Raw genomic sequence first — 288,358 nt, 5'->3', positions numbered from 1 at the left:
TTATCCATACTCTCCCCACCCCATGTGTAAATGGTGCCCGAAGGGCACCATTTGAGCATGGCATATAACATATCTGAAAGACTAAAATATTACCTTTCACAACGAAGCGCATCATATGTCCTCCATGTGCGCACGGTGCGCGAAGCGCATCGTGCGTACATGGCCCATCTAGCGTAACGTGGGCACGCGGTGCGCTTCGCGCACCGCGTGCCCACCGTGCGTGCACGGCACTAACTGTGTAAAGGGGGCGCGCGGTGCGCGAAGCGCACCGCGTGCTCACTGTGCGCGCACGGTGCGCGAAGCGCACAGTGCGCGCACGGAACGAACTGCGTTAAGTGGGCGCGCACGCCACGAATGGCGTAAAGTAACTTAGCATTTAAAAAAACGTACAAATTCACTGAAAAAACCATAGGTTTCACACACGTTATAGTTAGGAATTAGCATTTAAAAAACCTTGCAAATTCAGTGAAAAAACCATAGGTTTCACACATGTTATAGTTAGCTGGACATTTTACTGATAAAAAACCATTGAAATTCCCCCGTTATAGTTAGTGCAGGCAACTATAACTCACGCGACCGCAATCCTCTGCTGATGACATATGTGTCTTTATGAAAAAAAAATATTTGTAATATATGTATAGCTAAAATTTAATGGAAGAAGACATGGGCAAATAAGTGTCTAAATACAGTATTAGCATCAGCAGAGGATTGCGGTCGCGTGAGTTATAGTTGCCTGCACTAACTATAACGGGGGAATTTCAATGGTTTTTTATCAGTAAAATGTCCAGCTAACTATAACATGTGTGAAACCTGTGGTTTTTTCACTGAATATATATATATATATATATATATATATATATATATATATATATATATATATATATATATACACACTCAAAACAGATAGAACTCAATCAGATAGATTCACCAAAGAACAAAAATATATTTCCACTACAACGTTTCAGCTTCCGCCTTCCTCAGGTAGTACAAGATGGTTTGCTCTGTGGCTGCACAGATGACACAGCTGAATTTTCAAAAAGCATCATGAGTGAAGATTCCATTTGGAATGTGGAATCAATGCAGTCCTGAGAGCTCTTGAGATATGCAGTAATCAGGTTGTGTTGTCAGTAATGTTCAGTCCATCTGGATGCAGTGATTTTAAACGGTACATCCAGAAGTTTTCCCTTGAGTCCAGTAGTTCTTCCTTTGAAACATGTTCCACGGGGAAAATCTTCAAATCTGATAGTGAATGATCCACAAGGTTGAAATGATTGGCAACAGGCTGGTCAATTTTCTTATTAATTATTGCAGATTTGTGGTTCCTGAATCGTGTACGGAGGTCATTCACTGTTTGGCCTACATATTGTTTTTTACAGCTTTGCCGTTGGCACTGAATCACATAAATAATGCATGTTGAGCGACATGTAAGATGCTGCCTTATTGCATAGGTCCTTCTCGTAACAGAACTAGTTACAGATGATGTTTGTAAAAGATATTCACACATGATGCACCTTTTAGAGTCACGGCAATAAACCCCTGCATTTGTTACAGCTTGCTTGAGTTCAGCTCTCACAATAAGAGATCGTAAATTTGGAGCTCTGCGGTAAGCAATGACTGGTGGTTTTGGAAAAACCTTTTGCAATTTTTCACAAGTGGACAGTAAGGGAAATGTTTTTTGCATTATATTTCTGTAGTTAGGAGCTGATGGATGAAAGTCAACTACAAATGGAGTTCTGTCACTTTTGTTTCTGCCGTTGGTATTCCAAATAAGTGCTTCTCTGGGTAACTGCAAAGACTTGTCAATTTGTTGCTGTATGACATGCAGAGGATAGCCTCGCCTTTTAAATAATGTAGCAAGCTCCTGTAGATGGTATTAACAGGTTTCCTCATTGCTGCAGATGCATCTTATTCTGAGTGCTTGGCTGTAGATGATGCTCAGTTTAGTGTGGTGTGGGTGACATGAAGTCCAGTTTAGATACAAATGAGCATCTGTAGGCTTGTGGTACAGATCAGTTGTAATTTTGGGTTCATGAATGGTGAGTAGCTCATCCAGAAAAGGGAGATGAGGCTTCTGTTTAGTATTGCTGCTGGTACATTTGATGGTAGGATGGATATTGTTGATATAAGCTGTAAATTGTTCCAATGTTCTACTTCCTGCATTCCATATTATAAATATGTCATCAATGTATCGTAGCCATACCAGTGGTTTGATGCTAGAAGTAGCAAGTATACAGTTCTCTAGTTTGCCCATGAAGATATTTGCATAGGATGGAGCCATCCGAGTGCCCATGGAAGTCCCTTGTATCTGCAGATAGTGTTTACCATTGAATGTAAAATTGTTGGATTTAAGGATAACTCTTGCAAAGTTGGTAAGCACATTTGTTGATGGCTTTTTCACTGTTCTTTTATCAAGAGCTTCAGATAATGCCATTAGCCCATCCTCATGTGGTATATTGGTGTATAATGATGTAACATCAAATGTAGCCAGAAGAGTATCATCATCAAATTTGTAGGTTTGGTTTAATTTTTCAATAATCTGAAGGAAGTGACTGGTATCTTTAACAAATGATGGAAGTTCCTGTACAATGGGCTGGAGGTGCAGGTCGACAAATAAAGATAGTCTCTCAGTGGCTGTGTCATTGCCAGAGATGATGGGACGGCCAGGATTGTTCATTTTGTGAATTTTGGGAAGCATATAAAATCTCCCAGGTCTTGGTTTGGGATGAACAAGTATATCTGCTGTTGTTTCCTCAATAAGGTTTAAGCTCCTGTATCTTACAACCATGTTCTTAATTTCTTTGTTCAAGTCTTCTGTGGGATCAGTTTCTAAAGGTTTGTAAGTGTTGATATCCATTAGTTGTCTCATTCCTTCCTCAATATAATCACTTACTTTCATGGCAACCACTGCACCACCTTTGTCTGCCGGTTTTATAATAACATCCATTCTCTGTTGAAGGAGGTGGAGAGCTTTTCTTTCTTCTCGGGTGATGTTATCAAAAATCCTTTTAGGTGTTGATTCCTTGATGAGTCTCTTGATGGATAAAATGTTTGTATCAAGGACAGGATTTCTACCACATTGTGGAGTCCATGATTTGGAATGGCGGAACTTCTTAAATGGATCTGGAAGGTAGCTTGGCAGATCAACATTAGAATTATTGTAAAAGTATTCTGCAAGTCCGCATCTTCTCTCGAAGGTTTTTAGGTCTCTCATCATGTTGGCAGTATTATGGTCCTTCGGTACAGGACAGAAATAGAGGCCTTTGCTCAAGAGGTTCAATTCGCCTGGTGATAGGAACCCTCCAGTCAAGTCAATAACTAGGTCGGATGTCTGGAAGGGTTGTAGCTGACTGATGCTATGCAGCCTTTTTTGTCTTATAAATCTTCTATTCTTTTTATGCTGTTTACTCACAGGGCTTTCACTGACAAGTAAATCTCCAAAAACAGTATGATTTATGAAGTGGTGAGTTGGAAGAGGAGGTATATGAAATCTTAACATATCTCTTTTTAGTTTTGCAGATTTAATTTCAATAGCTTTCCTGGCAGTCATCTTTTTTACTACTGCAATCTTTTCTGCCTAAAGACTTACAGCATGGCACAGATTTATTTTTCTGATCATACAACCTGCCTGACTAAACAGAGGCATGAAACAGGGCACGTGGTCAGTTCTTTTGGTTCTGAAACCAAAACATCTCAGCCTTTTCGCTTGTGGCCTCGACAAATCATGTGATCCTCCTCAGCTGAGTTCTGCCCCGTAACAAAAACTTGCAGTGCTTAGGAAACTGATTGCCTGCCTAAGTTAAGGGCTTGGGGGATAACCGTCCTACACTCTCTAGGTGTTGTGCCAAACTTCAGCATTTTAGCAGTTTCTAAAAAGCAGTAGCCTACGTTCTACCCATAATGGATTATTTTTGCACGTTTGTCAGTGCTCAAGGAATATGTGCAGGGCATACTTATCTTTGAATCCGGGTCAGAGCTGTAGCCGGGGATGTTTGGGTTGGGACTATAGTTATAGGAACGAGGCTGCTTGGGTATCTCATGTGTGGGGCTTTGGTCGCTATGGCACCATCTTCCAGGGCACCAAGTTCCTTCTCACACAGCATGAACAGTGTTCCTATTAGAACACAGCAATGAGCCTGTAATGTTGGACTTTATTGTGATGTATAGATTTATGTATGCTGTCATAATATTTCAATTTTTGCAACGCATGAACAATCAATGGCAACATAATTATTCGTGAAACTATTTATGGCTCCCAGAGACTTTGCTCAATGAGACACCCACGTTGTGCACATCAAAAGAATTTTTAATGACTTACACGGGGGGCCTAGACAAGCCATAGTTCTAAACGTTAGCACCATCAAGGGGCACCTACTAGATGTCAGAATCTACCTATCATCCTTCTGATTTGAAAACTGCATAGCGGTAAGAAAGAGTCACACATGTTCCATGCAACACTAAAAGGAGACCACGCCTGCCTTTGCAAGCTCTCTGTACCCATAAGCAACGTCCTCATATGTCCCTTCCGCCCAATCCCCATCCAGAAAACACAATGGGCACGCTGCTCTGGCTGTGGACTGCAGAAATGGCCACTCAACTCTAGACTGGCCCCCGGAACTGGCCACGACACTCCAAATGGATCTTTCACCACTGTACGAAATGCTTCTGGAGGTGACATAAGAACCGGAGTCTACACTCCAGATGTGGCTCCAATAAGTGGTCAGAACATTCCAGAAAGTAGAGTGAGTTGAGTGTCATCTGCAGCACGAGGGCTGATTCCTTGTAGAGTGAAATCTGTCTTTCATCCACCACGAAGCAGTTTGGATGACATCTGCCGAGTTGGGAAATAGTTTGATCGAAAGCGGCGGAGTCTCAAAGCCTATGTATAGGAATACGTTTTGATATAAATATATTGAATTAACTCCTGTCTGCCCATGCACCTGCAGAGTACGTTTACATAATGTGCAGCTTTATAGCGCAGTATAAAAGCCGCACACATAATTTAAAAAGTGTACCTTTTGCCTACACTATTAGCCCTTGGCTGTGAAATTGCTACTAAACAATAATTGATGTGGGATTTTAAATGATGTTTTATTATTGTATCGTGCTTTTATGGTTTTTTTTGCCGAAATAAAATGTAACTGATTCTTCACTATTGAACATCCTAGTTGCACTGATTGCCCGTTTGCACTCTCAGTGTCTGTTTATGTTACAGTCTACCAGCCTGAGCCCGACAGGATCTGGTATCTGAGGAAACCGAGGCCTATCTCTGCAGGACAGTGCACCTGGAATTGCTTCAACGTCAGTCACTTCAAATTGTGTCCAGGTCTCTCTACCTTCACCAGAGATGTCCTGATTTCGGTGGATCTAAGAAACTGTAATTCCTTTTACTAAGTAACTGAGGCAAGGAGAGCTAAAAAAATAATATACCCAGGATACATCTATGTACGCAGGATAACACAATGAGACCTCTCTCTAAACCAAGATATGAGATTAGGTAATTTCCTCATCTGTTGCATGGAGTTTAGGAGGCCTAAGCAAAATAGCATGTTGCCATTCGGGTGCTCCACAGCCCCATTATTCTAGGCTGTTCGGTGTCCTCTGGTATATAGTCAGGATATTTGTCTACAGTCGCCTTATGGAAGCACTGATCCAGGATGTTTGCACCAAGCACATGGACCAGCAATCTGTTGAAAATGTGATTTGCCCACTTAAAATTATTTCTTAGGGATCCCATTGGAACGATTGCTTCTTTATTTTTTTATCTCACTGAAAGAAGAATTTAGCACCTTGAACTAAGATTGGCTGTGGCATCTGCGTGCACTGATTGTTTGTCTTACCACAAACTTCAGTTGTTGCTTATGGATTTTTCTACTTTGGAGTATATATATGCATCAAAAACAATAAGGGATATACTGTATATATAATAAAATGCCAGCTGATGATAATAGGCACTATTTGATATTGACAAGTCAACTAAAGATGTAGTCGGGACAAGCATGTATTCCTGTACCAGAAGGCATGACCCACTGTATAGTAATTGCATAGCTATTCAATCCATGGTGGCATGGCAGCCAGGATAATATACTGCCTCGCTAAACACTTATAAGGTCTCAAAGGCCCCTGCACTCCAAACCAAAAGACATAGGTAAAAGACATTGTCATATACAGCGCCAATAGCTCAAACTCTTGCAAATGCAAGACCTATTGCTTTGCAAAGGCCTGTTGTAGTTGTCCATAACAAGAGGTATTTTTGGACGCGAAAGCTGTCTGTGTTCCAATCTAAAAAGTACTCAAGTACTTCTCTTCATTTGCATCTACAGTGCTCATACAACCTTTTGAAATATTTTTAACCCACTGATGGGGTTTTGCATCTGTTTTTGTTAGCAGATCTTTGGCGAAGCCTCCTGTCGCCTTCATCTGACCTCAAAAAGAGTGTCACCAAGGTCTTGCTGCACGGTGCCTTTAACTTGCAAACAGAGTTCTACTAGGACAAAAACAACAGTGGCTTGTAAAAGTACTTGCTCACTGAACTCTGCCTAATCACATCTGACATTTTTCTCTCTTTGAACACAGACTAAAAGTCAGAATAATAAACACTAAACAGGGTCTCATTATTGGCCATTCTCCAGGACATTTGTGGTTGCTGCAGCCCCTGCAGCTCCCCACTCCACAGTCCAATGCCACTCTTCTTGCACCTGCTTTAGAATGCTGTCAAACTAAATTAGCCATACACAACTGGGGCATTGTTTCCAGGTGTACGAGGGGAATGTTTGTAATCTCCAAAACGCTGTACATATTTGCAAATAAGTAGCCAACGATTGTAAATGTTCGACTTTTCTTGTCACATTGGGTCCTCATTATTTTGTTGCAATTGCTTTTTTTTTAACAACTTTGTTTTTGGGGTTCACAGTGATTCACAGGGTACACACGAGATTGATCAGTTCTACATATACATCAATTACATCGAAATCATTAAGACAATGACATTGCCAAACGCATATTCTTACAATGAATTTGTTACATAGTGGTTGAATCATGTACATCGGGGTTCTCCAAAGTCGGTCCTAGGTGGGCGGATCCATGCCAGATTTTACATGTATCTAAATGAGGATATGCTAAAAATCTGGCATGGATCTGGCCCTCCAGGACTGGCTTTGGTGAATCCTGATGTAGATGAAAAGGGAGTTGTATCGTTTATGTTCAGTGACTTTCATCGTCCCCTTGTAGGTCATTATCCATGCAGGTCACTTCACAGATGCCTAAGCTGTGTAGAGTCTGTGACATGATCATAGCGGTGCCACCCTCCCAGTTCTCCTCCACGTGTCTTTGTGCATTCAGTCAAGGATTGTTGCTGTCATTTCCTCCCTCGAGCAGGTGGACCAGTCTTTCCCCCACCACATGTGAAGTGTGGGGGGCACTCAGTGATTTCCACATCTGAGCTATGCTTAGAGGGGTGGCTAGGAGGGGGTGGGTGATTAGTTTACCTAGTGGTGTGGCCATGGGGTAAGAGCTTTGGGTGTCTGGGTGACTAAACAGCACCACCGTTGGTTTGAGCGGGAGTATAGGGTTCATCATTGCGCATATAAGTCCTAGGACACCTCGCCTGAAGTTGTGGACACAACTACACTACCACCTCATAACATGGTGCTGCGTTCACCCCGACCTTTCCAGCATGTGTTTTGACTGTCATTTATAAGCACTCTGTTTGCAATGCATATAAAAGGAGGGCTGTGGGGCCCTCTGCCATATTGATTTCCAGGTGTCTTCATGAATTTCAGTCACCAGATCCCTCTCCCATTCAACAGTATAAGGATGTTTCTTCTGAAGGCATAGTTCAAGTATATATCTATAGAGTTAGGTGATACCCTTGTGGGTCACGTTATTGCTAAAGAGACATTCTATGTGTAACTCCTCTCTACATAGTTTACCTAGGAGGTGTCTCCCTCACCCAATGTAATGCTTGTGTTAATCTAAAGTTGTTGCTGCAACCCGGCTTCAATTTTCTAATTAGGAAATGTCTCTGTAGGAGGTCACCCTCTTCAAAGAAATATTTAGGGAGGAGGTATTCCCTTGGTTCCACGCCAGAAACCCTAGGTCCATCATCCGTGGTGGGAAATTCTGATTAATGATCATGAAGCGGTAAATTGTGAACTTTTTTACCAAGAATCGATTGTCTGAGGTGTTGTAGTTGTTTTTTTTAGAACAAAACTCATTTAAACAAATATGGCCCAAATACAAGTGGCCTCTTGTAACGATTTGGATGGAAACAGCAGTTTGTGCACAAATCAGTATGAAGAGGCATGCATTAGTTCTTCGTATGGTGTAGTAAGCAAGCAGAATTACTGCTGGTGATTCAGGAGATAAAGTCTCCAGGTCAAGCCTGGTGGAATATTTCTACGCGAAAAAGACCTGCAATTTGATCATGATATGTATAAATCAGTTCCGAAGTAGGGATTACTCGTAATACTGAGATAATTTAGCATTCCAGAATTGTCACTACTTACAGTATCTGTAATCCCAGCGGTGAAATGACTGCTTATTATTTACTGCAATACCTCTAACAGAAGCCTAATTGTTTAAGATGTCAAAAGCATAGGTGCTCTACAACCCTAGTTTATCTGTTACAAAAGTTGACATGAACCATTCCAATGTATTTGGGCTTATTTCAAAATAGTGTTTTCTTTGGTGAATTCCAAAACTAAACAGTGTGTGTTAAGGCTTCTGAAGAAGCCGATTTTGTAGGGCGGTCTAAAGACAGCGCAATCTTGTTGGCCATCCTCAAATAATCAAAAAAGAAATACACATTCATAGAGGCGCTTTGTGTCTGCCCTCTTTATCCACTGATCTGTTCAACTGTCTTTCTTCCGCTCACCAAAGCACAGTATGGGCCGGTGAGTCAGCCTGCTTCAGCCATTGATTTCTTCCATGGTAAGAGACAGCATTTTGCCTGATAACATGTGCACATCTGCCAAAAGCAATTGAGTGCCAGGATTGGGAGCCAGTACCATACTATGACAATTTTCTTTCTTTCCATTCTTTACCCTTTCCTTAATAATCTTCAGGTTGCAGTACTTCAAAGTAAACAATGCATTTTCTTTGCACCAATAAAGATTGTATTTTCCAGTGATGCACACGTCTCAGCTTGGAAGCACCCAGAATGTTCTATTACAATTGTTAAAGTTTTTTAGATTTTAACTTTTTATTTCAAGAGTTAGACCTGTCAGCCTTAGGGTGGTCTTCCCCAGAACGCTTTGCCTCTCCTCTTCCATTTTTCTGAAATTATTTTTGTTGGCCTTAGGGCACTGTGCACTTTACCAGTGCTAACCAGTGCTAAAGTGCTCCTGCTCACTCGGCTAAAACATGGTAAAATTGGCTTATTCCCAATTGGCATATTTAATTTACGTCTAAGTCCCTTTTAGAGTGGTATACCTTGTACCCAGGGCCTACAAATTAAAAATAAAGTAAAAGGTAAAAACTACTGGTGGGCCTGCAACACTTATTGTACCACCCACTTAAGTAACCCCTTAAAAGCTGTACCATTGCAGCCTAAATGCAGTTTCATATTGCCATGTCGATTCAACAAGGAAGTCCCCTTTCCAAGTCTTAAACATCCATTTATTACATATAAGTCACCCCTAGGGTAGACCCTCAGCAGCCCATAGGGTAGGGTGCATTGTACTTAAAAGGGTGGATGTGTACTTTTAAGTTTAACATTTCCTGGTAGTGAAAAACTCTTACATTCGTTTTTCACTGCTGTGAGGCCTCTCTCTCTCTCTAATAGGATAACATTAGAGAGTCCTTATTACATTTAATAGGCTTTAATTTTCAATTTGGGGCAGGTAGCTATACCATGTTTGGTGTCTTTGTAATTGTAATGAAAACCCCTATTTAATGGTAAAGTCAGGTTTTTTATTACAATTTTGAAAATGCCACTTTTAAAAAGTTTGCTTTTTCTGCCCTTATCCTTTTTGTGCCTGTAGCATGTCTTGGGTACCATGACTGGATGTAACTGGCAGTTAAACAATGTAAATTCCTCCCAGACAGTCACACAATAGAGGGATAACGTGTGTCTTAATGGGACATCTGCTGGCAGGATGAGGGGGCAGACCTGAGCACAGCCCCACTTGCAACTAAATAGGGAGTGCTCTGCCCTCACACAAAGGGCCTATCACCTCCACATTGTCACTACAGCCAGCTTGGAGCAGGGCAGGAGAGTCACAAAATCCATGCATTTCCAAGCCACTGTTTAGAAGCTTCTCACACCTTCTAGAAGGAAGGGAAAAGGGGATAAAAAGGATACCTCAGACACTAACTCTACAGTACACTTCCGGACCTGTGAATAATCTGCCAGGAAGGACTGCTGTGCTGCTGAAAGGACTGCCACTCTGCTGGGCTGCTGCTCTGAAGGACTGCTGCCCTGTTGTGCTTACCTGCTGCCTGCTGCCCTCTTGCCTAAGAGAGGAGAACTTGACCTGCACATTCATCTTGAACTGAAAGCTACCAGAGTGACTCCAAGGGCTAGTTTGCTGGACTATTGATCTGAGCCTCAGGGACATAAAAGGAACCCCAACATCTTGCACCAGCACCTGGACCAAGAGAGGCCCCTTAGGTCCTGGAGCCTTGGTGTGGCCTCAGAGAGCTGTATTGAAGTTGTTCGCGCTCTTTGCAACTGTGTATAGGCATATCTGTGCGAAGACTTTGCTGCTTGCGCCGCAATTCAATTAGTACCCCTGGCAGCAGCATGGACAGGTCTTGGGGACCATCAATGTGAAACTCTAACAACGCCCATCCATGATGACTGGCATGCTATTTGCGCACCTCCGGCAGCCTCCCTCGACACACACTGTGCTCCTCGCGGCCCCCTCCACCGCGAATTGAACTCTTGCCACTGATTTGAGAAGGTAAAACTTTGAACAGGACTAATCTGGTGACCGTAGCTGACCGTGCTCCATCGCGGTCACCCTGAACTTCTGTCTTTGACCCGGTCCAGCAAAACCAGATATCCAAAGGTCAACTTTTTCCCTTGTACTAAATGTTCAAAGTATTGTGATAGAGTGCCTATGAAGTGGAAATGTAAGCATTGCGATTCAGAAAATGTTATCCTGCATGGTCATGCATGCGACTGTATATTCAAAGACACTGTGTGTAAAACAGAAGGCAAGTTAAGAAACCTGAAAGTGTAAAATGGCAGCATTTCTAACCAGTCATATCCTGACCATGTGACAAGATTATACGTTCTAAGAATCCTGTAGAAGACCTGTTAGCAGTGGTAAACAATCTCTCTGCCCCTACTTCCAAGCACTTTTTTCTACTGTAACAAACCAGTTTTTTCCAATTAAGTTTAAAGGTATTTAGTGGGATTTCATCTTTGCTACATTACAGGATCTCAAACAAACAGTAGCTGAAAGTGTCTTGAATCACACAAAACATGATCCTCTGCAGATTTTCACCCTTATTACAGTCACAATTTAAAGAACTACTGCTGTCTGCCAAATCAGTTTCTTCTACTAATCCTTGTCCTCCTCATGTTCAACATCTGGTATTGGATATCTTATCCCAATAATCTCCTGCCTAAATGCAATTTAGCTATTGAAGAATCCACCTTTTCATAAGTATTCCCTAACTCCAGACCGTCCAGAATGTCGCAGCCAAACTTATCCTCGACATCCCACGAGATGACCACATCACCCAAACCTCTGCAACCTCCACTGGCTCACAGTCAAAAAAAGAATAACCTTCAAACTGCTCATACACGCCTACAAAGCCCTCCATAAAACTGGATCCCAATACCTCAATGAACAAATCTCCTTCCATGCCCCCAAGAGAAACCTCCACTCTGCCGACCTTGCTCTAGCCATGGTCCCCTGCATCCACAGGACCAGAGCAGGTGGCAGATCCTTCTCCTAGCTGGCGGCCAAGTCCTGGACAGAACTCCCCCTCCGCATCCGACGAATCCCGACACTGCACCAATTCAGAAAGGACCTCAAGCCCTGGCTCTTCGAATGACCTAGGGAGCTGTTCGTACCCCACCCCCCAGCACCTTGAGAGCTCACGGAGAGTAGTATGCTTTAAAACTCCTGATTGATTGAATATTAAAGGAAGCTACAATAATTCCTATTTTTGAAAAAGTCTAACACCAATCATTCGTTGTGGAAAAACTACAGACTGATCTCTTTCATGCCACTGCTAGCCAAGATTTGAGAGAAATCTTTCAACAGGGAACTATAGTTAATTATGAAAAATCATACCTGATTGGGTAGCTCGCAGACTGTTTTCATGAAAGGATATAGGACCGAGTAGGTGCTGGGGTCTTTTGTGGATGATATAGGAGGTATCCTAGATTTTGGAGGTTCTGCTGCCTTCATACGATTAGATCTCTCTGCGGCATTTCATACTGTGGCATATACCTTGCTATGGGTTCGACTCTCACAAATGGTCATTAAAGATAACACCCTTAAGCTTTTTTCTCCATTTCTAACAGGAAGACCATTGACTGTGGGATGTTTTCCATATAAATCTCAACCGTTCTCTCTTCCTTATGGCATCGTGCCTGGCTGTTCAATCAGTCCTGCCATACGGTTCCTACTAATTGAGTAAGACTGTTAGTTTGGGCAATATAAGCGCTGAAACTATGGGGACTGAGTCCTCTTGTACTATTTATTTATTTATTTATTTATTTATTTTTGCGATTTTTACAGCGCGCAAATACCCAGGGGTGTCTCGGCGCTTTGATGATCAAACTGAACAGGTAAGGCAATTATTATGCAAACAGCCACGTTTGAGTTGTTTTCTGAAGCTAAGCAGTGTAGGGCATGTCTTGATACTGAGGGGGAGTGAGTTCCACAGTTTGGCAGTGGCAACTGTGAAGCTTCTGTCACCCCAAGTGACCTTTTTTGTGCGTGGCACGTTGAAGAGGTGGGCTGATGAAGAACGAAGTGTTCTAGATACTTCTAAAGGTCTAAAGGCGTGTTTCAGGAACAGAGGACCAGAGTTGTTAATGGCCTTGTATGCTATGCAGAGGGCCTTGAACTTAATGCGGCACCTCACAGGGAGCCAGTGGAGTTTGCGAATGGAGTGGGAGATAGAATTGTGTTTAGGGATGTTAAGCAGAAGCCTGGCTGCGGCATTCTGTACCAACTGAAGTTTTTTAAGCACCTTTTCCTGGGCGTTGAGGAATAGGGAGTTACAGTAGTCGGTTTTTGAAAATACCAGGGAGGTGATTAGGGTCTTTGCAGCTGAGGTTGGGATGAAGGGTAGGAGCTTTTTAATTTTCCTCAGGGTGAAGAAAGAGGCCGAGACTTCATTATTAGCATGATGGTTAAAAAGAAGCCGATCATCAAAGATGACTCCAAGGTTTCTCACTTTAGTGACAGGTGTGGGAGGAGTGCCTAAATTGTTTGGCCACCACTGAGGGGACCAACAGGGCTCCAGTTTACCAAAGGTCATGATCTCAGTCTTGTTGGAATTCAGTTTGAGACAGTTGGCCGCCATGCAGGAACTGATGGCCAACATTCCCTCTTGGAAGTTGGCGGCCACCCTGTCTCCGTCCTGGTGTATTGAAAGGACTAACTGAGTGTCATCAGCATAGGTAGTGAGGCTGATGCCATGTTCCTTAATCACCCTCGCCAAGTCCGACACATAGATGTTAAAGAGGGTCGGACTTAGCGAGGAACCCTGTAGTACACCGCAGGGAAGGGAAAGGGGAAGTTATAGAAAGGAACCTAGTTTGACATTGTGGGAACGGTTGTGTAGGAATGAGGCGATTAGATCCTTAGCTTTATGTACCACACCCATGGCTGCGACACGGTCGATTAGGATGTTATAGTCGACCGTGTCGAAGGCCGCGGATAAGTCCAACAACACCAGGACTGCCGCTCCTCCCTTGTCCATGGTGTGTCTTATCTCATCCGCTGCCTTGATGAGTGCCGTCTCTGTTCCATGGTCTTTCCTAAAGCCAAATTGTGTATCGTCCAGAAGGTTGTGGGTATGAATGTAGTGTGATAGTTGTTGGTTCATGATGTTCTCGAAGATTTTAGCTGGGAAGGGTAGGCAGGCAATAGGTCTGTAACTAGCCGGGTCAGTGGGGTCAAGGGAAGGTTTTTTTAACAGGGGTCTGATAATTGCTTTTTTCCACACTGCTGGGTAGATACCTATTTGGAACATGTTGTTGCATATGTTGGCTAAGGCTGGTGAGATTGCCTCCGGAATGAGGTTAAGGATGGAGGGAGGGCATGGGTCTAGTGGTGAGCCTGATTTGATGGTTGTAATAAGATGGGAGATTTGTTCAAGTGTGACAGGCTGCAAAAGTAGAAAAGATCGGGTGATGGAGGAAGGGGTAGCGACAGAGGTCTTTACCATGGGTATGGTTTGAGGGGTAAATGCAGAGAACATGGAGGTGACTTTATCAGTAAAAAAGTCTGCCAGAGAATTTCAAAGTTCTTGTGAGGTGTTTTCAGGTGGGGCGGGAGGGTTGGCCAGATGGTTGACCACCTGAAAGAGCTTTCTGGTGGAATTTACTGCTGAGGTGATCTGGGTAACATAATAACTGCTTTTCCCAGTGGCTAGCTGCTGTTTGTATTTAGTAAGCGTGTTTTTGTATGTGATTTGGTCAGTGGGATTGTAATGTTTGCGCCAGTTTCTTTCTAAATTCCTGCAGAATTGTCTCTGCAGGCGCAGGTTTTCGGAGAACCAAGGTGCTGACGGGGAGGTACGGTTTGGATAGGTTGTTTTCAGTGGTGCCTGATAATTTATTGCAGTATTCAGGTGAGTAAGATAGTTACTGGAGGATGTGACTGGATCGGTGTCAGAAGAGTCTAATGCGGTTGCAAGAGTAGCCGCTAGTTCGGGAATATTGATGTTTCTCCAGTTCCTGGACGTAACTGGTGCCACGGGTTTGGATGGAGAGACCGTGGGTGATTTAAAATTAATGTGGAACAGTACCGCTGAGTGGTCAGACCAGGTGAGGGGTAATTGTGAGGAGTAAGCAATGTCTGTGTTGTTACTGAATATCCCTTCAAGGGTGTGCCCTGCAGTATGCGTGGGTGCCACGACTAGTTGGATAAGTCCTGCGGCTGCCATGTCTTCCAGGAGTAAGGTCGTGTCAGTGTCAGTTTTGGCCTCTAGGTGGAAATTAAAATCGCCTAGAATAGTGAAATTATATTTCCCAGCAGCATTCTCTAAGAGGCTGTTAATGTTAGCTAGGAATTTGGGGCAAGAACCTGGAGGACGGTAGACTAAAATCCCTGTGAGTGACTGGTTGCCAGAGAGGGTGATCGTAAACGAGAGTGCTTTGCATTCCATGTTGGGGAGGGGGGCGGTATTAGTACGGAGGTGTTCTCTGTATATAATGGCCAAACCGCCTCCCTTTTTTAGTGGTCTTTCTAACCGATTGACACAGAAGCCAGGTGGAAGAGCCGCCGTGAAGTCAGCTCGTAAGTTCAAATTCAAATATGTTGACCAAATTCCTGGCTAGCTCACAGTGCATCATCCGGACCCATAAACCATACAGGGTACCCAATGTTGTCAGCAACCTCAGAACATGACAACCCCAATTCCCTCAAGGAAATTGTGAAAACAGATCTACCCTTTCATTGTTACCTCAGGCATGCCCAAAGGGAGACACAAGAAATACACCAAATTGGCATTTCAAACAGTTATTGACACAATAGAAATCTGCTGTAAAATACATGTGCTGCAATTATTACTAGAAGAAAACAAAGCAGGATTACAAGAATGATGGAGAAGATGAATAATTCAACCATTATAATTGTTTCATTGATTATAGGGATACAGGGATAACTGAACTCTTACCTAGCACTGCCTATCCTAGAGACACATAGGGTGGATGCTATTCTACCAAATCCTTAGAGGGATCTAACTCCCCATTTACCTGTATGCGGGTAATCTGGTAGCCAGTCTTGGTTTAGAGAAGGCTGCCGTCCCTCTCGGAATAGTGATGGAATTCAGCTGGGCTAAAATTCAGGCATGGGCTACTGCGACAATCCATTGAAATGCTCCTCTGCAGAACAGAGGCTTGGTGAAGTTTTTATATTAAAACTGGACTCCTTCCTTCTGTACCTGAGTTCTGGTCTGGCTGTCACTGTTGATTCTACTCCCCCCAGCTATCGCCGAACAGAAAACAACAAACAAGGCCAATTTGCACAGAGTACCCAGTCCTTAGACAAACTTTCTAGGTTATGATAATGTGCCTATGAAGAAATGTATTTGTAGGCAAACCTTTCCTGAGTGTACTCATATAGGGGCGTAAGCAAATGTGTGCTAAAAGTCACCGTTTAAAAAGATGTCAACTTTAAACGTGTACATGTGAAATGGACGTGTTTGTGCACAGAGCCTATTAACCTCACGACTAAAAAGCTTCATATTAAACTTAAAAATCAAAACATATATATGTTTGCTTTAATAACAGAGCATATAGAAAGCCAAATTTAATTAAAAGACAGTTTAAAAAATATGCAATTAACATCTACGTAAGAAAAATCAATTTTTGAATAAAAAGTTGCTGAATTAAAAAGTTCTCAAAACTCCATTAATGTTTAAATGTTGTGAGAGTCAGTAGAAATAATTATGTTTTCAGCTTCCACAGATGATGTTTCCGTTGGCACTCCTACCACAAGTCCCAAAGAACAAACATGGTTATATCCATCCCAATCAGCAGTCACTGAAGGTGTGACAGCCAGTAGTGCATCCACAGTGGACAAGCCAGGATCATAATATGCATTTTGCAGCAAAGGCAATTACACGGAACATCTTTGCAAATGGATTCTTAACTGACCCATCAGCAATTCCACCTCTGTAGATTGGACCAATTGTGTTCCAAGACAAATACCCAAGGCACACTCAAAAGTGCAGAGCAAACAGTGGAACAAAGGCTGTGCGCTATGTAACCATACAGGTTGAAAAGACACAGACCAATAGTCATTAAGGGCCCGATTCACAGAACTAATCTGAGACAAAATCTTAAACTTACTACTTTTGGTATTCACAGAAGCCATTTAGTAGTAGTAAAGTTAGGATTTTGTCTTAAGTCTGTCTTAAGTCTGTCTTAAGTCTGTCTTACGTTTGTCTTAAGTCAAACTTAAGACAAAATCCTAACTTTACTACTACTAAATCCCTGCTGTGAATACCAAAAGTAGTACGTTTAGGATTTTGTCACAGATTAGTTCTGTGAATCGGGCCCTCCGTTCCTGAAGTAAGGGCGTGTCAAAATACTGCATCATGCGTTCACAACACATTAGCACATGTGGTAGTGCCATTCCCATTTGGCAGCGTGGCGGAACATCCATTGCGGAGCAGCAACAATAGAAAAAGGATCCCGACAATCATATATAGGACAAGCGGTATGCCTCCATAGACACTGGAAACCAGGAGTGTATGAAAGATGGAATCACTTCGAAGTGCTAACAAACCCAGACCTAATAGCTTTAAAGAAATGTACAACGCATGCAGTATTTGAAGCATCAAATGTGCGGTGCACAAGTTCTCTGAAGTATTGTGGGAGGTTAGAGCTTAGTAGCAATTGTATTTCAGAAGAAAACCTTGCAACTTTCACATTAAAAATAGGAATTGAAGGCCAGACTGTCACCCCTCTAACTAAACAAGCCGGTGAAAAAAGCACATTTGTTCAAAGTGTTGCGACCCTGGAAACTGTCACTACACAGGGCACTACCGGTTTCATTCCTCAGCAAACTTGGTCATTCAACATCAAATAACTTTGATTGGAAAGTAATCGGAATGCTGGAAGAATTACAGCAGCTGAAGAACCCTTCAGAAAAAAGGTAAGTTTGCCTTGGACACATTACATGGTCTGTGAAGCATGACCTCCTTACAAACCAAAGAATGGCCTAGAATATTTTTGCAGTCTGTACCGCTAAGAAAAACTTCAGTGTCTCCATTCCTCAACCTTTTATTGAAAGGTAGGACCCATGTATCGTGTACAAATCTGTCCCCTAATGCTTCATACCTGCCCACCTGAAAATGTTTTAAACAGGACCTAAAGTGGAATGTAGTAAATGGCAGAGAAATAAATCCATGAATTATCCAATCCGGGTTTCCGCCACAGTAAATGGTAATTTCTTTCGATGTTCTACATTTACCATGATGTATGTCACGTCCTTTTTTGTCATTATTTTCTTCTCTTGTGTGAAATTGTATGGCAGGAATTAATCAGTCATGTTCAAGTGCTTTCAGGACAGGGAACTATTCCTCAGAGTCTGTAAATTCCAGCTTATTAGCATAATATATCTAAGCTGACTTTTTCCATGTTGCAAGAGGGACATGTCACTCTGTATGATGTCAATACCTAATGATACAATGTTACTCAGAGAATAAGTTCTAGAGGATAAAGTAGTCAGATCATTATCAACTACTGCTAGAGCCTCACAGGTTAAAACACCCAACGCGTTTTTCCTCTATTCCGAGGCTTGATCGAGGAGAAACGCGTTGGGTGAAAATGCAGTGCAAGAAGAATTACCTAAGATTTATCTGGTTTTAATGAACAGTTCATTTACAAACTATCTTCAGTTAAAGACCGTATTGGAGCCAATGTGCGAGAGTGAGAACCATTAAGTTTCGCCATGGTAATGCCTTTACCGAACTAAAAAACAGACTCACCTGTTTGTAATTGGACTCTGCAAAAGGGCATAAAGGTCGTGTAAAGTCACGCAGTAGTCAAATGCAGAAGTTTCCGCCCGTGATCAAGCCTCGGAATAGAGGAAAAACGCATTGGGTGTTTTAACCTGTGTGGCTTATTGCATGGATTAAAAGCATTTTCACCACTTTCATTGGGTGTCGGTGTGCCTTTCTTCAGTAAGGGAGGTGAAGTTTTGGATGTTTATACGGGTGGCTCCGGTCCCGTATCACCGACCCACCTTGAAGGGTCTGTGGCTCAGTTCATCGGAGCAATTGTGTTGGAATATATATATGTATATATATATATATCTATATCATTTTTTTCTGCAAAGACGGCTCCTCCTTGGATATCCGCCCTGTTAGAATTGGGGATCTCTAGTTGGCATAGGTAGGTACCTGTGACAAATAGGGACCCTTGCGTCTAGTCAGGGTAAGGGGCTACACTCCTAAAATAACCCCTGCCCACCCTCTTGGTAGCTTGGCACGAGCAGGCAGGCTTATCTCAGAGGCAGTGTGTAAAGCATTTGTGACCACATACAGTAATACAGTGACAACACTACAAATGGACACCACACAGGTTGTATTATAAAAAGAAGTATTTTTATATAGACTTAACGCAAGACCAGATGACAAAAATCCACAATACTATACTCAAAAATAGTCTCTTAAAAAATAGCTCAGTTCTCTCAAGTTGTAAATGCAACACTTTACTCTCAATGTACCTTGGATGCGTAGCGCAAAGAAACAAAAGGGTTGCAGGGAAGGTGATGCATCGGTTCCTTACACGCAGGGGAGTGGATGCGTCGGTTCCTTACTGCTGTGCAGGGGAGTTGATGCTCACTTCCTTACTGTGTGGGGAGTTGATGCGTAGGTTTCTTATGGCTCTCCGCTGCGATACGCTGGCACCTCGATGCGATACTCTACTCCGGTGCGATGTGACAAAATGGTGTCTTGGTTGCGATGCGACAACGTTGGTGTGATGCAACACGCCCGACGGCCGTGCGGCGACTCGATGATCTTTGGAGCTGCGACAAGCCCTGCGACGCGCTTCTCCGGTGATGCGACGATTACCTCTGTGGCAGCGTCCAGCTTCTCCGGCGATGCGCAGCGCTTCGGCGATGATGACAGCGGCAGCTCGCTTCCTCGGCGATGCGATGACAGCAGCTACGGCGGCGACACGCTTCTTGTTGTTGCGTCGTGCTTCCATCTCCCAGCGACACACAGTCTCTCAGAAGGCCTAGCACAACAGCAGGCACTTCAGTTCCCAGCAAGGGAATTCAGGGGGGAGCTGGTTGGTGAAGTCTTGTATCCCTGAGACTTCAGGCAGGAGGCAAGCTCTAGTTCAAGCCCTTGGAGATTCTTCTTCAAGTTGATAGAAAACACACTCAGTCCTTTTCTCCTCTCTTTGGCAATGAAGCAACCACTGCAGGCCAACCCCCAAACACACAACACAGGGGTAGTCTCCTCCTTCAGCTTCCTGGTTCTTCTCCTCAGCAAAGGTTCGTCTTGATTCCCAGAAGTGATCTAAAGTTCTTGGGTCTGGGTCCCAATATTTATACTCCTTTTCCCTTTGTTCTCTGAAGGCAGAGAGGCCTTTGCCTAGTCCAAACCAGTTCTGGTCAGTCCTGGAGCACTTTGTTGACATGTCTCCTTCTTTCCTTTCACAGTGCAGGGCAGGGACATCAGACACACCACAGGAGGTGGAGCCAGCATTGTGGAGGGAAGGCACAGCCCTATTCAGGTCCCAGGTGCAGCTCCTTCCTCCCATCTAGATGCAGATCTCTCTATTCACCACTGGGTCACCTCACCCTGTCTCCTGGAATTCCCCAGCCCTGTCACTCAAGCTCCAGACAAGGAATACACAACCTAGCAGAGGCAGGTTTGGATGGTTAGACTAGAAAATGCGTACTTTCTAAAAGTGGCATTTTCAAACACAGAATGTTAAAACCAACTTCACTAAAAGATGTATTTCATCATTCTGAGTTCAGGCATACTAAACTCGAATTTCTATCGTGTTCCCTGAGTCAGTTAGGATTATAAAATGTAATACCAAACTGCCATTCTGGCCTATGGAGAACAGGTAGCCTTGCAATAAATGGTTGTAATTCACTATTAGGACATGCCACACACACCAGGGCATGTCCTACCTTTTACCTACAATACACCCTGCTCTTAGGCCTACCATAGGGGTGACTAATATGTATAAAAGGGAAGGTTTTAGGGACTGGCAAGTGGGTGCACTTGCTCAGTCAGCATGGCAGTACCAGACTGCACACAGGCTCTGCAATGGCAGCCCTGAGACACTCTTTACAAGCTGCTCCCGTGGGTGGCACAATCAGTGCTGCAAGCCCACCAGCAGCATTGGTTACAAGCCCTGTGCACACGCAGTGCACTGTACTAGGGTCTGACAAGTAAACCAATCAAGCCAATCATGGAGTCACTAATCCATATATCAATTTACTATAGGGAGCACTTGCACTGTGGCACTGAACAGCAGTGGCACAGTGCCCAAAGCATCTATAACCAGCAAAAACACATGAGGCAACAGCGAAAAATGGATGGGAGACCCACGCCAATGGTGCCAGGTCTAACACGTGTCCCCTCCAGCTGAAATGTGGGGAGAACTACCCTACCTCCTGGGAGTTCTCATCACTAAGGCAGAAAAATCTGGACAGACCATCAGCATTGGAGTGTTCTGTACCAGGGCGGTGTTCCACCGTGAAATCCATCCCCTGTAGGGAAATGGACCACCTCAACAGCTTTGGATTCTCACCCCTCATCTGCATCAACCATCTGAGGGGCCTGTGGTCTGTCTGAACCCGGAAGTGAGTCCCAAACAAGTATGGTCTCAACTTCATCAGTGCCCAGACCAAAGCAAAAGCCTCATGCTCAATTGCACTCCACCTCTGTTCCCGTGGAAGTAACCTCCTACTGATGAAGGCTACAGGTTGATCTAGGCCCTTTTCATTAACCTGTGATAGAACAGCCCCCACACCATGCTCTGATGCGTCTGTTTGCACAATAAACTTTTTTGAGAAGTTGGGTGCCAGGAGCACGGGCGCCGTGCACATGGCAGTCTTCAGGGCATCAAAAGCTCTCTGACAGGTGTCAGTCCAAATCACTCTCTTGGGCTGCTTCCTGGAAGTCAGCTCTGTCAAGGGTACAACAATGCTGCCATACCCCTTGACAAACCTCCTGTAATACCCGGTGAGTCCTAAAAAGGCTCTCACCTCTGTCTGGGTCTTGGGGGGTTCCCAAGCCAGAATGGTTTCAATCTTGGGCTGTAGGGGCGCCACCTGGCCGCTCCCAACCTGGTGTCCCAAGTACACCACAGAACCCTGCCCGATCTGGCACTTACTCGCCTTTATCGTGATGCCTGCTCTCCGAAGCGCCATCATCACTTTCCAGAGGTGGCGCAGATGTTCTTCCCAACTGGGGCTGAACACTGCGATGTCATCCAGGTAGGTGGCACTGAACTCTTCCAGCCCAACCAACACCTGGTTGACCAACCTCTGAAAGGTGGCAGGGGCATTCTTCATCCCAAAGGGCATAACCCGGAATTGGTAGTGCCCATCTGGTGTGGAGAATGCTGACCTCTCTCTTGCCCCATCAGTCAAGGTGATCTGCCAGTACCCAGATGTTAAGTCAAACGTGCTGAGGTACCGGGCAGCCCCTAACTGATCAATGAGCTCATCAGCTCTGGAGATGGGGTGCGCGTCAGTCCTGGTGACTGAATTGAGCTCTCGATAGTCCACACAGAACCGCAGTTCTGGTGCGACACCCGGTGCGGCAGCATTTGGGACCAAGACCACTGGGCTGGCCCAAGGACTGTTAGAGGACTCAATCACCCCCAGCGCAAGCATCCTGGAGACCTCCTCCTTGATACAAGCTCTCACCCTGTCAGTCACTCTGTAAGTTTTGTGCTTGACAGGAGTACTGTCCCCGGTGTCTACATCATGGACGCACCAATCAGTGACACTGGGAATTAGGGAGAACAGGTCAGAAAACTGTCCCAGCAACTGGTGACAGTCATTCTGTTGCTCAGGGGTCAGGGTGGCAGAGAGGTTTACTTCATCCACTGACCCATATTGCTCTGTTGCAGACAGGAGGTCAGGAAGAGGCTCAGTCTCCTTCTCCATTCCAGCATCTGTTGCTAGGAGCATGCCCACTTCGGACATTTCTAAGTGGGGCTTCAGGCGGTTCACATGCAGGATCCGTAAGGGGTTCCTGGGAGACCGCAAGTCCACCAAGTAGGTAACCGGACTCTTGCGCTCCACCACCTCAAATGGTCCGGTCCACTTATCCTGGAGCGCACAGGGCTCCACGAGGGCCATGACCCATACTCTCTGACAAGGCTGAAGCTCTACCAGAGTGGCATTCTGGTCGTACCATCGCTTCATCTCCTGCTGGCTGGCTTCCAGATTCACCTCCGCGAGTTTTCTGAAACGCCTAGTTTGGTTCCTGAAGGCCAGCATGTAGCTACATACATCCTGGGGAGGTTTTCTGGGAGATTGCTCCCAGCCTTCCTTGACCAAACTCAAAGGTCCTCTCACTGGCTGTCCATAGAGAAGCTCAAAGGGACTGAACCCTAGAGATTTCGGTGGCACCTCACGGTACGCAAAGAGAAGGCATGGTAAGAGGACGTCCTATTTACGCCTCATAGGTTCCTCAAGACCCAATATCGTGCCTTTTAGGGTTCGGTTGAACCTTTCAACCAACCCATTTCCTTGGGGGTGGTAAACAGTGGTGAACTTGTAGGTTATACCACACTCCTGCCACAGGGACTTCATATACTTAGAAATGAAGTTGGTACCTCGGTCAGACACCACCTCTCCAGGGAATCCTACTTGTGAGAAAATTCCCATCTGTGCCCGTCCCACCACAGGGGCCGTCACTGTTCTCAGAGGTATGGCTTTCGGGTACCGGGTGGCATGATCCACCAAGACCAGGATGAACCGGTTGCCCATGACTGTCTTGGGGTTCAGTGGCCCCACAATGTCAATACCCACCCGTTCAAAGGGGGTGCTGACCACAGGGAATGGCTGGAGAGGAGCCTTTTGCTTCCTCCCACTCTTTCCACTTGCCTGGCAAGTCTGACAGGTCCTGCAATGAGTGTCTGAACTCTTGCACATTTGGGGCCATAAAAATGGGTGACAAGCCTTTCAAAGGTCTTGTCCTGCCCCAAATGTCCTGCTAAAGGCACATCATGAGCCATCCCCAGTAGGAAGGCTCTGAAGCGCTGAGGTACCACAGGCACACGGGTTGACCGAGGCTCAGCAACCTTAGGCTCACTATACAGGAGACCATTCTCCCAGTAGATCCAATGTGATCCAGACTGATCACCTGCTGCCTGGTTTGCAGCCTGCTGCCGCAAACCCACAAGAGAAGGGTACTTGTTCTGCTCCTCACAGAACTCCTCCCTGGAGGGACCTTCTTCCTGCTGCCAATGGGTCAGCTCAGGCAGGTCTCCCAGTTCAGCAATCTCTTCCCCGGTAGGCTCCAGGGCATCCCCCTCAGGGTCCGCCTCCTCCTGGGCCGTGGGAATCTCAGGGGCCGGTTTCCCGTGCCCCCTACCTCTTCTCTTAAAGGCAGGTACCTGGGCCATTTTCTCAGGCTCCAGGCCCTCTTGCACATCCTTACCGGCTGCCATCAACCGAGTGGTCACGTAGGCCCACTCAGGCAAACCCAACATCTCCAAATGAGCTCTCCGCTCCACCTTAGCCCAAGGGGAGCTCTCCAGATCGTTACCTAACAGACAGTCAACAGGCATGGCTGGCCTCACAGCTGCTTGAAGAGTCCCTGAAACCACCCCCCACTCAAAGGGAACCTGTGCCACCTTGCAGTGGCTCTCTGTGTTGTCAGCGGCAACAACTGGGTAGAATGCATTTGGGACTACCTGCTCTTCAGACACCAGCCAACAACTGACAGCTGTCACACTGGCTCCGGTGTCTCTAAGAGCTTCCACCCTCTTGCCATTTATGGTCACCCACTGCCTGTATTTCTTAGTGTTATAAGGCAGCTGGGGACCACTTCACAGTCTCCTAAAGAGATAAGGGACATCTCGGCGGGACCTCATCCACCTTGGGCACCCATCTCTTCCCCCAGGGCTACACTAGCCAACTGCCGGGGTGGTGCACCAATGGGTGCTGTCTTCCCATACAAGGGACATCTAGCATCATAAGAACAGGGGCCTACCTGACCACACTTAAAACAGGTCTTGGGCCCCTTGTGAACAGGTTTATCTGTCGGGGCACTGTCTTCTTCTCAGGTGCAGGCTGGGAACCTTTCCCTTGGTTCCCTTGGGGATTACTTTGGGGCCCTTTCTGGAACTCCCTCTGTTTACCTTTGTCCCCCCCACTCTTCTGCTGGGGACCCTGCCCACCTTTGGTGAAGTCTCTCACATGACCCTTCTGGACCCGGGTGCTCACCCAGCGGTCCGCCTCTTCAGCAAGCTTCCTAGCGTTAGTCAGCTTGCTATCAATAAGATGCTGGCGTAGCTCTGGAAAACAGTTATTAGACAAGTGCTCCCATGCTAACAAATCATAGAGCGCTTCAAACTTATCTACTTTGCTACCCTTCACCCAACCATCCAATGCTCTGCAAAAGAAAGACACATATTCCACCCAAGTGGTAGACTCCAGTATTCTGAAATTTCTAAACCTTTGCCTGTATAACTCTGGGGTCAAACCAAATCTGGACATTAGGGCTCCCTTCATGTGGGTATAGGACATCTGCTCCTCTGTAGGCAAATCCAACAAAGTGACCCTCCCATCACTAACAAAACGGCCACACAACCTCGCTCCCCAATCCTTCTCAGGGACCCGGTGGGCCAACATTGCAGCTTCATAAGCCCTAAACCATTGACCAATATCCTCATTCTTGAAGAAATCTTTCACTACATCTTTGGGGATGTAAGCTCTTGCTTCTACCTGCACTGGCGGTATGGTGCCACCAGAGGGAGGAACTTCTAAACTTTTGGCCTTGAGTTCCAACTCCCTCAATCCTCTCTCATGCTCAAAATGCATCCTCTTTTCCTCTAAGGCTAACTTCTTCATCTCTAATTCCATCCCAAGCTCTATTTTCTTGCTCTCTATGTCTTTCTGCCCATTCATTTTGAGCCTAGCCAGCTCCAACTTATGCATCCTCTCTTTTGCTCTGTCCTCCAGCTCTCCTGGGGACAATCCTTTGGAAGAAACACTGCTGCCCGCCCCTGAAGGTGCTTTCCCTCCATCTAGGTCCACTGGCCTCTCAAGCTGCTCATTCAAGTCTTCTGTCTCCACTGTTGGCTCTTCAGGGTGTTCAGGGGCATTCCTAGATTCCATCCAGGCCCTCAGGCCTTTAGGAATTCCTCCCTCCTGGTGAGGCCTTTCACAGAGATTTTTAATTTCTTGCACAAAGCTTTGAGATTAGGCACAGTGTAGGTATCAATTCTCTCTTCTTCCAACACAATGTCTACAGATACTATGGATGCTGACTTGCTCATGGTAGCAAAAGGACTGGCAGTTCTCAGGAATCAAAAATAGGAAAGAAGTTCCAAGGAAAAATTCTCTCAAAGTATGTGGTTGCATTATGGTCTGCACTCACTAGTAGTGTACACCAATCACTGTATATGAATCACAAATGAAAGTCCAAATCCTCACCGCTGACCACCAATGTTAGATTTGGGGGTCTCTAGTTGGCATAGGTAGGTACCTGTGACAAATGGGGACCCTTGCGTCTAGTCAGGGTAAGGGGGTACACTCTTAAAATAACACCTGCTCACCCTCTTGGTAGCTTGGCACGAGCAGGCAGGCTTATCTCAGAGGCAGTGTGTAAAGCATTTGTGACCACATACAGTAATACAGTGACAACACTACAAATGGACACCAGACAGGTTGTATTATAAAAATAAGTATTTTTATATAGACTTAACACAAGACCAAACGACAAAATTCCACAATACTATACTCAAAAATAGTCTCTTAAAAAATAGCTCAGTTCTCTCAAGTTGTAAATGCGGCACTTTACTCTCAATGTACCTTGGATGCGTAGCACAAAGAAACAAAAGGATTGCAGGGAAGCTGATGCGTCGGTTCCTTACACGCAGGGGAGTGGATGCGTGGGTTTCGTACTGCTGAGCAGGGGATTTGATGCTCGCTTCCTTACTGTGTGGGGAGTTGATACGTCGGTTTCTTACGGCTCTCCGGTGCGATGCGACACGCTGGCACCTCGATGCAATACTCTTCTCCGGTGCGATGCGACAAAACGGCGTCTTGGTTGCGATGCGACAACGTTGGTGTGATGCGACACGCCCGAAGGCCGTGTGGCGACTCGATCTTTGGAGCCTCGACAGACCCTGCGACGCGCTTCTCCGGTGATGCGACGATGACCTCTGTGGCAGCGTACCGCTTCTCCGGCAATGCGCCGCGCTTCGGCGATGCAATGATGACAGCGGCAGCGGCGGCTCGCTTCCTCTGCGATGACAGCGGCTGCGGCGGCTACACACTTCTCATTGTTGCGTCGCGCTTCCAGCTCCCAGCGACACGCAGTCTCTCAGAAGGCCTAGCACAACAGCATGCACTTCAGTTCCCAGCAAGGGAATTCAGTGGGGAGCTGATTGGTGAAGTCTGGTATCCCTGAGACTTCAGGCAGGAGGCAAGCTCTAGTTCAAGCCCTGTGAGATTCTTCTTCAAGTTGATAGAAAGCACACTCAGTCCTTTTCTCCTCTCTTTGGCAATGAAGCAACCACTGCAGGCCAACCCGCAAACACACAGCACAGGGGTAGTCTCCTCCTTCAGCTTCCTGGTTCTTCTCCTCAGCAAAGGTTCGTCTTGATTCCCAGTAGTGATCTAAAGTTCTTGGGTCTGGGTCCCAATATTTATACTCCTTTTCCCTTTGTTCTCTGAAGGCAAACCAGTTCTGGTCAGTCCTGGAGCACTTTGTTGACATGTCTCCTTCTTTCCTTTCACAGTGCAGGGCAGGGACATCAGACACACCACAAGAGGTGGAGCCAGCATTGTGGAGGGAAGACACAGCCCTATTGAGGTCCCAGGTGCAGCTCCTCCCTCCCATCTAGATGCAGATCTCTCTATTCACCACTTGGGTCACCTCACCCTGTCTCCTGGAATTCCCCAGCCCTGTCACTCAAACTTCAGACAAGGAATACACAACTAGGGGTGGGCGGAATTTGCGGAATTAACCTCCGCAAATTATCGCGAGATTGCAGAAAATCTCCGCAAACACGCCGGAAATATCGCGAAGATGCGGAAGTTTTTTGCCGCCTGTTCGCGGTATTTTTTGCGTGTTCGCGGGTCGCCAACTTACCCATGCGGTCGCTCATGGGCGCGGCCATCTTGTTTTCACTTGTCCCGCCCTCTGGCGTTGTTTACTTCCTGTTCCGGGTCGCGCAATGCATGTTCGCGGTCGATATTTCCTGTTCGCGATCGCTTTTACTTGATCGCGTTGCTTTTTGCTTGCTCAGGGAGAAAATATCGCGCGAACTTGCCCACGTGGTCGCAACGGGCGCGGCCATCTTGTTTTCCACTCTATTGCATGGTTCTGGGGCCTGATTTTCAATCCTCCCTAAATCTTTTCAATCCTTTGTTTATAGCCACTTTTTTCGGATCTTTATTACTTATTATTTCTCTAACTATTTTCCTGCCTCTATATTTTTGGTTTTTGTGTACCTTTTTTTTTGTTTTTTAGCTACTTTTTCTCTTTGTATTGCCTGCTATTTATTTCCTTTACTCCTTTATTTATTTTACCTTTTCTTTCCCGCCCCGTCCCCAGAACCATGTCCAAGGGCAGGGCTGTTCGCCGGCGCAGCCAGAGCCGCGACCGCCTTCCTTGCGGAAGGCGGCGCCCACAAGGGGTGCATGCACGGGCCTTATTTGGGGAGGCGGAGTTGGCTGCACTAATTTTCTTTGTGCAGCGCCACCTCCCCTCAACCCTGGCAGCAGGTGGCAGGCCTGGGTCCGGGTACGGCCTCCGGGAGCGTCGGCAGCGGTGGGGGAAGGTGCGCCGGGCAGTGTCTCGCATCTCTGGGGTCCGGCGCACCCAGGCACAGCTGACGCACCGGTGGTCCGACATCCTGGACCGTGAGCAGGACCTGCTGGACCTGCTAGGAGTGGAGGTCCCGGGGCTTGGTGAGTACCTATTTAATTATTACAACTTTGTGTCTGTTCTTCTGCTCTATGTTATATATTGCGAATATCTTTTTTTCCTTCCAACCAGATAGAATGTTGCTGCTTGCAATACATTCCAGGTTAATAATGTTTAAAAGTCTTCTGTGATTATGACACAGGTGCTCTTCTGCGCTACTACTAATCTTACTTGTTTGCAGCTTTGCGTTTGCGCTTGCTTAGCGTGATTCTTTACGAGTTTATTTTAGAGAAATTAAGTTACGTAATGCTACAGTGACTCATGTCCACTCCTTACTTTGTCCTGTCACTAATAGATAGGGGCGGATTGATACATAGGTTTAGGTACTTTGTATGAGCTTCTAATTGGTTAGTGGTATGCGTGATGCCCCCTCACTCAGTTACGTGACGTGCTGCTAGTACGCCAGTCTTTAGAACCTTTCTAGTTTGTTCAATGAGTGGAGGTAGGCTTTGCAGTTACTTAGCAGTAGCAGATGAGCATCAATCAAACCAAAATTGTGTATATACAAAAAATGTAGTCATGTTAATGTGTCCTCCATGATTGGATCATACACATTGTTGAGGAATACAGTCGAAATGCATACTTAATGTACAATTGGCATGCCTGGAATAGGTGGGCTAGGTTGGGTGGTAGGTTGTACTAATACTTAGGCTTACTTGTAACTTAGTTTTCTGGAATCAGAATGGAAGAATGGATTACTGTTGATAAATAGTAACTTAAGTAGTCGAACTGCGAATCCCCCGATATTACATGTTGACCAGATGAGATCGGTCAATGTAGTTATTGCAATTGTTTAGATAAGTGTTTTTTGACCGTTGTTGAAAAAAATTGTATTTGCTTAAGTTGACACCATCCATCAATGTTTGTCTTTCTTATATCTTTCCTGTTCATCAGCACCCAGGGGCAGACGGGCAGGGACTGGGCAGTCGGCGGGACAGGAACACCACGAGGAGGACACCGCTGAGGGCTCCTCTGCTGGCCCCAGTAAGTCTTCTTGTTTTTAATAATATTTCTTATTCCATAACTTTTACTGCCCCATTTCTCCCGAACTATAGTGTGTTTCCAAATGCTATTTTTTTACCACCAATTATCCTTCGATCTGTACGGTTTCAAAAAGCTTATCCCTGCCTCCGCTACGATGACTGAGTACTACTACATACTATCAGTCTGTCTGTCTGTACTGTAGTAGCTAGTCTTGCCCAGTGGCACTCTTTGTGAAAGGTTGTAATATAAAACTCATATTCACCAGTAGCTCGTACAATCCGTTGGGTCGTTGTCTTGTACTACTTTTTACTCTTGTTGATGTTTAGGCTTTGAAAATTCACAGCAACAGCCCTACCAGATTTCTTAATATTTTGATATGATACCCTATAGGACATACAACTGTTGTAGGGATCTTGCACATACATTTGCACCAGAAAATAGGATGTTGGTGATGGTAGGTTGGACCTTCCTTGCACACCTCAATCAGAAATTCCGCACCCACCACAATTCCACTGCTTGACTATAGTACTGTCTTGTCATACCTATTAGGTCTCGGAACCCTCCCCCCAAGACAACCAACAAGTAGACAACCCAGAACATTAACACACCCAACCTCTGTCGTGGAAGCAATTCACATGCACACCCTTACTTTAATTTGCTCAATCGTGTAAGTTAGTCCACTCCACACCAAATACCACGAAGTCTATGTAAGTTTAAAATTTTTATTTCAATTTGAGAAGGTCTGTACACTGTTATCTTAGCAGCACCAACCGGCAAATCAATAACATTAAAACAAAATACATTGTTACACTAATACAGTTGGGAATTAAATCATGATAACTGAAGTGGTGGAAGGCAGCACCACCATCCCATAGCAATTTAGTTTATATACATTTATAAATGAAGATGTGAGTGAAGGGACCCCTCACCTCAGAAGAACCTAGTACTGGTAGTTGGTGCATCGTTCAGAAGCTCTGGTTCGTAGAAGCGAATCTTGCGTCTGTAATGCGAAAAAAGAAATGGTGTGCGTTAGTATATTGCAACTTGCAAGCATTTCTCAGCCGTGCCAAAAAGTGTAGCATCTATGGATAAGCAATATGGACTAACAGTAACAGTAGTACACCAGTTCTTCCTAAAAAAGTGGCTGGTTAATGTTTGTTGACCGCCTGTACGCAGCGCGTAGACTAGACAGTAGCAGTGTGAGGCAGGTCATGTGGGCTCAAAGGTGTCTTAAGAAGCTGCAAGGTAAAGGTAACGTCACATGTGCATGGCTAGGGCTAATCAAGCAAATGCTACAATGATCATATAACTTAGTGTCTACTCTACTACTACCTGATTTGTACTAGTGATTTATGTTAGTATTAACTCATTTTTCAACCTTGCTACTGATCAATAGGGGGGAGGTGTATATGTTGCCTAATAAATGTGTAATGTTTTCTAGGCGCACTACCGACCACCATTGCTGGGGCCAGCGAAGGCGACGCCGAGGGCGAGGATGCGGCAGTTGCAGATAGCAACGGAGGGGGAGTGGCAGCACCAGTGGCAGGCGGTGGTAAGTTAGATTCATAATCTTTAACTATTGTTGAACTTGACAGCACACTCACTGCAAAGGTGTACTGTATGTCTATGTATACTGTAAAGTTGTGAATTAGGGCCCCATTAGGATGGTGGGCGTATTGCCCCCGCCGGGCTGGCTGGAATTCACTGCCGTCACAGCAGGGGCAAACCTCCCGCCATCCCTGTAGAAAATATTCAGACATGTCTAGGCGGAAAAGGGTTCAATATGGCGGTGGTGTCTCTCTCACCACACCGGCAGCCATATAATCTGCATTTTGGAATGCCTTTGCGTGGCGGCATTACCGTCCGCCACGGAAAGGCATGCACACATTGCAGAGTATGCTTGGGGGCCCCCATGGAGGGTACCTACCGATGCTATGGTACCCCCCGACTTTCAAAGCAAAACGTGACAGGCTCCGTGCGAGGCCCGTCATGTTGTGCTTGGAAAAGCAGCACAACATTTTAGCATTGCTTTCAGCAAAGCCAACCAGAATTTAAAATTAAAATAACAGGGTGCGCCCGCCACTGTGCCGGGCGCATCATCCTAATTAATTGTCCCCACGGGACCCCCACCCTTTTTAGCAGTCGGATGGCGGGCGGACAAAGTCCGCCCGCTATCCGATGTCGTAAGTAAGTATGAGTTCTTGGGGACGTTTGAAGAGTGAACTAGAAGACTAGAATTCCCTTTAATTGGTATAGGACTAGGAGCCAGAGTATTGAGTAACCAATGGCCTCATCTATCTGATTTCAACTCCGCTTTGAAAGTTTTATGGAGAAGAGCACCTGGTGCACTGTTCAACTAAAAAGTGTAAGACAGGTGGAAGGAAGAAGGACGGGCGACATTTAAAATGTTATGTACTACTGTGCTTTATTTTATAGTGCTACTCTACCATGCCACTATGTGTATAAATAATTACCTTGTCCTACTGTTTTATTAAGACTATATTTTACAATTGTCGTGTTTTTTTCTTTTTGATAAACAGCTACTCCGAAAATCAACCGCAAGGAGTTGGCCGCCAAGGCACGGCGCCGGAAGCTGGAGGCAATCCAGCAGGAATACCGGCGGCTGGTGGTCCTAGCCGAGGAGGAGGAGGAGAGTGCAGCAGCAATTGAAGCCTCCTCCAGTGCCCCGGGCCCCAGCCACCGCCCTCCAGCGGTACGGCGCCACCGTCTGGCGGCTGCCCGCCGCCACCGTGCCATCTCCGGTGCCCCCCCCCACTGTGGTTGCAACTGCCGCGGCCTTAGACGCCGCGTCGCCCATTTAGAGGACCAGATTCGTGTCCTCCTCCAGTCCCGCCCCACCAGTTAGTCCCTGTCACTGCCCCTTTTTTAATTCCTGTTTGTTTCCTCACTCGTTTGGGCGTTCTCTATTTCTATGGACAGTCGTTGGGGTTAGGGAGGGGGGTGGGTCAGCTTTTGTGGGTTTAGTTTATTTGTTAGGGTCAATTAAATATATTTTTCTATGTTACATGCAATGTTGTTAATGTTTTGTAGGTGGGGTAACTGTTTTACATCACACTGTTTCTTTGCTGGTGCATGGCCGCCCATAGCGTGTGTTTGATTTCAATAATTTGCTGACTGTATAAGACACAAACAGATAGATGCGACACACCTCACTCATTGACTGGTCCTACTATGCATTCTTTGGAGTGGTGTTTGAAACTGACATCATTGACATGTCCATTATTGATTCTGCCTCCCCCAAACTTCTCTCTTACCGGTGCTTGATGTTTATGTCCAACTGTGGCACAGCACTGGCTGCATGGTGAAGATGGTTTCCTTTTTCATACATGCCATGATTGGGGTGGTGGTGGTAGTATAGTAGTAGTATACACTGGCAGGGTAGCAGCATTTCCAAAAAAAGAAAAGGAGATAGTCAATCGCCTTTGAGAGACTGTTAGAGGAGTAGTTGAATGAAGTACATCACAGAATTTACCGAGCAACAATTATATGTTCAAATATTTGACAAAAAAAATGAATGCTGGATATTATGAGGATAGCCTACTAGACAGAGTTACAAACTATAGTTTTGTCGACTTGGCTATGCCTACAGTCTAACAGTTAGTGCTGTATATGAGGAATGACAACAAACAAATCAAATCAATGCCGGCAATTCATGCTGAGGTATATGTTCCTTTGTTAAATAAAATAACCTGTGAAATATCCTACTCATGGGTGGGCAAGCAGAAGAAGATCATCGCTCTGCATTGAAATTGAAGTAGTGTTGCTTTCACCACATCCGCCCCAGCAAGTGTGTGATTAAGTATTGGTGTACTTTTAATTTAGTTACACCTCGACAATAAGTCACACAGCCCGGGGGAAGAGGGTTAGGGTCCGTTGATTGGATGGGAAGGGGGATTTTGGGAAAGGTTTGACATAGAAAAACAGTATGCATACATAGACAAACAAACGACAATCATTGAAGACTACCATACCATATCCATTCCATATGTTAAGGTATAAAAAAGGAAATGCATGCATGATGAGACCCGGATTACATACACTTCTATTTCTTGTTCTGTTCCGGCCTTAAAACTTTAACAGATAGCAAATAGAAATTTTAAATATTGGTAGTGAAGAATCGTAAACACAGAGAAAACGTAATGATGATTGATAATAACAACTCCAAGAACACACTGTTGTAAAGAATGTATACAAGATATTAATCAAATTTTTTAAAAGAAGTGAAAAGTGGATACTGTTACTGTCTTATCCTGGTCAAAAATGTGGACTGGTTTTTTGCATCTCGGCATTCCTCTTGCTCCTCTCGTCCATCAATCTAGGGTGTGTCGCCTCACCACTCGCCACTGCCCGGCTGGAATAAAAAGGTGATTGATTGGTAAGGTAATTAATATGCATTGTAATGTTTTACAAAGTTTTGGACAAGGCCCGGCCTGTAATTTTAGATTGAAAACCAAAGGGGATATTCAGAAAGAAAGTGAAAACAAATGCACAAGTGATGGTGTAGTGCAACAAGAACACTTTCCGAGGTGGCATGTATGCATATGCATCATCTCTACTGTAGTCTGTTTCCAGCATAGACCTTCAACAGTAACAGGAGAGATCAGGCCCACAGTGCTTACCATTAGCACATCCTACGTTACCACTTTAGAGTCCTTTTTTTTTTCTCTCAAAGAGTTGGACAAACGCAAAGCACATTATCCATTCCAGACATAGCATTTTACAGTTAAAGTTAGTAAAATCAATGCACTGCAGTCATCCCACCGCTACACTCTATTCAACTTCTACACAGACATTTGGGTGTGCTGTGGTTGTGGTTCACGTGTTTACCTTTAGGCTTTTCCGTTTTATGCCACTCATGAAACATCCTCCTGACTTCATCATCAGCTCTGATACTTCTACTGACTGAAGATCGGCCTGCAGTACAAGTGTAATTTTTAGAACACAACAAGAGTAGAAATATAAATATTACTGACTTGAGTCATTCTTTATTGTGTACAGAAAGATAGATTAACACTAGTACACTTTGACATCATTCACTTTGTGCACAACAAACAACGCCAACACAAAGATCAATAGCTCAGAGTCAGGTGTCCAATGCATGCCATTAATTATCATCATTTATTACCTGTTACTTCTCATCTTAAGTTAACGGGCCGTCTCTTTCGCCATCATCATGACGGACGGTGCTGTTTAAGTCACAGTCATTTGCATTGCGCAGCAGATTGAGTGAGTGCCCTTCCTGTATTGAATTAAAAGCAATGTATCACCAAGATGCAGGAGAGAAGTACACATTTCTTGTTTGCCAGAAGAGGAAAATTAGTAATTACTAGTGTGTTCTGTAGAAAGTTGATTAGTGGCAGTGCACAATTACATCAATTCATGCGAAACACACCACAAAATCTACATCATTCAGTCTGCTATTCTGCGGCCAATGCATGGCATCAATCATTACCTGTTGCATCTCATCTCGTTAACGCTGCAGGCCGTCTCTTTCGCCATCATCATGATGGACGGTGCTGTTAAGTCACAGTCATTTGCATTGCGCAGCAGATTGAGTGAGTGCCCTTCCTGTATTGAATTAAACGCAATGTATCACCAAGATGCAGGAGAGAAGTACACATTTCTTGTTTGCCAGAAGAGGAAAATTAGTAATTACTAGTGTGTTCTGTAGAAAGTTGATTAGTGGCAGTGCACAATTACATCAATTCATGCGAAACACACCACAAAATCTACATCATTCAGTCTGCTATTCTGCGGCCAATGCATGGCATCAATCATTACCTGTTGCATCTCATCTCGTTAACGCTGCAGGCCATCTCTTTCGCCATCATCATGATGGACGGTGCTGTTAAGTCACAGTCATTTGCATTGCGCAGCAGATTGAGTGAGTGCCCTTCCTGTATTGAATTAAAAGCAATGTATCACCAAGATGCAGGAGAGAAGTACACATTTCTTGTTTGCCAGAAGAGGAAAATTAGTAATTACTAGTGTGTTCTGTAGAAAGTTGATTAGTGGCAGTGCACAATTACATCAATTCATGCGAAACACACCACAAAATCTACATCATTCAGTCTGCTATTCTGCGGCCAATGCATGGCATCAATCATTACCTGTTGCATCTCATCTCGTTAACGCTGCAGGCCGTCTCTTTCGCCATCATCATGATGGACGGTGCTGTTAAGTCACAGTCATTTGCATTGCGCAGCAGATTGAGTGAGTGCCCTTCCTGTATTGAATTAAAAGCAATGTATCACCAAGATGCAGGAGAGAAGTACACATTTCTTGTTTGCCAGAAGAGGAAAATTAGTAATTACTAGTGTGTTCTGTAGAAAGTTGATTAGTGGCAGTGCACAATTACATCAATCCATTCATGCGCAACACACACAACAAAATCTACATCACTCAGTCTGCTTTTCTGCGGACAATGCATGGCATCAATCATTACCTGTTGCATCTTATTTTCAGTTAATGGCCAGTCTCTCTCGGCTCTGAAGGAGGATAGCTATAGAAGTCATCAGATTCATGGTCCACTTGTTTTGGAAGGACGAGGAAAGTTTGAATTTGTTGTTACCATCATCCAATCATCATTCATGAGGGAAATGGAATTGACCAGGAGATGCAGTATGATCGAGCGGAGGAGCTGGATTCTGAGGACTGTAGTGTCAAATGGCAGACACCTGAAACTTGTATCTTAAATTAGAAGATTAGAAGACGGTGATAATGCATTGGTTGCGATTCACAAGTTTATAACCGGAACAACAGACACAAACAAAGGGGGAAAAAAGGGAGGAAGACAGTAAGTGCGAGCCTAATTGTCAGGGAAGTATAGCTCGTCCTCAAACTCTGGGGGATCTTCCAGTAGTAGGTAATCATCTGACACAATACTACCGTCACCTGAGCCGCTGTCCTCATCTTCCTCTGTTGATTCATGCATTGTGTAATTCGGTGGTATGAAGTGCTGATTCATTTTGATCATTGTTAACCTCTCCACGTTTTTGGGAGATAGACTGGTCCTTCTCAAGGTTACAATGGAACCAGCAGCACTGAAAACACGTTCGGAAGAGACACTTGCGACAGGGCAAGCCAGATAGCTTATCGCCAGCCTGCTGAGCTGTGGCCATTCAGACCTTTTCCTATACCAATACTGCACTGGGTTTTGATCAACGTACACCTCTGTTGGATCGTCCAGATAGGCCTGGACCATCCGCTCAATGTTCAGGGTTGCTGCTGGTAAGCTTTTGTGCTGTTTTTTCTGTGCATCAGCACTGTGCTTACGGCCCATCTTTACATACCAATCTGATAATGATTGTACTCGGCCGAATGATCCAGTTATTGTTTTTGTAGTCGATGGTGATGGTGAGTGTTGCGATTGTGAGCCAACCGCACTGCCCTCAGCCGACGAAGTTGCACTTGATTCTGCATGGCCTGCTTCAGTATCAGTACTTGTTGTGGGTTGATGTGGCGGGCTTTTAATTAGCAGCCCTTCGTTTTCAAACTTGATGGCTGCTTCAGCTATACAACTTTTGTAGCGGGCAACATCAGTGTCGGAAAAAGAACGGAATAGTCCTAATTTTGCACGTGGATCCAGAATTGTGGCACAAATGTAATGGTCTTGTGACAAAATTTTATTTTGTATCCTTACATTTTCTGATAAGCGCCTGGATAAGCTCTCCACCAAGTCATGGGCTTGCCTTCTGTCCTCTACACCTTTGTAGGATTCAGACACATTATTCAGCTCATGCTCTAGCATTTGCAACAATGGGATCGCTTGGCCCATTGTACAGTCCTCCTTGCTGACTTCACGTGTGAAGACCTCAAAAGGAGACAGCATCTCAGTCAGGCATTGAATTAGGGTCCATTGCTCCCTCTGAAGGGTCATGCCTTTAACACTAGCATCACTGCCTTTGTACCAGACATAATCATTGAGTGACCTGTGCTGTTCGTACAGACGATCAAGCATGTAATACGTTGAGTTCCAACGTGTTGCCACCTCCTGGATGAGTGCCTTGACTGGCACCCTACGCTCACGTTGGAAGATCCTCAGCTGCTTCCGAGCTTTAAAAGAATGGCTGAAATGAGTGCATATTCTTCGGCAGATGGACAGTAAATTGCTTACTATGGGTTCTTTTTTCAGAAAGTCTTGCACTATAATGTTTATGCAGTGTGCCAAACACGGAACCCTGAAATAGGAACCAAGTTCCATGGCCTTAAGTACATTACTGCCATTGTCTGTGGCAACAAAACCAATACCAAGCCCTCTGGGCTGCAGCCATTCCAAAACCTTGGTGCGAAACTCTTCTAAAATGTTTTCAGCCGTATGAGATTTCTCCATGGCGAACATGGCTACAGTTGCATGTTTCCGAGTACCTTCAAAAATCGCAGCTGTGTCAACAACACCTCGTGCAGATAGTAGATCTTTAACCCCCACAAAAGAGATCCAGTGTGCAGTGATACACATGTAATCTGTGGCTTGGCAACGGGTCCACATGTCTGTTGTCAGGTGGATATTGTGCACAGCACTCTTCTGCAAAGCTTGTCCAACCAATTCCAGCACATCATGATGTAGTGCCGGAACAGCAATTCTTGCGAAATAGGACCGGCTTGGAACTTTCCATTTCGGGCAGATGGCAGACACAAATTCAAGGAAACCCACCCCTTCCACAAATGAAAAAGGAAGAAGGTCCAGCGCTAACATTTTAGCCAGCTTCGCATTGTACAATCGTGCCGTTGGGTGGTTGCGTTGGAACTGCCCCTCCAACCTAAACATGCTGTCAATGGTAGGCTGGCTTACTTTCCTTAGTGGTGCCATTAACCCACTAAGGCTCAACGACACAGATTGTCTCATTGAGGTACTCGCCGCCGGTCGCCTTGGTGTCTCACCCACACTCTGAGTATGGCTCTTACTGCGGTGCCACTCTGATGTTACTGAGGAGGATGTGGGCGTTACCACTGCAGTGACTGCACTACTGGAGACAGGGCTAGAAATGCCTCCCTGTTCTTCACCTGCCACCACAATAATATCGCTCCCTGATTCCTGACCAACTTCAAAGGGTTTAGTTTTCCTACTTTCTTTTAACTTAAGTAGGTGATCCTCCCACACAATAGTGTGGTGTGTTCTGAGATGACTTGCTTGTCCTCCGGTACCATAGTTTGTACCAAGCTTACCACGCCGAACACCTTGCCGACAAATTGCGCATATAGCAACGTTCTCCTCCTTGGCGCTAACAGAAAAGAAGTCCCAAACTGGGGAGGAGAACTTTCTGGCACTGCTGGATGTGCCACTTTCAACACCAGATGAACTTGAGGGGGTCCTTGAAAATATGTGACCCTGTCCACCTACACTGTGACTTTTACTACCACTTCCTACTGAGGTGGTTGAGCTGGATGTAGGTCCCTGCCGGGCCTTGGAAAATATGGCAGCTGGAGGTAGTGGTGGTGTAACCTGTGTTGGTGAGATCCGTGCTGCATCCCGCTCAGTAGCAGCCTTTCTGGATAGGGTTAGAATGTCGGTCTCCAATCCCTTTGGGGCGGGAGTAATGTGCGTGATGACTGGCTCGTCTTCATCAACATCATCACCCCCCTCTTCTACATCTACCTCCATAACTCTAAGTTTTTCTGGGACCTTCCTTTTCAGAAGCAATGTCTTGTGGCGTACTTCACTCTCAGACCGAGCTGGTGGGACCCAAGTGTCATCACGATCATCAGAAGCGGGGCTTGAAGAAGAAGATGATGGACTAAGCCTCCTTTTCCTTGCTGGTGGTCTGGAAGACAATAGATGTTCTGGAACAGTGGTTTGACTTCGCTCCGCTTTGTCTGCAGGAAGCTCGATTTCCTGAAATGCCCCTACGTCAGGAGCAACAACTACTATGGTGGGCTGTTGTGGCGGCTGCTGCTGTTCTGGTTGCGGCGGCTGCTGCTGCTGGTCTGGTTGCGGCGGCTGCTGCTGCTGGTCTGGTTGCGGCGGCTGCTGCTGCTGGTCTGGTTGCGGCGGCTGCTGCTGCTGTTCTGGTTGCGGCGGCTGCTGCTGCTGTTCTGGTTGCGCCGGCTGCTGCTGCTGTTCTGGTTGCGCCGGCTGCTGCTGCTGTTCTGGTTGCGCCGGCTGCTGCTGCTGTTCTGGTTGCGCCGGCTGCTGCTGCTGTTCTGGTTGCGCCGGCTGCTGCTGCTGTTCTGGTTGCGCCGGCTGCACACTGATCTGCTGAGTTTGCGCCTGCGTTGAACTTGATTGTGTACTACTTTGCGGTAATGACATTTCTTCAACACCGCTGCCCGTTAGTAGACTGGCTACCTCTGCGACAGTAAAGCCCTTGGGCCTAGGTTGGTGGGGTTGCTGGACCGCTGTGCTGCTCCCAGCTTGGTTCCCGGACAACGCTTTGGTGCCAAAAAAAACCTTGGCCGGCACACCACCAGTCGTGGTTAATGGCACTTCCTTTTTCTGTTCCTTCTTCTCACCAGCAACTTTCTTGGTACTGGACCTGGTACCTTTCTTTGGGGCCATCTTATTCCGACGTCAGGCAGGAGGCAGATGCACAACAAGTTCTGGTCACACGTGGGCGTGATGCGCAGCAGGACTTCTGTCTGGCTGGCAGTACAACGGGTAGCCAGGTGATGCCGATGACACCTCCTACTCTGTCTTTTGTGCACCTAAAAGCAAAGAAGACAGGAGAAGAACATCAGTGAAATGTTGCATTTGTTTTTGTGGTTCAGTTACTTAGTACTGTACTAGTGCAAACAAAAGATAGTCTAGCCATTTATGAATTTTTTTTAACTAGAGCTATGTTATACTACTAGTACTGTGTACAGCCACACTACACTCTCAGGAAGGTGATGTCTAAAAATTCAACAGATCACATAGAAAACACTTGATCAATAAAGCTGTGGCTACCTGCTCTGGTAGCAGTGGATGAAAGCAGGCCTGCTGGCAGACAAGGCCAGGCAAGCTTGCAGGCCTAGGCCTCAAAATGGCCACCAGCCACATGTCCAGGCCCAACAACATCAGCAAGGCCACCCCAAAAAACACACTTCCCCAACTCAATCCAATGCCATCCATGCCCAAAATGATGTCTAAAATCAACAGAACACACAGAAAACAGTAGATTACTAAAGCTGTGGCTACCTGCTCTGGTAGCAGTGGATGAAAGCAGGCCTGCTGGCAGACAAGGCCAGGCAAGCTTGCAGGCCTAGGCCTCAAAATGGCCACCAGCCACATGGAGAGCCCCAACAACATCAGCAAGGCCACCCCAAAATACACACTTCCCCAACTCAATCCAATGGCATCCATGCCCAAAATGATGTCTAAAATCAACAGAACACACAGAAAACAGTAGATTACTAAAGCTGTGGCTACCTGCTCTGGTAGCAGTGGATGAAAGCAGGCCTGCTGGCAGACAAGGCCAGGCAAGCTTGCAGGCCTAGGCCTCAAAATGGCCACCAGCCACATGGCGAGCCCCAACAACATCAGCAAGGCCACCCCAAAATACACACTTCCCCAACTCAATCCAATGGCATCCATGCCCAAAATGATGTCTAAAATCAACAGAACACACAGAAAACAGTAGATTACTAAAGCTGTGGCTACCTGCTCTGGTAGCAGTGGATGAAAGCAGGCCTGCTGGCAGACAAGGCCAGGCAAGCTTGCAGGCCTAGGCCTCAAAATGGCCACCAGCCACATGGCGAGCCCCAACAACATCAGCAAGGCCACCCCAAAATACACACTTCCCCAACTCAATCCAATGGCATCCATGCCCAAAATGATGTCTAAAATCAACAGAACACACAGAAAACAGTAGATTACTAAAGCTGTGGCTACCTGCTCTGGTAGCAGTGGATGAAAGCAGGCCTGCTGGCAGACAAGGCCAGGCAAGCTTGCAGGCCTAGGCCTCAAAATGGCCACCAGCCACATGGCGAGCCCCAACAACATCAGCAAGGCCACCCCAAAATACACACTTCCCCAACTCAATCCAATGCCATCCATGCCCAAAATGATGTCTAAAATCAACAGAACACACAGAAAACAGTAGATTACTAAAGCTGTGGCTACCTGCTCTGGTAGCAGTGGATGAAAGCAGGCCTGCTGGCAGACAAGGCCAGGCAAGCTTGCAGGCCTAGGCCTCAAAATGGCCACCAGCCACATGGAGAGCCCCAACAACATCAGCAAGGCCACCCCAAAATACACACTTCCCCAACTCAATCCAATGCCATCCATGCCCTAAATGTGATTGAAAATGAAATATATTCAAAAAACAAAAGGAACAGTTGCTTCATCATGCACACACACACCCATGAGGCCATGCCCATGGCTAGCTCGGGCCTACTACTACAACCCACAAAATTAAAATAAATTAAAAAAAAAAAAAAAGGAATGATGATAATTAATTATCAAAAATAAATTGTAGTTACACAACAACTGCAATGCCCACAATCAAACACAACAACCACTTACTTGTAAAATATCCTATTCCAAAAATCCTGAAATCCAATTGCAATGATGCAGCAGACAAAAAGAGAGATCTTTCCAGCTCCAAATCCAAAGGCAGAATGAGCAGGAGATGGACAAAGCACTGGGAGGAGCCTGCTGGACAGGAACAGGAAGTTGGAGAATCTGTGTCACTTCCTCCCTCTCTCCACTTTGTAAAAAAAAAATGAATCCTGGAGTCCTTGCACAAAAAAGGAAAGCCAAATGTGAATGTAAGGAGTTCTTTTCATCCAAAATCAGTATTTGCAGATGGTTTCATGCTGCTAGAGCCGATATTCCTCTCCAAATTGTAAATTTTACATTGTTGAGTTCTCCAGCTTCACATTACTTCCGCCGGCGTGTCGAAAACGATATGATCGCGTTCTCTTCTTTGTCCCTGTCGCGTTGGATATGACGTGTTCGCGGTCTCTTTCTCCTGTTCGCGTTCGATTTCATGTGCCCGCGTCCTCATTCTCTGGCTCGCGATGTAGAATGACATGTTCGAGATCTCAATCTTCTCATACTCGCGCGGTGCATGATCGCGAGAAGAAATACCTGATCGCGCGACAAATGACGTGATCGCGTGAAAAATGACTTGAATGCGGCCGCGAACTCTCGCGAGACAGCGCAAAATGGCTACCAAAATCCAACATCTCGTGGAGAACGCGACCGGGTCAAGAAAACTTGTCGGAGAACGCAGGGATTCAGGTAAGGCGATCGCGCGCGCGCGAGAATGTATTGTTTTACAGCGCGAGCAAGAAAAAAATTATCGCTAAGCTGCGGAATGCGGAAATTTTGACATTTTCGCGCTTTCCGCGGAACGCGAGAATGCCAAAATATCGCAACTTCCGCGAACGGAACGGAATTTTGGCCCAGGCCTATACACAACCCAGCAGAGCTAGGTTTTGATGGTTAGACAACAAAATGCCTACTTTCTAAAAGTGGCATTCTCAAACACAGAATGTTAAAACCAACTTCACTAAAAGATGTATTGTATCATTCTGAGTTCAGGCATTCTAAACTCGAATTTCTACCATGTTCCCTGAGTCAGTTAGGATTATAAAATGTAATAACCAAACAGCCCATTCTGGCCTATGGAGAACAGGTAGCCTTGTAATAGTGAAAACGAAAATGGCTGTAATTCACTATTAGGACATGCCACACACACCAGGGCATGTCCTAGCTTTTACCTACAATGCACCCTGCCCTTGGGTCTACCATAGGGGTGACTAATATGTATAAAAGGGAAGGTTTTAGGGACTGGCAAGTGGGTGCACTTGCCCAGTCAGCATGGCAGTACCAGACTGCACACAGGCTCTGCAATGGCAGCCCTGAGACACTCTTTACAAGCTGCTCCGGTGGGTGGCATAATCAGTGCTGCAAGCCCACCAGCAGCATTGGTTACAAGCCCTGGGCACACGCAGTGCACTGTCCTAGGGTCTGACAAGTAAACCAATCAAGCCAATCATGGAGTTACTAATCCATATATCAATTTACTATAGGGAGCACTTGCACTGTGGCACTGAACAGCAGTGGCACAGTGCCCAAAGCATCTATAACCAGCAAAAACACTTGAGGCAACAGCGAAAAATGGATGGGAGACCCACGCCAATGGTGCCAGGTCTAACACGCCCATTGTTTGGTGTCGCGTTCAGCCGGTAGAGCCACAGCTGGCATAAATATTCACGTAGATCCACAAATAAAAGCGCGCTCTCAGATGCAGTTGAAAAGCAGTGATTTATTCCACTTTCTTGATCACACACTGAGCGTTTGTGACACGGTGCTATACATACATGCTGGAGGTACTAAGCATAGAAAGGGGACTTACATTCTGAGTCACCCATGGATTGCACCTCTATGGCGGCCATATTGGAACATGTACATATATACAAAATTACAATGTTAACTTCACATTTGTCTGTTACATAACGATATTTGGCACTCATCAATGTAATCAAGACAATCCTTGTAAAGAATAGAAAAGAAAAGAAGAAAAAAGAAACTATACTCCTTTCTAATTCCTGTATTACTCATCATAAACTAAGGTGTCAGATAATACACCTAGTCTATAAACCCTTATACGTATACCGAAACCAGGTAGGCTATGCCTAAAAGTATTTAAACTTCTACAACGTTTACTGCTAGATTTACCAGCTGATGTCCGCCAATACGTGCGCCGAGTGGCAATGGGTACTATAGTCAAGGGATGCCACGTGTAAGGTTAATCCCGAGGCTATGTTATAACAACACTGTGTAGGCCTGTCCTACAGGCTTGCCACAACCTAGTTCCTGTTGTATATATTCTTATACTGAGATCTCAGGCCAACACAATTAGAGGTGCATAAGATATATGAAATATTATATATACGCGGCCAGTGGCATAAAACTTAATCCAAATGAAATACATAAGTACCGCATGTAACAGTGAATTAACAGAAGTGAAAAAAGTGACAGTTAGTGAGAGGTTCTTATCTATTTTTCCAAGAGTGCGTTCCCTGTAGAGGTGAAGAAAAGGGTAGGTGGCCCGTGAGATGTCTGTAATGATACATTGGGCCCCTTCGTTTCCTCCTGTGAAAAGGAAAAAAGAGAACAAGATAATATGGATTAAAATAGAGCACAGTTGTACCCTGATTAAAACACAGGTTTACATCATTAAAATACATTCTTTGAACATTTTGGATTGGAACACAAATTACGATATAGCATATTGGTTCTCTAATTACTCTTCAATTAAATGTGCTGCTAGTTCCCCGTCCCTTGGGGTACTTAGTTTCGAGATCGAGAATCCATTTTGATTCCCGCTTTCTGAGGTTTAGTTCTCTAGTACCTCCTCTCGGGCACATATGTACCTGTTCTATAGCAAAGTAACGTAATAAACTGTTGTACAGGTGGAAATCAGAAAAATGGTGTGCTACTGGATAGCTGGGGTCTTTGTTGGCAATAGCTCTAAGATGTTCAAGAACTCTTTTTTTCGCCATCAGGGTTGTACTGCCCACATATCTTTTATTGAATGGACACTCCAAAATGTAGATAACATATGTGGAGCTGCACATGAGGAACTGAGTTATTATTTTTTTACTTTTGTCACTGGGTGTACTAAATTCTTGTACCATCTTACTATTCCTGCATGCCTTGCAGTGGCCACAAGGGTAGAATCCTTTGAGATTGTGTTGGCTATGATCTGTACATTCTGTAACATCTCTATGCACTAGTATGTCTCTGAGATTCCTGCTCTTACGGTACGTGATTCTCGGTCTGTCGCTGATGGAGGGGCCTATGATAGAATCACTTTTCAAGATATTCCAATTATCATTTAATTTCTTTTGTATTTTTGGGGAATCCCTGTTGAAAGTTAGAATAACTCTGGTACCTGAAGTCTCAATAGGGTTTTCTTCTGTTTTGTGTTCTAGGGTTTACTCTCTTGTTATATCTTTCATCTTAGATACTGCTCTATTCAGAACCCAATTTGGATATCCTCGCTCTTTGAATCTAGTCAACATGATTTTGTCTTCCTCATGATACCCATCATTGTCGCTACAGTTCCTTCTCGCTCTCAGCAGCTCTCCATAAGGGATACTCCATTTCAGAGTATATGGGTGGCCGCTGAGGAGACTGTTACCTGCTGTGTCTTTCCTGAACAGTTTAGTCTGTATGGTGTTGCCAGATACCATTACCTTCACATCTAGGAATTCTATTTCTTTCTTATTTATGTTGTGTGTCAGGACAATATTGTAGCTGTTCTCATTTAGTAGGTTTATGAAGTTACTAGCTTCTTGTTCACTACCTTTCCCTATTATAAAAAGGTCGTCGATGTAACGTAACCATATAACCACTTTTTCGAGCTTGGCAGCATACTTGACATCTTTTTGTATTTCCTCCTCCCACAGCCCCAGGAACAAGTTTGCGAAACTAGGCGCAAAACAAGTCCCCCATAGAAGTACGTGTGGTTTGTTCATACAGTTCCCCTTTAAACATCAAAATGTTGTTTTGGAGGCATATGTCCATCATTTCTGTTAACATTTGTGTGTGTTCTAGATACATTATATGTTTGCTGCTTAAGTAGTGTATGCAGGCTCTAATACCATGCTTGTGATCAATGATAGTGTATAGAGAGCAAACATCCAACGTTAAAACCATGTCATTTTCTTCCCATACAATGTTTTTAATTTTGCATAGGAAGTCTTTCGTATCTTTTACATGAAACGGGAGTTTTGACACAAAGTCCTGCAGGAAATGGTCTACTTATTTTGAAATATTTTCAAAAACACTTCCTATGGCCGAAACAATTGGCCTACCCGGGGGGTCTAGTGGGTTCTTATGTATCTTCGGGAGAAAATATATTATCGGGAGTTTGGGGTAATCTTTTTTAAGAAATAAATATTCCTCCCATGAGATGACCCCTTGTTGCTGCCACCCTGAAAATTTCTCCCAAGAGGTCGTAATACTCTCATTGTAAGTTTTTGTGTTGCATCTGCTGTAAATCCTGTCATTCTTCAATTGTCTGTATGCCTCTTTGAGATACATTTCTTTGCTCTGCAATACAACATTACTAAGCCTGGGCAAAGCACTACGCCACGCTCGCGTAGTTTGCGTTACTTCGCACTACGCGAATTGCACGTCGCACAGTGCAACCACGCGTAGCGTAGCATTGCGTAGTGCAGCGGTCATTTTTTGCTTGCTCGCCGTCCTCAACGTCAAGTTGGCGACCGCGAGCAAGCAAAATGACATCCCGGCGAGACTTTTTCCTCGTTCGCGATCAGCAACTTCAAGTTGGCAATCGCGAGCGTGGAAAATAAACGTCCCGGCGAGATTCTCAACGCGGGGAGGTCAGGTTTCTCATTGCGAGTGGTCGCGTATGTTCGCGACCGCTCGCGATGAGAAACTACCAGTCTGCGTTGAGAAAGCTCCAGCTCGAGTAAAAATCTACTCGAGCGGCAGAAAACTACAGCTCGCACTGTGCAAGATGCCATTTTCAATGATTGCACAGTGCCGGATGCTTGTCCGCACTGTGCAATCATTGAAAACGGCATCTTGCTCAGTGCGAACAGGGTACTACGCAGTTCGCGATGTGCTACGCGTAGCTCGCGTAGTGCGAAGTGCACTTTGCATAGCTACGCGTAGCGCTGCTTCGCGAACTACGCCCAGGGTTAAACATTACCCCCTTTATCAGCTGGCCGAATTATTATGTTCTTGTCATTGGCAAGATCAGAAATAATGGTTTTCTGTTTGGTGGTTAGGTTGAAAGATTTACAGTTTCTTCTGTCTTGTTGATGTTTACATTCAAGCAATGATTTCATAACCACATCATGAAACGTGTATATATTGTCATGCCGAAGGATTGGATAGAAGATAGATTTGGGCTTAAAAGTAGTGTTAGCAGCTCTATCAGTGACGATATCTACAATCTCAGTTGTACCGTTGTCATTGTCATTAATTGCTATTTCATTATTGGAAGCAAGATCCTATATATATATATATCCGAAAAGCTATATTTTGCATGATGGTTAAAACAGGACACACCCCTGTCTGAAATTTGTGCTGGTGTTGTGTCAGGAAGGTATGTGGACTCACAATGGCAAATCTTTTTTGTAAGGTATAGTATGAGTGAATGTTCTCATCTTCGTTACTCTTTATAAGGCTGGAATTGTTTGGTGACAGGCAGTTCTCACACTAAGCTTCATAATACACCACACACAGGCTGGAATCCCTTAATCTGACAAAACAGAAAAAGAAACAAGGGAAGCCAGGCACACAGCTGTAACGGGCACAGCTTACTATTCTGGCGTGTCCAGTCATGAGTTGCTCCGTTCGTAAACAAAAGGGAGCACTAGAGTGGGACCCTGCTTTGGCCCCTTGTGGACTGGTGAGTTCAGCTACAATAGGAGCAGAGCAAAGCAGACAAAACTGCGATCACGATGTCTCCACTGGGACCAGCACAACGCACTGAGCCCACGGCACTCGGCTAGCTCTGTTCATTCTAAGCAAGGATGTAGATCTTGTAGTGACAGCAGGGGTGCTGACACACTTAAAAGAAGTTCCACCAGAGCGCATGAAAACAGTGCTTGGGCCACGGGATACTGAAAAGAGAAACACACAAGGAACACCAGGAAATAGTATGCTACAGCCAATAGAAATGGAGGAAAAGTGGCAAGTACACAAACCAATGAAAAGGAAGGGTGGGATGTAAGCCCATTTTAAGATTTATATTAAATACAATAGATTTCACAAGCACAGCACAAGCGCGGTGCAGGCAAAACCTAAAACGGGCTCTTTTAGGACCAAGAGCTAGCTTTCTGCAAAATTTGGTGTAATTCCATCCAGCAGTTTGGGCTACAGTTGTGTATAAAATCTCTATGGGAATTAACACGAGAAACGCACTCCCCCCACTCCTTTTCTTGCCCCCCTCCGCTCGACGTATCACCTCGAAACTTTCCATTCGGTAAAAATCGATATCTTTAACAATGATATTTATGTTCTCGAAATTTGTGGTTTTACTAGTTAAGTATAAGAAGTCGATATTTTTGTTATCGATATGTAATTCCCAATATTTTTGTGCTTCGATGTTGATTGCGTCACTATTATATCAGGGATACCGGTGTAGATCAGCCTTCCTAAATCTTTTGATGTAGAACACTATTCTAACTTGTTTCGCTATGAAATAATCCCTGAAAGTGGTGATCTCTAAAAAAAGAGACTCTGGTGAATTGAATCTTTTATACGTTTGGTGGGCACTCAGCTTAAAACATAACTTCATGCTTGGTCTCCGCAATTGTATTGATTCAGATTTTTTAAATAAATTTGTCTGCAATGATGGCATCTTATTTTGTGCATATGTTTTAGGATTTTAGATTGTTTATTGATTAGCTGATTAAAACAAGGGAGAACTACACCATCTGGGTCACTGAAGGATTTCTGTACTACAACAGTTCACCTCAATAACCATAAGACATAAAAAGACTTCAAATCTTTTTCGAAAGAGACGAGAGCCAGGCAACAAAATATGAAATTATGTGGATGTTTTTAAAATGAATTGAGTCAAAGCTAAAATATACCCTAGAAGAGGTCTTATTAGTAGTATGACAGCACAACCTTACATTTGTGAAATGTGTTGAAGTGCATGAAACGATTCAAAATGTTTCTTTGGTTTACTAATTGCACGGGGCTATGGAACACTAACATCTGAATAGCTTGTGCGATTTGGACTTGGTATTGTTTGCTGGGAGCATTACTTTGGTATTGACTGAACAGGTCAAACTAGGACATGATTTAGAGATGATTGAGTTGAATCGAACCACTTATATAAATTTTCAAGCGAGGGGCTGATTTTTATTCGCAATAAGATAGTAGATGTCATCCAATTTGGCAAAAATGACATTGAGAGACCCCATATTAGCAGTGGTTTTCTGTCCATGATCATATATGTGTTATTGTGTGCCAAAGTGTGATGATTTCCCCAAAGCTTGAAAATTAGTTTTTGTACTGAATAAAGGTGCATTGATATGCACTGCAGTCTCCAACAAAGGCACCGATGAGCCACCTATCAAAAAAGCTGGGTTTCTCTCATGCACTAGCGGCACACGGGGCCATGGCCTTTTGCTGTGCATACTAGCAATCTATTTGAATGTTACGCTGAGTAAGTCAGGGACAAACTTGCACTTCAGTAAGCAGTAGCAAAAAAATAAAATAATAATTCACCCCTAGCCCTCTAGATGTTCCTGATGGGTTTGCACCAAAGAATCAGGGCACAAGCAGAATGTACCACACAAACATATTAGTACTATAGCAGCTAATATTTGAAGTAGTTTCCCTTTAATGTACTATTGTCACCCAAACCAGTCAATTTTACGGGGGGGGGGGGCTGACATATGGGGGATTGGGATACTTCATGACATGCATCTGCCAGTGGCGTCTCCTCCGCTATGAAGGAGGACCGTCGCCCCACTGCTTTCTCTCAGTGCCCAAACCAGTCATGCGTACTTTCCCCTTCTCCATGCATGCTGTGTTACAGCCTGCATGGAGAACATGCCCATCCCTCTGAGCGCTCAGACCAATCACAATGCTACATTGCAGCGTTGTGATTGGCTTAGGGGAGGGAGCCTGGCTGCTTGCTTCCCATTCCTGTCCAAGTCGGAGCCAGGGGAGCAGGAGCAGGGAAGACGCAGGACCTGGCCTCAAGGGGTAAGTTTTTTTTTTATTATGCTCCCTCCCCCGCGACATCCCCTCTCGACCCTGCCAGCGTGAGGCGAGCCATGCTGGCCGCAACTGGCGTCTGCCCAGCAATGGGTCTGAGTCAGTCAGTCAGAAATCTTTAATCAACCAAAAACTGGTCATAAACGCACAGAGAATAAATACAATCACAATTAATAGCAGAGTCATTTATGAGTCAGTGGAATATTGGGCAATTGCCATTCAGGCGATGCTATTTGGCCTTCCGGTACTTGATGAATGCGCAGGGCCGTCTTAACAGCATTATTATTCTGTTGGGCAAAGCAGTGCACTGGGCCCTGCCTACACAACCACTCACAGGAATAAAAATGTTTAACGGAAAATTAGTGTTAAATTCTGGTCTGCATGGGGTGCTATGCTCGTGGGGCCCCCGGGCAACTGCCCAGCTTGCCCATGCGTTAAGACAGCACTGTGAATGCGGAAGAGGAAGAAGCCGTGCAGGTAAAAGCAATCTATAGACAGTCACCTCTTAGCTGTAATATCTACAGCCGATGGCACTGCTCTTTCTTTATTACTGGGCATCTTTGGCTCTATCCCAACAGCAGAACATTGCCAGAGAACGGCTGATGAACTCTTCCTATATATTACCCATCCATTCCTATTGCCTTCATCTCAGAGTGAGTCCAGCACCATTTTAATATCTACTAAATAACATACTCGATTATTGGCCCCCTGCTCATAGGCTTTTCTTTGTGGGGTGTCCAATTCTTATATCTAAATACAATACATCTTAGTTTTTAGAGAAGTGCTTTTATAATAGCCCATATTTGTGTATCAGAGTAAAATATTGAAAAACGTGCAGACAATAAGGCAGACCTGTAAGATATGCGAAACAGCAGTGCCTTGTGAACATGCAATGGGAATACATCTTGAAAACAAGTTGTGCGATGGGTGGCTGCAGTGACATTAATCAAGTATCCCATTACTCATCTCTCATACTCTTATAAAAGAGCTTGTCAGCATTGACCTTCGACTCAGGGATCAGGAGGCCCTGCGGCAGAGACACAAAGGTGCAGGCTGACAACCACTTCCCATGGCTGTGAAACGGTAGCCAACTTTACTTCAACTTTTTATCAAAGATAATAGGTCAGCGATCTCATCATATGTGAAATGGTTGGTGCTGCATAATACCCATACAGTATCGAAATATCAAGTGCTGCAGCTAGACAGAAAAGAAACAAAAAACCACAGACCACCGATCTGCGGGTGGAGCAAGGACTCCTGTGCCCTTTCAGAAGACAGCCTTCTGGTTAGAACCAACACAGAAATGCAGCCCTCAGGAATGGAAGAGCGATGCAAGAGTCTAAAGTGCTGTTGTGTCTAGGAAAGCGATATACCTGAGATTTTTGTCTGTGAAAGAAGACTCCTGTTTTAGGAACTAAAACTTAGCCTGGAGAACTAGGCGCACCTGTAGACATTCGGTGCCTGTGGTCCCCAGAAAGGGCTGTTCTTTCCAGGGTGCACCCGAGAACCAACGTGTGATCACTCTAATGAACGACTGGAGTTAAAACACATCTCCTGAGACAGCCGGATCCATTTGAAGCCCTGAAGTGGGTACAAACCAACTCCCCACTAACAGGAAATACATCATAAGGAAAGAGGTCTGTCTTTCTGATATACAGTGATTGACGTCAGTCACATTCCAATACCTGATGATTGATGCCTGCTATTTAGACTTCTCACATCTTCAGTTGATCTGTGTCCATGGGTGGTCTCTGTTGTGAGTAGGTTTCATTTCAGCGGGGCAGTGACCCGCAACTTTCTACAGAGGAATTTGAGTTAGGTCAAGAAAGGACAGGCTGTGCTATCAATGTGGAGTTGTTTTAATGCAGTCTCACTCTACAGGCACAACGATTTTGCAACCTTAGGGGCAGTGCAAGAACAATTCGTTGACATTAAAGCTGTCAAACACAAAAAGTCCAAACCCTCAAAAGATGCAGAATTCTCTCAAAAGATAAACACCCACAACAAAGCTCCCTGATAAAGCTCTCTATGGAGATGTTGTAAAGACGAGGAGACATTGTGGGTTGAGATAAATATTTATTCTAGTTACAGAGTAACAAAGCCCCCAGCCGCTGTTAAGGCCTCCAGCTCTGCATCTCTCGTTCTGCTCTTTCCTTGTCATTCCATTCCACCAGTAATGGTCTACTGCACACAATCACACAAAACAACACATCTCCCCCCTTAATGAAACAAACAACATAAATGTATAAGAATAAAGAAAATAATAAAAGAAACAGCATAATGGCATACAACTATGAAACAGCATTTTCCTGGAACATGTCAAATGAAGTCAAAAATATTTACAAAATAAACAATTACACATTTAACATCTCTGTCAAGTGGTAGGGAAGTCTTCCAACCTCTGGGGAAAACGAACAAGTGTTCCTTTTTTGGATGACATTTTTTCACTAGTAGCGTTATTTGACCACCCGGTTTCTACAATTTGAAGAAGCAGCCAGCTCTAATTCAGCCATGAGAAACGTTTTTTTAATTTTTTTTAAACATATTTTTATTGAAATTTCACAACATCTATGATACCATCACAAATATTCACAGTACTGACAGAGCATACATAGCTGAATTGTATTATTGCCAAGAGTGCAAGATACCATTGAAATATAACATTAGTAGAATATTCAATTAGACTCAGTGGCCCTGGATTCCTAAACAATTGTCTCAATGTTAGCTCCGTTATCCCCTTATCTACTTATCAACTAATATCATAACCTAATAAGCAATGAACCAGACATCTCTTACAATTCCAGAACTTTTCAGGTCTTCTTGTCCTTCTGTTTAATGTGACTTTAATCCTCATCCCTTAACAAACAAACAATACCACCCCCCCCCCCCTTCCCTACCACAAACTCAGCCATGCTATTTATTTTCGGGCATAATACCTCAATGCAGCGTATTTCTTTTCTTAACTGGGTACAGCATGCACATTCAATAGACCTTACACTAATATTGAGACACACTCCATCCCCTAGAATATCTAAAACAACTAATCTCATTAATAATAAGCTTGAGTCTTCTCAATCAAACTTAATGCACATCCTTTGCTATAAACTCCTCCATCATTGTGTTCCATTCCAGTGATATCATGTTTTTCCTCAAACCTCTACGCTCTTCTCTGCTTATTTCAGCTCCCTCCGCTTTGCCCCATCGCACCATTCCATTATACCAAGCTAAGAAAGACGGTGGTTTAGCTGTTTTCCACCTCATTGTAATGTTACGCTTCGCCAATATAAGCGCAAGATTAATAAATCTACTAACAGGACCACTTTTCTTACCTCCAGTGCCCAATCCTAACATACAATATTCTGGTGAATCATCATGTCTCATCGGCGCAATGTCGTGTAATATTTTATATACCTCTGACCAGTAATGCACCAACCTCGGGCAGTTCCATATCATGTGAACTAATTTTGCATCCGGTGAATGGCAATGTGGACAACTATCCTCCACATTTGGAAACATAGGGCCTCATGTAGGTAGCATACCAGTTACCACTTCTAAAATACCGAACGATACCGAATCGGTATTTTAGAAGTGGTAACTGGTATGTAGGTAATGAGTCGGTATTTTTTACCGAATCGTTACTAGTCGGTAATTACCGAATCGGTATTTACCGATTCGGTAATGAGGCATACCTTCCCATTGATGGGAAGGTATGCCTCATTACCGAATCGGTAAATACCGATTCGGTAATGGGGGGAACACATACAAGGGTGGCAGGGTGTCACATTGACACCCTGTTGCACCCCTGATTCGGCCATGTGTGCACATGTGGCACACATACATGCCCTAAGGGCATGTATGTATGCCACATTGCACACTGCTACGCGCGTAAAAATGCATTTACACATACATTCATTATTTACCACCAACTATAAATTGGTGGTAAATACCGACTCTTAAACACACACACTCCCCCTACATCTCGATTTTGCTTTCGGAATTTACCGAATCGGTAAAATTACCGATTCGGAAAAGTTACCGATTCGGTAACATTACCGATTCGGTATTATTACCGAATCGGTAATTTTACCGATTCGGTAAATTCCGAAAGCAAAGTTTGTCCCCCTACATACCAATGGCCAAAATACCGGTCGGTAACGGTATAATTACCGAAAATCGGCCGTTACCGACCGGTATTTGGCTTCCTACATGAGGCCCATAGTGTGTAATCTGTATGGGGTTAAATAATCTGTATGGGGTTAAATAAACTCTGTGCAGAATCATTAATTTTATGAATTTGAATTTAGGATTTCTAGAAAATTTTCTTGGGTATTCCAGAATTACATTCCATTCTTTATCAGTAAATTCACGCCCCAATTCTGCAACTCATTTATCTCGGGTAGATTGTAGAGGAGTTGCCGCTACTTCACGAATACCCCTATATATCCATCGGGTGATGTGGCTGCCATTCCCCATTAAATATTGCATATTTAATAATTCATAATTCAATGGTTCCTGCCCTGTGGGAGTCCATGTTGTGCGAATATAACCCGATATCTGTGCGTGCAATAGAAATAATGTGCTAGGTACCCCATGTGCTCTTACAAAGGCATCATGAGTCATTAGTTCTCCGTCTGTAAAAAAATCGCCTATTGTATGCACTCCGGCCTCCTCCCATATATTTATATTCCTGCTCGAGGATAATCCCCGATTGTAGTGGCAATCCCAATATGGGGATATTTGGGGAATATGGGGGTATTCTCTTTGTGTATCTCCTTGCCCTTGCCCAGTATGCTAATGCCACTTTCAATAAAGGGGGTGCGTTTGTAGCTGCTCCACCACTGGGCAACAACAGCCTATGCAACGCCCCACTTTCCCAAGAGGGTCTGGACATATCTATTTCTTGCAGGTTTTTACCCACAATCCAATAAGCTAACCATTGCAATTGACTTGCATAGCAATAAGCTCTCAAATCTGGCGCCCCCAATCCTCCTCTCTTCGTGTCCAGTTGTAACTTCGCCAACCCTATTCTCCTGCGTCCTGCTCCCCATATTAATTCAATTAGTAGAGTGTCCAACAATTTAAAAACGTGCGTTGGAATGATTATGGGAAGTTTGATGAAATAATAGAGCAATCTTGGCAGCAATACCATTTTGCTGATTGCTACTCTTCCGCCCTGGGAACCTTGACAAAGGAATGTCTGTTTGACACGCATCCTCATCTTAATTCAATAGCACATTCCAATTCTAAGTCAATTCACCAGCTTTTAGGTTTCCCTGGACTACTTTGTCAGACTTGTTAATATCATAGTGCAAAAATGCCACAGTCTACCATCACTTCGTTTACCGGCATTGGTAAATGTTTTCACTACCTGAAATGGACTCTTAGTCGTACCTACTCTTTTTTTGTTACTTCATCCGGACCCAATCACCCACATTCAAATCCACTTCCTTCCTTTAATGTCTGTGATCCATAATGATCTTTATATTGATTCTGAGCATTACAAATATTTTTGTTATCAGTATCCATAGAAGCTGCCTTTTGTCTTATGTGCTTCATCTACTCTAGATTATTTTAGGTAAAAGGATCTGTTATGTTATGTTATTTTATGTTATAGTCACTTGTAGAGCGCTCGTTCACCATAAGGTCTCTTGGCACTGGTAGCAGAGGGAAGCATCGATCACCGATTTAGGCAAAGGATTGTTGGAACAACCAAGTTTTTAAAAGTCTCTTAAATTTCCAATAGCTGGATGCTGATCTAATATCCAGAGGGTGGGGGGTAGGTTCAAGTAAGAGGAACCAGTACAGAAAGGCTCGCCCCTCCTAGCCTTTTCCTTGTGCTTCTTGGCACTGTAAGTAAATTAAGATGAGACGATTTGAGATGGCAAGTGGGCATGTGGCGCTGCAGTCTGGTAGATATAAAAACAGGGCTATTACTATGAAGTGCCTTAAAAATAGTGCAAGCTATCTTAAAGACAGTCCTCCTAGCCACAGGGAGCCAGAGGAGATTTTCCATCAGAGGCTTAGTGTGACAGTGTTTTGGCTTGCAAAAGACCAGCAGGGCCGCCTGCTTTTGCGCCAGTTGCAACCTGTGAATTAATCCAGTGGTGAGTCCCAAATAGAGGGCATGTGCATAGTCAATCTGCGATATCACAAGAGGGATGATAATTTGAATGGGAGCTTTCTCTGTAAAATATCTGCGTATTTTCCTTATTGTTAGGAGTTGGAAATAGCAAGAGGATGACACAGCTCCAATTCGTTGCTTGAGAGATAAGCCTTCATCAATGAGAATCCCAAGACTTTTCACCACTCTCTTAGGCATGGGGGAAGAGCCTAATTCTGAAGGCCAAAGAGAGGTGTTTCCTTATGGATCAAATTATTTTTCGTTACCACCACTTCAGTTTTATCAGAGTTTAACTTTAACTGGTAAAAATGTATCCAGTCCCGAACATAAAGCATCAAGTTTTGAAAGAGTGCCTTATACTCTATAGTGTTGTTGATTACAAAAATTAGCTGCATATCATCAGCTTAATTAAATATTTTCACATCTTGCTTCTGAAGAGAGTGTATTAAAGGGCGGATGTAGAGCTTAAACAAGTGGAGGTCGAGGACGATCCTTGAGGTACACCACAATCTAATTGAACCTTGGCAGAGTGATATGGGGGAAGGGAGACTGACTGAGTCCGATCTTTAAGAAAGGAGGCCAACCACTCAAGGGCAGTGCCACACAGTCCTTCTTTGCTGACATGGTCGATCTGTAAAAGTATGGTCGACCGTATCAAATGCCGCTGAAAGGTCCAGCAGGACCAGTGCCTGGCTGGACCCATTGTCTACTTCCTTCCTCATTTTATCCATAACAGCAAGTAAACTGTCTCAGTGGCATGTGCAGGATGGGAACTGGCCTGGTTGGAGATCAGGTAGCCTGACTCCTCTAAGAAAGAGCATAGGTGTTGGGCTACATGAGATTCTAGTAATTTAGCTAAGTAGGGTGGCAAGTCGATAAGTCTATAGTTCTTAAAAGTAGTGGGATCCTCCCCAGCTTTTTTTTAAAGAGGTAGCACCTTAAAGGAGTTGGGGACCTTGCCCTGGGTAGGAGCTAAATTGAGGAGAGACATTGATATATCTGGAAACCAAGATAAAATTGTCTTTTGGACGTAAGGAGGACAAATATCATTTGGTGATCCTGTTTTGATTGTGGCAATCAACTCGATAAGATGATCTTTGCTGATGGCCGAAAAAGCAGAAAGAAATGTAGAATTTCAATCTTCTAGTGATATTTGGAAGGCTGTGGTGCGACGAGGAATATTGTTTTGTATAACTTTTATTTTCTCCACACAAAAAAGGTTCAATTAGTCACACAGATTTTGGGAGGGGACTACAGACACAGAAAATCTGTCAGAATTTGATAGTTCTCTGACCATCTCAAAGATGACTTTAGTCTTATTTTCTGAGTTCAAGATTTTGTTAGAAAAGTAAGTTAATTTTGCCTGTAACATTCATTTTTTGTAAGTTTTTAAACATTAGAAAAAGACTTGTCTCTTTTCAGGCAAATAGGTGTTTCAACATTTATGCTCCGCTTGCCAGAGTTCACGCTTATCTGCTTTCAAATGTGGTGAAAAGCACTTAGAAGCTTCATGGCAGTGGGCAATGTAGGAAAGTAGTATCTGCTTCTATGTTTACCCCAACTTTTTGCCATGAAGCACTTAGAAGCTTCATGGCAGTGGGCAATGTAGGAAAGTTGTATCTGCTTCTATGTTTACCCCCACTTTTTGCCTGATACTAAGCCTGATACTAAGCTGTATTCGACTAGTCTGACTGGGATCCTGCTAATCAGGACCCCAGTCTATCTGCGTTCTCCCTAAATTGTCATGATCTGTGAGTATATGCTACTAAGGGACCCAGGGCATAGGCACCCCAGAGGTCTCCCTTGGGCTGAAACATGTATTATGCCGCTCATGAGAGACCATTCAAAAGGGAACTACTGGCCTGCCATTGCAGCTTTTGTAAGCTGGTGCTAGGTGCTTGGTTCTAAGTGAGAGGGTGCCACTGCATGAGCAGGACACCCCTACAGCCTACGGAGTCCATTCTCACGGGTTGTTAGTGAAGCAGCCATATACCATATTGTGGGCACCGCATAATTAGGCAATGACTATCTAGAAACTGGCTGCAACGAATTCTATCATGTTTGGTATCAAACATGTTGGAATCATACCCCCCACACCGGATACGGTGTGGGGGATATGATTCCAAGCACTGGAAGAGCCCTCCATTAGGCTCTCCATGTCCCCGGTAGCAGTCTTCCAGACCCAGACAGCACAAAATGGTTGCTGCCGACCAGATACACAATTCTGCTCTCCTGCTGCTAACCAAGGCTCGAGCAGGGGAAGGCAGAACAATAGGCATCCTGTCACAGGGAGGCGTGACCACCTCCCAGACAGGATTTAGTGTATTGGGGCAGGGTGGGTGCGCTTGCCAACACCACTCAGTCTGCATGTGGGGCACATTTGGTATCCCCATGCATAGTCCAGTTCAAACCAGTCCTGGGAGCCGTTGGCTCCTGCTTTGGCGCAAAACTGTACAAAGGGCATGGGAGTAACCTCCTCTCTGTCCAGACCCTTCCCTGGGAGGGTCACCTGAATCTTCCCAACCCTTTTCCTAGGGGAGTCAAGGGCTTACCTGGGTGTAGGTCCCTAGATTCGTCGTGGGATAAGATTCAGATCAGACACCACTTCTACTTCTACCGTCTAGGCACTCTGAACTTTGTTTGGCCCTGATTACATTTCCCTTCCAGTCTGCTGCATCGTCTATGCCTGTGCATTATACAGGAACCTTACAAGGCCTGTGAAGCATCAAAGACACGTGAAGAAATTTCCCTTGGAGTGAAGGAGTCACTCCCCTGCATCTGCAGGCACCGCAACTAAGTCGACCGGTCTGCTGATCCTGATCTCCTCCGGACTCTGAATGGCTCTGCAACACAGGTGGTGGTTTTCCACAGCTTCCGAGGCCTGCCCTGCCCTCTCACGAAGTTTGAGGCCAGTATCCCTTGTGAGGGTTTGTTGCATTCCCAAGTACTTGTATATTTATGATAGTTGTCCCTTTAAGGCATGCGACATGTATTAATATTCATGTGAGCTTTGGGGTTCCATTTGGAGCCTTTGGAGCAAGGGGTTCTAGTGTAGTCAGTTTCCATCTGGATCCTGACTGCTTAGGATTGTATGCCGTGCTGACAATAAATTCATCTTGACAAATACTTCCATCTGGACTATTTCTAATATTTTGGCGACGAGCGGACTAAGAAATAACTCCTGCCTAACTTCAGCACGGGAGCGGAGTATATTCACCCACGTTACTATGAAATTTCATGGATTTCATTACTTTGTCAACCTTGTGAAGTTGCATCAACAACGATCTAACGATAACTACTGTTATCAGGACCTGCTTTGAAGTTACCAGAGCAAGCGTCTAGAAGTCTAATGGTGAAACTAGCGGACCATTGGAGTATTGTGAGTAGCGCTATGTTTTTGCTTCGCTAGCGCAGCAGACCAATTTGTGAGGGTTTGCTTTGGCGAGTGAAGTTGCTTGTGGTTAGTGAGCGCTTTCAATATTAACATTGTGCAAGTCTCCGTGAAGAGCTGTGCGCCGGGTTTCAGTTTTAAAGACGCATCTTTCAAAACGGGTACTCACCGTAACAGCGCGTCACGCCTCGCCTCGCTCCGGCGTTAGCCTTCACCCATTGTTCTTGTTCTTCCTGCTCCGGCATCCGTAATTGACGACGCGTGCGTCATCACGCGCACGTTGCAGACACGTACGGGGGCCATATTAGAAGTTACCTAGCAACGGTAACAACATCGATAAAAAAAAATGTCAAAAAGAGAAAAGAGAAGACTTTACGATCGGATTCAGTGAGGACCACGGAAATAAGGCCCGTAATCAGTATAAACTTCAACAAAAAGCCAATAGACAAATGCTATGATAAAGCAACTTAGATTCTACCATTTCAAGTGGATGTGCTTCAATTGTACAATTATTATATGTCATTTGTCACCTACACTAATTTTGTAAGATTTCACATGTGAGTTAGCAGAGTTACAAAGTTGTTTACTGCTAAGAGTGATATTGTTTTTTTGTGATTCTTTTGTTCATGTTAACACTGCATATTATTTCTTAGGTCTACGTTGCTTACATATGGCAACGAGTTTATTATAGCAAAGTAATTAGTTTTTCTTTTGCAACATGCAATTCGAAGCTCCTTCAAAATTTCTCCAAAGCAAAGGTGACCCACCCATACCTTGGCCAAGATGAAAGGAAGAGTTTTTCAATTATATGAAGGCCATTGATGGGGAACGCAAGGGTGCTGAAAGAAAAAAAAGTATTTTACTTCATTGCCTTGGTTCTGAGGGCCAAGAAATTTTCAGATCGTTACCCCAAATACTCCCTCAAGTTGGTCAAGGAGGCAATGTAAATGTATATACAGAAGCCTTATCTAGGTTAGAAAAAAGATTCAAACCAACGTCCAACATCGCTTTAAACATATTTAAATTTTATACCAGGGCACAGAAGGATGATGAATCGTTTGATGACTTTTTGACTGCATTAAGATCTTTAAGCCTACATTGTAATTTTGGTAACATTACCGATGAAATGATCCGAGATCAAATAATTGTGCATGTTAAAAATAAGAAAATACAAGAAAAACTATGGGTCATGGGAGATCCCAAACTGGAAGAAGCTATAGCTATAGCAAAGTCAACGGAACTGTCAGAAAAATTGATGGATGTAGTCAGTCAGAAATCAAATAGATCTTCTACTGAGGATGAAATATGTGTAGTTAAATCAAAAGGAGATACTAAAAATCCGAATCATACACAAGTAAGAGTCAAACCCAACTATAATAATTTCTCAAGCAGAAAACAAGACCATACCAGTAGTTCATTTGTTTGTTATAGATGTGGGAGCAGATCACACATCGCCTCATTTCAAGGATGTCCTGCAATGAACAAAGAGTGTAGAGTATGTGGTAGGACAGGGCACTTCAGTAATGTCTGCAGAGATAGACACTTCAACAATCAAACACAGAATACTACAACTATGGTTTCGGATACCAACAAAATTACTACTGTTAAAGAAATCCAAGACTCTGACAAAGGTTTTGTTGTTTCTATCATACATACCGGTTCTGAGAAGGGAAAAAGTATGAAGTCTCCCAAATGTTTATTTGATGTTTTAGGATCGGATTTGGAGCTAATGGTGGATTCAGGTTCACCGTGGACAATAATTAGCAAGGAATACTTTGAGGAAAAACTACAAGAACTGTGCAATATCAAGGATATACAGCAATCTGACATCCATGCGGAAAGTTTTGATGGGTCAAAAATTGATATGGAAGGTTTTTTTACAGTTCCTTTAAGTTTTAGAGGAAGGTCTGCCCATATTAAATTGTACATTGCTACCAAAGGTGTGAACGTGTTAGGGTGGCGAGATCAGTGGGAATTAGGTATCATGCTCAACCCACGTTCCAATGACCCCATTTCCTTATGCAGTGAACAAGACATGTGCATGGCCACCACAGTAAATCAAGTTGTGGAATCCACAAGGGGTACGTCATTTTTAACACACAAATATAATAAAGTTTTCTGCGATAACTTAGGAAAACTTAAACAATTTTCACATAAAATTGTACTAAAAGATAATGCCATCCCAGTCAAACAAAAATTAAGAGGGGTACCAATCAATGTCAGGAATGAATTAAAAGACATGCTACATGAACTATTGAAGGATAATATCATTGAACCCATTGAATCTGCTGAATGGGTTTCTCCCATTGTTCTGGTACGTAGCCTGATCAAAAATTGCGCGTGTGTGTTGATTTAAGAGCTCTCAACTCAAATATAATTATAGATTGTCACCCACTCCCTAATATAAATGAACTGGTTTCATTGTTTGATGGTGCTCAAATTTTTTCAACTCTTGATCTGAGATCTGCGTACCATCAAATTGAGCTTACAGAAGAGTCAAAAAAATATACAGCATTCATAACACCTTTTGGCCTTTTCCAATACACCAGGATGCCATTTGGGCTCGCATCAGCAGCCTCTGTATTTCAGAGAGTGATGTTCCAAATTTTTACAGACATTGAGTGTTACGTCAAATGTTTCCAAGATGATATTTTAGTTTTTTCCAAGAATGAAGCTGAACATGAATTACATTTAAATGAAGTTTGTAAGAGACTATAAATGTCTGGCCTTACCCTCAAAGCACACAAATGTAAATTGTTCAAGAGTTCCGTAGAATATTTAGGTCATACTCTGTCTGGAGAGGGTATGATTCCTAAGAAGTCCAATGTTGAAGCCATCCTAAATGCACCTGCCCCGTCCAACAAAGAACAGTTGTTATCCTTTTCTGGTATGTGTGAATATTATAGCAAATTTGTTGAAAATTTTGCAACCAAGATGGAACCTCTAAGAAGGTTATTGAGACAAAAAGCCGTATTTGAGTGGGGTGATGAGCAAGACAAAGCTTTCTTGGTTATCAAAAGTGACATCGTCAATGCTCCCACACTCAAACCGTTTAAAATGAAAAAAATATGCATCATTACTGTAGATGCCAGCCTATATGGTTCGGGTAGCGTGTTATCACAAAGAGATGAAGGGAAGGAATGGAATGTAGCCTTTTCCTCCAGAACCCTTAATGATACAGAACGTAAATATGCAGTTATTGAAAGGGAACTACTTGCTTGTGTTTGGGCGGTCGAACATTATAGAATGTATGTATGGGGAAGCAGATTTGTCCTCAGAACGGACCACAAACCGTTAGTTCACATTTTGTCGGCAGGTGGTGGTTGGAATTCTACAGCTAGAATAGCTCGTTTAACATCTAGACTACAAGAATACAATTTTACAGTTGAATACATACCAGGGAAAAAAAATGTTACAGCGGATTGTTTATCACGTCTTCCATTTGAGGATAGCAACAGTAAGGTTAGTGTTGTGAATGAGGCAAATTTTGTGTTAAGCATTGCTAATATTTTTCCTGCACAATACAAAGAAATCACAGAAGAAATTTGGAAGGAAAGCCAAGATAAGGATGATAAATGGGTTTCCCTTAAAAAGTGTGTAATGGAAGGTTGGCCTAGGAAGGACCATGTAGAGTCAGAACTATTGCCGTTCTTCATGGTAGCTGATGAATTGTTTTGTGATGGAAATTTTATTTTTAGAGCAGGCAAATGTATTCCTCCACAGCACATTCAAGAGTTAATACTCAAATTAGCACACAAGACACATCCTGGTATTTCTGCTATGAAACGTCTCTTAAGATCGTATTTTTGGTGGCCGGGTATGGACAGATTTATTGATCGCACTGTTAGGGAGTGCAATGATTGTTGTTCCAATGATAAGATGTTGAAAGTCAATATTCCTCCTTTAAAAACTGTTAAATGGCCGAAGGAACCATGGAGGAAGGTTGCTTTTGATATTTCTGGTCCATTTTACATGCTACCAGAAAATTCACGTTTTGCTTTGGTCATGATTGACTACCATTCTAAATGGCCTGAAGTCAAGTTTGTTCCAAAAGCAACCACTAGTGCGGTTATTAACTTCTTTAAGGAAGTCTTTTCACGTGAAGGGTGTCCTTCCACTATGGTCTCAGATAACGGAGTACAGCTTGTTTCTGGTGAAATGGAGAGCTTTCTCAAAAGTTGTTCTATTCAACACATTTGCAATTCTCTCTATGAACCTCACGAGAATGGTCAAGTTGAACGGTTCAATCGTGTTCTTAAAAATTTTGTGATGGAATCTTTAAAACAAAAGGGAAATTGGTTGAGCGCCCTCAGACAAAGACTCTGGGTATATCGTATTACTCCACATTCAACTACTGAAGCCAGTCCGTTCAGGTTATTGAAAGGTAGAGACCCGGCTTCGGAAGTTTGTCCTTGGTGGTTTAAAGTAAAATGTATGAAAGTGTTGGAGCACAAAGATGACATACACGAGATTGCTAACAGAATTGAATACAAACAAGAAAAGACCAAAGTGTGGTATGATAACAAGTGGAAAACAAAAGTACATGATTGGAGGGTGGGTGATTGGGTTAGGATTTTAAGACCCACATTGAGTAATAAAGGTGTTAGTAAATTTGGCAGACCCATACAAATAAAGAAAGTGTTTAAGAACAGCGTAATCACCCAAGATGGTAGAGTTTGGAATTCCAGGAGGGTAGCCAAGTGTCCTATGCAATATGACAGGAATGTAAATAGGTATACTAATGATTTTGGCAAGGGCTTAGCTCCAGATCCAGCACTGTGGTGGCCATCAGAGATGGGGGCACCTCCAGTACCTGGCTCGTGCACCAGGAATTTGGGTGTGAAATGGGAGGCAAATTTCTCCTTTTCTGCTCAAATTAAGCAGGTGTCTTCTGGCTGTTTTAGCACTTTGAAAAATTTGCGGTAAATCCTGCACTTTTTACCGGAGGATTGTCGGAAATCTATAGTACATGCTACAGTCACGTCCAGGTTAGACTATGCTAATAGTCTTTATCTTGGCCTACCCAAATATGCCATAGGACGTCTCCAGATGATTCAGAATGCGGTTGCGAGACTGGTGCTACGAATACCTTTCAAACATCATGTCTCTCCGTATTTACTGAAGCTCCACTGGTTGAAGGTGGAGAAGCGAATCCAATTTAAGGCCATGATTCTGGCGTATCGGGCCCTAAATGGAAACTGTCCTAAGTATCTAAAGCAAAGATTAAGCATATATAAACAAAATCGGGTGTTACGCTCAAACTCTCAGATGCTGCTGCAAGTCCCTCGTTTTGTGAGGGCTCGCTTGGGAGGGAGGACTTTCACAGTGGGTGCAGCATCACTGTGGAACACCCTACCAGAGCCCCTGCGGAAGGTAAACACTGAATCCAGCTTTAAAAAAAATACTGAAAACATGGCTTTTTTAGGCCCTGGGCTTTTTTAGGTCGCAACTCAGCTGTCTCTAGCGCCGGGACACCCCTATTTGGGGTAGCCGGGCGCTCTATAAATCGCACTAATAATAATAATAATGTTGCTGATGACAATAATCCACATAGGGCGCAAATGGATGGCTCTGTTGCTTCAAGAGTTAAAAGTGATGTGCGTATTAGAACTGCGCCCAGATCGCTTAGTGATTATGTTTAATGTAGTTTCATATTTGATGCCTGTTTTATTAATAAGGTGGATGTGTTGCATTCCCAAGTACTTGTATATTTATGATAGTTGTCCCTTTAAGGCATGCGACATGTATTTATATTCATGTGAGCTTTGGGGTTCCATTTGGAGCCTTTGGAGCAAGGGGTTCTAGTGTAGTTAGTTTCCATCTGGATCCTGACTGCTTAGGATTGTATGCCGTGCTGACAATAAATTCATCTTGACAAATACTTCCATCTGGACTATTTCTAATAGAGTTGCAATAACCACACCCCTGTGCACCACAGCAACTTGCAGTTGCAAAAGCTTGTGGTCTTCTTTCCAAGAAGATCTTTGGGCTCCCTTTAGCCCCAATCTCAAGCATCTCCTGTGCCCAGAATCTTAGGCCACACCCCATCGTGGCCTGCAACTTTTGGTGAGCTGCTTGATGTCCTCGCGCGACTCCATTGCCTCCGGCCTGTGGGTCCATTTGAGGGTCACCTTTATTTCTCTTGGGCTCTCCTGATTGCTCGGGGCCTGCCCGGACTCCCCTGCTTTTGGTGAGTTCCCTGGACCTTGCTGGTCCCCACTTGCACCTTCTTCTTCTTAGACTTCTGTATGGGTTCATTTGCCAAGCCTTGTTGGTGCTCCCGCCAGACACAGACCCCTCTGCAATCGACATCTGATGTGGGATAGCTCGTGTATGGCTCCTGGACTTCCTCAGCATTGCCTGGTCCTCACAGCTGCAGAGTCAAGGCCCTCGTCAACTCTCCTGCAACACCCGACATTGGAGGGCATTCGCCTTCCAAGTCTCCAGGTCACTCCTGAGTGACATAGACTCTGTCCACTCTGCTTGCAGGTACTTTTCTTCTAGAATCCACCTTCGGATTCCACCGGACACTTTCTCCTCTTCCAGCAGCAGCACTTTCCTGAACTCCTCCATTGGAAATGAAGGCGGTTTCTGGCACCACTTCACACGTATGCATCTGGCTTCCCTGGTCTGGAAACATGGGTACTAGTGTATCCACAGGTGGGGTGGCTCTCCAAACTTCTGTCTTCCATGAGGTTTCTTCAGAGTCCACTGGGAAGGGTCCTTAATCTTTAACAATCCAACAGTGACCTGCACCTAGACAAGTCAAACAGATTTCCACTGACAAGGCCCTGGATCCTAAAACAATGGACCAGGTGCATTCCAAGAGGAGGAGCAGAAAGGGTAAGCCTGTGCCTTCCCCCCGGACTCAGAGTGAGGATCCATCTCTTGAGGGAGATGATCACAGCCTCTGTGAAGCAACTGCCACAGATGAACTGGAACCTGACCAGGTTGAGTTCTTGGGGGCAGGGGACCCTTCCAGAGCAGACTTGAGTTTGGAGTAGCAAACCTGCCCCTCTCTTGAACCCCTCAGACAGCAAGCTGCTGCTGAGGCTGCTGGGAATGCCAGTGGGGAATATATGACGTTACAATGCATGCAATTACAACGCATGCTTTTACAACGCAGTCTTTACATCGCAACAACCATTACATTGCATGATTTTCCAACGCATGCCATTGCACCGCATTTTTTAAAACTAGGACTACAACGCATTCCATTACAACGTATACCATTACAACGCATACCATTACAATGCATAATACTTTTAGAGCAACAGTAGGGTAAGTGTTGGATAGTGCAGGGGTAAAAATTACTATTCCCATTCCAGTGAGTGCAACAGTAGGGTAAGTGTTCCCATACTGCACACCCTCTCCGTGGGGTTCCTACTTACTCATCTTGGATGGTTCCTTGGGTCCCCAGCACGTCTACGTCCTCTCTATACTGTCTTGATCCGAGTCGTGGTTCTTATACCACTTTCTTAGTATCTGATTTGGTCCCCCCTGTGGCCCACTGTGCCTTACGTGCTATTTATTGTGTTTCTTTGATAACGTATTGTGTGCATTGTCTTTATCTCTGTGTTGGAGATATTTGAGGGCACTAGAGAGTATCATATAATAAGTACATATTTCTATATATACTTTATGTGGTTCTTTTCACTTAATCTATACTATAAGATTGCATTCTGGTAAAACAAGCTGCTTTATGCTCCTTCTGGACTAAGCCTTAAGGCTTCTCTCCACAGCTACCACTTAGAGAGCTTTCTAACGTTGTATAAGATCACTTAAATCACCATAATGGTTGTCTGGACTGGTGCAAGGTGTCCACTTACCTAAGTATACATCATATACCAGGCCAGCGTCTCACATTGGTGTGCAGCGGTTGGGATTCAAGCCTGCATTGTTTTACCAGATAAATCTTTGTGTTGATTAATTGAAAAACCATCACTAATACTAAGCACATATAATACAAGCTTAGAATGAGTAAGTTCTACTGAACTTAGAGTTGGGTAGTTAAAGGTATAGCACACCCTTTCTCCAACCTCAGAGAGTTTAGTTCCCACTAGGTTAGGTAGGTGCAACACCTCACCACACTTAGTATTTCATCCAAAGAAGATGCCATTGGCTCTCTGACTACTAGATACAGTGAACTTTTGTTCCAAGAACTGAAAGCACTGTGTACCTCTAGAAAGTTGAAGACAGGGAAAGGATCCAACACTCAACGCATCTTAGAGGTGTTACTGTTAGATGACCTCAGGAAAATGAGTGGGTCAGATGAGCAGGAAAGAGTGGGTGGGACTGGGCATGAAGATAGGCCAGGAGGGGAGCCCCTCTTTGATCTTGAATCTAACCCTGACCCGGTGGAGACTGATGACTCCCACCTGGAGAATTCAGACCTCCCAGAGGAGAACAAAGGTGGCTTAGAGGATGCCCCCTGTGATGCACCTGGGAAGGTGCAGAGGAGACCAAGGAGGCCTCCATTTCTAATAAGAGGGGGAACTCTTTAGATTGGGAGTACCAATTTCTTGAGCTTGAGAAAGCTAGGCAAGAGCAGTTGGCCCTTGACAGAGAGTCCCTGGAGGTTCAGAGCGCAAGGAAGAAACTGGGACAAGAGTCCCATGGTGGCAGCAACAGTGTCCCTAGATTTAAGGAACATTCCTTTCAACATAGGAGCCTGAGCAAGATTGTCCCTCCCTACCATGTTGGGGATGACATCCACAAATTGATAACTTCTTTAGCGAGGACCTGTAAAGTTGAGAGGGTCCCTCAAGAGCAGTGGGAAGCTATCTTGTGGCTCTCCTTTGCTGACAAAGGTAGAGATAAGCTCCTCACTGTTAGAGAAGAGGATGCTTATAATTACTCAGTTTTAAAGAGTGCTCTCATTGATCGGTTTGGCTTAACCACTGAGCAATACAGGATTAAGTTCAGAGACACCAAGAAAGCACAGATCCAGGACTGTGTAGACTTTGTGGATAGTGCCATTAGGGCTCTGGAAGGTTGGTTACTTAGCAGGAAAGTGCATGACTATCAAGGATTGTATAATTTGATTATGAGGGAGCAGATCCTTAATAATTGCCAGAACCAACTGTTGCATCCGTACCTGGTAGATTCAGATCTGACTTTTCCCCAAGAATTGGGAAAGAAGGCAGATAAGTGGGTCAGAACCATGGTTAAGCAGAAAAGCCAGAATAGTGGCAGTGACCAGAAGAAGCAGAATGTATCTAAAACTCAAGATAAGGGTGGGGACAAGGGCAAAGACAAGAAAGTGTCTGCTCAAGGGCCCCAAAAACCTGCATGGGGGGTGGGGGGCAGTCACAATCCAACAAGAAAGGCAAAAATAAATCTTGGTGTTACTTTTGTAAGGTGAAAATCCATTGGACAAAGGATGTTGATTGTCCAAAAGCCAAGGAATATACTCCTAATATCACTGCCCCTAAGGCAGCTGCACCCCCTAGCACAGGTACAAGTGGTAGTATGGGGAACAAGGGGATAGTAGGGTTAACCTTGGGTTCTGAGGTGGGATCTGACTTAGTCAGAACTCCAGCTCGGGCTGTTTTAGTCTGTGATGGTGGCATAGATCTTGCCACCTTACTTCTCAGTCCCAGTAACCTGGGAAAATATAGACAACAATCTTTAATTAATGGAACAGAGGCTATGGCCTAAAGGGACACAGGGGCCAGTGTCACTATGGTGACAGAGAAACTTGTGTCTCCTGACCAAATCATATTTGGACAAATGTACCAAGCTAACAATGTCAGGACTGACCATTCCTTGGCAGTTGTTAATTTCAGCTGGGGAGGGTTAACTGGACCTGAAAAGGTTGTGGTATCTTCAGACCTACCTGTAGAATGCCTTTTGGGCAAGGATTTGTGTTAGAAATGGGGGTCTCTAGTTGGCAATGGCTGGCCACTGTTCAAGTAGGGACCCTTCATCCTAAGTCAGAGTAAGTGGGCTACACCCTTTGATAACCCCTGCTCAACCCTGTGGTAATGTAGCACGAGCAGCTAGGCTTATCTCAGAGGCAGTGTGTGAAGCATTTATGACCATACACAGTAACACAGTAAGGAACACTACAAAGGGACACCACACAAGTAGTTATAAAAAATAAGTATCTTTATAAATAGACTTAACACAAGACCAATAACAGTAACAAGCCACAATACTAGGAAAATAGGGTTACTCTTGAAATGCTGCAAAAATAGTTCCAAGTGTGCAAAGAGGAGTTCAGTTCAAAGCAGTGGTCTCTGCGACCCTTTTACTTACAAAGTACCTGGATTCTGTAGCAAAACAACCCAAATGTCGCTAAGGAGCTGTAGCGATTATTTTCTTCATGCGATGCGTTGAATCCTTGCCGCAAGGGAGGATGATGCGCTGATCTGTGTGCAGGACAAAGCGACAAGCTTCTCCACGCTAAGCCGGCGATGCATTGAAATCCTTGCCGCAAGGGAGGATGATGCGCCGAGCCTGTCGCGATGAAAAGAAATGGCGCTCCGCGAGGGAGCGACGATCCTGATGCGAGGCGATGAAAATGGCGGACGCCCGGCATCCGCGCTGCGATGACGTGAAGCGATGAACTCGATGTGATGATCTTTGGTTAGCGAGCACTTGGAGGCCCGCAAACGTGCGATGCAATAATCTTGAGGTGAGCGAGCATTTGGCAGCCCGCAAACGCGTGATGCGATGATCTCCGATAGCGAGCACTCAGCGGCAGCAGCGCGATGATTTTTCGTACGCGCTTCAGCTGCGGCATCTCGCAAACGGGCATTAGCGACAATTTTCAGCACTCTCTACTCTGTAGTAGAACTAGAGGCCCTGGAACTCACAGGAGCCTCACCTGCAGATGGAAATCCTTGCTGGGAGGAAACAGGAGGCTGGTGGTGGAGTCTGATGTGCCTGAGACTCCAGCAGGAGGCTAGCTCTCTTCTATCCCTTGGGTGATTGCTTTAGCAAGTTGAAAATAAAAGTTCTCTTCAAAGTCCTTTTCCTCTTCTTCCAAGTCCGGTAGTAACCACTGCAGGCCAATCCAAGAAACAGCACACAAGCACAAGGACAGTCACCTCCTGCAGATTCCTTCAGTTACACAGACAGAGGTTCTTCTTGTTATCCAGGAGCAATACCAATTGTAAGTGTTTCAGCACAGATATTTATACCGCAAAAGTCTTTGTTCTCAGAAGCTACAAGTCACTGAACCCAGCCAGAACCAGTTCTGCCCAGTCCTGGAGCACTTTGTTTACCAGGCTGCATCCTTCCTTTCAGAAAGAGGGGGTCTGCCATCAGACGCACAGTGGGAGGTGGAGCTAGCATTCACCTTGCCAGGCACAGCCCTATTCAGGTCAAGGAGCTACCCCTCCCCATACTCCAATGCAGAGCTCTCAGGTCTGACTCAGCCTGCCCTGTCCCTCCAAAACCAGACAGCCAATACACATAGCAGCAGAGAACACTGGAAGGCTTAGGCAAGAAAATACCTACTTTCTAAAAGTGGTATTTTCAAACACAGAATATAAAAATAAACTTCACTAAAAGATGTGTTTTAATATTCTGAGCTCAGGCATACTAAATTCGTTTTTCTACCATGTTCTTAGGGTCAGTTAGGACTATAGAATGTAATAGTCAAACTGCCCAATCTGGCCTATGGAGAACAGGTAGCCTTACAGTAGTGAAAATCGAAATTGGGTGTAATTCACTACCAGGACATGCTATACACATCAAGGCATGTCCTACCTTACACATACAATCCATCCTACCATAGGGGTGACTCACATGATGCCAAGGGAAGGTTCAGGGGCTGGGAAGTGGGTGCACTTCACAGCCAAGATGGCAGTTTTGGACTGCACGCAGACTCTGCAGTGGCAGGTCTGAGACACACTTTACAAGCTGCTTCTGTGGGTGGTGCAAACCAGCGATGCAGGCCCACCAGCAGCATTTGGTTTACCAGCCCTGGGCACACACAGGCCACGCTACTAGGGACTAACAGGTAAACCAAATAAGCCAATCATGGATATACCAATTCACATGTCATATTTACACAGGGAGCATTTGCGCTGTGTCACTGAATGGCAGTGGCACAGCGCCCAGAGCATCTAATACCAGCAAAAACAGAGGAGATAATAGCGAAAAAATGGAAGGGAGACCCACGCCAATGGTGCCAGGTCTAACAATTTGAAAACTTTAGCTTGGGCTGAGGTGGAATTCAGGACTCATGCAGAAATGCTAGGCATCTCCGCAAGTATATTTGCTGTGACCAGGTCTCAAGTCAAACAGATTTCCACTGAACAGGCCCTGTATCCTAAAACAATGGACCAGGTACATTCCAAGAGGAGGAGCAGAAAGGGTAAGGCTGTGCCTTCTCCCCGGACTCAGAGTGAGGATCCATCTCTTGAAGGAGATGATCACAGCCTCTGTGAAGGAACTGCACCAGAGGAACTGGAACCTGACCAGGTTGAGTTCTTGGGGGCAGGGGGCCCTTCCAGAGCAGACTTGAGTTTGGAGTAGCAAACCTGCCCCTCTCTTGAACTCCTCAGACAGCAAGCTACTGCTGAGGCTGCTGGGAATGCCAGTGTGGAATATATGACGTTACAACGCATGCAATTACAACGCATGCTTTTATAATGCTGTCTTTACATCGCAACAACTATTACATTACATGATTTTTCAATGCATGCCATTACAACACATTTTTTAAAACTAGCATTACAACTCTTTCCATTACAACGCATACCATTACAATGCATACCATTACAATGCATAATACTTTTAGGGCAACAGTTGGGTAAGTGTTGGATAGTGTAGCGGTAAAAATTACTATTCCCACTCTATTGAGTGCAACAGTATAGGGTAAGTGTTGGATAGTGTAGGGGTAAAAATTACTTAGTGTTGTATAGTGTAGGGGTAAAAATTACTATTCCCACTCCAGTGAGTGCAACAGTAGGGAAATTATTGGATAGTGTAGGGGTAAAAATTACTATTCTCATGTAACCCAAAACCCATAACCACCCTAATACTAAATAAATCTCCATTACTTACCTTATAATGCGGTGTAATGGCATGCGTTGTAATAGTATGCATTGTAATGGCATGTGTGTTAGTGACATACGTTGTAATGATATGCATTGTAATGGCATGTGATGTAAAAGCAGTTGCGTTGTAAGAGTTGCGTTGTAAAGGTAGGTTGTTGAAGGACTTCTGTACTCAGATGGTAGAGACCCCAAGCCTGGTACCACCAGGAGGTTGGTTGTACCCCAGAAGTTTAGAGGCTTCCTGCTCACCCTTGCATATGACATTACCCTGGCAGGACACCTGTGGCATAGTAAGACTTGGAACAGGCTTGTCCCTCACTTTCAATGGCCCCACATGTCTGAGGACACCAAGGAGTTTTGTCGCTCCTGTGCAACCTGCCAAGTCAGTGGCAAGTCAGGTGGCATCACAAAGGCCCCCCTTAATTCCACTCCCAGTGGTTGGGGTTCCCTTTGAGAGTGTTTAGATTGATATCATTGGTCCCATAAACCCTCCAACAGCATCTGGGCACAGGTATATTCTAGTGGTGGTGGACCATGTCACTAGATACTCGGAAGCTATTCCCCTTAGGACCACTACAGCTCCTGTGGTGGGAAGGGCCCTCTTAGGAATTTTTTCCAGAGGGGGCTTCCCTAAGGAGGTCTTAACTGATAGAGGTACAAACTTCATGTCAAGTTATATCACTGCAATTTGGAAAGAGAGTGGAGTGAATTACAAATTCACCACACCCTACCATCCTCAATTCAATGGGTTAGTTGAAAGATTCAACAAATCCCTAAAGGGTATGATCATAGGCCTCTCAGAAAAGCTTAGGTGAAAATGGGATGTGCTGCTACCATGCCTTCCCTTAGAAGGGGGTTGGCTACAGCCCTTTTGAACTTCTGTTTGGGTATCCAATTAGAGTCCCTTGTGTTTGGTGAAGGAGGGATGGGAGTTATCTCTCAAACCTCCCAAACAGGACAGAGTGGACTATGTATTTGGTCTGCACTCCTGCATGGCTGAGTACATGAAGAAGGCCAGAACAAAACCTTGAGGAAAGCCAAGAACTTCAAAAAGCTTGGCATGACCAAAAGGCTGTCTTGACCGTTTACCAGCCAGGCCAGAAGGTGTGGGTTTTGGAGCCAGTGGCCCCAGCAGCTCTTTAGGACAAATGGAGTGGACCCCACACCATACTTGAACAAAAGGGTGAGGTTACCTATTTGCTAGACCTTGGCACTCCCTGAAGCCCCGATAGGGTGCTTCATGTGAACAGGCTAAAACCTTTTGTTGACAGGGCTGATATGGGGTGCTCATGGCAACTGATGAAGGACAGGAGGAAGAGAGTGACCTTCTCCCTGAACCTCATCTCACAAAACCCTGATGATGGATCAGTTGATAGGGTAGCCTTGGCAGGCAGCCTCACTGATCAACAGCAGATTGATTGCAGGAAGGTCCTCAAATGTATTGAATCAATAAAGGCATATGTTTACTCTCAGTCAAACCACCTAGTGTACCCATGAGGTGGACACGGGTAAGAGTCTACCTGTTAAAAATAAATTCTACAGGCAGCTTGACCATGTCAGAGATTGCATCAGGGCAGAGGTTCAAAAGACGCTGCAGTTGGGAGTGATTGACCCCTCAGATAGCCCAGTAGTCCTAGTACCAATACCTCACACCAAGGGTGGAAAAAGAGAGATGAGGTTCTGTGTTGACTACAGAGCACTCAATGAAGTCACTAGGACTGATACTCACCCAATTCATTGGGTAGATGAGCTTATTGACACGTTGGCCTCAGCCAAGTTCTTAAGTATATTTGACCTTACTGCTGGCAAATCAGATTAGCTGAGGATGCCAAACCAAAAACAGCATTTTCAACCCCTAGTGGGCATTATCGTTTTATTGTCATGCCCTTTGGTTTGAAGAATGCACCTGCCACATTCCAAAGGTTGGTGAACAAAGTTCTCACAAGCCTGGAAGCCTATAGTGTAGCATATCTAGATGATATAGCTGTATTTAGCTGTATCATATATCACCTGGTTCACCTGAAGAATACTGTGGAGACCCTGCAGAAGGCAGGTCTCACTATCAAGGCTACTAAGTGCCAGATATGGCAGAGCAAGGTTGTGTCCCTGCGCCATCTGGTAGGTGGAGGCCAGGTTCAACAACTTCAGAGCAAAATCTAGACCATAATGGAATGGGTTGCTCCAACTACCCAGATTCAGGTTTGAGGTTTCCTGGGCCTGACTGGGTATTACAGAAGATTTGTAAAAGGGTATGGGTCCATAGTGACTCCCTTGAATGATCTTACATCAAAGAAAATGCCCAAGAAGGTTCAGTGGACAGTTAGCTGTCAGAAGGCATTTGAAGTAGGCCATGTGCACTGCTCCCATTTTGCAGAGTCCTGACTACTATAAAATAGTAATTGCCCAAACAGATGCATTTGAGTTGGGGGTAGGGGCTGTGTTGTCACAACTTAATGCAGAGGGCCAGGATCAACCAGTAGCTTTTATCAGCAGAAGGTTGACCCCCAGAGAGAAATGTTGGTCAGCTATTGAGAAATAGGCCTTTGCTGTGGTCTGGGCCCTGAATACGTTGAGGCCATACTTGTTTGGCGCTCACTTCATTGTTCAGACAGACCATAAGCCCCTCTTATGGCTTAAACAGATGAAGGGTGAAAACCCCAAACTTTTGAGGTGGTCCATTTCCCTACAGGGGATGGACTATACAGTGGAATAGAGACCTGGGAGTAACCATGCCAAGGCAGATGGACTTTCCAGATATTTCCTCTTAGAAAATGAAGACTCAACTGGGCAAGGTTAGTCTCATCACCTTATGTTGGGGGGGTGGGGGGGTTGTGTAGGAAAGTAGGATCTGCTTCTATGGTTATCCCCACTTTTTTCCTGATGGTAAGCTGTATTTGACTAGTCTGACTGGGATTCTGCTAATCAGGACCCCAGTCTATCTGCTTTCTCCCTAAATTGCTATGATCAGTACTTAGGTGTATTCCAGATTGGATACTGGGGTATCCTTATACGTCCCTAGTATAAGGTACTAAGGTACCCAGGACATAGAGGACAGAGGTCTCCCTTGGGCAGAAGCATGTATTGTGCCACCCATGAAAGCCATTCAAAATGGAACTACAGGCCTGCCACTGCAGCCTGTATACGCTGGTGCTAGCACCACTTACTAAAGATATAGGTTTCCTACATTTAGAGTCACTGCACTTAAAACCTATAAGTCACCCCTCTAGCAGGCCTTTGCAATACTGAATGCAGGGTGCTTGGTTCTAAGTGAGAGGATGCCCTTGCATGAGCAGGACACCTCTGCAGCCTACGGAGTCCATTCTCCTGGATTGTTATTTAAGCAGCCATATACCATAAAGAGGGGCACCGCGTAATTACGCGATGACCATCGCGAAGCTTGCTGCAAAGAATCCTATCATGTTTGGTATCAAACATGTTGGAATCATAACCCCACACCATAAACGGTGTGGAGGTATGATTACAAGCACTGCAAAAGCTCTCCGTTAGGCTATCAATGTCCCCGGTACCAGTCTTCCAGACGCGGACAGCACAAAATGGTTGCTGCCGACCAGAGAAACCATTCTGCCCTCCTGCTGCTGAGCCAGGCTCGAGCAGGGGAAGGCAGAACAATAGGCATCTGGATACAGGGAGGTGTGACCACCTTCCAGACAGGATTTAGTGTATTGGGGTAGGGTGGGTGCGCTTGCAAGTGCCACTCAGTGTGCGTGTGGGGCACATTTGCTGTCCCCATGCATAGTCCAGTTCAAACCAGTCCTGGGAGCAGTTGGCTCCTGCTCTGGCATGAAACTGGTCAAAGGGCATAGGAGTAACCTCCTCTCTGTCCAGACGCTTCCCTGGGATGGTACCCTGAATCTTCCCAACCCTTTTCCTAGGGGACTTAAGAGCTTACATGAGTGTAGGTCCCAAGATTCGTCGTGGGATAACATTCAGATCAGACACCACTTCTACTTTTACCGTCTAGGCACTCTGAACTTCGCTGGACTTCGTTTGGGCCTGACTTCATCTCCCTTCCAGAATGCTGCATCGTCGGTGCCTGTGCATCATACAGGACCCTTCCAAGGCCTGTGAAGCATCAAAGACACTTGAAGAAATCTCTCTTGGAGTCAAGGAGTCACTCCCCTGCATCTGCAGGCACCGCAACTAAGTCGACCGGTCTGCTGATCCTGAGCTCCTCCCGACGGCTCTGCAACACAGGTGGTGGTTTTCCACAGCTTCCAAGGTTTGGGCCCCCTCTGGGGTCCACTGTGTATTGCGTGCTATTAAATGTGTTTCTTTGCTAAAGTATTGTGTGCACTGTGTTTATCTCCGTGTTGGAGATATTTGAACGTATTATTGAGTATCATACAATACATACATATTTGTATATATACTTGTTATGGTTCTTTTCACTTAATCTATACTATAAGATTGCATTATGGTAAACAAACTGCTTTACACTCCTTTTGGACTAAGCCTGAAGGCTGCTCTCTACAGCTACCACTTAGAGAGATTTCTAAGGTTGTCTAAGACCACTTAAATCACCATAAGGGTTGTCTTGGACTGGTGCAAGGTGTCCACTTACCTAAGTGTACGTCATATACCAGGCCAGCTTCTCACAAGCAAGCTTTGTTTTCCAGAGGGGGGCATGAGAGTTTCTGCCTTGTGTACGTCAGTCAGAAACCTCTTCCTCATATCCCTCTAGGTTAAGACAAGGGATCAGGAATAGAAAGTCGCAAAGTGGTACAGAATGAATTTAGGTCCGTGAGTTTCCAATTTATTGTAATAGTATTGAGGGAGGTTTTGGGAGAGTTATCTCTTTTATGGTGAATAAAATGAAATGATGGTCAGACCAAATGCAAGGAGAGAAGCTAAGGTTAGTTATGGCTAGATTAGAGGACCAGACAAGATCTAAGAAGTGACCTTTAATGTGCGTTGGTACAAAACCATGTTGATCAAGAATAATGCTAGCTAACCTATTCATCAGGTCTAGTGCCAGTTGGCCACCCCTTACTTCATTTGCCCAGTAGTTAAAATTGCCCAGGAAAATAATTTTTGCACGATCGATGGCTGACTCAGATAGTGACGCACCCACAATTTGGGGTAAGTTCTGTATGTGTACTGGTTGTCTATACAATAGGACAAATAGCAGCGAGGAAGCAGGGGAGTCAATTATAATCACAATATTGTCCACCCCCATTTTTGGGCAATTACTGCCACCCCGGCACCTTTCTTCCCCTGCGGTCAGTTAGTGTAGAATAAAAACACATTTTCTGGAAGGGCTGCCAGAAAATCCAGTAGAGTCATCTGTTAAGCAAGTTTCTGCCAAAAATAGAATATCTCGTAATTCAGAATTGAGCAAGTGGAAGATCTCTTGTTGATGCTTTACTAAGAAACATGTATTAGGGTACACAACAGTGAGTTAATTAATATTCAAGATGCAAGGGTCCAGCGGGGTTTTAATGATAGAGCCCGAGATGGATATGTTATCACAAGGGGTATCAGTGCTAGGCATCTGTGCGAGCCAGCGTTGGCCAAGTTCTGAGCAAGAATGCCTATCTTATACAGTTTCAGAAGAATGGTTGGCTACAGTTGATAAGTGGCCGAGTTGCAGTTTTTAAGCTCTCCAATAGTGTAATTCAGATTTTGGCCATAGTGGCTGGCCCCTGGTCCCAGACTACTACAGACGGGCGCAGATGGGCTTGACTTTGACACAGCTTAGCATTGCTCACTGAGCGCTTCCACACTGCTGTCATCGATTTCAAGGGTAGGAGCTCTTACAGACGCCACCTGCCATGCACTCAATTGGTCACCTCCCAGCCACTCCAAAGTACAACCAGCGTGTCCCAACCTGCCCCATACAACGATAGCTACAACTGCTGTAACTTCGGAAGAAATGTTATTTTTAAGAACAAATTTGCAAAATTAGTTAAAACACCAAGGACAGTCAAAGAAAGAGATTCTTAAAGAAGTGTGCAAAAGCAATTTTGGCAATGTGGCGGCACAAAGCTGCCGTAAGGTACCTGCGTGTCCACGGTGCCGGCATGAATTTCAAGGGTAGGAGCTCTTACAGACTGCACCTCACACACTCAATTAGTCCCTTCCCATCCACTCCAAAGTGCAACCAGAGTATCCCAACCTGCCCCAAACAATGAAAGCTACAACTGCCGTAACTGAATATCTCTTCCTTTTAATATTTTATTAGGGCTACAAACAGTTACATTAGGCACATTCGCTATGCCCACAGCAATGTTTTGATGTCTCTATTCCAATCTTTACAGTTGTTGATGGCTATTTAGATGTTACCTATCAAAACTCTATTAAAGTGTTCAAGTGCACCATTTCCAGCTGGATGAAGTATGTTTGATCCTAATATGCTTTTTCAAGAAAGATTGCAGGGTCTCAGACACAAATTGTGGACCATAGTCACAGATGAGTGATTTTGGAATCCCTTCACGTTGGACGGTTTCTACCAAAAACCTTACAACAACATTGTAATCTGCCTTTTCAACCATGCATACTTCTGACCACTGAGAAATAAATACATTAGTACTATACCATACAATAATATTCCTCTTTTATCTGGTGCAGGACCTAAGATTTTCATGGTCATATCTTCCCATAGTCCATCAGGACAATCTATAAGTACTAAAGGGGGCCTTGAGGTGACTTGAGTCTTGTCAGCATTAGAACATTCAACACAATTTCCTACACTTCTTTCTTAATCAGAATCTATTCAGGGCCACCAATACTAGGATGTTATCCTCCTCTTATTCTTGAATATCCCTAAGTGACCCTTGTTGTTATTTTCCAAGAACCTTCCCCTCAGTTTCAAGGGAGGAATGACTCTGGTACCTCTCATTTAGAATTTATCGTTTTCCCAAAGTAATTCCGCTCTAAATTTCCCAGAAAACGTTCATACATTTACATTTCTTGTGGGAGGCCAACTGCTAGTCACATAATTACGCCCTTTACACAAAACAGAATCACATTCAGATCCCTCCTTTCATTGATCTTTAGTAATGGCTTTTGGTGATTCATAGATAATTGCAGCTACAGTATAATCCTGCTAATTGTCTGTGGTAAAACTATTCTTGGACAAATTAGCTCTAAATAGGAAGTGTCTTGGTTTGTTGTTCACAAATAGTAAATACTGTACTTCGCATATATAGCCCAGCAAATCTTAATGACATCCTCTTCAAACGTGGCATGAATTTGTCAATATCTGCTATCCTCAGGTTTATGGTTTGTACAGATGAGGAATTCTCTCATATGACAAACTTCCACAACAGAACTCCCGGATAAATATTTCTATGGACATGTCACTTAACTTCAGGGCACCCGTGGCTCTAATGAAATACCAGTGCTAGGGTTGACACTAGCATAGACAATTCAGACACAAAGTACCTTGTGCAGAGAAGCCACTATCTGCTTAGGTATTGTCAGCTGGGGGAAGGGGCTGCAGATGCCCAAACTAAAGAGGCTCCCATAATTGTGTAGAGTATGAGGTAACGCAAGGGCAGGCTTCAAAGAATGGATACTCCGTAACAGTGCTTCCCAAACATTTTAGAACCATGACCCATTTTTTAGCACAACAAACTATCTCGTCTTATTGTTAAACCTACAAAGCACACACATGATAATGTGTGGAAATCAGGTTTATATGTATATTTATTGTTTATGCATCACCAAGTGTCTCGATTTGTTTATGATCCTAATAAAGTCTCTATTTCCAGCACACTTGAAAATTACAAAACAATTTGCTTTATTTTTGCTTTCCTAACTGGTGAATGCATACATTCATTTACAAGTATTTCCATTTTGTTGTTTATTGAACATCCTACAGCCTTTCCTGTCACACTCCCTGTCATAATTCACTTTAAAAACTCCTCTCACTTTGCAGTCAGAGAACGAAAAGTAAACACCAATCCCCGAGTGAAAAGAATAAGCAGCAATTTGTCAGAAGACATAGACTGACATTTGAACACTAACTTTGAGTTGGCAAATGTGACAAGATAAACTCAAAGTTTAGGGCATCTTTATATATTGCTTGGACATTCCGACCCACGAAAAATTGGCTCGCGACCCACAGTTTGGGAAACGCTGCTGTACAGTATCACCGAATACCCTTGGGTGTGCAGCATGTTCAAATGTTGGCGGCAATCTAAGGGGCATGACTTGATGAAACAGTATATTTCGCATCAGTCCCACATGTGTTGTCAAATCTCAGCTATTGGGTTGAGGAATGGTGTCAAAATAAGTTCTGATTTACAGTATAGTACCCTTTGCTTGTGCAAAGCATTGCTGTGTGTCCCATCACCAGACTTCCTGTTGTTCATTATGACTTAGGTGAAAATATTCTATTTTTCAACAAACAGGCATGTGACTCAGGACATTTGAACTAAACTGCCATGACGCCTGAAAGTGCTTTGAATTGCACCTGCCATTTTTAAGTACTTGTGCTTGGGGTTGTGTGATAATGAGTCTATGGCCTTAACCTACCAGAAGCCGACGCCACACCTACTATAGAGGTTAGCGAAGGTGTAGTATCATAACAAAAATGGTTATTGTGGGACCTCATAATCTATTAGAATAACATCTGAGGCAATATTACACAAAGTGCACTGGGGGTGCAATGGACGTGTGTGCCCACTTTGGGCACACTAGGAACTTTGGTATACTAAAATCGGCCGCAGATGCTTTTGTGACTCTGTCTGTAACACTGAAAGCGCTGGTACACATGTGTGCCATCGCTATCGTGAGATGGTGTTCCCTCATTAAGAGAATCTCTGCCTCTGCGCCCATGCTGTGTTGTGGACAAAGAAGTCACCAGGAGGCACACTGACAGTCTGCCATAAAAAGGTGGCATGCTGTCAGTGTGCCCCAGAGAGCAGACATCAGGACGTGGGAGAGGGGGTCTCATGGACCCCCAGACACCCCTTGAAAGTGGGTTCAGTCACTCACTGCACAAGCGTGCAAGGGGAGTTCTCTCCTCTCGTGAAAGTGCAGGTGGGTTGCTGCCTGCACAGTGAAATACGGAGCGGCTTGTAAACAGCCCCTTCATATTTCGCTTCCATGCATTGCCCATAGGCAGCTCGAGCTTGATGCCCTGAGGGCATTTACCATACTAGGGTGCACTTTCACTGTTTGCACCCGACACACCTGTTTAAAGGTGCGATGTGCGCACACAGGTAAAGTGTGCCCTTTTAGTAATACGGGCTCTGTAGTGTGCAACATGTTAGTAAGTAGAAAAACTTGACATACGTTATGTTGTTCCAGGTATTTTATTGGAAACATTCTCCTACATATCTAGTTCTGCATGTCCTGTTAATGGCACAAAGTCTTCCTCCCTGAATGCTAGAGAAGGTACAATAATAACAGCTGACCTTTGAGGGTAAATTATTGTGAGACCTGGGGGCATGAATGGTTGAACTGAAGCAGGCTCTGATTATCGAAAAGGAGAACAGCGAGGCTTGGCAATCAGGAACAGTTTAAGTTTGATTAAAAAATAACGGCCGGGAACAGCAGTCACATTTCTTACAGTTGAATGCTGGAATTCAATTTGCAGTAGGTATATGGCATGCTTTATACTGTATAGTGGGTAATAAATTGTGTGCTTAGACGCTTGATCCCACTCTGATAGAAGGGGCCATAAGTACCAACTTGTGGTCACATTCTGAGGTGGTCCAGGTGGCCAGGTGTGTTATCTAGGGTGATGCTGACTACAAGGCACTGTTTAGGGTTTATCTGATGAATGCAACTGACTGTCTGCTCTGGCATTGTATCCTTGGGCTGAATGCATGCTCTCTGTTGTGCATTTATTTGTGTTTATGAGTGTACACATCTGACTAATTTCTTTAGGTACGGCATCCTTATGCCAAATTTGATTTAATGCTGTAATTTTCCAGTTGTGTTTGAGGCTTGTTCCAGATCTGGTGTTTCCATCACGGGAAGTGCTAGGTGTAAACAGGTGGCAGCTGTGTTATGCTGATCTGATAAAGGGTCGCTCGGAAATTGTTCTGTGGTATGCTGAACTCCTAAAAGCAGGGCTTTTCTATAAATTGATCTGATGCTAACAGTTGCATGGGAACCCCCACGTACCACACATGGAATGGCACCTTGGACACATGGGCACTCTAAGTAGCTCATAAAGCTTCTTTGCATTATTTTGGCCAACTTACCAACACAAATCTTGATTTTGCGTTGGAAAGTAAATACCACCAAAACATTTTGCGCTGGGTGTGTATTATAAAAGTAGCGGAAACCCGGAGCAAAATATTAGTAAATCTTGTCCTTTCTGTATAGTAGCTCCCTAGTCCAGCTTTACTCCAGTAGCTGAACAGTATTTTCCCAAATGGCAAGTACATAGGCAATTTACTCTCTTTGCAAAGGAGTTCATATTGGAAGTGTTCTCACTGGGGTTTCTAGACTTTCTCAAAAGTGTCCCATAAGTCTTCCATATTGGGTGTTTATTACCATAAGGATACTAAGGTCCAGTGTATGGGTAGGGAACACCCACCTTGGCACCTTTTCCAATTCAAGATGGATGATCTCTAAAGCACTACCTGGATGTGAATTTCCACTACCCCATTCAGCCAATAAAATAGTCTATCATCCCTCAATAAGCACTGATTCAGTGAAGTGTTGTTTCATCCTGGTGTGAATCAAACATGGACTGATGGTTCCTGAAAGGCCGGGATACGGTCAGTGAGGGAAAGGACTATTCATGCCAGAGGGATTGTGATTCTCATGGGCATGTAAATAGCGATTAACTGTTCTTAATTTCACATCTGCTTACTTTGAAGAATTATATATTGTCAAAGTACATATATGTGTAGTTAGGTATCTATGTTCAAATATCTGCATCATTCAATACGTTCAGAAATTGAAGCTGGGTGTTGGGAATAAATCAACTTATTCTTGTTTTCCTCTTTCAAACCACTTCGCCACAGCGCCGCTTTGCACAGAATAAAATACATGAAAGATGGTAAGTGTCTCCTTAAGATGATCCCAAATAGGAAGAAAACCTACAACCCACAAAAGGGGGAACCAAACCTCCTTGTCAGTTAAATAATATTGATTTTTGAAGAGTAATAGAAATGATGAGAAATGGCAAGCATAAAACTTCCCCTGAAAGAACAGGGTGGAGAAAAGAGCCAGACCAAATATTAGAAGAACAATCCAGCAGTACATCCAGCAAGGAGAAAAACATCAGCATGCATTGCGATTAATCCATCACAAAGAACGGCTTCCATTCATATAATCTAGCAGGAAGTGAAATCATAGGACAAAATAAAAATGTTACCAAACATTGGGATCAATTAACCCCCATTTTAGAAGGGGTTTGATTTAAGGCTTGACCCGCAGGTTTCCTGGCAATCGAGGTGTTTACTTGGGTAGTAAAGAAGAAGCCTAAATTTGGCACATTGCTCCCAGTGCTACATTCTCAAAAGTTACTGCCACCAAACGCCCACTAAACCTTGAACAGCTTGTCGAGCTCCCCTCTAGGTTGCCATGTGCATGGAGACAGCAAGGCGGCCCTGGCAGCATGGCTGCACAGCCATGTGCTCGGCATAGTGTCTAAGAGCACACCCCCTGACAACGCAAGCAATGCTTCTTCAATTACCGCCCAAAAGGGCCTCTGCCAAGCTGCAACTCCCTTTAAGGCACAGATGAGGTTCATCCCTCAACAAAATTTGGAAGAACAGTAGCTTGGCATCCAAACATCAGCTTCATACTTCTTGAAAAAATACACATGTTCTAAAGTTTTTATACTTTAATGTTAATTAAATAAACTCTATTCCCCCAGACAAAACCTTGCACATTTTACAAAAAAATAACTTAATGTCACTGAACTACCAGCTTTCAAGAAAACCTGCAAGTTTATTCCCCCAAATACTAGTGTACCATTTAGTCAAATTCTCATGTGTACCACTATCCCAATAGAAGGAAAACTGCAAACACGTCAGGGTTGCTCTTTGTATGCTAGTGGTGGCCACTAACTGTAAAAGATCCAGACCTTGTGCCATGATGATCATCAGAAGGTACAGGTGACACCCTAGGCCAGAGATGGCCATCATTATGTTTGAGTTGAGGTAGATAGTGCATTGATGCTGAAGATAAACCTAGAATGACCACCTTATACCAAGGCACCACACTAGGGGTTACCAGCACAATTGTTCTTACTGTCTCATCACTTTAATCTCACAATCACTTTCTTCTCAACATTTCTTTTTCATTCTTCTTTATGGTTTCTCAGCTACAAAAATCTAGAGACAGATCTACTGTTTCCACTATAAAGCACATACTTAGAATGGGCTGTGGGTCAATACCCTGATCATGATTGGATGGCTTTTTCTCTCTTAGTTGTCGCATTATCGATTCAATAGATGTCCTTTCTGTTCTCGTATTTGTCCCAACCAGAGCTTTTTGGTATCACAGTGAGTTGCATTCTTCCACTCCTTATTTTAGGGTATTCTTGTTTACTATTTGCTTTCCAGCATTTCTTCTGAGTGCATTTGATTCCTTGCTCTCTCCCCGTGTTTTTTTTCCTGTTTTCCTATGTTTTAAAATAAAATGATTAGCTCCTGAGCAACACATGACTGTGTCTCCGATCTGTGCAGAATGGAAGCTGAAAGTCCCAGCAAACAATAGATCCATTTCAGGGGGATTATAAATCACCAGTTAGAGGGCAGGGTTGAAATCTCTATAGTCATCACCAGAAACTGCCTATTAATTAAGGTAGGGGAAGTGCTGACGATGGGTAAGACTCCGACTTCTGTCTGCTTTGCTGATGCCCCCCTTGAAGAAGATATAGAAAAGAGATCACCTCAGAGAGTGGGTGCACTGTTTCTGGAAAATTCTGCAATTATGCAATTTATCGAAAATACCTACAATGGTGGGGTATGCAGTGGGCTGGTCCCTCAGGCGAAAATTGCTTGTGGGGGGATGATGTGGCACAATGAGACTGTGTGGGTGCTTTACCAATCATGGAAATCTCTGCCTACCTTTAACGGCCTCTGCAGGCAAAGAAAGTTGAGAAGGAGCCTAGAAAGTACAGAGGAAGAACCACTGGCACTGCCACCTTTTGCTGGAGCTTTGCGGGTGCATCCATTCCTTATGGACTATATCCAGGGCTGGTGGCATGACCTCCCTTACTCTCTTCCAAGCCCAATGCCGCGTGAGCTTGCAAAGTGTCTAGAGTGAGGGAGTTGCATGGATGTCCGTTGGACTTGCTACATTGTGATGCCATGAGGAGAGGACAATATGGATACTTGCTGTTACACACAGTTGCCCTGGGGGAGGTTGAAGGCCTTGCTGGCTCGGGATTGCAGGTAAGGATGGTGGTCTGTCATAGGAGATTTGTAGGGTGCTTCTGAGGAAGAACCACAAGTCAGAAAATCACCAGCGCTGGGCAGCAGGGCAAGCAAGAGCCCACAGAGACAACTTCCTGCTTTAAGGTAGAAAAAGCAATTGTGCCAAAGGCTGTGAGGATACCGAAGGAAATCCTCATTAAAATATTTGGGGCTTTAATCCCCTATCTGTTGTCACAAGAGGTAGGGCTATCTTTAAGGAGCAGATCGTTTCAACTCCACTCAAATTCATTGAGCGGGACATTCCATTTTGTCCCTACTGCTGATGCACAGCCTCTGAGTTGCTTGTACCTGGCGGACTCAAAAATAGCTTTTTAGAGTAAATCCTTTTTAGGTCGAGCCTGGGCAGCGCATGCGCTGCTCTGCGAGGCATGCTGTATTCAGGTATGAACTTGAAGCTCTGCTCATTTTCCGCCCATCTTTTCAATCGGCTCCTGTTACTGCCCTTTCTAAATGGTTACTTTTGATTTATGAATAGGCTTAGTAGCCCCTCCCTAGTACTGCCATGTTTACATTTGTAACCTCCCATGAGAACTGGAACTTATACTTGTGTTGTTACTCAGTATGTTTTATTTACTCTGTGAGCGCTATTTTCTTGAATGAATTCTCCTATTCCACCCATGACATGCTTTCCTGTCATGCAGCATGGCGCCCGCTTTTATATTTTTTTATTTTGCTTTCACAACGCGCTTTAACTTTAATATGGTGCACTCAGGCCTTTCTCTTGTTGTGCACCTAAACATTGTTTTTTTAGCTAACTTAACAACATGGCGCACACTCAACAATAGCGCTGCTGCCCGTAGCCCCCTTCCGCACCCAGGCGCATCGCTTTAGGTTTTAGCACGGCGTCCGCTTTTACAATAACATGGGGGTACAATCTACTATGGCATCCACCACCCACAGCCCCCTCCCGCAACTCTTTTATTGAAGTGTATTTTTACATTTAAAGAACATTTTGTAGTGTTCAGTCAGCTGGTGACTGCATTGTAAGTAAAACATTATTTATTTTTCTTTCACAAAGCGCTTTAGCTTTAATATGGCACATTCGCACCTTTCTTTTGTTGTGCACTCGGCACCCAAACATTTTTTTTTAGTTAAATTACCAACACAGGTGCACACAGCAATGGCGCCTGTTGCCCGCAGCCCCCTGCCTCCCCGAGCGCCATGCTTTAGGTTTCAGCATGGCGCCTGCTTTTGCATTTGTTCAAGCGGCTTGCAGGCTGACTTTCACTTTGCCAAATGTGGGCCTGTAACCGAGGCACACTAATACAGCCCGCAGCACCTTCTACTGCTTCTGACTCCTATGCTGACTCCTATGGGTGGAGTGCTGCGCAGCACCACTGTACAGCGCCTCTTGTCATCATTATGCACAGCGCTGGCCGCGTACCCGAAGCACCCCAATATCAACAGTATCAGCTGCACTTATTGTTCCAAATACATATCTTTTTAATATCTAACAAGAAAACTGGATGATTCTAAAGGCTTGTGGCATCTTTACAGCATCATCGACACAGCTTGTTAATGCAACAATGCCATTGATGGACTAATACTCCGTTAATGTCTTGTGCATTGGCTGGCGTTGCCGGTTCTACTATCAGCTTTGCTCATATCCACATTCAGAAAAATCACAGGGCTGGGATGCTAATGTGTTCTTTCTTTTTTTAAATAAATATTATTTATTTAGCCTTTCACACACTTGAGTTTTTTATTTTTAATTTTTTTTTAATTTTCACTTTTGCGAGGGGCCCTGCAGCTCCTCACGTGCTGCTACTAGATCTCATCAGAAAGATACAGCTTGAGTCCGTGACAGAGGGGTGTCACATCTGGCCATACTGACTGTAGGTAAAGCGTCATGCTGAGAGAAACAAACAAGCATTTGCAATGCAATAGGTCTCGCATTTGCAAGAGGTTGAGCTATTGCCATTGTAAATGACAGTGCCTTTTTATTTATATATTTTAAAAACCTGCAAGTGGTGTGTAAACACGCACTTTGTACTTATAGTCCTTGTTAAAGACAAGCAAGGCTTGCAGTAAAAGAAGCGCAGTTACTGCTAACCTTGCTTCTCGTAAGCAACTATTATAAGTACAAAGTGCTTGTTTACGTAACGGTTGCAGGTTTTCGAAACACAAATAAAAGGCTTTGTCATTTAAAAATGCCAATAGCTCAAACTCTCGTAAATGCAAGACCTATTTGCATTGCAAATGCTTGTTTTGTTATAGGTTCGCCTTAGAGGACCCTTGCACTGGTTTGAAACTCTTCTTCTTAGAGGTGTAGAAGCTACAGGACCAAAAGACCTTGCCCACACCCAGGGGACCACTAGGACCTCACTAGTGCAACCCTGTTGGAGAGGGTCCCCCTTGGAGGCCCAGCAGTGGTGCCCGTCTCCTGTCCTGCTCCCTGTGCTTGCGGAAAGTGTCCAGAAAAAGAAACCGAGCATGCAGGGAGAGCGAGAAAAGCGGTCTCCATTGCTTGCCACAGAGAAAATAGTGCCGGGTGGGAAGAGAAGCTGGCAAGACCACAGGACTTCAGGTCTGAAGGGGCTGGGTGGTGGGTGTCCCACTGAAGGTTCAAAAGGTTTAACACTCTTAAAGATGTGCAGGCACTCATGTGTGGTACAGCATGATGGGAAAATTGTAAAAAAAAAAAAAAGGAAATGAAAAGCATTGTGCAGGATCTTTTTCAAGTGTCCCTGGCCATGCAGTGGTCACTGGTCTCAGACTGTAACAATAAATCTCTTTTACCAATGGGATTTACCTTCCTATGGAGGGCAAATGCGAGCACCAAATACACCCTTGTATCACTTGATCCTCAGGGTAGTGAAGTTGAGCAGCCCAAGGCTTTCTCAGAAGGGTGGCGTGAGGTACAAGCTCAGAACTCAATGAATCATGTAATAGTAGTAAATAAAACAATGCCCAGCAACAGCTTTTAAGTAGAAGAAAAATGATTTGACTCTCAATGTAGTACAAAATACTGTACACACGCAAAATTCCGAGGGCGTAAACGGTACTCAGTTGTAGAGGTAGGACTCACTGAGCAGGGTTAGCCAGCTGGTATTAGTTAAGGATGCTACGCGTTGGAATGACACTATATCACAAATACAGTCAGTGAGGGGTTGGACACATTTCCCTCTGGGGATAATGGATAACTGTGGCTCACTTGAGGCCCTTCTGGATTCCCAACTATTCCCTAAAATACATTAGGACCAGGTTTCAGGAAGTGCTCAAACATGACACCCAAGCCAGCACCTGCTCTCCCTGGGAGGCCTTAGTTCAAATCTAAGCCATCATCAGCATTTCAGTTTTTTATATCCACAAACCTTGGGGTACCTTTTAATTATGTTGGAATTCGGAGTTTTTGTAAATGATTTGTTTTCGCCTGTCTGTTGAGTTGCTGAAATTAGGTCAATGCGCGTTTGATTAATTGTTTTTCACACTCATGAGTGACACATGCTATTTGCCCTCATTTACAGGTGACCTGATAGTTTGTGCGGTAAATAAGACTTCATGAGACTCAGTGCCTGGCCTCTTCCTTTTATTATGACACCCGTGCAAACCACTGTTTGGTAAGTCAGCTTTTATGACTGCTGGATTTTCACCCTATAAGTTTAAGTAGATCAAACCTGCTTATATTTATTGGGTAAAAAGGTTCGGTAAACACGCAGATTTTTGTTCCCAAATCAGCATCTGGGGGAAATTCGCTATTGATGTAATCACATAAAATAAATTACGCCCCCCAGGTTATTTATTTCAAGTGCGATAAATACCGGTGCTCAGACGGACTCGTAATTGAGGCCACCATCTCTTATTACTGCATTTGTAATGCGATAACACCTCAGTACCGTAAATCCGCCAGGTCGATAAATCATCAGATTAACGTCCATTTAGCCCGTTTTTTGGTCACGCTAAACGAGGATTGCAGCGAGAGATAAAAGTGAAGTGAAGTGGGGGGGAGGGCTAGAAAGAGAGACAGAGCGGAAGAGGGAGGGGTCCAGGAAAACTGCTGCCACTGTCATCACCTCAATGGGAGCGGGACAGGACTCAAGGTCCCAGGCTCCTTCACGGCTCATTGCCGCTAACGCCCGCATTTGCGTGTCTGGAGGCGCTTTATAGTCTCTGCAGGGCTCCCGCAGCGCGGTAAGCCCGGGAAAACTGCTGCTGCTGCCATCACCTCATTGGGAGCGGGACAGGACTTAAGGTCCCAGGCTTCTTCGCGGCTCGTTGCCACCGGCGCCCGCATTTGCGAGCCTGGAGGCGCTTTAAGGTCTCTGCAGGGCTCCGGAGTAGGCCGGGCTGGGCCACCCCCCAAGCTCTTCAAGGGGAGACCAACGGATCCTTGGAGTTTGAACTCTACAACAAATATTTTTAAGGTCAGTGAATCTAAGTCACAGGCGCATAATACTGTAGGGCATCACTCTGACCCCCTCGCAAACATGGGTAGATGAGCTGGTGGGGGAAACTTTATGCGGCACCAACGCAACCGCCTCCTCTGTTCAACAAACATCAATAGATAGGATGTTACAGAGAGCTATTGGTGTAGTGGCAACAGAGATCGAACTAACTGAAAGACGATTGTCACTCACCCCTGACTTAGCCCCACCCCTTAGCCTCCACGATGTAACAGGACCCTCATTGTCAATAGATCAGGAACCCCCGTTCCCCCACACAAGAACCTGCGCAGCGAGTAGGGTGGAGGAATCATACCCAGAAGGCGCCCGCCCAAATAAAGGAAAGACCACAACTACCGCGACAACGGGGCCTAAACGCAACAAGCAAATACGGCCCACGAGACACCTGGTGCTGCGAGGGCGGACGGACTAAGATCGTCACCAAAAGCAGGAGTCCCGGAATTGAAACCGGGGACTAGAGAAACCTTTTTTGATTTAAAAAATAAATGCCTACACTGGTTAGTCAACCACAAACAGTTTCCCCACAGAGATATAAATGAAATTCTCATGATTCGTAGGGTGGTAGGTGGGATGGAGACCAAAAGATATTATTGGCTATTGTGTTGTGATTAATTTCAGGAACACGGTGATTGAAGAATCTCTTCTAGATCGTCACTACTACAGGCTCGGGATGCATTTGTTTACTACCATTAGGCTATTTTTACCCCCAGGCCAGATCCCACAGGAATCTAGAAGAAACAACCATCTGAGGAGGGAATGGCAGCAGAATAATCAATTGTCCCCACTTATACAGGCTCAATCATCTCCCTTATTAATTAATATTCCTGTAATCAACAGAAATAGTCCCCTTGAGGCAGTGAATTGACTCCTGAAGGCAGAGCCCCCCTTAGAAGAACAAATTTACCGTAGAGTGCCCATCCCCCAGTTAAGGGAGACTGAACCAAGGAGAGACACCTCGACACAGACTGTGGCATTGGTCCAGGCAAACAAAGGAGGTAAAAATAGATTACCCAAGGGCAAACAGAAATTAGACACTACTGGCACACTGAACACTGACCCAGTTCAAAAGGACATGCAAATAGTCGGCACTGTGGGATGTAGTAATTCTACCACCTACGGCTAAGGGCCCACATGCCCTGAACACCAGACTAAGCCCAGCACAGCCAAAGGAGAGCACTTTAGACAGTCATACCACCAAACCCCCTGTCACATAAACCAAGTGCACTCCCCAAGTCTAAGAATTCTTTCTTGGAACATAGCGGGACTGGCTTCTGAATTGGACAGTCATGACTGGAGACTCTTTATCGAGCATCGAGAGATCTGTATGTTCCAAGAAACATGGGCTAGGGTCGAATCACACAGACTGGGTTATGCGTCATTTAGTATTCCAGCCACCCAATGCGGGGAAGGGCAGACCTTCAGGGGGGTTGTGCACCTGGGTAGGAGTTCATCAGGGTTCTGATGTAAAACAAATCGAGAGCTTCACGTGATATCCTTTGTGTCCTTTTATCTTTCCACACAAAATCAAGCATCTTGCTAATAAATATGTATTCACGACCAGTACTCCGAGGCCAAGAGTAACCGGGTCTGGTGGCGCAGTGGACTAATGCATCCACTGTAGGGGCCTGTGTTCAACATCATGGTCACAGGTTCTAATCCCGGTGGGTCCACTCAGCCTTTCATCCATCTGAGGTAGATAAAATGAGTACCATCGAGTTGGGTAACAATATACTTCTGTTATTCAGTGCCTTGAGACCCTTGGGTGATACGTGCACTTTACAAATACACATGTTATATTATGTTAAGAGTCCACCACTCTTGATCAACTACGCACCCTTCTCCAAACCATTCCTCTAAACTGTGGGGTAATCATTGGCGGAGACTTTAATTGACAATTTGAGCCCCTGAACGGTCTGGTTACAGGTACAGTTGATGAGGAGGACTGAAATGGTCCATTCCAGAGGCCAATATATCCCATGTGAGGGCCTGGACACCACATATGCACCTTAACATTAAACTTCTCACTGAGAGCATGTAATGGACGCACCACATCTGATAACCCGGGGAAACATACTTATAATAGACCGTGGCATACTTCAATCATCGACTACATCATGATAGACACCAAATCATGGCATAGAGTGATGGAATTTAAAATCAGTCCTCGCTATGATAGCTACCACAATGCTCTCATTTTAGAAATAGCTTTGCCGTGTGCTCGAAAGGTGCCGGATAAGCTGTCACTACCAGATCAAAGTCTGATCCAGTTTAATGGATGAAGGAGAGTCCCTTGGGGCGTATTCTCCCAATCGCAAGAAAAACTGGCCAAGCTCTACCACCAAATCATTCCATACCTTTTGGTTGCAAACCAAGTTGCAGAGAACAAGGGAACCCCCAATTCCCTCTCGAGAATTCTTAAAGATCACCAAGAAATGGTTGCCTCTTTGGCCGTCTTCTTTTATCAAAATAAAAATCCCAGGGAGATCAATAAACCCAAGCACCTATGGTTTAATGCTAGTTGCCGAGCTGCCAAATCTGACCTCATCTCTGCCATCAGTAGTAGTGACAAGATAGTGATTAAAGAAGCAAGAGTCAAATACAAGTGCGCCTCGGCCAAAGCTAAAATAAGTTGGGAATCCCAAAAATGGGAGGATCTCAGAAGTACATTAAACTCACATGACCTGAGGTCCTTCTGGGACATCATAAACACTGATTCCCATGTTGGTAATTCGTCCATAGAACCTAATATAGACGAGGGAGTACGGAAGACCCATTTTGAAGCCCTATACCCAAAGGCTGAGGATGAGGAAGGAAATGCGGCTGGACGGGCACTACACTCCTGTCTAATACCTGATGATGTCCTCCTAATCTCGGTGAGTGAAGTCACCGATGCCCTAGGAAAGATAACACCAGCCAAAGCCGCAGGGCTGGACACGATTCCTGGTGACCTCTTCCGCTGTGAGCCCACTATTTGGGCACCCTACCTTTCCATTCTGTTCAATGCTATATTACAAGGCATGGCGATCCTCACCACCTTGGTAGAAGCTGAAATAATACCAGTCTACAACAAGCATTGGCATAGCCAATAGGTCTCGCTTTTGGGACCTTCTAAGTATTTAGTTATGCAGCACAATATCCTTGGTGCAACCACATCAACTGTTGCATGGCTAAACACTTATAAGGTCCCAAAGGCAAGACCTATTGGCTATGCCAATGCTTGGTGTGGTTGTGTGTGTGTGTGGTTGTGTGTGTGGGGGGGGGTTGTGTGTGTGTGTGGTTGTGTGGGGTTGTGTGTGTGGTTGTGGTTGTGTGTGTGGTTGTGTGTGTGTGTGTGTGTGTGGTTGTGGTGTGTGTGGTTGCGGGTGCATGTGGATGTGTGGTTATGTGTGTGTGTGGTTATGTGTGTGTGGGTGGTTGTGTGTGTGGTTGTGTGTGTGGTTGTATGTGTGGTTGTATGTGTGGTTGCGGTTGTGGTTGTGTGTGTGGTTCAATCAATCAATCATGTAATTTGTAAAGCACACTACATACCCGTGAGGGTTTCAAGTCACTGGGGGGGGGGGGGCTGCTGCTACTGGTCGCAGAGCCAGGTCTTGAGTTGTCTCCTGAAAGTCAGCAGGTCTTCAGTTTGTCGTAGGTAGAGGGGGAGGGTGGTTGTGTGTGTGTGTGGTTATGTGTGTGTGGTTATGTGTGTGTGGTTATGTGTGGTTGTGGTTATGTGTGTGTGTGTGTGTGGTTGTGTGTGTGTGTGTGTGTGGTTGTGTGTGTGTGTGTGTGTGGTTGTGTGTGTGTGTGTGGTTGTGTGTGTGTGTGTGTGGTTGTGTGTGTGTGTGGTTGTGTGTGTGGTTGTGTCTGTGTGTTGTGGTTGTGTGTGTGGTTGTGTGTGGTTGTGTGGGTGTGGTTGTGGTTGTTTGTGTGTGTGGTTGTGTGTGTGGTTGTGTTTATGTGTGTGGTTGTGTGTGTGGTTGTGTGGTTGTGTGGTTGTACGTGTGTGTGTGGGGTTGTGTGTGTGTGGTTGTGTGTGTGGTTGTGGTTGTGGTTGTGTGTGTGTGTGGTTGTGTGTGTGTGGTTGTGTGTGGTTGTGCATGTGGTTGTGGTTTTGTGTGCAGTTGTGGTTGTGTGTGCGGTTGTGGTTGTGTGTGCGGTTGTGGTTGTGTGTGCGGTTGTGGTTGTGTGTGCGGTTGTGGTTGTGTGTGCGGTTGTGGTTGTGTGTGCGGTTGTGGTTGTGTGTGCGGTTGTGGTTGTGTGTGCGGTTGTGGTTGTGTGTGCGGTTGTGGTTGTGTGTGCGGTTGTGGTTATGTGTGTGGTTGTGTGTGTGTTTGACAGTAATACTAAAAGCATCTCAAAATAAAGGAACACAAACATCTAGTTTGTGGAAAGAGAAAGCACGTTGTAAGTCAAACGGGTGCAGCAAAGCATTAACACAACAACAAAACAAACAAGATCACTTAGCGAAGACTGAGTGCTGATAATGGATACACACAGCCCATCATCTTAAGAGTTCGATTGCAGCCAATGTGCACTCAAACCTGCCCCCTCCTTGTGAGTTGCACCCCATATTTCATGAGTTGTAACTGCTGCACCCACCATAGCACTTTGAGAACTAAAGCGCTACATAGGTCTAATCGATTAACCAGTCGCCAACATGCTGTGCTTTTAAAGAGAATGTGCCAAAAGTTTCCAGCTTCCTCATCATGTCCTCATGAAAGAGTCAACGAAAGGACTCCCTGAATGGTGCATTCTTTAAGTCACAAAACAGTAATACTAAAAGCATCTCAAAATAAAGGAACACAAACATCGAGTTTGTGGAAAGAGAAAGCACATTGTAAGTCAAACAGGCGCAGCAAAGCGTTAACACAACATGTTCTTTGATGTTTGATGTTCTTTGAACGAGAACATCAAAGGGGCGCCGTGAAAGTGATCGCGGGCGAAAGTGATCGCGGGCGCTTAATGAGCATGACGAGGTTCGCCAGACTCTGCTCCTAAGCACGCGCCCGTCCACATGCACTGTAGCTCTAGGCTGGCCATGGTAGCATTTTTTGAGCCGTCACAAAACGTCTCGCCAGACCAGCGCATGCGCTGGGTCAGGCGAGACCTAAAAAGGGCTCCCCGCTTTTGCCTGTCAATTATCGCCCTATCAGCCTTATAGATGTTGGCCAGAAAATATTTGCCTGTGTCTTACTGGGGCGACTCCAGGCCTGGATGGAGGAACCCAATATTCTTACCCCCCTACAAGCCGGGTTTAGAGCAAGAACATCAACTATTGATCAAATTTTTAGGCTACAGTTGATACACTGGAAATCTTATATTTGTAGACCTAAAATCTGCTTTCGACCTGGTACCGAGGGACAAACTGTGGGTCATTTTATCAGACATGGGAGTCCCTGAGTACCTGTGTCATCAGCAAAAATGCATAAATGTGGGTAATTTTGCCCAAATTAGATATGGCAAAAATGGCGAACTCTTATCCCCCTTGCCCGTAGAGAGAGGTGTCCACCAAGGTTGCGTCCTCGCACCGACCCTTTTCTGCCTCTTTATTAATGGCTTAATAGATACATTGAATGCTGGGATGAACATCGATGAACATCGATGCCCCTAGGTTAGCGAAGTGCAAAATTCCAGCCCTAATGTTTGCAGACGACACGCTCCGGCTTTCAAAATCCCCCATGGGAATCCAGAGGAACCTCGATAATTTTAGTGCCTTTTGCAAACATCGGGGACTTGAGATTAATCTCCAAAAAACAAAGTATATGGCCTTCAACGTAGAAAATTCCGCCCGTCCCAATCCCTTCCTGGATGGCAGACCCCTGGAGAGGGTAACCATCTTTGAGTATTTGGTAATCACGCTGACAGAGAGAATGGACTGGAGTGCCCAAATTAACAAAGCAGGGCTGCAATTATCTCAAACAACGGGGTGTATTTTAAAATTATACAGGAGCTATACTGAAAAACTGGTCAGTCCAGTGGTGGAAATCTACAAAGTCCAGGCTAGGAGAGCTGCTCTGTATGGAGCAGAACTATGGGGACATTGTGCATCTGGCTTGTTAGTTCATACAGAGAATGCATTCATTAGACATCCCATGGGCCTCCCCACTAGTATACCCCTAACACCTCTCCGTATGGATCTTGGGATCAGACCCATTGCGGATGAAGCTGCTCTTAGACCCCTTCTCTATTGGCGCCGTCTGTGGAGCACCCCGGAACTAGCTGCATACAGGGATGAATTGATTGAAGTTATGGGGCTGCGAGGTGCAGGGAAACTACCATGGTTGTGGTATATATGTGAGGGCTTGGGTAGGGGTAGTCTGTAGAGCAAAGCAGAAGAAACCTCCCAAATAACCTCTAGAAAGACCTTGGTAGAGAGTTTTAGAGATCCCAAATTCAACAAGCTTGAAAGGAGGCCCACTGTGGGCCGTCTGACTGCCGAGTTCTTGGATGAAAAAAATAGTTATAGCCTAGAATTGGTGCTGTACGACATTAAGCCTCTCCTCGCTAAAAAGCTCCACTTACAATTTAGATATGGAGTCCTTCCGCTGCGTTCATTCACCAAAAAATGGGAGGGCTCCCCTAACGGGGAGTGCCCGGCATGCAATAACTCAGATGAGACGGAGCTTCATGTGATATTTCTTTGTCAGGGCTATAGGAGGGCCAGGTCTCGTTGGTTACTCCAACTTTGTAGGAACCTGGGGTCTCGACACTGTAGTGAAGTGTACAGGCTGCTACAATCCGGCACACACTGTCTTCACTATTTCACATTTTCTACTCACCATGTGGTGCACCCGCAGAGCCATCCTAAAAAAGATGGCCAATTGGAATGGCAATCACTTATGATCACCTCCTGACTCAATCTCCCCACTGTTGAATTTGTTTGATTGTTTTAATTCTTTTTATGCTAATTTGCTTGAACTGTTTCAATTATCTACTCTCGTCCGCTCTAAATGTCCTTCATATTGCGGCCACTTATGGCTATTGCTAAAGAAACATTTTATACCGCCAAACTGGGGGCAAATGTGATGGATAAGTAAATGTTGTTACTCTCCGGGGGATTAATACTTTCCACTATAGCTTTTTTTTAAAACAACTCATAGCTTAAAGAAACAAATAGGAGGATTACTATGATTATTGTCTTGCATAGTCGTAGACCTTGTGTTTATTTTCCATCACCTAAGGTGCGTCGCAAACTGTAAAAATATGACACAAAATGGGCCAGCAATGACCGTTTGAAATAGCCCTTACTAGCACTACACACAAGTAATTTTGTACCCCCACACATAATTAAGGCAGAGGTGGGGAATAGTTCCCCCAAGAAAAAGGAATATTGATTATTTCTATATGATCTTTTATATTGTGTACATTGTATGTATTTTAACTGTTGTTTTAATGGTGCTTTTATGACCATGTGTGCCGAAATAAAGATTTTTATGAATGGAAAATTTTATTTCAAGAGCGATAAATACCGATGCACAGACGGACTCGCAATTGAGGCCACAGTTTCTTATTACTGCATTTGTGATGCGATTACACCCCAGTACCGTGAATCAGCCAGGTCGATAAATCATCGTCCATTTAGCCCGTTTTTTGGTCACGCTAAACCAGGATTGCAGCTAGAGATAAAAGTGAAGTGTGGTGGGGGGGAGGGGTTTGGGAGGGGGGGGGGACTAGAAAGAGTGCGCGAGAGACAGAGCGGAAGAGGCAGGGGCCCAGAGTGACAATGGGAGACCGAGAACGAGTGAAGAACGAGAGAGCAGGTGGGGCATAAACCTAAAACTGTCAGTATTATCTACAGGGTTGCTGCATGTCTTGCATATATGCAAACATAAGAAGATTTTAATTTCTTGGAAACTCCTCAGGAAGAGATAACCTAGACATGCCGCGTGCGTCAGGGTGACACTGGGATGGTTAATAATTTACATGGATGTGGCAAGCCCCCGTCCCTCCTCCACTGTTCTTTTCAGTCTTACCCAAGAGGGAAATTCCTACTGAAGACGTGCTCGGATGTTTGCTCCAAATCACCATGACCCCAAGTCTGACCTCTGACCTGACGACCTACCCTGGCTGGTACGAGATTCCATTCCTTTCTTTCCCACAACGTTTCTCTCTCTCTCTCTTGAACGAGAAGGGTGTCTCGAAAGCTCCGCAGACAGCCCTCTTCTGAATTATTTTGGGAGTGCCTTTGAAGAGGCTTTAGCCGCGGCGACCGCGCGCTCCCTCACAGCTGCCAACTCTTCCAACCCACGGGTTTACAAAGAGACGCCGGCGACGCCTCGACTTCCAATGAATCACATCTGCAAACAAACCCGGGTGACGGGGAAGCCCCCCGAGGCCACGCACCCCGCAGCTCCACTGTCACGCTGTGTTCTTTGCTGTCTCATATCACATTTCATTTTAATTATCTTTATTTATTTGCTTCAAATTGTACAGATAGAAGTTAAAAGCTGCTAAGATAGCTCATTGAGTTAAACCTTCCTTGTCTGTAGAGTCTGTGCCCTGTAGATCAAACCCTTGCAGGGCCAACTCAGGCCTCCATCCTTCAGCATCATCATCCTAGCATTTGTAATTTACAGTGCTTAGAAACACCAGTTTGCAATGTTATTGAACACAAGCACTGGCAAAGCCAATAGATTGGGCTCATAAGTGAAAGTGCTCCATCATGGATCGCTTGCTTTGTGGATGGGTGAGTGGATTAATGTGAGAATGGTACCATGGATGGGTGGATGAGTGAGTGCCTGGATCAATGGATCGATGAAGAAAATTGATTACGTGTGCCGATGCTTTTTTTATATTATATTTTTTGCATTCACACAATATTAAGACCTAGACACGAAAATTTTATTTTTAGAGAAAACATGTCCTCTTAACGTTTATACTGACAATGTTTAATGTAAATGTGAATTTAAAGCGGCTAACGTTGTTGCCGTCTTGCTCTGTAACAGGTGAACATTTTATTTCTAGGTGAAGCTGAAGTCCTAATTCTCAAATAGAATGTTCTTCTCCTTCTTTCCCTTGGGACGAATCGTTTTCTTTTCTCAGTGATAATAATTGAATGTTTTAATGAGCAGCACATTCACAAAGACACCTGCAGAGTCCAGGCTGGTCCTTGTACTGCAGGCTGTTACAGAATGTGTAAGTTTGAAGGATGCTGAGAGAAGCTGTGTTGTGAGGAGTCCTCACAACCTAACTAGCATACAATTATATCATCTTGCTTTAACCTGATTGGACAGTCTTGTGAGAACTGTGACTAGATGTGTGTAATGTTAGATTTGTGTGTTTTAATTTAGTGCATAGCTGTATTGAGTAGATTCAGAATCAGATTTAGATCAGATTACATTTTGAATTGCATATAAATCAAAGCATATTGCATTTTGATCTTTAAATGACACTAATCTGATTTTGGCCTTCTGTAAACTTTAAACTTTAATATACCTTCATGGTTTCTGTCTTTCTTGTGGAGCCTAATGTGCTTCACATTTATTGAATGTGTTGTTTTGTTGACCAAACTCAGTTGTGAAAATCGATTCATCTGATAGCGCTTTATGGGCCTCAAAATGTGTTCAATAAAAAGCGCTAACAAGTACATTGAAGGAAGATTTGGTGCGTACATGGATGCTTGGATGGGTGGGTAAGTCAATAGATGAGTGGCTAGATGAGTGTATGAATGGATGAATGGGGCAAGGGCAGTGTGTAGACATTTGGGGGCAGAGAAGCTAAACAGTGAGAGGAGTTTTGTGGTAGAATGAGTAGACCATGTTCTTGAGACAATATATGGGTGGATGATTGAGTGCGTGATTGAAACAGTGAGCGCATGTGGTTGCATGGCTAGCAAAGTGGGTGAAATCATGAATGGATGAGGGAGAGAAGGGTGATGTGGGATGCTAGGGTAGGGAGTGTAAAGAGGCTCAATGAGGGGAGCATTGAGGGAGAACAGGCGGTGGCGGCTCCTCCATTAGTGCAGCAGAGCGTCGCCCCACTGCTGCGAGCACAGCAAACATGAAAAATAAAATGGTCATAAAATTAATTTATTACCATTTCATTTTTCACTGCTCCTAGCCTGAGCCAAAAGTATGGGAGGGGTGGGCCATTTCTTCTGATTGGCAATATGGAGAAGTGGTGCCCACTCCAGTTTCAAGTGTGCATTTCACTTTGACTGTCTGTCTTGCAATGGCCAGCCTGACATGCACACTTTAAACCACTCCAACCCGAGCTGTCTTAGACACATGGGTGGAGAGCAGACATAGGTCTCAAGTGCCTGAGGCAACATTGAGCCAGCCTGCTTCAACTAATCCTCTCACTTCTTTCATGCTACCTAACACTATTAACAGCATAAGAGCAGTGTCTGGGTTGGTAAGGGGAGTTGACTGTGAGACTACACGCTGGAACGACTGCAAGAACGCCGAGGACCGGAGGAGGCAAGTCAGTGGGTAAGTACACATTTTATTTTTTACTTTATCACCCACTGACCGGCACTGTGAGAAACTCACACTGCCTTCAGCCTCAACCCCAGAGCTCTCAGTCGAGGTCCGTTATAAACACTGTTTATAACATCGCATGATTGAGAGCTTTGGCGTTGATCCTGAAGACATTGCTGGTTTCTCACAGTGCTTGTGGGAGGATCAAAATATTTGATTTGCTTGCCCACCATTTCTTAATGCCACCCGCAGCCACTGGAAAAAGGCGAGCTAGGCCTAATGAGTCAATGATATCAAAGTGGGGGCTGGCGACACAACTGCCGTCTCCACATGGGCTGAATTTGTTTTGGATCCATCCCAGTTCTGTCCCTGAATACTCACTGTAAGTTCCAGGCTCTTCCTACAGCTCCACTAGTAATTCACCCTTCCATGCATGTTCTCCTGTCCATCCTACACTGTGCGATCTATCCCATCTACAGTACCTTGTGCATTGTGGTCCTCCTCCTTAAACAATCCAACCCTTCTCGTCCGACTTGGTTTATCATACCTCCCCTCGCTTCTCTGTTTCTCAGCTCCAGTTTCTGTCTTCTTCGTGTCCACGTTTTCTTGGGGTGAGGAAGAGGAGGCAGTCACAGGTCTACAGACAAAGAGACATTTAACATATAAAATAGACAGTGGATGACATATGTCCAGACTTGTTGGCGGTGGAACAGTGCTTTCTGGATTTTAAAGCACCCACATCCAGAGCATGGCTTTTTGAAATCGGGGTAACATTGCAGACAAACCCATCGGATGCATCTATCTTGAGCACAATTACTTATTTCATGACTAAACCTGTTGGTCTAATCCTCTGGGAGTGCAAATCCCTGCCACATTCAGCCTGTGTAGGGATCCTCTCAAATGACTGTTGGCTGTCCACTTACAAATTGAACCAGGCACCATACCAATGTCTAAGCATTGATGGCAGTCCAACAGTGACTGGGGCAGCACTCTGCTGTAGGCCCTCATGCCGCCAAACCCTCTAAATTGTGAATGCTCAGAATCCCAGCTGTGAATGCCTAAGCACACTGGAAGCAGGAAGTGCACACTGTGGGCACCAACACCTCCCCTACATCAAAAAGATAATGGCCCAGTGGAGTGTCTGTCACGATGCCAGCGACCTAGAAGCAAGCATCGTAGGCCATCCGGTAGGAGACAGATTCACAAGAAAGTATTGGCCATGAATGCTAGTCTTTGAGCATGGCAAAGGTATTGTGTTGTATTGTAACACAAATATAGCACTAAATGACCTTCAAACACAGAGGGCCATATGTACGTAGCCTAATACCGGTCGGTAACGGCCGATTTTCGGTAATTATACCGTTACCGACCGGTATTTAGGCTTTTGATATGTAGGGGGCTCATTTCTGTATTCGGTAATTTACCGAATCGGTAAAATTACCGAATCGGTAATTTTACCGATTCTGTAAATACCGAATACAGAAATGTGATGTAGGGGGAGTGTGTGGTGGGTGTTGGGATTCGTTATTTACCACCAACTGAAAGTTGGTGGTAAATGACAAATGACTCAGTAAATGCATTTTGTGGCCCGTAGATGTGTGCAATGTGGCAGACACACATGTCCTCGGGGCATGTATGTGTGCCACATGTGCACACATGCAGAAATCAGGGGTGCAACAGGGTGTCAATGTGACACCCTGCCACCCTTGATTGAGCTCCCCCCATTACCGATTCGGTATTTACCGATTCTTTAATGGTAACTGGCTTCCCATTGATTCCTATGGGCCTCCTGGCCCATAGGAATCAATGAGATACAGGTTGCCATTACCGAATCGGTAAATACCGACTCTAAAATACCGACACTTACCCAATCGGTATTTTTTTACCTACATTACATTTACCGATTCATAAATACCGAATCGGTAAAATTCGGTATTTAAGAATCGGTAAATGTAATTTACCTACATAAGGCCCAGAGTATGCAAAGTGCCTACTGACAGACTGGTGAAAAAGGAAAAGGGTGACCTCAGGGACGAACCACCCTTTATGAGATGTGTCGAGTAGGATTGCTTGGGAAAAATATTTGGTGTGTGTAAGTGTGATATTAGTTGCAAAGGATGTGAGACCTTCACTTGTAATAAGTCTACAGCTTTCTGTCTATTGGGAACCCAGTACACTGTTTTAGCACTTGACTCTTTCTGGGTAGTGAGGCACAGCAGTCCAAGGCCTACTCTGGAGAGGTGGTGAGGGCTAGTACCCCTCTATGCAAGCATGCAAAAAACCATAAATCGTTGTCCAGTAGGTGCTTTGAATCCTAAAAGGAAAAGTACCTTATTTCACATACATTAATTAATACTACCATTCATTTACAAATATGTACAAGTAGGAAGGTGGTGCAAATTCACAATGACACTTATTAGGGAATGTAATGACTTGTTAACTTTGTGATTGTCAGTAAAGCATGTTAATGATCTTTAAAACATAATCATTTACTGTCAACTCTGTAATTTTCAATAAAGCATTGTCATTAATACATATACTGCCTCAGTGTTAACTTTGTCAACAAAGCATTTCAACATCAATAACTTGTGTGCAAAAGTCTTCTACATTTCAATCAGCATTTGTAAAGCACAACACTGTCACCCTAGAGGTATCTGGCAACTGTGTCTCTGTCGAATAGCCAGGTCTTGTGTCTCTTTCTGAAGTCTGCCAGCGAGGGAGATGTACGTAGTTGGGGGGGGGGAAATCGTTCCAGGTCTTGGCAGCAATGTAGAAGAAGAAGCGACCACTGCTGCGGCTGTGACGGGTGCAGGGGTGTGCGAGGGTGAGTGAAGAAGAGCACAGGTGTCTAGAGGGTTGGTGAAAGTTCAGTCGATGGTTGATGTAGGCAGGTCCTAGATCGTGGAGGACTTTGTAGGCATGTGTGAGGATCTTGAACTGGCATCTCTTCCAAATGGGGAGGCAGTGGGGGTCTCTGAGGTGGGGGCGATGTGGGTTTGTTTGGGGAGGTTCAGGATGAGTCTGGCTGCGGAGTTCTGTGTGGTCTGGAGTCTTCTGAGGAGCTTGGTGGAGATGCCGGCATAGAGGGCATTTCCGTAGTCGAAGGGGCTGGTGACGAGGGCCTGAGTGATGGTCTTTCTGGTGTTGACTGAGATCCCTCTGAAGATTCTGCTGAGCATGCAAAATGTGAAGAAGCAGAAGGAGATGACTGCATTTACTTGCGGTGTCATGGCCAGTTGGCTGTCGAGGATGATGCTGAGTGTGTGTGCAAGGTCGGTCAGTGTGGGTGTAGGTCCGAGGTCTGCAGGCCACCAGCTGTGGTCCCATGTGGAGATGTTCCTTCTGAAGATCAGTACTTCAGTTTTGTCTTAGTTGAGTTTGAGGCAGTTGTCACTCATCCATTTGGCTACGTTGATCATGGCGCTGCAGAAGTTTGCTTTGGCATTGGAAGGGTCCTCGGTGAGCGAGAGAATCAGTTGAGTGTCATCTGCTTAGGAGATTGTTGAATTCGTGGGATCTGACGACATCTGCGAGGGGGTCATATAGATGTTGAACAGGGTGGGACTGAGGGATGATCCTTGTGGTATGCCAAATATGATGTTTTTGGGGGCGGAGGTGAATGGAGGCAGTCAGATGCTCTGTGTGCCTCCTGTAAGTAAGGAAACGAACCACTTGAGGGCATCGTGCTTTATGCCTATGTTGTAGAATCTGTTAATGAGGGTGTTGTGGGAGACGGTGTCAAACATTCTGCAAGTACAGTCTTTGCATTCAGATACCGGAATCCCTAAACTTCAAAACCAAGTGTCAGAAACCCAGGCTCTAGGAGTGCTTGCAAATAAACCAACCTTCTCCCAATGTCACCAATGAAACCATTTGGGAGATTTAGGGTGACAATTTTAGAAAATGAATGAGGTGACTCTTTTGGAGGCTGCTGGGCTCATAGCAGCTCACGGACTCCTAAGGATAGGTTGGTGGTGCCCTTGTTCTCTTGGGAGCACCACAAGTCATGCATATATCTCTGGAGCATTCCTGAGGCTTTAGGGCACTCCCTGCCTGGAGGCAGATATATTTTATTATCGGTCTTGCACTGTGGAAAAATATTTTGCTGTCAAACTAAGCAGCATTGCCTCAACTTTCTCTATTGTAAAAGGTGCCCTGGGCCTACTCAAGTCACCCACATCCATTATTCTCATTGAGGGTGGGAGGGGAACTTCAGGGCCATCATGATCCCTGCTAGCTCCATAGCCCCTGGCCAGACTTCACAGGACTGGCACAGGAGCCTTTAGTTCTCTCATCTCTAGCTGATTGGGTACGTTCACCCCATCTAGGCATAAACACAGGGGTTGGGGGCGTGGCCAAGATGGCGGGGGAGCAACACTGAGCCTAAGGAGCTCCGCTCGCCGTGGCCGAAGAACAGTGCCTCTCGCCGCGTGTGGGTCCATCGAAGGCTGGTCGCGGGTTGCTGGAGCCCCGATGCCCGTCCTGACCTCTCCTGAGACGTCGACTGCCCGCCGCGGGTCTGAGTCAGCTGGCCCGGCATTGAGGCCTGATCGGGCCGGCCCCCGCGAGGAGCCTGCAGATGGCGTGAGAGGACGCCGGGTGATGCTGAGGCCCGGTCTGGCTGGAAGACGCGGCCTCATGGCTGGGGGGTGCCGAGCAGGGCTCCGGTCACGCAGAGGCATCCTGGAGGTGCGCTTGAGGGGGCGACGTGAGTAAGAGGCCTGGCGCTGAGGCGCCTGCGAAGAGTCCCCCCGGCCGCTCTGCCCTCATTGAAGTGGTGCTACTCCCCGGGAAGGCCCACTGAGCTTCATGGAGCAGCGGAGGAGGTGACATGTCCTTCCAGACTCTGGACTGGGTCGGATGGCCGGAGCGGATGCCTGAGGCAGCACAGGAGGCCGGAGCAGCGCCGATCGGGCACGGGGCTCAGCTGGCAGAGAAGCGGAGGATCATCAGGCCTGCCCAGACGCCCAGGATGAGGTAAATGCAAAAATAACTATTGATGGACAGAATGCAGAACAATGTCATACATTCACCCCAGTACAGAGATCTGGGCCTAAATCCATCGTTTTTTTGCTCCCCATGCCATTCCAGTTTGAACCCAGCCATATGCAAATCAGTCTTGACCCTGTGCCTCATGGGAACAGTCCAGCCCTAACTGCCAAGCCAGGTCCTCCCTGGACTGGAAACGAGCATCCTAGGACCGGTTTCGGGATTTCACCCCTCTTCAGCCAGGATAGCTTGATTCCAGTGGCAAGGATGAGGTAAAGGCGGCTTGCCAGCACGTGTGAGGCCTACCATTTGAGGCGTACATTCACAGGTGGTGACCCCCTGGGCGTGGTTTCACAGGGCCTGGAGGAGTGGCAGTGTGGGGTTCCGGCCCTCCTGCACTGGACCGGGGCTGAGCAGTGACACAGGTGCATGGCTTGTACGATTTTGGATCACCGTAGGTGGGAGTGCGGCTCTGAAGGGCTTAGTGGGTGGTGGGAGCCCAGGAACGCACGCTGGTGCGCCCCACCGGAGCCAAGTCCCGGTTGTCGTGGGCCATCTCGGCGGTCCTTTGGTGGGCTGGACTGGGGCAGCGAAGCCTGATCGCTGTACAGGAGGGGCCGGGGTGAAAGCAGTTGACCCGGGGGCAGGACTGCTCCTCTGGACTGACGGGAGCCCCTGGGAGAGACCTAGCTGAGAGTGGTGGATGCCGTGAGCCAGAGCGGCTGCTGATACCTACTCTGGGGACGAAGCAGACAAACCCTGGGCGCTATACCCTACAGTTCGTGCAACTGAGCCCAAGCAATGTCCTCTCTCCACTCTAAGAAAGACTGCATTAAAGAACTGCAGAAGTCGTGCGCAAATAAGGTAGACTCCCACGGGGCTGACAGGCAGACAGCTATGACGGAACTGGAGCACACACAGGACCTGGCGATGGAGCCCCTCAAAAGGGGCTTCATGGAGCGGCTCTTTGGGTCCCTCAGAGATGACTTCACGGCACTACGCCACGAAATGGCCACAGATGTCAAGCAGCTGAAGACAGACATTCAGGAGATCGTGGACCACGTGGATTCTCTTGAGCGAGCAGGCAACCACTGGGATGAGGAGATCACGGAGCAGACCAGGGAGCTCCTGGAGCTTAGAGACTTCAATAAGAACCATTCCAGGAGGTCCAACATACGCCTTAAGGGTATTCCTCTGCAGGCAGATGGGGGTAACCTGGAAAATTGGGTACTTCGCTTTTTTAGGCACGCAGCTCCGGACCTTGGAGAGGAAGTGATCACCCTGCATCGCATGCACCGAGCTGGACGTCCGGCTTCCACTCCGAGCCAACCCCAGGACATTCTTACGTGTCTCCACTCATACAGACAAAAGGAACTCATTATGAAGGCAACCAAAGATATGACCAACATCGCCTTTGAAGGCCTTCAAGTAGGGGTATACTAGGACCTCTCCCCCCTCAACCTTCAGCGCCGCAGAGAATTGAAACCTCTGACCTCCCTCTTGTGGGACAAATGCGTCAAATGCAGGTGGGGCCATCCTTTTTGCCTAACCTTCAATTGGGAAAACGAGCTGCGCACGGTACGTTGTTTGAAAGACGCTAAGGAGATCCTGGGAACCAACTTGCCTACGGACAACTCTGATGGTGGCCAGCGAAGACCCGAGGCGTCCAGGTGGCATACTGTTAGACCGAGAAGTCGAAGGGCAGGGAAGGGTCCATCTGTGAGGCCCACTGAGCAAGAACGGCAGCAGGAGAGAGAGGCACTGCTCCGCCAGCTGCAGGGTAGGGAGGCACCGGAAGATACCGCAGGAGGCTAAATGGCCGGCACCCAGTAAGTCTCCGGTCCTTGGCTAGTTCTGCCTCTGCGGTGGCCCCCTTCCCGATGATATTTGGACACGGCTGAGACCACAACACCCATACCATGAAGTCCGGCCGCCGGCAGAATGGACCCATGCACGTTGAAGTGCTTCACTCCTGCTGGAGAGTGCTATTGGTACTCTTGTTCTGTATGTTTATTATCTTGTTCATTCTTTTCCTCCTTTCTTGCTCTTTTCCTGCTTCTTTGCAGGCTCTTTTACCAGGGTTAGAGGTGAATTGAACATGAGTTAATGCATCTGGGCAGGTGGACATGGGAGGGGGACAAAGGAGGGCCTTGTGGGAACAGAGAGGGAGAGCTAGACACTTGGGGTTGGAGTGGCACGGGGAACTCAGATGGGTAGGACTGGCCCCCAACAGTAGACTAGATTCAGTTGCACATTTTTGACCCTTTATAGATGCTTAAGGTTGCCATCCTGAGCCTGAATGTCAGAGGCCTTAATTCGCCAGTGAAGAAGAGGGCCCTGCTAACACTTTTACGAGGATCAGGCAGTGATATTTGTCTTATTCAGGAGACTTATTTAGTGCTAGCCGAATGGAGGCGTCTCTGCTCCTGGTGGTTCGACAGACAATATTTCTCTTCTTCGGGAGACAAGAAGGCAGGGGTGGCGGTCCTGTTTGCCACACACTTCCCGGGTAAGTTGTTAAGAGTCCACACGGAAGTGCCGGGTAAGGCTCTAGCCATGAGGGTGGAGATAGGTGGACACACGTATACCATTGCCTCCATCTATAGCCCGAATGAACACCAGGAGCCATTCCTCAATAAAACTTTAAATACAGTTCTAGATTCCCAAGACAAGGACCTGGTTTGGGGGGGGGGGGGAATTTCAATATTGCCCCAACTGGATCATTCTATTCAAAGACAGGGACACACTGAGGCACTCTCGGACACAATGAAGCAGCGACTGTTAGATTTGGGCCTTTCCGACGTATGAAGGGCCAGAAACCCCACATCCAGGGAGTACACTTTTTTTTCAGCAGCGCACCAGACATACACCCGTATCAATTGGTTCTTAACATCCCCGAGACTCACTAATGCCACGACAACGGTTGAGATAGGAACTGCGGCAATCTCCGACCATTCCCTTATCCGACTTGAACTGCGCCTAGCTAACCTATGGTACGCGTTGAAGGCAGTAATCCAAGGGCGCTGTATAGCAATAGCGGCAGGTGTCAATAGAGATAGAAAAGAGAAGAGGCAACACCTCGAATCCCAAGTGAAGGAATGAGAGGAGGTTCACAAGAGGACAGGCACCATCTAGATCTGTCACAACCTGACCGTGGCTAGACAGCAGCTGAAGGCCCTAGATTATGACAGGGCGGAATACTCGCTCCTCCAAACCAAGCAACGTTATTACACGGGTGACAATAAGGCAGGGAAACTCCTGGCGTCTTTGCTCTGGGCTCAGACGACGGCCAGACAAATGGAGGAACTTAGAGGCACACAGGGCGAAACCCTAAAATCTGACTGAGATATTGCCACCAGGTTTGAATCCTTCTATACAGATCTATACGGGACTGACAACTTAGTTTTAGAAGCGGCCCAACGATACGTGACTGACGCCCCGGTGAAGCATCTTCCCCATTCAGAGGCAGCAAGCCTGGATGCGGACATTCGGTTGGAGAAGGTCCTTAAAGACATAGCGGGACTTACCACTGGGAAGGCCCCACGAGAGGATGGCTTTTCATCCGACTTTAACAAGGTCTTCGCTGTCGACCTGCCCCCATTCCAGTCCGTTTATTCAACTCCTTTAGTGCGTCTAGAAAGGTGACCCCATCGATGACTATGGTTGAAGTAGTAGTGATCCCCAAGCCTGGGAAAGACCCAAGGGAATGTGCTTCCTACCGCCCCTTTTCATTGTTGAATGTAGATCTTAAGATTTTCACAACTATTCTGGCTGCCCGCCTGGCGCCCCATATGCAGGGGTTGATAGACCCCAATCAATCAGGCTTCATCCCCGAACGGAATTGTAGTGACGGTACCCGACGGATGTGTCACTTGTTGGACAAGACCCAATGCTCCCAAATGCCCACGATACTCCTCTTGATCGATGCCGAGAAGGCATTTGACCGGGTCCACTGGCCATATTTGCAACAGACACTCCGTAAATTTGGTGCAGGAGACCGCTTCATGCAATGGGTGGGCAGCCTATATAAGGACCCCAAGGCGTATATTCGGGTTAATGGAGTGACATCTCAGCCGTTCAGAATTCAAAGGGGCACGCGGCACGGTTGCCCCCTGTCACCCCCGCTCTTTGCTCTGTATATGGAGCCATTCGCAGAGAAACTCCAGCAGAACTCGGGGATTTCCGGGTTCCGCATGGGAGATAGAGAGCATAAAATCTCATTGTATGCAGATGATGTAATACTATTCCTGACCCATCCAGCAATCTTGATTCCCCCGCTCATGAAGGAACTAGATCTCTTCAGTCGGGCATTGGGCTTTAAGGTCAATGTCCATGAGACTCAAGCACTGAGCCTGACTCTCCCACATGCAGAACAACAGGCTCTAATGGCACAATTTCAGTTTCAGTGGGCCACGGATGGTATCCAGTATCTGGGCTTACAAATGTTCCCTAACCTGGTTAGGATGGTCCAAGTGAACTATGCCACTCTCCTGGCCGGAGTAAGGAAAGAGCTCCCTACCTGGAAGCAACATCTCCTGTCCTGGCTGGGCAGACTGGCGGCTGTTAAAATGACCACCCTCCCACGTATCCTCTGTGATGCAGACGCTGCCGCTCAAGCCTCTGCCCAATGTGCTGTCTCAGATCCAACGTCTTATTAACAACTTTGTATGGGGGGACAAGAAAGCGAGAATAGCCCATAATCTGACCTATTTGAAGCAAAGCGACGGCGGTTTAGGGGTCCCATGCCTGGAGCGCTACTTCCAAGCTGCACAAATCTGATATATGCTGGAATGGTACAAGTTGGAGTCCGAAAAGCACTGGTGTTTTATTGATCGCTCGATAGCTGGCATGCATATTTGGATGGTCCCATGGCTTCCTAAGAACCACAGGCCCTATGGGGTATACGTGTCACCAGTTTTGAGAGCCACCCAGGGGGTACAGGATGGGGTTCAAGTTCCTCACGACCTCTCGACCCCCGGTGTCTCTTCTGAACCCCTTCATTGGCAAACCCGACTTCCCACCAGCCCACACAGGAGAGGGGTACCTTCACTGGCAAGAAGCCAACTGTAAACATATTGGGGACTTATTTGATGAACACGGGGTAACAGATTTCACGGGCCTCATAGAAGGGTATGGAATTCCTCGCTTAGCATATTGGCAATATCTGGCCCTTTGCAACTGGGTCACCCAACCACAGACACGACCCCATGCCAGCCGCTTTTTAACAAAATTTGAGAAGTGGTACATCACCAGAACGTCTGCTAAATGGTTGCTGTCCGACATTTATGCCTTTTTAAACACACCCAGACAGACTACCAAATCCCAGGTGCAGCGCAGGTGGGAATCCGAATTGGAATAGGACTTCTCCCCCAAGGAGTGGCAAGACATTATACACAGGGCCAGGGCTTCCTCATTCAGCACAGCAGGCAAGGAGATGTTTTTGAAAATTGCACATTATTGGTACTACACTCCGGTGAGCACTCTAAAGTGGAAACCGTGTGGGAATGGGCAATGTTGGAGGCAGTGTGGTCGACAAGGCACGCTCACTCATATCCTGTGGGCATGCCCAAAGATAAAGAATTTTTGGGAGACGATTTTGTGGGATAAACATGTGATAGACTACACTGACCTGCCTAAACTCCCCACATTCATAATATTAGGACTCCCGAATGATCTGATGTACCCCCTTAAATCCAACCGGTGTAGAGCTGTTACGTTGGCACTGGGGGCGGCCAAACAGGCACTCTTGGCTCGGTGAGGGACGGCGGGGGTTCCAACTCGTCTGGATAGGTTATACAAGATATGGGACCTACTGGGGATGGAAAAGATTACAGTGGGCCTCACCCAATCCCTTTCCAAATTTGATAAGACATGGGGAACTACTATAGAATTCCTGTCCAATGAGTTTACTGAGCTTACCTGCCCGAAGTACCTTAGAGTGCTACACCTTACCAACTCCTCCCTTCCCACGGATTAAGGAGATTACTTGGTTGACTTAGAACGATCACCGAGGAGACCCCGCCGCGATCCCATGCACAGACGACAGGGATAGACCTCTCTGACCTCTCTTTTCTTTCCCTTTCTTCCTTTCTTTCTCTTTACTTCTAGTTTAAACGTATGTTCCCCACCGGCCAGTGGATGTAGGTGGCAACTATTGTAATGATTACCTTTTCAAAATCACTCAAAGGATTTAAACCATAAACACAGGGGTTCATGACAGCACTCATCTTTGCTTTCAGGTCTCTGATCTGGCCTGGGAGCCTCAAGGCCACACTTTATATTCGGGGAGATGGGGGCCCCAGGGAAAATTGGATTCCATAGGTGTTGTGGCACTCTTTGCTTTTTTCAGCTTTGGCCAGTCCCTGAGAACCGGTGCCCCCAGAGGCTAATTTACCAGTAGGGAGGGGGCTTCACATATGCATTAAAAGGGCCCCCTCCCTTCAAGTAATCCGCCCCAGGGGTGGGCGCCCCTTGGCCTTTAGAGACTCGGGAGGAGGTGGCTGAGTGGCCCCCCTCTCCATTTTCAACAATTTCGGCACTGGGGGCGGGCTCCCTGGGGCCTGTTATGGCTCAGGGAGTGCAGCTGCATGGCCCACCTTCCCCTCCTTAATAATTTTGGCCCCAGGGGTGGGCTCCTGGGGGCCATCCTATGACTCATGGAGGGGCTCCGCGTGCCCTGCCTCACCATATATAATATGTTTGGCCCTGTAGGTGGACTTCCAAGGGCCTCTAATCACTTGGAGAGGGGAGCCACGTGTCCCCTCTCCTCATACATATTATGTTTGTCCCCAGAGGAGGTCAGGGTATCCCTACCATGCCCCCTTATAAAATGTATTTTTTAACTTCAGAACCGGGGACTTAGGCCCGAGTCCTGTCATGGCTGTCAGCAATATGTTTCTCATGTTGCTGGCAGCCAATCACAGTTGATCCGGCATCGTCCGTACACACTGCATGGCCACGGAACCCATTTCTGCAAGTTGATTGAGACCTATCCGTGTCCTTCCTCCCGGAAGAATTGCATTGTCCTACCGTAAACCTTAACTCAACGTTACCTTTTCGTGAATCGGCATCTTTTCCGTTGCCTCCATGGCAACATGAGGCATTCAAAATAAGGGCAATTTAACTAAATTAGTCCTGATGATGATCCTGTATCTTTCTCATAAGGATCGAAACGCCGTCGACTCTGTTGCCCACCCTACACCTTAAATATTGCTGTATGTAATATAGTGTGAAGGTGGCAATCTGAATATCAGATGTTTCGCTATTCATTATTTCTCAAAGAAACATCACTGTAATTGCCTGATTGTGTTTTGTCATTTTCTGTCTACTTGGTATGTAAGTCAGAGGATACAGGCTTGTGTCCCACCGAATTTCTACTTACATTTCCTTGTTTACTGTCAAGAATTTCTACTTATTAAAGTTGCCATGCCCGGCCGGACATTGGCTATAATATAGTTCCAATTTTGACTATATTCATTTTTTGCTCTATCGTTTGGTTTCAGGGACCACTGTTTCCTGCAATACGCTGGCAGCCAATCAAGCACTCACTCTTCTGGGAGTCTGACTCTGGCAGGAGCGAGATGGCCCAAGGAAAATAAAGCTCCCTCGGCCAATTAGAACACTTCATTTTTAACTGGTGCTCCAATGAGAGTCTCTCAAAACTCTCACAGACCCAACTGCCTAAATATAAAATTATTTTTTATCCTATATTTTACAAAAACTACTGAACGGATTTACACCAAATCACAAAAATGAACAAGCTGCAGACCAAGATCTGGCTTACTGCGAAATTTGGGGTAATTCAGTTCAGCAGATTTTGCTGTAACCTGTCTTAAAGAAGTCTCTGGAAAATGCATGGGGATTTTGCGTTTTGGGACCCCTACTTCCTCGCCCCCCCTCCTCCGCAAGACGGATCACCCCAAAGCTTTCTAGAAAGGAGCGGAGGTGGGTGAACTTTTTTTTGGGAAAGTTTTGTGATAATTCATAAAACAGGTCCACAGTTATTAGCAAACCAAAAAACACACTTTCTATGGAAAAGCAGAGCGAAGTAGAACTATTTAGTGGAACCCGCCACTAGATAGTGTGTGTGTTTGTGCGCGTGCATGTGTATGTACGTATGTGTGTCTTGAAATATATATACCATACCACTTCTGCTCGATTCCCTGCCACTGGAATCAGAAAAGGGAACGGACACCTCTTGACTGCGTGCGATTTCTTTATTTGAAAAAGTGCCCAGCCACCATGACACGTTTCAACCCCTAGAGGCCGTGATCACATGACGTACCCATACTTCCCGCACAATTTAAAGTGCCAGTGCAATAACAACGGAAAACAGACTGCCTGTTTGTTTACTCATCAGCCTTATCACTGTTACGTTTTCAAGTTTACAGGTAATCAGAAATGAAATACTTTTTCGCATGTGCAAATTGGCGTAGTACAAAATTCTAATATTACAGATAATCTGATATACAGTACTCTTCTTTTGTATGTGCAAATTAGCACAATGTGCAAATCATGCAAATTCACATTAGACTTCATGTGCAATTATTGATCTTAATTTCGACAAGATGTGCAAAAATCGCTATACTGTCTGTTTTAATACGTACTGTCTATACAATTGCCACATCTTTGATCAGGACCATTGTAATAATTTTATGCAAATCGTGCAAAAATATTGGTATAAATACCTTGGCCCTGTTTTTGTCATCCTGTGCAAACATCGCAATACTATCAGTATAAATACATGATATTCACAATTTTTACAAGTTACATGTAAAAAACTGTAAACAATTAATACGATGTACAAATAACGCTACTGGGTGGACTACTGCACCTGTGCAAACTACGCCTATGATTACGGTATTCATTCTACACCTGCCCTGTATCTTAACAATTACTACAGTGATAAAATGTGCTGTTCCCACAATCTGTTTTATATGTATATACATATATATATATATATCGCCAAGCACTCTTCCACTCCGCGCTTTTCCCTTTAGCCACGGCAAAAAGAGCACGGACCACAGTTCTTCAAATACCGATTAGTTTATTGTCATGTCGGTTCACATCAACAACACGGCAGCCATAATATATATATATATATATATATATATATATATATATATATATATAAACATTAGACCTAATAAAAATATGTAAGAGTCCATAATGTGTAAAAATAATAAAAAAAGCTCCATCTCCCCGGTTTTGCATCTCTAACAGGGCATCAGCAGAAAACATACTAGAATGATGTTTTGTTTGATGGTGTGTGGTTGGGCTTGACAAATATTGTCACTTTGTTGGAAGGCTCTTTTAAACTGAATTGAAAAATGTTTTGTTACTTACCGGTAATCTTCATTACCCCGATTAGGGTCCTCCCCGTCCCAGTCCTAACAACGTGAGGCAGTCCTGCCTCCACCCAGCCAATCACAATGCCAGTATGTTTAAACTACATAAGCCCCGCCCACCTACCGCCATGCCTGTTATCAACAAGACTCCGACACAAACACAGCGGGAGGGAGGGAGGGTCGAGGACTGGGACGGGGAGGACCCTAATCGGGTAATGAAGATTACTGGTGAGTAACAAGACATTACCCCTTCATGGGTCCTCCCCGTCCCAGTCCTAACAACGTGAGGAACTCACAAGCAGAGAACCAATAAAAAACGCAGGACACCAGGGATCCATGCAGAGTGCAAAACTTTAATCAATAAAAAATCAATGAACAACAGCGTTCAAGAGGCCAACAGAAAAACTGTCAGCAGAGGCATGTAAAACATCAAGCCTATAATGTCGCACAAATGTGTGATGAGACTGCCAAGTGGCTGCCCTACAAATCTCCTGGATAGAGACCCCGCCGCCTCAGCCCAGGAAGCAGACACAGAACGCGTCGAACGACCCTGCACATGAGACGGAGGAGGCAAAGCCAAAGACTTGTAAGACTGGCAGACCGCCAAACGCACCCACCGACTGATCGTGGAAGTGGAAACATTCTTCCCTTTAGCCACACCCCCGCAGGAGACAAACAGGGCAGGAGAAATCCGGAACCCCAGGGAACGTTGGAGATAAATCTGGAGAGCCCTGCGAACATCCAAGGAAGGGGGAACAAGGGAATCCCCCTCAGCAGGCAAATCAGGAAGAATCACCTCCTGCTGCAAATGAAAACTTGAAGAAACCTTAGGCAGGAAGGCCGGAACAAGCTGTAAAACGACCCGATCCAGAAGGAACTGCAAATAAGGAATCTAAATGAGCAAGGAAAACAATGCAGAAACATAAAACTGCAATTTTAAACGCTCACGGCACCGTCCTGAAGAAAATCCAGACCAGCAAACAGGAACTGGGAGCACCAGCGTTCCGACCGCCATCGGAGCAGGAAAAAAACAGGCATGGCGGTAGGTGGGTGGGGCTTATGTAGTTTAAACATACTGGCGTTGTGATTGGCTGGGTGGAGGCAGGACTGCCTCACGTTGTTAGACTGGGACGGGGAGGACCCATGAGGGGGTAATGTTGTTAAATTGTAGTATCATCCCTCTTAAAGTGATTCAAGTTGAGGAGTACTGGGTCAAATACATCACAGCATGAAATGCCGGTGACCGCGGCCCCCGCAGGGGACCACTAAAGCGGTCGGCGCCCTAGTGTTGCCTGGGCACCGGTCACCCCTCCCCGCCTCCCCCTCCTGGGGGGGGCAGGGAATCCGGCCGGTGTCCCCCTCCTCTTTCCTGTCCGGAAGTGACGAGACGGGCGTCACTTCCGGGGCTCTTCTGGACGTGGGGGGAGGCTATATAGCCCTCCCCCACCATGCCGGCGACCTCTTGTCACCCCGCACGCCTGCAGCATTTTGTACCCAATCAAACAGTCTGAGTGTGTGTTATTATTGGGTAATGTATTTTGTGGGAGGGGGGACTGAGGGGTGCCAATGGCGATACTAGGGTGTTTTAAGCTAGTATTTGCCTCATTTCGTATTTCCTCCTAATAGGCGCTATTATTACAGTTTGTGCGTCATCTGTTTCAGTGAAAATTATTTACTTTTTGCACAGATTTTTCTGGCCCTCTGACCACATGATAAAACTCCCCTGTTATGCTACGGGGTAACACACGCACTGCTCGCCAGAATTACTGGCAAGGGGCCGTGTTTTTTGTTTATGTTTTGCGTGCGCGCTTCATTAAGAATTACTCTTTAATTGGGGTTTGAAAGCCAAGGATATCCTGTTGTTGTATGTGTGGAAGGAACTGAAAACCACAGCCACCAAGTCGAGCAAACCCACCCTGCAGAAACTTTCGCCTTCCTTCCGGGAACTCAGACTATTACTGTACCAGATGGAGGCTGAATCACAAAAAAAGCAGTTTCAAGTCTGCAGTCTATGCCTCGCTAGTTTCTAACTGTACTCCTCGCACAGAGAACCATCCACACGAGTAAGTCATGCATAGATGATTCACCAAAATACCAGGGGTAGCGGAAGTGACGTATACACATTTCCACCCCCTCCATCCTTGTCTTGCCGTTAGCCTCCCGTTAGCTGCAGTGGGTCATATAAAGGGAAAATATTGGAAAATTGGCTTTTCTGTCCCCCGCCGACTTCTTGACCTTTCAAGTCAGGGGTAGCAAGGGCGTAGGTAGCCATGGATACCAAAGGACAACCCGGAGTGGCTACTGCTACCCCTGGCTATACCTAATTCACCTGCATGATCTACGTGCTTCCTCTTTCCCCCACCACACCCGGAACCAGGTTGAGAAACCTTCTCCCCTAAACTCCAAAGAAGTACGGGGTTCGCCTACCCTTTACACTCTATAAACACCCTCAGTCCTTCCTTCTTTCCGAGTACATGTATGTGTTTTTCCAGGTTGGAAATGACCACGCCTAGTGTTTGCAAGGGGCATATTATCAAGCCAGGCGATAAAATTATCGCCGCTTAAGCGACAGAAAACTGCCGCTAAAACGGCGATAATGGGCTTGATAATATGCTCTATGGAATTCCAATTGAAGCTCAGGTTAGATGTCCTTCCCATCTAACATGGGCTTCAATTGGAATTCCATAGAGCATATTATCAAGCCCATTATCAACGTTTTAGCGGCAGTTTTCTGCCGCTAGGGCGGCGATAATTTTATTGCCTGGCTTGATAATATGCCCCCAAGTACCCACAGAGAGCTATCTCTGGCTTTGTGGGTGTTCTGGAGTTTTGCATAACCCATTTCTACCACCGCCACTCTGTCATACCCATTCGAAGTATGCAAAAAATGCGCCAGAGTTGAGGATTGTTCTCAGTGCTAAGTTTAATTTGATGTCGGGGACTTGGACATCTGCAAATAGAACTGAGCACCTGAAAGTGAATGTGCACGAAGTTTTGTGAAACAAGCCCACTAAGCTAAGTTTATCATTTAAATGGTAACATTTTTAATCACGAGAAAAAAATGTGAATTACTTTCTATGCTTGATATCGCCTTCTTCGTAACCAGTCAGATCTGCAGATTGCTTTTAAGTTCAAAAGGGAGAGTTAGACCGAGATAAGTGACAGGGCCATTTAAACCCACGAGGTAATAACGGGTGCCAAAACTCGATAAATTAGGCATTGGGTGTGTTTTTGCACCCTTTGGATTGTAATAGGTGTTTTTCATTTTTCTGGCACCAAGGGGGCACAGGTTTATTGAGAAATGCACTGGCCAACTTTATGTCCATCCTTCTGCGCAACCACTTAGGGAATCTGGTTCTCTGCATATTGTGAGATCTAGTGGGGTCTAGGCTGTGCTTAATTTGTAAATAAATAAAGTGCCAGGGCACAAAATGTTGTTCAGAACCCCACGTTAGGGAACCAAATATAAGGCTGTGTAGTCTTGATTGCACCTCATACCTCCTCTTTAATCCACCACCAGACACTCCCTGCATCCTTATCTCATGCTTCGTGTCTTTTCCATTCCTGCTTACTCCCTTTGTCACTGTTCTGACTCATTTCTCATCCTCCTTCTTTCTGCCTTTTGAGTTTTTCTGTCTTGCTCTGCATCAAAATCTGTTGAGGAAAAATAAGTGCCGGTCCCCAAAAGGGAGTGCCAGTGGGCCCCACCGTCAACAACCAGCTCAAATGAAGCGCTGGGTCTAGCCAGACCCTGCAAACAAAACAGCAGCTCTCTTTTCTTTTTGGGCTCTCCCACCCTCTCTCCCAGCAATGGCAATCTTACATTCAATGCTGGTTTCAGCATTGAATGTAAGCTCCATCCCACATTTTAATGAGATTACAATGAGATTAGCAGACCACCTGACCCCTGGGGGAGTGATCCTCAACTATTCTAGAAGAATTCCACTAGTCCGCTACACAACCTGACTCCAAAGGTCAATTCATGCAAAGAAACCAGTATGTCTTTTTTGTCGTGCACAGCTGTGGTTGAGGCCTGACAATTCCTGGGTCCTTCATGAAGACATGGTCTTTCCTATCCTATCACCATAGACCATTGGATGAATAAATGGGTGGGCTAGGGTCTCCAAATATCGAGTCCTGGAGCATGGATCCTTCTCCAGTACCATGGGCAGACTCCTCACACCCTCCCAGCACGGACTTGGCATGGGAAACAACCATTACAATGCAGTCATTACAACGCACTATCTTTACAACGCAGTCATTACAACGCAACATCCTTCACATTGCATGCCATTACAACGCAGCTATTACAACGCATGCTACTACAACACATGCCATTACAATGCATTATAAGGTAAGTAATGGGAAATAGTAATTTTTACCCCTACACTATCCAACACTTACCCTACTGTTGCACTCACTGGAGTGGGAATAGTAATTTTTACCCCTACACTATCCAACACTTACCCTACTGTTGCACTCACTGGAGTGGGAATAGTAATTTTTACCCCTACACTATGTTATGTTATGCTAATTAAATTTCTTAATGGCAACGGTTACCCTTGGGTGTCCTGTCCAACACTTACACTACTGTTGCCCTAAAAGTATTATGCATTGTAATAGTATGCATTGTAATGGTATGCGTTGTAATGGAATACGTTGTAAGTGTAATTTCTAAAAATGCGTTGTGATGGCATGCGTTGTAAATCATACGTTGTAATGGATGTTGCGATGTAATAACCACGTTGTAAAAACATGCATTGCAAAAGCTTGCGTTGTAATGTGTCCTATTCCTTGGCAGAGGGAATTGAAATACGGTGGCAGCAGCCTAGACTCAGCGCACTGGCCTGCAGCCAAGAATATGATTTCATTCTGGTACTTGGTGGGAGGCATATTATAGAAGTCACAGGTAAAGCAGCCCTCTAATGTGTCCGGAATATGAAATTGTAAGTGGCAACTCTTACTCTGTAAAGTGTTCTTTAGTCACGTTCAATATTATTTAGCCAATATCCATCACTGCTTCTTTCAAAATGAATGCTTCACTTCCAGCAGCATTCACTTTCTGCCTAGCCAAATGTTTCAGCATCCATTTTTTTTAGGACCATCTGTGCCTAGGAATTTTAGCTTTGCCTTCACACGACCTATTGCTACCAATGCTTTAAAATATACATTAAGGGCCTGATTCACAAAGGTATATGTACACTTTTGTGTAAGTTTGCTATTTATTTGTTATTCATAAACTATGAGTTTACATTTACTGATAGTAATTTTACCACTGTGGAGACTCCGCATTCAGGTTGGAGAACTCCGCACATAATGAGATACAAGAGGCCTATCTTTTTGTATGCGGCGTCTAACACGAGTACAGAGTCTCCTCAGTCATAGAACTACTATTATAAAATTAAACTCGTAGTTTGTGCATACCAACAAAATGGTAAACTACACAAAATTATGTTAACGTTTGTGAATCCGGCCACGAGTGAGCTTACACTCCATCTGGAGGAGCAATTCTCTCTCACTCCTCACGCTGTTAGCTGCACACTGGCCTAAAATGCGGGTGAAGTGAGGCTTTAAGAGGGCCATCTCATTAAGATCAATGTGGAATGAATACTTTTTGAAGGGTGATATATTTTTTAAAAGTGGATAACACCATTGAAGTATATGGAGGCAGTTTGTTGGTCTGGCAGGTTAATAGAAGTAAAGAAAAACGGGTGACACCACCATACGGGTCAGCTGTCAGGTATGTAGCTGTTTGGTGTATCATTCCGTCTCCTATCGAGTGCTTGCATTGCAACGCATAAGACTATTTTTCATCTCATAAGTCCACTGAATCATCACATATTAGATTTTTTATTTCCCAATTCCATTGAATACAGAAAACAATCTTTTTTGATTTGGTTTTCACTGCAGCATGATTTTCTTATTAAAAGATTTACTCAGAACTCAAAATGTGAGCCAGTCCTATTGCCATTGCCAGTGCTTGTGTTTTGTTAGTGTCCTTAGCTGCAAATATAGCATGATTAATGCTGCTGTGTCAAGCATAATCATTAGGTCGAGCCTACAGCAGCGCACTGCGCGACTTTTAGTAAGTGGCTTCAGAAAGCTCACCACACGCTTGTGCGTGTGTTTTTGTTTTTCTCACAGGCTATTGGGCTTTGCGTGCGTCTTTCTAAGAAAGACAGCACGCATTTGGGCAAAGGCGGGTGCATGTCCCACGGCCTAGTGCTTGCGGTTACCCGCACGGGCCACATCTGTTTTCAATTATCGTGCACAGATGCGTGCGCGATAATGCAAAACAGATGTCTCGCTGTGGCGCGCGCGTGCGCACCTCTCGTGTGCTTGTTATTGAATGTTCTTGCGCTGCTGGTTTAGAGCTCTTGCCGTGTGTGCCTGACATAATTTGTAAACGAGCATGACCTACTGCATGCATCTTACCACTTAAATGTTTCTTGTGATCTCTTTGCATACGTGTTATTGGTATGTTGAAGATGGAAGGATTTTTTATATATTTCTCAAATATACAGAGCACTTAAAATACTTGGCAAAGGTCTCAACTGTGCTGTATAAAAACAAAAAAAAAGATTTAAATACATTATATGTTCAGACGCTTCTGTTCCCATCGCTGTATCTTTGTGTGGTCTCTAAAAGCTGAGACGCGCAGCTGTGAGGTACATTTTACACTGCACAAAACGCCAAAACAATCTGCAACGCGTTTTTGAAGTGACTCGGAGTTAAGAGTGGAGGTTTGCTCCCATGGCAGCGAGGGTTAGCGCGCGGTCAGGCCGTGTGCCCTTGAAGCACGTGCAGAAGATGTGCTCAGAGTCTGGGGTGCGTGTGGTGAACATGGCCCGGTAGAATTTCACACTTTGGCCCCAGCACACCTACCACACAGCTATGGAGGTGGGTTAAGTCTTTAAACGCTGACCTGCTTAGGAAACGTGATGCCTTCAGTGGTTCTGTCCGAACCCTGCAATCACCATAAAAATGCAAACTCTCTCCTCTGTGACTGCACATGCTTCCATTACGTGGGTATAAAACAAATTTCTATCTCTTAAACTTACGAACTTCTTTGAGTGCTGGTCACACGCCCTGGCCTGCTATACATTTGTCTGAATGTATCTTGTAACATGAAGCCTGTCTGACAAAGTAATCTGGTGGCAGATTGAAGCCATGGGCTACTGGCCTGGTGCAGTCTCTGTACTTGTCTGGGAAGTCCCCTTGAATGATCTCCAAGCACTGACACTGTACTGTACTTTTTAAGATGGCAGTGCTATTTTACTGTAATTAGGAGTATTACTGTCCGCACCTTGTACAGTGAGTTGATACCCCCAGGCCCAGTAATATTTATGCTGGAGTAATTCTAGGTTTCTGGTGCTTCCGGGGAAGTGAAGATTGAATGCCTGTGCCCTCACCTGTTTGCCTGCGTCTGTGTCTTTATTCGTGTTTGAATGTGTGTGCCTTTAGTGCCTCTCTGACTGAGCGTTTGCCTATGTCTTTGCCATAGTTATGCCTTGTATGTATGTCTATATGGGCCCTGTACTTCAATATATTAAGGTATACGACTTTCTAGTAGAACGTACGTGTGTGTGTGTGGGTGTGATTGCATGCACCTGTGTGCGGTAATGTCTTTGTGAGCGGTTTGGTGGTTGTTGTCTAATTCCGCTTTCTATACCAAGAAGTGAAATCAGTAGTGAACTCTGCGCTATTATTCTTTTTAGTAGGTGGGCAGCGGGTGTACCTTTTTTCAATTTCCAACGAATGCAGCTCCTCCTAATGACGAATTTCAGCTTGAAGCACTTGCGGATAGTTTACTGCACTACTTTCTATTGTCACTGGCAATGCCTATTAATGGAGGCGTAACGGCTAGAACGACCGACTGTGAAGCTGAGGAACCGGTTCCGGTCTCGGCGGGATTCTCAACATCCTGTAAATCTGGACAAATTTCTCCGTGCCTAAAATGAATGTGTCTGTCTGCAACGCAACTGGTGATCGCATAGAGCACCCCGATATCTTCGGGTCGAGTTTGCGCTATATAAAAAACACAGCAAAAAAAAAAACAACGAAGTATTGTATTTATGGACCAGTATTGCAAATAAAGTTTGAGAGTTCTAAGGATGCTTTCCATGGTTGCAGAGTATGTTCATGTTTTTTAAAATGTGGTGTTCTGTAAGTTTCCCAGAAGGGTTTGAATTCTGGAAGGTTAGCGCAGCTATGCCAGGCTGTAAATCACTGCGCCCACGGGGAGCCCTGATAGTGCATACTGCCCACAGCACTGTCCATTTCTCCTTGAATTCATCAAAAAGCTCATCTAAAAGCTCAAATGGTCTCCAAGTGCACTATCGCCCTATAACCCCCCCCTCCTCCCTACGAGGCATCTACCCGTTTTATTCATTTATTGAATGCAGTTTTATACAGCCCGAACTTTACCCAAAGGTGTCAGAGCGTTTTACAATACAGCCAGGTAAGTTACAAAAGGTACACATGATATAATTTTCTTCCAGTAAAGGGTTCCAACGCTTTGCAGAGCACTTCACAGACAACATTTACTGCAGCGGGAGCTTCTAAAAGAAGAGGCGCTATAAATGGAGTAGTACGCAGTATGCAGGTCAGTCCTTGGATGGATGTTCTGCTCTGCAGAATCACTGGCTGCGAAGTAGAAATCATTTTCTCCCATCACAGAAAATTTCTTCAGAAAACATCATGGCGCTGCAGAAATAGTGCTCTGCAATAATGTGGGAAGATATATATTTTATTTTACTCCTCATGTCCCCAAAAAGAGCTGCCAGAAATGCTTAAACAATGTCCCCTTGTCCCAAAATACCCAATATACTCTGTCCAAGAAATAATGGTAAAGTATAATGTCCCCGCCACTAGTTATCCCAAAGTATTGTTTCTCGTAGATGAGACACAAAGCGTTCTCTTTCTGAAGAAGTAGTCCCCCAAAATTTCTGTGCCTTAAATATTGTAAAAATACAGAGGCTGGGGAATAAAGCCTGCAATACAACGTAGCTAAGCCCAAATAAAACAAGCATTGGAACTGCCAATAGGTCTCGCCTTTGGGACCTATAAGTGTTTAGTTATGCAGCACTATCTCCTTGGTGCAACAACATGAACTGTTGCATGGCTCAGCACTTATAAGGTCTCAAAGGCGAGACCTATTTGCTATGCAAATGCTTGTTTTTAGTTAGTCCTTGCTATTTTAGGTCTCGCCTGGCGAAAGCAACGCATGCGCTGCTCTCGTCAGAGAGACCTTTTGGAATTGATTCTCCCCGACGCTTGCATGCACGTGCCTGTATGGACACAGATGGCCGCTCTCGCCATCTGTCCAATGCAGACAGCATGCACATGCCCCTACGGACTGTGGACAGTCTGACGCCATTTTGTTGATATAGTCACGAAAATGCCGCCTCGCTCATAGCTCCGAACCAGCGCGCACCCTGCAGTTCCCCCGGGGCACAAGCAGGCATCCACTTCTGTCTGTTTGCACGTCAGCCTTCACAGAGTACAGATTGAGAAACTGCTGGCAGCACCGCCTCGTAGTTGCATCAACAGATGTTCATCCTGTTGGTCTCATTGAGCTTAACTGGTTACGATGACTACTTTGGCAATACCACTTTATAGGTGTAATGAGCCTGCCCCCGATTCGTTGGAAAAGGTCAAATGTGTGGTTTTTTTTCAACGAAAAACATAATTTGGCTTAGCCACAGGACCTCCGTTTTAATTGGTTGTGTGAGGCAGCCGGGCGGTATTTGGCATGGGCGAGCTGGACGATAAAAATCTACTGCAAACACATTCCCTTCAACCTTGGCAATGTGTGTTTGAGGCCTGCCGCTGCTTTGATATAGTCAGCCAGGGACAGGCCTGTGAAAACGGGCTGCTGCTGCCGCCTCACTTCATTTACTAGCACTGGCGAGGGCGGCACATTTACTTCCGCCCAGGGCACTGTTGGAGCAAGGGCAGGCTCTGGAGCCAGTGCACCTGCGCAATTCTCTTTTCCTTGGGTCTTAAGTATGAATTTCATATGAGTAGCCCACCCCGTCTGCTTTGTGTATTTTATCAACTATCGTAAACTGCAAGACCACAAGTCCCAGAATACATCCAAAAGACCGTCACTTACGTCTCCAATGACGGCACTTGTTCCTGTAGTTGTCGTGCAGCATGCGCGCGCCCTTGGCGTGCACAGCCAGGCATGCGCCGATGGAAGAAATGCTGAAGTTGTGCGGCTTTGGCTAGTCTTAGAACTCTGGCTTGGACATGAAGCACCAGCACGTGGCTCCTATGATGTAGCGTAAGAAGCAAGGGAGTGTCCGACTGGAAATGTGACTAGTTCCTTTCCCTGCTTTCTTGCACTCCGGTACTGGTAGTCTTCATTTCTAAAGGAGACGATAAAATGAAAGATACTGTGACAACAACCCCCACCCACCACCAATATTCACTGAATTTAGTATCTGATGTCCGCAGAATGTTTGCCCTTCTCTTAGACGGGGCTTTCATAATGCAAAATAAACCCGTTTTAATAAATTGGCTAGATTTTCAATGTGACAGCGAACGCATGTGTAAAACCCTTGCGTGCTCCAGTGAATTAAGTGAAATATGGTTGCCACACAGTTTACACATATTTGACTTGCTCAAGCATTGAAATACGAGGATGCGTTCTACGAATTCAATTAAATAGAAAAACTAAATATTAAAATGGTAATAGGATTAGTTGTGTTAATATTTTTCTTTGCCAATAAAGCCTCGTCTCCTATCCTATAGCACCTTCTTGCTCTCTGGAGTGCTCCTGGAAGCCTTGTAAACTTCTATTTTCTCATTACATTGTATTCTTTCCTTTTGCTTGTAGTATGTTCAATGTTGTCTAGCCTTTGTCAGATGGTTTCTCCCGGGGCGCTAGTCCGCCACACACAAGTAGTGCCTTGAAGTGCATTAGGTTTTAGCCTCAGAATCTCCTAGGGCCCAGTCGTTCGCAGTAGAACGCGTCCATGAGCATCTTTTAGTAAACGCTTTAAGGGGTCATACTACCAGTGTTACAATTCTTAAGTGTCCTTAGCGGGAAGCCTTGAACGCCAACTTATCTTCACTCTGGTGCACCCTTGTGGCCTGGGCCGGCCTTTCATCAGAACGAAACTACATTTGGCGGCCGAGCCAATCGTGCTCCACGCCCTCCCCTTACATTGGTGATGGTAGTGGGGGCCCTTTTGTTTTCACAGATCACGTCCTGAACCTCAGCAGTGACCAGCCAAGGAATGCACACATTGCACTTTGTCCAGGGGAGGCTGGTGCATAGGGGCGAGATGGGCGTCGCCCTCCCACCCTGGGGGACAAAAAAAATGCCAGATGAAAAACACTGAGCAGCTAGGAATAAATTGTGCTGGCTGCTAGTGCTCAGTGAAAAAACATGTACAAAATTGGGGTTTTCTTTAGGGGGGTGTGGGGGGTATGGCATTTGCTCTGCAGTGTCTGCAACTCTGCCCATGCTTTTGGCTGGGCGAAGATTTCTTCGACCTAGAGCCAGAAAGCAGGGCAGTGACGACACACTGGTGGGTGCAGCCTGTGTCTAACTGGCAGAATAGCATTTCGATTTTGGGCGTTATTCCCTTGGCCCAGGGCGGAGCTGGAGGCCCTCCATTAATTCCAATGGCCGAGGGTGGAGCATTCCGGCAGGCTTAGAGTTTGTGGGGGTGTGGCAGTGGCCTTTGTCTCCTCCACCAGACCCAGCAACAGTTGTTGTTGTGCAAGTGATTGGTTTGCTGGGGTCTGGGGGAGGAGTCGAAAGAGAAGACCAATTCCAGAATTTTCCAGTTTGGTATTGCCACGCTGTGCACTGCTGCGACGAGGTGCCCGGTTTATGATGAGAAGTGAACATCGATCGAGCCAGCAGCCAGCCTGAGCCAGGTTGAGCAGCATGTCATCATCGCGTCGTCAGTAAAACACGGGGTAAGTGAAGTGAAGTCTAAGTAAACTTAAAGTCTGTCTCTGTCAGTGTGAAAGTGAAAGTGAGAACAGAAGCGATTAAGCGAAGCGAGTATGACTATGGCCGTACAATGATGAACGAACCCGTCCCAAACAACGGAGGGCATCTGGTGTGTGTCTGTGGCATCATGGCATGTCAAAATTTCCGAAGAGCTAAGTGGGAGATTTTTAACAAAATAATCGGGAGATTGGGGCCTTGAATCGGGTTTGGGCTTTGGAAGTGTGCTGCTGCAGGCCCTCTCTCTTCCTGCCATTGCTTCGCTCCATGTTTCTGAAATGTAAGAAAAAAGTGCATTTGCGTTTCAAATGACATTTGAAACGCGTTACGCAAATGCACTTTTTTCTTACATTTCAGAAGCATGGAGCGCAGCAATGGCAGGAAGAGAGAGGGTGATGCAAGTGTGAAGTGTTGTGCCCCCGAGGGATCGGGTTTTTGCTTGCAGGAATCGGGGCGGGAGACTAGCCTTGAAATCGGTAGTCTCCCGCCTGAATCGGGAGGGTTGGCAAAAGTTGGCATATCTGCAATGATAAACAACGAACCCAAACAACGGAGGGCATCTGGTGTGTGTGGCATGGATACATGCCAACATTTCTGAAGAGCAAAGTGGGAGATTTAAAAAAAAAAAACCGGGAGATTAGGGCCTTGAATCGGGTTTGGGCCTTGGAAGTGTGCTGCTGCAGGACTGGACATTTGAAACGCATGCACTTTTTTCTTAAATTTCAGAAGCATGGAGCGCATTTGTCAGCAAGCAGTTAACCAATAAAGTTTGATATATTCAAATCATGCAGTAGTAGTAGCCAGAAAATGCCAATACCAGCAAGAGGGCGCTCTTAGATTGACTCCAGTCTGGTGATATCCTCATGTTGAGGCCCGCCCTGGCTGCCTGGTTTTGCAGATGCTGTTCTAGTTAATGTGTGTGCTGGTACAGGTGGCATTACGGTAGCCAGGACCCTGGTTGGTTATCTCTCCTCGGTAGGTGGTTGTTGGAGCGGGGGCTGCACATTCTGTGCTACGAGTGCGTGCAGCGCAGAGCTGCGCAGAGCTGCGCAGCTCGCACTATGTTTGGTGAGGTTGGGGGGAACAGGAGGGGTGCTCCTGTGTTCTTGAACAATAGTTTGAAATTCAAACAAGGTCTGAGGCAGCAGGAGGTGACGGATGTGCCCATGACTGGTACAGAGACTCTGGAAGGGCTGCGGGTGAGTGACGGGGGACAAATAAGTCTGTAGAGGCGATGGAGAACAGGGCTGCTCCCAGGTCGGTGGTGGTAAGGATCGAGGAGCTGGCAGTGCCTAATGAGGGCCCAACGGAGGGCATCTGGTGTGTGTCAGTGGCATCATGGCATGCCAACATTTCCGAAGAGCTAAGTGGGAGATTTAAAAAAAAAAAATCGGGAGATTGGGGCCTTGAATCGGGTTTGGGCTTTGGAAGTGTGCTGCTGCAGGCCCTCTCTCTTCCTGCAATTGCTGCGCTCCATGCTTCGGAAATGTAACCCGATTCATTTATGGGCTTTGGAAGTGTGCTGCTGCAAGACTGGACATTTGAAACGCAAATGCACTTTTTTCTTACATTTCAGAAGCATGGAGCGCAATGGCAGCTGTACCCTCCTGACACGCAGTTATTTGTGGACATTATCTAATTTACTGTTTTCCCTGTAGCAGCAAAGGAGAATATAGGCGTTTTCCAAAACGTAAATGTGCGCATTTATTTAGCATTGTCCGCTTTTAAATTTGGTCCGTTCAATAATGTGGTCAACATACCAATTAAACCATATACATTTTGGAGTCATGCCTCCAATGTTGTCGTTTTTAGGTGATTGTATTCATAGCTGGGACTTTCCACAATGCATACTTGCCCGAAGATATGGTTAGTGATCGGGTTTTTATATACTGTATGTCGTGAGGCACTATTGATTTCAGCGCTTTATATAGCGCAGCACCATGAATTAAATTGCCTCGAGGCGGCGGGCGCCGACGAAATCCCGACCAATGGCGTGTTCTTCGTGCCAATTTTAAATGCTATTGTGTTTTTTTCTCTTTTAAAATGTCCAGTTGGCTTCTGACCTCTCTGTCATTTCCGCAGCTTCCTCTTTTTTAAAAAAAAATGAAAACATGCAGCTGCTTTGGTATTTTTCTGGTTTGTTGTTTATTTGCTTTAGTACAATAAAATCACAGACCCCAGCTTTCTTCCTCACGTTGCACTATACTCCTCGGGTGTCGTAACGTTGTATTTGCGTGGCACAAGGCAATGACTTTGATGAAGGCACCGATCACATATGAGCTGTGTGTGTGTGTGTGTGTGCGCGCCTGTGTGTACTTGTCATTTGTGTTTGAGTCAATTGCCATCTATGTGGTACTTGATGTGATTGGATGTGAGCACGTGTGAGTCATTGGGTGTGTGCATGGCAGTGGATATATGTGTGGTCCAAAGTGTGCGGTCTTGGGTATGTACAGTGTGCGATGTCACTGGGGGAGTATATGTTTCAGGGTATGTCAGTTATGTGTGTGGGTCGGTGGGTGTGTGTGAGCGAGAACGAGAGAGAAAGACCAGGCCACTTGTCCATGTCCCAAGGCTATTATGTTTATTATTATTGTATTAATGTATTATCTAGTATTGCTGAACTATCACTATGCGACTGGACCTTCCATCTGTACCTAACTTCTCGGTCCTACTGGTGATGAGGATGGAACAGTCTGTCTTTCAACAAGAAATTCCAGGCAGTTTACAACCCCGAGCAAGCACGTTACTGAAGCATACACATTCCTCGAAAATGGAACGAGGGCAAAAGGGTTTCAACAGACCATCAGCAACCCTGCTGCATGTGCCACCCCGAGTGATGGTGCTCTGCAATCCCCACCTTCCACTGAAGGGCTGGCTTTGTATTTTGCTCATGCACTGGATGATTTGGCTGCACACTCTGCCTTTCCACAGGAAAGACGTGTGAAAATAGACAAATATGTAAGACCACTTCTATTGTGTAGGTTTTACTTAATGTGGCCTTCGATTTCTTTAAATACGTGGATACAGGTGCTAATATGACCCAGTTTAATGATAGTCAAGTTCTGAAGGATGAAAAGCTCATTCAGCCCTGTCTGTATTCTCACCGTAGATCTCCAAGTAACAACATCAGCCTGGCACAACAGCTGAACTCACTAACCGCCTTGGTAGTTGAGTAAAAATTGTATCTGTGGAATTCATTCGCTCTCTTCATTGCTTAGATATAACCTATCTCTGGCAGGGAAAGAACCTGGAATAGACCAATCTAAACTGTTTAGGCTTTAATTATGATCTGTTTCAGACGTGAATTTATTAAACTCCCCGACCTTAGCAATGGTCCAACAATGTCAAATGAACGCGAATGCTGACGTTAATAATAACATTACAGCAGGATATCGGGCGTTTAATTCGGGGATTTAGCCCGACTAATCCGTTCATTCTCTTTCCAGCTTGGTGCCCGGGGCTTTCGCTGTCTCTGCACCCTGGTGCATTCCTAGGCCCTGCTTTCCTTACATCCATGCAGCGGTGTAATATCACACTCACTGTCCCAATCCTGAGTCACCAAACACCTCTCCTGACTACTCAGTGGCATCTCTGTGCTAAAGCTACGATTTCTGCTGTAAAGAATGATAAAGTGTTAAAGGCAAAGCTGCTTGTGTGTTATCTGCATGTGTGCACAAGAGCATCACAGACAACGCACATGTAATGTATGTTGCACTCCAATGGGCTTTGCTGAGGTTTGTTTATTTGCCTTATCCTGTAAATTGGTATTTTCACTTGTGTCATGGATGGACTTGTGGCTACTGCTTGAACACATTTATCATCTTGACACTACTTACGTCATTACTAGTGCATCACAATGAAGATCAAGAACACGACAAAACTTGTCTCTGATTGTTATTTTTCAATGAAAGATGCCTCTTGTGTGCTGGAAAATGTTTTAAAGTTGTGCTGCATTTGAACAAGATGATAAAAGGTGGCACAATGTATGTGGAACAGCCCTCTCAAAGTTATGTGCCAGAGCAACAGGCCCATTTCTGTGGGAGGCAAGAGAGCTGTGAGCTTTCAGACTCCTGCAGGGCACGGGGTGTGGTGTAGGTGCATGGAGGGACTGGGGTGGCATGAAGGATTGATTTAAAAAGTATGGATATCTTCATGTGGCATATTTGTGTGTCTGATTGCTCTCGATGCCTGTGTGTGGGGGGAATCAGGCTCGCTCCAGCCTCCAACTTGCTATTCCCTCTCTCTCCCCGTGCACAAAAAGCTGATTTTAATCATTGTGATTAGTTTTGATGTAACGTTTCCGCGGGCGATTTCTGCAAATGGATGGAGTGTTTCTTTGCCAGAAGAGGGGAAAGCAGATGATGATCATTATAAGGCTTGCCGGTCGCCCCCTCGCTCGCTTTATCATCATCTGGGCCTGTTCAGTCACATAATAAACCCAGGTTTCCTATGTAGCGAGAGTTCCCGTGTTCACATTGCACTGTAATGCTGGTCTATAGTCATGGTAGAAAGTCCAACTCTCTCCAGTTTTTATCGTAGCAGGGTCAAGAAGATCTGAGCCTTAAGCAGCTAGTGGAGATCAGAGACAGCAGCCCATACAATACAGTAGAGCCACCGGTGCAATGCGTTTCATCCAGCTCTGCTCTTAGCCCTCGTACCACAGCACTGGTTTCAGCATTGACAGCTTTGCCACAGCTGGTCACCTTTACTGATGGTTCAGTTCATGCGCTCCTTCCTGTACCCAGACATTTTTTCAGGTATTTTTATCACATTTACATGACATTTCCGTGTATTGCATAATTGGGTTGTGCATTGTCTGGGTGATTTAAGTTAACTCTTCCTTGTTAGGTGCTTTTGCTGTCCTATCTTCTACGTTTTTTGGACTTTCGATTTGTACTTTTTTGGGTTCTGTCAAAGTTTGGTTTTGGGTTTGGAAGTTTTTTATGTGTTCTCTAGTGCCAGACTATATTAGCGTGTTTCTGTTGTTTGAAGGATAGTCCTTTGCATTATGTTGCTTTTTCACACTGTATTAGTCTGCCTACTCTGAATTTCTTATGTAAATGCAGCTTTTACTGATACTCGTTTACGCATTGTCTTTTGCTTTCTCTTTTTTCAGTCTAGGTTGAACCTACTCTGCCCAGTTTACACAAACATCTTTTTGCTAAGTTAGTCCACATAATGTCACTAAACTTGCAAAACCCTGAATCGTGTTAAGAATAGTTTGAAATATAGTAGGTTTATAAACGCAGTGTAATAGGCCAGTCTCAAGTAGCATGTGTATCTTGATGCTACCTAAACAGCCCTTTAAAACTTAGAAGAAAACATACTTTTCTACCCTAATTTTTACGTTCCCCACTTGTGCACCGATCCATTGCTACTTATATTTGCCCCAATGTATTCACTAATACTATTGTTATGGTTTGAATCGTATCACCTGTTGCAACATTAATAAAGGAGCCAGTCTTTAAAAAAGTTTGACTTTAAACACAAATATCTTATTAAATAAATGTGAATGTTGTCTAGAAATTCAAATTTCCACAAAGCAAGTTACATTATTATAAAGGGAAGCATGATATGTGTGGTGAAACTTTGAATGTTGAAATCAGAGATAATTAGATGATATTTTAAGCAGCCGCGCTGTTCGATAAACTTTAGTAGCATTGCGGATTCAGTTCGTGTAGGGAAAGGTCATTTCTAAAGCATTATTTAACTGACTTAAGAGGACTTCCCATGAAGTTTCATTTGCATCAGAATCGAGTACAACTCTCGAGTAAATCCAACCTATTTATAATGCATGGTGGAATGCATATAGGGTCTCTTGTTTTTGAAGTAGCCTACTGTAAGTAATGTGATTGGTAGCACATCTATAGTTAGAAGGCTAAATGTCACGCATACGCCATGACCCAGAAACAAGACAGTTTCAGACCTTTTTGTGAATTTAAAAATGCCATTTTGGAATCTACGTTTTTCAGACAGCTGCATGACTCTTAATTTAGTGTTCAGTTCTTTCTATAGGGAATTTAAAGTTGTTTATTTAAAATTCAATTTTACGAAAATGTTTGCACTCGAGGCTTAGCGCTAACAACTGATTTAAAGTGAAAACAAAGTTATCCACTGCCTCTGCCCCATCATGCCAAAAGCACAATAAGAAATATTGTTGTATCTAGATTATATTTATATACTTTTACTTATGTAAATGTAGTACTCCATTTAGAATTGGTAAGAAGTTTCCGTTTGAACTGATGCCAGCCACCCTTTAGCACTAAACAAACGTGCCACGAGCAGAAAAATCATTAAGTCTGAAACCATGCGCTATATTACTTGGAAAGGATTCCTCTCCCTGCACTGTGGCAAACCAACACAAATGCTTCAGTAAAATCACCACAACTTTTGAAAGGGAACAGCATTTCATTGAAAGGTAGACACCAGTCTCAATGTGAAAGATCTTACTTGACCTTTCAGCAGAGATGATGAAACTCTTCCGGCCTGCACAGCTTCTGAAAGATATCTAAAAAATAACAGTTGAGGGCATCACTGAACGATTTACAGGATACGCGTGTTCCTTAAGTTCTCACGTCTAACAGTTTACCTCTGCTTCCTTTGATTCAAATTAGTTCAGCAATCAGTAGCCCTGCAAACCTCTTAATACTGCTTGGCAACCCAGAAATTCTCTGAAATAATGTATGATTTTTTTTTTATGAATGCCTAGAAGAACTGAATTTTTAGTCCATTTATCACAGAAATAGTGCTGAAAATCGCACCAAAAAGATGCCAATTTTTTAAAAATTTCTTCACAGGGGGAGAACCCCCCCGAACCCCCCTTATTGCCGTCGAGCTCGCTCGCTGCGCTCGCTCGCATAAGTTGATTGGTTAGGCTTACGCCCCACCACTTTCAAATTCCACCAGCCGCCCCTGACTTTGTCCCCTCACACCAGTCACCTGTGCAGCTGCTAAACTGCAGGTGAAAGTCCCTGGGAGGGGACTGAACTTGAAGGGTGGTGGGAGAGGTAATCGAGGGAGTTTAAGAAAGCATGATTTTACAAAGAACTTGAAGGTAATGAACTGGTGGTCTGGAATACGATATCTTCATGGCAGCTCCAGCCTGCTGTCTGTGCGCCCCTCCAACTGTAGGGTGCCTAGGTCAGGTTGTCCCTGCCAAAAGTTACTAGATTTGTATGATCTAACCTGTAAGTGTTGCTTACTGGCACACTTTGTGTAGTACTTCTGCTTCAAAATATCTCACCATCCCTTAAGGCAGGGCTTTAAGTGGGACAGTCTCACCGGTGTGAGCACCGGCTGTTTGTTTTTTAAAGGGGGCCTCGAAACGGGTCTCTATCGGGCTCCGTCTTGTTTTCTGGACTGCAGTGACCGCAGGCCCATCACGCTGCTCACTTCTCACTAGTGGAGAAGTTACGGCATGACGTCATGCCCGGTGAGCGTTGTAAGGTGAAGTAAATCCTTTAGTGTCATTTTCTCTGGACTTCCCTTCTCTTTTAGAAACTCAGGAGCAGCAATATTGTGGTGGTGTCTGCAGGGCCTCAAATGTAAGCTTTTTCAATAATATATACAAGCCATAGTTGATGCATATTTATCTTATACAACTAACAACCATTGACAAAGCCAATAGTCCTGACTTGTAGGTATGATACTTGTACTATATATCTTAATGTAATGACAGGAAAAACGACACTGAGTGAATTGCAGGTTCTCATACGGTAAAGTGGATACAGTCTTCCGTCTTGCTGAGATTGATAGAACGAGTCCCATTTTCGATTGGGTGATAGTAACTGTACATATAAAATTTCCTCACAAAGCACTATAGACAAAATATATTATTATTGCTTGATTTGACCACTGGTTCCTCAGCCATGTCTGTTGCTGGTGTTAGCTAAATACTGGGTTGAAAAAACATTGGTTTCCACTCACGGTGCTCTTTGGGCAGCATGTGGAATATCTGCAATTGTGGTAGCATCTGTACAGAGTTGAAGTGTGCGTTTTAAATTAGAATAATATCTGTCAAAGGGAAGATGAAGATGTAGCAACGTCATAAGTTCTTACTTAGGTAAATAGGCTTAATATGACTGTAAATTTGTATTACAAATGTAAGCTGGGCTTAAAGCCCTATGACGTGCACGCTAATGTATTTTTAATGAGTGCACTGTGATTGCATAGCTGCAAAGTAGCCCCATTTCATGTAAGCTTTTAGTCCTGACTTACCTTTTGGAATCGATTCTGCCGAGGGCTTGCATGCACGCGTCTGCATGGACAAACATGGCTGCTCTTGCCATTTGTCCATAGCAAACAGCATGCGCATGTCCGTAGTCCGTAGGGACTGTGGACAGCCCGACGCCATTTTGCATTTTGGTGTCCTTGAAATGAAAAGGCTGTTTCCTGTACGGCGTGGAAGGTGTCCTAGCAACGAAAATGGTTGTTATTTATTTATTCTTAACCGGCACGTTTCCTAAAAATGCCGCTTACACTCAGTTTGTATTTATTTTGTTGAAACGCGCGCCGTGTAACTTGGTGCGCATTTTTGTGTGTTTTTGTTGTTGAAAAGGCTGCTTTCAGTACGCAGCTTGCTGGGGTATGTTGACTTTGAAAGTACACAGCTTGCCAGGGTTTGATGACTTTAAAAAAAACTAATTATTTGCATCTTTTATATAGCGCGAACTCGACCCGAAGGTGTTGGAGCGCTGTACATGAGCACCGTATTTACATTACATAGTCAGGCACGGGGAGATTAAGTGATTTTCCCAGAATCACAGGATGTGGACGCGACCCCGAGGCTCCAACCCTGGTTTCCAGCACCAAAGTCGGCAGTCTAGCCGACGGACCAAATACTCTCCAGCTTGCCGGGGTTTGAAGAGTTTGGAAGTACGCAGCTCCTAGCAATGAAAATGGTTATTTATTCTAAACCGGCACGTTTCTTAAAAATGCCACTTACACTGAGTTTGTATTTATTTTGTTGAAACGTGCGCCGTGTAACTTGGTGCACATTTTTGTGTGTTTTTGTTGTTAAAAAGGCTGCTTTCAGTACGCAGCTTGCCGGGGTTTGATGACTTTGAAAGTACGCAGCTTGTTGGGGTTTGAAGAGTTTGCAGGTACGCAGCTCTAGCAACGAAAATTCTTGTTATTTATTTATTCTCAACCGGCACATTTCTTAAAAATGCCGCTTACACTGAGTTTGTATTTATTTTGTTGAAACGCGCGCCGTGTAACTTGGTGAGCATTTTTGTATGTTTTTGTTGTTAAAAAGGCCGCTTTCAGTACGCAGCTTGCCGGGGTTTGATGACTTTGAAATTACGCAGCTTGCCAGGGTTTGATGACTTTGAAAGTTCTCACTCTCTACTACTCTCTACTCACTCTCTACTACTCTCTACTACTCACTCTCTACTCTCTACTACTCTCTACTACTCTACTACTCTCTACTACTCTACTACTCTCTACTACTCTCTACTCTACTCACTCTCTCTACTACTCACTCTCTCTACTACTCACTCTCTACTACTCACTCTCTACTACTCTCTACTACTCACTCTCTATTACTCTACTACTCACTCTCTACAACTCACTCTCTACTACTCTACTACTCTCTACTCACTACTCACACTCTACTACTCTCTATCTCTACCGCTCTACCTCTCTACCTCCTTCTACCTCTACCTACCTCTCTCTACCTCTCTACGTGCACACATATGCACATATATATATATATATGCATATATAAGCATTTATATATATGTATGTGTGTATATATATACATACGTATAGTGCTTTAAATGAGCCGGTACTCTCCGGTACTGAGTACCGGCACTTTTGTATTTTGAGAGGGAGAGTACCGGTACTTCTCAAGAGTGACGTAATACTTTTAATTGGAGAGTACCGGCACTTCTCAGAAACAAGCAGGTACTCTGGTACAGAGTACCTGCACTTCTATTTTTCCATTTCAAACACTGCATACATACATACATAAACATATATATACATCTGCATATCTACATAAATAAAAAAATATAAATGCATGCATACATATACATATATGCATACATATGCATGTTATGTACATGAAAGTTTGAAAAACACTAATAAAAGCAAAGCTAAAAAGCAACTTAATTACAAACAGAATTGCTTTCACTTAAACGAGGGCGAGACCTATTGCATTTTCAATGATTGTTTAAGTGGCACTGACATTCTAGCTCGCTCGCAATATATTAATCACAAAGTCCGTTATTATAATAGCATGTTTTATACTTACCCGTCTGCAGTCTACACTGACACAGCATTATACTCAGTTGGTATAAAGGCAGAAAGGAGATATGAAACACGCAGAACTGACGAGAGATCTCCTGATAGGAGGAGAACCACATATCTTGAAGCTCCCATTCGTCAAAACCAGGATAGAGCCTCGCGCCGATTGGTCACCTGGCTCTTCTTTGCTGCTGTGAATGGAGGCCAAGTATTAATAATAGCAATCACACGAAGCACGTGGAGATATGTGGAAGAGCGGCACTTAAAGGTCAGTACGAGACAGCGCCTAATCCACTCGACGTTTCCCACATTACTCCTCCCTCTGCCCCACTACACACTCGAAAAACCTGGACTCTGGACTAGACACTGTGACAGAGAGGAACGGGAGTGGTAAGAAACTTTAATAACACTTTTATCAGAAACTGATAGGTCCTTAACTGCATTTTCCGGGTGCAAGCCGTTCAAATCAGCATTTTCTCAGAGGATGTTTGTGGTTTGCTAATGAGCGGGAAATGGCGTACAAACCCCAGATACTGTTCATTTTGTTTTTTCGAAAATGAATGAATTGCACCAACAAACAAGCATAGGCAAAGCCAATCGGTCTGATCTTTCAAATAGCTACAGAACCTCAAGTAATTACCCGATGCCCTTTTTGAGTGAGGAGAAGCGGTGTAAAGTTTAACAAGACAGCAGCCCTTCAGCACTTGCCTAGATGTTGCTCTCAAGTCAGAAGCAACTGCTTAGCAAGTCTTTCACAAAGTTGCAATAACTCATTTTGTAACTAAATATCCCTCTTGAGTAAGGTGCAGCTGTTTCAAATGTCCTTCACAAAGTTGAGAGGCGGGGGATAGTTTCAATGTAAAAATGTACATATCCACTTTTGATACTCTAGTAAATTGTGCTACATCTTAATAGGAAAAATAGAATCAATTGGATAATCAAATATGCCAATACTGTTATATGCAGATGAATCAATATCACAACTGTTGGACCCGACCTCGTGGCGTGGTCCGGACTTCCCTGGGGTTGGGCCCGTTCCCCGTCCTGACCTCCACGGGCCACCCGTTCGAGCCGCACGAGGTCGCATACACCTCGGGGCTCCACCATTTTGTTGCCTGCCACGTGACCCTGCACACCAGTCCACCTGACTCCGCTCAACCCGGCCTCGTCCCCAGCGAGGCCCAGACATTGAGGCACCAAGAATTGGCCAGGGGGTATCACGTGAACACCTCATCGCCCTGGCGGAGGGCGGTATCGATGGGACCCCCAACCGTCCCCACCCACCGAGGTGCGATCGGCCTCCATCTCTCCTGGGCCCGGCGCCTCTCCTGCTGGGCGTCTGGCCGCCCCCAACCCGGCCTCTCCGCCCCTCCGGGCCCAAGGGTCCGGACTTCAAAGGGCACCAGGCCTATATCTGGGGCGACCCCGCAACAGACCGGCAGTTGTATCCTGCTGATTGAATCGCGGCCGACCCTTACGGAGAAGAACTCTTGCTTGAAACCACCACGAGCCCTGCAGACTGCGTCGCGGCTCCTTCTTGCTGAAACCTTGAAGCCCCCCGGAACATCGGGGCCCTGCTGACGCTGTCGCGGCCCAACCTCGCTGAAACCTCCCTCGGAGCCCTGCTGACGACGTCGCGGCTCGAGCTGAGCAGAAACCATCTTGAGCGCCCCGCTGACCTGGTCGCGGCTCTCCACGAACTGAACGCCAGAGCCCTGCTGACGCCGTCGCGGCTCGACCCCTCCGAGCTCCGGAGGCCCTCCAGCTTAAGGATAAGAACTGGGCCCCAGGTACCCTCGTACCAAGCCCCTGCCAAAGACTGTCCCGCTACCCCTTCCCTTCTAAAGAGACACTGAGACTTTTGTGGATCCCTTGATCCCTTTTCGTGTAAATATTGATCCCGTAACCTTTAAGTGCTGGTAAAGAATTGCTCGTCTTGAGACAACCTCCTTGAGTCCTGTGTGGTGGTGTTACTGTACTAGTACATAATAGGAGAAGGATCTCCCAGGAGGCTTCTCTGCAGCGCTCGGCTACTTCGTACAGTGTGGGGGCCCCCCTGGGTGGTCTCTCCGACTCCCCGAGGTCCGCCTTCCAACAACAACAAATGTCTTGATTACTATGGAACAATTGTAAAGGTATTCTAGTATATATAGGTACCAGCAATCACTGGATAAGTCAAGTTCCTTATACCGTATTGTTGGAAACAGTTTTTTATGTCCGTGTAAACTGTCCTTTGCTATGGACTGTGGTAGAAAGAAGCAACCCCATCCTCTAGGGTTGTAAACTATGAATTGGGGAGAGGGCCATGCGACACCCCCTCCCTGAGTCATACCATGTCCATGGGGACCCCATCAAGCGAGACAGGCTCAAGGACGGTGTCTGGGGAGTCCCCAGCACAATGCTGCTCCCGCCTGGTTGGAGAACAAAACTTTTCCCTGCCTGTGCTCCTGAGCAGGGAAAATACAGTGCGGTGGGAGCAAAAGAAAACTGCTCCCACAGGGTGGAAGCAATGCCGGCTCCTGCTGCACCCACAATGGGGGCAAGCATGGAACCCCCATTGAGGGAGCAGCTATGGGTGAGACCAGGATACCCAGAAAAATAAAAACAAAACTGACAAAATTGAATAATAAATGAACAGCCACAGCTGCTCATTTATTATTTGCTGCTCATTCAAGGAGTGCCCCATATTGCCCTGCAATGGCTATTTACATATTTTGTTTTAGTGATGTCCATATACTATACAATTACTCGTGCCCCGTCATGCATTGCTAATTACCCTACCTATGACATCACTCATGATATGATGCTTTGACATCACTGATAACATCACTGCAACATCAGGAATTACATCATTGATGAAAACAATGTGCATGATGGGGCACGAGTTATAGTTCCTTGAAATAGTGGTTTTGCTTCTTGAGATATAGTGTGTATATATATAGTATAGTTATAGTTAGGACCTAATTTCCATAGGAAATCCGCAACATTCTATTTAGAATAACGTTGGCGCCGATTGACGAATCTTCGCAAAAGTTTCCAAACTTTTGGCCAGCTCCGGTCCGCTCCTATCCTAAAAATTTCACGGTGATTCGTCAAGCGGGGGGCGAGAAAAAAGGGGGGTTCCAAAACGTGTTTTCCCCATGCATTTTCCCATAGGACCTGTTGACGCAGCTACAGCCCGAACTGCTGAACGGAATTACACCAAATTTGGCAAAGAGGTAGTCCTCAATTCAGACTCATGCCTTTTGCTTAAATGGTGTAAATCCGTTCAGTAGTTCCTGAGAAAAATGAAGTTAAAAAGATAGATATATCTGGGCGGAGCCTAACCACACATCTCATCGTGAGATCTGATTGGCTGTCAGTACTTCATCCAAGAAGTGTTGGCAGCCATCTTGGGACCAATATACATGATAGCACCTCATTAAAAAGCATTGCAGTTAATAGAAGGTTTTAAGAGTTTAGTTACATTATAAATCATTTGTTGATGGTACCATACTCATTTTAGGAATTGTGGTGTGTTCTAAGGTGATTTTACCATGTGAAAAAGCCTTCTGCTGTGATATCATGAATCATGTTTGAGAGAACTATTTTCTCATGCTTTTCCCACATAGGTTTGGAAGGTGATCTATAAGCTAAACTGAGAGCATATTTTCTGTAAATTCACATTATCTTTCTCAGTCATGTGAGAATGAAATCTGACGTTCTCAGTAAAACATGTACATCCAACAAGGGCAGAGACTGTCAGTTGATTTCTTTGTGTTCTACTGCAGCTTCCCAGAGTGTTCTAAAGAACAACTAGAGCGCTAACAGTCCTACTTATGAAAAAAACGTATTGCACACCTGAAGCCATCTTGATTGGAATAAAGTGGTAACTCTTAAAACATTTAATTTAAAAAGGAACAAAATGAGGGGGTTAATTTTGCCATAGAAAGTATGATTAGTGCTGCAGAAAGAAAAATTAGGGCACGTTTTGAGTGACTTCTCAAATCCTCTTCTATTTCATTAAAAAATTCTGACATGCAGACTGAAACATGCACTTTCAATACCAGCAGCAGACTTCCCTGGTGAGCAGTAGCTTTACTACAGTGATCTAATAAGCAACTAGAGTGCTAACATTCTGAATTTATGGCAAATGTGTGACACATCTGAATGCCTTCTTGATGGAATCAAAGTAAAAAACTGAAAGTATTTCCTACTGAGGAGACTGTAGTAAATGAGGAAATTCGGAAACTTCATAACAAATAAGTCGCCCAAAATGGCCACCAGAGACAAAAGAGCCCAAATGTAGCACAAATATCACCCAGATGTAGCCCAAGTATAGCCCAATGACAGAATGTCCCAGAGTGTTCTAACGAACAACTAGAGCGCTAACAGTATACTTGTGACAAAAGTATGGCACACCTGAAGCCATCTTGATTGGAATAAAGTGGTAACAATTAAAACATTTAATTTACAAGGGAACACAATGAGGGGGTTCATTTTGCTATAGAAATTATGATTAGTGCTGCAGAAAGAAAAATTAGGGCACATTTTGACTTCTCAAATCCTCTTCTATTTCATAAAAAAATTCTGACATGCAGACTGAAACATGCACTTTGAATACCAGCAGAAGACTTCCCTGGTGAGCAGTTACTTTACTACAGTGATCTAATGAGCAACTAGAGTGCTAACATTCAGAATTTATGGCAAATGTGTAACATATCTGAATACCTTCTTGATGGAATCAAAGTAAAAAACTGAAAGCATTTCCTACTGAGGAGACTGCAGTAAATGAGGAAATTAGGAAACTTCATAACAAATAAATCTCCCAAGATGGCCACCAGAGACAAAAGAGCCCAAATGCAGCACAAATATCACCCAGATGTAGCCCACATGTAGCCCAATGACAGAAGTGTGCAAAACACTTATTTTTTGTGTATTTACAGTTTTATATAGTGCAGCCTTGTCAGGTATTGGAGTGCTTTACATGAGCATTGGTTACATCACACAAGATCAAATTCATTTTGGTTGTAGACATGGGGAGATTAAGTGATTTGACCAGAATCACAGAATGTTGAGCTGAAGCAGAAACCCCAACCTGGTTCCCCAGTTGCAAAGTCTGCAGCTCTGGCAGTAACACCGCATCCTCTCCCCTAGGTGTAACATTTAATCAAGTGGTCAACTGGATAAAAAACATAAAGATTACAAATAATTTAAAAGTTCTTTGTCGCTATTTGAAAACTCAGAAAATATGTCCTAATTTTAGTTTTTTAGAGCACTAACCATAATTTTGATGCAAATAAGACCCTCTCATACATGTAATTTCTAAAGGAAATGCTCTAGGTATTACAGTTTTGATAACATCAAGATGACGTCAGGCGTTCCACGCTTTTGTAATGTTCATTGGGATACTGTTGAGAGGCAGAGGCCAGGGGCACGGACTCTGAAAATTGAAGGCAGGTAGGAGAGTGCAGAGGCAACAATTTGACCACACTGGGCAGGCAGGAAGGGCAGTGGCAGCACAACAGACTATGGAGGGCAGTGGAAAGGGGGGCAGGGGTAACAAACCAACAATACAGGACTGGCAAGAGAGGCTGTGGCAATATAATAGACCATTTTGGGCAGAAGGAAGAGGCAGTGGTAGTACAACCATACATGCCAACAGACCCGTTTCAGCCAGGAAACGTCTAATGTTTTTAAGCTCAAATGGGCTTTATTTGATCTGTCTCCTGTCTACAATCTCCTCTTTTTCAATGTAACTCAAAGGGGAAAATCAATACCCCAGTTTTTTTTCAAAATCTCCCTCTTACCAAGTTCAAAATGTTCGCAAGTATTGTACATTGGATCATGGTAGGCAGGAGGAATTGGGGTAGGGACATGGACTCGGATAACAGAGGACAGGAGGGACATTGAAAGGTGCACCAAACTGACCCTACAGGGAAGGCATCAGGGTTTGCAGCAGCACAATACACCACACAGGGCATGCGGGACGGGAGTGCAGCACAACAATCCATAGAAAGCAATAGGGAGGGGACAGGACCATGCACATGGACAACAGAGAACAGAGGGGAAAGAGGCAATGGTAGCTAGCTCACCATAATGGACAGACAGGAGAGAAAGCTGCAGCATAACAGACCATAAAGGGCAGGAGGGACGGATCAGGGGCTTTACAATGGAACAGACAAGCCAGGAGGGAGGGAATAGGGGTCTGCACATGGAAACAGAGGGCTGGGGGCAAGGGGGCAGGGTAGGAGCAGCAAGATGACCATGGAGGTCAGGCAGGATGGGCACTAGAAACAAGACATACCACGGAGAGCAACAGTGAGAATATGATGGCATACACACAGACCATGGAGGGAAGGTGGGAGGGGGTCAGGGGCACCTAGCTGACCACACAGGGAAGGTGGGAGGGGCCATGGCAGCACAGAAGACCATGCATGGCAAGCAGGAGTGTTAGTGGCAGCACAATGGCTATGATGGGCAAGAAGGAGGGTGCAGGGGCATGCACAAAGGACAATGGAGGATAGAAGGGAGGGTCAGGACCTGGGCACAGACAAGAGAGTTCAGAGGAAGGGGCCTCAAAACAGACCGCGCGGGGCAGGCAGGAAGAGCAGTTGCAGCACAACAGACCAGGGAGGGCAGAAGGGTGTGGCAGTAAAATGGACCATGGAGGACAGGAGGAAAGGGATAGGGGCATGGCATGTGAACAGGCAGGGTGGAGGTGGCAGGGACAGGTTACAGTTATCTGACAATGCTAGGCAGGTGAGAGGGGAGTGGCAGCTCAACAGAACACTTAGAGTAGATAGGAGTGGCAGGTCCATGGAACATGGTGGGCAAAAAGGATGGAGCAGGGGCATGCACAAAGACATCGGAGGGCAGGGGGAAGGAGAATAGGGGCAGCAAGCTAAGCACAGAGGCTAAGCAGGAGGTCACTGATGGGCCATAGAATTGGGCAATGGAGGGCAGGAGGAGTGGACTGGTACATCATGCTAAATGGAGGGCAGTGGCAGCACATCAGACCATGCATGGCAGGAGGGAGGCTAGTCCATGGATTCAGACAACAGAGGATAGGGAGGAGGTGGATGGGGCAGCAAGCTAACTGTTCACAGAAGGTGGGTATTAGGAACTTTATTGTTTTTAAAATGTGTGTCTGTGCAAACTACTTAAAATATGAACAACTATGCAGCATAATCTCACTTTTATTCAGGAAGAAGAGGACGTTTGTGACTGTGACTCCGGGCTCACTTGGCAGAAACACCCCCTGACCCTCCACCCCCATCGCAAAATGTAATACCCGTGAAAAGGGTAGGTGGACGCAGTGTTATATAGAACATAGTCCTGAGAGCATGATTGAAAATGAAAACTAGATATAGTATATGGTATAAACTATGCACCAAAAAGTGTGATATAAGATGAACCAGGGCGTGAAATATAATATGCAATACATTGTGCGCAATGACAGATTCATTGGAGAGCGCAAGATAGCACAGGCACTAGCGCGTGCTATGTGATATGCGCCTTGGAGTTTAATATGTACAGGGCAGTGTTGTGTAACCTAACTAGTCTCTAAAGTTGTAATCTAAAATATGTGCTGGGGAGTGTAACGTTGCATATGCACTGTGACAAAGATATGGATCCCAGATTGTAATATGTATGGCATAGCGCTGTGCGTTATAACATAGGCATCGAGGAAGGCACGTTAGATGGTGCAATATAACCCGTGCAGCAGTGTTGTGCAGCGTGCAACAGTGAGTAATGCAGCAGTGTGCAGCAGTGTGTGGTGTGCAGCAGTGTGTGGCGTGCAGCAGTGTGCGGCGTGCAGCAGTGTGTGGCATGCAGCAGTGTTTCGTGTAGCAGTGTGCGGCGTGCAGCAGTGTGTGGCGTGCAGCAGTGTGTGGCGTGCAGCAGTGTGTGGCATGCAGCAGTGTGTGGCGTGCAGCAGTGTGGCGTGCAGCGGCATGCAGAAGTGTGTGGCGTGCAGCAGTGTGTGGCGTGCAGCAGTGTGTGGCGTGCAGCAGTGTGTGGCGTGCAGCAGTGTGTGGCGTGCAGCCGTGTGTGGCATGCAGCAGTGTGCGGCGTGCAGCAGTGTGCGGCGTGCAGCAGTGTGCGGCGTGCAGCAGTGTGTAATGCAGCAGTGTGTAATGCAGCAGTGTGCGCAGCAGTGTGTGGTGTGCGGCGTGCAGCAGTGTGCGGCGTGCAGCAGTGTGCAGCGTGCAGCAGTGTGTGGCGTGCAGCAGTGTGTGGCGTGGTTTGTATACAACAAGAAAAGCGGACATCAAAGGAAGGGTGGGAGGGAACGAGCATATGGGGTGTGAGTTATAACGAAAGTTAATTGTTGTAAGAGGGGATGCAGGAAGTGAGGCCGAGCGCACGCTGGCGAAAGCAGTCTGCCGCTTTCAAGTCCGATGCCAGATGCCAGCTTCGCGCTTGAATGCCTCACATGCACTGGCCATAAACCGCATTCCTAAGGTCTTGTGCCCCTTACTAAATCTCTCTGAATGCCTGAGGTGGTGCACGCGCAGGAAGTAGCTGGTGGCAAATGGAATGCGCGTGGTTGTGCGCGTAACCGCCACCCGATCCGCCTGGGAAGCCTTTGGGAGCATTTTCTGAAGCCCCTACATAAGTCTCGCCTGGCGATCGCTTACGCGATAGCCAGGCGAGACCTAAAAAGTATTACACATCCAGCGGTGGATGTGTGTTTTATTAACCATGAGGGGGGTTTCTTGCATAGTTTGGTCGAATTTTTGTCGAATCTCCTTTGAATGGCTTGGTGTGCGTGTGTATTAACCCCTTCGGTGCTCATGACGGAACGGTTCCGTCATGAGCCACGGTTGAGCTGTGCTCATGACGGAACCGTTCCGTCATGACCACGCCCGCGCAAGATTCCGTCAGCACAGCGGCGGAATTTGCGCAGCATGGAAGGGGTTAAATGTGCCCGTCAATAGCTACCCATGTTTGTATAAATAAACGACAAGGGTGTCTACTTGGAGAGTACCCACCAGCGGGGGCGCCGGGATTAGGCACGGTAGGGCGTCAGACACGTCAGAGCTTCACTAGCGGTGTAAATACATTCCACGTGGATTCATTGTATGCATAGTCGCATTTTAATGAATATCACGCAAATCGTCATGGTGATATGTACATACGGTTTGTCCAGCATGTCCTATGTGTTTCTGTAAATATATATTTTTTAAAATAATAAAAAACAAAGGTCGGCCCCGGGGGATGGGGTCCCCGGGGCCATAAGTGGCCTGAGGAGGGGGGCAACGCAGCCCCCCTCCTAAAGAATTAAAAAAAAAAAAGCCATGACCCAGGGGTTGGGGTACCCGGAGCCGATTAAGGCCTTGGGAGGGCCACATTTTTTTCAATAAAAAAAATTAGGGTGCAGGCCCTGGGGGATGGGGTCCCCAGGGCCAATAAATTAAAAAAAGAAGGGGGCCACACAGCCCTACTTCTTAAAAAAAATAAAAAAAGGTAAAAGACCGGCATCGCCCCGGAGGCCACGCCCCCTCCTTGCAGCACTCTGCAAATGCGCCCCCTGGCCAGTTGTAAGTTGGGGAATTAATTCCCCTTCAATACTGAGGGTCCCTGAGGGCCAACTGGACCAACAGGTATCTCCAGTATGCGCCAGGGAGCTGCGTTGCGGACAGGTGTTCTGAGGCAACGCCCCTTTTTACACCTCTATGCAACGCAGCTCTTTGGCTCTTACTGGAGGTACCTAGTGTGCTAGTTTGACCCTAGGGACCCTTATGATTCAAGGGGAATTAATCTCTCAACTTAGAACGGCCACAGGGCGCGTTTACACAGTGGTGAAGGAAGGGGATGGGGCCTGAGGTGCCGTGTGCAAACACGCCCTGTGGCGCGTTTTAAGTTGGGGAAATAATTCCCTTTCAATCCTGAGGGACCCTGGGGGCCAACTAGCCCACCAGGTGCTTCCAGTAAGCACCACTGCTCTGCGTTGCAGATAGGTGGTGCAGGCCGTGCCTCTTTTTACACCTCTCTGCAATGGCACTTACTGAACGTACCTAGTGGGCTATTTTGCCCCTAGGGACCCTCAGGATTCAAGGGGACTTACTGTCCCAACTTAAAAAACGGCCACAGGGCGTGTTTACACAGTGGGGAAGGGAGGGGATGGGGCCTGAGGTGACGTGTGCAAACACGCCCTATGGCGCGTTTTAAGTTGGGGAAATAATTCCCCTTCAATCCTGAGGGCCCCTTGGGGCTAAGTAGCCCACCAGGTGCTTCCAGTAAGCACCACTGAGCTGCGTTGCAGAGAGGTGGTCTAGGCCGTACCCCTTTTTACATCTCTCTGCAACGCAGCTTTGTGGCGCTTACTGGAGGTACCTAGTGGTCTAGTTGGACCCTAGGGACCCACAGGATTCAAGGGGACTTAATCTCCCAACTTAAAGCGGCCACAGGGCGTGTTTGCACACGTCACCTCAGGCCCCGTCCCCTCCCTTCCCCACTGTGTAAACACGCCCTGTGGCCGTTTTTTAAGTTGGGACATATTGGTGCACATGCATCAACCAAACAAAAAGCGATTCCTTAATAGCGAGAAATAAGGAATCGCTTTTGGGCATGCATCAACAGATTCGGTATATTTTAGCGATTCCTTAAAAATCGCTATTTTTACCGAATAATCAATAGCGGGGCATGCAAACTCTGATTAGCTAATAGCGAGTTCGGTAATACCGAATTCGGTATTAGCGAAATCGCAAATGACCGCGTCGCTCCGGGAACGTGTAGATGACATCACCAACCAGGAAATACTGCAGCCCCACCCTCATTGCCTCGACAGAGGAGCAAACAGGAGCTGTGAGTGAAGACTGCCTGTGCAGAGTGAAGCCACACCGACTGAGCTATCCGCCAAACCAAAGAACCATGGAGATGGAAGCACCATCCAGCGCTGAGGCTGGACGCAAGCGCAAGCGCAAGTTCTCCGACAGGGAGCTGGAGCACCTGATAGAAGGAGTCAGCAGCAAGCACGATCGCCTTTTTGGTAAGCTGTCCCTCAAGGTGCCTGAGGGGGAGAAACGGCGCATATGGCTGCGCATCCGGGAGAGGGTGAATGCTGTTGGTGTGACGCCCCGCAGCATTGACGACCTCAAGAAAAGATGGTACGACCTGCGGAAGCGTGCTAAGGAGAGGATTGCGGAGAGGCTCCGGGAGGCGACCAGAACCGGAGGCGGCCCTTCGACGGTCCGAGCCAACACTGCCCTGGAGGAGCTGGTGGAAGGGACAATCGAGCGTGAAGCCGTCGTGGGAGTGACCCAGATGGACACCTCCGGCACAGCCACAAGTGCCCAAGGTAAGATGCATGCCTGTGCCCATACCCAGCATAGCGTAAATCCATTCCCATGCCCCAAGCAGGATCTGAGTGTGCATGCAGCTTTGGCCCACACAGCTTTACTGTTAACACTAGTGCATCATGGGATTTGTAGTCACCACATAAGTTGAACATGGATAGAGTTTATTTAGTGGATCACAGAGGGACATGTATGTGTACGACACTACGTAGGTGTAACTATCCCACTAACCATGCACTGTTTCACACACAGATGCATCTCCTGGGGAATCAGATGACAGCGGGCAGCTGATTATATCCGAGACACCTGTGGATTCCGACATGGAGACAGCGCAGGATGCGCATACATCACCTCCACCTGCCACCCCACCACCACCACCAGCACCACCAGCACCAGCACCACCAGCACCAGCACCAGCCACACCAGCTGCAGCTACAACAGCCACTAAAGCGCCGAGGCGCAGGTCCCAAGTCGCGCACTTGCAGGTGATGGGAACACCCTCCACACAATTGGGACAAAGTCTGTGCACCATCACACCGCCTGCTGCACCACCTGGACGCGGCAGACTGCCACAGCGGTGCAGGGCTCGGCCAAGTTCTGTCTCCTCAGGTGACCTTGATCTCCCACAAACTTGTGCCATCGAGGAGAGGATGCTGCGTGTACAGCGCCTGCAGGCACGACACATGGCAACAATAAGCTCAAATATCGTGCGCCTTGCAAGGGAAATGCGTGCCATGACTGCGGCGGTTAGGGACATGACCACTGTGGTGGCAGAGGGCAATGGGCACCTCAGGGAGGACATCCATGAGCTCACCCGTGCCATGAGGGAGGGCCATGAGTGCGAGAGGAGGAGGCACCGTCAGCAATTGGTGCGGTCCGCGGCCCAAAGGCCATCACACGTCTCAGCAACAGCACCGCAGTGTTGGCACGCCGCTCGGTGTCCTTGCAGGTGGACCTTGGGCACTTTTGCGGGGATGTTGCCAAGGCACTAGGGCAGATGACCGCTGCTGTCGAACACCTACAGAGCGGTACATTCAGTGCTGGTGCATTGGGAGGGGAAGACGGCAGTGAGGCTGCCTCGAGTGTCAGCAGTGTGTCAGTGGCAGAGGCCAGCACCAGGCGCCGCAGTTCGCGGGCCTCCACGTGGACAGGCCATGGTGAGGCGTCGGAGACACCTGAGCGGAGGCTTGGTGTACGTGGCAAGCGCCACTAGTCAGATTTACAGCCATTCCTGACCGTGGTGGGGCAACCATGGTCCTCCCCTTCCTGAGGCTGCACAGCCGTGACTTTAACGCACATTTGTAATAACTTTTGTCATGTGGAGCATTATTTACATCGCTTGTTTGGTTACACATACCGCAGTGCTACTGTGCATTAAACAGTTGCGCCCCCAACAAAATAGTAATGTATCATTCTCACCTGATTCAGAAATGATGTTGCATGATGTATGTCCACCTCCTATGGCCCTCTGCTGTGTTAGGGACGTGTGCCTGTCGGTGTTGGGCGGGTGGTTGGTCATCCCGGTGGTCGTCATTCCTGTCCACCTCTATGGGTATCCCCCTTCTGGTCGCAATGTTGTGCAGCATTGCACATACAACAATAATCCTGCAGCAGGTTTCAGGTTTGTATAGCAAGGCGCCGCCAGTCTTATGTAGGATTCTAAAGCGACTCTTCAGAATCCCAAATGTCCTCTCTATCACATTCCTAGTGCTTATGTGTGCTGCGTTGTAGCGTTGTTCCTGTGGGGTTGCTGGATTGATGTATGGGGTGAGTATATATTCACGCAGGGCGTAAGCACTGTCACCTAGAAGATAGAAGCAAAGACTTAGCAATGGTGATGTTCATACATGTGTGGTGTTCATGTGGGGAAGCGGAATTTGTACGTACCAAGCAGGAGTCCCTCTCCAAATTCTCCGTTGAGTAGACGCCTGTGGATTCCACTGTGGCGGAATATGTAGGAGTCGTGTGTGCTCCCCGGAAATTGTGCCACTAGGTCCGTTATGATGTGATTGGCATCGCACACAACCTGCACGTTGATTGAGTGGTATGACTTGCGGTTACGGAATATGTACTCATTTGCTGCGGGTGGACATATGGGGATATGCGTACAGTTGATGCATCCAATTACATGGGGGAATTGTGCCACCTGGTAGAATGCCTGTTTGTTGCGGTCCAACTGCTGTGGGGTTGTGGGGAAGCTGATGTGGGTGTGTAGCATTGTCAGCATGGCATCTAGGAATTTCTTGAAGAAGCGTGAGAGTGCGCTTTACGATACGCCTCCGGCTACCGCTACCGCAATTACCCCCTGGAAACTTCCTGAGGCCAGTAGGTGCAGGCTGCATAGGACCTGGACGTGCGCAGGGATTGCATTGGTCCGGTGTGTCTGGTGCTGCAGTAATGGTTCCAGGTCTGCAATGAGGCGCATGATCATGGCACGATTCAGTCGATACTTCTCGTACACCTCGTCCTCATTCTGCCCGAGCAAGGTGATGCGCAGTCTGAAAACTCTCTCCTGGACCCTTCTCCTGCGCTGTCCTGCCGCATTGATACGCATCCTCCTTGCAAGCACGTAGAGGGCTGCCATTTTGTGGTAGCCAACAGGGTCTCCTTGGCCACATTTAAGGGTTTGGTGATGAACACATGTTTAATTTATTTTTTTTACTCACATGACTTTTTTTTTAACTTTACCTCCAGGTTCTGATTCCCCTTATTTAGCTCATGCTAAATAGCGATTTTTGGGATTTTCGGTATTTGTGACTGTTGTTGCATTGGGTTGCGATTCGTTATTAGCCATTGGCACTTGCCGGGAGCTATTAGTGATTTTGGTGATTGCTAATTCGGTATTTAGGGATTTGGTATTTTTGCATGTTGGTTATTTGCGATTCGGTATTTTACCGGATTTCATTTAGCGATTCGTTATTTGCTCACATTTTGGGTTGATGCATTGGGATTCAGTTTATTTTACTCGCTAACGGGTGATTTTAGCGATTCGGTATTTTACCGACTGGATTTTGGCTTGATGCATGTGCCAGTTAGTCCCCTTGAATCCTATGGTTTTTTCAGTGAATGTCTAAGGTTTTTTAAATGCCAATTCCTAACTATAACGTGCCTGAAACCAATGTTTTTTTCAGTGAATATATATATATATATATATATATATATATATGTATAAAATATATATATTTACTGAAAAACAACATAGATTTCAGGAACGTTATAGTTAGAAATTAGCATTTAAAAAACCTTAGAAATTCACTGAAAAAACCTTAGGTTTTAGGGAAAGTTTTAGTTAGTTGGACATTGCACTCGTACAAAACCCGTGAAATTCCTCCGTTATAGTTAGTTCAGCTAACTATAACTCGCGCCCCCGCAATGCACTGTTGATGACGTCACATATTACATCACTGATGACATCTCAAATGACATCATCCAGTGACTGTGTGTTTCTTAAAAGTTTAACTATGTTTAATATATATAGGGAAAGGCGTATTGAAGAATAAGTAGGTGTATAAGTTTCTGAATGGATGATTTATTTAGTGTGTGCGTAACTGAGTTTATAAGTGAGTGATTAAACGTATCTTACTGAATGCATGGGTTGGTGAGTAAATTGTGTGAATGTCTGTTGGTGTGTAAGCGGCTGCATGGGTTTGTGAATAGCTACATGAGTGTCTATATAAGTTATTGATTGGTTGTCTGAGTATCTGTATGGGTGGCTGAGTGTTTGTGTGGGTGGGGTGTGTGTGACACTGTGCATAGATGTGTGAGTTGGTGATTCACTGGGTGCATGCTTTCAAGAGTGCATCTGTGATGGACTGCATGGGTGGGTGAGTGTTTGTATGGGTGTGTTAGTGAGTGAATGTATATCTCACTGGTATATGTGCGAGTAACTACATAATTAAAAGGCAGTATATATATGTGTTAGAGTATTTAAATGGCTATAAGTGAGAGTGTGTGATTGTGAGAGTGGCTGTATGGATGAGTGTGTGGTTGTATCAGTGGTTGTATCAGTGATTGTATAAGAGCGTAAGAATGTTCTAGTATTTGTATGAGTAAGTGAGCAGGTGTGTGTATAACTATATAGGTGAGTAAATGGGTGTGTGATTATTTATTTGCATAACTGACTAGATGTGTAAGTACCTCTCTGGATGAGTGGTGGTGTGTGAGTGTCCATATAGGTGTATGAGTGCATATGATAGTCCTGTACTGAGTGACCATAAGTATGAGTGACTGTACGGATGAGTGAGTGGATGTGTGTGTAGACCTAAGAATCTGCGAGTGGGTATGTAGTTATTGGTGTTGGAGTGTCAATGGTTTTGAGAATAGCCGTCTGTAATTTAGAGTGGGTGGATCAAAGGTTAAATTAGGGTGTGAAAAGATGCATCAATTTATCACATGGATGATGTCATCAGTGATGTCATCAGTGATGTCATCAGTGATGTCATCAGTGATGTCATCAGTGATATCATTTGAGATGTCATCAGTGATGTAATAAGTGATGTCACTGACCATGTCATGAGTAATGTAATATGGGACGTCATCAACAGTGCATTGCGGGGGCGCGAGTTATAGTTAGCTGAACTAACTATAACGGGGGAATTTCACGGGTTTTGTTCTCAGTGCAATGTCCAACTAACTAAAACTTTCCCTAAAACCTAAGGTTTTTTCAGTGAATTTCTAAGGTTTTTTAAATGCTAATTTCTAACTATAACGTGCCTGAAACTATGATTTTTTTCAGTGATTTTCAAAGGTTTTTTAAATGCTAATTTCTAACTATAACGTGCCTGAAACGATGATTTTTTTCAGTGAATTTCAAAGGTTTTTTAAATGCTAATTTCTAACTATGCCTACAGAGATAGGACATGTGAAGAAAGAAGAAAAAAAGCACAGAAAGAAGCAAATGAAATGCCGAAAGAAACAACAGAAGTCCACAAAGACGAAGAAAAGTGCAGCAAGAAGGAAGACGTGCAGAAAGACCGACAGAGGAACAGAAAGAGGCCTTGTTGCAAAATCATCCTGTGTTCACAACTTTTTCAGACGAGTACTGGTGGTAACTGACTCTGACTAACCAGGCATAGAGCCAGTGCTATGATTAAAGACACTTAGAATACAGTGAAAACATCTACATACACTAGGGAACACTATGCGTTGGGGTACCCCTGTGATTAGCATGACCTCCTCTGTAAGTCCCTAGTACATAATAGGGCAGGGGTATTAAAACTACCTCTTAAAATGTGCCACGGGGCGTGTTTGCACAGTGGTGAAGGGAGGGGGGTCCTGAGGTGACATGTGTGTAAACACGCCCTGTGGCTGTTTTAAGTTGGGAGATTAAGTCCCTTGAATCCTGAGGGTCCCTAGGGTTCAACTCACCCACCAGGTACCTCCAGTAAGCGCCACAGAGCTGCGTTGCACAGAGGTGTAAAAAGGGGCATGGCCTGGACCACCTCTCTGCAACGAAGCCCTGTGGCGCTTACTGTAGGTACCTGGCGTTGCAGAGAGGTGTTCAGAGGCCATGCCCCTTTTTACACCTCTCTGCAACGCAGCTCTGTGGCGCTTACTGAAGGTACCTGGTGGGCTAGTTTGCCCCTAGGGACCCTCAGGATTGAAGAGGAATTAATTCCCCAACTTCAAACGTGCCACAGGGCGTGTTTGCACACATATCACCTCAGGCCCATCCCCTCCCTTCACCACTGTGCAAACGCGCCTTGTGGCGCATTTTAAGTTGGGGGATTAAGTCCCATTGAATCCTGAAGGGTCCCTGGGTTCCAACTAGCCCACCAGGTACCTCCAGTAATCGCCACAGAGCTGCGTTGCAGAGAGGTGTCAAAAGGGGCGTGGCCTCTGAACACCTCTCTGCAACGCAGCTCCCTGGCGCATACTGGAGGTTCCTGGTGGGCTAGTTGGCCCCCAGGGACTGCCAGTATTCAAGGGGAATTACCAGGGGGCACGTTTACAGAGTGCTGCAGGGAGGGGGTGGGGCCTCCGGCCCGATGCCGGTCTCTTTTTTTTTTTTTTAAAGAAGAACGGCTGTGTGGCCCCCCTTCTTTTTCTATTTTATGGGCCCTGGGGTTCCCATACCCCTGGACCTGACCCCCATTAAAAACAAAACAATGTTACGGGAAGGGGGCCCAGTGGGCCCCCTCCCGTTACCAATTCCGGCCCCGGGGACCCCATACCCCGGGGCATGGCCCAATTTGTTTTTTCATTATGGCGGGGGGCTAGAGGGCCCCCTTCCTAAGGCCTTTATTGGCCCTGGGGACCCCATCCCCTGGGGCCTGGCCATTGCTTTTTTTTTTTCAGTGGGGGGCTGCGTGGCCCCCCTCCTCAGGCCTATTATGGCCCCGGGGACCCCATCCCCCGGGGCTCCCTTGCCTTTTTAAAAAGAACGTTTTTAGGGGAGGGGGGCTGGCCCTATCCATTGGGTACTGTGGGGGGGTCCCCAACCCCCCCATGGTCCCGCCGGCTCCCGGCGTCCTGCGGGAGCCGGCATTGCCTTTCCACAAGGGGAGCTGCTGACATGCAGCTCTCCTAATGGAAAAGCAATTCTGCTTTGCTTCATTGAAGCGAGAGAAGGTTTCCCTGCTCTCGCTTCAATGAAGCAAAGCAGAGTTTGCAATGACAGGGCGGGAGCTGTCATTGCAAAAAGTAGTGTACCGGGACCAGCACCCTGAGACACTGCAGGAGCCGGCCCTAGGGGGTGGCGGTCCCCAGGGCCATCATTGGCTCCAGGAGGGGGCCCCTCCTCCAACTTAATGCAATTCTCTGGGGGGGTAGTGGTCCCCCTATTTTTAATAATTAGTGTCCCGGGGAGGTGGCGGTCCCTGGGGCGTGTGGGGGGCTCGAGCCCCCCCTACACAGGTTAATTTTATTTATTTTCAAAAGCCCCGGGGGTGGCGGTCCCCGGGGCTGCGGGGAGCCGTGTGCCCCCTGCTTACATTAATGAAAGCCCCGGGGGTGGCAGTCCCTGGGGCTTGGGGCTCCTTAGAGGCCCTCCCACACATTTAAAATTTGCAACGGGTGTGGAGGTCCTCGGGGCAAATGTGGGGGGGATTGGGGCACTTACTGAGGCAAGCAGTACCTATATGCCAAATTTGGTGTAATTACGTTCAGGAGTTTTTGCTATAACTGTGTCTAAAATTTCCTATGGGAAATTGTTTTTTTATTTACCTTTATTTTTTTAATTTCTCAGGAACTATTGACTGTATTTCACCATTTAAAAAAAAGGTCTCTTTCTGAACCAAGGGCTACCTTTTTGCAAAATTTGGTGTAATTCTGTTCAGCAGTTCGGGCTGTAGCCTGTTCCAAAATTTCCTACGGGAAATAACATGGAGAAAATGCGTTTTGGGACCCACCTTTTTTCTTGGCCCCCCGCTTGATGAATCACCCCCAAACTTTCAGGATAGGAGCTGACTGGAGTGCCGCACGAAGATTTGTCATTCAGCACCAAAGTTATTGGAAAAAGAATGTTAAGAATTTCCTATGGATAATAGGTCCTAACAATAACTGCCTACTGGCGACTGCTAGTAGGTAATATGTGTGTGTGTGTATATATATATATAGACACACACACACACATATATGTGTGTGTATATATATATATATATATATATATATATATAGCTCCTTTTCTCCCAATTTCAAGAAGAAACAGCACTCACGGGGACAGTTGTGTTTAGTTTATTAGCAACACAACAAGCGCCACAAACGCTTTTCGGCAGATGCCTTCGTTGGTGTTACGAGGCTACGTTTTTGCTGTATCCCTGTCTAAAGAAGTCTAAGGAAAATGCATGGGGACATAACTTACTCACAGATTCACACAGCAACTCACACACTCACTCAAACACCCACTTAAACACCCACACTACCACTCACACACCCATGCAGTCACTCACAGACTCTCAAAGCCACTCACACACCCACTCAGACCCACACAGCTTTCACACACTCACTCACATACCCACTTACACACCCACACAACCATTCACACAGTCACTCACACACCCATACAGCCACTCATACGCCTGCTCACAGAACCACAAACCACTCACACACCCACACAGCCACTCACACATACTCACATAGCAATACAGCAACTCCCACTCACAGAACCACAGAGTCAGGCACACATGCACTCACACACCCACTTACAATCCCACACAACCACCCACATACCCACTCACACACCCCTTCACACTAACCCTGGGCATTATACTACGCTTCGCCCACGTAGTGTACGTAGCGCTGCCTGCTTCGCAGTTTTCGAAGTAGGCGAAGCAGGCAGCGCTACGCACACACCAGGGCAAAGCGTAGCTGCCTGCCACCCACCACCCGCCTCCCGCCCACCCTCCTTTTAAAATAATATCATGCATGATAAAATAATTAAATGTAAAGACTTACCTGCAGCGCGGCGTCTCCGGTGCTCCCTCTTCCTCGTTTCCAACTTCTTCTGACAAATGCGCATGTGCGGACACCCGCGCATGCGCATTTCACGCAAGAAATGCGCATGCGTCCGCACATTTGTCACAAGAAGTTGGAAACGAGGAAGAGGGAGCCCCGGAGACGCCGCACTGCAGGTAAGTCTTTACATTTAATTATTTTATCATGCATGATATTATTTTAAAAGGAGGGTGGGCGGGAGGCGGGCGACGCGTAGTGGGGCTACGCGGTGCGCGCGAGTGTGCGTAGATTTGGGCACACTATGCACTGCTCCACGTAGCCCCACTACGCCCACTACGCCAAGGCTTACTTCACACACCTAGGTTGCAAAGATGTTATAGTTAGGAAAGAGAATTACAAAACTATAGAAATTCACTGAAAACAAACAACGCTGACAGGAACATTATAGTTAAGTTCAGATTTTACACACACAAAGCCATAGAAATTCAGCAGTTACAGCTATAGTTATCTCAAGTAACTATAAGTCGTGCCCCAATATAACTATAATTCATGCCCTCGCCATGCGCTGCTATTTACCCCACATATCACTTAACTCATGGCATCTTCTGTGACATCATTGATATAATATCACTGCAACATTTGCAGTGAAATTAATTATGAGAAAACTGTGCATGGTGGGGGCGTGAGTTATAGTTACCTTAGGGCACTAGTTTTACAGTAGTAGTGCTCCTAGTATACTAATGTAACTATTGTAGTAGGTTAGTATATATGTTTATCATCCATAAACACTTAAAAACACTTGCACTCACTTGATGATGTTATCGGTGATGTTATTTGAGAATTCAAATTTTATTTCCTAACTATAATGTCTCTTTAACATTTGGCTTTTTAAAGTAAATTTCTATGGTTTTTTAACTAGTCGTCGCATTTGCAGAGAGTGGTGGAGAAAGTGGGCGGAACATCCGACCAGCTCTGAGGAGTCCCTCTGTATTGGACTTACGGGAGGTAAGAGGAGGGCTTCTTGGCCCCCAAGGTCCCTCAACATTCAAGAGGACTTCATCTCCCAAACAGTAGTGCGCCAGGATCCATGTTTGCAGGGTGGTGGAGAAAGAGGGTATGGCATATGAAGACCTCTCAGCAATCACATTGTGTGGAACTTACTGGAGGTAAGAGGAGAGATAGTTTCCCCCAAGGACCCTTAGCAGCCAAAGGGACTTAATCCTCCAACCAGTTGTGTGTCAGGAGGCCTGTTTGCAGAGTGATGGAAAAAGGGGGCGTGGCTTCGACAACCTCTCAGCAATCCTGCTGTGTGGGACTTACTGGAGGTAACAGGAGGGGTTGTTGGTCCCCAAGGACCCTCAAGAGCCAATGGGACTTCATCCCCCAACTAGTAGTGCACCAGGAGGTGTGTTTGCAGTGTGGTTGGGAAAGGGGGGTGAGGCCTCTGACAACTTTTCAGCAATCTCGCTGTGTGGGACTTACTGGAGGTAACAGGAGGGGTAGTTGCCCCCCAAACACCTTCAGCTGCCAAGGGGAGTTCATCACCCAAACAGTTGTGCGCCAGGAGGGGCGTTTGCAAAGTGGTGGAGATAGGGGGTGGGTCACCGGCGACTTGCCGGGATGGCTTTTAAAAAACTTTTTTTATTTATTAGGGGCCTTTTTATTATTGTATTATTATAAAATTAAGGGAGGGGGCCTGCACGCCCCACCTCCGGGGCTGTTTTCGGCCCTGTGGGGATCCCATCCCACAGGGCCTGGCCTCTATTGTGGAAACCCTGTTCCAAACAGGGCACCCACTCCCATCTGTTGGGGACTGCTGAGGGAGTCTGAAGGCCCCTGTTCTCCCTGCAAGCTCCTCGCCGCCTGTGGGATCTGGCATTGCTTTCATAGAGAAGGAGTTGTTAAACAGGCCGCTCCCTCTCTGTGAAAGCAATTCTGCTCCGCTTTCAGCAAGCAAGAGCATTTTTAATGATCTTGCTTGCTGAAAGTGGAGCATTTACTGTGGCTTGGCGGAAGCGGCAAACCAAGCAAACAGCTATGTCCTGTGGTTGGGCACCCCGGAACATGGCATGTGCCGGCCTTTGGGGTGGTGGTCCCCAAGCCCACCTATGACTCCAGGAGGGGGGCCCCAAAGCACCATCCTTTCTTCAATTTTTGCCCTGCGGAGGTGGTGGACCCAGGGCGGTGGTGGGGGGGGTCTGCAAGGCACCCACATTTAATTTAAGAAAAGCCCCAGGGAGGTGGCAGTCCCTGGAGCTGTGAGGGGATGCGTGACCCCCTCATTTATTCAAATTAAAGCCCAGGGGTGGTGGCGGCCCCAGGGGTAGCAGGGGATTCTGGTGGCCCCAGCATTGTTTTTCGGCTAAAGCCCCAGGGAGGTGGTAGTCCTCTGTGTTGGGGGGTCTGCTCAGCCCCCCATTCAATAAAATTGAAGCCCTGGGGAGGTGAGGACCCCCAGGGCTGTGGGGTCCCAGAACCACCTGTTTATTATTAAAAAAGCCCCAAGGAGGTGGTGGTCCCTGGAGCATTAATAAGCCATAGGAGGGGGGGACTCGTGCACCCCCATACTTTATTAGGCAAATGCCCCTTGTGGCCAATTATTAAAGAAGCGCAGCAGCCAGTGCTTCATGTTTTAAATAATTTTCAGCAGGATCCACAGATCCCACCACAATATATATATATTTTTTTTAATGCTTTTTTGGCCTTACAGGGTCACTGTGGGACCCCCCCCAAGAGGCCTAGGGGGTCAGGGATTTCTACCCTGCCCCTTTTCTTACTTTTTAAAGTTTTTTCTGGGACTCGGCTCAAGCCGAGTCCCAAGATGGCTAACCAACACTTCCTGGTTTAAAGTGCTGGTAGCTAATCTGATAGCATGAGATCGGGAGGGGTCGTGGATCTTCTGAGTCCCTATATATACAAATTTGGATTTTCCTTAACATCTCAAAAACTACTGAATGGATTTACTCCACATCACAAAAAGGCACTTCCCTGGACCAACATCTACCTTTCTGTCCAATATGGTGCATTTCAATTCAGCAGTTCGAGCTATAGCTGTGTCTAAAGGTCCTATGGGAAATAATACGGAAAACACACGTTTTTTGACCCTCCCTTTTTTCTCAGCACCCACTTAACGGATCACTCCAAAACTTTCCATGTGCCACAAAAATCACTAGGGCCCTTTTTTGGGAACATTTTGTGAAGATTTGTCAAACGACGTTAAACATATAAGCAAGTCAAAAAACGCATTTCCAATGAAAACTAGGCCCTAACCATAACTAACTACTGGCTAGCATCAACAAACCCCGCAAAATGCCGGTCCCATCCACAATCAGTATGGTTCCTGTGAAGACGACCTGCGGCGCCCGTATATATGTTAGTTAGCAAAAAAAGAGTCAGGCACGCCCCACCATAATCATTGTATTTTTATTGCGATGTCATATCAACAAATAATTGTTTGGGTTTAGAGAAGAAAGCAGCACACAATCAAGGTGTTGCTATTTCTGCAACCTCTAGTCTAAATTCCAGGCCATCCAGCAACAAACAAGCAAAATGAAAACAACTTAAACAAGCATTGGCGAAGCCAATAGGTTACACTTATGCAAGAGCTATTGGTTTTACCAATGTCTTTTAACCACGTTGTACAGCAGCATGGAGTGGAATAGAGTAGAGTGGAGTAACATGGCATAGACTTTTGTGGAGTGGTGTAGAGTGGCTTGGATTGGCGTATAGTGGCGTACAGTAGCGTGATGTAGCGTAAAGTGGAGTGGCATAGAGCAGAGTGGCGTAGTGTAGTGTAGGAGAGTGCCCATTTCGACATGGTCACCCACACATTTTGCCTGGTATTTGATGTGATTTTAACTGGAAGTCTACTTGGTTCCTGCTAACCAGGCCCCCAGTGCCAGATCTCTTTCCCAAAACTGTGCCATTGCTTATCCAATTGGCAATACCAATAGTACCCTGTGAAAATCTCTAGTAAATGATATCACTGATACCAAGGACCTGAGGTACTAAAGAGGGTCCCCAAGGGCAGCAGCAAGCATTGTGTTGCCTTAAGGAACCCCTCACCAAGCTCATACAAACTGCCACTGCAGGCTGTGTTTCTTGGTGCAGAGAAAAGTGAAAACACGACATGACACACAGACTGTGTGCCATGCCTGCCAACACTGCATGTACGATAAGTAAGTCACCCCTACCGCAGGCCTTACTGCCCCAAGACAGGGTGCACTATACTACATGTGAGGGCATGACTGCATGAGCAGATATGCCCCTGTGCTGGTCAGTACAATTACTGCCAGTACAAGTGATCAGGAAAGCCATTTCAAAAGAATGTGCTGGAGTCTGGTGAAATCGAGTTACCGGGGCTGCATGATGGCTTCACTGAAAATATAGATGTTTGGTATCAAACATCTCGTATTAATAAACCCATGCTGATGCCAGTGTCGGATTTAGTAATACATGCAAACAGAGGGCACCTTGGAGGTGTCCCTTAAAAAATACAAGCGACTGGTGTGCTGACTGACTGGTTTTCAAAGTTAGCCATCTTGGTAATGGAAAATTCAAGAACTCTGGGACAGGGTTATGACCACCTACCCCAGGAACTGGTCTTCTACGGGGTGTAGTGACCCCAAGGGTAGGTAGCCCATTGGATAATATCCCACACTTCACTAATGCTCCTGTATTTAGGAGAGTCGCTGGCTGCAGAAAATCAGATCCTGCAGACAACAAGAAGCAGAAGGGTCGAAGAGCCGTGACAGCAAAAACTGCAGAAGAAGCAACTGACTTGGCACCAGCGCTACCGGCCTGTTCGCCTGTTCTCAACAATTGTGCCCAAGTCATGTTACCCTGCTAGATGCTGATCCTCCAAAGCCTGGGAGGACTGCCAGCACTTCTCCAAAGACACAGGAACGCTGTTTCCCTGCATCTTGCAGGTACCAAAGACTGAGCTGTGAGGCTCCAGGATTGCGACACCGGGAAGTACCATTTCACCCGAGCTGCCTAGCCATAGCTGAAGTGCGCGAATGGTGCCAACGTGATCCAGAGACCCTTCAGACTCAAATCCCACCTTGGGTTCCCCGCTGTGGGCTTTCTGACATCACCTGCACCTTCTTTTCACAGGCCCCATTTATCACGACCGCTCCTGGTGATGAAAATCTGACGCCTAAGGACACCTAAAACCCCGTCGTCATTGCCCGTGGAGAAGAGGACCAAAGGTGTCCCCCCTCCCCTAGCATCATGAGGTCCCCCTGTTGTTTCAGCCCGACTGAACTCCCAGCCCAACACTGTAGCATCTGTTCATGAAGGCTGATCTCCATCAACTTGAATTGGGCCCCAGAAGCTGGTTTGCACCACTGTACCCGGCTGCCCGTGTGCCACTAGAGGTGTTCTGTTGATGCTGCCTTGGACCTTGCCCTATACACACCTCAAGTCTTGGAGGTCGGTCTCGTAAGTTGCTGCAAAGAACTTGTATGCCCTATTTGTTTTTCCTTCTGTAGGATAACATTGCAGCCTCTGAAAAATACACTAAGTTCCGACTATTTAAATGCAAACACATTTCTCGTGGAAAATGTATATACCTGATCCTATTGATTCTGGTGCTGAAACATACAAAGAGATACATTATAAATTGTTGTTGATCTCCTTATTCAGTTGTGTGAATCATTTATTGACTGTTGTGAATATTTGAAGATGTATAGCACTCCTCTCTGATAAGCCTAAAGCTGCTCGACCACACTTCTGCCTTAAAGAGCACCTTGGAATTGCTAGAGCAAGCCCCTGTCCACTCGTAAGGAAATACCTGCACTCTTTGCATAGTATATCCTGTTTTGATATACTACATAAAGAACCTGCTTCCTACATGTAGAGTGCAGTGGTGTAGAGTGGATTGGCATAAAGTAAATTGAGCAGAGTGGCATAGAGTGGAGTGGGATAGACTAGAGTAGTGTGGAGTGGCATAGAGTGGAGTGGCATAGTGATTTGGAGTGGCGTAGAGTAAAGTGGAGTGGCATAGAGTGGGGTGGCGTAGACTAGAGTGGCATAGAGTAAAGTGAGGTAGAGTAGAGTGGAGTGGAGTGGCGTAGAGTAAAGTAGGGTGGCATTATGTGGATTGGAGTGGGGTAGAGTGGTGTAGAGTGGCAATGTGTGGAGTAGAGTGGCATGCAGTAGAACAGCATATGGTGGAGTGGCATAGAGTGGCGTGGAGTGGCATAGAGGAGAGTGGACTGGCAGAGAGTGCAGTGGCATAGAGTGCAGTGGTGAACAGTAGAGTACAGTGGATTAGAGTGCAGTGGCATAGAGTGGTGTAAACTAGAGTGGCCTATAGTGCACTGGGATAGAATGCAGTGGAGTAGAGTGGTGCGAGTAGAGTAGAGTGGCATTAAGTACAGTGACATACAGTAGAGTGGTGTACAGTGCAGGGGCATAGAGTGCAGTGGCATAGAGTAGAGTGGTGCAAATTAGAGTCAAGTGGCATAGAGTAGAATGCATTGTCATAGAGTGCAGTAGCGTATAGTAGAGGGGCGCAGAGTGGAGTTGTGTAGAGTGGTGTAGGGTAGAATGGTGCAGAGTAGAGTAGAGTAGCATAGAGTATAGTAGTGTGGAGTAGAGTGGTGCAGAGTAGAGTACATTGGCATAGAGTGCGGCAATCGTGACCGGCATTAATCGAGAGTGGGGGGCGGAGGGTCACGCTGGGTGCAGCGGGGGAGGATTTAACATAATAATAAGAAAAAAGCTTACCTGTCCCCCAGCTGAGTCCCGCGTTTTCTCTGTGCCAGGCCAGCTCGGCTCCTGCTCACTGCCTCTGGTAGGAACAGGAAGCAGGCAGCCTCCCTCCCCTCCCCTAAGCCAATCACAACGCTGCAATAGCAGCGTTGTGATTGGTGGGGACGCCGCCCAGCCAGGGGCTTATGGGGAGGCAATTTTCTCCATGTAGGCTGTATTGTAGCCTGCATGGAGAAAGGGCAGAGGGCCGGCCAAACAGTCATTGCGCCCTCATGAGTGGGCACACCATTCCTCCCCTGCTCGCAGAGCAGCCCCACCAGCCCGCAACCAAAACCTTCTGTTCTGCTCTCTCGCAGGGCAAGAAGCAGAAACATAAAATGGTAGTTATTACCATTTTATGTTTCTGCTTCTCGCACTGCGAGAACGCAGTGAGGCGATGCTCCTCAGCCCTAGTGGAGGAGCCGCCCCTGGAGTGCGGTGGCATGGAGTGCAGCGGTGTGGAGTAGAGTGGTGCGGAGCAAAGTAGAGTGGTATAGAGTACATTGACCTAGAGTAGAGTGATGTGGGTAAATTGCAGTGGTGTAGAGTGAGATGTGAAGAGTGCAGAGGTATGGAATGCAGTGATGCAAAGTAGAGTAGAGTAGTGTAGAGTGCAGGTGTGTAGAGTAGAGTGATGTGGGTAAACTGAAGTGACTTAGAGTGCATGGTGAAGAGTGTGGCGTAGAGGGCAGTGGCGTATAGTAGAGTGGCGCAGAGTGTTGTGGCACAGAGTGCTGTGGCACAGAGTAGAATTCTGTGACATAGAGCTCAGTAGCATAGAGTAGAGTGGTGCAGAGTAGAGTGGCACAAAGTGAGTGGTGTAGAGTAGAATGATGCAGAGTATAGTAGCATGAAGTGCAGTAGCATGGAGTAGAGTCACGAAGAGTAGAGTACATTGGCCTAGAGTGCAGTGGCATGGGGTGCAGTGGTGCAGAGTAGAGTGGTGCAGAGTAAAGTAGAGTTACATAGAGTGCAGTGACCTAGAGTAGAGTGATATGGGTTACGTGCAGTGGCGTAAAGTGAGATGTAAAGAGAGCAGTAGCACAGAGGGCGATAGTGCAGAGTAGAGTGGCATAGAGTACATTGGCATAGATTGCAGTGGTCTTGAGTTCAGTGGCACAGAGTAGAGTGGTGCAGAGTATGGTGGTGTACAGTGAAGTGTCATAAAGTGCAATGGCATAGAGTGGTGCAGATTAGAGTGTAGTGGTGTAGAGTACAGTGGCAGAGAGCAGTGGTGCAGAGTATAGTAGAGTGGTGTAGAGTGCCGTATCATAGAGTGCATTGGTGCAGAGTAGAGTGGTGTAGAGTACATTGGCGTAGAGTGCAGTGGCACAGAGTAGAGTGGTGCAGAGTAGAGTGGTGTAGAGTGGAGTGGCGTAGAATGGTATAGAGTAGAGTGGCATAGAGTGCAGTGACCTAGAGTAGATAGTGTTGCACAAAGTGCAGTGGCATAGAGTAGTGTTGCTGAGTAGAGTGTTATGGAATGCAGTGGCATAAAATGCAGTAGAGTAGAGAGGTTCAGAGTTCAGATTTGTGTAGAGGGCTGTGGCGTAGAGTGCAGTGGCCTACAGTGGTGCAGAGAAGAGTGCAGTGGCATAGAGTGCAGTGGTGCATAGTAGAGTGGCGTGGAGGGCAGTGGAAAAGGGTAGAGTGGTGTAGAGTGCAGTGGCATAGAGTAGAGTGATGCAGAGTAGAGTGGCATAGAGTGCAGTGGTATAGAGTAGAGTGGTGCAGAGTAGAGTGTAGTGGCATAGAGTGAAATGGTGCAGAGTAGACTGGCATACAGTGCATTGGTATAGAATGGCGTACCATAGAGTGCAGTAGTGTAGAGTGGAGTGGCGCAGGGTACAGTGGTGTAGAGTGCAGTGGCACAGAGTAGAGCAGTGCAGGGTGGAGTGGCATAGAGTGCAGTAGTGTAAAGTGCAGTGTGAGGAGTGGTGCAGAGTTGAGTGGCATAGGCTGTTCCATACAGTACAGTGGTGTAGAATGGTGCAGAGTAAAGTTCAGTGGTTTAGAGCATACTGGTGCAGAGTAGAATGGCGTAAAGTGCAGTGGCATAGAGAGGTGCATAGTAGAGTGGCATAGAGTGTGCCATAAAGTGCAGTGGCATAGAGAAGAGTGGTGCAGAAAAGAGTATAATGGCATAGATTGCATTGGTGAAGAGTAGGGTGGTGTAGAGTAGAGTAGTGTAGAGTAGAGTGCAGTAGCATAGAGTTCAGTAGCATAGATTAGAGTGCAGCGGTATAGAGTACAGGGTAGGGGGTAGGGGGTAGGAAAGAAAAGAAGCAACATGGAAGGGGAACGGGTGGGACGCAACAGAAGCTCCAAGGACTGTGATATGGGAGACAAACTGTAAATGGAAGCACTCATATGGAGTGCTTGAACACAAAGAATAAAATAGCTCCAAAAACAGGAGCAATGGATGGACACGAGTTTTTGATCCATGCTCCAGGGGAGGGCCAAAGACAGGAAGAGGACATGACCCCCCTCATGCTGTGATAATTGGGGATTAAGCAAATAAGAGTGATGCTGAAGCTAACAAATGTTAAGCTATGAGTGGGCAAAAAACTGCTGTATGTAAACAATATGTCTTGCAGAGACAGAGCATGCGCTGTCTAGGTGAAACCTAAAAAAGGAAAAAAATGGTGGTGCTTGTCTCTCTCAAACATCAAACATTTTAGAAAGTACTCCACTGGTCTTACTTGATTTTTTTAAAAAAATGCAAAACTTCCAAGGGTGGATGATGTAGTAGAGATGTCAGACATAGGATAAGTGGTGTTTTTCCTCCAGTAATCAAATGCAAATTGATTAAATACTTAACAAATAAAAGAGAGGAGTCTTAAGAATAGGAAATGAAAGTTGATTATGTATGTAGAGTCCTCTCTTTATGGCACTTCCCTGTTCAAATAAATAAATAAAGATGCATTTCTGCTAAATAAGATGTCTACACGGTTCACTCAAAATTATTTTCAAGTATATTAGCGGCACCTGGCATTTAAAAAAAACAGCCACTTATGCTCAGTAAAGCCTTCTAGATTTATTTCAGTATTCCTGCAATGCATTCGTTTACTCTAACAAAATCCCATTTATGCAGCATGCTATAATGTGTAATCTCAGGCATTACACATTGCAGAATACAAGACATAATGCAATGTTATGATGGTTTAAAGATTTCAACTGGGTTTACCGAACCAACCACTAGCTGTGAGACACATTTCAAACATCTCATTAGTGAAGGTAAAGAAAATATTTATTTTGAACACACATAGGGGTTTATTCACAAAGGTATTTCAGAGTATATAAAGTAGTTCTCCTCTAATACCTTTTTACATACCTTTACATGCCTTTGTGAATTGTCCCCAGAACACGTAAAATGGGAATAAAATGAGAATTTTCAGGGAATATTCATAAACATTTACTATGGATAGACAGGTATGTGCCCTCTTTGCCATTTTATTAATAAGTAGTTGAATATTTCTTGCCAATTCACAAAGGCGTGTAAGAGTACGTAAAGCAGTAAAACAGGTACACTACTATCCGCAATCATAAATGCTTTTGTGAATCAGCAATTCACAAGTAGAAGAATATATTGGCATTACTACATAGGACAGTGGTTCCCACACTTTTTAGAACCACAACCTAATTTTTAGAATGACAAACTTTCGTGACCTACCTGGCGTTAAGGGACAAGAGGAGGGTTATTTTTTAATGTAACTAGCCTAGGTGGTAGCACATTGTCATTTACAGACAGTGCATTTTCCATTGAAATGACCACTAAATTTGCACACAAGGTTTTACTGATAAAAGAATTCTGCACACGTGATATGGGAAAATCGGGTTTCAGTGAATGTTTATCATTTGTGCATCACCAAGTAAAGTGTCTTGATTTGTTTTGATCAAATTACATTCCTTGTTTTTATCACACTTCAGAATTAAACAAAAACATCCTTTATTTTTGCCTTCCTAACTGCTGAATATGTACCCTTGATACACAGGAATTTACATTTTGTTTTGTTTTACAAAAAAAGGCATCCCACAGCCTTTCCCTTCACACTCACCGTACCCCAGCTAGATATCACAAAATTCATGTTACTTGCTCTGACTACAAAGTGAGAGGAGTTTGTAAACCCCAATCCTCATGTTAAAAAACACATAAGCAACAATTTACCAGAACAAAAAGCCTGACATTTGATCTCTGTCTTTGAAGGGAAGCAAATGTAAAAATACAGGATTTAAAGTGATCTTTATTTATTGCTTGGACTTTCGCGACCCCTCAAAAATCGGCTTGCGACCCACTGTTGTGAAATACTAACCTACGCGCATCAGCCTGACATCTAACACACACAATGCCACAGACTACAGGGCTTGGAATAGAGAGTCTCTGATACTGTCAAATAAATGATATAGGATAATATGTCCTCATAGGACTATGATGATGATCATTTTGATGTTAACTCTTTAGTGGCCCCCTATGGTGAAGGAGAATCTAGTATTTTAGTAAAAGCCCCTCAGCCACAGGTTTCTGTGGGAGAGTTTGTGTACTACCTAGCCTCATGAGTTATTTCCTTAGGGCAAACATTTTTAGGGGTAGTACAAGAAGATCTATAGAGTGAATCAAGTTAAAGGAAGTGTCCATGACCTAACTTCAATCGTGCGTTTTTGTGGCCTCTAGTGTGCTGATACTGTCACCATTCTAGCTCACTGTGTATTGTAGTTAATCAGTTTCTATGTACTGTAACTAGCAGGTATTACCCAGACTAATGGTACACAGTTTACCAGTTTAGAAAGGGTGCAAGGCGTCCTATCTGGGATTTGAACCCTTGACCTGCTGGTCACCCCAGATGTCTGTATCGAGTGTTTAACTCACTGGTTCATCTAAATGTAAGATCACATTTCAATATATGATTACATTGTCGAAACACTACTACTTGTCATGTGTTTCAGAATTCTCTTAGAGTGACTGCTCACTGGGTGTTAAGATGTTTCGGTAAAAGTGATCTTGTTTTTGAGCAAGGTCTTTGATACTGCCAATATGTCAGGTCCAGTGCTGTGTGCCTTCCCACCTACAAAGTGGTTAGATTTAGCTTCTTACAGGGACACAGGAAGTTCATGTCATGACAAAGGCAGCACCCGCACTAATGGGGCTACTCTCGCCCTAAATGGATACGCTTCCTTCTTGGGAACACAGCATCCTCTGACTCAGCAGCCTGGCATCCGGTCCTGATCCCTGATTCTGGTTTGTGCTGTTCTTACTTCACCTACTTGCCCATCTGGGGATGGTGCCAAGGTACACCCTGTTTGTAGATACACGTGGGACCGGCTTGCATGTCTCTTCCAAATAGGTCACTGGGGCACTTGGACCAAGCGGTGACACATGAGGTGCCTGTCATGACAGCAACAGAGAGAGACATCCGAGTGCAGACCTCACGTGAGATTCTGAGGATAGAGGGCTGGGCTCACAATTGTCCTGCAAAAGTTGCCTTTCCTGTAAATAGCATAAAGAATCTTATTGCAGTAATTCCAGTACATTCAAATTAAGGTTCACCTACTAACCGCCGCACTGCGCCCATTCCAGGAACTGTACCATACCTGTGTATCTGTAATACTACACGTAGCCAACAGACATTGTTTTTGTGGCGGTTGTTGGCCGCAGTTTTATTACTCATTACCTACGTCATATTTGTACAACTCCCCTGGACACCTTCTCGGGCCGGGGCCATAAATCATTATCATACATTATCACAATTGGTTATCACTCAGTGTCATTTGGACATCATAAATCATGGGTCATAAATCGGGTATCATAAATCATTCTGTCACAAATCTGTCATCATTTTGTTGTCATAAATCATTCTGCCTGGGCATCATAAATCATCAGCCATAAATCATCATTATTTATCATTATTTGGTTGTCATAAATCACTCTGCCTGCTCATCATAAATCAGTAACCATAAATCATGGTCATAAATCATCGGGATGTCATAAATCATTCTGTCACAAATCTGTCATCATTTTGTTGTCATAAATCATTCTGCATGGGCATCATAAATCATCAGCCATAAATCATCGGCTGGCCATAAATCACTGGTTTGTCTTTTGCTCATTTGCTAGGGTCGTAAATCAGCCTGACAGTTTGTAGATTGTTCTTTGTTGTTTTCCACGCCCCTTTGCGTGTGGGGGGTAGCCTTTCCCAGAGCCAGGCCACAACTAGCTACCTTGCTAGTCTCTCCTGCGCCCTGCCGTCTGGCGGGGGTTGGCCTGCGAGTGCCGTCTCCGTTTGCTACCCCGATTTTTTTGTCAGGCGTACTCACCCAGCCGTGAGGCATCCCAGAGTGAGTGGCCCTCCTTCTACACACCGCCCTGTCGGTGTGTTTCCATAACCAAACCAATACACCTTTGTTTCCGCCCCTTTTGGTTGGATTTGCGCTCTTTGCGCTCTCGTTGCATAGGGGTAGCATCTTCCCGGAGTTAAGACTCAGCTCGCTACCTCGTTGGACTCTTTTGTGCCCTCCCGTCTGGCGGGGACTGGGCTGCGAGTGCCGTCTCCATTTGCTACCCCCTTTTGTTAGACCACTTCACTCAGCCGTGAGGCATCCGAAAGTGAGTGGCGCCACTTCACTCAGCTGTGAGGCATCCAAAAGTGAGTGGGCTTACTCCCACACACCGCCTGGTGTGTCTCTATCGCCAATCGTTGCACCCTTAGTTCTTTTCATCCCTGTCAGCACTGCGACGCCTGCTGTTGGGATGTATGACGTTACAACGCATGCTGTTACAACGCATGCTGTTACAACGCATGCTGTTACAACGAAAGTTTTACAACGCGAGTGCATTGACAACGCAGGACATTACAACGCAAGTCTTTACATCGACTTGCACTAGATGGTGTGCTAACATTAAAAAAGTGTAATTTACTATTCCAACTCCAGTCCACGTAACAGTAGGGAGGGTGTTGGGATAGTAAACGACACTATTTTTAATGTTAGCACGCCATCTAGTGCAAGTCGATGTAAAGACTTGCGTTGTAATGTCCTGCGTTGTCAATGCACTCGCGTTGTAACAGTTTCGTTGTAATGGTAGTGCGTTGTAAAAGTTGCGTTGTAAAGGTTGTTCCCCCTGCTGTTGTAGGTGTGGGTAGGTGGGACTCAAAAAACATTGGTGCCGCTTCCCCAGCTCCCTGATGTAAAAGGTGAGCTGCCCCGGGGGAGCGTCGCCTTATATCCCCCTCCCCCTTTCCTTCTTTCCTTTGTTCTTGGGGAGTGGGAGGACAGGGCCTCGGGCGTTTTTCGCAGCACGGCAATTCCCGGCGGCGCTAACCAGCGCAAACCGGATCGGTTCCTAGCTGACTCGGGCGGCCGTTATGGCGCCGGCCCTTGAGGCCCCCTTCGGGGGTGGCCTCTGCTAATACTGCTGTATTATATATGGCATAGAACACATTTTTTTTAATTAATTTGGAAGTTTTGTAAAGCTTTATGTCTTCTTTCAGCTACATCATAGCACTGACATGTTCAAGATGGAGTCAGATTGGGTCCCTAGTGAGGCTCGTTGAAGTCTTATCTTTTTCAGTTCAAGGGTAGGAAGTAAGTTGATAAGTAGGTTCTGTTTCTAGCTCTTCTATGAATCAGATGTAGTTTGTCTTGTGTGTTGAGCTTACGTTCAGAGCATTGCAAAGTCAAAGACCTTGGCTCTGTGTTTTAGCCATTTTAAGGTTATTAGGGTGAAGTCACTGAGTGGAGACTACTGGTTGAAGCGTCACTGGTGCCTACTGTGTGCACATACGGACAGTGCAGACGACCAGGCTGCTGATTCTCGCTCCCACTGGTAGCCGGTGAGGTGCTTCCAATGCTGCTCTGGACGGGTCATGTCTACGCAGGCTCAAGCACGTTGACTGCCTGGTTTGTAATCTGTGGAGGGGGTCAATGAGTTTCTTTGTGATTTGCTGACTAGATGACGTTGCAGTAGTCAAAGAATACACTACACTTAACATAAATTCAGAAACCTTTCTAGCACAGCTAATGGTGGCCAAAGAATTGTATGCATGTCATGGCAAAGGTCCCCCAAGGCACTTGTATGGTAGATATCAAAGAGCCAAAACGAAAGACTTGTGATGGTCGCTGCACATGTAGGGATCAACATCTTAGATAAGCAATACGGTGAAAAGAAACATTAATACAAAGTCCAAACCTTAGATGAAAAAACAGATCTGCTTATTACCCCCAATTATATGACAACAGTAAGAAATGGGCAAAGAGAGAAACATAGCTGTAACTGTTTCAATTCAAGATAATGCGATCACTGTGACCATGAGGTCAACCTGGTACATGGAAGTCTATCAAAAGCAATATATTAGCATCAGGAGTGGGTTAGATGTCACAGATGTGTACTTTAGGTCTTTCCAGCTGCACTTGGAACAAACCTAATCCAATGGAACGTGGCTGGGAGGTTTGGCTCAATCAACAGTTTTCTTAGGACTCGTTTGTTTTTATGTTTCTCAAATTCTGCGAGCGTGTCAGGTGCGGGGGTGCATCTGATAAAGGCTCTTTGTGGTTACAGCTGCCAGTCATGTGGACACAGTGAAGGAGGCTGACGCAAAAAATTCCAAACAAGGGGAAGATGCTCCGGTTTCTGGTCCTAGATGGGAGGGTCTTGTGTTCAGTGGATGGGTTCCTTCAGTTAGTACTACTTTTGAATAGGTGCCAGTGCTCTTCTATAGCTGAAGAGTACATCTGCTGGCTCACGAACAACAGACTGAGTCATATGACTGATCTGAGTCATCAGCTGGCTCAATCTGAGTCATCTCCTTAGATATGAGTAATACAAAGAAGTAATAAACAATGTGTGCAAAAAGTGACGGATGGGATGCTTGAATTATTTTCAGCCACTAGTAATTAGTTGGGGCTGCACCCCAGTCCATCGTTATTTTGCACACCATGCCACATCAGTTTGGACGCAGCCATATGCAAATCAGTCTTGATCCTGCTCCAATGATAGCAGTCCAGCCCAAACTGCCAGGCCAGGTCCTCCCTGAACCGGAACACAAGCAACCCAGGCCAAGTTTCACCCTAGTGAGGGCTCCTCATCCAGGTATATCTTGTTTCCAGTGACACAGTGTGTACGGACCCACATCTGGGCATAAGCGTCCCACTTTGGGCGACAAACTAAAGTATACAAAAAAGCGATGGATCGAATCCTTGAATTAGTTTCAGCCACTGGTATTTACTCTGGGCTGTATTCCAGTACATTGTTGTTTTACACACCATGCAATCTCAGTTTGGACACATTAAATATGAATCGGGCTTTCGAAACTTGATATGGGGGGATTTTCAGAGATGGCAAATTGTCTGTGCAGGTCAAACTACTAGAGAAGGCAGGTGGGAGCACACATTTCTAGGCTGCTGCTGTTTCTTTGCCTTGGCCTTCTGAAAGTTTCCAGGAAAACAATGCGCACTGCTGAGAAGTACTGAATACTGTGCCTTACTTTTCTGCAGTTACCGTTTTGTGGGCTTCTACTCCCGTTAAAAGGAAGTTTGAAGCTATCTCTCCCTGTCTTCGGTCCACAGTCAGGTACATGGTAGTGAGCACGTTGTCTCACCTACAGGAAGGGCCAATCCTAGTGTAACTGAGGATTGGGTACTGTGGCCACTATGTCGGTAAGTAAGCAGGAGTTCTGCTTAATGTCTTCGCTTCCCATTGGGAGCGCAGTGCACACACAAATAAGCAAGAGTAGAGGAAACAGTGAGTTCCTGCTTGAATGTCTATGGGTTGAATTTGTTTTACCTTGGGTGGCGCCAAGTTATGGAATATTACATATGGTCTGGGTTGGCACGTGCAAGAAAGAGGTGAGTACAATACCGGTGACACAATGTACCATAACCTGTGCTAATCACGCTACAGGCACTGCACCATGGGAGAGTTATGGATCAAGATAGAAAGAAAAAATCTCATGAGAAGAAATAACCGAGTAATCCAGGGCTCCTGATCCGCCTGACCTATGTTCTCTGATGATCCACACTGGATGAAGGTCAGACCTGCAGGGCAGCGTGGACTATGGATAGGAGAAACTGACCCATATCCGCTCCTCATCAGCCACTCTTAAAGCTCTGAGGCCTACAGGGGCAGCCCAGCAACATATGATGCCTCTCTTTCAATGCAAAGCCACAAAGAGAGGGTGGTCGAGAGAGCTCCAGGGTGTAGGGTGATATACATTAATTGACGGCTCTCACACAATCATATTTTGTGTGACGAATGTAGTGAACCTGCATCCAGTTTACTGCTCCCTGCCGTTCTGCTTCTAAAGCATGGTTACTCCAGATGTGTGAACGGTGTTCAAGGTGGTACATGAGCCTCCTTCCGCATAGCTGGGCCATGGTGAGACCAGTACTAGCGAGTATAGAGCGCAGACTCACAGGCCCAGGTTTGCTCTATGTTTGCGTGGGTGCTCACGCGACATATGGTGGTGCAAAGTGGTGCAAAGCAGCACCAATCGACTTTCAAATATTTTTGCTCGGAAAAAGGTATTTGAGCTGTTGAGCTGAGGGCGCCAGTTCTCCTTCAAAGAGTGGGGGATTGAAAGGGGGGGCTAATGGAACAGCACAACCACTGATACGGTTTAAGACCTATGCCTTAGAGACTCCCGGGGCGGCTGCCTTTGGTTTTGAGCCTTGCGTGGCTGAACACAGTTAACCTTGCACACTTGCACAATATCGCCTAAATTGCCTATCTTGCCTAATTTGCACAAACTTCGCGCTATTTTTTAGTGCTTTTAATCTACTTTTAATCATTGTACTGTATTTTTTGTGTATCTGCTTAGCGTTCTTCCACTTTGCACCTTGCTCTTTTCTCCTGAGGCGGAAAGCCGGGAGACACTCTCACTGTACTCTCTTTTTCTGGCTGGGGATCTCGGCTCTTACCGGAGGGGCTCTGGAGTCTATTGTTGGGGCTCCAGGGGTCTCGTCGCTGGTCCCCCGCCTCCCTCTCTTCCTCAGCGCTGTCCGGGCGTCCCGCGTATGGCAGACCCGTGAATCGGGTCGGACGCTAGCGCCGCGGCCATCTTGGGTGAGGCAGGCTTGCCAGTCGGCGGACTAGGCTTGCTGCTTCACGGGCGGGAGCTATAAAGTGATACGGGGATGTCTCCGCGCAGCGGACGCGCTCAGTGGATGCGCCTTTCCCGCGCCGAAGGAGCGCCTAAGGAAAGCCCGTCTGCGCCCGTCAGCGTCCCGGATGCGGACGGCTGCGGGCGAGGCCGGGCAACAGAGAGTCAACACCATGCGCAAACCTTGGTCTATACCACCCAACAGCTTTGTGCTCTCGGACAACATGGTGACCGCGGGTGCAGTACCTTTGACCCTGCTACTCGGACGAGACATCACTGTACCAGCTGTGGCTGGTCACTGAGGAGTAGGTCGACGGACTCAGAGGGGGCAAAGTCTAGCCTATTTACAACCGTACCAACCGAGCTGGCCTCTGCGGCCCGTTCTTTCAGCTGTGCCCTTCTGAATACTCGGTCTATGAGCAAACATGCCCTGGACCTGTTCAACTTCCTTACTGACTCTAAGCCCGCATGCCTGTTCCTCACCGAAACATGGCTCGGCGAAGCATCAGGTCCAGATATAGCCAACGCCCTGCCCGCGAACTATTTCATATTAAGGAAGGACCGGAGCACAGGCAAAGGGGGAGGAGTGGCCTTGGTAATAGACAGACGTTTTGAGTGCTCTATTATACCTACTGATGACTTTCGAGGGGCGTAAGCACTCGGCTTCTGTCTTACGCTCGCCCTCGGCCAATCTTGCGCTGGTCTTTTGGTTTATAGACCCCCTGGCCCGGTTGGATCCTTTTATGAGGAGCTGGACGCCGTAATCTCTGATATGAGCGTTCAATTCAAGCATTTTATTCTTTTAGGTGATTTTAATGTCCACTTTGATAGGACGGAGGCGTCAGATACCATCAAAATTTTAGATATCACTAACCCACTGGGTCTCTTTCCCTATGTCATGTTGCCCACCCATAGCAAAGGACATACCCTGGACCAGATTTTTTCCACCACTTTTGTGACAGTTATGCCCCCTCGCCCAGTGCTATGGTCCGACCATTTTATGGTTGCTTTTAATATCCAGGCACAAGCCAGCAAGACTAGCAGAAGCGTGGGGTTTCTGGCCCTGCGGTCGCGTCCGTTCCACTTAGTAACCGTGGAAATGATCGATCAGTATCGACTAACCCACCCCTGCTCTCTCACGGGCGAGCTTGAGTCGGACCTTGCGCTCTCTCAAGAGTGGCTCGAACAGTGCCTAGAGGCGTTAGCCCCGCCTAGGCAGCTGTTAAAAAAATCCCCTCGTGCTTCAGCCCCATGGTTCACTCCTGCGCTTAACTCTAGCAGAAGGCTCTGCAAAAAAGCAGAAAGAGCATGGCGAGCAAAGTATCTGGATCCACTGAAGGAGGCATACAGAAGTTGCGTCAGGGCCTATCATAAGGATATCTTCCGAGCCAAAAAAAACCTATTTCGCTCATCGGATTGAGGAGGCTGCTAACACCAGCAAAGAAATCTTCACAATTGTGAAAGAATTTACCTCTCCAGTGGCTATTACACCCAGGTGCTCTTTTTCGGAACCGTGGGTTCGGCAATTAGCAAGTTTTTTTGCTGATAAAATTAAAATCATTCAGGCTACCTTCTCTGCTCTTGCACAGGGAGGAGCACTGTGTCAGGAAACTAAGGCCACTACCTCGGACCTGGTTAATCCTAGTCTGGTGAGTTTTCCACCGATTGCACCCCAATCTTCACTGGAACTCCTCGCCAAAATAAGATCTGGTTCTCCTCTGGACCCATGTCCCGCAAAGTTTTTGGCCAAAATAGCTGGTGCCATTAACCCCCTGGTGAACCCTATTCTAAATTGTTCATTGCTCACAGGGACTGTGCCGTCTGCCTGGAAACAGGCAATGGTCATTCCGCTCCTGAAAAAACCGTCATTGGACCGGGACGTTCATGCGAACTATTGACCTATCTCCTTACTCCCTGCTTTGGCTAAAGTGACAGAAAAGCACGTCCAGTCTGTCCTTTCTCATTTTGTGGAGGCTCACGGCCTCCTCCACCACACCCAATCCGGCTTCCGTACGAACATGAGCACAGAGACCGCCCTGTTAGAGGTGGTGGAGGCCATCAAGGAAGTTCAGGACTCTGGGGGTAAAGCGATGTTGGTGTTACTCGATCTCTCGGCGGCGTTTGACACCGTTCCTCACGACCGCCTTCTGACCCGTCTGGGGGAGATCGGGATTGGAGGTACGGTGTTTAAATGGTTTAAGTCTTTTCTGACCAACCGCCAACAGACAGTCTGGGCACCTCCGTACTCGGCGACAGTGCCGCCTCTGGAAGTAGGAGTTCCTCAAGGATCTATACTTAGCCCGATCCTTTTCAATATTTATATGACCCCGCTGGCTGCACTGGTTGAGTCTTTTGGAGCCCAGATTGTTTCCTACGCCGATGACACTCAGCTTCTTTTCACGTGCAGCAAAAATATGGATTTCAATGGTGACCGTATTAAAAGCTGTTTGGCCGCGGTCTTCACATGGTTCCACTGCAACCAGCTAAAATGTAACTCTGATAAATCGGAGGTTCTTTTCTTCGGCTGCCCTCCTGATCCATGCTGGAGGTCTTGGTGGCCTGCTGATATGTTTCCCCCTGCGGACGTGGCCTCGGTGGCCAAAAATCTCGGAGTTAAATTGGACAACTGTCTCTCCCTGAAACCACAGATCCAGAGCCTTGTTGGTCAATGCTTTGGCATTTTAAAAATGCTAAGAAAATTTCTTCCTGTTTTGTCCATCCCTCACAGGAAGATTACGGTGCAGGCCCTGATAGGTTCCAGGCTTGACTATGCCAATGTCCTGTACCTGGGTCTCCCCAAGTGCCTTCTCTCTCGCTTACAGGTCGTACAGAACGCGGCCGCACGAGCTATCTTCGGCCTTAGCCATCGCTCCCATGCCACGGGACTACTGCAATCTCTGCACTGGCTCCCCATCAAGAAGCGTATTGAGTTTAAGGCACTTATCACGACATTTAAATCGCTTCATGGTATTGGAACTCTATATTAGAGAAAAAGGACTAGTTTCTATCGACCCACCAGATCTTTGCGCTCTGCGTCACTATCCCTCACTGCGGTCCCGGCAATTAAGCGCTCCCGGATCGGAGGGCGTTCCTTTCAACACCTAGCACCACTCGCCTGGAATGCCCTCCCTCTGGCGTTAAGAAAGTGTGATAACTTGACGACCTTTCGAAAGAAGCTCAAAACTCGGCTTTTCAGCCTCTAAGTCCTCCCCTGGGTAGATGGTCTGTGGTCTAGGGTCTGTCAGCGCCGGGACACTCTGTCTGAGTAGCTGAGCGCTTAACAAAACTCTGGATAACATAACATAACATAACATGCAGAACCACATCTATTAAAATAATGTGACTTGGCTTTACGTCCCAAATGAAACCAGGCGCAAACAAGGGTTGTTTCATCATGTTCCTGTGCATGTGATGCAAAGCCACCTCTCATTAGAGCAAGTGTTGAAAAGAGCTCCTGGCAGGGCCTGGGTGATTGCTGCGTGAGTCTCGGCGTCTGCCAGCGTTACTGTGCTAGTGCATGTAAAGGGGCGGTCCTGGCACGCGAAGCCTCTTATTTATGCGCATTTATAACTAAAGCTCGTGGTTAGAGCCGAGATGGCGGCCCTGGAAGATCGCCTATTTACAACGACGCATCGGAGTCTGCGTGCAGCCGAAAGCTGGATTAGTGGTGAATTCTGCCGCCAGGCCTTTAGCTCACTCAGCGACAGGTTCATTTGGGGTAATGGCAGGCACGAACCAACCCAGTGCTTTCCAATGTCGGGGATGCAGCATTCTCCGAGCGCAGCAGCAGCTTCATTTCAAACCCGAAGTAGCAGGAGAGCCCAGTGTTCCCAAACACGAATCATCGCGAGGGATTCACAGCCGCGAGGATTAGTTCAGTCTCACACTGTAAACTGATGGCACAAACGGAGCTGATCTCAGCATCACTGTCATAAAGTCTCTGGTAAGAATATAAAGGTGGCATATATATGGACAGTGTATTTAGCACTGTATATTTAGGGTTACTATGCCATCTAGAATATATATAATCTACTGGCGGTCGCCATTAGATAGTTATAGTTACAACCTAGTTTCCATAGGAAATCTCAAAATTCTATTTGGAATAACTTTGGCGCCGGTTGACGAATCCTCGCGAAATTTTCAAAACTAATGGGGCGCTCCACTCAGCTCTTACCCTGAAAGTCTCGGGGTGATTCGTCAAGCGGGGGCCGAGAAAAAGGGGGGGTCCCAAAACGCGTTTTCCCCATGCATTTTTCCATAGGACCTTTAGTCGCAGCTACAGCCCGAACGGCTGAACAGAATTACGTGAAATTTGACAGAGAGGTAGCCATAAGGTCAAGGAAGTGCCTTTTGCAGGTCTGGTGTAAATCTGTTCAGTATTTCCTGAGAAAATAGCATTTAAAAGCATATCAATATCTATACGCGCGCACCGTGCCGTGCGCGAGCGCAATTCTGATTGGTTGTTAGATGGCGGTAAGCATTCAAATCGTTCGAAACCAGGAAGTGTCGGCCGCCATTTTGTCTCTCGCAGTCTGAGAGGGTGAAAAAAAAAGGTGGAGAACGTGAAAAGGGGGCAGAGTGGACAGTTCCTGACCCCCTAGCCTTGGTTAGGGGGTCACAGAAGGACCCCCAAGGGAGAAAAAAACATTTTTTTTTTTTTCTAAATTGCGAGGTGCGCGCACGGCACGCACTGCGAAACGTGGGTGCTCGGTGCGCGTAGCGCACCGAGCGCCTACAGCGCGCGCACGGTGCGCGCACCTCGCGATTTAAAAAAAAAATAAAAAAATTTCACGGTGCGCGCACGGTGAAAAACCTGAAAACAAAAAATAATAAATACATAACTTAGCATTTAAAAAACCGTACAAATTCACTGAAAAAACCATAGGTTTCACACACGTTATAGTTACGAATTAGCATTTAAAAAACCTTGCAAATTCACTTAAAAAACCATAGGTTTCACACATGTTATAGTTAGCTGGACATTTCACTCGTAAAAAAACAATGAAATTCCCCCGTTATAGTTAGTGCAGGCAACTATAACTCAAGCGACCGCAATCCTCTGCTGATGACGTCAGATATTGCTCACTTTAATCTTTACCCCTTGTCCCAGTCTCGGGTTCTACTTTTGAGTTTTGTGATTTCTTTTATCAAGGTCCCCAGTGGGCCAGGATGGCCAACCAGGGCTCCACAGGACCAGACACGGTCTCTGCGAGGTCTTGCGGAAACCATTTTATTGATGGAAAAAACCAACTTGGATATTTTTCTCACCTAAGGTCCTACTTGCCTGGGGAAACCTCAGCACCTTGTTTTGTTTCTTTAGAGGTTGACATAATTACTAAGTTGCCAAAGTTTCTTGCTGCTGTCAAAGTTGCTACTGGTCTGTTCCACAACCTCCATGTCCTTAGGGCAGGCTTCTATGCACCTGGCTTCTCTCCTGTTAGGGACCTCTCATAGTCCAGTCCCAAATGCCAGCTGGGCCTTTTTAAGTGGAGGGACGCCACTTGCCTTTGTGTCCATGTAGCAGCAACTGCAGACAAGCCACTGGGCCCCGGGGGATCAGTTACAGTCCCTGGGTGCCAGCAAGACCCAGGAGTCAGGCCTACTCTTCTAGATGTTCTTTCCAGGTCCAGGAATGCTCTGAGGATGTGGTGGTGAGGTACAACTATTATTCCATGCTATAGACAGTGAATTTAAGAATTTCCCACAATCACTCCTGGCATATTTCCTACAGAAAACCTACCTCTTATTTTCTAGCCCTCTGCAAACCTTTCTTTCTCATTTGGCTTCCCGTCAAAACATTTGGGGCAGTCCTTTGTGTTGCCATCTGTTCCCATCTCCCTCGTAGATCCATCACCTCTGCCACGTGGTCACTGTTGACACCTGTGGTGCCTGGTACGCGGTGCATGGATGTTTGGTGGTGCACCACATGTCCCCCCATAGCCACTTATTAGTGGCCCACGGGGGACGTGGCTCCTACTTGCGGCCCCCAAAGTCCCTTTCCAGCTGCCTTTTCATGGCGGTGGGACCCCCATGAAAAGGCACTTGGAAAGAGACATCCTAATCCCGACGGTGGTGCCTGTGCAGGCACCGCCTTAATTGCAGGGATTAATGTCCTACCGCCACCTAAAGCCTGTCGGAGGCGGTGGTCTTTCTCCCCAACCACTACGCTCCGACTGCCAGTTTTTTTAATCTAGTGGTTGGACTGCTGCCCTAGATGTTGGTAGGAACGCCATTGATGGCCTGTCAGTTGCGGTCCCACCAACATCATAATGAGGGTAAAAGTTTTGAACACTGTTAGTTGGTGTCTTCTCCTAGGATATGAGTACGGAAGAATGGCCCCTAATCACCTGACAACCATGAGGGGCTCATCTGCAGGAAAGGTATGAAGGCTGCAAAAATTGGAAAACAGAACATTTCACAACTTGTAAAACCCCCTTAACTGCATGTATATTTAAAATCCATAGTCACTTTTTATTTTTCTTGATTAGTTAAATATAGAAAGAAAAGCGTCCCTACCTGACTTCTAACTAGTATTAGCATGAAATTGTTTTTAGCAAACCTCAGTCTGGCTACATAAAAATAGGTGGAGTGTTGCCTCAAACAACCTTCTTAAGCTTATATTACAGGTTTTCCAATTTTTTGCTTGTTCAGACATGATAAGATGTTGTATTACAAATCTTTTAAAAGCGTGTCACTTAAATTCTCTTTTACTTATGTTGTCTGGAGAAAATGCACACAATAAAATGTTTAATGTATGTAAGATGTTCTATTTTTAAGGGAATTGGTGACTGGGTAACTATTTTCACATTAAAAGAATTGCTCCTTATTACTTTGATTTAATGTTAATTTACTGTATTTTGGAAACCTGTACATAGTAGAACATGACTATGTGCTTCTAATAGGTGTATCTTAAATGCAACACTGTTAAATGCAATATGTTAATCATGTCATTAGGAATCTTTAATGTAAAATAATAACGAGCTAAAATCTATGCAAATTATGTGTTGTAACTGATCTGAATTACAAGTTGCTATCAATATCAATCAATATTTTAACGTAGCATTGTATTTTCAGATTTTCAGCTCCTCGAATGTATGCTATTAAATAATTGTTACCCGTCTGTGTGATGGAAATTGTTTGTTATCCCTGTGGGGATGTAATTATTTTGAAAAGAAATAAAGAATGTAAGATTTAAAATTATTGAGATTAACTCTTATCTCCTCAAACGGTAAGCAGCTGTAATATGAATCCTGGACTTTGCTGTACATGTGTCTGAAGAGAAACTGAGGAAATCAAAATGTGATTCAAATAAACTTTAAAGATCACACCCCAAAAACCTCCCATATCTTCATAAATAAAATTTTGAAATGCAACTGAAGCATTACAGAGTCTAAAGAGCTTACCCTGCAATTGAAATAATCCAAATTTTATGTGAAATGCAAGTTTCCATTCATCAACCTCTTGGACTCTGATTGAATGATATGCTCATCTGAGAACAAGTTCATTGAATATCTAATTTTAACTGTAATCCTTTGGATCACTCTATAATCTATACATTGTCTTAGCTTACCTTTCTTCTTAGTACAAAAAATTACAGAGTGAGGGAGGAGACTGTGATGGGCTGATAAATCAATTCACTACATTTTCATCTAAATACTTCCTAAAATACTCTGTATTAATGATAATGTTTAGGGGCTCCAGGTTCCAAATCAATCTTACAATGATAGTTTCTGCGTAAAGGTAACGCACTGACTTTTATCTCATCATGTACATCTCGAAAACCTTGATAACTATAATGCAAACTAACTGCACAGCCAATGACATGAGGTGTCATTACTCCATATGAAAATGCCTTTCTTCCTATTCCTGACATTCCTGTCTTCATTCCTGATAATGTCTTGCTTTCTATTCCTGCTAATACCATCCTTCCTGTGAGGGGTGACTATTAGACGATTCACCAGGTATCACCTGATCATATAATAATCAGAATTCAATTGTAGCATTGTGCTGTTCAATCAGTACTGGGATTATGCAGTTTTAACTACAGCATGCCCAAAATCACTTTAGACTGAGGTACATCAATCAAATCAAATCACATATTTTCATGATGATTCCCAAAACAGACCAAAACAAGCATTTGCAATGCAATAGGTCTCGTATTATTAAAGTTTGAGCTATTGGCATTGCTAATAATAATGCAACACCAATAGCTCAAACATTCAGTAATGCAAGACATATTGCATTGCAAATGTTTTTTTTTTAGCCCCCATACTAACATACTGACATGGACTAAGGACCTTCAGAGGGTTTGTGCACATGCTGCAGTGCTGTGCGCTTATAGTACAGGCCTCAGGCTCTGTCACGGCTGGCTCAACCTTTCACTTCCACCGTACAAATGATGCGGCATCTGCTACTACAGCACTTAGAAGCCAGGCCTTGTCAGCAAGCAGTGTATATGCACAATTATTGTAATTTGTTTGCAGTTTTATATAGCATGAACTCGACCCGAAAGTATTGGAGAGCTTTACACAGTGCTTTAAATGGGATGAAAAACTGTGAATGATCTCTGGGGTGTGGCCGATGTAATTTAGGGCGTGGCTTAAACATACCCACGCAAAAAATCTGTGCTTATCATAGTATGCCTCCCGTCGGGCATTTTGCTGTTTCTATCCTTGCATCCAGATATATACTACAGAAAGTTACATTACACCTACATAAAGCCAGGACTATTGGCTTTGCCAATTGTTGTTAGCTGCATAAGATAAGTAAGCAGCAACTATGGCTTTGTTGATACAGAATATTGAAAATGCTTCCATTTTCAAATTATGGGACTGTTAAAGAACTATAACGAGTCTCTTAGAAGTTATCTTAAAGGCAGTGAGGAGTGGCACATCCGCAGAGTTAAGATGTTTCTGTTCATGGAGGGTGAGGGTCAAAATTGACAGCCCGATAGGGACCCATCTCGGCACCTACTTTTTAGAACTGCCAATGCTGAGCACCGGTAAGACCCGCCCCACTTAAAGCCCTGGCTTCACATGAACACAGGTAACATTAAACAAGGACACGTTTATTTTTTGGTAGGCATGGGGAGATTGAGTGATTTGCCCAGAATCACGGGATGTTGAGCCAATGTCAGACTCGAACCTGCTCCCACCATTGCCAAAGTCAGCAACCCTTATGCCGCATCCTCCATTAATAATGAATGCGCTATATTTGCTTCTGGCCGAGTTACTAGCTAAGTGTATGTAAATGTGCATCAATGTTACAGGGAGTCAGCTTGCTGTAAAGAAACATACACTTGGCGTATTCAAATGCTTTGCCGAGTTCATTTAAAAAACACACCCAGCTTGCATACTGTTGTTTCTTTCATTCTGTGTGCTAGACTTCGTCCTACTAAAATGCGATTAAATTAAATGCGAACCACTGAGCTCTTTTGCTCTTACAATGAATTGTCTTACTCAAAGAAAGTCGCAGAGTTATTTTATTACAATTGCAAGCAACTGCGACCGCGATTTTCCAAGGATCACACAGTTTGGTCAAGCGGGCTAGCCGGGATCATAGGTCGCTTGTATTGGAGCCACAACTGACAGTTAGTAAACTAACTATACATCCAGTACCAGTACATAAGGTTTGGAGATAGTTAAGTGTTTGTCCATATATTAGAGATTCTTCTTACATGCACATGTGCGTACGTACATACGCTTTTATTTCCTCAGGTGAAGAATTCTGAACTTGCAAACATAGTCAATATACAGTTTTTCCCAGTTCGATAGGAAACGACCTGCTTACATTTAAAACAGGCGCGTAAGTATCATCTGCCTCAAAAGCTACTCACTTGTATCGACCCCAGGAGGATGAAAGTCTAAGTCAGCGTGCGCGGCCTGATTACACATAGATTTCCAAGCCGTGTACATTACCCCGCCTGATGTGCGTTCAGATAGTCAGAAAACCTCTGAGGCTGTACTAACCGAGCACGTCTGCGAGATGGTAAATATGGGGCCCCACCTCTGACCCGCACACTCCCGCACCTCTGTCAGATACCCCTCCCGAAGTCTAACAGAGCAGAGTGTCTGAGGTCGAAGGACCCCTGAACCTGTTTTGTGACCCTCCCCCGTCTTACGTGATATTTTAAGCTCACTTTAACTCATTAAAAACACTTGTACTTTACACAAAGCAGGCCTGATGTAAGTCTTAACGAAACATAAAAAAACATGATCATAATAGTATCAGCGCTATCAGTACGGGTGTATGGACCATTTTTAGTGCTATCGAACTAATATCTTTTATTTATTGACTACTAACGAGATCATACCCAAAAAAACAACAACAAAAAACGTAGTTTGACACAAAACAGACACATTTTTAACAAAGAACATATACAGCCAGTTTTAAATACTGTAGAGTTGAGTGCGCATTGGAATGAATATCAAATTGTCCCGTTTTACCTCATACGTCACAACCGCGATCAAAATATATTCAAACAATAGAACAAATTAAACAAGTAAAGCGATCGCGAAACCGAAAGGAATCGCTTTTGGAAGCAGAGACAGCCGCCAATGGTGCGCGCACGCGCCACAGACAGCCATATGCTTTCAAATATCGCACCTGTGTCTGGGCACGATAATTGAAACCAGATAGGATTTAGTGCGCGTAACAGACACCAATAGGCCGTGGGCGGAGCGATGCGCCCGCCTTTGGCCTATTGCGTGCTCTGTCTAAAAAATACAGCCACTAAAAGCCCAATAATAGAAGACAAAACAAAAAACACACGCACGAGCGTGTACGATTCCAGGGTCCATTTCTTAACCCCGGACAAAAGGACTCTCGCTGCGCGAGCACTGCTGCGCAGTGCAACGCTAGGCGCGAGACTTAAAAATGATGTGCATACGGTCCTTGCTTAACCTTATTAAGCCTAATGTGGCTTAACCTAATTAGGAGCAACAACCTGTTCCTGTTCATATGGCAAAGTAATTTCCCTTGAAACTACATAAACAATTGATCATGACATTGTATTCACTACCCAATTTGATACTGACTTAGTTTCTTCACTTAACATGTGAGGTCCATTCACTGTAGAGGAATACGGTTTTGTGCTGACTATATCTTTCCTAGATGTGCCATTACAGATAATTGACTCTTGGAAATGTGAGGTTTACTTCAACAGTCTTTAACAAAAAGTCCAGATTTACCAGAATGCATACATAGGTTTGTACACATATTATTTCTCTTTTTTCTTTTGAAAGAGGATCTTTCACACTACCTAACTGTATGGGTTCAATATCTTTTGAATGTGTCCCATCTTCCTATTTTGGGCATACTATCTAACTGCACTATCAGAACTCTAAGATCAGCACACTTAATAGGAGCATTGACATTGTTTCTCCTGAGGTCAACCAGCCTTAACTAATAAATGGTTAAAGGTGGTTGTAAAGGTCACTACACTTTGATGGCCTTTTTTGAAATTCAGCACATCTTCATCTGGAGAATATATGACTTCCTATAAAAAGAAATCTGTACTTTTCAAGAAAGGCAGAAGAAATATACAGCAGTGAATCATTACATTCCACTAATTGAGTATTCCATTGTGCGCATTCCCTCAGGGTCTATTAACTACATTCAAGCAAAACTTTACTTGAGTGAGGCAGGTGGACACCACACTCTTCCTAAACAGGAAAAAGGACTGTTTATCCCTATCAGTCCAAAAGCATATGGTATGCTTTCACCACTGCTTAATGTGTACATAACAGGAGACAGACAGTCTTGTGTTAGATTGAGGGTACGCTTGGTGCGTCTCTCCAGACCATACAGCAAGGTTCTGGCTCTCACAACTTACAGAATCTCCATGGCCATAGCTTGCATGCATAATTGTTGTGTGCACTGGAAGGTTACTTAGGGCAGGTGTTGCACGTCTGTGTTATCATGCAGGGGACATTCCTGTCCCAATAGTGTATAGAACCCATTCTGAAGCAGTGCACCTTTTCCTCTCTCTAGAGCTTTACTTAGACATGGTATTATAAATACTCTACAAAGAGAACAAGGTTTTGAGTCTTATCCAGCCTTTATGAATAGAAACAAAGACATGGGTTACATAAACAAGTACGCTGCTCACACTGTCTGATGTGAGACTGCACTGGTGCTTATGTTAAACCTGATTTTATTCTGTGTAGAAATTCTTCTAGCACACTCCTGGAGCCAAATGAGGAAGAGGAACTAGGACTAGTGGACTAGTGGAAGGAAGCAAAGAAGCACACCAGCTCTGCAGGATGATTGCAGAGGTTGCCGAAGAAACTGATACAAATGCCACCGATATGTTGCAGAGATGGAGAGCACACTTTTGGATGTAGAGTACAAAGGAACTTAGTAGGTACAAAATGGTAAAAGGAAAACATCGGATGAGACCACGGATTTCAAAGGACATGCAGGGGCGTAAAAGTAAGAAAAGTAAAAAAAAAACAGTGATAGATGTGAAATGCCAAATGACAAACTGACAGACATGACGTAAGCCAAACAACTGGAAGATGTTTCCAGGCACTGAACTAGTGTCTGCACTGGCCTTCTGACCTTTTATAGTCACTAACTCATTAAGCCCCAGAAGTCCTGCTCCCAACCTGGAAGTGAGTACTAGCCTAGTTTCATTGTTCCCGCCCTCCATACTCACCAAGCCTGACCTCTTCTAAACTTGAAGTAGAATGTGAACACTTTGTGCCTGAGTAAAGGTTATATGTTAGCATGATCTTTTCTGATATTCCTAACAGTAATCCCTAGGTGCCAAGGGACCCCAGAATGAGTTCTGACAATTGGTGGCAAGTGGTGTGTATCCATAGAGTCCAGTTACAACTGTTGCATAGAGAATAATGTGTTCATACAAACACACAATTGCCTGTACTGAGAAATGGCAGACACAAGGTTGGTGCGACTAGACCTTGACACCCTGTCTTTAGAACAGTCAAGGGGCCTGTGTTTAGAGAGACCTCTGTGGGCTCCCAGGAAAAAGGATAGGGAAAACCTTGTGGGATTTGTTCAGAACCAGTTAGAAATATGGGGGAAGGGGATACAAGTGAGTTGAACTCTACGGAGGGTAAACTGGTAGGAACCCACAGAGGGAGTGACGTGATATCAAACTCTCTTAGCCCTTTTATCCCTGCATGCCATAGTAGAAAAAACATCAATGGAAAGACTGCCATGGATGACATAAGGGTAAATGAGGAACAGGGCACTGATGTCTTCTAGGCAAATATTTGATCATGCCTGGTTTAGTGCCTGTACCAGATGCCAGCCTGGCTTTGACCATTCCAGCTCTGTTAACCATGGCACAGATTGCATGCCATTCTCAGGAAGAGACTGTGCCCACCCCAGATTTTTAGAGACCAGAGAAGAGTAGTGAGTGGATCAAGGAAGGCTGTGAAAAGGCACATGGTGTGGCACCCATTGCCCCTGCCCTAGGCATAGAGAAGGAAGCAGACCACATATTGGAGTCTGCCGTGCTGCCAGAGCTTCAGCATATGTTAACTAAAGGAAGAACTATCCAGGTAAAGTTCCACCATGCACAAGCTGAGTGCCCTACATTTGTGGTACTTTGGAAGGTGTTGGCTGAGAGGGTGGATTGCTTCACAGTAAGCCTGTGATTCCTTTGCCAGGAACTAGCAAAAGTCTAGTGATTCCTCTAGTGCACACGAATTTCCTGTTAATGCTACCCCAGCAGGTGTCTTTAGCAGGACACTTGGGCATTAAAAAGACATAGGACATGATTGTCTCTTCATTTGATTGGCCAGGAATGGTCAAAGAGAGGTTCCATATGACCTGTTCTACTTGTCAACTCAGTGGTAAGACAGGTGGTATGATATCGGCACCTTTGGTGCCACTGCCTATAGTATTGTGGCATTTGAACAGGTAGGCATTGCCATTTTCAGGCTATTTGATACTCCTTCAGCATTAGGCAGCAAGTACATTTTGGTTGCAGGTGATCATGCCAGCAAGTCTCCAGAGGTGGTTCCTTAATGGACCACAAGGCTGAAATATAAGCAAGGACCGTCCTGGGAATCTTTTCACTGGTCGAATTTCCCAAGATACCAATTTCTAACAGAGGAACTAATCTCATCTCTTCCTACATGAAAGGTATGTGTGAGCAAGCAGTGTGACTAATCATGACTCCTGTTAAGGTATCAAAAAAGAAAGTGATGGATGGAATGCTTGAATGAATCGCTCGGGCCACATCCCAATCCATCATTTTTTGCCCATGATGCCACCTCAGTTTGGACCCAGCCATTTGAAATTCAGCCTTCACCCTGTTCCATTGGGAAAAGTCCGGACAGAACTGTCAGGCCAGGTTCTCCCTGATTCGGAACACAAGCAACCCAGGACCAGTTATTATTGGCTCATCAGCCAGATATAGCTTGATTCCAATGGCACATTAAGCACAGAACCCACATCTGGGCATATCTGTCACACTTAGGGTATCAAAAACAAAGTGATGGATGGAATGCTTGAATTAATTTCAGCCACTGGTGATCGCTCAGACGCATCCAATCCATCGTTTAGTGCCCACATACATTTTTGATGCTCCAATCATGTCTCCACAGCATCCCCTCCACACACCAATGGGTTGGTAGAATGCTTTAATGAGACTCTTAAGAACATGATGGGAACTCTACCAAAGAACCTAAGGACAAAGTGGGATCTTCTCCCGCCATGTCTCTTGTTCGCCTGCTGAGAAATCGCACAGAAGGATGCTAAATTCTGTTGATTTAAACTTCTGTTTGGGCACCCAGCACGTGCTCCACTCACCTAAGTAAGAAAAGATTGGTTCTGAGCCACCTCAGAAGGATGTTGTGGACTATGTGTTTGTTCTCAGGCACTTGATGGGGCAATACATGAATCGGGTGAAGAAAAGCATTCAGGGTAACCAAGAGCTAAAGAAGTTACCATGTAACCAGAAAGCAATGCTGACTGGGTACCAGGAGGATCGGGAGGAGTTGGTGCTGAATCCCATTTGTCCTCAAACTTTGGAGAATATGTGGTGTAATCAAAACAAGGTAGTGCATAGTGTTTCTGAGGTGAACTACTTGGGGGATGCAAGTGCCACACAGGAACCCAAGTAAGTGTTCCTTGCGAACTAGCTAAAGCTGTTCCTACAGAAAGATTTTAGCATGAACATCCTGGCAGGGCCAGATGAGGTTGCAGAGGACAGTGAGCCAATCCCAACCTCTTGCACATTGATAAGAAAGATGGCTCTTTAGAGGGCTACTGCTTGCCCCTAAGCTGATGCCTAGACAGCATAAATATTGTAAAGACATACTGGGATGTTTTTCCCATCTTTCCTCACTCACTCTAAGGCTGACAGCCAGTTGTGTACATGATATAGACATGGGGGACAACTTGCCTTGAAAGGCAGAATGTACAGTATTTCAAACCGGGCCCAAGAGTGCCTCACATCAGAGGTTGTTACAATGCTGGACCTGGGAGCGAGTGAGCACTCCCATAGTACATAGGCCAATATAGTTTTGTTGGATTCTGAAAAAGGGTCGACAGACCTATGCTTTTTCGTGGACTATCTGCCTCTGAATGAGGTGACCAAGACTAATGCACGTCTGATTCCTGAGCTTTCGAGCTCATGGACAGGCCGGGTACTTCTCCCTTCTTGTTGATGCCATTAAGCCTGTATCAGTTCATGGTCATACTTTTTAGGCTCAAACATGTTTCTGCCACTCTTCAGTTCCTGTTGAACTATATTCTATTAGGAATGAAGAGTTCATTGTGGCCTACCTGGATGGCATTGCTATCTTTAGCATTTCATTTGGAAACCATTTGAGGCACCTAGAATAGATGTTATTCTTGTACTCAAGATAAGCCAATGTGAACCTGTGACTTGCCCGTCTGTCTGCTCCAGCAACCGCCAGAGGAAGACCAAAGGACCTCTGTTGACTGTGTCTTTGCTGCACCCTGAAGACTGCGACCCTGCACCCCAGAATGAAGAAGGAACGCCCCCGCCACGAGTGCCAGATCTACCTGATCAGAATGCGTTTCCCGTGCTGCACCAGCTGCCATTGGCCAACTGTGGAGCCGCCTGAACAAGCACGACTCCCCGTACCATGTGGATGAAGATTGCACAGCCACTCTTCCAAATCCAGAATGTGCTCCACATCAGCTAAGATTGATTATTGAACAAAACATTCAATATTTGGCCGTCAGATCTTGGCGGGACTTTGTTGACATCATCGCAAACCATTTCAGGGAGCTGCTTAGTCAAAGGACCTGCAGTGACCTATGGATCACAGCCCTCAGGGACGCTGCTCCTTTACACTCTAGTGAGCCTGCACCTGTGCCTGCATGAAAGCTTCTGTCTGTGTAGTAACTCCTGAAGCATCTGCAGAACACCCCCCTCCCCCCCCCCACCGGAGCGCTGCATATGTCTAATGTATAGTATTGAGCTGTGGCGTGATCACAGCACTGCCCCTCTTCTTGACTGGATCTACCCTCATTTCTTTTACTCTATAATACCTCCCTGAGAAGCACTGGACTGCTCGCTAGGCGAGAACTTGGCCCACATTGCAGCTCCACAGTAGGGCGGAGCCCGGGTGCAAAGGAACCAGCCCCCAATATTGTGTCCCAGTAGCCTCTCTCTGCCATGTGCCCCACCCAAGGCCAACCCCCTCACCCGTATCGACTCGTTTCCGACACTCATACAACGAGGAAGTGGTCAGAAATACCAGGTGCCTAATTAAAAAATAATAATATTTGTAACCTATAAATAATGAATGCAGTAGCTCAAAATGTTCCCTAGGAGTCATTTTCCGGCACATGTGAATGCTGGGGTCTCTGAATAGGAAAGATGCCTGGTTTCGATTCTACCTCATGCCTCTTTCTTCCCTCACTCTACACGTCCGTTTTTTTTATCTCACTCCTTAGGGTTCTTTTTTCACTGCTTTCTTCTTTGTCACAGCTTTCCTGTCGTTCTCTTACTTCTTCTTTTCTTCCTTTTCCGCTCTTCTGTCTCTTGGTCAAAATGTCATGTTGGAAGATAAGGTCCAATCCTGACAGATGAGGCAAAACAACAGAAGTTCGATGGTGTGCGCCTTACACACTGTCAGAGCAGGATTAAACATTCTACTGCATCAACTATCAATTGTGTGGAACCCGGTGGCACAATTGGCGGTACATGTGGACTTTCCTAGATTGCCATCAGCGTGCTATCTCAAATAAATACATGCTTTAGCTGTGCAGGTTTCACGTAAATCCAAGAAATCTATAGCTAGAAATCCAGGGCGCGACCCAAAGCAAAATGTTTTTACAAAACTAACTTCAATGACGCTAGGTTTCCACCAAACTGCGTAAGGGAAAGCCGCATAGCATTAAATATGTCATGAAAGTTTTGTTTTTGTAAAACACCACCCTCTGGAAATGTTTCCTACAAAAATCAAGGTTTCAGGAAATTCCATCTGCTTCCGTCATCCGAGAAGCCACCCAGCTATGCAGCTGGAATGCGGGTCCTGCCCAGGAGATGCTCCCCGGCTGCCTATCACAGGGCCGCGCTCACGCCCAGATGATAGACAGATGTTTACACAAGGAAGTAGGGTTAAGGACTATGCACATCCACTGAATACGAAATCAAAGGTGACACCCTGGGACACACTTATTAAGAAACGTTAAGCACCAAGGGGCTGCTGGCATGAATCAATCAGAGCAGCATAACAAGGGAATATCGCCAGCAAGCGATGCCCCCTTCTCCTTATTTACAAAGCGACGTTAAAGATTCTGTATGTGCTGGAAGGTGTCCCTTCCTGCACGTAAACAATCGCCCCTGCAGTGCAAGCATCCTTGCAACATTGTGCAAGGCAGTGGTCGAAGTGGGGAAAAAAAGGAGGGAACTGTGGGTGGAGAATCAGAGGGTGAGAATAACCCCTGGACTGGGTCAGTGGGCGGAGTCAGAGGTGTGGCCAGAAAGAGCAAAACATCCCAATTTTTAGTATGTGTTTGGTATTTCACTGATCATTTACAACTTATTACATTATTTAATTCAACCAAGGGATACACATGTTTATTAAAGTTTGAATATGAGTTATTGACATTAAAATGTATTCACAGAGCGGGATACGTTTCCAATGACAGAATGTCCCAAATACACTTAAAAGTGGAAGTACAAGCCATTTGTCTCAGAGCCATGTAGTTTCTGTCATCAGCACTTCTCCTCCCTTTTTCCACAAGAGCAGTTCAAACATGAATGACAAAATATCCCAGTTTGAAAATGTTTTCCACCTAAATATGGCTCTGCCATATTTGCCACATAATACACCATCTGCTGCATAATCTGATGATTTTAACTAATACATTGTTTGTAGTTCAAATGAATCAAAAGTTAGTGAGTTGTTTTTGCTGCGAAGTGGAGGGCCCTTTGCAGAAGTTGACTGGTAACCTTCCTCACTGCTGCATTTGACTGTTACACTGGTACTAATGAGGCAACATATTTGCTGAGACTTTTACTATGTATAAACATGTCAAAATAATAAAGTATCAGAAAATATAACACATTATGCTGAAGACTTTTTGTTTGCTGCATAATTTAGTCAACATTGTGGCCTAATTTTGTTCTCTCTTGCTGCATAATTCTACTGCCCCCAAAGCAGGCAGCACATGTTAAAAGTGCTTGTGCATGGAGCAGATAGGCCGTGAAGTTTGCAAACTTAATTTGGTGTGCGTGCAAATCCTGCATTGCCGATCCCCGGTGAGTTGCACTACTATTGCTGAAACAAGGCCAATTGAGGTACCAGAGGGTGAGGCAGACTGACTTCAAAGGTCCTGTGACCTCAGTGACCAAGTCACTGTCACTCTAGGGTGTGTTGCTTCGTAAGCCTGCCCACAAGACTGGAGGTGAACTTCAGCATGGATTGTGGTGGACAGGCCTTCAAGGATAACCCACACTTGCCGCTGCTAGGGCCCACCTTCTGGTGCTAAGACACCAGGGCTTCTACAATCTAGCTGGGCCCTCTAAGGTCAAGTATGGGAATGTGCTCCCTCAGAAGAGTGGTCTGGTGGAGTGGTCATGAACTTGGTTCCCCGGACCCAAATTCGGCAGCTCTGGCCATAGTGCCACTTCCTCTCCCACACTGAAGACCATACCGCCCCACTGAGAGAAACTCGCACTGCCTTCAGCTATAACCCAGTTGTGCTGTACTATAAACACCTGGATGTGACTTAATTCAAATTACGCACTAGACAAGTGATATGCTGCCTGAAAAAAAGTAATAACATCTTGGAAAAATCAATTACTCATAGGGAATGCAAGATTAAGTAAAACATGTGAAATGTAAGCAGGAACAACGTGGTCTTAACAGGGCGCAATAAGGTGAAATGCTTTATTTCTCCTTGTTTTTGCTGTTTTCATGTGTGCTGCATTATGCAGCACACATAAAAGCAGCAAAACCCCATGCATGATTGTTTATGTACAGTTAGGTGTTCCTTTCTGCACATAAACAGCCATTTAAAAAATGACAAGATGCAACTTCTATTTGTGCTGCACAAAGCAGCACAAATACGGTGCAGCCCTGCATTTCAGAAGTGGCGGAGCGCGGCGTTAAGCCAAGAAGCTTAATGCTGTGCTCTGTCACTTCTTTGTAAATATGCCCTGTTGTTTAAAGAAAGACGACAAAACAAAAGTGGCGCTTTATTGGCAAACTCTGTAAAGAGGCCCTAATGTGTTTGGTGTGAATACAACCAATCTGGCCACTTTGCGAGCACTCTGACTTGCTTAATTTAGTTATTTTGAGTATTTTGAACCATTTTTCTCTCCGCCCTGACGCGGCCCTTTGGAATAGAAAAATGTCAGAAAAGACATTGTGGCATGCTGTGTCAGTATTTCTTCTCTGTTAGCTCTATTTTTATGTAAATTGGAATTAGTAAGGCTATTGGTTCCCTTCATGTTCTAGTTGGCAACTCTGTTGTGCCTGTTTGAACTCTACCGGTCTTCGTGCTCCTGGGCCCTTGGTACCCACAGCTTATCTTCAGCCTACAAATAAAGAACTACTACATTCTTTATGAGAAGCATCTTCAATACATTAGATACATTTGCAGCAAAAGGGTTCCTTTCTTTTTTGGATCCATTTCACAGGGGAACAGTTAAAGGGAAGAGAGAGTAAGAGCTGTTTCCTAAAGTCACGGTTTTCAGCAACAGAGATGGAGCGAGACAGGAAGAGGGGCAATAAGGGGAAGCTGTGAGAGAAATAGGGGCAGCTGCCAGCGGCAGAGCAGAAGCGGACACTGCCCTTGTCTTCCCTGGACAAGAAGGAAGAGACAGAGTCCTTTTCCTTCTATGCCCACCCGCCCGTCCCAGATCGGCAATGGCCGAGACTTATCTATAAGCTTTCGCTATTTCTGCCATCCTGGGACACACTGCTAAAAACAGAAAAGTAGGGGAACGGATTGCCTAAATTTTAAGAAGTAGGGGCACGTCGTGCCGTTCCGATCCTGCCCACTTCGACCACTGGTGCCAGGGTGCCTGCACTGCCGCTAGGCAGCTTTTTTTAGCAGAAGTGCTACAGAAATAGCAGGGGTGTGTCGTATTTTTGTAAATATGGTGCATCCCTGCGTTTAAAAAATGTCAGAACGAAGTAACACCACGCTCTGACATTTTATTGTAAATATCCCCCAGAATTTGTTGAAAATTAGGAGTGCAAAATGGTGCAAACTAATTTTGCATTATATTCAATGGTCCTGATTCATGAAGGGAAATTTTTTGGAGGAATTCACCACACATGAGAGCCCATCTATGTGTAGAGGTAAATCTCCACATAATTGCAATTCAGCAACTTTGGGTGAAGATTTATGACTAATACTAGAGGCTACACGTCCCTATCCCCTTACACCAGGGGGTAGAAAAATGCATGACTCAAAAAACAGCCCAAAAAGTAACCACTAGTAATTTACAGCTTACTGGATTATTTTAGGCACACAACAATCATAGTTTACATAGCTTTATGTGAAACTACATATTAAAAAGAATAGGACAACAGCCATCACCTGGGGGAAATCATACACTTCTGACAAACATTACGATCAGAAGCACATACATACAGCCCACACACTTGGCTCTGTCTTCTTTCCCTTGTGCTGTGAACCATGCCAGGCCTTCTTCATGATCCTCCTGAGTAGTAGGGTAACCTACTACACAGACTTTTTGGGTCTGGTGTGGGGTTGAGGGAGCCTTTACAAGATATGCTTACTTTTTGGGTCACTGCCACCACAGAGCACTTTTTTGCAATCTTATTCCAGATTGACTTGTCACTCAGCAGGGTGTCTGGGCTCCTATACAGCTAAGTATATATTTTGAGGAACCATTGTTATTCATCTCAGGTTCTTCACTAGCAACATTGAGGGCCCTCTCTGCAAGAGGTTCTGCCATTCTTGGGCTATAATAACAACTACAGCTACAGAATTCCAGGTTGATTGAGTTGTTGTGCAAGGATGGGTCAGGATTGGCTGTTCCTGCACTTCCACTATGTAACTTCCTATTTGTCACAGTTTGCGAAAAACTCTGTCTCCAGTAAGTACTTCTGGAGGTGCTACAACTGTCATGTCTTATTGGCTCTCCGCAGTTCAACCACTGATGCAGCAACCAAATAGGCAGCTTATATGAAATGTGAGACCACTAGTCAGCCATGCACATGCAGACCTTGGCTTTAGGCTCATAATATGCCAATGCTGTGCAGCATGCAAAAAGCTACAGTCATGTTGCACTTCAGTTTTGGGAGTACTGTAGTTAGCCCCCTCCCCTCCCATTTATCAAAGCATCTAAATCATGACTTGAGAATCCCATAAGTGTGCTTAATAACTGCTAGCATGTGTATGTGCGCCTTCTATAACGTCTAAGGCAGGGCGGAAGGGGAAGAGGAGTTGGGGCAAGGCCATATGCTGCATCACCTGTAACAAATATATGTATATTTGTTTTACAGTTACTACCATGAGAATGCTCCAGATATTCCACGCATGCATTCAATCAAGATTGTGATGAAGCGCGTATTATTAGGAATGGGCGATGACGGAAGCATTTTCACAGGTATACATGCAATCCCAGTGTAAGGAAAGGTGAGCTAATTGTCCCATGTCACAGTAATCCCCAGCAACCAAGTGATGTGCAATAGCCATCTGTCAGAAATGTAGCTGTGTGTGCCCCCAGGAAAGGAAGCGTACACTTCAGTGAATCAGTGTCCGTCATCGCAGACTGTGTACAGTAATGTGGTGTCAGCAGTGTCTGTTTTGGAAATGATGTTGTCTCCATCATGGTTGCTGAACTGACATTTGGGTGCAATCAATAGCGCCTGATACTCAAAGGAAGTGAGAAATGGCACTAAATTTCCTCACCACGTTTCCTTTCCACCAGTGACGTTGGCATGGCAATATACTGGAGATTCAGTAGCCAGAAAGTGGAGTGCAGCCAGCATTTAGCCATGGGGAAGGATGGAATGGGAGCGAGCTGTGGGTGAAATGCTCTAGTACTCAGTTCACCTGATGCTATTTTACAACCATGGCATTGATCACATCTGGAGGGAAGTGGTACTTTCCAGTTCTACTTCCCTGGCCATATGATAGTGATCCTCTGCTGTAGACACTCTCTCTTATACTCAGGTAATTGTTTGAGCAAAAAGTCACCATGAAACGTTCTTAAATTTATGGTCATTAATGGCTAACGAAGAGTTGAGTTATTGAGAAACCGTCCACAACTTGGGGGTCACATTTGACAGCAAGCTATCCATGGAGAGCCATGTAAACAATGTTGCGGGCACCTGCTTTGCACTTCTCTGTGGCCTCAGAAAACTGCTATCATTGTTGCCCTCCCATGCTAAAACCTTGATTGTGCGTGACATAACACTAAATAGGCTTGGCTATTTTAACGCCTTGCTGCTAGGAGTACCAGACTATCTGGTCAATAGAGTGCATTGAGTGCAAGCATCTGCTGCAAAACTGGCATTCAACAGACCAAGAAGATCGTCTACATCTAACTCTATGAAGGAACTTTAAAGGCACCCGTTACAACAGAGGATAGCCTTCAAATATGTGTGCATAGATTTCAAAGCACTTCAGGACAAGGGCCCTGTGCCCCTACAAAAGAGATTAAACAAATATGTCCTAAGGAGGTGTCTATGCTCAGTAACTGTGACTCCTATGTGTATTACAAACATTCTTTCAAAAAAAAAGACACGGCTGACAAGCCTTCATGATCAAAGTGGCTCAGCTGTGGAATAATTTACCAGCCACCTTAATATCTGCATCTGACCTACTGCACTTTAGGAAAGCCTTGAAAATCAGGCTCTTCCCCATGTAATCTACATTTCACCGATCCGGCTCTCGTAAATAGCAGTTTATTTTGTTTAGGTAGAGGCTCCCAGCACCAGCATACCTGTATGGTGATAGTGTGCTTTTTAAATGTTGTATCAAAGCCCGAGCACAACTATCATATCACATACTGATGTATTGTCCACAAATAATGTAAACAGAACAATTTCATAATTTTTGCAGTTTAATTGTATCTTCTCTTTTTTTCTCTTTTGTTGGTCCAGCCAACACATGTTTCGACGCCTGGGAGTGCCCGCGACTTCCTCAGGGCTGGAAGAGTAAATATAAAGTTTGCTTGTAACATATACACCTCTAAAATTATGTATTCGATTAAGATACTGGTGGAGCTCAAAATTACAAAGTATATCTATCAAATCAGTGAACAATGTTCAAACAAATTGTGGGTATAGGTAAATCACAATACGGCAAGGAAAAAGAACAGACCCACGTTGCTGAAAAAGAGTGTATATGAGGTTAATGAGAATCCCATCAGACGTGGGTCTGTTCTTTTTCCTTGCCGTATTGTGATTTACCTATACCCACAATTTGTTTGAACGTTGTTCACTGATTTGATACATATACTTTGTAATTTTGCACTCCACCAGTATCTTAATCTAATATATAATTTTAGAGGTGTATATGTTACAAGCAAACTTTATATTTACTCTTCCAGCCCTGGGGAAGTCGCGGGAACTCCCGGGCGACGAAACACGTGTTGGTGGACCAACGAAAGAGAAAAAAAGAGAAGATACAATTAAACTGCAAAAATTATGAAATTGTTCTGTTTACATTATTTGTGGGCAATACATCAGTATGTGATATGATAGTTGTGCTCGGGCTTTGATACAATAGTGTGTGTAATCCCTAGGGATTACGAATTGGGAGGGGTGGGTGACCCTTCTTCCCTTGAGCACCTATAAGATACTTCATACCTATTATAGTACTGGCAAAGGGCAAGGGCCATTACCAACCAGGGACTTTTCATCCGTTTATTGTGATTTTGTGCTTTATAAATGTTATAAATGAATAATAATAGTTCCATTAGATGCATTCTCAGTGTAGATGGAGGGACACCTACGAAGTTTCCACTGGTTCCCCGCGGAGAAAAGAGTCACTTTTAAAATCCTCACTCATGCCTACAAATGCCTACACAACAATGAACCCAAATACCTCGATGACAGAATCAACTTCCGCGTACCCAAAAGAAACCTCCGATCTTCCAACCTTGCACAGGCCGAAACCCCGCGCATCCACAGAGCCATAACAGGCGAAAGACCCCTCTCTCAAATTGCAGCCAAGACCTGGAACGAGCTACTGGCAGACATCAGACGCGCCCCCTCCCTGAACACCTTCAGGAAGTCCTTCAAGACCTGGCTCTTCAGCTAAACAGATCCGCGGACACCCCACCCCGCCCCCCTCAGCGCCTTGAGACCCTCACGGGTGAGTAGCGAGGTTACAATTCCCTGATTGATTGATTGACCAGTCTGGAACTCCTCAATAGACCATTCAGTTCAGACATTGCTCCTTCACTCTGTCAAATCCCTTCACTTATATTCCCACATTCCTCCAGCTCATCTCCTCACACATCAGAACACACATCACTATTAGAGTTACACATGTGTCCATCTTCTTATAACATGTAATTTCTTCAATGAAATTATCTGTTATAGAAAAAACTTTGACTATATTATCTGACCACCACTCTCCCTTAAAATCCCATTTGCTTGTCAAATACACCATGAAAGTCTGCCTGCACAACTTCTCCCAGACAGTCTCTTCTTCACCGAGACCTAGCTCAACTTGTAATCTGCCCTGGGCATCGCAGTAGCCACCCCCTGGATACAAGACTGCAAGACAGGATAGCACCAGCAAACCTAGAGCAAGATTCACCATCATCCACAAAGAAAAACCCACTTGCTCTATCTCATCAGTTAATTCCAGTGGTCACCTCGAGCACATGGTCTTCACGATCAGCACCTCTAGTAACCCCACCCTAGGGGACCCTACTGTACCAAATCCATAAACCAAGATCCAGATTTGGGACCTCTCTTCTGGATCTCATGTCCCCACTGGTGCTTGCTTTCAGCTGCTTCAACATCCGTATTGACCTCAATTTTCACCTAGAAGACCTCACCGACACCAACACCACCAACCTCCTGGAAGACCTAAGCATAATTGGACTCACCAAAAGTGAGGGAAACAAACCCAAATATCCAGAAACATCCTCGACCCAGTCTTCACCAACTTCCTACACATCATGGTAGATAAACCTACAGCCCTCACCTGGACAGATCACTCCCTCGTCCGCTTCAGCTTAAACCTACCCAACCAGCACAGAACCTCTCTCAACAAGTCGTCCCGCTCAACTGGAACAAGATCCCTAAGGAAGTCTGCACCACAGAACTTCTACATTGATGCCCATGAGACCACCACAACATTACCCACTACATACCCAAGCATTCGGAGAACTCTACATCCAATTCTCCCAATAATTCAGCAACAAAATCATCACTATTTACAACAACTTCCCTCCCCAACTGGACATCTCCACTCTTGCCATCCTCCAATCCAATGATAGGTGCACTCCAAAAACTGACATGACATGCTGGCTTAACATCACCCATCTGGAAATCGTCCACCAGCATGCGCTCCATCCACTCAAAAGCCTCCTCAGATCTGTGCCCACACTTTATCTTCAACAAGGGACTCAACCCCATCTGCATCATACTCATGCCAATCCTCAACGCTCACTCACCACAGCCACATTCCCAGACTCTTGAAAACACACACCCATCTCACCCCTCCAGAAAAAACCCACTGTGGTCTTAAAGACACTGGTGAACTACAGCCCAGTTTCTATCCCCCATATCTGGTCAAAGTCTTGGAAAAACTCAACAACAAACAACTGGCTTACCACCTTGGCTCAATCGCGTCCTGGATTCAGACTAAAACACAGCACTGAGACTGCCCTATTTGCCGCCCTCAGTGACATTTTTCTAATCATGGATAAAGGGGGACCCAGCTGCATTCATTCATCGCAACCTCTTGGTTGCTTTCGGCACAGTCTCCCTCTCCATCCTCATCCAATGCCTACATGTCATAAGAATTTTCAGGCTCCTTCCTCGCTGGACCCACCCAAACACATTGGCCACCTACCTGTCCTCTGCCTATAACCCGACATGTGTTGTCCTTCAAGGCTCTACGCTCAGCCCTACTCTCTTTAAAATCTACGTGGTCCCACTCAACATCATTGGACTCCACATAATATTCAACGCTGATTCAAGTTAATTTTCTTCCTCTCCAATGACCCAACAACACTTACATTACTCAGATGAAGTTCCCCTGGGTTAATACCAACTGCTGAATCTCAACTCAGTCAGAGTGGTAATCTTCAGAAAAGACACCTCCCTATAGTTTTCAGCCTGGTGGCTCTCAGAACCAGGGCAGACACCCACCCCATCAAACTCAGCAAAGGATTTGTGATCAACAATATAATCTCAATACCTAACCAGGTCAACAGGGCCGCTGCCACCTGCTTTTACACCCTCAAACCCCTCAAGAAATATCAGCCGATCTCTGACTTTGCACGCTACCAATTGGGCACTATCTTTTAGATTAATCAAAGGTGAAAATACCCTTGCTCATATCCCACATTGCTTGAAAAAACGACAGGATAATTTTTCACAAATATTTCTTGCAAAGCCCTTTTCATAGTAACAACTATGTTGACTACAACTTGTGGAGATGCATTGGGATCAAGGAATATTCTCAGTTATTTCTGATGTGGCAAGCTCAAAACAGTGTCACCCCCAGCAAGTACATACACATTCCTTTCTATGATGTTCCCCTGAAGTTAGTTATAGCATGAAAATATAAAAAAAAATCAATTGTTTTGCCGCTATAACTATATAGTGACATTCGGTTTCATTACTTCTACTTTTCCTTTCAATTTGTTGTAACATTCCCGAGCAGAGACAAGGCTAAGGTGTTCACCAGAATGCATCATCATGGAGACCTGTATGCCATTAAGCAAAGCCATATCTGAAGGATGATCACCTAGTATATCATTACACACATTGATTTGAAAATTACATCACTTAGCACAGCAGTGATGTCCAAAATGTAGTCATTGAAATTAGAGTCTCTAGTTGGGAGAGGTAGGTACCTTTGTTCAAGTAGGAACCCTTCTTCCTAGTCAGGGTAAGGGGGACACACTTCTAAAATAATCCCTGCTAACCTCCTTGGTAGCTTGGCACGAGCAGACAGGCTTATCTCAGAGGCAGTGTGTAAAGCATTTAAGAACGCATATGGTAATACAGTGAAAACACTACAAACGGAGTCACCATAACAGTTTAGAAAAATAAGTAATCTTTATCTAAACCAAACAAGACCAAAATGATAAAAATCCACAATGTAGTAATCAAAATATGACTTTCAGAAAGTAGAAACAGTTCTGTTCAAAGCACATTGCAGATGCGACACTTTTCACACAATGTACCTTTGATGTGTCACGCGCACAAACAAAAAGTGTCACAGGGAAGGTGATACGTCGGTTCCTGACACACAGGAAAGGTGATGCGTCAGTTCCTTGCTCCAGAGGAGGTGATGCGTCGGTTCCTTATTGCAGCACAGGGGAGGTGATGCGATGCGTGAGAATTTTGGGATGATGCGATGGGTTATGCAGCCACACAGCAGGACCTGTGTTGGAATCAGTGCTGTGATCTCGGCCTTTGTAGAACGGTGCACTCGATGTGGCGTACAGCGATTTCTCGAGCCGTGGGCAGGGCCTATGTCGGTTTCTTCAGCAATGCGTTGGAAAAAAGTGCAGATGCGTTGCACCTCTCTTATTTGCATTGTTTTTTCAGCTTCCAACAGCAGGAACAACCTCCAGAGGCCCAGAAGAGCAGCAGGCATCTCTTGGCAGGTCAGAACTCCCAGCACGGAAGTTCAGGGGAGCTGGGGCTGAAGTCTTTGTATCCATGAGACTTCAAAAACAGGAGGCAAGCTCTAATTCAAGCCCTTAGAGATCTTCCTCAAGCAGCATACACAGCAAAGTCCTTGTCCTTTCCTTGGCAGGTACAGCCACTGCAGGCCAAACCCAGACAGCACACAGCAAAGGGGCAGTACTTCTCCTCAGTTTCACCAGCTCTTCTCCTCTTGAATTTCAGAAATGATCTTTGAAGTCTTTCGATAGCTGAGACTTCCAACAGGAGGCAAGCTCTACTTCAAGCCCTTTGAGAAAACTCTAACAGCAGGATGATGAAAGCACAGTCCAGTCATTTCCCTACCCAAGACAGAAGCAAACACTGTAGGCCAACCCCAACAGCACACGGGCAGTACCCCTCCTTCTTCTTCCTGGTCCTTCTTCCTGGCAGGTTCCTTAGTTCAACAGTGATCTAAAGATCAGGGTTCTGTGTCCCACTTTTTATAGCACAAATTACTTTGTTCTCTGGTGGCAGAGAAGCTCTTTGCCCAGCCAAAACCAGTTATGTCCTGTCTGGTGCAGCTGGCCGGCAGGAGGTGGAAACAACATTGTCCCGAATAGACCAGGTCCATTCAGGTGTGAAAGAAATCTCCTCCCCCTACTCTAAAAATGCAGCCCAGGTCTATTCAGACCAGCCCTGTCTCATCCAGGAAAGGCAGCCCCCTCCCGTGGCCATCTGAGAGAATGCACATCTCCAACCCCTGTCATTCAAATGCCAGACAGTCAATATACAAACCAGCAGAGGCACACAGGATGGCTAAGCAAGAAAATACCCACTTTCTAAAAGTGGTATTTTCAAACACACAATATAAATATCATCTTTACTAAAAGAGGCAATTTTATATTCTGAGTTCAGGCATACTAAACTGCACTTTCTATCTTGTCCCAATGGGAAGTTATACTTATAAGGTGTTATAAATAAACTCCCAATCTATTCTATGGGACAGATAGCCTTTCAATAGTGAAAAACAAAATTGGCAGTATATCACAACCAGGACATGCCACACACATCAGTGCATGACCCACCTTTCACAAACACTGCACCCTGCCAACAGGGGTACCTTGGGCCTACCTAAGGGGTCACTCACATGTAAGAAAAGGGAATGTTAGGGCCTGGCAAGTGGGTGCACATGCATGCCAGGTCGACACAGCAGTACCAAACTGCGCACAGACACTGCAGTGGCAGGTCTGAGTTACATTTACAGGCTGCTCATGTGGGTGGCACAATCTGCAGGCCCACTAGCTGCATTTGATTTACAGGCCCTGGGCACGGATAGTGCACTGTACTAGGGACTTACTAGTAAATCAAATATGCCAATCATGGAATCACCAATCCATAAACACAATTTACAGGGAGAGCATATGCACTTTAGCACTGATCAGCAGTGGTAAAGTGCCTAGAGTCATAAAACCAATAATAACAGGGTCCAAAACAGGAGGCCAAAAAGCAAAAAGTCTGGGGATAAACCCGCTGGATAAGCCAGGTCTAACATTGCCATTAAGACTTCTGGAGCCCTTGGAAGAGTGACCCCTTTTTCTACAAGTTTGGCAAACTGATTTCATAGTGGCACACTTTGTATGGTGGCCATGTGCCCGGGATTGCCGCTTCTGAAACATAAGCTCCTAGATGCAATATTAGTGTCTCCTAGTTTAGTTTGTGGTTTACCAACTGTGTCAGCAGCATGGACTTTGGCAGAATTGTGATTGCCTCTGCATAGTTCCTAGACACAGACTAACATACATTTCCACTTTCATAGCTATAGTTAAGATCTTACAAAGCTTTGGCTCATCCCTAAACCTTAACTCTTCTCTGACTGTATCACTTTGCACCTCAACATACATTGATCTCTTATCATCTCTGTATTAGCGCAAAAATTACATGTTGATGCAAGCTTGCGTAATCTATAGTTGCATTCCAAAATTATGTTATCCCAGAAAAGTGGAAATTTTGGGTATATAATGCTTCTCTAATATTTTAATAGAAACTATGAATTCATATTGTAGTTCCAAACAATGGCAGACACAGTGACCGCACTTCCCTGTGATGTTCCCTGTTGTGTATGAAAAATAGTCAATCTGGTTGAGTGTGCACAAAACTACTCCAGCACTCGCCGTCGTTGAGTGCCAACTGCTATGCAGACAAATGAGGAAGTCAGACTTGTGGAGTGGTGCACTGCTCGTTATTAAGACAAGTGGTAGTCAATTAGTCAATGAGTCTTATGATGTTAAAAGTCTTGAATAATTCTTTATTTTCAAAAAATTGCCAGCCAACGCGTTTCGTTCATGAAAATGAACTTCTTCAGGGCTGTAAGTTATAACGAAAACACATGAGAATGTGCACCAATAAGCATGTGCACGTGTATATTACCTGATTATCGTGACACAGAGGTGAGTAACTTACAGCCCTGAAGAACACATTGCCTCTAAGTTAAGCCTACCTGATCTGTGCCAAGCTACCAAGGGGTGAGAGCAGGTTATTTTGGGGTTTGCTTGTGCCATACCCTGAATTGGATGGTGATTGCTACTTGACCAGGACTCACACCCCAGTCAGCTAACAACCCAATTTCTAACAGACATTGCAGGCTAAGAGGAACAGCAACTCCTGCGGTGAACACACTCTTTCAAAACCATACTTTAATGGAGTTTCCCCAAACCTGTATTATCGACTCCAAATAGTGTTATATCACCATTTAATACATAATTACTTTTCATCAGTTTATCCTGCTTGGAGTAACAAAAATGGATCACATGAAGCTAAACATTTCCTGTGTATAATCTCTGATAGGTAATGTCTGTATAACTTGACAAAATGAAAAATTGTCTTCTCTCTTATCTTCTCCCTTCCAGAGAGGTGGAAGTGCACTCTCTCCTCCATCCTGCTCTCCAGCACACCTGTGAGTGCTCCGACTGGTCCTGAATGTGGCAACCACTTCAGGACATTGAATAACATTCCACAAAGCAGTCTGCATCTGCCCTGGGATGGGGTCTCATAAGGCTGGTGCACCACACAACAGTGCACCCCACCGAGAGGTTCAGATAAGAAGCCCCAGCCAAGAGTGGTCTTCACCTACAACACATCAGGCCTATCTTGGAACAAACCATTATGTTTGTAAAATAGAAATGCTGAAGCAACTGCAGGAATGGGACTCACCACTATAAGGACTGTCTGGATCTATGTATAGTGTATTGTATGTAGTCTTAGTATAGTTAAACATACTGATGATGTTTCACTGTGTTCCCTTGCCAGGTTCAGGAGAAATGCTACAGGTTCCACTATGTTTCTCATTTGCTCGCAGTTTGACAGATGCTTTTTTCATTCAGGGGGATTCACATGTCCTCACAATTATTTGCATTCATAACTTGCTCCTGTGTGGGTGTGTCAGATTCATAACTTGCTCCTGTGTGGGTGTGCCTGATTCATAGCACGCTCCTTGCTCCTGTGTGGGTATGCCTGATTCACAACTTGCTGCTGTGTGGGTGTGCCTGATTAATAACTTGCTCCTGTGTGGGTGTGCCTGATTCATAACATGCTCCTTGCTCCTGTGTGGGTGTGCCTGATTCATAACATTCTCCTTGCTCCTGTGTGGGTGTGTCAGATTCATAACTTGCTCCTGTGTGGGTGTGTCAGATTCATAACTTGCTCCTGTGTTGGTGTGCCTGATTCATAGCATGCTCCTTGCTCCTGTGTGGGAGTGCCTGATTCATAACTTGCTCCTGTGTGGGTGTGCCTGATTCATAACATGTGTCTTGCTCCTGTGTGGGTGTGCCTGATTCATAACATGCTCCTTGCTCCGGTGTTGGTGTGCCTGATTCATAACATTCTCCTTGCTCCTGTGTGGGGGTGCCTGTTTCATAACTTGCTCCTGTGTGGGTGTGATTGATGCATAACTTGCTCACGTGTGGGTGTGCCTGATTCATGCCTTGCTCCTGTGTGGTTGTGCCTGAATCATAACTCGCTCCTTGTTCCTGTGTGGGTGTGATTGATTCATAACTTGCTCCTGTGTGGGTGTGCCTGATTCATAACTTGCTCCAGTGTGGGTATGCTTGATTCATAACCTGCTCCTGGGTGGGTGTGCCTGATTCATAACTCGCTCCTGTGTGGGTATGCTTGATTCATAACCTGCTCCTGTGTGGGTCTACCTGATTCATAACTTGCTCCTTGCTTCTTTGTGGGTGTGCCTGATTCATAACTTGCTCCTGTAAGGGTGTGCTTGAATCATAACTTGCTCCTTGCTCCTGTGTGGGTGTACCTGATTCACAACTTGCTCCTTGCTCCTTTGTGGGTGTGCCTGATTCATAACTTGCTCCTGTAAGGGTGTGCTTGAATCATAACTTGCTCCTTGCTCCTGTGTCGGTGTGCCTAATTCATAACTTGCTCCTATGTGGGTGGGCCTGATTCATAACTTGCTCCTTGCTCCTGTGTGGGTGTGCCTGATTCATAACTTGCTCCAGTGTGGGTATGTTTGATTCATAACCTGCTCCTGTGTGGGTGTGCCTGATTCATAACTTGCTCCTGTGTGGGTGTGCCTGATTCATAACTCGCTCCTGTGTGGGTGTGCCTGAGCATATGTCTTCTGGGCCCACAGAAGTACCTGTTATGTTGTCGACCTAAATTGTGGGGGTGAGCAAAGTGGCACACAAGTGAGTGTCTGCACTCAGTTTTGTTGTACAAACTTTGTGCATCCTGAGCATGCGCATGAGTATTTGGGGCGGTGACCAGCCATCTTAAATCTGCTGCTTAAATTGCTGTGGGTTGTGCCTTGTACCATGATGTGTCACATGGCATTTTGCAGTCGAGTTACCTTCCACTGCTATTGATGGTCAGAGTGTGTCAACAGAGCACATTTTAGATAAACATTGTGAACCCTTACAAGATGTAAGCAATGACAATTTGGCCCAATTGCAGCCAACACATGCCGTCCCAAGCACAAAGATGTTAAAAATCTCTGTTTCACCTTACTGTGTGAACACTGCCCTTATGTTGTCCAGTGTGACCCGGAAGTATAAAGTTCACTGTTTTCTGAACCGACTTGACCTTCCCGTTTAATCTGAAGAGCATGTTTGATTGTGACGCAGATACAAAGGAAAGGAAATACTTTACCTAAGAAGCTAATAAGGAAGGTGGTTTCCACCGAGGTACTTAAATTGCACACCAGTTCTTCTGCTTTTGTATAAATACAATGAAAAGAAGGTATTTAACTTCGTAAATAAATAAACAGCTGCTACAATTAGGCTTTCCAATGAAGAACGCATTTGTTGCCTTCAGGCTACTAACGTTACAATACAATATCTCTCTTCCAAAAACTTTTTTTCCAGGAATTTAGAACGATACTGCTGATAAAGCAAAAACAAAGCGTGTAGAAAAAAGATCTTCAGTCTATTGTATCACTAGGTGAATTTCTTAATTTTGTATTTTGTATCGGCACTGGGCAGGCAATATGAAACTCTGCTGGCATTTTTGTATTTCATGAGAATAAATAACTCCGCGCAGAATGGTAGAAGAGATTGGCCGCGATAAAATAATCTGCTGGGCCTGCAAATGTTCTGCCCAAGAATTCCACCACAATATTTATGCTTACTTTTCAGTTTTATCCTGCTTCTGCACAACCTGGATATTAATGGCATTTATTTTATTTTGGTGTTTTGTCCAGGGCTGAAGTATGTCTTCTTTTCGCATTTAGATCACCTATCTTCAGCTGAGACTGTTATGACCTCTGTGGCTTAAACTAATGGATGTTCGAGGAATCGGGGTGAAGGTTGACTCTACATGAGCCAGTTTTGGCGGTGCTGAGCAGCTGGGGTATAAGTTGTATTCCTGCATTTAATTTTTAAATGTGTTTTATTTACTTTATATTCTTTTACATTTTTAAATGCATTGTTTTATAGATAAAGGCTGTGAATTTGAGCTTTACCTCACAGTAGCAGCAGTGATTAAACCCAAGGGGGGCACTTGCTAATACCTCTGTTACTGATGGATAGGTTAAGGTGCATGTCTTGGAATGTCATGGTGTTGGGGTCCAAGGCCAAGAAGCACTAGGTCTTATCGATTCATGAGAGAAACCACATACAGATCGCCTGTCTAGAGGAAACCCATATGACCCACCTTCTCGGAGCTAGCTAAATTGAGAGGGAAATGACATGGGCAAGTCCATGGCACGTCTTACTCAGCATATTTTAGAGGCACACTGATGCGGGTGGCTCTGGGGGCCTCATATGCTTTGATAGTCTCTCATATTGACCGCAAGGGACACAATATTGAAAGGCATGCAATATGGTACACATTAGTACTGGCGGTGTGAGACTAATGCAGTTTCTCAATGAGTTGGGACCTCTCTGCCTTAGATAACCTACAGCTGCATGACTGTGGTAAGCATTTCTAATATGATATATGACTGAGCAAAGGATAGATCTCACCCCCCTTCACCTCAGTGTGTCCTGACTGCGCTGCTTGCCACCATCATCTCTGATTCGTTGAGGGGAGACAACGCTCTGAAGTGGATAAACGTGGTTACTGCGCTGCACCTACCAGGCTCGTGGGGGCCATCGCAATTCTCTCTCCAGCATCGTGTGGACGCCGGGTTCCCCTGCCGCTGCCGCCTCGCGTCACCTGAGGCTGCCGCAGGGTAGAACCACAAGCCCCAGCATTCCCCTTTGCCCCGCCCACTCACGCAGGACGACGCGCCCGGAGGCGCTACTTGTTCAGAGGCTCCCTCGGTGGAGCGGGGGGACAACGCTCTGAAGTGGACAAACGTGGTTACTGCGCTGCACCTACCAGGCTCGTGGGGGCCATCGCAATTCTCTCTCCAGCATCGTGTGGACGCCGGGTTCCCCTGCCGCTGCCGCCTCGCGTCACCTGAGGCTGCCGCAGGGTAGAACCACAAGCCCCAGCATTCCCCTTTGCCCCGCCCACTCACGCAGGACGACGCGCCCGGAGGCGCTACTTGTTCAGAGGCTCCCTCGGTGGAGCGGGGGGACAACGCTCTGAAGTGGACAAACGTGGTTACTGCGCTGCACCTACCAGGCTCGTGGGGGCCATCGCAATTCTCTCTCCAGCATCGTGTGGACGCCGGGTTCCCCTGCCGCTGCCGCCTCGCGTCACCTGAGGCTGCCGCAGGGTAGAACCACAAGCCCCAGCATTCCCCTTTGCCCCGCCCACTCACGCAGGATGACGCGCCCGGAGGCGCTACTTGTTCAGAGGCTCCCTCGGCGTCGCGGGATCGCGCGCGGGTCGGCGCCGGGAGAAGCCCGGGACAAGGGCGGGACCGTCTGTGGCCGTCCGGGGCCGGAGGAGGCCGGGCAGGGCTAATACTCTTGATCTTCGAGCTAATTCCTGGACACCTCCACATTTGCCAGAGGACAGGGGAGATAAGTCACGGGGGCGTTCGTGGGTTATACATTGTTACCAGACAACACCCACTGTTTTGTGCTTGGTATTGGCTAGTCACAAGTGGTTGACTAAGGGTTAAAGCTGTTCTGTTTTTAAAGCGGTTGTAAGACGACATTATAAACCCGTTAGGCTAAAGTTGCACCATGGGTAAAACGAAAAAACCCCACAGTAGAACAGGGGGAGGAGTAAAGGGAACCCTAGATGCATTCATCACACGGGCAGAATCCTTGCTTTCACACGAAATACTGTTGACGGAGCGTAGGTTATCTCTCGATTCCCTCCTGGCACACAAACGATCATCAATGGGGACAATTGCTGAGTGTGTCACACCTGGGGGGAGTATCCCTGAAGGTCAGGACATTTCAGCCCATAGTAACACCCAGCACGTGACCACAGTACAAGTTCACACATCAACGGTAGTGGACGGGGAACAAGAGGTAATAATACTGGAGGGGTCTTTAACTCCCCCCTGTCAACACCATTCTTCTCCCTCGAGACCGAATGTAACGGTGTCAGGAGTTTCCGAGCCACCTACCCCGGGTATCAGGGAAATTAGAGCTGAAGAACAAACTGGGAATGCCACTGGGGGAGAGAGAGAACCTGACATCCCATTAGGGAGGGAAAGTGAAGTGATCACCCGCTCGAAAAAGATGTTATTGGGGACAGACCCCACCCCAGCTCCTGGCCCTATTGTGAATGTAAGGTCCCCGCCTAACGTACATCGTAAAGGAACCGAAAAAATTAGAAATGGCAACAAATCGAAAAAAGGAACACTCAGGAATGAGCTCATAGCTACTGAGGACATAAGATCCCGACCAACTTGCACACAATGTGAAACCTGTTCCCCGGTAATTAGTAAGGAATGGTTAATGGAGATAACGAAAGTATTAGAGTCCAACATAGAGACCCTTCTCCTTAAACACTTGGCCCCCTTAGTAGAACATATCAAGAAAATTGAGGGGAAAATAATTAGGTTGTTGGATGCACAAAACAGGGAACACCCGGTGGCCCAAATAATCACGACTCAGGAGGGGTTGGGGAGTGCCTCGCGTCCTGCCAGCGCCGATTCAAATAACAGCAGGCTGGTAGGGAGCAATTTGAGAGCTGCCACTATAGCGAACAAGGACAGAGATACACCTCCCATCATTGCAACCCCTAGATTACAGCAGGAGGGTAAGAATATAGGGACGGTAATAGCTCATAGTCTTCCAGAGGCACAGGCCCGGAGTACTCCGGGTCTTCAGACATTGGACCTGCCCCCAGCCTCCTGCCCATACACAATAGTCCTGGCGGGAGTCCCAGCCCAAAACCCCGACAGAGAAGAATCGACAAGCTCCCTGATCAATAAAATTAACCACTGGTTATATAACAATGTGAAGGGGGTTAAGTTGAGGAATACTCAAATCCTTATGGCAAGAAGGGTAGCTTGGGTTGGACCATCAGAGAAAAAATTCCCAGGGGACTGCGTTATTGTTAACTTCAGAGACCCGCAATTGGTAAAAGAATTACTCGCTTCCAGTTGTGGGTTCTTTGATAGTGGGTCGACAATAAAAATGCTTCCACTTAATTTTTTCTACAGGGACCACTTAACCGAGCAACGACAAACGACATGGAGAAGAAGGGTAATGCATACTATAAGAAACAATAGTCCGTGGTCTGGCCCAAACCGGTTCACCCCACTATGTGAGGCAGCAGTGATGGACGAACTGGACTGACTGGCCCATGAAGAGATTTTAGAGCCCCTACCCCCCTCAGCTAAGTCAGTGCACAAGGAGTTTCTGGATATCAAGGGAAATATTCCCGAACTTTCCACCAGGCAAAATGAAATTACACCAATTCCTGTAGTCAAAAGCGTGGTTTTGGGAGGGACTTGCCTTGCTGGATTCCTTGACCAAAATCAGTCCACCCTAGCCAGGAGGACAATAAATTACGAGGCGGAGGAACTTAGGGTGGTCTCTTGGAATATTGCAGGATTATCTTCCAAGCTAAAAAACAAGGAGTGGTTGGATTTTAGTCAGAAATTCCATATTATCTGTCTACAAGAAACGTGGGAGACGGATAGTAGTGCTGCACACTTAGAGGGATATAAAATGTTTTTTGTACCGGCCCGGAAATCTAGTATGGGAAGAGCGAAAGGAGGACTAGTAATATATGTGTCCCTCAAACTACAAGGGACCTGGGAGGTCTTGGGCTGGAGTTCGGATCATTTACAGGGCATTAGTTATCGCAGGAAGGGCTTAAGATTTGTCTTAATAAATTTTTATAATGCAGTTCAGCCAACGCAGAGGTTGAATGAGCTCGAGGATAGATTATCAGATCTACACTCCAGAGGAAATAACCACCCAACCCTGATTTTGGTGGGCGATTTTAATTGCCATCAATGCCCACACTTAAAATGGGAAGGGGCTAAATGGGATTTCTGCCCCTCTACCAAGGACTGGCATCTAGAACATTCACTGGATGGTAGTAAACTCGGTAATATCCTGGGCACATATGATCTAATCCCTACGATGGACTTAATCAAGCCCATTAACTCTAATATTATTAACCCAACGTTCAAAGGCAGAGGCAGGGATACTATTATTGATTTTATTTTTGTTTCTAATGGTCTTAAATACAGGATCGCAGATTTTAGTATACAGATTAGCATTTTTAGTGACCATAACCCCTTGGTGTTGTCATTGATGGTTGAGGATTCATCCTCTCAGGCAAGGGCCAGAATGACGAGGGGCAAATTAGAAGCAATCGATCAAGGCAGGCGCATACGTTGGTCTAACATAGATGGGGAAGCATTTTATAAAAAACTTATTGCAACCCCCGACAGTGGGATCTGGATGTGTTTAGACCAGGATGTCAAAGGCAAAAAATTGATAAATGTCTTTGTAAATATGGCAAGGGACATCGATAAGTTACTCAGGGCTAAATTACCACCTACGTCCAACAGCCAACCAAAATGGTTTGACAAAGCATGCTCCAGTGACCAAAGAGTATTAAAACGGGCACTTAAAAAAGTACCGAAAGACAGGAGCAGGATAATGGAATGCAGGGCCCAATATAAGCAGGCCACAAAAAGGAGGAAACAAACTATCCAATCTGAGGCTTGGGAGAATTTAAAGGAGGCAGCGGAGTTGAGAGACATGTCTAAATTCTGGAAGGTGATAAATGACCCAATTTTTCAGACATTAAATAGCGAGAAGATGGCCTGTAACATATTTCCAGAAGAATGGGTTTCTCATTTTAGTAAGTTGTATAATCATGTCAGTGCTCCAACCCAATTAGCCACAGATGTGGGGACTCTGCCAAATTCATGGGTGGAGTTTACAGTGGACGAAGTTAAAAATGGAATATGTGCCCTGACAAGAAACAAGGCCCCGGGGCCTGACGGGATTCCCCCAGATCTATTCTTATCACAGGTTGAGCTGTGGGCTCCTATACTAGCGAGAATCTTTAATACAGCCGTAGAAGAGGGACTGCCAAGGTCCTGGTCAACTGCCCATATTGTCCCCATATTTAAAAAGGGAAATAAGAGCAACCCACAATGTTATCGACCGATTTCTTTAATCGATGTGTCGGCAAAGGTGCTAGGGAAGGTGATTCTAAATCGTCTAATGGACTGGGCGGAGGAAAAGGAAATTATTACAGACACCCAGTACGGTTTTAGAATGGGCCGCTCAACTTCTGACCAATGCCTCAATTTATACAATCTGGTCGCAAAATATACTGTGGCTGGCGAAGGTACAGTTTTTTTAGCATTTATGGACCTGACAGCAGCCTTCGACCGGGTTAACCGAGGGAAATTATGGGAGATTCTAGAGTTGCTAGGGGTAGATTTAAGCTTGATATTCATTTTAAAATCATTGCACATGAATACCACAGCCCAGGTTCGGTATAGCAACGAGGGGAATCTGACCGACCACTTCTCTTGCACAGGGGGCGTGAGACAAGGCTGCATCCTGGCGCCTTTTTTATTCACATTATATATAAATGGCTTGGACAACGCTCTGAGAACACTGGGAGTTGATTGCCCGAGAGTAGCAAATAGAAGAATTCCTGTCTTATTATATGCGGATGACGCAGTACTCCTCTCGCGTACAGGGAGGGGTCTGCAATCTCTTATTGATGGCTTCTGTGAGTTCATGGCAAACCTAGACTTATCCCCTAACCTTACAAAATCCTATATTATGGAAGTAGGAAAAAGACCAACTAAGAATATTTCCTTTAAAATTGGGGGACACAAATTAGAGAAGGTTGAGGTTTTTAATTACTTAGGGATCACCTTCGATAAACATCTCAATTTTAACGCATTAATCACTGAAAAATGCAAACAGCACGTGAGCATAATGGGCTCAATCATGAATCGTGCCACGAGATTAGGTAGGTGGTCAGTGTTGGAAATACTGAATTTATATAATTCTATTTGTTGTTCCAAAATCATGTATGGGAGTGAGGTTTGGGGATTTAGAAACATGGCCACCGTACAATTAGAGGAAAACAAATTTCTTAGGAGGATCTTGCAGGTTCCCCAAAGCATACCGGCTCATATTATTCACGAGGAGCTAGGGATCCCGTATATCTCCGACAGATTAAGTTTTAAGCCATTACTGTGTTGGATTAAAATCTGGACCAACCCTGAAGCAAGTCTAAGCAGAGAAATATTAATAGACTGTATCAGCAGGGATAAAGGTCATAAAATACCATGGCTTAAGTATGTTCATGATAAACTGGAGTGGCTGGGTTTTGCAAAATACTTTAAGGAACCAACGGCCCTAACCCCGCAGCTAAAGGTCACGTTAAAAGCAGAATATATGAGGCGGATAGCCTGTGCCCGGGAAGATAGCGAAATTCTGAAAGGGTCAGTGAGATCTCATATATTAACTAAATCTGTTGTAGGTCTCGAACCCTACCTGGCACTGATCTATAATAAAAACGATAGGTTTTTAATGACCAGCTTCAGACTGGATCTCTTACATCATATTTTAGCAGTTCCCGCAGGGTACACGAAAGATATTGGTGCAAAGGGTCCCTGTGGCTGCGATCTGGGATCTCCACAGGACACCCTACATTTTGTATTCTTTTGTCCATTATATGAATACCCGCGGGCTCTTTTTTTAAAAACCATCCTAAGAGCGAATAAATTTACCCAAGTCAGAGTAGCTCTTCTATACTTAAAACTGTCTGTGGAACCCTTTACCTTGTTCTGTACTGTAAATATTCTGAGATTAGCTGTGAAACTGAGGAAATCTAGAAGGGAGGCGTAAGTTACTCTGATTGCCGGATACTGTAGTTGAGGCATCCGGATTAAAGGCCCCCCGTATGATAGTTTTACATTGTATACAGAACAGGAGATAATTCGTGGAGTTTTCACAATTGTTGTCCCGCAATGTTTAGAGTACTTGGGATGTTATAAGAAGATCGTTTTAATTAGGCTCCGGCTTATTTTAAATTTGATTGATCTTATGTAAACTACGATCTTGCATTTTAATTATTGTTAAAGTGTTGGTATTCCCTATCTGTACAGCTGTCAGCACACTGCACTTTATAAAAACTATGAATTTGCAATTTAGTATAAATCTTAGGCCCAACTCTGCTATTGAGATCCTGGAATGGCCCATCAGATATGTTTTATTTTAATGTTTTATGATGAATTGCTCATATTACTGTATATGAAATGTGTAAATATATTGTTCTTTTCTGGATGTTTTAATATCCGAATAAAGATACTTTGATGATGATGATGATGATTCGTTGAGGCAGTGAACATTTATAGATGCATGGAGGGAAACGTTTCCCAGACGACAGGGAATATTTGTTTTATTCTCCAGTTTAGACTTATTTCTGGGGGACGGGGAAGCAACTTTGCTAGTTGAGGAAGCAGGATATTAGAGGCGAGCAGCATCGGACCATAACCTCCTGTTGTTGACCCTATCCTGGGCCCCACCCCTACCCTGGATTCCAACACGATAGCTGCCTATGGAGGTGCTCTGCAATGTGCCCTTTTGTGCGACTGTGGGGTGCCACATTAAACAATATTTTACCGAAAACGAGAACTCAACATGCTCACAAGGGACTGAATGGGACGCCTTTTAGGTGGTGGTGTGGGGTCACTTTCTATAAACTACCTATGGGGTCAAGAAGCAACTCCATGATGAGATCAAGTCTCCGCAACCTGATTTGTGTGAGTCTGTGTATCAGTCCACTGTTGATGCCAGTGTTCTGCCCAAGCTGGCCAGTGTAAGAAAGCTAACTAGCTTAGTTGCGATTACTTAATTATCAGGCGTATGTTGCAAAACAACACAATGAGGGGTACAGGGCGGGCTGCCTACTGGCGTGGTTATTGAAATCGGAGATGACTCTGATCTCCAATCTGCACTACTGTTAATATGGATATTGATGCATTTGTTGACAAAAATGAACGATCGCCCTTATTAATAGAATCACCCATTCTGAACTCCACATCTACCTCGATACGCAAGTACGTGGTCAGGCAGGCCCTGCGACCTAGGCCCGGGATTATTGATCAATGTGTCACAGGTGGGAGGGTGCATAGGTATAAGGCAAAGATTCGGGAAGGAAACTCTTGATCAGTTCCACAGATAGACACAGCAGCATTACAATGGTCAGGGGAGATTTCCCAACAAAGCACACATGGCCGGTAGGGGTATGCGCTCCTAAAAGCACCATAAAAGTCAGATGCCCAAGGAGTTAGGAACACTTAGCCAATTGGGACCTACACACTAGTGATTACACGCTTCCCAGGCCGAACATCTGAACACATTCAAAACTGGACACACTGTGTCCAAGCAGGTCAATACCCACCTATAGTAACCATTGACAAATAATTTATGACCCCAAAGGCAGCAACCAACATTCCTTACCATATGTGGTACACTCAAAACCTTTTATGGCTGTGTAATGTTTTTAAAGAAGCCTCAAACTCGATGTAAATTGAGACAGCCCTCAGACCTTGTGCCTGTAACTGTTCTCCTTGCCGAACTGTTTAATTAAACAAACTGTTCCTGTTGTGCCAAACGCCTCTTGTCTTCTGTTTTTTAAGGAAATCTGATTCGAGAAACACTATGTGGGGGTCATACTCAGACACTTGGACCTACTCAAACTGGTGTTATTGATATCTTCATGCTAGTTTTATTGGACTCTCTATGCCTCCCTCAGAAGTAGAGAGAGGCAGATGTGGTTGCCTTTCTTGCTGATTTGCCACTCCTGGTTCTAACTTCGACCCAAAGAGCTATCTTAGCATCCCCCTCGCCCTTGAGGAGATAGTGACAGTAACTTAACAGCTACCACGAGGAAGGCGTTGGGGAAGGATAGCCTATCTTCACAGTTTTACGTGACGTATAAGACCCAGCTGGCACCGCAGCTGCTCACTATATACGACAAACCATCTAGTGAGGGGATTTTACCCCAATCTCTAAGAGAGGCCATAAATGTGGTGCTGCCTAACTAAGGATGAGACCTGACGGAGGTGGGATTTTGTCTTCTGCTATGGTTAATCAATGCAGATGGGAAGATACAGGGTGTTGCAAAGTGAAAGATTATGTGGTATGACTGGGGGGCCTTACCATGCAATGTTCTCACAATACACAGAGATTGACCTCAGATTCACCCTTAGCAGCCTTAGCTCTGTCCTGGTAGTGTGGTGCAGGGCAGTCATCCGTACTCAGAGGAACATGTGTTAAGCATTTCACAGTACCAACACTGTCAATAAGTAAATAGCATGACTCGAAAGAAACTTTGACACAAAGTTGTGGATTTTTTTAGTGTTCAAAAATAGATGCAGTTAATCTATCAAATTAGTCCAATTGAAGTCAATTGGGGAAAGCACAGGTGACACTTGGTCACTTATAGGGTGAGTTCAAACAAACTGTCTTGTGGATAAGGTCATGCGAGTCTCTAGACCAAGTTCCAACTGTTGTTATTTCATTACCTTGCCCAGGATGTCAGTAAGCAGAGGTGAGTTGGCTGTCCTTGGTACTGAAAAGGATCTGCAGGAGCTGGCAAACTTGCAGCAGTTGACAAACCATTCTTGGGGAAGGAGTTCCACTCTACCCACGGAGAGTAGAGGCCTTTGAGGTCCTAGGCGCAGGGTTCAACAGCTGGATTTCTTCTACCTTGCTCGGTGGTTCCAGATGCAGAGGTAGCTGGCAGCTGTCAATCACCGGGGCAGGTTGCGCCAAATATGATTTGCCACACACTTGAAGACTCCAACTTCAGGATGCTTGAATACAGCAGTAGGGTCATCGCCAATAATGGTCACTGTTGCTGTGAGGTTCTCTCGGGCTTGAGATGTCGTTCAAGGGGTCAATCACCTGACTGGCGATCACCAAGCCCTGGCTGTGGCAAATGTAGTCCACGGTTACTTTGGCGGCTGGAGGTCGACAGGAGTGGAGTAGCAGCTTTAAACTTGAGTAAACTTTAGCTACCACTGCAGACTTGCAGAACAGCACTTCTCTTTGGGCTCACTCTCGGCAGGCCCAGGGAGTCGCAATTCTTGTCACACAGCACGTCGATTTTCCTGCAGCTTGCAAGGGCTTGGCTCACCAATCCAAGGGAGTCTGTTTCGGTTTCTGGCATCCGTCTTGTTGGCAGCAATGAGCTTTTGCCACAGACTCACGTCGAACACTGGGTTCCAGTATATGGTCTCTCCAGGGCACTTAAGTGTCCTATCTTCGCAGAGCGGCAGAGTCAAGGTCCTGTTGTCAGTGACGGTATCTTCTTTGTGCTTCTTCTTGGATTCACCATCAAAACTGAGGTTCGGGTGCCAATCTTAAATCCTAGTTTAGGGGGCGTTAAGGGCATGAGGGACAGTGGCCAATGGGCTACTGGTCCCTGAGGCTAACCTGCTCCTGAGATTACAACATCCTGTGAGTGTATGTCACCTTTTTACCCAGAGCCCTGTGCTTTAGAGTCTTCCAATAGGGCAGGACCCTTCCTTGGCTATACAGACCTCCTAGTGTGGCTAGTCTTTTGGAGGTGTACGCCTCTTGAATAGCTTATTTTTCTGCCTGCCGGGCTAGACAGGGCGGGAAGGGTTTTTCCCTCGAGTGGGGGACAAGGAATTACACAGCAAGGGCCGTGAAAGCCTTTGAGGCTCACCACCTTGATGACTGAAAACACTAGCCATCCTGGGATGGTGGAGGTGTGACCTCCTTCCTGCCCAGCCCTTTGTCTCCGCCCTGGGGAAGTTCTAGCACATCCCACAAGGAGGGCAGACTCAGTGTTTGACATCAAACATGACACAATTTGGTCTTTTCATGATGGAGCTGCCTATCTCGAGTTTTCTCGGTAGCCAGCCCATATTACTCATTGGACTGCCGGTCATTCACAGTAAAACCTTCCTTTACAGGGTTACTGTAGGGACATATGTATAAACATATATAGCCACACCTTTAATATAATGCACTCTACCTCCTGGGTTTAGGAAGCCAACCTTAAGAGTGACTTTATTAAGGCAGTGATATGGCTCTGCAGCGCATGGTGTGTGCAGAGTCACTCTCAAGCAGATAGGCTGCTTGTGCAGGGCTGCAATGGCAGACCTAGGGACACACTTTTACTTGTGCCACACAGGGTGGCACAATACCGTGCTGCAGCCCCGGTGACCCCTTCACCACCCTCGCCCTGGGTACCACTGGTACCATGTACTGGAGAGCTATAAGGGGGCAAAGTACCTTGCTAATTGGGTATACTGATTCACATCACTTTTAGGGGAAAGTCCACAGGCACTGGGGCCTGGTTAGCAGTATCTAGCAGTCTAAAATTGGTCAAAAAGTTGGGGGGGCTTCTTCAAAGTGGCCCAGTTTCCAACACTTGGTAAATTGCTGGCAATCAGAACCCAGCATCTTATACCAACCCTCACTCATATGGACCAGTATGGTTTTATACCCACCGTAATTTCTTTTCTTAACATCTGGAGAATGTTTCATATTATGGATAGGGTGCCACGTAGTGAGGAGACCCTGGTTCTCCTCTCCACAGATATAAAAAAAAGCAGTTGACACTATCCTGTGACCTTAGCTTTGTGTCATACTGCAGAGACTGGGGTTCGGTCCTAAGATCCTTTGTTGGATCTGTTTATTGTACTTGCAGCTGTTAGCTAGAGTGAGTAAATTGTCGTGAAGCGACATTGGCACAGAGGTCAGTGTACAAGCCAGGGGTTCCCGCTGTCACCCCTTCTTTTTGCCTTAGTGATGGAGCCTTTGTCTCACCTACTGTGAACTAAGGGTGTTGATGGCAGTATCAAGCTATTGCACTGACCACATGTTGTATCCATGTATGTAGTCAATACATTACTGTTCATGAGAGACCCCGAGGAATCTCTCCCCAGAGTGATGTCAATAGTGACATCCTTTAGTCAGATGTCAGTGTACGTTACTTGGTCTAAGTCCTGCCTGTATCTTCTATTCTCAATGCCCAGACCTACATGAATAGCAGGTGGAACCCCAGTACCCTGGGAGAAGCATACATTCCGATATTTGGGGGGGGGGGGGTTCAAATATGCAGAGACGAAGAGAAACTGTATAGTGGCAATGTCAGGTGAGTCCTGGCTAATAGAAAGCAGTCTCTTAGTTTCTACTGTAATCTTCCGCTGTCCCTAATGGGCAGGCTAACAATAGCTAAAGTGTTGCTGCTGCCCTGGGTGCTCCGTTACTTATTGGTTTTACCGATTCTCTTTACTATGATATTTTTTAGGGACATCAACATACTTCTCAGATAGCTGATATTGGGATGGGGTGGGCGGGGATAGCCCCTAGTCGACTGCATTACCCAGTTGATGGGGGGAGGGACTTCAAGTTATGAAGCATACTATCTGGCGAAGAAACTCCACTGTCGCACCAGGAGGGAATGCTATGGGCAGGGAACTGGCCCACACTCTAGACCCTATTATATATCATTATATGAGGTGGTAGTGGGTAATGTGCCTCTTTCCCATGATTGCCCACAGGCTATATGGGTGGCAAGATAGTGTTGGCAACGGTATAAGTAGAAATTGAGGCTTGGTGAGATATACGGGCTGGAAATTTCCTTTCGGCTCTTACCTAATTTTAGGTCCTTTATGCCCCAGCAGAATCATTAAGTGTGGACTGAGGTGGAGAGTCTGATGGTGGGAGGTTTATTCTCTAATGGTACCCTCCTCTCTTCTGAGACTCTTAGTGATGCAAGGGAGCTGGGAGTTGGCCAATTGCTCAAACATAGGGGGATATGTACAAGGAAGTGGTGGAGCGTGTCGTCAGTCTCCTTGGCTTAACAACATGTTCTGCCACTTCTGGAACGCAAGGCTGCACCATATTTACAAGAATGTGGTGCAGCCTTGCGTTTCCCCCTGCGATGACGCTAAGTTAGAGCAACTTAGCACCAATGCAGGCACCCTTGCAGCATAGTGCAATGGTGTCTGCGTGCAGGGGAGGATTATTTATGTGTAGGAAGGTGTCCCTTCCTGCACATAAACAATCCTAAAATGACATTCTGTCACTTTCATGTGTGCTGCTTCATGCAGCATATGAAAGTGACAAAATGGCACTTTAAAAAAAAGTTTGTTTATGTACAGGAAGGGACTCTTTCCTGTACATACACAAACAATGGCATTTTGCTTTTTCCATGTGTGCTGCACAAGGTAGCACACATGGAAAAAGCAAAAATAAGGACAAATAATGCATTTCTCCTCGTTTCACCATCTTTAGACCAGTTTTTACCTGGTCTTAATTGTGATGCTGCCTCATATGTACACCACCCTTGTACATGGGGGCAGCGTCAAATACAATGGGTGTTGCGGTGGAACACCCATCCCTACACCCACTGCATGCCCGTTTCACGCCAACTATAGCGTGAAAGGGGGCCTTATGTACAAGGCAGCGTTAAGCCACGTTAAGTACATAAGGCGCAGCCCCTATCACCACCACAATGTCTGTAAAAGTGACGTTGTGGTGTCGATAGGGGCTTGTACATATGCCCCATAATGTCCTGTTAATGGCAATCAGAGATTTGTAGGGATAGGTTGAGCCCCTCACAAATCACACCTTACATACACTCCTTACGCACGGGTAGGAGGCAATGAGCTGTAATAAATGTGTATGGAACGGTATCGGCAGCCCTATACACATACTTAGGTGCCCTCAGAGGTCGAAGTGGACGGGATCAAAGGGTCATGACGTTTATGAAAAATCGTTCTCCTACTTTTTGTAAAAAGACAACCATCCCGGGACAGTTAGTTGCGATAGTTTAAATGCTTCCGCTGAAGTGTCATTCAGTGAGTCACCTGTGCTGTGAAACTGAAGACAGACAAACAGCTAAAGTAAACAAGCCTTCCTGCCAGGGTGCATGTTTTCCTGAAAGAAATTCAAATGTGCGCACCGAGTTTATCTACAAATGTAAAGGGTAATGTGCAAATTTAAAGTATGCTTGGGAGCGGTACTGGCTTTAAGTGATAGAATCACTCGAAGCTTTGTGATGACATTCATTCTTTTTGAGTGGTAGTGCAAAGAGTTAACTGAGCTGTAAAATTTGTGTGCTTTTAATTGTAATTGTATTTATATAGCGCTTACTACCCCTGACTAGGATTTGAAGGGACAGTTATGTAAAAAAGTCGCATTACGTACAGTCTGGGAATTAATACAATTTATATTTTGGAAGCACCATTTTATTTTAAACCTGTTTGTGCTTTTTGTAGCAGCCTATCTTATACTATTTGGGGCAATTTGAATTATTGACTTACATATTCACAATGCTTTCTGTCACAGGCTGTGACTTTGTAGCACTAATAATGCACTATTCTCCACTGCACCACCCAAGATTTAATTTTGTGGCTCTCTGGTCACACACAGATCTCAGCAGTGCATTAAATATTAGGGATTTCCTAATGTGTAGCGTATTTGCTACTGAGTAACAACTTTTAAAATATATTTTTTATTTAAGCTGCGCATTATTTTATATGTAGCTATATACTGTGAAAGACCAAAAAAAGTTCTGAATATTTTTTTTGCCACACCTTTGACTCTGCCCCCACGTTCACTGACCCCTCCCCCATTGCATGCAACATCACAGTTCCCATACTTTCTTTTAATGTACTTTAACCACTGGATGCCCTTAAGACTAAATGGGGAAGAGCCCTAGCACGAGTAATTAAGGACAGGGAGCAGGATAAGATTTTACAATACAAGAAGCCAGAACCCATGTTTTAAATTCATGCAATTTAATTATTTGCACCAGGCATATCTGGTGCCAGCTTGAGTGGTGAAACTGTACCTGGGACCCCTAGATATTTGCCCTCATGGCCATGCATCTAAGGCACATTTCCTGCACATGGCAATTATGCCAAAGTGGGTGCATGTTACATCCCTCTTTGCAGACGTCTCGAGAAGAAGGCTTCAACATATTAACATGCCTACTAGGCCTGATGCCACACAGACCACAGACAGGGGTTAAATAGAGGTCGACAGGGTGATGTTGGCTTGATGTGGCGGGAGACAATATTGCTGGGAATACAATATAAAATGGATGGAAGGCCCCCGTAGATAGGGATGCATGTGGTAGCGGCGAATATGCCTTGCTTTCCTGCATGCTTTTTTTATGCATGCCATCACAATGCGGTCATTACAATGACTGCGCTGTAACAACGCATGCCATTACTCGACAATTCGGAACAACGAATTGCTCTAGGGGGGCACTGGATGTTGGAATAGTATAATATACTATTCCAACTCCTGACTGTGCACCAGTAGGGAAGGTGTTGGATTTTAAATCCAACGCCTTCTGACCCCTAGAGCAAGTTGTTGCTCCGACTTGTGGAGTAATGGCATGCGTTGTAATGGCATGCGGTTTCCGGTTTCGGGGAAAATGGCGTTTAGCGGTAGTGACACATGACTGTCAGATATTCAGTACTAGAAGCAAGTTTCAAATTGACATCAAAACCAGGCATGGTCTTCCATGTATAGGGGTTGGCCGGAGGACCCCTTCCTTCACCTGTCCATCTCCGCCTTCTTGGAGGGACTAGCAATAATTGTAATTGTAAATGTAACTGCATTTATATAGGGCTTACTACGAGGCATCAAATCACTTTTCGGCCACTAGCACGCTACCCAAAAGGATTAGTGGTAGATTAGTATTGGAAAATATGAGTATAGTATTAGTATAGGGAGGTACGAGTTAATTTGAGCGGAGGACATGCGAGTCTGTTAGTTGGATTGAATAGAGTAATCGAAGGATAGAGAAAACCACAAGTGTTAATTGGGAGATCACAATAATAAGTTGAGATCTAAGAAGAGTAAAGGAGAGATGGAGGAGGCAAGAGCCTGTAGAAAGGCATTAGGGAAAAAGAGAATCAGAATAGAAAAATTAGGTTTGGGATGAGTCAAACCTCAAAGGAGTAATAGCATGAGGGAGGATTTAGTAGGATTGTTTGGGAGATCATAGTTGTAAACTGATGTGTGAGGTGATCCAGGAGGTTTAGAAGAGGGTGGAGTCTTGGACGGGTTATTTTGGAGATTATAGTAGTAGAAAGGGTTTGAGATGAAAGAGAGTGAAGTTAGAGGATAAATTGATAGAGGTGTAGAGTGATGGTAGGACAGAGTAAAGCTTTTGATTGAGTATTTTTTTCTTGTACAATAGGACTACACTAATAAATATATAGATACATGATTACATAGTAATGGAATATATGTGTAAGGAATATAATATGTTGAGATTTGTGTGTTTTGGTTTTGTGGAGTAGTGAGAGGAGATATTGAAGTAGTGGTTTTCTGTGAAAGATTGGTATGTGCAGTACTGCTTGTGGGTGGTATTTGAATAGTACAGGGATGGTGATGTGTTTTGGTGAAGAGTATGTGGTGTGCAAGAGGGGATGGACAAGAGCTATGAGTGTTTGTGTTTGATTAGCTCACTGGTATAGGTTATGTGTGTGGTGGAATGGCATGTAAGGATTGAATGGTTGTGTGTAATTTGTAAAAAGAAGAGGCGTGTCGGTGAATGGTGTAATGGAAGACTGAAAATAGGTTTTGTCATGATAAAAGGGGACCTCTGAGGAGCAAGTAGAGGATAGAGATGTTTTTTTGTTTGAATAGGGAGTGTGTGTCTGGAAGCATTCAAGTTTTCCATAATCTGACTTTGTGTTGTGTTGGTGATGCGTGGATGTGTTAGTGGTATAGGACAGAGTTGTATTTTGTATGAGAATGCAGGTGCCGTAGTGTTGTTGTTGGGGTAGAATTGTGTGTAGGTGTGATTTGTGGATTTTTGTAGTGGTTGTGTTGCGGATTAATACACATTGAAATCTATATTAGGTTTGTTTTTGATGCATGAGTAGAATGGCTTTGCTGACATTGTGTTTGGATGTTGGCGGATGTGGAGGACTTAAGGTGGTAGCTCGTAAGTAAAAATTGAGCAGCATCTCTGGCACTGGGCCCGACCTGAACACGCCCAAACAGGAAGCTACCCTTGTCCTCCCTGCCCATCCCAAACAGGCAACTGCCCATGTCCTCTCCACCCAGCCCAAACATGCAACTGCCCTTGTCCTTTTCCGCCCTTAGCCTCGACGCCTGGGCTGAGACGCCCTGAGCCCTATGCTTAAAATTGCCCTATTGGCCAATGGAACACTAGCCAGAATCCTAACCAATCAAAACCCTAACCCTAAACCCTACAGCCAATGGGAGACCTGGCCCTATTAACCAATCATATCCTTAGCCAATCAAAGTCAAAACCCTAATGCCTAAGTCCAATAGGAAACCCTAGCCCAAGTAGCCAATCAGAACCCCAGCCCAAGTAGCCTATCAGAACCCTAGCCGAAACAGCCAATCAGAACTCAAACCTACGCACTTAGTCCTATAGAAGTACTAGTCCTAGCAACCAATCACAGCAACATATGCAACAACTCATAGAAAACATATAAAAGAGCCAACTGACCTTAAGCCCGGACTGCTCTGGCAGGGAGGTGGTCCTCTATATGAAATCTCCTTGGATACAGACAGGCACAAACCACACTTCCTAGCTTCCAGATTCTGATCAGTAGGTAAGGGGCACTTTTGAAGCCACAGACATACAGCTTTTCAAGCATTTAAATGAATAACTTTTCAAGCAAAAAACGAGTGCTGCGTACATTTTCCGAGCACAGTTCAAAACCACAGAGCAGATTAAGCAGTCTCCTTAACACACTGTAGTTAGCCACTGAGGTGTATGGGTGGTGCCAAACGACGCTGTGCTGCTCCGACCATGGAACTGCATCAACTTGCACAGGTGTGTGTACAAATAAGTAGTTCCATGCACATGCATTCAGAGTCCAGACGAAGGCAGACATGTCCTCTGTTGTGGTGGGATATGTGAGTATTCCCCACGATGCAACAAGGTGTTGGGACCTGTGCTGTGGGTGACAATCTGATGTGGCTGCAGGAACGTAGTTACTCGTTTATAAATGCCAGCGCAGCTTCATGTGCACTGTGTTCCAATAGTACGTCATTGTTTGGTTCAAGGGACACCAGTGTGAGCCAATCCATTAACTGGTCCGGGCTGATGTGCTCAGTCAAAGCCGTTTACTCAATCCGCAACACAGCCCAATAGGAGAGCGCCTCAATGTGATCACTCCACACGAGGTGTTGTGCAATCTGCCATGCGCAAATGCCAGTACATACGCCAGAGATCAGTACATCCCATGCACGGCTATCCCAGTGACACTCCTGTTCGTGGGCCAACAAGGGGCGCACTTTCAGGTCATAATCCAATTCAGCTACCGTTGCGTTGGATAGGCAGACCTCCATGGGCCACTCGAATGTGCATGATCGACAGTGGAACCAGGGCTGGAAGCAAGTGACGTAGGCAAGACGGAAACTCAGACGGAAACTGATTCGCAACACTGCCATTGGCAGGGATTCCAACAGATGCAGCATTCGTGCACTGTACAGTACCATGTGACAGGGGTTGTGCATGTGTCCGCGAATGCCTGCCATTGCGTCTGTTGGTCTCGTGGCACCGGCACTCCTCAGACCGGTGGAAGCGTGGTGGACGATATGCCACAGCTCTGGGCAATGAGTCGTATGTGCGTGCAACGTTTGGACATATGGGTAGTTTTTAACCAATGTGTCAAGGGCATCCCTTGCAGGTGTAGGTTATGCAGGGACAAGTGTGTGTGGGGTGTGGGCACGTTGGTGTTTCATTAGCACAGTTCCTGGTGTGGGAGTCGTTGGAAGTTGGTATGGTATCTCACGCAGGGTGTGCCAGCCACATTCAGGACCAAGGTCGGGGGTTCGGTTGGCCTTCGGCCTTTTGTGTTGAGACAAAGGAGCTTTCATTCCTGATTTTAGTCTGACTACTGCTTCCATTTCTTAATTGTGATGTGGACTTCACGCTGACTTTGATGCCAGGCCTGTGATTTAGGGTGCACAGATTTCGAGACACACCCAGCTGTTGGCATGTTTGCATGAGCCAAGGGCCCGATTGGCCTTGCGCTCCTTGTTCAGTCTCTCTCTTTCTATCCACTTCTTTCTCTCTCTCTCTCTCTCTCTCTCTCTCTCTCTCTCTCTCTCTCTCTCTTTCCCTGGCCTTTCATGAGTGCCTGACACACCTTCTTCTCTTGGATATTGTCTTGCAGGCTGTGAGTCACATGATTGTCCAGGGATGCCCCGCCATGACTCTTCAAAATAGTTGTTTGGTGACAAATTAGAATGTGACATTTTGTTTGGTCTTTCAATGGTAAATGTATGAATCAGGATTTCATTGCTCACATGTATGTTGATTGTTGCAATTGTGCGACATCAGGCAGGTGCTTTGTTCATGTTTTCATGCCGTTGATGTGCTGTGTCTTGGTCCGGGGAGGTGGGTGGGTGCCCGGGGCCCGGGGGGCAGTGGGTGTTGTGGCCCTCTTGGGTATCCGGCACGCATGTTCAGTGGCTCCATGGCATCTGTTGCTCTTCAGGTGTGGCTCTGGGCTGGGATCTCTTTTGTGGTGCAGGCTGTCCTCCGACTTTGCACCAGGTCGGAGCAAGTGTCAGTTTCCTGCTGCTAACGTGCCTTATCTATGGCGACGTTTATTGCGGCTGCTATTGCAGGTAAACTGGTGTTATGGGCTCTTAACACCAGCTTCTGAATGGGATGATAACGTTATCGCAACTTTGGCTGCGATAAAGTGCCGTTAACTCGGCGGTAGCTCCTTGAGAATATGCCCCAATGTCTGCAAAGAACATGACTATGTTCTTGATAGAGAAGTTCAAAGGCTTCATTGCTATTTCATTTTATGCTATAGTACTGTTTTTCAACGTCAATATTTTCCTATCGATCTCAATACTAACAAAATGTCAATATATAAATCTTAACCCCTTCAGTGCCCATGACGAGCTGTCATGAACCCCGCCCGCTAATGAAAGGGCCGGCACAGGGCGGGGAAAGGGCGGGGCACTCAAGGGGTTAAGAATGTAACAATCGCTTAATTAGTTCAGCTGAGTATAGATTTGGTTTGCCCGTGGCCCCCCCCTCCCTCTCAGACCCCCTTTTTATCGACCACCCTTGGGTGGTCCTGTGTGGAGTTCCTCTGCTGTGGTTAGACGCCCTTTCAATGTTTCTCGCCTTGCTTTTTGTTTTTCTTTACTTTTGTTGATATTTATGTAAAAGGGTGTATCCTGACTTTCCTTATGTGCAGCCTGATCTCCTGTCATTTAGCGGAGTCCCTGCGGGCCAGTCATTGTTTTTTAACTGTTTGATCATTTCTGCATACTAGCGGCCGGCCCAGGCGGTTGTAGGCCCGTGCTTGTACCCTTTTTATCTGCACAATAAAAATTAAACAAAAAAAAAAAAAAAAAAGAATGTAACAATCTTCTTGTGTTCCTATCCACTTATCAGTAAAATACTCGAATTCCAATCAATTGAATGTTCTTTTCGCAATCTAGACGCTTCCCTCTCTTCTTATGCACTCACAAGGATTAAAAAAAAGAAAATTCCGTTGCGAAAGGTTTTTCCAGAAATTAACATATGGCTGATTGAAATCCCAGTTGACATGCCAGCATGACACATCTTCTTTATGGCATTAACTACATACATATTCTCTGAGGAGTCTTTAATTTTGCCTTTAAGGCCCTTATTATTATGAATGGCCTTATGACTTCCGATTTGTGCTTTAATTCCTGATACCGCAAACACTGAAAAGTATGTTTGTCTATTTCCTGCTATTCCCGCTACGTGACCAGAGGCCTGGGAACCAGGGCTTGTATCACGTTTTGAGATAAAGTTGACAAGAGTGAACAGAAGGAAAGATCTGGCAAAATGGTGTGCTCCTGCCTGGCAGATTGGATCCACCTCACCTGACAGGACATGGCAGTGCACGGGCAGGCAGGCCACCACCAAATGGATGTTTGGTGAAGCTACCCTCCTGCCACATTCCTAGGCCTCGGGAAGACAGTGACATTCCAACAACTAAGGTTGCTGTCTGCCTACCACCACCCTTCCAAAAGTCTCAATCACCTCTAAATCGCTTCAAAAGCATTAGACAGTTGTTAAACTGAGCTAGGAAGGAGACAAGTGAGGCTGCCTGGATCCATTTCTTCAACAACGTTAAAAGAGGCAGTTCTGGGATTGATGGCTGAATGAAAAGGATGTCACATCCTCCCACCATAGTCAAACGTAAGGTCATTGAGTGAAAAGGAGCTAGAGTCCATGGACTTATGAAACCCGGATGGAGCTAAGCTTCCTCTGAGGTTTAAAATCGAACCCAGAATATATTGACAACGAATATGGAACAGCGTTAGTGATGTCACATGACTACAGGACATAACACACCTCCCTTTTTTGACAACAAAGACACACAACTACCCAGAACAACAGACACACACCACGAGGCTTAAGAAGACCATACAAAGATGCCAATACAAGAAGTGAAAATAATGTGAAACACAAAATTTGACAGCTCTGAGGAAGATAAACTGAAAAGGCAGTGTACTACGCTGGGTAAGTGCCTTCTGAGCTTTCTAAAACCTCGACCCCAACTTCATAGCAAGATTAAGCAATTGAGGCAGAAAGAAAAACACTTTCAAGTAATGATGAGGTGGGAGCGTGGCTTGGCGCCCGTGAGGAATGGTGGCGTTTGTGTGAGGTGCTCTGGCGGGGCCAGGAGCTTCACACATCGTAGCGGCACCGGACGACTTTACGGCACGCACAGGTCAGCGGCGCTGCATACTATGAACGTTTCGGTGGCCGTCTCAACCTCATGACTGCTGTTTAATCCCCTAAGTGAGTCTCTCTGGTGAGAACGCGCTATAGCGGCCGCCATTTTCTGCCGCTCGCGCACAGCAGCTCTCTTCAGAATTTTCATGCTGCCATCTAATTTGCCGCTGAAACCCTTTTTGAATGCTTCCTTGTTGCGCTGACAACATACTGCCAATTTGACATGCTGTGGTGTTTTTTGGTATTATATACTTAGTGCTGCATTCTGTGGATAACATGAGAGGAGCACTGCTGTCACTTAAAATGGATTCACTGCTAGAAAAGTTATACAGATGAATAAAAGGAGAACATTTTTATGCATTTGGTTTCTGCTGATGAATGGTCCTTCAGTGTAACTATAGTAAGGTCTACAGCGTTGCACCTGTAGTTCCTCCCACATGAGAGGAGTACTGTTGTTACTCAAAACGGTTTCACTGCTAGAAAAGATAAACAGATGAATAAAAGGAGAACATTTTCATATATTTGGTTTCTGCCGGTGAATGGTCCTTCATTGTAACTATCGTGAGGTCTACAGCGTTGCACCTGGAGTTCCTCCCATTAAGTGTTTCCATGGAAAGAGTGTTCTGGCATTAATGTTTTTTTCCTGTCCTGGCTAGTATTTCAAGGGGAGTACTTGTTTGTTTCAGGACTGGAAGTGAAGTGGCATTCTGTCGCCCACGTAGTTATGTAACTTGGATCTTCAAATGAGGATTGGGCGTAGCTTGGCCCCCACGAAGTTTGGCGGTGTTCGAGTGAGGCGGGGCTGGGCTGTGAAGTTTCGCACCTCCACGTGGTGCCGGGCAATCATTAAGGTGCACATAGGTCATTGGAGTCTGTATTGACCACTTTGATCACTTTGACATCCTTACAAGCATCAAGGCAACGCTTTCATTCTCCAAGTGAGTCCTTCTGGTGAAGACACGAATATCTCATTTGACTGCAGTCCGCCGCTAACAGTATGGATTATTCTGCATAAGGAGCTTTTTACTCAGCTTGTATGACTGGCAGTAACTTTGGCAGTCATTTTGTATTTCCTGCCTATATTTTTTGGCGCAGTTATTTTTTGTCAGTCTGTTGAAACTGTTTGATGCTAAGGAGGCTGTGCCGCTGTCTATATGGGAAGAACGAAAGGTGCTCTTTCTGCGAAGTTGCCACAAAAACACATGGTTGTTAAAAGCTCTAGGATTTTTTCTACTTTTGCTAAGCTGGAAGACTCTTTGCAGCCTACATCACACACCCCGGTGACAGTTATGGATCCTGTACCGGCACCGCCTGGGAAAGCGCTCACTAAACGTTTGAAGCATAATCCTCCCTCTCCTCCTAAGCCAGTCTCCCCGGTCTCCATGGAGTACACATACACGTTGGACTGTGTGTGACAATCACTCAAAGGTTCTTGTATGCTTTGTTGAATGTGATTAGTCTGTACTGTGTTCCTGTGCCAATGATTGTTCTAAGTACACATGCATTGGATTATGTTGTACCGAATGTATTTTTGAAAAATATTCTTTGGATATGAGGTGTTCCTGCTCTTTACAAATCTACTCAAATTTGAAAGACAACAGACCATTATTGACATTGTTGAAAATATGACGTACTTGTCGATATTCTCTGTGTCTCCTCTCTTTTTCATGTACACCTTATTAAGTCTGGTCACCCTAATTCCTCTTTTTGGTGGAGGGTGGCTCTTGCTTTGCTTCTGTCTGATAGTTTTCCTCACAATAAGACGCTTCTCTGTGCAGCTTTAAATTAAGTGAAGATAGGGGATTGTGTGTGAATGTGGTATTTGACCACGTCAAGAGTGTAGTGCAAACATTCACCCCCCTTCTTTATAACAATGTTTCTCTTTATAGAGTCCATTGTTATCTGTTTTTGTTTGACACTCGTTTTAACCAATATCACATGCAATGCAATATATCAAAATATGGGTAGGAAGACGCCTATATTCACAAGCAAGAATAGGTGGGATCTACTACTTTTTTGGGTATTAAGCCGTCTTTGTACTTTCAATATCAGCCTAATTGCTTTTATCAATGAACCTATGTCGTCTATATGTTAGATGACTTTTGTGTGTGTTGTTTTAATAAAGTTTCGTGCAGTCAAAATTGTACATCACTTAGTTAATGTATAATTTCATGTACCCGCTACTATAATGCTGATTAATAGTTAAGGGCCAATATTCGCATTATGATTATGGCGTTAGCCTACAGCGCTATGTTTGGTGATCTTGGGGTTTGAAAACTATTACTAAAATAGGGTTAGTAGATGGACGTTCACTGCGGGCGTATAACCGGAAGTGTGAATACATGAGTGATTTAGATTCCCGTTCTAGTTGTTCTTCTTCTTTCTCAATCAGTTTGTCCAGGAAGCGCTATGGGCGTGAAACCGGAAGTATGTCAATTACATACAAACTTGACACGGAAGCGTCTTAGTGCAATTGCTTCCTGCTTTGACGGTTTGGCGCTGATCGAGGTTTTTAAAAGCGCTTGTGCGGCAAAGTACTTTCTTCGCTACTTGTCAGTCCTGGTACGGGACGTGAAATACGGGGACTGTGCTGGACAACCCATTTCGGACGTGGCTAATACCACTATACGGTGAGCTTATAATGCAGGGTGCTCATACTTAGCTTAGGCTCTGACACGCTGTAGGTCTTTCGTGAACGGGGTATCGAGTTGTGTATATCTTGTAGCCTCTAATATCCGGTTCCTTACTGATGGGTTTTTTTGTGTGTGCATAAGTATACACATCCCCCGTCTTTGATGTATAACGTTTGTGTGGCGTGGATGCCAATAAAGTAGACGGGTACCACTGAGTGGTTTGTTTGCTTGATGCGGGTTTTTAAACTTATATTCGTGTTTTTTATTTGTTCATTGGTGAATTAGTCACCGCAATGTCCGTTCTGAACATGCATGTGTCTGGTTCTTTGATCAGTTTCAAACATGTTTAGCAATTTATCTAGACCAGCGTTGTCGTTGGGGAAGCCCGACTTTGATTGCGGGCAGTTTTCTGTTCCTCCGTTTTCTTTCCTTTTTTGTTTTATGTCTCAACCGTATCACTCGTGATATGTATTGCGTTTGTGCGTAACCATGGGATTAGGATATTCGAATGAAGTGCTTGATACATATTTTAGGATGATTTAATTGGATAAGCATGAAGGGTTGAATGCATTATCTGCAGTTGCTAAATTGCTCTCATGAGGTATGAGAATTGCAACCACTGAGTCGATATTCTTGTCTTACAGAATTAAGACCTCAGACAAAGATCGTTTACCCTTGGGTCTCTGAGGTCGCTGTGTCTCATTTTCGCCATACATTGGGTATGTCTTCTTTTTGACTATTTTTGTCTCATATCTTGTTACTTTTTCTCTTGGCATCTTAATATTAGTCACTCACTTAGGAAAGGCCTTTCTACTTAATATAGCTTGACGGATTTGACCTCTTCCTTGTTGCTGATCATCAAAGAAATATCCTACGCTCTAAATAATTTTGGTAAGCTTTAATACATAACGCATTGGTGATTTAGCCATGTTTACTTTAGACTACAGGTTTTTATTTGTCTGTTTCTCTCACTTATGTTTGAAGCATCCACGTTACCATTGGGAGTGCGTGGAACAAGAGTCACTAATTTCCAAAGTTTTTTCTTTTCACGGGTGTGGTAGGGTCTTTCTCTCCTTTGCTTGATATATACACATTTTTCCTGGAATGTGTTCTGTTTCCTAAATCACGTGGATAAGATGGTGGTTCTTTCGCTTTTTCCTCTTTAGCGTTTCATTCATGGACATTTGACATTTTAGAAATTTTGTCTGTCTTTGATTATTTTGTGTGTTTCTTAAGAAAGTCTTTGTATTGTATGCCATTTCAGCCCTGAAGAAGCCCGTGTTTGGGCGAAACGCGTTGGCTGACTATTTTGTGCGAAGTGCAACAAGAACAATAAAAGACGGAAGAAATAACACATCTCTCTTTCATGATTTGTTCTGTGTTGTATTGAAACTGCTTGTATCATTATATTGCCTCTCATCCAGTTTATTTTCCATGGAAATGTTATTGGATGAAATAAGAGACCTCCGACCATTCATGGAGGAAACCAATTCTAAGCTACAAGTCCCTACGGATAACTGGTCTCACCTTGACACAAGAGTCACTGCAGTTGAACAGAGTCTTTCCTCCTTCAAGGATACAAATACGAACGTTTCCCAGCTTCAATCTCAAGTTTCGACGTTCCAAAAGCAGATTGAAGACCTTGAAAACCACAATAGGAGAAATAACCTACGTATTTATGGATTGATGGAGGGACTCGAGGGGTCAGACCCTAACACCTTCTTTACCTCTTTTCTCCCCAAAGTGCTACATCTCGAAGAGGGTACGTCACTCAACATCCAAAGAGCACATAGATTAGGTCGCCCTCCATCCAATGTGTCGCCCTCGCAACGCCCAAGAGGAGTAATTATCTACTTTCTGAAGTACACAGATCTATTATTGGTGTTATCTGCAGTTAAATCCGCTCAACGCATCACTTGGTCTGGTTCTACTTTATTCTTTACGCAGGATTATGCCAAAGCCACTGCTAATAGGTGGAAAGCTTTTCTTAATATGAGGCCAGCTGTTCGATCACTGGGTGCCCGCTATGGTCTCTTTCATCCGTGTTTGTTCAAGATGACCAATAACAACAAAACCACAACTTACGAGGATCCAGTCAGGTTGCAAAGCTTCATTAACTCTTGCAATCCACACACTATGGACACTCAACGACCCTCCTCATCGAATATTACTTGAACTTGAATTTATTGATGTAATATTGTGATGTATTTCTCATAAGTTGTTGGTTAACTCTATCCCTTGATCCTGTATCTTCTACTGTTGTTTTTATGCATACCATCCTCATATCATTCAGGTTCCAAATTCTACTACGCAGGGTCACTCATTGCAAGTAGTCTGTTTAGTTTGCATTGTTATGTTGTCCATTTTTTCCCGGACCTAAAGTTTGATCGCTTTATTAGTTTGATATGTTCTTATTGTTCTTATCTTTTTAAAAAATATATTATCTCTTATTATCCTCCTCATCATTTGATGCTTTCTGCTTCCACAGATTGTATGATGCTAATTTCTTCAGTTTAGCTTACAAGTTTGTTGTTTGAAGATCCTGTTATTGTTTGGTTCAATATATTTTCTAATTGTATGTTTTCATTCTTCTTCTAACCCATGTCACTCATCGTCCTCACAGATCTTTCACCACTGTGCCGTGGTTGCTCCTGGATTCCCTGTTCAGCCGACCCCAGACGTATTGCCTCCTCCATGTGGTTCCATCCCCCCTCACATATTCCCCTGAGTCTTCCTTTGTAGGTATGTTTTTTATTGTTGTGTTATTTGTTCTGTTGTTCGTTATGTGTTTTGAAACACTTTCTTCTATCTCTCTCCTTCATCATCTCATTTTTTTATTAATTCTTTCTAATGTGACTTTACTTTCTCTTCCTTTTTGGTATTGCTCATGCCCTTTATACAACTCTCATTGCTCTAAGCTCTCCTTATTCTTTTTCTTTCTCTTCTCTTCTATCGCTTTATATTGTATTTGCATTGAATTGGACTTTAGCACTTCAAGTTTGGACTCTTTTATTATTATTTATTTCACTTTACTGTTTTGGTTCGCTATTTGCAACTGTCATATACATTCTGTCTTACTTTGTTATGCCGCTTAAGCTAGTTTCATGGAACATTAGGGGGCTTATTTCTCCTATTAAGAGACAAAGGACTTTATCACACTTGGCCAAGTTAAATGCTTACGGATATTGAGTCTATGAAATTAAAAAGAGGTTGGGTGGGTGAGGTTTACTTTTCTCCAGAAGATGGTAAGCGGAATGGAGTTGTGATATTGTGTCGTAAATCTCTCCCAGTCACTTTATTGTCGCAGCAAGTGGATTCTGGAGGGAGATGGATTATTGTCAAATTGTCACTAAAAGGTGTCCCAATTTCTCTTCTAAATGTTTACGCACCTACGGGTGGGGATGCCTCCTTTTGGTCTGCTTTAGCCAAACGAATTTCCAATTGTATTGAGGATAATTTTATTATGGCTGGAGATTGTAATCAAGTGTTGGATCCCTTTGTGGATAGGAACTTTAAAACACCTTTTATCCCGAATAAATCACATGTCTTTTACTCACACTATCTCTCAACATAAACTGCTTGATGCCTGGCGCCTTTGTAATCCAATTACCAGGAATACTCCTTTTATTCCCCCACACATCATACTCAATCAAGAATTGACTATATATTTGTTTCTCATAACATTTCACAATCCCTTACATCTGCGGATATTGATCCCATTCTCTTATCAGATCACGCACCTGTTTCTATCGGCTTTGACATACTGCCGAGGAACAACGCTCCCAGACGATGGCGTTTTAATAACATTCTCCTCTCTGATCCCATTTTCTCCACATCATTTATTTCCTTCTCTACTGACTATTGTGAGAGAAACCATACAGAGTCTTTATCACTCGCTACCATTTGGGATGCCTTTAAAGCATCAGCAAGAGATTTCATCATAAGCTATGTTGCACAGAAAAGAAAATCTACACGCAAGATTACTACTGATCTCCTCCAAGATATCAAGGCATTAGAACATTTATATTATACATCCCACTCTGAAGATTGCTTAAAATCTCTTATTAATGCTAAATTGGAATTCAATAAAAAATCAACATATAATGCCTCTCTTTACTTATTAAAATCCAGTGCGAAATTCTATGGCGGTAAAAATAAAGCAGGGAAATCCTAGCCAATTATCTAAAGATTTGCCAAAACAAATTAAATATTGATTCTGTTTTCAATGAACACTCAATCTTAAAGTTCAAAGACACTGACATTTTAACCGAGTTCTCTTCTTTTTACAAGTCCTTATATTCTTCAGAAACTCAATCTACGGATGACTTATTACTGCAATTTTTCTCTAATATTCAAAAACTTCACAAGGTGTCTCCAGATCTCTCTCCTTTGGAATCTGATCTTTCCCAACAAGAACTATTATTTGCTCTTCAAAACCTTAAAAAGGACAAAGCGCCTGTCCCGGATGGATTCACTGTTGAATTTTATACCCATTTTCTAAGCTTTTAATGCCCAAATGCCCACTTATAAATTTCTTTTCCTCCTCAAATAGTTCCTCCGGTTCTTTCTCGGAAGCACATATTTGTCTTATCCCTAAGGAAGGTAAAGACCCCAGATACTGCAAAAACTACAGACCTATATCGCTGGTTAATATTGATTATAAAACAATTTCTAAAGCCTTAGCCATTCGTTTAGATTCCTATTTACCAAATTTACTAGGGAAAGAACAGTCCGGCTTTGTTAAAGGCCGAGTCATCACAGACAATATACGGCTTTTTTTCGATGTCTTATCCAAGTCATCGCATTTTAATCACTCTTTGTCGGCAATAGCGTTACATGCCGAAAAAGCTTTTGACAGAGTTGAATGGAAAAATCTATTTTATACCCTGAAATGGTTTGGATTCGGCCCAAATTTTGTAAATTTGCTATCTCTTCTCTACTCTCACCCTAGGGCAGCAGTATGCGCTAATGGCCTAATCTCTCCTTTTTTTAACTTAAGCAGAGGAGTTCGTCAAGGGTGCCCTCTTTCGCCTTTTCTTTTTAACTTATCCCTTGAACCTTTTTTGTCCAAACTATGTCAGAACCCTAATATTTTTGGGTTTCAAACATCGGGTGCTCACGTCAAACTTGCAGCTTATGCCGATGACATCTTACTCTTCTTGTCTAGACCAGAAGTCTCAATCCCTGCTTTTTTAGCAGAAGTGAAATCTTACTCTCTTATTTCTGGATACAAGTTAAACAACGATAAATGCGAAATATTGCCTTTAACAAAATATGCTTTTAGCGCAGAATATCAAGCTTCCCACTTCAACTGGAATCTGAATAACATTAAATATCTTGGTCTACATTTTACAGCTTCTATCTCCGAAACGGTAACATTATGTTTGAAAAACTGTATTCAAAAGATTTCAGAACTGACCTCTAAATATCATCCTTTGTATTTTTCGTGGTGGGGCCGTTTGGATACCCATATCGCCCATAGTTTTGTATACTGTTTTGAACATTCCTGTCTCAATTGCTACTAATCTTTTCAGAAAAGTTAATTCCATTATATCCTCTTTTCTGTGGGGCAATAAAAAACCCTGAATGTCTCTGCTGAAATTAATTCGCCCCAAATCAGAAGGCAGAGTTAATTTCCCAGATTTCCAGGCCTACCAGAAAGCTTTCCTCTTGCGTCAAGCATCTCTTTGGTTTCTCGACTCCATAGATGAAAGTCCTCTTTGTCTTTGGACCTTAACGGAACGCTTATTCCTAACCCCATACTCATTTCGTGAATATCTTTTCTTTACTCACAAACAACAATCTATTTCCACTCCCATACTAAAACATACTTCCAAATTACTTGAGTTGCCTTTACATTCTATTCATGGTTCTAGGGATTCCTTTTTAAATTCGACGATTTGGCACAATAAAAACTTGCTCATTCGCAACAAACCTCTTTATTGGAAGACTTGGAGGCAAAGAGGTTTAATATGGATTTATCAATTGTTCTCAAACTCACAATTTATACCTTTTGCTACACTTTCACATTTATTCCATTTGCCGACCTCCTTCATCAATAAATATAACTTACTCAAAAAAACTGTGCTGGAGACTCATTCACACGTTCCCACTACACCGGTCACCTCTACTAATCCAGAACCCCATACCAGTCTCCAAGCCTTGTTAGTCACCACACCTAAGGCTTCCATTATTCACAGATTGTTACAAGGTAACGGCACCAATAGACAGAAGACAAAAATTGAAGAAGCGTGGGAGCAAGACTTTATTATATGTAGGCCATTATCACTTTGGGAAGACATTTGGATCAAATTACGCAAGGCCTCTAGGGCAGCAAACATCACTCAAACACTATTTTTTGTTTACAATAGGCTTTTATTCACACCATTTACCTTAAGCAAAAGTTTTTCCTCCTTTCTCTATACCTGCTGGACATGCTCCTCTCCTAACGCTGACTTATTTCACATGCTATTCACTTGTTCACACGTACATAGCTTTTGGAATCAAGTATGGCCCAAATTAAATTAATTTATAACATTAAGTTTCCCTTCTCTTTAATTCACATCTTTTTAGGTAGCCTCTCTTCCATTTGGGAAGATGTCTTATCTAATGTCAGAATTATTGATTTATTAATAGCAGTTGACTTTCAACAAATTACTGTCAATTGGAAGGACTTCTCAAAAATTTCATATAGGGCTTGGTGGTATAACGTTTGCTATAATCACAGGTTGGACACTGTCTTTGTTCACCCTCCTCGCATGGCTACTAAGCGTGCTGACTTATGGTCGCCTGTTACAATATTTATTGACACAAGTGCTAAACGATACTCTTTGCCACAACCTTCTCAACAGGAGGTTCTCAAACCACCCTAATTTCCCTAACTGTTCCATAATTTTCTTTTATGTATCTGGTAGGCATATACATCTTACTTACTTGGCACCCTTTTGGTTCACTTTTTCTATTAGTCCGATGCTTTCATTTTTATGTATTGAGCTTGGAATGTGATGATGTACAATTTCTTAATGTATAATGTGTTTAGTCACTTCCTTTTTTCTTCAATAAAATTATTTGAACTGAGAAAACTCAAAAAAATAATGATGAGGTTTGTGACATAAGTGTTTTGGGAGATTAGTGAAGTGTATATAATTCTTACTGATACATTTTTCAGTTGGTTGCGCATTTCTTGTGATTTCATCACGTGCAATGGTGTTTCATAGTTGTGATAGTGCTCTAGATGTGATATTTACATGCTTTTGTTACCTGGTGTATTGGCTGGATGCTGAGTAGAGTAAAGAGGATGATGAGGTACTCTGACTAGATGGGAATGCGGCGCTGCAACGTTCTGGAGTGTGTTGGTTGGGTGCAGAGTCGGACTGGCCCTAGCGGGCATCGGGCGTGTACCTGGGAGGCTGGAAGAGTGGGGGCCGGTTTTGCAGTGGTGGGGCCGGTTTTGTTACTGAGGTGCAGTTTTGGAGTGATGCTGCAATATCGACCCCCAATAACAAAAGCAGTTGTGCTTTATGCTTGCAGCCCCCCTTTGTCTGGGGGCTGGTCCGACAAAATTGCCAGGCCTGCTTTGAGTTCCCAATCCGGCCCTGGTTGCGTGACATGCTATGCCACATTTAGTGTGTCAATGTTTTTTTGTTCTTGAGTTGTGTGGAAGGTTAAAGTTGTTAAGGAGGGTAGAGTCGGATGGAGAAGGTGTGAAGTGGTCTGAGAATCCCCTGTCCTGTCTGTGGAGAGTGGGTAGTAGCATGTGAGGAGTTCCATGGAGTTGCTTGCTTGCCTTGGGTGGACAAGCAGGAGTATTTATGGATGGGTGGCAGGACCTCTTTCCTACTTATGTGTGCTATCCACCTGCTGGACAGTAAATGTGTGGTCTAGATCTAAGTGAGACTGTTAAGGTAAGTAGTATGAGGTACTGAGCTAAGCATGTTGTGAGCATGTAGGCACATTATGTGGGTAAAGGAGAGCAGGGATCTTGTCCAAGACCCTAACTGGCCTTAACAGATCCAAGCGAGTGATTTTTTTTGACATCGTCCTTGTCTACCCTTGGCTCTGGATGCCCTGAGGCTAGGATGCTCTGTGGGGTTGACTAAAGTAGGGGAGGTGGGAAACATGGGATGGCCCTTCCTGTAGAGAAGGATACTGGGAAATGAGGTCCTCATGTACGGCTTCTTCTGTTCAAGATAGTTTAGTCTGGAAATCAATGATGTCACTTCCTGTGGAGAAGGATACTGGGAAAATACCACAGTATCACTTCCTGTAAATAGATACTGCTGGGTAACGAGAACCAACTGCCTGACTTTTTCTTGTAAAGATATGTTTGTATAAAAACCAGCCATGTCATTTCCTGTACTGATGAATGCTGGGAAATGTGGTAGTCTTGTGTTTCTTCTTCTATTAAAGATTGTTTTGGCAGGATCCTGTGACGTCAACTCCTATTGACATAGATACAGGGAAAATGCAGTGAAATTAATTTCTGTACAGAATTATGCTGTGTAATATAATTATGTCACATCCCGTAGTGATGGAGGCTGCGTACATCTACAGGAATGTAATGTACCTTGACCTGCCCAGATGTGCTGCATTTTGCCTAAATCATGTCCAGTTTACACTTCAAGTGTTCTTACACTCAGGAAGGTCTACCACATTTGACAAAGTCTTTGCCATTTGTCTGGCCCCTGGTGTATACATAAATTCCATTTGAATGACGTTGTATTGTCCCTAGCAACTTCTTTGAAACAGACCTTCAGTCTTAGAGTTAGAGTATTATAGTTCCAAGCAATAGCAACATATTCTATGTCAACTTTTGAGATCCTCAACCTGCCGCTTCCTCCTGTCACCCTTGAGTTTTACAGGAAGAAGATGTTTTTGAGTACAGGAGGTGCTCTTTTGCTTGTCCTCTTTTAGGTCACTTAGGGCAAAAGCAAACTATATCATGTTCCAGACGCACTATAGATATTGCTATTTTCTCTCCATAAGTTCAGCCGCATACTTTACAGTCATTGTTCAGCTGCGCCAGGAAACCCTTTGGTGGCATTAATGCACCGTAGGACCCTTGATAACATAAAATAACATTCAGCAATGTGTGATTGTAAGGTAGGCTGCTTCAGTTGTCTATGATTCTGGTCTTCCCCTCGCATAAACGCAAGGAAATGATAATAGTCAAAAACTTGAAACGTCTTTAAATCTTCAAGTGTGAGGCAGGACCTGCAATCGTAGATTGGCATTCACTTTATGGAACATGGAGTAACCCAGATGTGGGACTGCACAGAAAAAAGCCAGGCTTCAGTTTAATCCCAGTAGAAAAGCCAAGTTTATTTCCAAGTAAAGGGTCCACGGTTAAGCCTCCACTGAACAACATAACTGAACAAACAGAACAATCCCCAACCAGACTGTTGGGAATGACGCCCCGTAAATCTGGGTCCGCAGAGCTAGTCTCCATTCCGTGGGGTTTGTCCCTTAATTCCATGGTTTGGAGGCGGTGTTAGCATACGGTACCGGTGGTTAAGGATGGAGTTTCCTCTCCGCCAGTACTGCACAAATTGTTATCAAGGCCTCTGTTTTGCCCACTGACATTAATTGAGCTCAAGTAAGGGCAAAAGGCAATTTTGTTGAAGCATCTACAAAGCAACAAATATGTAACCCTTTCTTTGGAGTAACAATGGTACAAGACCTGTTACTCGCCATAGCTTTCCCCTACCTCTAATGGCTCTGACACACTCTTGGGTCTGTTTCACAGCTTACCCTTACAGAATTGATTTCAATTTGTGATAACTTCATTTCAGTGAATGCCTTTTGCCACTACAATTCCTGACCTTTAAAAAGCATAAGGCAGTTTTTATTCACATACTCTGTCTCATTGCAAGCCCTTTGGACACCTCATGTCTGTATTGCGCAAGGAAGGTCAGATGACCATAATTAACAGTAAGCCAGGCAGATCAATACTGGGTGGGTAGACTGACTGTAATCCATATATTGATCATGGTAAAAGACCAACCAGGAAGCCTGTATGATCCTCTGTAAGGCATCGTTCAATGCTTGTGTTCTGCGGTACCAGGCTTTGTGTCATGGTTTTAGAGCTGTTAGTCCAGCCAGAGTGTGAGAGTGGATGTGACGGATACACCACAAGGCAAGGGAGGACATGCTATGTTTCTTAGTCAACAACTGATCTGCAGACAAGATGATCTATCCAGTGATATTTGATGAATGCATCTCATGATGTCCATTAGACAAAAGCTTGCTGGAACAGTACAGTTTTCTGGAGTCATCTGAAGATAAAGTGGTTTGTTCTGCTGGACTTAGAACTTTTTTGACAAGTCCTCCGCGGGACCTGCCACAATCTTTTTGCTGCCTCAAACATTCATGGCAAAAGAAATGCGCCTTAATGTATTTGAGGAGCAAGGTAAGCACTTAGTGAGGGACCGCTTTTGAAGATAATCTGGACCTGTAGGAGTGTGGTGTACATGTTTGAATGTAATCCCAAATTCCACTGAGATTCACTTGAAACCTCAAGGTTGCTTTATGTGTTGGGCCATTGCCTGTTAATTCTCAGCCTGGACACGATCATTTTGTAAGAGTGCAAGTGAGGGATGGCCAAGGACCTACACAGTAAGGTTGATTTGTAGCAGTAATAGTACCTTACTGCATTGTTTTAGTGCAGAACGGGTTTTCAGGGTCAACTTCAGTCCATAATAGAGGGATCCATTTTGCCAAACATTAGCCTTTCTTTTCTGAGAAAGGTAATATCTGCCCACAAAACATATTTTTCAGTTTTTGTAAAGGGTTCAGACAGAAAAAAAAGAAGTGTAGTTACTTGTCATGAATGTTTCTCTCTCTGAGTGATATGCTTCCCCATGCCATTGGTGTTCTTTTTTAGTGCACTGCACACCCTTACCACCGCAACCCACAATTGGACCCACATCATTCACACACAAAGTCACAAATTACAAAAAAGTTGACCTCTAAATATTAAAATGCCAACATGAGTGAATTGAAGCCCACGTTTTAGCAGAATTGAATTCAGGCTTCTAGATGTTTTGCAATAATGAAAAATATTTAAATATATCCACACATTTATTACAAAAGTTCATAACATGCTGTGCTCTGCCTTTCCGTTCCTCTGTGAAGTGAGGGAAACTAGAGTCCAGATGAGCAGGGAGGTTGTTCATTCATTCATCCATTATTATTTAACAGAGACCCTCCTTTTGAGGAGTTCAGCTGTACGTAAGCCTGTAATGTTCATTTTTAAGACTTTTTCTCAATGCCCATCAGTTTGAGGCTACCCTTGGGCTTGATTTGAGGGCACTCCACAGCAAGACACCCCGGACTCAGGATCCTGCTACCATGGGGCGTGCGTGTGATACACATTGAGGGCCTCATTTATGAAAAGTGTCTCATCGTTGCGATAAAACAGCGATGCAGCACTTTTCACTGCACCCCCCTTGTGACACCATGGATGTGCCATATTTACTGTACGGCTCTCCATGTCGTAAGCATGACGCAACTCCTGCAATCCATGGGGCTAGGCCTATTCACATTGCACTGCTCCACCCTTACGCCTGCCATTAGGCAGGTGTAAGGTTTTGATGCAGTGGCGTCCTAGACATGGCGCAGTGAAATCTGATAGATTTCACTGCATCACTTCTACGAGGTTTTTTTGCGGGGGCATACATTATACCTGATGCAGGTATAATGTAGCGAAGGGGTTTACAGAGTGACGCATCTACCTAGATGCGGCCCAATGTGGCACATTATTTACGCCGCTGCTGCCTCACAAAAAGTGACGCAATGGCGGTGTAAAAGCGTTGCAAGCCTTCATGATTAAGGTCCTCAGGGATCAAGTGTACAGTTATGAAATGTTGGTTCCTAGTGAGTTCGTAGTGGGGTAATTGCTGCAGGTAAACTGGCCCTTTGTCTTGTAAACCTTACATGTTGCACATTTAAAACCATTTATAAGCCTGAAAACTTGCCTCCTGAGAGTACTAATATGAATACACGGATCGTTTTACATTGAAAGTTTTCTTTCCCGGCGTTTATGCCTTCATTTCACCTTTGTTCATGTTTAAGAACTGCCTGATATTTAAATAAAGTTTGTAATGCGATAGAAAGAGGTCAGTTCTACATATAACCATTGACACTCAGATTTGTTTTCTAAATTAGCATTTTTAATGTACAGATAACACAATTATTTGATCACCTTTACAATTAACGTGAAGCTGTGTTACTGCCTGGCTCTCATTGGCACCACAACCTCGCACGACTACAGGTGTTCCTGTGCGTGGTACTACCAGGGAGCATCACTACGCCAGGTAATAACACACCTGTGGTACTAACTCTCGGTTTTCCAGGCAAAAATACTGTTCAGAATAAAAGGGTCCAGAATTCAGGGCAAACATACAGTAAATAGACCAGTAATACCTGGTGTTGCATGTTATTCCCCATTCCGAGCCTCACTCTGGTAATGGCCTGTAAATTGGTTGGTTTTTCAAATCAAATCAAAATCAAAATTTTCTTTATTCGGCTCTCCAAAGAGAGTCATAAAAGATACATATGCAAATACACATAAAATACATAATTTAAAAAAGAGACATTTATCAAATTCATTGTATTAAAACTCATGGCTAGCACAAATAATCAAGTAACAATTCACAGAGTTTAGATCGTGAGGTAAGTATCTGGGTGAAACATCTGTTAAGTCAATACAATTCATTTAAAATTAAAATCAGAACTGGGTTAAGTCAGCCTAAGTTCTGTCTATGACGCATAATATACTGTAGGAAATTAGAAACAGTATAGGCCAGCCCTTCCCCCTCAAGTGACTGCAAAAACAATAAGGCCGGGCGACAAGTACGGAAGCCCATGCGTTTTAATAAGGGGATTAGTAATTTCTTCCGCTGGTTTGTATAATATTTACAGAGTAATATAGTGTGAATTGTAGTCTGGGAGGAACTCCCATCACATGGGCAAGGTGGAATTATTTTAGCCCAATTGTTTCTCAGCGGAAATGTCACTAAGCGGTGGAAGTAATTCAGTCTAAACCTCACCAAAAGAAACAACTCATAAGAAGTAATATTATAGGTAAGGTAAGGCTGAATCCCAAAAACCGTCTGTACTGTAAGACTGTGCCTAACTGTTTGCTTCATTACCTCTGAATTGAGTCTTAAATCTTCAAGGTGGTTATAGCAAAGATCATAGGAAGCCTTTCTTGTTAGCTCCTGTATGGTAAGAGGATCATGATAATAGTTTCCTAGTCCTAGATCTATTAAAAACTTTTTGACATAGGATAACCACCCAGATCTGAAAACATTATCAAGGTCCATACAATCTTGAATAATTTTTTGAGTAAGGAAAGTTTTTTCAGATGACCATATTCGGTACCATAATAAGAGCGGCTGGATTTTTGCCAGGTCAGTAACATATGGTAGACCTAGTTCTAAATGGCAGGAGTAGTTTGCGGCTGAGGTTGGTAAGGCGAGAAGATATCTCAAAAAAATTGTTTTCTATCGTCTGGATGGGAGCCACGGACACGTGGCCACATACTCCTGCGCCATATAAAGCCACTGAAATACATTTTGCTTTATAAATTTTTGTCATCTCCGTAGGTGCTTTCTTCCCCAGTTTCCTGGAGAAACTCACAAGTGCGGAGGTTGTTCTCGCAAACTGGAGTTTTCTTACTTCAACTGCCGGTTTCCAGGTTAGTTTTTTGTCAATCATGACACCTAAATAAGGATAACTGTCAGTGTTTGCTAAACTTTCCTTATTCAAGTAGATGGATCTAGTTTTGGTGTTCTTACTAACACCTGCCTTCATAACGAAGGTTTTCCCTATATTGACCTTAAGGTTCAGACTGGCCATAAAAAGAGCATATTTGTTTAAAGCCCTCTGGAGTTCATTTGGGGTGCGAGCAAGGATGACCGCATCATCCGCATACAATAATGCCGGAATGCGGCGATTGGCCACCATAGGAAGGTCCTGGGCTCCACTCAACATTTCAGCCTCCAGGCCATTGGTATAGAGGGTGAAGAGGAATGGAGCCAGGACACAACCTTGTCTCACCCCCTTTTCTACCCCAAAAGATGCAGTCAATTCACCACTAGTACCGAATCTTACTCTGGCACTTGCATCCGCGTAGAGTTCCCTTAAAAAAGTGACTGCAGTCTGGTCCATCCCTAGATCTAAAAGGATGGACCAGAGTTTAGGATGGCTAACGCAGTCAAACGCAGATGACAGGTCGACGTGGACCATGTAGAGTACTCCGGCCTTGATGTTAACGTATTTATCTATCAGAAGAGATAGATTTAATGCCTGATCTATGGTCCCCAGTCCTTCACGGAACCCATATTGTAGGTCGGATAAGATGTTATTATCCGCTGCCCACTCCTGCAATCGGTCAAGCATAATCCGACCCATCACTTTCCCCGTGGAATCTAACAGGGAGATGGGGCGGTAGCAGGATACTGAGTTCCTGTCCCCTTTCTTAAAGATCGGGACTAGAATAGATGTTTTCCAGGATTCCGGAATGCCTGTGGAGGATAGTGCATTGAAGACTCTAGTTAAAAAAGGAATCCAGAGTTCGGTGTGGGTTTTATAAAAATCTATTGGGACCCCGTCGGGCCCAGCGGCCTTCCCTGGTTTGCTTGCATTTAAAGCCCGAGTGACCTGGTCAAGAGTAATAAATATATCAATAGGGAAAGACGAGGACCCTTGACAATAGGGAACAGTGTTACCGACATCAATTGATAATTGAACTGCCGAAAAAATTCTTGAAAAGTGATCAACCCAGTCCTTTTCATCTATTGCAACCTCGACTCTAGGCAAATTACCGTTATCAGTAAAAAATGGAGCTTTTACTGCTTTCCAAAAAGTGATGTTGTTGTTACTGGAACAACTCTCGTGCAAATCATTCCAGAGTTGTTCTTTCAGTTCCATTTTCCTTTCATTTAACACAGAATTATAGGCCTTCCTCAATGTAGATATTTCAACGGGATCCCTGACTGTTTTATGCAAAGCGGATTTTAACTTAGAATAGGCCGCTGTGCATGAGTGGTTAAGCCAGCCTCTATTACTTTGTTTAGAATTGGCCTTCTTAATCGTTAGGGCCCGTTTTACCTCCTGAGTCACAGTGCCAAAGTTTGCAATAACCTTTACGTCAGAAACGGTCGGGTCAAGGCATTTCGTAATAGACGAATATGCCTTAGTAACCACCGTTTTTGAAATATCAATGGGGTTGACTAAGGCCCATTTTAATGAGTACCCATTTAGTCTGGATAATTCTAGATCATATTGGTCCAGAACACTTGAATTTTTGCGGTTAGGCCCATTGAATAGATGTAAAGTAATACTGATAGGGTAATGATCACTTAGTGCAATCTGATGAGTGTGGAAGGTAGTATCCCTCTTTGCAACGCTGTTAGAAAGAAGGATATAGTCAATTGTAGAATTACATCCTCGCCCATGATAAGTCGGGGCCAATGGAGTATTTAAGTCATATAAATTATTCGCAATTCCCATATCCAGCTTAAACATAGTTTCATTTAAGGAACTACCTAGAGTTGAGTGTGCAAAATGAGAAATGGGTATTCCTGCCTCATCATTTAAATCACATAAAAGTTGATTAGGTGCAACACATATAGAATGGTTAAAATCACCGCCCCAGATAATAGACACCTCTCTGGCTTTATTCTTGATAAAAGATGTTATCAGAATAAAAATGGAATTAATTAGTTCCGATGCCACTCGATCGGAAAGGTTATTATAATAGTTAACCAGGAGGAAACAATATCTTTTATTTACTGTTAGGCTAATAAGCTGGAAATTAGGATCAAGTTTTATTGTCCTTATTTCATCTAACTTAATCAAGTTTGAAATGTATATGGTTAACCCACCCTTAGCCCTACCAGAATTTGAAGGTTGGGCAGGGGAAAAATATGTTTTATAGCCATTCAGATGTGTGGCTGTTGTCTGCCATGTCTCCTGTAGACACAGGATGTTAAAATTTACAATAAAACTAGTCCAAACGTCATTTCCTATTCTGGAGCGAAGACCCGCTACGTTCCAGAATAGAACCACTAATTCTGATTTAATTAAATTAGGATCATGTATAGCCTTGGGACATAATGGGGGAATCGTAGATATTGTCGAGACATCTTTTACTTGGGGGACTGTACCTGGTGACAGCGGTAGCGAGATCTTAGTATTTGAAGCAGTTTGATTTAATGCAGGAGGACAAGAATCGCTGCCTGATAGGGCATTCACTAAACCACTATCTGGGGTCCGCAGATAGCCCTCCAGAGAGAGTCAATCGACATCCTCTAATCCTTCAAGGGGGTAAAAACGGTTGGAAATAGGAAGGTTAAAATTAAGGGGCCCTATTTGGGGGTGTGGATACATTCTAGACATTATTGGATTCCTATGGTCCGACTGTGGATAAAAGTAAGTCAGGTCATAGGTTCTTATAATTGTCTGTCGTTGGGTATGAAACCAATTGACTATGTAAGAAGTAGCTTTGTAGTCTCTGAAGTAAACAACAATTACGTCACCTGCAATATCCTTTGGCCGCGAGCCGACCCAACCAAGTCTATGAACGTTTAAAATTTCACCATTAATGTGAGGCGGTAGGGGCCTATTCTGTCTCAGCCAGTACATTGCTTTATTTTTTAACTCGTGGTAGCCCTCCTTCTTCCCCAGCTCCAGAGTAGGAACTCCTGTCAAAACAACAACATAGGGGACCGCCTCGGGGGGTAGAGCTATATGCTGACATCTGAGACCATCTATTTTACACTGGGCTGTATCAGCAGAAGCACTATGTGGGTTAGGGTCAGAACTAGTAGTTTTAGGAGTTAGTTTTTTACTACCATAGTCAGGGACAGTATTATTATTTTGATTTTGCAATGAATTAGTTTGATTTTTTAAAGCTGATAATATCTTTGTTTTCGGTTGATCTAGCCCTACTTGTTTATTATCTGTCACTGTAATTAGGGAAGAGTGAGTAATGGTATTTTGAATTGCCACTGTATTGAAGAGTAGATCTTTTATCTGTTCCGAATTTTGCGCAACCGATTTCTCAATTAACCCAAGTTGATTCATCATGCCCTTAGCTCTTTCTAAAAGAGGGAGAAGAAGTGATTTTACAAGTAAATCTATTCGACCCACAATTTCGTTAGTCAATAAATCACAATTTTGGGAATCTGACTGGGTTTCAACGTCGTATGAATTAATGGGGTCAGTAGAGTGAAAAGTCGTAGTGTTGTTATCCACCTGGTTGCTCTTAGTATTACCAGGTGGGTTTAATTTATCAGACTTCTTTGGACCCTTCTTTCTCTTCTTCAAAGGGGGTGGACCTCCACTGGTCATTTTTGTTCCCTTCCTCAATAAGCTCTTAGTGGTAGTAGCAGAAGAGGTATTATTAGAAGAAGGGTTAGCATAAGAAGTGGAGGCAGACGATGGTAAATGGGTACAGGATTGAGTCTCAGACTCAATATCTCGTATAGACAAAGAAGAAGATCCTGACGCAGATTGCGTATTACTTATTAAACACGGTAAAGGCAGTGCATGAACCGGAGAGGCAACCATCTGAATGGTGCCAAGCGAAGAACGTTTAACATGCAAATGTTCAGCCGATAGGCGCCGCTCCACCAGGGCAATCTCATTCTCAAGGACTGAGGCGGCTCTTGTGATGAAATTGTCCAATGTGCCTCGAACTGTTCCTCCCACCAAAGAAGATCTGCCCTTAGAAGGGCGTGATGTCATGATTACAATAAGATGGTATTGCTATACGCACTTAAGAAGGCCTAAAATGAAATAGAGCAATGTCCAGGTCATAGGCAGGGTGGAATCACACAAGATAATATATAGGATAGTCACAGGCAATAAGCACAGACTTAGTAACAGTACCTCACAAGCGGCAACACGACATTTAGGGAGTGGGCCCAGCCCAGCCTCCTCCTGCCCCGGACGGCCACAGACGGCCCGCCCTTTGCCCGGGCTAAGCCCGGCGCCGCCCTCGCGCGTCCCGCGACGCGGAGGAAGCACCGGTCTTTTTGGGCGCCTCCTGGCGTGTAAGCGGCGTCAGCTGCTCCCCTGGCGCACGGGATGTTGGTAGGTGTAGTCCGTCCCCGCACAGCGGCCGCAGCTGGTAATGGTGGCAGCGGGGGACGGATGGCAGCAAGACAACAAGATGCAAGGCACAAAGGTGAGTGGGTGCACAGGAACTCAGGACGCAATCACAGAATCCTCAAACAGAGACCCGCTCTGCCGAGGAAGCACCGGTCTTTTTGGGCGCCTCCTGGCGCGTAAGCGGCATCAGCTGCTCCCCTGGCGCACGGGATGTTGGGTGGTGTAGTCCGTCCCCGCACAGCGGCCGCAGCTGGTAATGGCGGCAGCGGGGGACGGATGGCAGCAAGACAACAAGATGCAAGGCACGAAGGTGAGTGGGTGCACAGGAACTCAGGACGCAACCACAGAATCCTCAAACAGAGACCCGCTCTGCCGAGGAACCACCGGTCTTTTTGGGCGCCTCCTGGCGCGTAAGCGGCGTCAGCTGCTCCCCTGGCGCACGGGATGTTGGGAGGTGTAGTCCGTCCCCGCACAGCGGCCGCAGCTGGTAATGGTGGCAGCGGGGGACGGATGGCAGCAAGACAACAAGATGCAAGGCACGAAGGTGAGTGGGTGCACAGGAACTCAGGACACAACCACAGAATCCTCAAACAGAGACAGGTTGGTTATTCATCCAGTGACGGTCATAGAAGGCCCTATTTTACCGGGCGAATGCTAATGCAGCCCTAAACGTTTTAAATGTGTAATGTTGCCTTTTATCACTATTGACTTCCGCAGTATATTCTAGAACAGCTAGCGGGCTGGTGCCTGCTGTGCACGAAATACTTTTTAACTCAGCACGACATGTATGCTCGTGTTTGGTTCATGTAGAGTCGATAGAAAGAGTTGAGGGGGGGGGGGGGGTCTTTTGTCTCTAGTTCTGGCATGACTGATACATACTCCTTCATACGTACACACATGGGGAAATAAGTGGCCACTTTTCCACAGAGCGGCGTTACACGGAAGACGGTGCTTCCGTTTCCGGCTTGTATTTCTATCTGCTGGGCAGCCCCTTGGTTACTGATGAAGCCATTTACTGTAACTTCAGCTCTGCTAAATGCCAAACACAGCGACAGCGTTAACGCCTTCTAAAAAGTATTTTTAGTTGTTCCCTTATCTCTTCTGTGTTAGCAGATGTCAGCGTTTGAAGAATTTCCCTTAATTAACTCTGATTGGTAGCATCAGATAAGATTTGCATCATGAGGGCAGCAACCAGCGAGCCGTTTCCATTGACACAGTGTGCCACCAACACACACACACTGCACATTTAAAACTGGTTCTCTGCTAGCTCCTTTCATCTCAGTTTTACTCTGTATTTTGATGCGAAAGCAGGTCACCCTGTTTTTGCTGGGGTCAACCCTTGTGTTTAAATGGCATTCACAAAGTCAATAGAGTTGTCACTTTTATAACTGAAAGTTCTTGTTCACTGAATGGCATGTTTGCTTATTTGTGTGGACAGGTTAGTGTGTGAATGCGAGAAAGAGTTAATTATTCAACTGATGGATGAATGAGTGAGTGCATGAATGCATGAATGGGTAAGTCAGTGACAGCATGGGTAAGTGAGTGAAAACATGGATAGATTAATGAGAGCTTGTATGAATGAATGAGTGAGTGGATGAGACCATGGGTTGGTTTCATGGGCTATATAAAACAAACATTGGCACCGTCAGTAGGTCTCGCCTAACCAAACTATTGGCTTTGCCAGTGTTTTAATCCTGTTGTTTGCAGCATAGCTATTTTTTTTTTTAAAGCGCTTTGAAGTGGCCAGGATTGGCTGCACCATAGCACTTTTTTTATTGCTGGCAGGAGGCATATCAGAAGGAGGAAGGGCATGCAACACGGGGCGTGTGGGGCAAAAAGTGCTATGACATGGCTAGCTGTGGTCGCCTCATAGCTCTTTTTTATTATGGTAGGTGGGAGGGGGAAAGCATTTAAAAGAGGAGGGTAGGGGCAAAGCAGCGATGGAAGGAGGGATTGGTGCATGACATGAAAGCTTAAAAAAACAAAAAAGCACCACGATATGACCAGTGCTAGCCCTGTCCTGGCAGCATGGCCAACGGACGGAGGGTGGGAGCGGCCGGCAACAAGACGGACGGTAGGAGAGGGAATGCAACAAGACAGTGGGAGAGGGCGAGAGGGTGCAAGCAACAGCACAAACAGTTGGAGGAGGGCGTGCAGGGCCAGGCAGCATGATGGACAATGGGAGGAGGCAAGCAACAACACAGGCAGTGGGTGGGGGTGAGCAACAACACAGATAATGGGAGGAGGGCAGAAGGGGACAAGCAACAACAAAAATGGGGACAAAAGCACATGTCTAGGAGAGAGCACTATGGAGAGGAGGGAGAGAAGTACACGAGGGAGACGGCCTGCAAACACATAAACTCTTATAGAGTTCTTCAACAAAAAGAAAAAAGTAACTCTGAAAGCCTGAGTATTGGAAGGACACAAGTACTTGGGCTATGCTTCAGGAAAGGGACTGCCGCTGAAGCCAACCAATGGTAAGCAAGAGGCTAAGCTAACAACATGTCTTGCAAGCGATAGTGCATGTGCTATCTCAGGGCAGACCTAAAAAAGGAAATTCTTATGTCATTTGAAGGACTCTAACTGTCTTAAGGTAAGCCTTCGTTAGAACCCTTCTATTTAATATTCTGTGTTAGGTAGCCTGACATACTATAACAACGACTTTGATGGCAGGAAGGCCACCTAGTCCTACCGAGTCTCATCCAATCCTCCTTTGCACAGGCTTGTGTATCACCAACGAGCACTAATTAGTCTCCAGTTTCACTGTGGCTGCCCTCTAACTTTCACTGTACTTTGCAAATCACACGCTGCATGAAATTCTATCCCTATGCAGATTCTGCTCAAAGAACCCAGGCAAGACTTATATATATTCACTGAAAAAACCATAGGTTTCACACATGTTATAGTTAGCTGGACATTTTACTGATAAAAAACCAATGAAATTCCCCCGTTATAGTTAGTGCAGGCAACTATAACTCACGTGACCGCAATCCTCTGCTGATGACATATGTGTCTTTATGAAAAAAAAATATTTGTAATATATGTATAGCTAAAATTTAATGGAAGAAGACATGGGCAAATAAGTGTCTAAATACAGTATTAGCATCAGCAGAGGATTGCGGTCACGTGAGTTATAGTTGCCTGCACTAACTATAACGGGGGAATTTCATTGGTTTTTTATCAGTAAAATGTCCAGCTAACTATAACATGTGTGAAACCTATGGTTTTTTCAGTGAATTTGCAAGGTTTTTTAAATGCTAATTCCTAACTATAACGTGTGTGAAACCTATGGTTTTTTCAGTGAATTTGTATGGTTTTTTAAATGCTAAGTTACTTTACGCCATTCGTGGCGTGCGCGCCCAGTTAACGCAGTTCGTTCCGGCCTTGGGGGTTCTTTGGGGACACCATCATCTATGCTAGGTGGTTAGGAACTGAATACATTGCCCCTTTAGATGTTTTTTGCCTTTGTTTTTGCTGCTTCACTTATAGTGCGAGAGAGAAAATGGCGGCCGCCGCTTCCTGGTTTCGACCGATTCGAATGTTTACTTAGATCTAACAGCCAATCAGAATCGCGCTCGCGCACGGCACCGTACGCGTACGGTAAGCTTACCGTAAGCGCTCGGTAAGCGCACCGTAAGCTGCCACAGATATATATATTGATTTAAATGCTATTTTCTCAGGATTTACTGAACAGATTTACACCAAACCTACAAAAGGCACTTCCTTGACCTGAGGACTACCTCTCTGCCAAATTTCAAGTAACTCTGTTCAGCCGTTCGGGCTGTAGCTGTGTCTAAAGGTCCTATGGAAAAATGCATGGGAAAAACGCGTTTTAGGACCCCCCTTTTTTCTCAGCCCCCGCTTGACGAATCCCCCCGAGACTTTCAGGGTAGGAGCGGAGCGTAGCGCCCCACCTATTTTGAAAATTTCGCGAGGATTCGTCGCCCGGCGCCAAAGTTATTCCAAATAGAATGTTGCGGATTTCCTATGGAAACAGGGTCCTAACTATAACTATCTACTGGCGACCGCCAGTAGATAATATATATATATATATTCACAGAAAAAACCATAGGTTTCAGGCACGTTATAGTTAGGAATTAGCATTTAAAAAACCTCAGAAATTCACTGAAAAAACCATAGGTTTCAGGGGTGTTATAGTTAGCTGGACTTTTCACTTGTACAAAACCATTGAAATTCCCCCGTTATAGTTAGTTCAGCTAACTATAACTCGCGCGCCCGCAATGCACTGCTGATGACGTCACATATTACATCACTCATGACATGGTCAGTGACATCACTCATGACATCACTGATGACATCTCAAATGACATCACTGATGACATCACTGATGACATCATCCAGTGAATGTGTGTTTTTCTGAAAATTAAATATGTTTTATATATGTATATCTCAAGGTCGATGGACGAATAAATGGGTATATAAGTGTCTAAATGGATGATTTGTTTTTGAAAAATTGATTGTGTAACTGACTGATTAAGTGTATCATAGTGAATACATGGCTTAGTGAGTAATGTTTAAATATGTAAATATCTGTATCAGTCTCTCACTTTGTGTATAAGTGGCTGCATGGGTTGGTGAGTAGCTACATGGGTGTCTATATAGGTTATTAGTTGGTTTTTTGAGTATCAGTCTGAGTGTCTGCATGGTTCGGTGGGGGGTATTACGTAGTGCATAGGTGCATGAATGAGTGACTCACTGTTTGTATGTGTTGAACACAGCATGTGTGCAGGACTGTATGGGTGGATGAGTGTGTGTATGGGTGTGTTAGTGAGTGAATGACTGTCTCAATAGTGTCTTTATGAGTAACTACATATGTTTTAAACTAGTATATGTGACTATTGGTGTATATATGTGAGTATATGTGAGAGTGAGAGATTGAAAGAGTTCCTGTATGAATAAGTATGTGTTTCTATAAGTGATTGTTTAAAAGACTAAGTATGTGTAAGTTTCCGTAGAAGTAAGTGTGGTGGTGTGTGTATATAACTGTATATGCAAGTAAATGTATGTTTGATTCTTTATTAGCATGAGTGACTATGTGTGTGAGTAACTCTATGGATGAGTGGCATTGTGTAACAGGATGTATAGGTGCATGAGTACATATGATGAGTTAGTACATGTATGAGTGACTGTATAGGACTGTTGGTGAATGAGTGGATGTGTATGTGGATCTTAGAATTACTGAAGAGGTTGTTGTAACTGGTATTGGTATGTCCATTGTTTTGAAAATGTTAGTCTCTATTTTTGAATGTGTGTATCAAAGGTTATATTAGGGTGAGAGGAGGTCTGCCACTCTATCACAAGGATGATGTCATCAGTGATGTCATCAGTGATGTCATTTGAGATGTCATCAGTGATGTCATGAGTGATGTCACTGACCATGTCATGAGTGATGTAATATGTGACGTCATCAGCAGTGCATTGCGGGCGCGCGAGTTATAGTTAGCTGAACTAACTATAACGGGGGAATTTCAATGGTTTTGTACAAGTGAAAAGTCCAGCTAACTATAACACCCCTGAAACCTATGGTTTTTTCCGTGAATTTCTGAGGTTTTTTAAATGCTAATTCCTAACTATAACGTGCCTGAAACCTATGGTTTTTTCTGTGAATTTCAAAGGTTTTTTAAATGCTAATTTCTAACTATGCCTACAGAGATAGGACATGTGAAGAAAGAAGAAAAAATGCACAGAAAGAAACAAAAGAAGTGCAGAAAGAAGCAACAGAAGTCCTCAAATACGAAGATAAGTGCAGGAAGAAGGATAACGTGCAGAAAGAACAAAAAGAAGAGCAGAAAGAAGCCTTGTTGCAAAATCATCCTGTACCCTCAACTTTTTCAGACGGATACTGGTGGTAACTGAGTCTGACTAGCCAGTCCTAGAGCCAGTGCTATGTTAAAAGACACTTAGAATACAGTGAAAACACCTACATACACAAGGGAACATTATGCGTTGGGGTCCCCCTGTGATTAGCATGACCTCCTCTGTAAGCCCCTAGTACATAATAGGGCATGGGGATTAAAACTACCTCTTAAAACAGGCCACAGGGCGTTTTTGCACACGTTAACTCAGGCCCCGTCCCCTCCCTTCACCACTGTGTAAACACGCCCTGTGTCCATTTTTAGTTGGGAGATTAAGTTCATTTGAATCCTGAGGGTCCCTAGGGTCCAACTAGCCCACTAGGTACCTCCAGTAAATGCCACAGAGCTGTGTTGCAGAGAGGTGTAAAAAGTGGCACGGCCTGGACCACCTCCTTGCAATGCAGCTCAGTGGCGCTTACTGGAAGCACTTGGTGGGCTAGTTAGCCCCCAGGGGCCCTCAGTATTGAAGGGAAATTATATCCCCAATTTAAAATGTGCCATAGTGCGTGTTTGCACACGTCACCTCAGGCCCCGTCCCCTCCCTTCACCACTGTGTAAACGCGCCCTGTGGCTGTTCTAAGTTGAGAGATTAAGTCCCCTTGAATCCTAAGGGTCCCTAGGGTCAAACTAGACCACTAGGTACCTCCAGTAAGCGCCACAGAGCTGCGTTGCAGAGAGGTGTAAAAAGGGGCTTGGCCTCAGAACACCTGTCTGCAGCGCAGCTCCCTGGCGCATACTGGAGATGCCTGTTGGGGGCGCGTTTGCAGAGTGCTGCACGGAGGGGGCATGGCCTCCGGCACGATGCCAGTCTTTTATTTATTTTAATTTTTTAAGAAGGGGGGCTGTGTGGTTCCCCTTCTTATTCTAATTTATTGGCCCTGATGACCCCATCCCCCAGGGCCTGTCTCCTAATTATATTTTTTTGACCCCAATCCCTAGGGCCGGCCACTGTTTTTTATTATTTTAAAAAAATATTTATTTATAGACACACCTAGGACATGCTGGACAAACCGTACGTACCTATCACCATGACGATTTGTGGGATATTCATTAAAAGGCGACTGCATGCAATGAATCCACGTGGAATGTATTTACACTACTAGTGAAGCTCTGACATGTCTGATGCCCTACCGTGCCTAATCCCGGTAGACACCCTTGTCGTTTATTTATACAAACATGGGTAGCTATTGACGGGCACATTTAATACACATGCACACCAAGCCATTCAAAGGGGATTCGACAAAAATTCGACCAAAACTATGCAAGAAACCCCCCTCACGGTTAATAAAACACACATCCACTGCCGGATGTGTAATACTTTTTATTTTACTCTCTGGAAAGGGGACGAACATCACTTGAGAGTCACAGCGCGCTCCTGACAGAGCCCAATGCTGTGTTACACCCACCATTGCCTGCCGAGTGCCACACACCTCTGTGTTGTATTCCACTAGCTAGTGCATATGCTATGACACTCTCTAGCCCATGTGCACTGTAACACCACCCCGTGAATATGTCATGCCACACTTGTCTTCGCACGGGTTATATTGCCCCATCTAACGTGCCTTCCTCGATGCCTATGTTATAACGCACAGTGCTATGCCATACATATTACAATCTGCGATCCATATCTGTGTCACAGTGCATATGCAACGTTACACTCCCCAGCACATATTTTATATTACAACTTTAGAGACTAGTTAGGTTACACAACACTGCCCTGTGCATATTACACTCCAAGGCGCATATCGCATAGCACGCGCTAGTGCCTGTGCTATCTCGCGCTCTCCAATGAATCTGTCATTGCGCACAATGTATTGCATATTATATTTCACGCCCGGTTCATCTTATATCACACTTTTTGGTGCATAGTTTATACCATACACTATATCTAGTTTTCATTTTCAATCGTGCTCGCAGGACTATGTTCTATATAACACTGTGTTCACCTACCCTTTTCACGGGCATTACATTTTGCGATAGGGGGTGGAGGGTCAGGGGGTGTTTCTGCCAAGTGAGCCCGGAGTCACAGTCACAAACGTCCTCTTCTTCCTGAATAAAAGTGAGATTATGCTGCATACTTGTTCATATTTTAAGTAGTTCGCACAGACTCAATGTTTTAAAAACAATAAAGTTCCTAATACCCGCCTTCTCTGAACAGTTAGCTTGCTGCCCCATCCCCCTCCTCCCTATCCTCTGTTGTGTGAATCCATGGAATAGCCTCCTCCCTCCTGCCATGCATGGTCTGATGTGCTGCCACTGCCCTCAATTTAGTATGATGTACCAGTCCACTCCTCCTGCCCTCCATTGCCCAATTCTATGCCCCATCATTGACCTCCTGCTTAAACTCTGTGCTTAGCTTGCTGCCCCTATTCTCCTTCCCCCTGCCCTCCGATGTCTTTGTGCATGCCCCTGCTCCATCCTTTTTGCCCACCATGTCCCATGGACCTGTCACTCCTATCTACTCTGAGTGTTCTGTTGAGCTGCCAATCCCCTCCCACCTGCCTAGCATTGTCAGATGACTGTAACCTGTCCCTGCCACCTCCACCCTGCCTGTCCACATGCCATGCCCCTATCCTCTTCCTCCTGTCCTACATGGTCCATTGTACTGCCACACCCTTCTGCCCTCCCTGGTCTGTTGTGCTGCAACTGCTCCTCCTGCCTGCCCCGTGTGGTCTGTTGTGAGGGCCCTTCCCCTGAACTTTCTTGTCTGTGCACAGGTCCTGACCCTCCCTTCTATCCTCCATCGTCCTTTGTGCATGCCCCTGCACCCTCCTTCTTGCCCATCATAGCCATTGGTCTTCTGTGCTGCCATGGCCCCTCCCACCTTCCCTGTGTGGTCAGTTAGCTGCCCCTGACCCCCTCCCACCTTCCCTCCATGGTCTGTGTGTATGCCATCACAGTCTCACTGTTGCTCTTCATGGTGTGTCTTGCTTCTAGTGCCCATCCTGCCTGACCTCCATGGCTATCTTGCTGCTCCTGCCCTGCCCCCTTGCCCCCAGCCCTCTGTTTACATGTGAAGACCCCTACTCCCTCCCTCCTGGCTTGTCTGTTCCATTGTAATGCCCCTGATCCGTCCCTACTGCCCTTTATGGTCTGTAATGCTGCAGCTTTCTCTCCTGTCTGTCCATTATGGTCAGCTAGCTACCATTGCCTCTTGCCCCTCTGTTCTCTGTTGTCCATGTGCATGGTCCTGTCCCCTCCCTCTTGCTTTCTATGGATTGTTGTGCTGCACTCCCGTCCTGCATGCCCTGTGTGGTGTATTGTGCTGCTGCAAACCCTGATGCCTGCCCTGCAGGGTCAGTTTGGTGCACCTCTCCATGTCCCTCTTGTCCTCTGTTATCCAAGTCCATGTCCCTATCCCATTTCCTTCCATGATCCAATGTACCATACTTGCGAACATTTTGAACTTGGTAAGAGGGAGATTTTGAAAAAAAACTGGGGTATTGATTTTCCCCTTGAGTTACATTGAAAAAGAGGATATTGTAGACAGGAGACAGATCATTAAAGCCCATTTGAGCTTAAAAACATTGGACGTTTCCTGGCTGAATCGGGTCTGTTGGCATGTATGGTTGTACTACCATTGCCTCTTCCTTCTGCCCACAATGGTCTATTACATTGCCACAGCCTTGAAGGAGGGTAGATTTTGTATCACAGGGGGCCCCTGGCCCGTTCTGTCCACACCTGAAGTATGAGACCCTTGTCCTTGCCCTGCCAGCCGAATTTTAGGCCGTATTAAATTGACCAGCGGGTCCTGTGTTGCTATATAATTATCCTGAGACATCCTTACCACTCAGCCAGCATAAAACCCCTGTGTAGGCCCTTCTGTTCAATATGTAGGCCTCTTTGTTAAATTGACCATAGCTCTGCAATTTTAGTGTATAGCAGTCTGAAGGCAGGTCTGCGAGGCCTTCTGCTCCAAACTAGTAGCCCCCACCCTACCCGAGTGCTCCGTGCTCGGTATCAAAGTTCAACATCCTACTGAAGCTGTCGACATACAGTAGGCTGCATCCTGGACTGGTACTTGCTTCCTGGGCAGGTTTCCCGCTTTTAAGGAAGTGGCAACCGCAGAGCGTCAAGTTAGGAGAACTGAGGAGATTTTGTACATGAATATATTGAATTCCCGTACAATACCCATTATTTTCTGCTTGCTCTATGGAACTTACGATAAGCGATTGGCCTGAGAGACTGACCTTTTCACCCAGTCCATTGTCAGCATTTAGTGGGTAAATGACGAAATGTCTGGTAAAATCTGCAGACGAAGCTTTTGGGTAGCATACGTAGGTATATGTAGCGTGCAAAGGAGCCCACAAAATGATATAAAAAGGGAGCACCCACAGATATCGACGGACTACCTCGCCGTCTGTATGTAGGTTAACAGGCTGTGCAGGTTTTCCCCAAGAGCTGGGAGCTCTTGTCTTCCTTTGCTTAAAATGTCTTGCTCTGCTTTGCTTGAAGTATCTTATTCTATTTTACCTATATGAAATGTCATGTTATGTTTAACCATTGTTCTCTTTACTTTGGCATTTAAAAGATTTTGTATTGTAATTGCAGGAATGCTTGCTCTAAGAGTAAACGTGAGTGTTCCTAGGTAACATTTTCCTTGGTGTAACTTGTTTCTCATGATGCATTTATAGATGTGTTTTCTCTCTCTCTCTGTCAGTACATTAATTGAGATACAGAGAATATCATGACAGCTGTATGATTATCTGGATTCTGTATTTTGTACTTTATGTCTCTATTCTGCGGTTTCTTTGAAGTTGTATCTTCTCATTAAACTGCCATTGTATTCTGCCACCAATTCCATGTCTCATATGTCTGTTTTCTTCATTTTCTGAGCAAGCGTTCCTAGGCACCCCGGCTCAAATTAAGGTGCCCCTTTTGTCCCTGACTCACTCTCCTGCTCAGTTCTGTGGTGGCTCCCGGGGCTCTGGGGACCGCCTCTAGCTTCCTTGACCCGTAATAGATCTTCCCTCCAACAGCCTCTCTTGCAAGTCCTGTATTGTTGGTTTGTTGCCCCTGCCCCCCTTTCCACTGCCCTCCATAGTCTGTTGTGCTTCCACGGCCCTTCCTGCCTGCTCAGTGTGGTTAAATTGTTGCCTTTGCACTCTCCTACCTGCCTTCAATTTTCAGAGTCCGTGCCCCTGGCCTTTGCCTCTCAACAGTATCCCAATGAACAACTAGATTGCTAACATTCTATATTTATTACAAAAGTGTGGAACGCCTGACATCATCTTGATGTAATCAAAACTGTAATACCTAGAGCATTTCCTTTAGAAATTACATATATGAGAGGGTCTTATTGGCATCAAAATTATGGTTAGTGCTCTAAAAGACTAAAATAAGGACATTTTGTCTGAGTTTTCAAATAGCGACAAAGCACTTTTAAATTATTTGTTATCTTTATGTTTTTTTATCCAGTTGACCACTTGATTAAATGTTGCACTTAGGGGAGAGGATGTGGTGTTACTTCCAGAACTGCAGACTTTGCAACTGGGGAACCAGGTTGAAGTTTCTGCTTCAGCTCGACATTCTGTGATTCTGGTCAAATCACTTAGTCTCCCCATGTCTACAACCAAAATGAATATGTGCTTGTGTGATGTAACCAATGCTCATGTAAAGCACTCCAATACCTGACAAGTCTGCACTATATAACACTGCAAAAACACTAAATAATAAGTGTTTTGCACACTTCTGTCATTGGGCTATATTTGGGCTACATCTGGGTGATTTTGGGCTACATTTGGGCTCTTTTGTCTCCGGTGGCCATCTTGGGAGATTTATTTGTTATGAAGTTTCCTAATTTCCTCATGTACTGCAGTCTCCTCAGTAGGAAATGCTTTCAGTTTTTTACGTTGATTCCATCATGAAGGTATTCAGATATGTCACACATTTGCCATAAATTCTGAATGTTAGCACTCTAGTTGCTCATTAGATCACTGTAGTAAAACTACTGTTCACCATGGAAGTCTGCTCCTGGTATTAAAAGTGCATGTTTCAGTCTGCATGTCAGAATTTTTTAATGAAATAGAAGAGGATTTGAGAAGTCACTCAAAATGTGCCCTCATTTTCTTTCTTCAGCATTAATGATAATTTCTATGGCAAAATGAACCCCCTCATTGTGTTCCTTTTTAAATTAAATGTTTTAAGTGTTACCAGTTTATTCCAATCTAGATGGCTTCAGGTGTGCCATACTTTTGTCATAATGAAGACAGTAAGCGCTCTAGTTGTTTTTAAGAACATTCTGGGACATTCTGTCATTGGGCTATACTTGGGCTACATCTGGGTGATATTTGGGCTACATTTGGGCTCTTTTGTCTCTGGTGGCCATCTTGGGAGACTTATTTGTTATGAAGTTTCCTAATTTCCTCATTTACTGCAGTCTCCTCAGTAGGAAATACTTTCAGTTTTTTACTTTGATTCCATCAAGAAGGCATTCAGATGTGTCACACATTTGCCATAAATTCAGAATGTTAGCACTCTTTTTGCTCATTAGATCACTGTAGTAAAGCTACTGCTCACCAGGGAAAACTGCTGCTGGTATTGAAAGTTCATGTTTCAGTCTGCATGTCAGAATTTTTTAATGAAATAGAAGAGGATTTGAGAAGTCACTCAAAATGTGCCCTAATTTTTCTTTCTGCAGCACTAATCATACTTTTTATGGAAAAATGAACCCCCTCATTTTGTTCCTTTTGAAATTAAATGTTTTAAGAGTTACCACTTTATTCCAAGCAAGATGGCTTCAGGTGTGCCATACGTTTATCATAGGTAGGACTGTTAGCGCTCTAGTAGTTCTTTGGAACACTCTGGGAAGCTGCAGTAGAACACAAAGGAATCAACTGACAGTCTCTGCCCTTGTTGGATGTACATGTTTTACTAAGAATGTCAGACTTCATTCTCACATGACTGAGAAAGATAATGTGAATTTACAGAAAATAAGCTCTCAGTTTAGCTTATAGATCACCTTCCAAACCTCTGTGGTAAAAGCATGAGAAAATATTTTTCTCTCAATCATGATATCCCAGCAGAAGGCTTTTTCACATGGTGAAATCACCTTAGAACATACCACAATTCCTAAAATGAGTATGGTACCATCAACAAATGATTTATAATGTAACTAAAGTCTTAAAACCTTCTATTAACTGCAATGCTTTTTAATGAGGTGCTATCATGTATATTGGTCCCAAGATGGCTGCCAACACTTCTTGGATGAAGTGCTGACAGCCAATCAGATCTCAGGATGAGATGTGTGGTTAGGCTCCGCCCACATATATATATGCTTTTAAATGCTATTTTCTCAGGAAATACTGAACATATTTACACCAAACCTACAAAAGGCACTTCCTTGACCTGAGGTCTACCTCTCTGCCAAATTTCAAGTAAATCTGTTCAGCCGTTCGGGCTGTAGCCCTGTCTAAAGGTCCTATGGAAAAATGCATGGGAAAAACGCGTTTTGGGACCCCCCTTTTATCTCAGCCCCCGCTTGACGAATCCCCCCGAGACTTTCAGGGTAGGAGCGGAGCGTAGCGCCCCACCTATTTTGAAAAATTCGCGAGGATTCGTCGACCGGCGCCAAAGTTATTCAAAATAGAATGTTGCGGATTTCCTATGGAAAAGGGGTCCTAACTATAACTACCTACTGGCGACCGCCAGTAGGTAATATATATATATATATATACATATGCGATTGATGCCGACAAGGCTGATTTACGATTTGATGCTGACATGGTGTGGAAAATGGCTTGACTATATTTATGCTGCAGCTAATCAGTCATTCAGCAAACACAGGTGTATGTGGTCCTTTGTTACGCAGCTTCTGCTTGCAGCATGTGCCATAATTATCTAAATCAAAGGAACAGAGGTGAGTGGTAATTGAAAGTGGGAGAAGAACCAGAAGGGGTGAGAACCACAGAATGAGCATGAAGAAGGCTGGAAAAAGAAAGATCAAGCAGGAAATGGTTAAGAGGTGCCCAGCAGTGCACTATTGTGAATGTGCATTGGCATTAAAGACAATGGGGGTAACCACCGTAGTGAACTAGGGCAGGCTGAGTGGCACCAAAGCCGGCAAGCCACTAACATGTCATGTGAACAGCTCCCCCGGGTCGGTGGCACGAGGGCCATGAGCAGACAGGCATGTGGTTATTGGCTTAGTGGATAGGTAAGGCTTGATGGGGAAGAAAGAGCGGGCACCTGGGCACTCCAGAACTTGGCTGGTATTGAGGCCACGGGCTTTCTAGAGCAAACAGGGTAGTGCAGATCCCCAGTCCACCTGGCGGGTGTGTGACCATGTGCCAGCCTTAATGCCTGAAAGAAATATCACTGGCATCCCTATTCTATATTTGCTGTTCAGGGGTGAACCTGTCAAACATCTGATTGGTTGATAAAAAAGATAAACCTCAGGAAGTCTCACGATGTGATTGGTCTGAACATAGCAGTGTGCTGTCAGAGATATTTAATTGTAATTGTAATTGTAACTGGAATTTCTAAAGCGTGACTATCACTCCGAAAGGAGTATCTTGGCGATGTGCAGAACTAGTTAAAGACGGGTACCAGGTTGTCAGAGTTGCCTTGAAAAGACTGATAGTGTTAAATGAGAGAAAAGCATTGAGAGTCAGGGGCTCAGAAAATCCAAGTTTTTAAGGATTTCCTAAAGCAGGCTTCAGATTCGATGAGACGAAGGTGGCTGGGGAGAGTATTCCATACCTTTGCGCCCATGACGGTTACTGATCTACCTCCTCTAGTTTTAAGTTTGAAAAAGGCAGGTTTTAAGAAATTAGCTGATGTAGATCTCAGGGTATGTGTGGTGATATAGGGCAAAATTCTAGGGCCCGATTCACAGAACTAACTTAAGACAAAATCCTAAACTTGCTACCATTTTGGTATTCACAGAAGGCACATACTCATTTCGGTATTCACAGAAGTTAGGAGTCCTAACTTTAGGACTCCTAAATGACTTCTGTGAATACCGAAAGTCTTAAAATTAGGATTTTTCTCAGTTTAGTAGTAGTAAAGTTAGGACTCCTAACTTTAGGACTCCTAAATGCCTTCTGTGAATACCGAAAGTCTTAAAATTAGGATTTTTCTCAGTTTAGTAGTAGTAAAGTTAGGACTCCTAACTTTAGGACTCCTAAATGCCTTCTGTGAATACCGAAAGTCTAAAAATTAGGATTTTTCTCATTTTAGTAGTAGTAAAGTTAGGACTCCTAACTTCTGTGAATACCGAAATGAGTAAGTGCCTTCTGTGAATACCAAAATGAGTAAGTGACTTCTGTGAATACCAAAATGGTAGCAAGTTTAGGATTTTGTCTTAAGTTAGTTCTGTGAATCGGGCCCCTAGATCTTAAATACATGGGCCCAGTGGCCTGTGGCTTTATGTTATAAGGATCAGTTCCCATGTAGTTTATCAAGAAGAAGACAAGTGGAACGCAAATAAGTCACAATTATGCTTTTACTTTTCATTTCTTCACCCTGTGGCAGCTTATGTACTCTGTCAATAGGCACTTAGGGGCCAATTAGAATGGAGGTCGGAAAACCATTCCGACTGCTGTGATAGCGGAAATTAACTGTCCGCAGATACTGCGGGAAAACCGGCGGTCAGATTAGGATCAACCGCCAGAAAAAAACGACCGCGGCGGAACGATGCCACAAAAGACCACCGGTAGCAGGCGGAGCAGGTGAAAATCCGTCTGCGGTGGTCGGATTTGTGGCGGAAAAACCCAAACCCGCCGCAAGGCCAGCGGATTGACCGCACGCACAATTAGGATACCACTGAGGTGACAGCGGAACGATTCGCTGTTTCCAACCCCTGCGATCGCAAACAGTGATGTATGGGAGAGCCAGCAGAAGGGCTGTTGCATCCCCTCCGCCGCGGCCGCTCCGGAACTGTTATGGCGGTCGAGAAAAAAAATAAACAACAAGGCCACCAAGTGTACACATCAAACTAGCTCAGCCCCCAAAAACACCTAACACACCCAAATGACACATCCCTATGGCGACTAATAAAATAGAAAGCCCAGAACAACACACCTGACAGCAATACTCCATTTTGACACACTCGCATAGCTGAGTATAAAACCAGCCCCTTCCCTGACCAGAATCCTTTGCAATACTCCACCCCTGAAGGAACTAATCCTACAGCACAAAGGAGAGGCAAACCACCACACATCTCACCAGCACAACAACACACATACACACACCACTTACATCACCCCACCACTCTCACACCTGCACCTCAAACCATTTGCACATCACACACCATGGCACAAAAGAAAATGCAGAAATTCACTGACAATGAGTTGTCAGTCATGGTAGATGAGATAATAAGAGTAGAACCACAATTGTTTGGTAACCTGGTCCAACAGACACCATTAAACCACCAGAATACAAATGTGGGAAAGGATAGTCAACAAAGTCAATTCAGTAGGGACCAACCTGCTCACCAAGAAGGAGATCATGAAGCGGTGGGATGACCTCAAGAGGCAGGTGAAAGAGAGGAACAACAAGAACCGTCAGCTGGCTCAGATGACTGGCGGTAGCCCTCCCATTCCACCAAGAACATTCACTGCATGGGAGGAGAAGGTGCTTGCCATACTGCATCCAGAGAGTCTCACAGTAATAGCCGGGGGAGTGGAGGCTGGTAAGTACAAACATAAGTTTACCATCACACTGCTATGTACTGTCTTGCACAACTACAAAGCTACACCTCCTAGGTCCAATTCCATTCATGTGCACCACACACTCCCCAACAAATGTCTCACAGATTCAACATTCACTCCCTCTCATTCACCCCAAAGGTAGCTAGCAACATTCCCTGGGTTGCATGTGTACAGGCAGACAGCACTACAACTGCCACCAGGCCCCCTGTCCCACAGCTGAGCAGGGTGTAACACTCCCCCACCCAAGAGCCATGTGTAACCATTCCCTCCCTCTGTTCCACAGGGAGCCAGCCATCTTAACATGGAGGGGTGTCTGTGTATAGGCAGCCAGCACTCCAACTCCAACCAGACCCCCTTGTCCCACAGCTGAGCAGGATGGAGCACTCCCCCACCCACAACCATGTGGCAGCCATTGAATCTCACTCATCAAACTTACAGGTAGGTATCCATCTTCACAGGGAGGGGTGTTTGGGGGCTGGGAAGCCAGCACTACAACTCCCACCAGGCCCCTTGTCCCACAGCTGAGCAAGAAAGGAGCACTCCCCCACCACAACCATGTAGTAGCCATTGAATCTCACTCATCAAACTTACAGGTAGGTAGCCATCTTCACAGGGAGGGGTGTTTGGGGGCTGGGAAGCCAGCACTACAACTTCTACCAGGCCCCCTTGTCCCACAGCTCAGCAGGATGGAGCACTCCACCCCACACCAAGAAACATGTGTCAGCAATTCCCCACAACTGTGCCACAGAACAGGTAGGTAGACAGTGCATGCACCCTGCCATTTCTCTAAAAAAATATGTAGCCATATGACCACACCAGTCCTCACATCCCACACAACTTGGCATAGATCCAATAGCCACTTCCAGTGTGCAGACAGCTAAGCGTATGTAACTGTCATAGAAACCAAAGTGTGACTCACCGAATCACATGTTGAAGAAATTCAGGGCACAATCATACACAGCAGTGAATGCTATCTGTAAGTGCCATGGGGGCAGAACATCAAGGCCCATATGAAAACAAAACAAGTATAGTCAGTAGTAAAAAGAAAGCAAAGCACATGATATGACAAAGGTATGCATGAGATTACAATGGCTAGTTCATGCCCAGATGTAATGTCTTCCATGCAGAGTAAACAACAAAGACGCTTCACATAAAGTTGTTGTGCTGCCAGTCGTTAGATAACGACATGTCTGTGTAATCACACAATCTGTACATGGCACATGGTATCTATTGACATGTCACACCGTTTATTTATTTATTTATTTTATGATTTTATATAGCGCTGAATCACCCCAAGGGGTATCTCTGCGCTTGCAACAGAAGACTGACTCGACATTAGAAAAGATGTGTTTTCATCAGCTTTCTGAATTGGCAAAGGGGCATTTCCACACGAAGATATTGAGGAAGACCGTTCCAAAACATAGGAGCCAGATAAGAAAAGGCCCTGCCACCAGTGCAGGCTTTATTTATCCTGGGAACAGAAAGGAGTTTTTTAGATCCTGATCTAAGTGAGCATATGGGAGTATATGCTTTCAACTTCCTGGCAAGATAGAGCGGGCTAAGCTCATTTAGAGCCTTGAAAATCATGCAGCCTGTTTTAAATTGCACTCTTTTTTTGATTGGCAACCAATGCAGTTCATGCAACAAAGGCAATGAGGGGGTCCTAGCAGGTGAGTCAGTTACCAAACGGGCAGCCGTATTCTGAATAACCTGCAATTTGTCCAATGAAGCTGCATGAGCAGAAAGAAGAAGAGCATTGCAGTAGTCAATCTTGCTCATGAGCAGTGCCTGAATTAAAGTCTTCCTGGTGGAAAGAGGGAGCAACGGAAAAACTCTTCTAAGGAGACTTAGGATGTGGTAGCAAGAACCAACAATTGTGTTAACTTGAGTCTGAAGGGTAAGCTTCTTATCGAGCTTAATGCCCAAGTTTTTAACTACCTCTTTGGGAGCAGGAGCTTTACCCAACTCCTCAGGCCACCAACTGGGTGACCAACAGATGTCGGCACCCCCAAACAGCAAGATCTCAGATTTCTCAGAGTTTAACTGAAGATAGTTAGTTTTCATCCAGGAGGCAATTGCCATCATGCCCTGAGAAAAGATAGTTTGAATATCTGATCTAGTTTTGTCGAAGGTGAGGAGGAGTTGTGTGTCATCTGCGTAAGAGATAGGATTAAACCCCAAATCCCTCATCAGTTTAGCCAGGGGTGTCACATAGATGTTGAACAAAGTAGGGCTCAACCATGAGCCCTGAGGGACACCCCTGGTAAACTGTGAGGGAGCCGAAGAAAAAGAACCCAATGACACTGCCTGAGTACGGTTGGACAAGAAATCTGACAACCAGCTCAATGCAGATCCGTTAATGCCAAGCTCCTGTAATCTATACAAGAGAACTTGGTGAGAGATGTGTCGAATGCAGCTGAAAGGTCAAGCAGCACCAAGAGTGCCGCTTGACCTTGGTACAAAGCCATTCTAATATTGTCTGTTACCTCCACTAAGGCAGTCTCAGTGCTATGTTTAGCACGAAAGCCTGACTGAGAAACATCCAGAGCGTTAGAGGACTCAAGGAAAGCAGATAAGTGCTTATTGATATGTTTTTCAGTGATCTTACTCTGTAGTGGGAGCAACGAAATTGGACGATAGTTAGACAGTTCCTCAGGGGAGATGTTTGAGTTTTTACGAATGGGGATAATTTGGGCGTGTTTCCACCTTTGCGGAAGACTGGCAGATTTCAAAGAGTTATTAATTATAGAGCATAATGGAGACGCCAGCTGAGCCGCAAATCTAGAAGAGATTTTAGCTGGAATGATATCCAGGGGGGATCCAGATCTAGTGCATTCCAGAAGGGTTTGCACTTCAGTGATAGTGATATCAGGAAATGTAGTCAAATGGGATCTTATACTAGTGGGGTGGAATGTAGTCACAGCAGGAACAGGGACAGAAGGATTGGAGAGGGTAATATTTTGATAAATCTTTTCAACTTTTTGTACAAAAAAGGAAGAGGTATTATCACATAGTGTCTGAGAAGAGCTATCCCTGGTTTGGCAAGATTTGGGGTTCGTGAAATCACGCACAATTTGAAACAGCATTCTAGAGTTGTTACCTGCATGCTCCAAAGTCTCTGCAATATGCGTTTTGCGGGCCAGTTTAACATTATTATGATAAATTATCATAGCTGATTTATAAGTCGTTTTGGCTTGCTCATTGTGTGAGCGTCGCCAAACACGGTCCAATTTTTTACAAGCACTTTTCTCCTCTCGTAAAGCAGACGTATACCAACCAGTGACGTAACTTTTGGGTGAATGTCTAAGAGGTTTGAGAGGAACTACTTTGTCGAGTAAATTACTAACCCTCAAATCAAAAGAATCAAGTTGCTGATTTACATCCCCTTGCATACTATCCCAATCCCACCCGGCAAAAAGTAGGGAGAGATGGTTAGATGTTAGTCTGTGCCAGGGTCTGTACTGTCGGGTAGCAACATTATAATGTACCCTAGGGGTATAGTCAATAGGACCCAACAGTTGAAAATTTATCATAAAGTGGTCAGACCATGTAAGTGGGTAAGTCTCACCACATTTGATGTCCAAAGAATTAGCGAGGATAAGGTCCAAAGTATGACCTGCAGTATAGGTGGGAGCAGTGTTGATAATAGCTAAACCTCCAGCTGCTAGATCTTGCAAACATAATCTTGCGTCATGATTGGAAGCATCTTCGCTGTGAATATTAAAGTCTCCAAGCAGGAGAAATTTACGTGAAGAAATTAAGTAGGGAGAGATAAACTCGAGCAGTTGACTAGTAAAATTAGATGTTGATCCAGGCGGTCTATAAACTAAAGCGCCTTTCCAGCTACAGCAAGCAGAGAGGTCCAATCTGAAAACAATACATTCAAATGTTTCAGTCCCCATCTGGTCAAGAATGGCAGCGGTCAATTCCTCTTTGTAAATTAAGGCTATACCCCCACCATGAACAAGTAATGTATGTACCTCCACATCATGTCATGATGCTCAGTACCGTGCAGCCATACAAAGTGATGTCAATGTAAACTGTGTGGTGTAAAACAATTAACATCCAAATGTCTAACACCAAGCATGTGGGGTGCACTTCAATGACCATTCCCCCTCTCTGATGCCGACTCCCTAGATTCCTTGGATGCGGACCCAGAAGCCGGCCCATCAGGCATGCCAGGGCACAACCGGTCCCAGGAGACCCCTGTCCCCCATGCCACCACCTCAGCAACAATAATTGTGCTGACCCCTGCTGTAACAACCTGTGCGGCCTCCACCATCACCACCACCACCACCAGTGCTGCCAGCAACAGAGTCCTGAGGAGGGCAGGGAGAGTACGTGGGTGCGCAGACTGTTGATGCCACAGGTCCGGAACAGCAGGACACATGGGAGGGCAACTGGGCACCTAAATCTACCGGACACTGGGACCAAAGCCCAGGCCAACATTGCCAGGGTCCTTGGGGCAGATGAATGAGCCAGGGTCTAGAAGAATCACTTGAGCTCCACATGCTGTTGAGGTCCATAGACACATGAATGGGTCAAATCGTGGACCTCTTGGGCCAGCTTGTGGGTGTCCTGAGAGACAGGCATGTAGCCCCAACAACAGCTCGACCTCCCTCCAGTCGCCCGCAGGATGACAGTCCCTCCACCTCCCCTGCGGCCACAGAAAGGGGTGAGTCCTCAGACCCGCAGCAGAGGTCCCCCGTGCCAAACGCTGAAGGGGCCGTCTGAGCAAAAACAAGGGAGGAACACGTGGAAAAGCACCAGCCAAACGCCAGTCAAGGAGCCAGCCATGATGGCACCCCTCTTCACCTTGCCATTGACTTTGTTGACTGTCCTTATCCACATTGCCACATTCTTGGCAGGTGTCTGTTGGACTGGGTCACCACATCTACTCTACTGTCCCACCTACCACCACTAACAACTCATTGATTCCCTTTTCACCTTTTTGTAAATATTCACTTCCCTGTCACAAATACCCATTGTAAATAAACACTCCTTACACACCTATGTTTTCGTGTCAGCTCCATGTTTTTCACAGGATGTACAATGTTGACTCTGATTACAATGTACCAGGAGCAGTGATTGTTGGGTAGCATTGAGAGGCTGAAGGGACCTAGGAAAACACAAGAGAACAATATTCACTTGTCAGATGATGGCATCACAGCCATTACACAATACTTGTCATCAAGGTACTAAAATCTGCACACATTACAATGAGCAACAGTACCGACATAGACATCCTGTAGCTGTGCATAACTACCCTATCCCAAAAACATTAGCAGCCAGCACAGAACCAACAACAGGCAGCAGTCACAAAGCTCCCCTAGGGCTTTTCATCAACAACAAAATCAGCAGACAATGGCACTGTTGTACGTTTTCACTCACCTTCAAGGGAAGTAGCAGTTGATGAGCTGTTGATGCAGGTCGACACCTTCCTCCTTGTAGTGTCCTTGAGGACATAAATAAGTAGGAGGCAGGCCAAGTAAGTAAGCAAGTGGATTTATTGGCACCTCATCCACCAACAGCTCATCTTCAACTCCCACTTACAGAACCCCCACGATAGCCCTTCTGATTCCACATTGGAATCCATGCCACATTCTGAGCTTCTTAGGTCATAGACCAGTCAGCTCCACAGTACATTGCCACACATCTTCCCCCTTAACAATAATAATAACAAAATTGCAAATGGTAATAAAACAAGAAAAATTATCACACAGAATCAAGATAGAGAGTAACATGTTACTAAAATGAACAGAAAAACTTCACAGTAAAACATTAACATGTGACATATGCAAATGAGCCTCCCCACACTCAAGCAGAACCAACCTATGACCTAACATAGTCCTTCCTATATAGAGGAAGTCTGCGCACCCTTTGACTTCTTTCCCGGATGCCCCTCAAGACCCCAGGCAGATTCGAACCAGAGGACAAAGGAACAGAGGACCCAGGACCGGAGATTAACCTGTCACTATCTGCTTGACCAACAGAAGCAACAGGATTAACCACTACAACGCGACTCTTGTTCCAAATCCTCCCATCACTTGTTTTAACAGCGTTGTTGAACACCTTAACCACAGGTCTTACATTAGTATATTTCGACCAAGGTTGACACCCCACAGGAGCTCTTATCTTAACCATATCCCCAACCTTCACCACCTGAAATTGGGCACCTTTCTTATCATCAACATAACATTTCCTCAAAGACTGCTTCTCTATCTCTCTATCCCTCCACCTCCCTACCTGATTATCAACAAAACCTTTGTTTAACTTCATCCAACCAGGACACAACAAAGTATTAGGTACTCTCCCTTTAAATAACTCAAAAGGAGATCTCCCAGTAGTTGAATGAGGGGACACCCGGTAAGCCAAGATTCTATCTTGAAGTGATTCCTTCCAATTCAACCCACTAGCTCTTGCCAACTGAATACTCTCCTTAAGAGTCTTGTTGACCCTTTCTATTGCACCATTAGCTTCAGGATGATATATGGCACACCTTTTATGTTGAATACCGCATCTCACCATAAAATCCTTGAACTCACTAGAGGTAAACTGTGGTCCATTGTCCGAAAGAATACTGTTAGGAAAACTTTCTCTGTTGAAAATTTCTTGCAAAAACCTGATGACACACACCGTAGACACATCCCTAACAGCACCTACCTCAACCCACCTAGAGTATAAGTCCAGAACCACTATTAGATATGGAGTATCACATACCCCATGCAAAGGACCAACAATGTCAATAGAAACCTCATCCCAAGGATGATCAGGTAACTTCCTGCACACCATTGGGGTTTGTTTAGTCTTCAAAATCTTGTCACTAGCACAGCATTCAGGACATTCTCGAACCAACCTCTCTATCTCCATATCCATGCCAGGCCACCAAAACTGCAACCTCAACAGTTCCCTAGTCTTGACAATCCCAAGATGACCAATATGGGCAAAATCGAGCAATTTCTCTCTAATACCCAACGGCGGAACCAACCTCATGCCCCTCGAAAGTAAGCCGTCCACCACAGAAAGCTCATCAGAAACTAAACTCCACGGTTTCTCCAACCGTTTACCTTCCCCCAACATCACCATCACTCTTGAAATTTCATCATCCTTTTTAATCTCAGTATTCCAATCCTCCTGGGTAACAGTACCATCCGTGATTTCACAGACATTAACCACCTCATCATCATCCTCACCATCCTCCTCATTGCTCCCTTTAAGATCAACCAACCTAGAAAGACAGTCAGCAGACCTATTGACCACACCTGGAATGTAATCAACTTCAAAATTAAATTCTTGTAAAGAAATAATCCATTTCCTTATTCTAGAAGAAATGGAGTCCAGACTTTTCTTAGAAAACACCTCCTTTAAGGGCTTATGGTCCGACAAAACACAGACCTTTACACCCCACACCAGATTTTTAAACTTCCTTAAAGCCCAAAATATGGCTAGGGACTCCTTCTCTATAACTGAATAACCCCTTTCAGACCCTCTTAGGCACCTTGAAGCACAAGCAATCAAGCAATCCACTCCATCCTTCTTCTGAAGCAGCACCGCCCCCAACCCTTTCTCACTAGCATCCGTCATAATAACCGTCGGATCACTAGGCACAAACGCATGAAGAGCTGGCGCTTTACTCAACTCCTTCTTGATCAAAAGGAACTCCTCCTCACACTCACTTGACCACAAAAACTCCGCATTTTTACAGTCAATTTCCTCAAAGTATGAGTTTTACTTGCATAACCAGGGATAAATTTACTGTAAAACTCTACCATACCAAGAAAAGAAAGCAATTCTTCCTTGTTGACCGGTACAGAAACATTCATGATGGATTCTACCAATTCCTTCTTGGGAAAAATTCCATGTCCAGTTATACAATGTCCAAGATAATTTACCTCCTGCAACCCAAATTTACACTTATCTTTCCTAAGAGTAAGACCCGCTTCCCTTAGACGTTGCAAGACAGCAAAAACCCGAAAATCATGCTCTTGTAAGGTGTTTCCAAAAATCAAAAGGTCATCCTGATAGCATTTAACTCCAATAAGACCTCTGATAATGTGTGACATTATTCGTTGAAACACAGAAGCCGCCGACACAAGCCCGAACGGCATTCTACAAAATTTAAAAGTACCCATGGGGGTAACAAAAGCCGTGAGATCCTGGGAGGAATCATCTAACACAACTTGATGGTACGCCGAGGCCAGATCAAGAGTTGAAAAGAATTTCGCACCACCCAACGTACCAACCATCTCATCAATGTTCGGTAAGGGAAACTTATCCACTATGACCTCTTTGTTCAATGCCCTCAAGTCAATGCAAAGACGAATTTCGCCAGTGGCCTTCTTGGCCACGACTATCGGAGCCAACCACACTGTGGCTTCAACTGGTACAATTATGCCTGCTTTCACCAATTTATCTATCTCCTTCTGAACACCAGCTTGTTCATTCAACGGAATCCTCCTTACTTTTGCCACTACAGGTACCGCTCCTACTCTTACTTTAATGTGGTGTTTGTATCCCTTAAGACACCCCAAAGTATCCTTAAATATGTCAGCAAACTGTTCTACAAACCTGAGAGACGTATCCCCAACCGCTTGTACTTGAACCTGTGGAGAGGCATTGGGGTTTAACCATACCCCCAATAGACGTTGATGAGGCCAACCCATAAGAGAATCACCCCGCTTAGCAACATATATCTTCCCCGCAATCATCTTCCCACAAAGTTCAATGGTGGCCACAAAATATCCAGACATTTTTATAGGTAAACCACCATAGCCCATGGGAGAAAGATCATTCTTGAAATATTTCACCTTATTGACAAAATGTTGCATAAAAACATCCTCTCCAATTATTGTCAGGTGCAAACAGGAATCAAACTTAAAATTAAGGGGTACCCCTTCTATATCCACCACATGAGAAGGATGATCACTTATACTTGCATCAACTTGAAATGTGACCACCTTTACTTCAGGCTGATTCCTTGCAGTTACACTGTTATCTTTATTACCTTTACCCTTGCAACATTTAGCGAAATGTCCTTTCCGACCACACATGTTGCAGATGGCTCTCAGTCCAGGACAATAAGGTGAGTTAACAAAATGCCCAAAACGTCCACATCTAAAACACACAGGTTTTCCTCCAACAGGAGAACTGATTACATTGCTAGGCATAGATATACTAGTATCTTTTCCCTTAACCTCCCTCTTTTGTACTTGACATACCACCTCTTCTATTTTATTTTCAACCACAGTACTTTTACTCTTTTCTTCACTTTTACACTTTTCTTCATTCAACTCGTCAACACACTTCCTCATGTGCTCAACTTGCTTGGCAATAGTAATCACTTCCTCAAGCGGAGGTTCATCCTTCAACCAGAGTTCTTTCCTGATATTATCATGCGCACACCTCAACACAAACTGATCCCTAATCCTCTCCTCCACAGCAGAACCAAATTTGCATGAGGAAGCAAGCTTCCTCAGAGCCGAAACATACTCCTCCACCGACTCCTCTTTTTTCTGTCCCCTTAGACCAAAATGATACCTCTCCATTATCGTGCTCAGCCTTGGCAGGTAATGACGGTCCAATTGTTCAATACATATTTCATATTCATTGAGGTTCCTTTGTTCGGAAGCACTTAACTCAGGTAAATGTTCTAACACCTCTTGACCTTCACCCCCAAGGCAATGCAACAATAACGAATGCTTGCGTTCGGCACTGAGATTCGTGCCACAAACCCTCGCATAATTCGTAAAAATCTTTTTCCATTTCTGCCATTTTACATTCGGCTCACCTGGACTAGTTAGAAAAAACGGAGGTTGTGTTACATTCTGCATGTCAATAGACTCTTTTAAATCTTAAATATTACCAAGCTATCAAAAATAAACATCAAATCAGAACACTCAAAAAATAATAGAAAGAGAAAAAAAAAAAAAAAAAAAATCCTTTTTTTTTTTAAACAAGCGACCAGTTCCACCCTTGGTAGCACTAACGCATCCAAAATTTCAATAAAATGTTAAAGTAATTATGACCAGCTGGCTCACATGAGGGAACAACAAGTTATGAACACACTTCCAATGAAGTATGAATACTGTGCAGATTCCCACAGGTTCCAAGAGAAATGAGCACAAAGTTCTGCCTTTTCCAAACACCGTGTTTCCTCACAAGTGCATTGTAATCTTCCCAACGACTCAAAATGGCCCCCAACGAGGTTCTCATTGGCTACTTCCAAGCCTCCATCTGGGAATTACTGGCACACGCGCAGAAGCCTCACGTCTCCCTTGGTAACTCTCGCGCTCACAGCCTTGAAAGACAAAGCATATCACGGAGCACAGAAGCCTCGCGTCTCCCTTGGTAACTCCTCTGCAATTACTGGCACACGCGCAGAAACCTCGCGTCTCCCTTGGTAACGCTCGCGCTCACCGCCTTGAACAACAATCCATGTCACGGAGCGCAGAAGCCTCGCGTCTCCCTTGGTAACTCCTTTGCAAGCACGCAGAAGCCTCGCGCTCACGGCCTTGAAAGGCAATCCATGTAACGGAGCGGTCTCGCGCTCTCGATACCACCAGCTGTTCTCCTCCTGCCGAAAAATCTTCTCCAGCAAGAAATCCGCTGTGTCGCACCCGGAGCAATGCCACTCACAAAGGCCACCAACTGCGCCTCCTCACAACCAGCGATGATGAAAATCAGCTCCAGGATCAACGCAGACACCTTCCAGAGGTTAGTGCCAAGTCGATGTTGAGGTGCCTTTACTCCCGCTTGTCGCCAAATAAATGTAGTGTCCTTGAGGACATAAAGAAGTAGGAGGCAGGCCAAGTAAGTAAGCAAGTGGATTTATTGGCACCTCATCCACCAACAGCTCATCTTCAACTCCCACTTACAGAACCCCCACGATAGCCCTTCTGATTCCACATTGGATTCCATGCCACATTCTGAGCTTCTTAGGTCATAGACCAGTCAGCTCCACAGTACATTGCCACACTCCTCTCCACTATCCTTGTCACTGGACATGTGTGGGTTTGCAGGCGGGGACCTCGGCTGCTCATTATCGTCCAGGAACAGGGGTATCTCTTTGCGCAAGGCCAGGGAGTATGCAGCATGTAACTACGATTTGACACACCTTTTAGGGAGAGTACATCAGTGCACCTCCGGTCTTGTCCAGGCAGCGAAATCGTGACTTAAGTAGATCAAAAGTACGCTCCACCACACGACGTGTCCTCCCATGGGCATCATCATACCAGACTTCAACCGGGGTCCTGGGATTCCTCAGTGGGCTCAGTAACCAAGGCCGGTTGGGATATGCAGTCACCTAGGTGTGAGATACACAGAGCAATTTTGTAAGAAAAAACAGTAGCTGAGAATAGCATATCACACATACAGCACACTACTTGACTCTGCGTACTCACCCACAATCCATGCACGCTCTGGATACAGATTTGCTATCACCTGTGGTACGATGCTGTTCCGCAGGATGTTGGAGTCATGGGCCGATCCAAGAAAGTTTGAGATTATCATATCCACCTGACGTACCACTTGCACATTGATGGAATGGAAATGCTTCCTATTCCTGTAGATGTGCTCACGTGCCTGTGGTGGAACCAGGCCAACATGTGTGCAGACCATGGCACCAACAACATTAGGGATGTAGGCAAGGTCATAAAAATCATCCTTCACAGCTGCCAATTCATGCCTCCTGGGGAAATGGATGTATCTCTCCTTGTAGGTCATCATAGCGGACCGGACATCACGTAGCACCATGCTGAACATAGGTTGGGACATCCATCCTGCGTTGGACACCGTGCACTAGAATTAACCAGTAGCAAAGAAATGCAGGGCCGCCATCACCTTACACGTTGTTGTCAAAGCAGTCAGATAGGTTCTGCGAGGCCTCAGATGGGGCTCCAACAGAGCACATAGGTCTTGAAGGGTAGGTCGATCCAGACAGAATTTCCGTCTGATGTCCTCATCCTCCATGTCCGCCAGCACTGTGAATGGACGATGCACATTTGGTCGCCTTCTAGGTGAGATGAAAGGGGACACATGTCAATTCAATCCCCCTATGAGATGTGTCCAACATCTTACGTGTTGACTGAGACAGCGCCAACAATGACTGGCAACAAACGTTAGCTTACAGCACAATTTACATGTAGAGACACCTTGATCTAAACTAGTCATACGCTTGTCCAGTATTCACACAGTGAGTACCCCAAACACAGATTCAGACTATGTGAATGCCAAAAGGTACATTTCAACATCTTGTGTCAACAACCCTGAGAGTAGTTGACATAGCACATGTGTGAGACAGCAACACTGCTAGCTTCTACATAGCTGCTGTACCTGCCACATCTTCTTGCGCAAATCGGACAGGGCACACATTAACAATACAATGTGTATAGTGTGTGCATAAAGAGCAAGTATTAACATGAGTTCAGCAATCTACACAGTGAAATAGGCACATTATGCCGTCAGACCTTCATTACTGTTTGTTGCTTAGCCATCTCACACATTGAAATGTGTACATACGTGAGAGTCCATCACACCACAGATCTGTGTACATGCACAACAATTTCATAGGTGAAATTTGAGTGAGTACATTCCCGTGAATGTAATCCTGTGCACTGACATGGCATGTGTAGTCATCAGTGGGGTAAATGTCACACTAGCATTGGTTAGCACTATCTGGTGGCATGATTCATGGGCCTACTGTACAATGTTGAGAACTGGCCTTGACACTGCCACAGAATGATGTGTCCATAGGTGCCATAAGCGTGCACCGCCACCACAATCACAACCAATATCAAGCGGCCTAATCGTGGTAGCGACCGCCTGGCCCCTGCGGTGTGTCACCGCCAATGCCCATGCCTTTACAGCCAATGTGAACCGCAATCGCGGTAGTGATATACTCATTGGAAAATGGCGGTTGGCGTGCTCCGCCACCACAATCACGGTCATAGGCACCAATATCAAGTGGCCAAATGGCGGTAGCGACCACCTGGCCCCTGTGGTGTGTCACCGCCAATGCCCATGCCCTTACAGCCAATGTGAACCGCAATCGCGGTAGTGATATACACATTGGAAAATGGCGGTTGGCATGCTCCGCCACCACAATCACGGCCATAGGCACCAATATCAAGCAGCCAAATCACAGTAGTGACCGCCTGGCCCCTGTGGTGTGTCACCGCAAATGCCCATGCCCTTACAGCCAATGTGAACCGCAATCGCGGTAGTGATATACGCATTGGAAAATGGCGGTTGGTGTGCTCTGCCACCACAATCACGGCCACAGGCACCAATATCAAGTGGCCAAATTGCGGTAGCGACCACCTGGCCCCTGCGGTGTGTCACCGCCCATGCCCATGCCCCAGCAGCCAATAGGAAGCGCAATTGTGGTAGCCAAAAGCAATTTTGAAAATCGCGGTAGGCGTGTCCCACTACCTCGCAGGCGGTCATTGGATGCAATTGTAAGATGCACCATCACAGGAGTAACCGCCTGGCTCCTGCGGTGTATCACTGCCAATGCCCATGCCCATACAGGCAATGGGAACCGCAATTACGGTAGCCAAATGCAATTTTGAAAATCGTGGTAGGAGTGCTCTGCTACCGGGGGGCCGGTCATTGGATGTATTTGAAAAAAGCTGACCTTGAACAACAATTGCAACAGCTTAGTACCACTGAAACAACCCCAGGGGGCTCTATATGTGTGGGAGGGAGCCACAAATTTCTACTGCTTCCAGACACTGCTGACTGACACTCTTCACCCCCAACTGCTGCTGTTCCTGTCTCCTGGACCCAGTGATGGCGAGGACTGAAAACATCAGGGCCCGTCTCTTCACCACAGAGGAGCTGGAGGTCCTGGTGGGCGAGGTGCTCACACAATATGGGAGGCTACATGGTGCTCCTGATGTCATGGTAAGTGTTTCAGAGTGAAAGTAGGGGAGTGCAGGGAATGCACACATGAAGTTGATCTGCTGCAGTATGTGCCTGAGAGTGAGGGTTTGTTTGATACACTGCCTAGCATGCTGACTTCAGGGGAAAGGGGTTTGTAGCCTATTTTACACATTTCCCGAACTGTATATCAGGATGGGAGGGACATGCAGTGTTTTTGCAGCCATACAGTGACACTGCAAGTTTTGTAAGTGGGAGTCAGGACAGAAATTGCCTGTGCTAATGGATGTTTGGGTCCATGAGGTTCTTCACAGGCTCATCTGTGACATTACAAAGACTTTCCGTCCAGAGGGTACTGATGGAAGTGTGTTTGACTTTATATTGCCACCATGGATATGTAAGCATTATGCACAAGAGTGACCTGAGGGTGACACTCTTGGAGGAAATTCACCTATGACACAGCAGATTATTGTACTTCTGAAACATCTCCCTTCCATTTCCTTCATAATGTGAACTGACTGTGTAGGCACTGTTTGCCCTCTTATATTGTACATGTATGTGACAGTTCTGATGGCCCACGTTAGACCGCAGTTTGAGCTCCACTGGCCTGCATAGTTACTGCCCAATTTGACAGGGACCCATCACTGAATGGACACAGTGAGACATATGGGTTGTCTGCTACCCTATTCCTCAATGAGCTATCTTAGGCATGTGGATTGCACAAGACAGACCTTGTGATAAGGATGTGAGATTGTAAGATCATGTCCCTATATGTGACCTCCATGACACAGGTGTGCAGTGTTGGACACAGTGAGTCTGCCCTGACACATCATTTGCAATGTAATGTATGTCTTGGTCCCCTACATACTGCATCGCAGATGTGGGCCTTCTTCACCTTGCTTTCTGTGCTGCCATTCTGCATGTGTATGAGATGGCCAGGTACTGTGTCCATCCTCATACCTGCATGCATTTAGGTATGATCATCTCATGCTAATGTACTACGCATCATGCTTTATTGTCTCTGCTAATCATATCTGAATAGCTGTGCTGAGTATGTGCATGCTCCTGTACTAAGACACAGTGGTACATAACACAGTGTCACTGAAACTTCCTGTTCTTGTCTTCCAAGCCTGCAGCTCAAAGTCCACCACCGTAAGGCTGTATGGAGGGCCATTGCACGGAAGGTGCGGGCTCTGGGTGTCTCCAACCGATGGCACACACACTGTCACAAGAGGTGGGATGACATCTGCCGGCTGAGCAAAAACATGGCAGAGATGACGTTGGGGCTGCTCACTCGGACTGGCAGGTTGGCATGACACCACTAATGGCACGCATCTTGGCAGTGACACAGCCAGAGCTGGATGGACGTTTGAGGGCCCATCAGCAGCAAGTTGGGGGTGAGTATTCTGGGAAAGGTGACTTTGGGTGTGAGTGACTGCATGCATTCCAAACCTGAACCAGTGCATAGCTCTGTGATGTTTCCAGTGTGATGCAATGGCTTGTAAGTGGCCTCTGTGTTGACTGCAGCTGTCATGCATTTACGCCACATGTACTTTCTCATGTCTTTAATGTAATAGCCTTTGACATTGCATGCTGAGATATGGCCTTATGGAATCTGCTGCATTAGGGGAGTCATGGACATCACTGGGCAGTGAATGGCAGTGTGCCTCAGCTGAGTTTGCGTTCATCGATGTGTGCAGTGTCTGACCTCAAAATTGTGAGAACTACACATCTGACACCAATGTGGAACTGTAGTTGTGCACCAAAGCACAACATGGTGGATGGCAGGAGCTCATGACCATTGCAAAATGACATTTTGGAGTCTGTATCTGTGTTGTCCCCTTATGGTGACTCCATATGTGACTGTGACAATATGTTGTGATGTACATCTTTTTCATCTCCAGGCCCGTAGGTATGCTTACAGGAATCTGTATGTCAGGTTACATGGAGGCACGGGCAAGCTATTTGGCTGTGTGGACATCACATGGGTCATTAATGCCAAGTGTGCATGTTACCATGCATGTTTTGAGTTTTGAATTAAGGTGGCACACGCAGACTGCACAGGGTGTTGTGCAACATGGGGGTATCATCATCTTGTTTTGTGCTTTGCTTGCATATGATGTTTGTGTGTATGGCACTAAACTGAACCTACGTCTCTGTCTCTTGCAGCATCTACCGAGGGCACAGAAGGAAATGGGACAGACATCAGTGGTGAAGCTTCGGGCACGACTGCTACACATGAGCTCACTGACACTGATGTGACCAGCGCCTCGGAGATGAACAGGAGTGCCCTTGTGGAATCACACCCAGAAACACGAACCTCAACATCATATGACGCCAGCAGTGACTCCTCAATTTTGGCCTACACAGGTAGTGGGAAATCTGCCTCCTCTTCCACCACACATCCTCCAGTGCCCACTCTCCCAGCTACTTCCACTAGTGCTGCACGTGCTCACACCAGTAAGAAGGGAAGAGTGTCCTTTTCCCCCAGGCACTGCTGCCCCTAGACCTGTCTCCCTTGCTGCCCTCAGTGTTGAAGCTGTGGACCTTTTGCGCCAGCTGTGTGTGGGTCAGACAACTCTCCTGAATGCCTTCCAAGACCATGACAAGAAGTTGGCACAGGTAGTTGCCTTCATGGAGGGCATTCATTCTGAAGTGGGTGGGCTACACAGGACTGTCCAGTCTTTGTCTCCACAGTGACGGCAGCCATTCAGCTGTCACAGGCTCAGAGTCCAGCTGCAGTCCCTTCGGCAACTCCCCTGCCAGTGGCTACATCTGATGAGAGTGACCACACATCACAGCCCACAGGCTCCAGGTACACCACACGCAGAACACAAAAGCAGCACCCCAAGCGGGCCAGAGCGCAAACACCATCCCCCAAACAAAGTAAAGTCACTCTGGAACTCCAAGGCAAAAGCCCTTCAGGTGACACTCAGAGGGCATGAAGCCAAGAAGCAGACCTCAGGTTCACATGCCTCAAAATCTGCCCCAGCCAAGGACACTCCCGTCCCAAAAGCGTCTCCCAAAGACAGGCAAACAGTTGTCGTGCCTGCTGTGAAGCTGGTACCTGCTAAGTGTCTGCAGAAAAAGCCCTCTAAGACAGATTCACCCACAACCTCAACACCCACCCACACCCCTGTGAAGCTGGGACAGGAGGGCACTATGGGGGGTTCACCTGGGCAACAGGGGATAGAGGGGAAAAGGCAAGTCAGGCCAAGCGTACCGCCAGATCCAGCAGATCCCCAGAGGGAGGGCCACCACCTGCACCTGATGCACATGTGGTGGAGAGTAAGGCTGTTGTGCCCGCCCCACTTCCCACTCCTACCAAGACAATAATTACCTATCAATTCCCCAAGAAGTGGAAAGTCAGCCCTCCACATTCTCCCTCCCACACTGTGTCTCACGGCAGCATTTCTCCGCCTCCATGTGCCACCACACCGCCAGGCCCAAGCAGCCCTCCGGCTCCCAAAGCCACTGATGCCTCTACCTCAGCTGGTCCTCTCTCTCCCAGGTCCAGTCCTCCAACTGGCCCCAACAATCAGCCATCTCCCAGTTCGACTGGCAGCCAATTCTGAGGCAAAGTCCCCCTCCCAAACCTATCTCTCCCACAATGGTGCCTGGACTGCACATTGTTATCCCCCTAGCTATGTTGCTTCCCATGGCAGTGTACATTGTCACCCATTCACTGTGCAGGTTCTCATGCACACATGTGCCTCCTTTGCACTATGGACTAGCCACTGGCCTTGCGGTTTATAATTTGGATGCCCATTCCCTGTGCAGGTTCTCATGCACACATGTGCCTCCTTTGAACTATGCGCTGGCCACTGGCCTTGCTGTTTGTAATTTGGATGCCCATTCCCTGTGCAGGTTCTAATGCACACATGTGCCTCCTTTGAACTATGGACTGGCCACTGGCCTTGCTATTGTCTACTTGTGATGCCTATATGGGTAAATGGTAATAAAGACAGTTACTCCTGTTGTCTGCTTTGTCAGTGTCCTTGCTAAATAAAAACTTTTCTGTAAGTGTATGGTTTCATGTGACACATGCTCTGTATGCCACTTTAACATTGCCACATGCTTGTTTTAGTTTTTCAGAGTTTGCCAGAGTTGACAGGCACTTTAGTTCTTCTGGACTCTGAGGCTTGAGGGTGCAATGATGGTTGTTTGTGATGATCTTCTGTTATCCTAATCATTCTATGGTCAGTTTTGCTAAAATGTACACGTCATGTTAGGATGCACTACCAGCATAGAGGGGAAATCTATCCATAGGTTTACATGCAGTTTGGCCAGGGTCCATCATGTCTGTGATATTTCTTGATGTGTGAACAGCAGTGCTGATGTATGGTCATCTTGTGATGGCCTGTCTTCCTAGTCACATGGGTACATTTTAATGTGTATACTTGAGTGGTTATGAAGTGTGAAGGGGTGACTTTGTCAGTAGTGTTGATGTATGGGTGCCCCTGCAATGCCAACGGTATACATGTATGACTCAGAAGCTGAGTGCCTGTCTGTTTGAATTGTCAGCCATGTGCTTGTGATTGTGGGCACATGTAGGAGTTGTAGGTTGTGCACTGTGCAGTGTGTTGGTGTGTCCTTGCAATCCTGGAGGACACCTACTTGTTGCTGCCAGTTGTGAGTATGCAGAGTGTGTGACTGCCAAGTCTGTGTTGTGTTTTGTTGATCAGCCATGTGTCTTGTTACTGTTTGTGCTCACTGTGCAGACCTGCTCAGCCACACTGACATTGTTGGTGAGTTTTCTCATGCATTGCTGTCACATGAGCCATTTTTTGCTCCAGTATAGTATGTGGGATGTGGAGTCATACCATCCCCTATCTGTGGTTCTGATGCCTACCCATTGTGAGTGACTGCTCTGTGTTTGTGTACAGTACACTCCTGACCTGTCCACTACTGACGTACACACCACTTCAATCTCATGTCAGCTACCCCTTGGGTTGCCAGTGTGTGAGCCTCCCCACCACTTAATTTGTTACACTATACTTTGTGGTGCTGAGTTGTGCACAGGACCAATGTGCCACCCAGGACAGTTTCCCAATTAGTTATGTGTGATTTGCTTGTACTCGTTTGCTGTCATCGTTGCTCATGTGCAGTGAAAATGTTTGTGCTGCACAGTACTCTGGTCATGTTGTTTGCACCTGGGTGTCCCTGAGTTGTGCATATGTGGGTTAACTGTATGTGTGTTTGCTGAGGTACTGCTACCCTTCCTGCGTGTTATGTTGTCTGTGTGCTGTGCTGATTTGTGTTGTGGGAGTATATGTTGTGGCCCTGAGATGTGTGTGCTACTGATTTGGTTGGTGTGCACACACTGCTTGGCCTGCATGCAGTGCTGTCAGTGTATGTTGCCTTGTACTTGCCTGGTGTGCATCCCCTGATGTCCAGATGAGTTTGCAATGTGATGGATTGGTATGTGCATCTGTTGTGTTTTTGTTGTGGATGTATGCAGTGTTTGGGTTGTGTTAGCTCTTTCTGCTGTGTGTGTGATGTTCTATGTGCATGACATTGTGTGTAAGTAGTTTGTGCGTGGTGATACATTCTGATGTGTGTTGCAAGTGTAGTGTGCATTCCTTGTGTGTCTGTCACATGCATTAAGGTGTATTCTTGTTAATGGGCTTGTTTTGAGTGCATAATTGTACTATGTCCTCCTATATTTGACCTGTCACTTGTCAGGATTGTGCATGTGCATGCTTGTGGTACACTATGACACCATGTTGACTTGATGTGTGGTGTGGTGTCTCTGTCTGTGTTAGCTTATTGTCCCATTGATCCCAGTTTGTGTTCATGATTGTTTTGAGATGATGCAATTCTTGTTTGTGTTGGGAGATGGTGTCTGTGCATTGATCCTGAGTGACAATGTTGTGTACTCCTGTTCTGTCTGGGGTCCCATTGCCTTTCCAATGTCTGGGTGGCCACATGTGGGCTTGTTGGACTTCTGTGTATGTTGTTTGTGAGGTTTGTGTTTGGCAATTGTATTTGTGTGTGCATTATATTAGGCATCCCTGAGTGTCGGTGTGATGTTTGTGGATGCACCCCAGGGAGTGTGATTGGTTGTCAGTGTACTCACAGGACATAATTTGCACCATTCTGTGTGTTTAACACTGGTGTTGAGTGCTGCAGGTGCGAGGTGGGTA

The 288,358-nt window shown here is 45.2% G+C and overlaps 1 long non-coding RNA gene across 4 annotated transcripts; it reads left to right on the top strand.

The window, feature by feature from the left end:
• Positions 1–90,477: 90,477 nt before the first annotated feature.
• Positions 90,478–286,204, top strand: LOC146830645 (uncharacterized). 4 transcript variants are annotated; one of them, XR_014961466.1, is made up of 7 exons: positions 90,478–90,696; positions 197,160–197,263; positions 206,372–206,712; positions 209,206–209,324; positions 236,310–236,428; positions 283,342–283,609; positions 284,382–286,204. It is a non-coding gene; the product is annotated as an uncharacterized LOC146830645 (long non-coding RNA). The 4 variants fall into 4 exon arrangements; XR_014961464.1 differs by lacking the exon at positions 90,478–90,696 and adding an exon at positions 127,294–127,411; XR_014961465.1 differs by lacking the exons at positions 90,478–90,696; positions 206,372–206,712 and adding an exon at positions 127,294–127,411.
• Positions 286,205–288,358: the final 2,154 nt, after the last annotated feature.

Source organism: Triturus cristatus, chromosome 5_1 (genome assembly GCF_964204655.1).
Source record: "Triturus cristatus chromosome 5_1, aTriCri1.1, whole genome shotgun sequence".
In the NCBI taxonomy this organism is placed as follows: Eukaryota; Metazoa; Chordata; class Amphibia; order Caudata; family Salamandridae; genus Triturus; species Triturus cristatus.
Note: the sequence above shows the minus strand (reverse complement) of the source record. Positions and strands in the feature narration are given on the sequence as shown.